This window comes from Pseudoliparis swirei, chromosome 4 (assembly GCF_029220125.1).
Source record: "Pseudoliparis swirei isolate HS2019 ecotype Mariana Trench chromosome 4, NWPU_hadal_v1, whole genome shotgun sequence".
In the NCBI taxonomy this organism is placed as follows: domain Eukaryota; kingdom Metazoa; phylum Chordata; class Actinopteri; order Perciformes; family Liparidae; genus Pseudoliparis; species Pseudoliparis swirei.
Genome location: NC_079391.1, coordinates 15,546,681 through 15,835,038, shown reverse-complemented (window position 1 = coordinate 15,835,038; position 288,358 = coordinate 15,546,681). Strand labels below are relative to the sequence as shown.

The 288,358-nt window shown below is 40.0% G+C and overlaps 2 protein-coding genes across 6 annotated transcripts in view; one reads left to right on the top strand and one right to left on the bottom strand.

Annotated features, from left to right (window-relative positions):
• Positions 1-89,336, top strand: part of gpc5a (glypican 5a) — a 135,613-nt gene extending 46,277 nt beyond the window's left edge. For 2 of the 4 annotated variants that reach the window (XM_056412610.1, XM_056412613.1), the window contains 3 exons: positions 13,313-13,433; positions 26,082-26,244; positions 71,808-74,436. In XM_056412610.1, coding sequence (XP_056268585.1) covers positions 13,313-13,433; positions 26,082-26,244; positions 71,808-71,965 — 442 coding nt within the window. In that variant the 3' untranslated portion in view covers positions 71,966-74,436. Of the gene's footprint in view, positions 1-13,312; positions 13,434-26,081; positions 26,245-32,995; positions 33,046-71,807; positions 74,437-89,295 lie in introns of those variants that run through there. The other 2 variants (XM_056412612.1, XM_056412611.1) reach the window with 2 other exon arrangements.
• A 7,777-nt stretch (positions 89,337-97,113) lies between these two features.
• gpc6a (glypican 6a) lies at positions 97,114-256,959 on the bottom strand. 2 transcript variants are annotated; one of them, XM_056412392.1, is made up of 10 exons: positions 256,348-256,958; positions 225,680-225,838; positions 182,039-182,430; positions 161,644-161,809; positions 132,931-133,061; positions 129,616-129,759; positions 124,164-124,193; positions 104,698-104,828; positions 102,990-103,165; positions 97,114-101,081 (listed from the first exon to the last, which is right to left on the bottom strand). In XM_056412392.1, the coding sequence occupies exons 1-10, from the start codon at positions 256,508-256,510 to the stop codon at positions 100,861-100,863; spliced, it is 1,713 nt and encodes a 570-aa protein (XP_056268367.1). In that variant the 5' UTR covers positions 256,511-256,958; the 3' UTR covers positions 97,114-100,860. The 2 variants fall into 2 exon arrangements, with proteins under 2 accessions (XP_056268367.1, XP_056268368.1); XM_056412393.1 differs by lacking the exon at positions 124,164-124,193 and having other exon boundaries at positions 256,348-256,959.
• Positions 256,960-288,358: the final 31,399 nt, after the last annotated feature.

Sequence of the window (288,358 nt, the reverse complement as noted above, 5' to 3'; positions counted from 1 at the left end):
CGACAGTAAACTTCCAGTTTAATTTCATTTTAACTGGTTACAACTGCTGTTTTGTACTTCCAGTGAAGTGTTCTAATTATGTATACAATAACTAATTTATATCAAATCAGATGTAAATTAAATTTAAATAAATACATACTTCTGATGTTTCATACCCACACTTACCATTGAGTCTGATGTTTTGCAGCCGTCACTCAGCTTGAGGCTTTCTAAGGGGCCTTCAGGAGATGTCTGCGCTTCTTTACTATAATCGTTCTTTCCTGTGGCCCGTTGAGCCGCTGCTACACTGAGTGAAAAGATGGATGAGGTTGAGAGCAAAAATAAATAACGGTTTCACAGGGGTGATTAGACTGTTGATATTTTGGTCCCTTTTGCCAATGTGTTGTTTACTGCTGTGGATCCACAGTATCTGCAGCTGGAAAAAAACCAGCAGATGTGGCTTCTTGTTTCTGCCACATAAAATAATCTGGAGCTTTAAACTGGGCCTCAGTATCGTGTCTGAATGGGACCTTGAATTTAGACAAAAGCATTTTTTACTGTGCAATGTTTATCTAAAACATTTCTCATGATTCCTCATGTATATTTTAAGTACAAATAATATTAATGTTGTCATGCTGGACATGCAGGAATGAATGTAGATTTATTGCAAGTTCCCCAAAACTACACTTTAATGTTAATTAGTTTGTCATCAGTTGTGTTTATGCCCATCTCATGAATATCAGATCAATATTCACTTTCTTTTAACTCTGTTTTTGGTCTCTACCAACTCCTGAGGGAATGATCTGGTTATTTAGCTGCTAAATGCTTCACTCCGTTTCCAGCTCATCTCTGTCTGTCTGCTGCTTGGTGTGGAGCAGCTGGTATATCGTGGCTTTACAGAGTTTAAAAAAAATAAAACGGCTTCCTCTGAAAACAATACTTTGAGAGAGTGAACCAAAAGACTAAAGCTAAACAATGGGCCAAATATTGATATTAAGCTCCATAAAGCAAGGGATAATTATTAGTTGCCCAATACTGTACTGAAGAACAATTTGAGAAACACTTCCACTATATATTTCTGAGGGAGATGTTGTACTTTTTGAATATCGTACTTTTCAGATTTACATTTTTACAATGATCAATATCTCAACATATGATGCATTACAGAATACTTAGTAAATTATGCACTTCAAATTAATGTACATTAATCAGCAACCAAAATTCGGCAAATATTCTGTATAGTGAGTACTTTTACTTTTGATACTTTAAATACATTTCTCTGTAATAGTTCTAAAGTTAATGATCAGTCAATGAGTAAATTACTTTTTCCACCACGGCCCTAAACACACAGCCACACATGTCCCGGTGAGGGTGTTTAGGCCCCGGGTTTTTTAGCCTAGGGACGCCATTGGTACACGCCGACACATCCGCGCAGTGCCTTCGATCTCCGCGATCTTGTCCGTCACCATGGAAACATTGTCACATGACATCTAAGCACTTTGGTGCTCGTGACGTCACGGAGCCCGAACCAGAGTCTGTAAGTAGAAGTGATTTCCAGCAAAGCAGCAGGGATTTGTGAATCTCACAGGAGCGGTGGGCAATAGGCGATTCAGAATCGCCTACACGGGAGGAGCGATTCATAGGCGAGTATGATTATGAATCGCCTACCTCCCCAACGGGGTGGGACGGTTTGGCGAGAATCACCTCGTGTGATTACTCCTACACCCCATCCCGGGGTGGGTTTGGTTCTGTGGGATTCACAAATGGGGCCCTTTTAACCCCTTAGTTTAGTTTAGTTTATTTTAGTTTAGTTTATTTCGATCAGCAAAATATACAACAATCAGAATTCAACAAAAGAAGAAAGTGGCTGACCGAAAGGGTCGAGGCTGAAGCTATCTAGCTTATAAGTGCCCTAACCTATGATTTCTCAAAAAAACTTATTTCAAAGAACCATATATATATATATATATTAGTGCTGTGAAATGTTAGCCCCGAATGTTAATAAAAATTAAAAAAAATAAAAGATTTGGCACACAAGTGGTTAACACTTCCAGGTCGCACGTGATGTCATTCACCCAAAACAGCGGAGTCAGGCTGGCAGCAGGCGCACGCAACAGCAAGCTTCTGTCTGAGAGTGTTTCTGTCTACAAATTTCGCTGCTTCACTCTTCTGGGCTAAGCCCAGCGCCGCCGCTCCCATAACGCGCATCGCTCTTCCGCGATGCGCGCCGACACATCCGCGCACACAGGTAAGCACCCCCCCCCCCCATTGGCACCGGGTTTCGGTACCCAACCCTACCTGTGACAGCCAAAAACCTGTTACAGTCCAATAGGTAACTATTTTATTTTTTAACTGTGAAAAATTATAACAATACGCCATGTTACGGTTTGCTTGGCAATGTACACGAAAGGTAACAAATCTGTCAGTGCTCACATCCATCTATTTTAAATGGCTTTGGAAATTGTGTGCTTCGTCACGCTCACATTTTGACAATAAATGACTGATAATTTGCAGACAGTGAGAGTTCCAGCACTGACAAATGACATGTTACTAACCCGCTTAAATGTCCCAACACAGGGGCGCTGCAGGCTTCTTCAAGTCTTATGACAAACTATTAGTGCTTCTTCAGCTCCACTGCTGGCTGGATAAACACGTCGTTATGAAACGCTGCCATTGTGAGCGGATGTCCAATCATTGTTCGAGTGTTTACTTTAAACCTTACATCCTGCCTCCACTATTTAATAGCCTGGGAATAAGGGTGTTGCTCTAGTCTTGTTGATTTGTTTATGCGTGTTTACTGAACTCCTCATAAATCCATAATCATCCTCTCCATGATCCTCCTCATCTCCATGAAGCAGGTGTTGGAATTTGGACAAGCTCGGTCAGTGGAGGAGGATGGCAAAGACGACTAAGCCTCTAAAGTTTGGTTCCAGAGAGGAAAAATGTTTTTCATTAGAGTGATGATTTTGATAATCTCCACTGGATTGAGACCAAGAAATTCTGTACATGAAAGTCTGCAGGACATTTGTTTGGTTGTGCAGTAAATCATAACGGATGAACATTATTTTGAATGTGAGGATATTGAGCATGGATATCATAACGGCTCTGATGAGTCTTTTAGTTGCTGCTCTTTCCACATCCTTTTAAACGTGAACATTATTGTCCTTATGGGGCATTAACACCTTTTAAAAATCCCCTTTTTCAGTGACCATCTGCTTTTATGAGGCCATTGCACTTCCTAGCCAGACAACTTTTACATTAGTCGTTATTACCTTCTAAACCACTCAAATATTTAAGAGGCGTTATAAAAGTCCCTTTGCCATTTGAGGGCTTCTGATATCTTTTTTGGAATTCACAATGTGGATGATGCAGTAGCTCATATGCACACAGAGCTGCTTAGGTTCAAAGAAAACATTCGGTACACTATAACATGGCCTTTACAATCCTAATAATGGATTTCCGTGTGTGAGGTAGGTGTCATTTTGGGCATCAGTGTTGAGAGGTGCGGCGCCATATGCTGGCTGGTACATGTTTATGTAAATGTTTTTAAAACGATGTTGATATGGCGGGTCGTGTACAAATAGTTTAGTTGTGGCTATCAAGTTGAAGCTGGAGCACCGGGAGGTTATAGCAACAACAACAACAACATCGTCTGAAACACAAAGAGACATTACACCTGTTCACTCAACGACTGATGGACACTAGCTTGGTTTTCCAGTAAAAAATATCACTGACTTTGATATCTTCCCCTATTAACACCAACGTGAGTTGGTGGCCGGGTGCTTTTGTCAAACTAATTCCTGCACTGACTTGAACCCGGTAGTTTCAGCATACTGTCTGTTCGACCAGCTCACACTCCACTACTCTCGTGCGGGGATCTTGGGGCTTTGTGCCATTTAAAGAGCGAGTGTCGTGATTTCCCTAAGCAATAGGCATTGTGAGAACATGAATAAACAAAGTGCCCATCCAAAGCTGTTATGTCATTGTTTAAGAGAGCGAATGGGCACAGCAACCTGAAGGCAGATGCATTACAAGTATCTTCAAATGAATAAGTCAAAGCATGACAAATTTAATATTTGATCCATGTGACACTGGTCCAACTCCATTCCCTACACAATGTTTATATTAGGACTAACCTGCTTTTCCAAATACATTTGGTGGAAGCATCCTTTCTGCCTGCATTATACTCATTTGCAGCATTCTTCCCAATCCAAAACAAATTCAAGGCAGACTTTATTTATTGCTGATGGGAGATTGGTTTAGCAGTCCAACTATAGCATTCCTTTCCCTTCATGTCAAACAATTTTTTTTTAAGAAACAGATTTAGAAAAAACAGAACGTTTTTCTGGGTCTTTGAAGCTTAAAAAAATATCCGAATTTGCTGTTTTGAATGTTCTGCATTTAACATGCATTTTAGTTCTGTTTGCTAAAAGCCTCCAAAAAGAAAGATCCTCATCTATAAATAAGTATGAATATAAAACATATTTAATTCATACATATAGAGTTGTTATTTACACCCAGTTTCCCCTACAGGACAATGTAGAAAGACATCTATTGTTTTGTCATTTTCAAGCTTATATTATGCAATCTACTTTTCTTTTCTCCATCATTTCCCCAAAATTGCATTTCACCAATGTTAGTGCACTGACAGTCCTGCAGAAGTTTGTGATTATAAATATGTGATTAATCTGTCTCCTCATAAGAGCAAGTCCCAACATCTCAGTACAACGGTCACACAGTGCCCATTACCCACCGACCAAGCAGACCATATTAATTACCGCTGCCTCCTTGCTCAAACAGCTCTGTCTGGCTAATTCCATAGTGTCCTCCTGGCACAAGTCAATGAAACTTCAAGGCTCAGGGCTTCCTAGTAATTGGAACAAACATGGCGTTAGTGATGTTTGGAGCTAAATCTTTGCCAGAGGCACTGCTGACTGCAATTGTATTATCCTCTTTGTCACAGCTCTCAATAAAGGCACACAGTTATAGATACTGGCAAACCTTGTAATACTAATTATAATAATCCTTTATGAAAATACCTTATTACAACCTGTCTGCAGAAGTTTTATGTCAGTCACTTGATTTTTCTGATTCGTGAATTTGTGCCCAAATAAAAATGGCATTCCTCAAACAAACTCTTGATTTAGCGCACATGTCGTGGATATTTAAACATAGACCTATTTACTGCAGGAGGTATGTAAATGTTGATGCATTATTTAATCAGTGTCGCAGTGTTAATGTTCGTTTCCGTAATAACTCTGGGTTATTGTACCTAACAGATGTTTGTTTGAAGCCTGGCCCCCTTGTTGATTTTACACATTAAACTGCCCATGTTACATTGAAGAATTTTCAGTCCTGAGCTTAAGTGAACAGGCTGCTTTTAAGAGGCAGTCTCTCCCAGATCCTCTATGTGCTCCACAATTAGCCAAAGGGACTTTAGTTTCCTCAGTGACGACTGGGAAACAGGTATTGCCTTCTAGCCTACTAACCACAGGCCTGCTTTGTTTCTCACTCAGCCAACCATGAACAGGGTGCATGGTCCACCTCCTTCATCTCCCGAGCCACTGAACTGCTCTCTCCGTAACATGTTGAAGAAGATGCTCTCAGGCATTTAGACAGCCTTTTTCCTTCTCTACGACGCTGTGAAAAAAGGTTTGGATTCAGATTCTAGATGAACATTTAAATGAACCGAATTGTCTCTTGCCTTGTTTCTTCATGTTTGGCCCGTTTCCCGTATTAGGCAAAACATAATGGAAAAAAGTGTTTTGTGTTTATTTATCACCAAAGTAATCATACATCTCACAACGGCAGATAGTGTGAAGGCAAATAATTAACAGGTCTGCTGAACTGCAGCTCATGATTCATACCTCAAAGCCAGCAGAAGCATAATGATATAAAACAGTGGGAGCGGTCTCTGATCTGCTAATGAAATGATGCTGTGAACGTTGAGCAGCCATCCATAAACTGCTTCCAGAAATCCCGACAAGCTAATTGAAACACTGCATGTGTTGCTTTTAGGTCAATCAAATTTTGAAACAAATATTTTGCAATTGTAATGATGAACCAACAGAGAATTATCATCTGAATATTTTGCTACGTAGGTTTTTAGGTTTCAGCTCATTGTTTAAATAAATAGACTAAATAACTACATCAGCAACAGCTATAGCAACAACTCTGGTGTGTTCTTCGGTTTCAGTGTCCTCTGGAAACCTAAGTTTGTATCGGGAGCATTTTGTTATGTTTCATATGTGTTGGTGTCAAATAGTTTTCTTCATTTGATTGTATTTTGTCTATTTGGATGCGTTTCTCTGAAGTTGCACTGTGTTATGTGCTCGTCAAATTCATGTCTAATTCGGTCTATCTGGGCCTCTAAAAAAATATATGGTGTTGTTATTATTATCTCTACCAGGAGAATCATGCGATTGCGTCAGAGCGTGCATGCGTCCATGAGTTATTGTGTACTTATCTGTCAGTCCACTGCACGTATTGCGTTCAGCAGCTGCAAACTGCATTATATTTAGGGTGTCCACTTATGGCTGCATGTTTGTGGTGAGTCACGCTTTCACAAAACACTTTTTATTTCCTGTTTATCGTGCCGCAGATTGCCTGCTACTCCTAAACAGGCCCTGGCTGGTAGGGCCCACAAGTGATAAAACAGCCGAGTGTTTCTCCGAATCCCAGCCACTTCTCTGTGGCCAGAGACACACTAGTGGAAACCATCAACTGTATGTCAAAATTGCATCCGATACACTTGTCTAGAGACGGGGTGATCCAGTTGTGGGTTGTGTTCATTCAATCAATAATAAAGCAGGTCAATCAGGGAGAGACCAGTTAGATGAGGAAAGGATAGTAATGTTTATTGTTAACAGATGATATGAAATGAAGTCTGAGTCTTTGGTGCTTGGACTCTACGGGGAGATTTGTAATTGAGGGCCGACCGCCCCGATCAGCAACGAGATAGATGAAGACGAGTTGTTGAACATTTATATGAAGCAAATACATTTTTCTTATTCTGATGAAGACTAGTTGATGAGGCTGATGGATCCCCGAAGACTGAGAGGAGATGGGGAGGGGCGCATAACAGCAACATGAATGAACTTAAGGTAGAGAGACAGTCATATTTATAAGCTAACTATGTCATTGTTTCCCTGTGCTTAGTGGATAGAGGAGACCAGCTGATCTGCGCAGCTGGTGTCGTGATGACGGCACTGAACGATGATAGCGAGTAAACAATGATTGACCATGTGTGAGAGATGATTGGCAGACGTATGAGGAATAAATGGTGGGCTCGAGGGATATGGTCTTCCGACTGAACTTGCGCTATAGCTCCATTGGGGCAGACACACCTAGCGGAGATCTGCACTCGACTGACTCAGTGCCCCTTTGCAGGTATTATGAGATGCATTATTGTTGTTCCCAACTATTACTCACCACTTTGTCACAGGGTGAAGCGCAGGTGCAGAGAGACAGGCTGGACTCCAGGTTTGAGTGAAACAAAAAAACACTCTACTTTGGAAAAAGCTAAAACATAAAATCTCTGGCTTGAAAGCCACTACAAAAAAACACTAGGAATTACCATGCGAACAAAGACTGAGAATGAGACATCAAAACAGAGACACTACGAGACAGAGATAAAGACAACAAACCGACAGGAGACAAGAGAAAGACTGGCACAATATATAGGGGGAAAACAGGTGTACGGCATGATGCATTCAGGGAGACAGAAGTGGCTGAGGGCAGGTGAAAGGAATTAACCAATCAAGGAGACACCCACACCACTCCGCTCCTCCGCTCTCTCCACTGGTTACCGGTGGCTGCTCGCATCCGCTTCAAAACACTGGTCCTGGCGTACCGTGCTCTAGACGGATCGGGCCCCGTCTACATCCGGGATATGGTCACACCGTACACCCCGGCACGTTCGCTCCGCTCGGCAACAGCCAATCGACTTGTGACTCCTGCACCTCGAGCTAATCACTCGAAATCCAGACTGTTTGCTGTCCTGGCTCCTCAGTGGTGGAACGAGCTCCCCACTGACATCAGGACAGCAGAAAGTCTCTACATCTTCCGTCGGAGACTGAAAACACACCTTTTCCGACTATATCTGGATTAAAACACAGATTAGCACTTCAGTGGCACTTAGATAGCACTTACTTATGGTACTTTTGTAGTTAGACTATGTTGAGGAAATGTTACTTCCTGTATTCTTGTTGTTCTTAGTTTGTACTCTAGGTTGAAATGCACTTATTGTAAGTCGCTTTGGATAAAAGCGTCTGCTAAATGACATGTAATGTAATGTAATGAGACAGAGGAGTGGCTGAGGGCAGGTGAAAGGAATTAACCAATCAAGGAGACAGAGGGGTGGCTGAGGGCAGGTGAAGGGAATTAACCAATCAAGACAGAGGAGACACAGAGGAGAAACAGAGGAGACATAGAGGAGACACAGAGGAGAAACAGGAGAAACGGAATAGGGCGTTACACCACTGCCGGGATACAGATAAGATAAGACAACAATCTTAGAAATATAAAGGACTACATTTGTCACAGTAGCTTGCATGTTATGCACAACCTCTGTATTGAGAAGAGTCATGTTCCTCTTGGGTTATCAGAGTAAATGACTTTGACGTCCCAATCCCATTCTGTCCCGGAGTCAAGGAATAATACAAAAGAGGTCTTACATGTTTTTATTTCTAGGTGTGAAGAGAGATAGTTGAATGAGAGAGGGATATGAGCCAAGAATAAAATGATTGAAATTTCCAATCTGCAGCCGAACAGCAGTTTGAGCAGAGATGAGATGCAAACCAAGAATCCCTTTGGGGGTGAAGGGTATGGATTATAGGATCCTACTGCTGGTCCGCATAGACACAGGCAATCACTCAGCTGTTTGATATCCTCTTGTAGGTTGTGCTTGATGCGACTGCGTGCCTTTTCCTCACCCTGAAGAATATCAGATGATATGATCAGAGTTTTTTGCTTCTTTTATCTATGACACCTTTTAAGGAGCAGACCTTTACTTTCTAGGGTTGCAACTCCCAGAGAGTCATTGTGTTGCATTGCCAGCCCTGCAGCCTGTTACAAGAGATTGTATACGTTTCAGGTTATGGATCCCAGTGGCATAATGAAATGGATTGCTTACTGAAAGAAAGAGGAGCTGCCTGTACAGATGTGTGTGCACTTGTGTGTGTGTGTGTGTGTTTATGTTTAAGGATACAAGTGATATTTGTTCCTCCACATTTAACTGCACTAACTACTCACTCACAAATACATCATACATGCCTGTGGTTTTCACAGTATAAAACAGCTTTTGGTTGTAACACATTTTTTTAAATACAGGCTGTTCACATTTTCATTGAGCGAAACGGGGCACAGATGGCTCTAATGTAATCTTCTCAATCTGCTATTAATCACACTGTACAGAAAGGAGGGGAAAGACTGCAGTAAAGGTCATGAAAAGGTGGATTTGTAGGACTACGTCTCCAAAAGTGTTCAGCATAGAGTTCAACCTTATTTTTCTTAACAGGTTTACCAGCACCAATTTATTGTAGTGGCAAACCCAACAGAGTCTATCCTCATTCCATTTCTTACACACACAATCTTCATCTCAGCAGTTGTGTCCAGGGATTCAACTGAGCTGGAGGCAGCAGGATCGTAGCTCCAGTACACACGGTTCAGGTGCAGTTAAGTCCAAACACATCAGCCTCAAGCCGGAGGCACCTGCAGCAGCCAGCCAACAAGGTCTTCACTTTCACACTTGCATTTTGGTCAAAGGGTGCAAGGAGCCAATTACTATGGCAGAAAAAAAATCTCAGAACTCGTTGACACGCACCTGGTTACTCTAAAATCCAGCATGCAGCTGATCCGCAAGATGCCTCCAGTCTCTTCCAAGCAACACAGATTATTTATATAAACAGAACTTTCCCCTAATTTAAATGTTTTTAGATTGGATGTTCATACTCAACTTAGGTTGAAGAACGGTCGAACGTTCAGCATGTCTTTGATCAAAGGCTGGCACATGTTTAGTATATGTCATCTACAGCATGATGCTTCAGTTTAAAGATGTTTAAGTCCCAGTTATTATGTTTATTCATATCATGGATCAAATATATATTATGTAAGGGCTAGTATTTGCATTTCCAAATTGCAGGTCACTTGGCGAGCTTTGGTTTGGAAAGATATTTTCTCTTACACAACCATCTGTAAAGCAATGGTAAACCAATATATTAATCCAAAAGTCTCAAAGAGCTGTATCATTCTATTTATTTCAAAGAAGTTTGAAAGGGTTTATATCCTTGAATCCAGGCGTCCTGAAGATGGTGTCAATAAGCAAAAAGCCAGAGACAACTTTCAGATGCAAAATAAATCAATTTACTCCGTGTGCAAGTGATGTTTGCTGATAAGTTCAAGTCTTTGGGGATAGATTGGTCATCACTGTTTCTCTGAAAGTCTATTAATGTTTGTAGACTTGCAGCTTGTAAGAAAAATATTGTCTTTTTTTCTTTCTCTTTTATACCGTCCTTTGTATAAATTTGGCAAACGAAAAAGGCATTTTATTAACACAACTTTGACTATTTGCACTTGCTCTCTAAATTAGCAAGGGACTGTCGACAAATGTTAAATGTTCACTTTAATATTTCATTTGAAGCAGCTGCCAGATGAAAGACAGCAGCTAATCCAGAGAGAGAGAGTACAGCGGCCACACAACAAGAGAAGAGAGAGCCCAATAAGAAAAATAGTGGTGATAACTAACCAACTGCTGAAAAAAGTAACAAGGGACACTGAGTGGCAGCTGTATTTTTCTAAAACTAATCACATTTAGGAGTTCCGATTTGCAGGAAATTAACATCAGAATTGCATCTCAAGGACCCAGACATCCGTACTAAATTTGAATTCTGCCACCAACCTTTTCTTTTAAATAAATTAGACACCCAGGCTTCCTGCACTTTATCTATTCATACTTTTTCTTTCCCTTTCTGACCTTGTATTGCCTGAAGAGCACTCACCAATTTGTGTTAGTTTCAACAAAATCACCCACCAGACATTGAAGCCACTGATTGTTTTTTTCATGTTTTCATGTTAATTCTCTAATCCATATATTTAAATTCATAGAGACATCAGGCTAACGCCTCAGTGGTCTATTCCATCTGCCCCCCCCCCCCCCCCCCACACACACACACAGTAACAGTGTTACATGTATTGAATTATAGTCCAGTGGTAACTTTGAAAGTTTGTTTCGAAGTTGTTTGATCCAACCATTTCCAATAATTCCAGATTACTTTACTGAACAAAGTATAGATATAATACTTACCAAAATTCACAATATGATTGTATCCATCTGAGTCGTACACAGACACACATAGCCCACATACACATATGAGACTTTTAGTAGATTAACACATGCAGGCATGTCTTGCCTTCCCTGACCCTTTCTACGCTCCATACACGCAAACAGACACACATAATAATAATAATCATTTATTTTATAGAGCGCTTCTCAAGACACCCGAAGTCACTTTATAGAGTTCAGTAGTCATACATACATCATCATACCGGTGGTGGTAAGCTACATCAGTAGCCACAGCTGCCCTGGGGCAGACTGACAGAAGTGTGGCGGCCAATCAGCGCCTACGGCCCCTCCGACCACCACCAACATTCATTCACATCCATACGATGCGGTGCATGTCTTTATGATGGTGGGGGAAACCAGAGTACCCGGAGTAAACCCACGCAGACACGAGGAGAACATGCAAACTCCACACAGAAAGGACCTGGAACGACCGGGTCGACCGGGATTCGAACCCAGGGCCTTCTTGCTGTGAGGCGACAGTGCTCACCACTGAGCCACCGTGCTGCCCACACACGCACACACGCACACAAGCACACACATACCCACGTGCACACACGCATGCACAAAGACACACACATGCACACACACACCTACATGCACACACAAACACACACACACATGCTCACACACATGGACTCACATGCGCACACACTCGCAGACACACATGCACACACACACTCGCACACACACTGGCATGCACAGGTATTTCAGCAGTGAGTGCCTTTACCTTGGTCTACTCGTTTGACTCGGCGATATGCTGGAGATTGAGATGTGATTGAATTGTTCTCCCTCACCGGCCGTCATGGTCAAAGTCATGACAGCTGACAAACTATTCAACCTAAAGAGTGAGGAGTCCTTGAGGTGAACTGAAGAACATTATCAAGCTATAACAACAAGGAACTGCTTTAAAACAAGGATTAATGCCGCATATTGAGACGTTAAACCACAGATCATAAATGAATAGTTGAGTCTACCGTACTCGCAGTGTGGTTTAATAGTTTAATTTCTAGGAGAGAGCATAAAGAGCTTGATATATAGTTTTTATAAAACCATACATGTAATGTGCAGCCTTGCAGCACTGCAGCAGAGACACACGGCTGCTCATGTCCATCACAAATCCTACTTTAACCGTAGGGTGTGCCGACATATGAATTATGCCATCACCTTTGTATGTGTTCAGAATATTGATCATATTTTAGTATTGGCCCTCAAGAGAAATGAGAAAAATAATTCGTGTTAAGTTTGCTTTGCGAACACGACGCCGATGTATTTCGCAGTGGTGGAAGAAGTATTCAAGTACCAAATCCTACAATGTAAAGATTGCTTGAAAATCATGCTTTTAAAAAACTACAAAAGTAAAGTGCAGAGTTATTATCACCAAAACGTACTTAACGTGTTGAAAATGGGAACTTCTTCTGCACAGACCTCTTACTAATATTTGATTTTACATATAATTGTAGCTATAGTTGTCACTACTTTACATACATAAACGTCGGTGTCATGAGATGATTAATGGGAGAGGAAAGTAGAGAAGGCACAATTCGCCACACAAATCTGTCTACATTTTCTGTACTTTTCTCTAATCTTAATTAATCTGGACATTAGGTAAGAAATGTCTCTTTGGTGGAACTTCTAACAACTGAGACAAATGAAACGTCACACTCTACTTTTATAACAAATCACAAGACTAATCGTTTGTACCCACTGGTTTATTCTGTAACAAAGCATGGTGTTTTCATAAGCTCATCATATATTGTGTGTGTGTTTGTACTAATGTGAAAAGTAACTGGTGCTACTACTCCTTTGAATTGTAGTGAGTTTATTTCCCTGTGAAATGTTGTGGCGTAGAAGCATACAGTCAAATTATCTTCTAGTTTATGTGCTTTATCACTTTCCACCACTGGCCTTTCACATGTTACGCTTTAACCGGCCTGATAGATGTATGGAAACACTTACAGGCCGCTCTGTCTTTTGTGCTGGCTTCATTTACAGCTACACTCTGCGTGTGGTCGGCAACGGGATCAAGGCTCAGAGTGCCAACCCTGAAGTGAAAGTGAAGGGAGCTGACCCTGTCATCAATCAGATCATTGATAAGCTGAAGCACATCAATCAGGTGAGCCTCTCTGCACATTTCCTGTATCTACATTATAGCATTTCTTTCTCTTTCCTTTGCAGCTCTCACCCCACTTGAAGTCTTTCATTCAATCCCTCATTCTTTCAAACATATGGCATCAGTCTCCTCGGGCAATGTGCTGAGTCTCTGTGCGTCTTTGTGAGTTTATGGAACATTAAGTATCTCTTAGCTCTTGGCTTGTTATTCAAGGTGCACAGAAAAGAAACAACTGCTCACAAAGCTTTAGCCTCTAAATCGTGACCTTTTTGAATAATCTTATCATCTTTCATATTACCAGTAAGTACCGACTGATAGAAAACTAGTTTCAAATGCAAAATCATCTCCAGACAATGAAAACAAAATCAATCTTTAAACATTTAGAAACCCATTTTGTCTGTTTTGCGTGCCTTTATATTTACAAAATTATTTTTCTGTCAAAATCAATGTAGCTTTTGTATCACCTGGCCTGCACGCTTGTGCTGCTGCGGCTCCTTTCAGTGATGTTTATCTCTCAGTGTGATGAGATTAGGGCAGTTTACTGGAGCACTTTCTCTTCTGCAGCTTCAATAACAGCTGCTGGGTTGTTGCACTGCAGCAGCAGCAGCGATTCACATGTCTGTTGCTATGCCTTCCCAAGTGGCGGGCTGAAGGCCAGGTCATCTCTCCTGACCCCAGGCTGGCACCCCCTCCCTGACTAATTCACACCATCTGTGGGATGTCAGAACACATAAATCTATATCGTAACTATTTGAGAGCACCTGATCTCCCTCGTTGACATTCACTGTGTAAACGTCTTTCACTCTGTGTGTATTTTTGATAGCAGCGTCTTAAATGTGCTTCTTGGCGTACATCCTTTTGGTTCTGTGAATTTTAACTTGAAGGAGAAAAACAGTTTTATGCATTTAAGTCTTAAAAGGTAAGAAATTGGTTATCTGCTGTGCATGATTTACTGTCATTCTGAAACAGATCACGATCGTCACGATCTGCAGAGATTATGTCATCATGTATACTCTCCTGGGAGCTAGTCCTTCAGTCACTGTAAAAATACTCAGTTGTTTTTAGACTGAGGCGTTGTGTGAACTCGTTGGTGCCGTCAAAAGCTGCAAAGAAAAATAACACTATGGCCAAACACTCATGTCTCACTCATTATCAATTATCTCACCCATCAGAGAGGGACCTCTCTGGTGTGGGAAGAACATTGGGGAAGAACATTGGGGAAAACCATTGGGGAAGAACATTGGGGAAGAATATTGGGGAAGAATATTGGGGAAGGTCTCGCTTGTAGCAAAGAAACACGAATAAAACAACGCTCACAGTGCGACATTTGATTTTCATATTCACAGCTCATAGAATATTCTGTGTTTAGAAGTACGATCAGTATATCAAAGTTGTGTTTTTCACTTCGGTTTTGGAGTAATGTTCTGTCATCAGCACCTTCACAGTTGTCTTTGAAATGTCTTGAATTTTTAAAGGAGTCTCTTTCACAATTCAAAGACAGTGACAGTCGATGCATGACTTCTATACAAAAGTGTAAATGTCAAAGGGCTCTTCTGGGAGCAATTCTTCCAAGTTTACTTGGAAATAAAATAGAGGTTTATTGATAGGAAAAATGTGATATGAATGAAATTAAAATACCTTACACTGACTTACTGTCTACCGATTGTCATAAAACAATCTGCCGATGTAAATGCACATCAAGGATTTGCTCAGCAGAGGCAATATGAATTAAAATAATGCGACCGTAACAGTTTCAACTAAAGCTGATTTACAACGTGTTGTTCTTCATGTTTACATGATGTGTTTTCTGTCATTAAGTTGGTCTGAAAACAAACTAATGTTTATTATAAAAATACATTGTCAGATTCATATTCTTTTTCATATTCTTTGACACTCTTGCAGCGTCAGTTGGTCGACACAGACATTCGACTTTGAACCCATCAGCAGGTTTTCACTTATGTGAAAACAAAACACATTTAGTAAAGGCAGTCATGGTTCCCACATGATTTATCCTGATGACTTTGGTTGATGCTCTGACTTTTCCTCTGGCGCCACAATGAGATTAGTATTGGATGGATTGCAATGCAATGCGGTCCACACACTCACATCCCTCCCAGGATAAATTGGACTAACTTTGGTCCCCTGACTTCTCATGTAGCGCCATCATTCGTCAAAATGGTTATTGGTCCAATGTGACCCAATACCCCGCAAAACTAACCACATTCCCATCAGCCTCAGCTGCACTAGGTGCCAAACAAAGACTCCTGGTTTTATTTAGACCAAGGGGCTATGACACTTCAACATTAGTTAGTGAAATAGATGCACACTGTAACAAATTGAGCGATCTTCTAAATACTCTCATTACCATCTTAATAATTATCCAGCTACATTTTAGCAAGAATATGATAAGATCGTTAGCATCATAACTTGTCAGATCAGCTGTATAACATCACTGACATTTACGATACGCATGATGATTCCTAGAGCTTGACAACACAAACAGCCCGTTGTCACGTTCAAATCCAGCAGCTTGGTCCTGCGCTTCAGATGAAGTGACAAATGTCCTTATTTCAACCCAAACCACAATCCTTTCGAAACCCGATTTGTTTTGTTGCTTAAACCTAAGGAAGTTGTTTTTGAAAATACATTGTATGGATCTAACGAGCATAAAATGACATGCAGAGGTGACACGTGGAAAAATGATGCTAGAGGGATACGTTGTGTCATAGTTTGAAGCGTAGGGCCACGAGTCGGGAGTCCGAACGTGTTGACAAAAACAAAGCCATGTTTGACACTCTTGAGCAGGGGTCCCCAAACTTTTTCCTGTGAGGGCCACATAACTTTTCCCTTCTCTGATGGGGGCCGGGGTCAGTTTGTAACAGAAACAGTGTGACGATCGCAGTGGTGCCTAAATCTAAACATTTATTGTTTTCCAGAAAGCCACACATAACCAAATATTAATAACCCTTTCCCGGATCTTACCTAACCTTTTCGCCATTATCCCGTTCAATTTGACAGGGCCTAGTCTAGGTTTTGCGTGGCCAGACTATTAAAAAAAAAAAAAAAAAAAAAAAAAAAAAAAATCAGAATGCGTCTCTGGTATTGTTCAGGGGGCCGGGCCAAATGTGGAGGTGGGCCGTATCTGGTAGTTTGGGGACCACTGCTCTTGAGCAAAGACATTACAAGTGTATCAACCACAGCTCCAACAATACCCAACTTTAGTAATAAAGAAAAGAAATAGCTAATTAGTCCCTCAGAATATAAATATAAAGGAACCAAATTAAATCTGAGGCATTGACGGCATTTCTGTTAATTAAACACTAATGCAACAGGAGAGTCCGATGGTCTATCAATAAATTCATCTGAGGATAAAACAAGAATCTAAAAACACTTCCAATATCCCTTAAACACTGAGATTAGTGTTTGTTACTTTTCATCCAGTCATTGTTAAAGTTGTAATTCGTGCAATAATTTCTGAGATTTTCGAGGCACCAAATGCATCTTCAACCATTTTGGAGACACTGACAACCGAAACAAATGTTACTCCAGCTTCTATATTTTGTTGCTATTCTTTTCTGTTTACTTTGCTTGTTTAATCTGAATCTGGCCAATTTAAAGCCCTGTCAAGTGCGTCAATAGTGTTCAAAAATCCCTCAAAAGTTAGATGTTTGTGTTCAAAATCTACTTCTGTTGAATTCTACTCTTGCCCTTATTGCACAAGTGCTATTTGCCAAATCCTCATGTTCTGTGCCAGCACTGCCTCGAGCACATGCAGACAAAATATAAATAAAGACACACTGCCTGTTCAGCCGAGTAAATAGGGAACCTTGTCTGTTTTAGTCAAGATGATAACCATCCAGATCGTGTGTTCAATGAGCTGTTCAAAGCTGTAAGCTATTTCGCGCTTTTATGGGAAGTCAAGAAGCAAACAACCTAAAATTAATTTGAGCAACATCTCGAGTACGAGTGAGCCAAATTACCCTCGATCACTGGCTCAAACTCAAATTACAGCTTTGTTGTTTTCTGCCAATCACTCTTGTGGATAATAAAGTTTACAGAAGCTTTTCAAATAGGATTTTAAAAGCTGTTTTTCTGTTTACATTTCTCATGTGAGTACGCCAACATTTGTAGTTAAAAGCAGATTGTGTGTGTGATGTTGTCGTGCTGCAAAAAGTGTCACCCACTTTCACACCAAATGCAAGATGTTAACAGCATGAAAGCAATGCTGAGGTCTACCCTGATCCAATCCCCACAGACACTGCTCATTAAGTCAACTGAAGTTCACATACAGGAGCACTAAATGCATATTGTAAGTCGGTAAGGCTCATAGAAAAAAAATGGAGTGCCTTGATCAGTTATTGTAGATATTTGGTGAAAGCTTCAGAACATATGGAGAGTAACAGATTGGTTGATGTGTGATATGAGTCTGTGGAGATGTGAGCCCTGCATGAAAACACCCAGCCTTCTCATTCATTGGAATCAGCAGTCTATGGGCACAGAGGGCTTCGGTAAAACAATGCAGGGTTGTCCTGGGAAACCAGAATCTTTTTTATTTTACCGTTCTAGAATCCTCCTTAGGTGTGTTTTATGACAGGCAAAACTTTTTTTATATATATGGAGTTATTATTCTGGATTCTTATTTACATTTTCTTTATAAAAGACTTCATCAGCCTGGTACACAGAAACCCTGCTGTCTTATTGACTCATGCGGTTGAGCACAAGCTTTCTGAAGCAGTGAATGCTTTTAAGAGAGCTAATTAATCAAAACGGTCCCTGTAGAGTCTGACGTATAATGTACTGTGCTTTAGAGTCACACAAAGTATAAAAAATGCATCTATTTTCATACCATATGTTGACAGAGGACGGAAAAATCGTACAAGCGATGTTGTGTCAAACAATTGCAGACTTTTAGAATTATAATAATCTATAATACATCTGCTTCTGTGTTCACAGTCGTTGTGTCTATTTGCATTATCATCTCATTGATTTACAAATATTTCTGATTGGCATCTCATTAACCCGTGAAGTGCTGTACAAGCCGTCGGCCTGTGTGTTTGAGGGTAATTATCATTTGACATCCTTTTTCAACCCTCAGATTTGATTCCCCTGCCATGTTCAAGGTGTTTGTGTTTTGAGGCAAGTTGAACATAATACATCCCAGGAAGTGGTAATCAAGGAGTGGAAACTGGCGTTTTCGGATGATGTGTTGATCATGTTTAAATGTAAAAAGTAGTTGGTGTTAAATGGTGACGATTTGACTTTTTTATTTATTGGATTTTTTATGATCTATGAATACTGGATGCACAGGGAGGAATTATATAGGTGTGGTGGGGGGGGGGGGGGGGGTTAATGGCAGCCTAGTTTATGATCAGCAAACACATCAATTACCTTCACACAATTGTGCATGCCTGCGTGAATATCTACGATACACCACACAGTATATTACGTCTATATACATCACTATGATACTGGTGCACCTCGTTGATAAGATGCAACTCACCTAAAAGTACATATGCATGTGTGCATGAAGGGCATTATATGTATAAAGAAAACAGGTGAAATTATGTTACCTTTTAAAGGCGCCGCTGTTGGGCATTTTATGAGAGTAAGAGCGATGTTTCAATGCAAATGTTGATATTCCTGTTTTTCATATCAGAAATGTTCTTTACTCTTTCCATGTATATGCCCCTGACCTTGATGAACTGAAACTGCTCGCAGTTTCCCTAGAATCAAATGGAAATGTATCATTACTATTCCACAGCCAAAGCTGCTCGGGAAAACACAAAACAGCACTGCAGCTATTGACAAATTCATCATGCAATCCAAGTGTACAAACTCTAGATTTCATCATCTTGCTCATCAGTAGCTCTTTCCTATGAATTATTTGTCAGCTCCTCTCCGTTTTGCCTGTCCGCTCCACTTGATGTGGTAAAACCCATTAAGAATCTATAACTAGGCTCTGTCCCTGTGTCTCTCAATCAAAATCAGGAGCAAGCAGCTCCTCACCCTGTCTGCGGGCTGAATTATTTACCAGTCATTGATGTGGTGGTTGACCAGCAGTTTTATTTGTGAATTATTCATGCCCGCTCTCCTCTTAGTCCAAAGATTATCACTGAGAATGTATTCACATTTTATTTTCAGTGCTCCGAATGAGAACACCGCATCAGAACATTTGACGGTTATAGAAGTCGGGTTAATGAGTAAAGACAGTCTTGATTATAAACAACATCCTGTTCCCTTAAAGACTATTTTATATTTAACACACCACAGGCGCCAAGCATGACTTAGATTGTTCAATTAAATCATGTTGATATCCAGCAAAGAGTCTGTAAACTCTGATATGTCAGATCTGTGGAAGCGCGTCTTAATTGGAGGCAAATCTCAACACCTGCAGCATAATAATTTGTTTTTCAACCCACACTTGTGTGACTCATTATACCTGAGCACAGAAAAGAGAAACAATTTCAAAGCTACACTGCATATGTGTAGATAACAACTGTATCTTCAATAATTGCATGTGCTTATCCAAGCTTGAAGTCCAGCAACAGCAGCAGAATCCTCTGTGTAATTAGTCATATGCTGCATAACTCAAGTTTAAGAGTATTACAAAATATTGCAATATTAAATTTGAAGAACCTTTTCTCCTAAAAATTGCATTCATATGTAGTTAGGTTTGCCTTGTAGTGATACAATTTACATCAACATATCAGACAGTTGGTCTGATATGTTGATGTAAATGTCTGACAATTTTGAACAGATTTTCATGTTCACAGAAATACATTTTTTTATTTTAAAAGCCAAACAACACCCTTCAAAGCAGGGCACTGTAGTTTTTAGAACACAAATTAATACACATTTGGTGCTTTAGCAAGTATTTGAGGGCACAGATTGGTTTATTTGTGATTGTCTCAAAACAAACTGCAGTGCCCATGTTCTTTGTAATGAAGGAATATACCACGAGTGCAACGTTGCAGCTTATTAATGTGTTTTAATAGTTTTTGGACAACGACAGAGTTCTGTTGCATAGAGGAATGAGCTATATCAGGCTCTACGTGCTCGTAGGACCACTTCTTTTTTGGTTCCTAAAAATAGGACGGATGGTTAATTTTAATTATACTATTATTCCAAAATTCACATTATCATCCATCCATCCATCCATATCCGGGTCTGGGTCATTGGGCAGCGGGGTATTTTAGACGTCCCTCTCCCTCAAAACATTTTCCGGCTCCTTTCCTTTCGTGTGTCTGAGCTCCTCTCCCTATTATCTAAGGCTGAACCCAGCCACCCGATTAAGAAAGCTCATTTTGGCCGCTTGTATCTCATTCTTTTGGCCACTACCCAGCGCTCATGGCCATAGGTGAGTGGGCTGAATGTAGATGGACTGGTAAGTCGAGAGCTTTGCCTCCCAAAAGCTCCCCTTTTTACCAAAATGGCACAACGGCCAAATCACTGACGTTGCACCAAACAGCCTGAAGAGGAACCTGAGGTTCTTGAACTCCCTTTCTCGGGGCAGTGACTCTCCTCCAACCTGGAGGGTGCAATCCGGCAGAGAACCATGGCCTCAGACTTGGAGGTACTGACTCTCATCATTACTGTATTTTGTAATTTCTTGTCCGGCCTCTCACTCACTGATCCACTCTGCTGATGCTGCACTTGGTCTGGATCAACACCCTGTCAGTGCTGCTGCTGCAGTGAGGGAGATGAAAAATGACAGTGTGTGTCATGGGAGCCGATTCACGGACTGACACTCTTCTCCTGTGCCTGGCAAATATGATCATTGTAAGATCTCTCCTCCACCCGTTATATACAGATAGCAGAGTGTGTTCAAAGAGAATACTGATGAGCTGAAAAAGCCACACACAATTTTATTCATCCATCTCTGAATGTGTGATTCATTTTGCCACATGACCCTCTTTAGGATATGTACCCTATATATACTCTGCTCTGTTCATTTTGATTTACGAAAAATTTAGCATATTATTGACTGACAGTCAATCTTTTAACATTTTAATTGTTTGCAGTTCTTTTGGAGCTACCTTTTTTGGAGCTACCTTCATCTGCAGTGGAAAATAGTAGTTTGTGTAGGCAGGATACATATACAGAGATAGATACAGAGTAACAAGGCCATCACTGTGTTCCATTATTGTAGAGGCAGCTAGTGTACACACCTTAAGGGCTTAAGGTCGCACATTGGAGTTGACAGCTGAGTTAACATATGAAGCATTAGATTGCAATAAAGACGATCTGTTTTCTCCAGTGCATGATATTGTTTTAGAAATACTAGAGCAGTGGCGTGGTTTATTATTTTTGATGCTTCTATATGGAGGTTGAACACGTACAATCAATACCTACATTTACCCACTTAGGTTTGTTTATTCCAGACACAGATGCCAATATTAAATTAATCAGTGCAATAAATAATAATGTTGCACTGTGGCATTCTCAACTTTGTAAAATAAAATAATAATAAAAAATGGATAGTATAATCATGTAATACCAAGGAAAACGCACAATAAACAACTCTACACACATCATATGCACAGCTTTAGTGTCTGTGTGTGTGCATATGTGTGTGTATGTGTGTGTGTTTGTGGTGGTACTATTGATTATTCTGACTACCTGTGTAAAGAAACTGTCTCTGAAATCGGTGGCGTGGGATTTAATGCTCCAGTAGCATTTTCCAGATGGCAGGAGTGAAAATAGTGTGTGGGCTGGATGACTGGTGTCCTTGATGATGCTTTGGGCTTTCCTTATGCGGCGGGTAATGAAGATATCATGGATTTGTAGTAGGTCTGTGCCAGTAAATGTCTTGTGCTGCAGGTTCCAGTGCTGTGCAGTCAGACCGGACTGCGATGCAGTCTGTCAGAATATATACTGTCTATGGTGCAGCGCTGGGAGTTAAGCCACGTCTCTGTTACCATCCGCAATCTTTTGAGACGCCTCACAGTCTTTGTTGTGATTTCATGAAAAAGCTGCTCCTATAATGAAGAAGTTTGTGATGAGTACAGTGGTGAATATGAAATGTATTAACTATCTCAGGTGGCCAGAAATTGTTTCCAGGGTGGGTAGCTGAATAACCAAAGACAGGGAAGACACACAGTCATGCAAAACAAAAAATCAATGGGAGATGTTCAAATTGCTGTCGCAGCTCTGTGAGGCTCCGCCTGAGAAGTCACAGTAGTGCTTTGAGATACTAATATATTCACAAAGACCATGTTTACATACTGATGTTTAGCAGGTACAATGTTTACCATGATCATCATCGAAGTTCATTGTGTTAGCGTGGTAGCATTTGATAATTAGTGCTAAACCCAAAATACAGCTGAGGCTGAATGTTTCAGGTATTTATAAACTAAAATATTGGAAAAAAGGGACATTTTGACATGATGATGACGAAAGAGGAACGTCCCATGGTTTTCCACATTCAATAGGATTCATCAACAAGGCACAGTGGATAATTTCACTACATTTAATGACAATCCATCAAATAGTTGTTGACATATTTTGGGTTTAACCAAATTGATGTCAATCTTATTGGTGAAATTCCCCAAAATTGCCTCAAGATTGTTTGCAATCAAAAGAGGCAATTCCAAAAGAAACCTGTCAACAGTTTTTGACAGGCTTAATAAATCATGTTAGTTTGCAGTGGAGAAAGTTAAACCACATTCATCTGGGAACTGAATTATTTGAGTTATTTTGTTCATGATAAGTCATTTGTGGAAATACATTATATTGGAATACACTGTTTTGTGTGCAGTGAGTTTGAAGACAGAGACAGACAGACCAGAATAATCTAACAATCTTTGTTGTTGTCTGAGACTGGAGCCTGCACGCTCATCATTTTTTTATTCTCATTGTTATTAATGGCATATTTTCTCATAATTGTGTTTCCTGCCAGCGCAGGGGTTGCCATGGTTATTTGCTGGTGCATTTAATTAACATGTCAGACTTTCCACAATTGTTATGTGGATCACCCCCAGAATAATTTAGATTTCAAGAAGTTGAGAACCACACGCTTAAACTGTAAACAATAAATTAGCTATAACTGTAAATACCAGAACAGAAAAAGGAGCATGTATGCATGTATATAATACAGTGGGGTAAATCAGATATGTTTACAATAATAGCCTGTCAAATTAATTATTTCCGATTGCTAATTACAACTATTTGAGAAGTATGTGTGTCCCTGGTGTGTGTCACTCAATCGAGCTCATGAGATAATCTCTAAATATTCTGTGTTCTCTCTGACGGGCACGGCCATATAAATTACATTTCCATTAAATGTCAACATCGAGTTGAAACCAATATTTTGTGAACTGCAGAAGATGTGTTGTTCATCATTATCTCTTGTGGTGTGAGCTCTTAATTAGTGCAACATTTTCAAACGAAAATGGCCATGTAGGGGAACTCACTTTTCAGCAAATTCCTTCTGAGTGCACAGTATTGTTATCAGCGTGTGAGCACTTGTGTTTTTGAAAAGAGTAACTGGTATTTGGTGGTCATTAACTTCCACATGCTGCAGTAACAGCCAGAACCCTGCCCAACGGTGCCTTCCCAGTGCACTTTCTCATCTGGAGATGCAGTGAACAAAATCAGAGCCCCTGTCTCACAGCGAGTGTGAGACAAAGCCCCATGTCATTCACAGAAGAGAGGCCAATAACACAGTTCATTGTGTGTCAGAAAGAACAGCACAGCTGCTCAATACAATCAAACACTGAGCCGTTACTCCCTCAAGAGGAAAAGAATCAAGTGGCCCGCTGATTGACGGACTTATTTAAACACAACAAATGTTTCCCAAGCCTTTTGAACAAATGGGTTTGCTGTGTAATATCATTATAGAGGCTTAATTGATTAATTACTACTGTTTCATGAAATCACATCAACTGCCAGTGATCACACAAACCATCATAGCATTTTTCTATGTGGTGTTTTTTTTGTGGGTAATTATATTGTATTATGTCTAACAACAACAATACAGAACCACATTTTCGCAGCTGGTAACGATAATAATAATAATGTATTTTTATGTGTTAATGTAAATAACGCAGCAGGACGGTGTATGTTGGATCGACTCAACTTGTAATTCAGTACCCATATTCATGGTAATGGAGGAACATGTCCCTCAGTGCAATGCTCACTGATGCGTTTCTAAATCGTTTTGGGGCGTCAATGGAGGTCTAACCCATAGAGAGATAAGCTTGATCAGACTTAGGCTATGCAGACAATGCTCGTTAGCGGCATACATTCATTTTTTCTGTATTGTATTTTTTGGACAATAAGAAAAACAAATATTGTTTGTCTTCTCTTTTAGGTTTGGTTTCTATTCCTCTAAAGTGTGTGCATGTGTGAAAAACTATTTAGAGGACATTGCTGGGAACAGAAAAGATTCTACTGGTAAAGTCAATGAGTAAGAAAGAATTTCCGATTACAACTTTTCCTTATAAAGATAATATTCTAGTTATAAACTAAACAAAGCTGGAACTTGAGACTTGAAGGTCATGCGAGTGAAAGATTGAGAATATAATTTTATGGAAAAGAAAGTGGCACGTTTCCCTCCAACACCCATTCATACATGTCTACACAGGCTCATACAAACATATTAACCATCCACCTCGTCGCAAACTATAAATAAGTTAATCTTAGGGAGCATATTGTTTAACATGTGCAGTCTACTGTAACCATTGCAATATGTTGTTTCTTCTGTAAACAGGGCTCACAGCCTTTGAACCACACTGAGCCTCCTGGACGGCAAAGGGCAAAGTTTAAATTCAGTCAGATTTTCTACAGAAACATATTATTGCATGTAATGTATTGAAAGTGTGGTTAGACAGAGATGGAAAGAAAATCATGCCAATTACACACATGGAAGGAGTGCTTCAATTGAACAAACTCTCAATATTCTCCATCTTCTAACCTGTCACCATTGAGGAGTTGAGACTCAGACAGGCTAATTACCAAAGCAGATACATCCGAGCTCCGCCATGGCAGCAACACCGACACTTCTGATCCGCTGCACTGAACCGCAACAGAACTTAATTAGCATAGTCAATACCTTTCTGATCAACACAAAGCATTCCCTCTTGTTTCCAATAACGCAGCATGAATTTAAATGAGCCAATTAGCGTATGCCTTTCCCCTGGTATTAAGTTTGCAAAGTCTTTGATTGAGATTCTGCTGCACAGCCACAGCAGGAAGTGTAGCCGAGAAGGGTGAGAGTCAATCAACACATACTGTGGATCCATGTGTGTTTGCTTAATATTATTTTTATTTTTATGAACCAACAAATAAGGGAATTAAGTATATATTTATTTTTTATATTAAAAGCATGGGATGCAGAAATAAATCTGATCAAAAATCTCTCTAAAGTTATTCAGTAGATGTATTGTGTTTTAATTACTTAGGGGACTTATTGCTCATTAGCAGCATCATCAGTACATCTTTTGCATTTTCCCCCTTTTTTTCTCTTTATTTTCTGATGCATATTCTGCACTACCCTTTTCATGAGAGGACCTTGTTCCCTTTGTGAATATTGAATGTAATATTCATATACTACATATATAATGTTACTGCTTTAAACTAGTTTACTTTTGTTGGAAAATATGAATATGTTAACTAAAATGTGTCTGTTTCCGTGTCTCTTTTCACAACTAGCTGTTGCAAGGGAAATCCATTCCTAAACTGGGGTCGCTGGACCAGATTGAAACAGGAAGTGGAGACACAGAGGGACGTTACAGCGGCGACTGTGATGATGAAGATGGCTGTGGGGGTTCAGGTGGTGGCGAAGTAAAAAGGAAAGTCTCCAGAGTCTTCAAATGTAAGTCTTCTCTTTTTGTAATTGTATTGATCAATTAACAATGCGAATACATGTGAACGCATGCTGTTATATTTTTCCCTGAGGAAGAAAAGGAAAATAGCCAGACTATTACAATTGTTCGGGATGTATTCTAGTTAATATTGTAGGATTCGGTGCAATGGTTTACATCTTTATGTGTGATTGCATTGGATATTTAATGTACATCTTTCATCTTTGTATATAACTTGACATGGTTCCTGAAAAGAGGAAACAAACTAAACAAAACATAAAAAACACACTTACAATGATTTCTTTAAAGAATAAGGGACCATGAACTTTCACAAAGTGCACATATTATAACATGACAAGTCATACATGTGTATGTACTTATGCTTCTTAGTTTTGAACACATGCATTCAATTATCAAAAGAATAACAAAATTAAAGCTAGTTTATGATCAGTGAAGACATTCGAAGGTGCACTTACATACTATATTTTGATAAGACTTGCTTGAGTCTCCTTTTTACGACAGCCATAGTAATAGTCTTTAAAGATAACAGTTGCTATGGGGACATTATTGCGATCAAGGCCCATTACTTTAAAAAAATATTGCTCCTCAGAGGATCAATAACCCCGAATGAATCCCAGTGGCAGAGCTCTCCTCCTCATTGTGTTACCTGTGACACCTTCCTCTCAGAACATGGAATTCCTCTCGCCTCTACTCTCCATCAAACATGCTAACAACCTGATTCATCACCTTTCTCGTCTTGCCTTTGGCGACAACGAGGAAGAAGGGTGGAGAAGAGGGAGGAGGAAGGAGGGAGGGAGAGGAGGGGGCGGGGGGTGGGGGGGTGTGGCATCCAAACAAGCCGTTCTATCCCTGTAAATGTTTCCGTTACTGCTTGTCAGTCTGTCTCGAGGCTTTAGCAGCTCGGGCTCAGAGAAGCTGCTTAACAATCGCTCATCTGAGGCTGTGGGGAGGCACTGACATTTATCACCCATTACAGTAGAGCTGCCCTTTCCTTGTCACAGGCCAGATCAGCCTGTCTCCCATATTTATGACCCAGTGTCTGTCGTGACCTCTGTCGAGCATCTGTCCCGAGCTACCTGACCCTCACACAAATACCGAGGATTCCCCACCTGAACCAGACCTCTGGCCAGTCCCTGCAGGTGAACAGTTTTGTCGGCATTCGGTTAGAAAAAAAGGAGTTGATTGGTTTGTCGTGGCTGTTTGGTGTCGGTATTTTGTCTTTTATTGTTGTAGAATTAAAAGAATTAGTGTAGCTTGCAAGCCAAGGATACAGCAGCACTAAAACCACAATGTTTTATTGCTCAGTCTCACTGAAAAACGAGTCTTACACACTATAGTTGCTCCAAAGTATAGCAAATATTTAATCGAAGTGGTATGCATTCTATTTTATCAACAAGAACATAAATTATGCCCTCAAATCATGTCAAAGGACTGCACTTGGACTCCCTCATTGATTGGGCCCTTACCTTTAGAAACCAAATTAAATCATTCAACTTCATGTTTTGGCACAATTCAAATAGAAAATATAGTATATTCCAGGAAGCTTAATCCAAAACTGTAGCAGGCCTGCGGCCGCCACCCGTGGGTTTCCCCCCCCAGCACCAAGGATCCGCCAGACCGCAAGAGGGGTTGTTGAAAGACATATTTATTGGCACGCACACGACACCGAGCAGACCGCAAAACACGTGCCTCTGCTCACCCTCTCCCTCCACTCTCAAGTGGGAGCATTTATAAGGGTGGCCTCGGCTGCTGACTAATTGCCAATCACCAGCAGCCGAGGCCAAATCAGACACAGCTGCCACAAAAACATTGGATGAAGATCACAGAGAAGCAAGAAATCCCTTTTCTCCTGAATGATTTCCTATCATTAGAACTTGGAACCAATATAGACATGGACCACCTTCAGACATTAACTGGTATGTGACACTGGTTGATATTCCCATGTTAATCCGTCATTTGAACAAGCTGATGAGGCACGAATGAACACTTGCCAACTAGTGGGTCCTCTGTAGCAGCACAAAGATATGTTACAAAGTACACAATCGTCGAGTTCAGTCAACCAATTGTGTGGCATGGATTATTATGTAAATGTTGGATCTGTACAAAATGGATATTTGGTGTATGACCTCATCACGTCCCACAAGGACGCACTAAGCTCACAGCTGGAGGTAAGGAGTGATGAGTACTTTCTAAAAAGCTTCCATGTGTCGTTCTTGATTTCACAAGCAGATAGTAGAATATTGTCATAATGTGGAAGTCTTGTTACATTTGTTAGTATCTCTTTACTCGGCTGTCTGGCGTCTGCCCTTTAACAAGCTCATATTAGATAATACTCTCTTGAGAATGGCAACCAATCAAGAATGACAAATGAGAACTTGTGAGCATAACACTGATGGCTGACTTCAGGTCTTTACAATTATAATACACAATTTAAATATAACACATGGCTCATAGTGCAGGAAAAGGGTTTGCTGTATGCATCCGGGAGGTGATGTGATCATCACATTTCTTTAGATCAGGCACACTAGTGCAGAGTTGTCCCCAAATGCTTTGCAAATCAACATATGTACATTGTTCTCCATGAATGGAGAATGGAATTCATTTGGTTATATTTGTTTCTTGAAACATAATTGATAGTTCTGAAATGATCCTGTGTCTTACTGCAGCACCAGAGTTGATAAATTGGCGACCGTGAGCTCAATCAAAATGCAGATAAAGTTGTTTGTTTTTATTTCCGTCTGTGCGCAAAACTTCAAAACAGAAAGCTGTAGAGACAGATCCAATATTAAATCCATTAACAGAAGCACAAAACCAATGCAACCACAGAGAGAAAAAAAGTTGCTCTAAAATAAACAATGTGCATATAACATATCCAAGCACATGATAAATGCATAACTTTAAATAGCACAACTGTTATTCACAAGTCAAAAGTGCATGAAATCAGAGCGCAATGGTTTGTGTTCAGATTGTTTTTCTCAGTGTTTATGAAGTCTACAAGTCTAAGTTTTCAAATCATCAACTTCATATAATTTACAAGCCTACGTGATACATTTCAGTCTGAGTCAGTTGAAGTGAATTTAATACAATGATATTGCCATCTCAGTGCCAGATACTGAAACACCAAAATCATTTCATCTGATTTTCTTCAACACAATTATCCATAATCCCCCTCCTTTGTGTCTTTGATGTTTATCAGCAGAACATGCTGACGATAGATGAGCGTGATAAGGTAATATAATAGGATGAGCTGAATACTGACAATACAACCCTGATTTAAGGGATTATCCTCACTAAGCAGAATTACTGTTGTGTGATAATGCTATGTACGTGACAAAAGCATAAATGTGAGCAGTTCATCCTTCAGAATTATTTTGTGACTGCTGCAGGGTTGTGCTTTGTGCATTGCAGAGCTACCTGACTGAGTCACTGACTTAGAAAAAAGACAATTCGGCTGATTGCTTATTTTTCCTTCTGTAAACACAGATAATTATTAAAATAATGCAGAAAAAGCAGAGGGATGCACTCACACAGCTTGCCAGGTAACACCGACTGAAGAGAACTGAAGGTGAAGGGTTATTTGGGAGTTTTTCCTGATCCGATGTGAGGTTTTGGGACAGGGATGTCTATATGTACAGATTGTAAAGCACTCCGAGAAAAATTTGTAATTTGTGAAATTGGGCTATACAAATAAACTGAATTGAATTGAACTCTGGAAATCAAAGCATACAAGAGATAGATCATGTATCTAGAATCTTCCATACAATTTCCTCCCACATCAGGCTCTGTTTTTGCAGTTATTACAGACCTGCCAATGGTTCAACAAACGCACACATCCATCCTTAATGAAATGAAATGAACATTTAACACTAATTAAAACTAGCACCTCAATGTCAAAACTATTGTAATATCACAGTGTTGTGTACTGCAACCTATTAATGTGCATGTAAAGCATCATGACCAGGATCATAATTACCAATTATAAAAGACATAATTGGAATACTCATTAAAAAACCAGAATGTATCCCATGTCTGTGGAGCTGTATTGGTCCAGACCGTGTCTGTGTTGGATTTGGGCATCTATAAAAAGGTTAAACACCCTTTTCAATACTTATTGCACACATTTAAATCTCAGTGTAATTAGACATCTTCACACTCCCAAATAACAGAAAATAAACTTTAACTTTGATAACCAGAACTTTTACCATTTTAGTAAACAAGGTGAAGCCGAAGAGTCTCAAGTGTTTGGGATGAGACAATTATCAGCTGTAGCCCTCCCTTGTGACTGAGCCTGATTAGGTAATTATACACCTGGTTTAATCACATAAAAAACTTGCCTAGCTCAGATATGAATATCATAAATAAGGTTTGCCATTATAGTCTTGGTGGCTATTAATCACCACACAGTTGGGAAGTAATACCAAACAAGTCTACAGCCATGCCCTGCATTACACTATATATGCCAGCATGCTATCATGCTCTCTGTTAAAATTCTCTCATATAAAGCAGGTATACTATTCGCCATGTTCACATCACCATCATTCAGCTTGTTGGCATGTTAACATGTTAACTATTCATCACTAAACACAAACTACAACTGAGGCTGATGGGAATGTCTTTTTGCAAGCATTTGCTCATCAGCCAAAGAATTAGACGGACATTTGAATCTGCTGGTGGTGCGAGAGGAAAGGTCAAAGGATCCTCAAAGTTATTCATATTTATCCTTAATGTACCAAAGTAAATTACATTTAATAAAGTAGCTGTTATGATATTTTCCTTAAAACCTAAATTGTGAAGCTGCTGCTGGCACGAGTGGGAAAGTCCGGGATTCACCATAGATATCTGGAATTATCGCTTGGGAACCACAACATCTGGACTGCATTTTGTGCCTGGCCAACTGACATTGGCATCACTACAGCAGTGCAGCTAGCATGGCCAACAAGCAACACACACTCATACAGTTCCTGACTACATTCGAGTAGAAACATAGAGGTTGTACTCAACTTCTCTCTTTTCAATACTAAATCTTGGATTTCCATGACTTGTCAACGACGCCTTCAGTGGAGAACAACTAAGAGGTGTTCTTTCTTGCGCCAACCCCGACAGGCCTCTTATACTCTTATGTGGCCTGGCACGGTTCAGCTGCAGACACTGTGACTGCTTCTTGCAGCGTGAGCGTTGTTCTGCAATAAGACATCTGTCAGACACACAGGCAGCATTGGAGACACCAATCGATTTCTAGAAAGTAAGCACAATGAGGGGAAGGTGAGAGGCTGCTTTACCATGACTCTTATTAATTAATAGTGTGTCAGGAGGAGAGTATTTTATGTTATTTGAGCTTCTACCTCACAGGCTGGTCGGTGGTAAATTACTGAATGTTGCCTGTAGAACTCCTCCACTGTCTAATGGTAAGAGATTTTTTCCATGACAATATTCAACGGGGGTGTCTGCATGTATTTAGTAAAAGCGCTTCTTAATCTCTGAAGACGAAGCTGTCACTGACGACTGCAAGTTGAATGGATGAACCCAAGCTGTCTGGATCAGATTGTGGCGGAAGAAATATTCCGATCGTTTACGTAAATAAAAATATCAGTTTCGGCGCTGTGAAAACACACCATAAAATGTATAATTCCTGCAACGTAAATATTAACTAAAAGTATAGTTTTCAAAATGCACTTAAAAGAATCAACTGTATAAGTACTCATAGTGCAGAAAAAGGCCCCCTCCCCTATATATGTTGTGATTAATTGCTTTACATACCGTTTGAGTAGTTTGATCAATACAAATACATCATATTTTATAGATTCATCTTATGTTTTGTTTGTAAAGATACAAGTGACTTGCAATACAACAACAACGTAGAACATTTGTAATGGAGTAGAAGTGTTAAGGATGAAAAGGGAATACAGGTACGTTCAGTAATACATCAGATGTGTACTCGGGTTCAGGACTTGAGTACATTTAATTAGTTACTTTTCAGCACTGGGATTAAAGTTGAACGGTATATTAGTTTATATTATTATATTATTTAATAGGGAATTATGTTTTTAAGCAAATTGTAAGCCCTGAAAAATATCCATCAGTCATTTAGGTTTTGTTGAAACTGTTAAAGAGGTTGGCTTTATGGTAGAAAGATGTTTCTATTATTTTGTTCACTCCATGTATATTAATGAGGGAAGGCTAGATAACAGAACAACTTTGTTGTTTGATGCAATACAGTTCAACAGCCCCACAAACTACATCCTCCAAAGATGTTCTTATTGTCATGTTGACTTCATCCATACTGCTCAGCTGTAGATTGAATGAACAACCATGAAGCCAAAGACTGAGTGCAGCACTCTTGGACCCCTGGAGCGCCTTGCAGCACACAAGGTCAACAACGCACTAAGAGGCGTCATCAGAAACTCAAAGGACTTGTGAACAAAACCACTAAAAGCTGCTCGATCTCAGAAGTGCCTGACGTTTGCGACTCCATACCAACCCAATGCCTCATCCCTACTGCTATTCATAGGTTTTAAACCTTTCACAGATTACCATGAAGCGTGGATAAAGGTTCATGGGGGGGGCTACGATCAGTCACCAAAACCCAAGGTAGAAGCAACACCTCCGTACACACAGTATGTCCTGCTGTTGGTCACAAACTCAGCTGGAAAAACTTGAACTAAAGCTGTTGATATCAAGAAACAGGAAATCCTTACACTGTACGATGGATTCGAGCTAAAGCCCATCACCCTTCTTCTGCAGCTGGAGGCAGCGGAGGTGAGCGTCAAGGACACTGAATGAAACACGAAGCATGTGTGAGTACATTAGTAAAATGGCTCCTGTCATCGGCAGACAGATGAGGTGGCTGCCAGAGATTGCCAGAAAAAGACACCATCTGCCATTAGCAGGGTGCTGAGTTTACGGAACAAAGGATTTAATAACCAGAATTAATTAATTCAGCATTTTCTACGAATATTTCAATTACGTTTTCACTTGAGTAAAGATAAAAAGTGATTTATTTCCAATTAGTAATTGCCAATTTATTATGGTGATAATGATATTCAATACGTTGACCTTTGAAGCATTTAAAAAAAAAAATGTACTTTTGACAACAAAGTCTAACTTTGTTTTTTAACTTTAATAAACCACAGTAAATGTCTACCTCATTGTCCTAATATACTAGCGTGGGTCTTTTTTTGTAAAGAATGAAGAGAGACCCAAGTTGGAACAACTATAGTGTATTTTCTTTCATTCAACCCTGCACAGTGGTGGATTGAAAATGTTTAGGAATCAAAACTATATTTCTTTTTTATATCACACTCAAACATTTTGGATTCTCAAAGCAGAAATAAAACCTTTATATCCAAAAGATTTATCTTGAGCTGAAAAACCTGAGTGAAGGTCGATTCAGGAGTTATCGGCCAAACGTACGCACTATTTCTCATAACACCACAGGCTGTTCCTTGTAACTTTTTTCTGTTTAACTAGTGGTGGAGAAGTCGTTAGCTTGGAGACTCTGCAGTCTCTGAGGGAGGCAGTGCAGGTGGGCACTCTGAAGAAAAAAAGGAAATATCTTAACACAGACTGTATGATTGCAGCCCTACAGCCTTCAACCCCTCACAACTATATATGTGGACATATATAATCTAATATACTCTTAAATTGGCAGCATTACCAGAAAAGACAAAGACATTGTCAATTCCATTTATGGCGTAATCTGTTCCTCAAGGCTATGAACGGGCTTGAGTATGAGACAGGTTTATGTTTCCGATGAAATTTTAGCCCTATGTTTGTATTGATGTGTTGCTATGTTATGGTTGCTTTCTAAAATGAATTTAGATTACCTTGGCAGGCTCTCATTACTAATTTACCGTAAACAACAAATTAACCCCACTGCCATCCACAGATTATTTGTATCTTCACTGTGGGATTAGTTTATGTAATCAGTCTCCTGTGACTCATCATGCATGCCTTCCCGTTTGCTGTGGGCGTATCTAACTCATATGGATAATCGTGCACCTTCCTCAAACTCAGCTTGCTTTCAACTATTGGAACTTATAGATGTTTGTGACTCATCGTAGTCATTTTTAATCTCTAAAACTAGGGAGGTAATGTGACCATTACTGTCGGTGAAGCTGTGCGCTCCGATATGGTTTAACATTTTAAATATCTGAGTTGTTACTTATCATGGATATCTCCAACACTAATACCACATTAAAATACCGAAGGCACTGCCCACACCTCAATATTTTCATTTTAAAACGCATATCTGTTGCTACTGTGGCATCACAAGAGGACAGGTGGACGGGCGATACATTCCCACTCCACGCCATGCCACAAAATGACCGGCATTGCGGACACTACATCTCCCAGACTGCCTCATGCCAGGTCCGCGGTTTTCCCGCGGAATTGGGCTACTTTTGAAGTGTTGCCGCGGGTTGAATTTTTTGTCCGCTGGTTCGGGTAGACCTATTTTGCATGCAAATTACATGAATATCTTTAAATAAAAATCCATATTTAAAATGAAATAATTTATTTATACCCAAATCCTACCAAACGGACTCCAAATCAGCACGTACACGCCGACACATCCGCGCACACAGTTGAGCACACTCCCCCCCCCCCCCCCCCCCGTCGACAACGCTCACAGTGGGTCACTTTCCTATCTCAGGGGGGCATCATGAAGGAGTTATGGGCATATTTTGATTTCTGATATTGGGCTGGTTTTTGGGCTGGTTTTATTGGCCATTGGGCTGGTTTTGTCACACAGACCTGGCAACACTGCTGGGCAGCTTCATAAGGGACAGAGGGGAGCACACGTGGAGAGGAGGAGCTGGACAAGCAATATGGAAAAGGATATCCATAAGGAGGAAAGGAGAACAGTGGACTATGAAGAGGAGGACCCCGTAACCTGGAATTTGCTTTGTTAAGTTTTTTGTTGAAGTAACTACTTACTCCTCTGGGGCGCTAAATGATGATTGATGTATTTTTAAAAAATGTTGGTTTAAATGAATCGCCTGAGTTGCTTGTGGCAGGAAACAATAAACCTTCCCTTTTCATTTCAAACTTCCGATTGTGTCTGTTTCCAGCTCCCTTGCACTGCCCCACCCTAGCCGGCCCTATAGGGACAGGCCGTGACACGACACTACGTTTACACTGATCAACGGAGAACAGATCATTTTTTAAAACTGAGTTACCTCGTAGTGTGGACAGCGGAATCTGAGAAGTTTGGAATCGATGACATAAAAACTCGTGTTGGCTGCTTGATTGGGTCTTAGCAGTTGTGCTCTGTCCTTCGCATTTTGTCCCGTCCCTCTCACGTGACCCTTTTCCAGAAGAAAACAAACAACAATAGCCTTGATAGTCTACCAGTGGTTAGTCCAATATAGATAACTTATTACAGGTAGCAGATGTTGTGCAGTTAATATGAAATGTTTAATTTTATATGATAATTATATTACTGTGTCCGTCAACGTGATCAGCCCTAGGGAGCGGATGTCTGAAGTCATGGTTTGTGGCTTTGAGGAGGGTGATGGAGAAAAAACGGATAACTTTCCTTTTTCTTGTTAATGGTTATTTTGTTCTGCACAACTATTATTACGTCCACGTAGAAACTGTAAACAAACTAAAGCATAAATGCTCTCCAGAAAGACCGAGACTTCAGCCGCCGGCAGAGCTACAATTATGAAAACAGACGACGAAACAACGAAACCAAGGAAACAAGCGTATTTTCCACATTTATCGAGCCTGAAACTAGTAAACTTTGTGTTAATTTTGAAGTGAATGTGTGTGTGGGAGAGAGAGAGAGAGACCTGCAGCGTTGTAAGTTTGAAAAATAAACTTTACTAAAACCTTTCACAAAATGTGTGTTTGAGTATACAGAGGAACATTTTTAGAGATCTTACGTAACAAGCACTACTTTTCATTATTTAAGTCTACTATAATCTTTGTCGTATTTTCTGTCACTGAGCAATCTTCTTCCTGTTTACACTGGAACCCGCATGCCCAATGTTTGTGAATAGTCATGTGATATGCGTTTTCAGGCTTGTTGGTATAGATGGAAATCATTTCGCAAACAATGATCAAACACCCATGTGGGTGGAGATTACTTTAGTTTTAAAACCCTGGTTTTAAACCAAAACGTAATAGTGTGGATGTAGCCTAAGGCCTGAACAGTTGGGTCGAGATTTACACAACAGAAAAATAACAAAAAAAATGTATCTTGATACGGTGACTAATCAACCAGCAATAGCAAACATTGTAAATCACACACAGGCTGTGGGACCAAATTACCTTGTACTTTCCAAATGCTTTTCTGTTTGTTGTATGTCCTTGTTCAAGTACACAGAAAAAAGCATGCAGATTAAAATGTGCTGTGTATTAACATATGGTCACAGCTCAGATTGGATCAGATAAAAAAATACACTACATCTAGTGTATGGGCCTTGAACCTCATTGCCTACTCTAACTCAAGCGATGCTTGGATGAAAATGAAATGCAATTGCTTTCTGATTTGCCACAGTAAACATAATGACATTTTTATTGTAAGATAATAGAAACCTTGCATTTTGTTTATCATTTCCCTTCCAGGTGTTTGTGTTTATTTTTTTTGCAAATATTTGTTAACCACAGTAAGATGCCATTATCTACACAGACATGTTTTCTGTTTTACAATCATTTTCTCATACCTTGCATGATTTAATGGCTGGCTTAATGAGCTGCGGCTTGCATGTGGAAGGACATCTCATCGTGTTAATGAACCATGAAAAGGGCAAGCACACATTAAGTGAAATGTTTAAATCATCAGCTCGGTGTCAGACACACTGCCCATCTACCAAATGTCTGCTCTATCAGTGAGTGAGGATGCTATACGTTTCATTCAGACAACTTATTCGCCCAGCGACCAACCAAAGCTGACCCTCTTCCTACTGCCCGTCTCCTCCTTGTCTCTCTGGCTCTTACTCGCTGTCTGAATGATACCAAATAGATGCTTACAAGGCCATTATATTGTCTTGCTACAATTTCTCTGTTGCAAGCTGCTGATTATCGTAATAAAAAATCCAATTAAATCTTATTTATGAGACCACGTCAGTATGAGCTTTACCATTCCATATTTAGATGTTTCATTCGGTAAGTTCTAAGTTTCTCACTCGGTTTTCAAGCGTATAAGAGTCGACAGACATGACAGCAGCTGAGTGATGCTGTACTTATTGGGATACTGACATGTTGATGTTTAGCAGGTTTATTGTTTACCATGTTCACCATATTCCCTCACCATTTTCAATTAGTTTTTCACCCAAAGTGCAGCAGATATTGGTCATCAACGATAATCGTTTGACCTTATGGTGCCGCGTGATTAAAAGTCAGGGGATCACCAATAAATCATCCCTGGGCGAACGTGTTTACCAAATTAGATGACAATCAAGTATGTGTCGAGACATTTCACAAAAAGATTTCCACCCCCAGGTGGTGATAGAGGAAACAATTAAGTCAGTAAGATTCATCATCTGGGAACCATGAATTTCTGTATGAAATGTGATAGCAATTCAATAGTTAAAGATGGCTCGATATTTCAGATATACAAGTCAGTCTGGGGAGTTCTGAATGCAAAGTTGTTGCTAAAAATTAGCTGTCCATAATTCAGCAAATCATCACCCATGGGAACGTACGGGGGTGCAACAAGAGGATATTGCACTGTTATTGGTTGATGTTGTCTAGGAAATGGCTCCCAAAAGGCCGGAGATTCTGGAGGAAGAAATCATCACCGTTGTTCACATTCTGGGGCGGTTTACTGTTGAAGGGAGAGCTCTGAGATAATTTTGTATTTGTAATCTTTGAACAACAGCAACACTGAGTGAACTGTCTGTGTGTGTGTCTGTTAGCACGTTAGCAGAGCTTTGAGAGTTGTCTGGCTCAGCTAGTGGTGAAATATAAGTAGACTTTGCATGACCTACATCACTTGTCAGCATGGTGACATATGACAGGCAGGTTGTGTCTCATTCATCCTTGTGTCCTCTGACATTTTTTTTGTCAGCCTTCCTCCTCAGACCTGCAAGGTCATCCTTAGATGTGCATCAGCAGCCCTCGGACCCACACACTGCTCTCCCATCATCCCTTCTCTCTTCCTGTCTGCCCTGTCAGGCAGAAAAACCCATCTACGCTCTTTCTGCTGCAAATGCCCTCAGCTCACTCTCTCAACAGTACGCACACCCACAACCACAGTTATAAGCATGCATGGACACACACTCTCACATACACAATCGCTGACAGAAACACGTCAGGTGAACTGGTGAAAATCTGAGTCGCCCAACAGGAACAAGGTTTTTGAATCTACTCAGGCTGATGTTCTGTGCTGACCTTCAGTGATAATGGATGAGAAATAATGGTACAGGCTGATATCCAGGCAGGAAACATGCCTTCAGCAGCTTGGTGTTTGTCATGGTCACGACTGAAGAGGATTGGTTACACTTTGAGGTTAAAGTGTGTTGGTGAACTATAGTGGAGAATCAGTTGCCTTTTTTAACTTTGTTTTTTAATGCACTCTTGACAGGCTTCAAAAATATGCATAGAGAATCCTTCAGTTTAAATAATATGCTTTTGATTGACATGTTCCAGGTCTGCACCAGTGCATTTAGATAAGAAACAGCTTTTCGAGCCATTCAGGATGCTTGACAAAACTCTCAATTTATAGTTTCAAACATGCTCCAAGGTTATCTCTGCTTTGAGTAATATTGTAGTTTTGAGTAATAGTATAGTAGTGTAGTAATAGTGTAATAGTGTAAACATGTTGGTCAAACCTTTCAGGTATTAGTAAGCTTTTTTCTTCATTTAAACTAACAGCCTATTTGCTGTGTGTATATATATATATATACATACATACATATAGTGTGTGTATATCTCTATTTACAGTATATATGCCTATACTGTAAATGTATATCTGTATATATATATATATATATTAGGGCTGTCAATCGATTAAAAAAAATTAACTAAATCGCACATTTTGAAACTCATTAATCGCGATTAAAAGTTTTTTTTCTTCTTCTTTTTAAAGACAAAACTTTCAAGTTTCAAGTTTCAAGTTTTTTTATTGTCACATCCCCTTTTATATAAGTATAATCGGTTTGTGAAATTCTTATGTGCAAAACACCCGACAGCAGTAGCAGACTAAAAAAAGAATAAGAATGAGAATAAACTATACGATATCCACAAAAAAAAGAAGAAAGTATTAACAATATATATATATAAAACAATGTAATAGAATATACATCATGACAATATATATATATAAAAAATGTAATAAAATATACACTTTTTTGAGACAATATATATATATATATGTATATACATACAATATATATATACAATATATATATATAAAACAATGTAATAAAATATACACCATGGCCATAGATATTCACAGAATATGTTCTGGTGTGTAGTGTTAATGAGGGTCTCAGTCCTTGTTCAGCAGCCTGATGGCCTGACTGAAGAAGCTGTCCCTCAGTCTGTTTGTGCGGCACTTGATACTGCGGTATCGCCTGCCTGACGGTAGAAGGGTGAACAGTTTGTGGCCGGGGTGGTTATTGTCTTTCATCATCCGTTTGGCCCTGGCCACGCACCGCTTGGTGTATATGTCCAGGATGGAGGAAGCTCACCTCCAACGATGTACTGTGCCGACCGCACCACCCTCTGTAGTGCCCTACGCTCCAGGGCGGTGCAGTTCCCGTACCAGACGGTGATGCAACCTGTCAGAACACTCTCGATGGTACTGGTGTAGAATGTTCTGAGGATGCGGGGGCCATGTTGAATTTCCTCAGGCGCCCAAGGACAAACAGGCGTTGTTGGGCCCTTTTCACCACGTGAGTGGTGTGCGTGGTCCATGTGAGGTCCTCGGCGATGTGCCGCCGAGGAACTTGAAGCTGCTGACCTCTCTACTGCAACTCCGTCTATGGAGATGGGGGTGTGCTCTCCTCTCCGCTTCCTGTAGTCCACGATCAGCTCCTTGGTCTTCTTGACGTTGAGGACGAGGCTGTTCTCCTGGCACCACTGTACCAGTGATCCAACCTCCTCCTGTAGGCTGTCTCGTCGTTGCCGGGTGATCAGCCCCAACACTGTTGTGTCGTCAGCAAACTTGATGATGACGTTGGAGCTGTGCATGGCCGTGCAGTCGTGGGTGTACAGGGAGTAGAGGAGAGGGCTCAACACACATCCCTGAGCTGTGTTTTCAAAGAGGCTCCTACATATAAAGTGCCAGCGAGGTATTTAATATTGTGGATGATAAATTGTTTCTTCAGTGAAACATCCAGATTAGTAAAAAAAAAGAAGTGTATTAAGACCCCATTGGTCCTGTCATCTTTAACACTGAACAGCAGAACCAGTGGCCTTGGGAACTGACTGACATTCAATATGTCACGTTAACCCTCTGGAGGCTGGGGGCATGGTCTCCATTTTACAAAAACATGTAAATTCACCTTTTAAAGGCGTTTTAATGTGACACATACCCACATGTTATACATCAAACATTCCAGAACAATCTCAGCTCTCTATATATTGAGGCACATTGTCCTCGTGCTGTGTTCTCTGTCTTCTCTGACTGACAGGTTGCTAATGAGCCTCACCTGTGAGGTGGGAGGTCCTTTGTGATTTCATTGGTTGTTTTTTCACAAAATGTTGACAGACAAACGGATTGACAAATCACGTTGAAGGTTTCGTGTGACGAGTTCTCTCCGCGCCGAGTCACCCGACACGTCGCCCCTCCGCTGTCAGCGTTAACGCGTTAATCTATGCGATTAATTTGGCCGCGTTAACGCACTAAAATATTTTAACGCAATTAACGCAACTTTTTTATTTTTTAAAACCGCGGCAGTACGGTTTGACACTGTTTCCGTTTTTAAAACAATTATTTCTCCGCGAAAATTAGGAGCAGAAATCAGTTTAACTCGTGGATGAATCAGTCGGGTTTCCTCCTGCTCCTCCTTCCTCCCGTCTCCCCCTCTGAGACACAGAGGAACGGAGGGTGACGTGTCGGGGGACGCGGAGAGAACTCGTCACACGAAACCTTCAACGTGATTTGTCAATCCGTTTGTCTGTCAACATTTCGGGGAAAAAACAACCAATGAACACTCAGTAAATCACAAAGGACCTCCCACCTCACAGGTTAGGCTCATTTAGCAGCCTGTCAGTCAGAGAACCAGAGAACACGGCGTGAGGACAATGAGCCTTATTTCAGAGCTGAGATTGTTCTGGAATGTTTGATGTATAACACGTGGGGGTGTGTCACATGCAAAAGACTTTAAACGGTGAATTTAATTTATTTTGTAAAATGTATAAAATGAGCCCAGCCTCCAGAGGGTTAACGTGACATATTTGAATGTCAGTCAGTTACCAAGGCCACTGGTTCTGCTGCTGTTCAGTGGTAAAGATGACAGGACCAATGGGGTCTCAATATACTTTTTTTTACTAATCTGATGTTTCACTGAAGAAACAATTTATCATCCACGATATTAAATACCTCGCTGGCACTGTATATGTAGGAGCCTCTTTGAAAACACAGCTCTGTGTGAAGTTTTGTCTTTAAAAAGAAGGAAACAACTTTCAAGCGCGATTAATCGCAATTAATCGCGATTAATCGCGATTAATTAATCGCAATTTCAAAATGTGCGATTAATTAGTTAATTTTTTTAAATCGATTGACAGCCCTAATATATATATATAGGTATATGTTAATATGAATAATTTAAATTACAATATTAGTATTGTGTGGTTAAAAAAATAATATGAACTAATTTTCTTTGCACCTTGTTGTATACCTAATGGTTCATTTGTTTAAAAAAAGAACATTAAATAAGTACAAATTAATTACCAAAGTATTGTACATTTTGTACTACTTTGTCAGTTGCAAGTGCCTTCATAATTTCAAGTGGTAATTGTAAAACCATAATGATATTTCTGGCCTTAATTATACACATATGTATATATGCAGCCCTCCCATTTATCTCAAAGCTGCTCTGAACTCTGGGGCCGGTATTTCAAAATGATCCACCAGGATTAATCCTCCTGGATTGGATTAAATCCTGATCAGATCCCAAAAACGGGTATTTCAAAGCAAATCTGATCCTGAAGATTCAGATTCGGATTTGGTAATCCAATCCTGCCTTTTATCCGGATTAAACACTGCTGTTGAGTATTTCAAAACTTTGGTGGGAAATCTGGATCAGTTTGATCCTAAAAATCAGGATTATCCTGATCCCACCTCAGAGGTGGATTTGAGGGAGATTACATGAAAAGGTTGGACCAGCCGAAGTGTAACTGCTCCCAAAGTTCATTGTTTGAGACAGATATAGCTAGACTGCTGTTTGATCAATGTTTATTTTCTTTGCACGTTCCTTTCTTTTTCAGAAAACGCAGTGAAAAATTGAAGTAAAAATAATAATACAACGTATTCGTTGAAAATCAGTCAAATGTATTAATTAACATGCATTCAGCACACACACTTAATGTTCATAGCCAAAGCTTAAACGGTTATGGCATTTGGAGCAGCTCTGTGTTAACTGTCTGTCTTCTCTTTCCACAAACATCTATAAAGAAAACGCATATTAAGGTTTTATCTCTTTTGTTGATAACTGTTTCCTAAAAATGCAACTTAATTGAGTTTATTTTGTATAGCCCATTATCACAAATTACACATTTGCCTCAGAGGGCTTTACAAACTGCACACATAGACATCCCTGTCCGAGGACCTCACATCGGAGATATGTACAACACATTTTAAAATCTACACCCAATGCATTGCGAGTAAATGCATTAAAATGTGGATCGCGACATACAGACGCTAGCCTCTTTACTAGCGTGTTAGCTCCTTAACACAGAAGTCAATGGAGCAGCGTTAGCTCGCGTTAGCGCGAACTCGGCTTTATTTGACTTCGCCGAGCTATTCTTTCAGGGCTCTCAAGTCTCAATGCGTGAGACTTGACAGCCCTGCCTTATTCTTGCTTGAAGTATCCTTTTCAAACAGGGTAGACTGTGGCCACAAAGGGATGCTCCTGGACAGCAGCTCAGAATGGTGAAGCATGTTAATGAGGCTCAGTTGGCATCAAGGGGCCTAAACTGTGCCAAGAAAAACTCCTCACAGAATTACACCTCCATCACTAGTTTGGTTCTTTGACACAGACAAGATCTATCCTAAGACTATTTACAACATGTTGCAACAGGAGTCAAGGGTTTTGAACATGGCGAAGAATTTCCACTCTTCAACCATTTTGGTTCGGTGAACAAATGCCCTCAGCAACTTCATTTCCATCTTATTAGCTAACAGAAGTGGAACTCTGTGAGGTCCTTTTGGTGGTGCATCCCACACATTTTCAATGCGGCACTCAAAAAATGTCCTGCACTTCGCCCACCTCTATTCATGTATTTGTGGCCTTTCCTGTTTGCTTGAACACCACTTGCCAATTGCCTGTGACCACTCTCCCTGACGAGATATTTTTTTTGCTCCCACTGGATCTGGCTCCAGGATGTCCGTCCTATTCTTCCGATTAATCAAACTGTACTGACCTCTTGATTCTGACTTCGTTCAGTTCCACTTTATAATAAGTGCACGCTATGAAGCATTAGTTAACTATGAGTAAACACTTAATTCATTTCTAAAACATTACTCCACACTTTATAAATTATGGATTCACCATTTGTAAATGAAGTTTTATATAGTGCTTCATAGGGTGCAGTTAATATAAAGTGTTACCCTTCATTCTCCTATATGTTGATTATCAACCACATGATTTGAAAATTGAAGACTTTTGCAAGTGCTTGAAGGGCTTTTAGCTTAACTCGATGCATATTTGGTCAAAAATCCTCTCAAGACTACAAACCATGTTTAAAAAGAATGCATCTTTTTGAGCTGCAGATAACCATCTGGACCAGAAGATGTACCAGTGTCAACAGCATTGCAACCACACACTAATATCAGTGAGATATCCGATAGCTGATATGTGTCAGTGATCAATGATCCCCTTGTGGGATTCACATTTCATCCCGAGGTTTGCCTCCTCAATACCCTCAATGACTCATTTTCCACATCAGAGTGATTGAATGTCAAAACACTGTGAGCATTTCTCAAACACTCACTTCTCTAAATAACACACATGCACGCACACACACACACACACACACACACACACACACACACACACACACACACACACACACACACACACACAGCAAAAAGTATAAACAGGTACACCAGCAAGAGTATTATGAGGTTGAATCCAGTGTTTGGAAACAGAATTGTTACAATTGTACCTACGATAAAGTTAAAAGGAAGTAGCATGAAGGTTCAGGATGTTGTTCTATCCAATAAAGATAAAGTGGCACATCTGTAAAATTCAATACACTGTTATTTAACTCGATTGAACAATTCAGCTTTAATTCAGTTTGAACTCAACTCAATTTAACTCAGATTTTATTAAATATTTGTAACTATACATTTAAATTTGATATGTCAAACTCTATGAATCAAGCTATTGACTTTTGACTAGAAGCTAAATTCGAAAAAACAATTAATCTCTTCACTTTTTGTTGAAGATATATTTAGACACAATTCTCCAAAACTACTGTAGTGCCTTCTTTCACACCAGCGATAATAAACAACAGCAATAAATGAACAGGAAGCATTTAAAATAGCAAAAAGCAAACCTCATCACGTTTTACGTTGTTGAAATAATTGATGATTGATGACTGACATCCATTATACACTCTCACTCTTGACTTAGTTTGCAAAGCTGGAATACAGATACATCTTGTTTAGAGATGCTTTCAAATTATAGCAGTACACCGAAATCAGAATGATAGCAGGAATACTATGAGAATAGAACAGGAGGTGTCCATCGTCGGCTGCAAACAGGACTATCCCGAACAGGTGGGGGAGAGGAGGACCCTGAAGAAAGTATTGTCCAAATTGAATAAAACGGACCAGCCTCTCCACCACCTACTGCAGGGACAGTGGAGCACGTTCTCCAACAGAATGCTTCAGCTCCGCTTCACAAGGACAGATTCAGGAGAACGTTCCTGCACACTGCTATTAGACTTTATAATAAATCTCCTCTGGCAAGATCCTCCTCAAATTGAATCATCATCAATAACCCTCGCATCGCTTTCCCTTTATATAATTTATACTCACTTATATACACTGTATATACTTTGCATTCTTGAATGTTATATGTAATATGTCCTACTATTTTATTGTATTGTATATATTGTAACCTTGCTTGCTGCTGCTACAAACAAATTCCCCCATGGAGATGAATAAAATATCTATCTATCTATCTGTCGATCGATATATGTGTAAAAGACACATATGCCATGATCGATCTAATGTGCTGCCTAATTGGAGTAAGAGTCAGTCAAATATCCTTCCTCATCTGTTATGTACACCTGCATAATTAGTTTTGAGCCTTAACCGCCCCCCACAAACTTTAGAATTGGGTCATATTTTGTCAAAATCAGTTGTAATTTAATGTTCAGTGTGAATGAGATAATGAGGCTTGATCAGTGTTCAGCAATCTGGCTTTCACATAATTAGACTGATTTCTGGTAATTTTGGTCAGCCGTCTTGCACTTTGAGCAGTTTATGTGTCCTGATTTCCTTCAAGCCTTGAAGGCTGCCATCAAAACATCTGTTAAAAACCTCAGAGAGCTTGTTTCATATTAGGACGTTACATGCCGTGGCTACTGCACTCTTGACTGAGGCTGCTGGGATACAAATGGAGCTGAAATTCGCAGCGGAACAGACAGGCCACATTATCCGCATGTTCACAGTCATCTGCAACTTCACGCATTTTTTAATGCCGCTTTTCTCTTTCCAGTCCAGTGGCGGATGGTGAAATTGGGGGGGGGGGGGGCCGCAGTTGGGCGGCGCGGTTTAAAAAGCACTCAACAATGAGAAGAAAACAGGTTTTGAGTTGAATATAGTAGAACACAAAGCTTTATTTCAAGAACACACCGTGCTCAACACGGTCCAATAACAACTATCAACACACTGTAACTTTGGGCATGAGAGGTTCAGAGCAGCTTTAAGAAACATTGGGTTGGGTTTCAGAGGTTTACAGAATAAAAGAGTTTCACCCTCACATGAAAGAGGTTCAGAGCAGAATAGAGTCAGAAAGAGATGCAGCACATTGGGTGTTTGACAGAGTACTTGTAATGAAAGGTAGCCCTCAACTCTCTGGTTAAAGTCAATCATGTCTGTGACGAGCCTTTTTTCCATCATTCTTGAGGGAAAGTCTCTGTTTTTCCGAACTTCTTCGTTGTGTTTTCGAATGCCAACTCGGTATCCTTCTGCTGCTCTGCTATACTCTTCAAACAGGGTTAGCTTCATGCTCTTAGCTAGATGGCTGCGGCAAGATTCGTTTACACTTGTCGGTGAAGCTCTTTAGATCCCTCACCCCGTTTCAGTCCCAGGACTTTGGAATAACAGACAGGGGAAACTAAACAACGCATTCCTCACTGAGCCTCCAGTTAACCAGCTCCGGTTAGCTACTTGCTCGCGTAGCTACGAGGAGCTCTCTGGGCTGTGAGGGAACGATAAAGGTCTCTGATTCGACGAATAGTCCAGTCACGTGAAAGAAGAAACGATGTCATTGGCCAGGGCGCACATTTCTGCGCCCAAGATTCACGTTTCATCCGCCAATGAGAAGCCGTCCTTGCCGCAACGACCGTGAAATGTTTTCTCGCTGCCGTACACACATGTTTGGCCGGCGCCCGTAAAAGGGGGAGGGGCTTCTCTCAGTGATGAGCAGTGGCAAATGGCGATATATTATTTTTGGTCAGATTTAACTTAAGTGGTTGTTGACAGGGGCTTACGGTCTCCCACACACATGTAGCGCGTCAACACGGTTTATTTGTTATTTAGATTATTTGGTATATTATATTTTTTTCTTCTTCTTTTTTCATCTCAAAATTGTAAGAAGGGCGGCGCCCTAGCGCCCTCTATGGACGCACCGCCACTGTTGTCTCGTTTGAATAAAATGTGTTAGTTAGTTAGCACAATAGAGTACAAGATTAATAAAAAGGTATGTGTCTTAAGTGACCAAACTTATTACAAATGTCACCCAGATGACACCAAAGGGGTCATGTTTTTGTTGAAGTCATGCTTAAACAAAAGACCTTCAACAACTCAAGCTCATTTGGAACCCGGCTTTTTTCAGAGCAGATCTGTGGAAGCTACTTTTCCATTTTGCATATATAACATCCAAACACCACCATGGGTGGAATTTGGTTGGTATTCTCTCCTCCTGCTAAAATGCACAGCCGTGCCTGACTTTGGATATTGCGTCCGCTAAATTAAATGTAAAGTAATGATACTTGAATTTGCTTTTTGTAGGAAAAATGACTCCGAACGATGTGCAAAAGATGTTAAGTTTCTATGCTTGTTGTTGAGAAGCAGTAGTGATGTCAATAAGCGTTTACGTTTCGATGATGAAACGGTAATTGTAGGTTCCCTAATGGTGCAACATACACCGTAATCACCTGCACCACATACACAACACATTGAGTAGGCAGTCGACCCTGAAGCTGAGCAGCTCAGTAAGGAAGCCTTTCACAAACAGGTTAAGTGGCTTTTGTGTGTCTTCTCGAAACAGGAGAAAATGTATTTCATCTTGTGCCATATTTCACATTTTCATTTAAATGCCTCCAATGAATAAATGCATGAAATACTGATTCTGTCGTAAAAGACACATATGCCATGTGCGTGCCAAAACTGGAGCAGTTGGCACACACAGGGGATTTTCCTGTCAGTTTCTGCAAACGTCTTTTTTAATCTCTTTTCAATTAACGTTGAGGGGTCGAGGCTGTGCCTAACAATCAGAGAGACATAAAACATGTTGGGAATAGCGTATCATTATTGTCCTAAATACATGGATTATAGCTGTCAGTATTAGTCTACGTGTGTGCCCCTCTGCCAAAGCCATGTGTGGAGAAAGCACAGTAATAAAACAAAGCTAAGGATGCTTTTATGTGCAGTGAAAACCTGTTAATAGGGTCAGCTTCTGCAAGCTGTTTAATGGTCTCGGCTTTGTCGCTGCCAAAGATGAATGATGAATATTTACTCACTCGTAATTGTTCCATCAAAGCTAAGAGAAAAGCTCATGTTCTGTGTGTGTGTTAAAACCATTTAAGGTAGGATTGAAAAAAAAAAATACAATAAACATAATGTTCTGAAAGCTAAAACATTGAAGTGGAACTATATACATATTGTTTTCCCCTCATCACACAAGTCCAAAACGCCTGTAGAGTTATCAAAGGAATGCCTCACTGACCTCAGCATTTTATCTTTTATCTAGAATTAATTTAATTGCGATTCAGAAATACTTGTGAATAAAGTCATAGATAATGTTGTGGGCGGGTTTTAAGCAATACATTATCCATTAAGACACATGTTGAAGGTACGTCTTATTATCTCTCCAATTGCTTTTTGAATTATAGCGTAGGAAGCAGCCTTGACTTTGCCGTTATTCTGAATCCCATGGATACATATAGCTTCCCAAAACTCTACACACTGCAGCAGAGGTTTCATTACATTTCACAATCCTTCCAGAATTTCTGTGGATCTGAGTGTAATATTTCAGAATGTAAACTATTTGGAGTGACTCATCAAGGTTTTGTGCACCATCAGTTGCACATTTAGCATGTTCTGATGTGTTTTATCTGTTTCTCAGCATTCAAATATATCAGAGGACGTGCTCGACTTTGAATATAAATCTTTTCAGCACTAAGCTGGTTGATTCGATAAGCCTTTGCAAAGAAAGGATGTGATAGAGTTTAGCTCTAGATTAAAAGCCTATTGCTTGTTTGACTAAAGGAAACTCTTTTATGACTCGGCCTGTTAAACATATCTAAAGTTGCCCTGTGGAGCTTTATTACAGCAACTTCCTGGAGGAGGTGACCTCTTGAATGTTAGCGAGCATCTGCCATGTCACCAAATTAGTCTTTTTGTTCTATTTTTCTTTTAATACTTGAAGAACACTTAAAATCATTCCAGGTATAATGATGGATATATTTTAATATTGTATTTTAGCTACGTCATTCTATATCTATTATTAGTTATATATTCTTGATGTAGTCACTGTTGTGCAGTGTCAAGACAACCAAAATTGCACCCGTAGCGGTGCCTACAGTGTGTGAATGTGTGTGAATGCTAGTTCGTCCTAAAGCGCAGGTGGAATGGGTGTGAATGGGTGAATGATGTCATTAAAGTGCTTTGAGTGATCGTAAGACTAGAAAAGCACTTTACAGGTCCATTTAACATTTACCATTCGATTCCAAATCCTTAAAGAAAGAAATGGTAATCATTCATGCAATTTGTGAAACCTGTGCTTCAGCTGTCAACATGTCTCCTGTCAAAAATGGTCAAAACATGAAGTAATCTATGGCATTTATATACAAGCCTAACACATATTGGTCCATCTGTACCCACGACTCTAGTACTGACAAGCTGCTTTATATACAGTAAGTTAGAACATATTTGTTTGGTAACAGCATTCAGTGAAGCATTAAAGTGCTTCCTGTCTCACAGTCTTCATCACATCATGCATCTAATCCAATTACTACATTTCACTGGAGAGTCAACAGCCAGGAGTTGAATTACCAACATGATGAAATCACTGAAATGACAATGACAATTAGCCTTCATCCTAATTGTGATGGGGTTCTTCAGGTTGCATTCTGTGAGTGTTTGTCTGTGTACAAAGATGCAGAGAGAGTAAACAGTTCAAGTACAACAAATGCATTTTGGGAAGCTAATTATTTATGATGTGAAAAGGCTTCACTGCTTGTGAGAAACTAAGGCATACCTCTGAGTGAGAGTGGGCTACATACAGTAACACATGTTTGAATGCCGTGCTGTTAAAAAGTACTGGACTGAAAATAAAATACATATGGTGATATTATCAGCACGGAATGAGCTGGGTGCAGATGGATTGGAGTGAATGAGATTGAGATGTCACTTCATCCCACAACAAGATAATCGGTACTGACCTTCTGTCGCTTTGGTGTTTGAGTCAGCTCAGACTCTGGAGCCAAAAGAGCCGGCGGGAGAACTTGAATTGGAAAAATTATATAACATTTTCTATATCAGTGAAAATTAAGAATATGACAGATTTTTCTCAGATTCCTAATTCATCTAAAAAAGTCAGCAACTGGAGAATGTTTAAAAACAAAAATGATTAGCAACTAATAGTACCTGTAAAGTGTCTATGTCCTGTTCCCTTTGGAGCAGCGTCGTCCTGTTAGAGCAAACTCTGAGAGTGTGGATGTCCATTACCTGAGGTGCAGTGGAGGTAGAGAGAGGATTATCTGACTCCTGCAGGTTTACTTGGCATCGCACAGTTTGCAGACATTAAGATCCATCTCCCAAATGTCACTCAGAGTCGGGCGCGTGTCTCCATTAGTACCTTGTGGCAGATGCTTTGCATCCAACATCCATCGCTTAGTGTCACACATTCTTAATTGGCCATGGTATTTATCCAATTGCACAATATTAGGTGTCCTATTTGTGGATATGTGGTTGCTAGAAATTAATAGTTATTGATTAGCAACACTGACATTCAACTTACTCCTTTTCTCACATTAGCCTAGCATTGATTGCTGGCAGCACTCCCTGTGTGCAATACTGTGAATCGACCGGGGTTCCTAATGTGCGGTCCAGGCTTGGCCATTAGAACCATCCATTATCAGGCTCGCCATCCACATAGATGTCACTAGGGCTTGGTAGGAAATTGGCAAGCAGACATGATTGTGACTGTGATGCAGAAGCAGATTTCGGTTCTCTGCTTTATGTCAGCAAGCTATTGCATAATTAAGTGATCATTGTCTATACTGTGGGTTTGTTGCAGCTTAGAATATGCATCAGTGCTGTTGTATGTGTGTGAGTTAGCCTGTTTGGTGTCAGCCACAATATGTGCTGTATAGAATATGCATTAATCTTTTAAGGTCAGCCTTGCCTTGAAAGGGCTTTTTGCATCTATCCTTTTGTCTTGTGTAATGTTTCTTCCCTTTATTTTCTTAGAAAATAGTTAGAAATGAAACATTCAACTTCAGTTTATATGAAATTTGTATTCGTCTCATGGTGGGATGTTAAATGTTTTTGCAGTGGTCATGGCCAGATAAACCCATCATGGGCCCCTTGGGCAAAATTGTTCCCTATTGCCCAGCCATTCTCTTTCTGCCCTCCATGCACGGCCGACTATACATGACAGCTTCATTATCCGCCCAGAGATCAGTATGTCTGTGCTAGATAAGACTATCTGGCCCAAGGTTTTCTCTGTGGAAATTTGATTAAAGTTATAATCCTAAAGATTCAGTCCTGGTTGAGCTGTGGTTAGTGGAGGTAACATCACTGTGGTGTGATACCCAGAGGTCTGGGGGCGGCAAACAGAGAAACAACTGCTTACCGTTGTGACAATTGCATTGTTTTTCCTTCTGACGGCTTCACAATGAAAACAGCCCAACGTTTCACCAGTTGGATGCTGGTAAAGTGAGAAGTAGGACATTTTCGTTTTTTATGAGCAGTTATTCGGCTCTGGCACTTGTATCGCATGGACGTAATGTATTTATGTGAGACGCATGAATTCGGTACTTTCTGTTGGTCCTTTACGGATGATATTAAAAATCTTCCCAACATATATAATCATTAGGATTCATTGTTACATACTTTCTGTCCTTGTCATGTCATTATCAAAGTCAAATACAGTCAGCTTGCACAGCTGCTTATCATCCTTTACCTTCCAGTGGCCTTCTGTTCGAATAGAGACCCAGTCAGCTGTGTGCAGCCTCATTTCATTGCTTATACCGGTTGTCCGCACAAGCAATCTCTTTATGTTCTGCATTTATGGGTAACCTGGGCTTGCTGGTGGTCCAGAGTTTGGGGGAGATCTATCATCGTAACACAGGTAGGCAGTTTAATAACGCTGCTGTGGACTCTTGAGAAAAGCCAGGCATTTATTGAATGTAATGTAGGCAATGTTGGGAGCTGACAGGCTGGAAAAATGATGTCCTGTTACCTCTAACTACCAAATTCATATAGGACAGCAGCCTGTGCCACTTAAACTTTCTATCTGGAACAGAGTGCAGATGTAAATGAAGACACTTGGCACTTGTATACATTTTCAGAAATGTTATAAATATTATAGATTTTTTTAATGTCTAAATTCCACTCCTGTTTAATGAAGCCTGCATTAATTTGGGTGGGATATATCACTGGTTTCACGTTAGCTGAATAGCTGATCCTAAGAATCCTGATAATCTGCCTCCACCAGAATGTATTTCTGCGCTACTAATGAGCTTTTCAAAATGCACTTAGGTACGTCATTGTTTTTTTCTTCTGATACGTGAAGTGTGAAATCCCAATAGAGAGACACAAAGCTCAGGAGCTGCACAATTCTTTTTACCACCACACACACCTCCCTCGCCTGTGTTGTTACACAAGGAGGAGGAGGAAGGGTGAAATTAATAAATTAAACCTTATCCACATTCCTCGTCAATGAAAACACACAGTTTGCCAGCTTAAATCCAAACACAAAACACTGACTCAGATATTGCTCTTCCAGCTTCTCACTAAATAATGTTCACTCACAGTTGCTCTGTTGCATCCAGTAACACTGACGTCTTCCCTTCAACTTCAACTGTAACTATATTGCCAGGCAAAACAGAACATAAACCAACTTGAATATAAATCAGAATTAAATATGTTAAAACATGTCAAACATATGTTTAACCCAAAGTGCTAGCTCACATAAAGAAAAATGCATCAGTGAGAAGGTAACATCAAGTTCACATCTAGCCATCATCATCCCTCCCAATTATCAATGAAAACAAGAACATCATCATGAACCACCAATATTATGTTGAAGACTCAACAGCATTGGCCATAAGATTACATTAATTTAGATATTACTGCGGAGTTCATCATCGGTAGGGAGCTCCCAGCCCTGCAGGACACATACCGCACACGATGCCTCAGGAAGACTGGCAGGATCCTAAAGGACTGCCATCATCCAGCCTTCAGCCTGTTCACCCCGCTGCCTTCTGGAAGGCGGTACCGTAGTATCCGGTCTCGCACACAGAGACTGGAGAACAGTTTCTTCCCGAGAGCCATCAGGCTGCTCAATGGACACTGACACACGATCGACACTTTTGCACTCGACACTTTACACTCGTCACTTTACATACACTGTCACTTTCAGCCTTGTACTTACACTTACACTTTCTATTGCACTACCTGCTTTCACTTCCTGCTACTCCCATTTGTCTGTAGTCTAGTTATTATGTGTATTATATGTATATATGTTAGTATTATGTTCAGAGTTCTTGTACAGTGTGTATGTCATGTTATGTTATGTTATATTATGTTAGGCTATGGTAGTTGTTGTGTGGTGCCTTGTCCTAAGAATTTCAGTGCCCAGTCTGACCCTGTGTCATTCTGTGTATCTGACAATAAAAGACTTGACTTGACTTGACTTGATATTATAGTCTTACGTCTTAACTCTCAATTGCCGAAAATGCCCAAAATAATGCTTTCACACAATACATTTCACAACAGCAGAGTTGTATTTTCCTGAAATCCTACACAGTCGAAAATGCAATAACATCATGTACATCTAACCAGTGGCAAGTCAACAGCATATCCATTTTCAGAAAACACCCAACTTTTAGATAGGTTGAGTTTGCTCAGTCCATAATAATAACAGGATTGAGTTACTGAGCATGTCAAACAGTTTAAACACACCATCCTGCTAACAGGATGTACAATCTTATTTTAGTTCAGGGAGGAACAGATTTATCTTTATAGAAGGTATTCATTAATAAAACAGGAGGATTTCAAAAGAAAAAGGTGTCCTCTGCAACTCAGACCTCCCCAAAACAGCAGAGGTGCTTATACTTTGTTTTGCTCATAAATATTTAAAATGAAATTACAAAGGCATTTAATACAAAGATTCATCCAGAAATACAAAGTTTAGGCACTCAGAGTTCTCTTGATAATTCATTACATTTAGTTCTCTCAGATGTATTTGATGTTGGTATACTCCACATAGCCTTTTTTTTCAGGACTTACAGAGCGTCGCTGCATAAAATACTGGCTTTGTCTGTGTGCTGGCCGTGTTCACACTGATGCTCCTCATCGCGTGGAAAGTTTGCAGTGGCATGAAGTACGCTTGTAAATCATGCATATTGGATGAGACATGCAGCAGATGAGCCTGGGCCCTCCAGTCAGGCCTATCATTAATTAAATATCTATTGGCCCTGCTTCCATACCTCATTTCATGCCACAGTCACACCTTGTCGGGGCTTGTTGAGGAAAAGTTCAAATGAAAGTTGTGGCTTTGCAGCTTCATATAATTCATGGCACTGCTTAGCTGGAGCAGTCTTTACACGATGAATTCTGACTTGATTTCTACAGGGAGGGAGGAGTGCACGAGAAGTTGGAATGAAACCTGAATATAGTAACCTTTTCTATGACTTAATATGATAAATGATTGCAGCTAATTGCAATTTCAAAGCTTCATTCTTACATTGCAGTAGATGGTAAGACAGATACTCCTTTATATTAATGATTGTCCCTGCTTTGAGGGAATAATTCGATATGCAGTTGATATGCACCACAGGCCAGTTATCTGAAAGGAATTCTGCATAGATGCTTCGTGATGAAATATTACCCTGCTGTCATAAACTGCGGCAGTGTTTCCCCCCCAAGGATTAATATTTCTTATACAATGCTCAAAGGTGTAGTGCATGATGGCTGAATATATACAGGGGTAGCAGATGACACACTGATGGTGGGCAAGCATCACAGGTATATTCCAGAATTCTCTTCATAGAAAATGTTTTTTTTAAATTTATTTTATTATTAACAAAATTACAGTTAATTGCAGTCTCCTTATAATAACACATAATCTGTGCCCCTGTGCTGATTTTTTACGTATACTTATCAGACCTCCACTGATTCTTCATTAGAGCACAAATTATGTTTTTATAAATGAGGATTGAGAAGAATTTCTGAAAAATAGCCAAATCGTTTGAAACTGTGTCCCTTAATTATCAGCAGCCAGTGTGTTCAAGATTGCAAAAGTGAGCCTGATTTACAGTCTGCCACACAGCAACCTTTTTAATGCAAAAAAACAAACAAAATGTCTGTTTTTCCCCTTTGACCCCCAAAGTGGGCTTATTGTTTGTCTGGATTTGATTGTCTGAGAACATCTAATAAATGCAATGTACTTTAGTTGTTGACTCCCAACAGCAGATGTTGACGCCAACTCTCAAAACTTTGACAAAGAAATAAGGCAACAAAACATCACCTGAATGGATTATTTGTCTCATAGAATACTCATATCATACTCATACTTCATATCGTTCATATATACTTGAATTATATAGATCAGCCTCAATGTTTATGATACCCAATCAAGCTTTTTTAAGTCATTATTGGCTCAATATCCGATATCGGTATCAGTGCATCCCTCATGATAACTGCATTTGTTAAAAATCATATAATCATATAAAAAATATGGAGAAATAATAAGTTTTTTTCAGGCAAGGTTTGTATTCAAACAGTATTTTTTTTAATGATGCATTCTTGGCTTATAATATGGTGAAAACAGCCCAGAAAGCACCCACCTGAGTGGAACCAAAAATAACATGTTATGTAATTTTTTATATGCCACCAGTTTCCCTGTTACAATAATACAAACAAAGGACCTAAATTAGCATGCAGGAAATGCAATAGATATACCCTTCAATAGAGCTAGCAGCTTCCAGACAGGAACTAACATGTTCTTATGCACTTTGTTTAAGATATTCATAGACCAGGGCCAACCTGATTCAGCCCTAACTATAAGCACTATTAGAGAGGAAAGTCTTCAGTCTGCTCTTAAATGAGGTGACTGTGTCTGCCTCCCGGACTGAAGGTGGACACTGGTTCCATAAAAGAGGAGCTTGATAAATGAAATTGTGATTTTTGGTATCATCTGTATTTTTTACTGATGATGTTTATAAGGAGAGTTGACTTCTGAAGATCATATTGCACATGTATAATTAGCTAATTTGAGAATGAATTAAGTGTTGAGGAACTTTGAAACGTGTAAAAGGCAGGCCTTTATACATCTTTAATTTTTTCAATGCCATCAAATCAACGTTTTTGATGTGGGTTTGGTCTCAAAAAATGAAATCAACTTAGTAAATAAAATAAATGTACTAACTAGTTTGCTTCATAGAGCTTTAGAAAAATGCCCATCAAATAATGTAAGACAAAGCAAATTTGTTAGATGCTGATTGTGTAGTACGCGGACTTCCACAACATCCCATTCTTCCTGACTGAACCATTGGTGCCTTTTTTTCCCCCAAGCTTAATCCTGTTATTAATAACGGTCACTGGCTGTAAATTGATTGTATTGTATAACAATATCATACAATACATGTACATATGACCAGCCATTGATTTGAGCGTATTGTGTTGAGTTGATGATCTCTTTGCTCAGAGTCAGCAGCACTGTTCACCTTGGAGTCACTTTGATGATGTCCAAGGATTCCCCTAATCCTTGGAGGGTAGGGTGTAGGGCCCTTTCTCTCCGCTGAGGGGATGAAGCCACTTAATGGATCACAAAGTTAATCAACTGCAGGGAGAGCCTGACTGAACTGGAGGAATAGGTTGAACCATTAGACTGGAGTCCTCTGGGACACACACACACACACACAACCACACACAAATACATCACTCTTCTTTAACCCAATACAGCACAATCAGCCGCCACCTTATTAGACACATAGTAGCTAAAACTAACGTAATGTTTTTGTTTTCCTTATTTATTTCAGTGAGGGCAAACTAAGTATTGTGCAATAGAATTCAACATCGTCACAGATGACATTCTCCAAAATGTCAGTCGAATTAAAATCTCTATAACGAGTTTCAACACAATCTCAACTTCATACGTCGTTTGTATTAGACTGCACAAGTTTAACCAGGTTCACATAATAAAACAGCAACTAAATATAAATTAAAGCTTTACAGTAAATACATATTTATTCATCAGAACAAGTGTTAAAAAAACAAACAATTAAGAATACATAAAGACATAGTGCAGGTGACTTTTTCTTTGCTCCGCCCCGATGCGCGCGAACACGCCGGCATCGGAGCTCTGCAGCGCGCGAGACGGAGAGCCGAGAAGTGTTAACGCGACACGTAGAGACAGAGTGACATGCTGCTGGTTAGATACGATCAATAACAGACGGCTGTTTAGTTTAATAAAAGAACAAAGACGTGCTCTTTAAGAAAAGGGACCTTAAATTACTTCTGTTGTAATCTGGCACGATAGAGAAAATTACAGGGTGGCGGGCGTAGATTTTTTTTTTCTCAACTCAAAATTGTCTGGGAGCCATATGCCGTCACCGGAAGAGCCATAGGTTCCCGACCCCTGGTCTAACCCATTCATTCACTGAGGCTTCAAGGGGTCTTATCCTGGCAGACGTGACCCTGTAAACACTCCACTACATACTGTACGTACATGCACTTGATGGTGAAATGGCTGCAGGCTTAGTGTGTTGCAACAGTCATTATTCGTATGTGTCAAGACAAGAAATTAAATTCAAGTAAATACGTATTTGTATTCAAAGCTGTGGGATTTGCATATCATTATGCACACATCTGTTCTATCATGCATGCCATTTATTTGTCATTTGTCTATGAAAGGATACATGAGAACAACATATGTTCTATTCTTACTTATTCTTTCATGCTCTAGTATCAAACAGCTTGGCTGTATTTTTGTTCCTTCTTGATCAGCAGATGGGTCATACGTTTGATCTCCCGCAAGAGACAGTGCTGTGTGTTCAGATACATACACAACTCATCTTTACATTTACTACAACTCTCTTCTCCCCAACTGTAAAGAACCACTGTTTTGGAGTATTTCAGCCCTCTGGATTAAGGAGGCATTAATGATCCCTTTCCAATTTGACACCAAACTACGTAGTGAAGAAGACTTTGAAATCATCAAAAAGGTGAAGGTTCAAGGTCAGGGCAGATAGACGGGTCAACAAGGCGTCTCACTTGGACTCAAGAGACCACTGTTTCTTTTCAACATTCACTATTGTTTTGTTTTTTTAATCATGACTACAATCATATCTTATCATTACCTCATATTCCTCATTTAAACATAACCATGATTAATTTCTGAACCTTAACTAAATTTGAATGCCTCAACATAATTAAACCAATGTTGGAAGGAAATGCTATTTGTTTTGTTCTTTATTTTGGAGGACTTGTCTTCCTCTCTTTTGACGCATCAGCCCTCGTGAAAAATTGTTTTTTTTTGCAGCAACAATTTTGTTAAGATGGTATTGTAAACTCAAATATATTTTTGCATGAATTCATGTTTCAAATAGTTTGTTTAGAAAAAATTGGTCTGAATAGTTTTTGGACATTGAATGGATCTTTTGGCTTTTCTAAAAGCTCTGAAGTGCTGTAATTATTTTTGAGAATTATCTCAATAGATTCTGCTGAGCGAGGGGCAAGCCAAACATTTACATGAATTGATGATTTGCCTCCGCCCTCACCCAGATAATTATCACGTTCATGATTTACATATTTTTAAAATGTTGCTGCAGTTCCTCAGAGCCCTTACACACAGGTAATAGTATTACAACATTATACATAATCTCTTATATTTAAAATGCTATGGAAAGCATTACAAATGGTTCCCGTCAGTGTTTCCTATCATATTGATTTACCAATCACCAATGAATCCCTCAAGTTACCTGTGTGAGAGAGGACATGCAGACTCAAATGGAGCTCTAGCTGTTTTATATCTTCATCTTCAGTGAAGCAAGCAGCTATCAGTGGCCTAATCACCCATAAGCAATTCCACAGCTGGTCTGATGAATTTGGGCTGAGCCTTTTGATCCCAGGTAATAATGCTCAGAGCTGCCTATGTTTACCTAAAGGTTAATGGGAGGTTAATAAGAGAGGGAACACTGCACATTCAAAAACCTTATTAAGCAAAGTGTCAAAGTTCCTGAATAGTGTCTGGTTATGATGTGGCCATGCTAATGAGCAGACTGTCTGCAAACATCTGAGGTGTGTGATTCAAACTGTGAAATAAGTCTTGTTTTTGGTGTGTCATTACAACCTGTGAAACTCATGATGTTAAGCCTCTTGGTTTAGCAATGTCCTCCTTATTTAATTAACTATCTTCTGACTGTGTGTGCATGTATTATTGTGAACCTGATCTTGAGTGGGACCAGTGCTTTCCAGTTGGTTGCTAATGTGGTTAACGTCCTGCTGAGCTCAGCATCTAACTTGTACACAATGCTGCAAAGCTGAGACAGATAGTAACACTTCCCTCTGATTCTCATTCCCAGAGCATCAGCAGAGTCCTCCACAAGCTGCTAGCTTGGTGCTCTGAAATACATGACGTCACCTTTTTACGACTGACAAGGTCAAACAAAAACGCAAAGGCCAAAGACATCGGTCTTGTAAAACGAGCAAATCTGTTGTAACTTAACAGAAAATGTAATGTTCACGTGCGACTCCATCTCTGAGGAAATAGGTTTTTTGGATATATAATGCCATTCATACTATATTTTTGAACACAAAGATAAAATAGCTGGAGGACCTCGTCCTGTTTAACTTGTGAAAGAGGTTGTCTATTTTCTGTCGTATGAAGTTACATGAAGTGTGGGTTAACGTCGGGGATAGGAGCCGCTGTGGAAAAAGAGACGAAGAAGGGCAGGATTGCAGAGACCTTTACCAGCACATGTCAATTTGATCAGGCCCGTATGTTTTGTTTTCCTCAGTGGAAAAAAGAAACTGCACCTGAAAAATGTAACGCATCTCCTCCTTTTGTCAACACTCTCTGACTCGATCTGATGCAATCGGTTGTTCTGTGCTCGTCTTTTATCATTCATCGCTGGCAACGTAGGCTTCCTTATTTTGCTATTGCCAGTTAACTTGTTCTCATTAGGTTCAGGAAGTTAATAGATAATTATGCCAACAGTTTTACTTTGTTAGTGGTGCATCACAATTGCCGAAGCTGTGATTATTTTCATTATTGATTAATCAATTCGCCATTTAGTTTTCAAAAGGTTAGAAAATAGTGATGTTTTTAAATTGCTGTTTGATTCTACCTTTAGCCCCAAACATTGATGTTTCTCTCAAACTAATGGAAAATCATCACATGTGTTGGCGCTCATGATTAAATCATAGCTAAAGGGATGAATCTATTATCAAAAGTTCACTTCACCTTCAGTGAACAAACCATGAGCTAAGAATAATATGGAGCCTTGTTTTTTTGTGTACAATATTCAAGGTAATTTCTTTACAAGTTTCTCCTCATATTTACTGCTGGCGTGCTTAGTGATGTTGCGCCTTGTAGATGCAGTTTTCTCTGTGACAAACCACATTTGTGCCTGTTTAGCCTGTTTAGAAAAGGTGTGGACCCAGAGCGGATGCAGAGCTTTGAGTTTCCAAAGCTAATTTGTATTCTGCCCGTGTGTGCAACCTGAGAGTGACTGACTGGTGGTCAAAGCCCAGTATTGACTGCTCTGAGGATGTTATAGAGGCTCGGGTGATGGAATCCAGGACATGAACACTCTCACTGTGGCATGTGCAGCAGAGCTATACAGGATATAACCAAGGCACTTAATCATTCTGCTGGCTCCATGCAGAGATGCACCGGACTCAGTGTTTTAGAATACGGCTGCTGCCTTAAATTAGATTTCATTGATCCTGCTTTTCTCTATAATTGCACAAACAGGATGAATGCTGGTTTTAACGGGGTAAGACCAGACATTTGAAATACGTTACCTTTAAATACAGGAGGTCAATTAAATCAGACAAAGGGCAGGTTGACCTGATTTAAGGGGATTTATTATGCCTTTGTCAGACAATGTTAATCTATGGAGAGCAAATGTATGTCTCTGTCTCAGTTATTCTTAGCTTTACTGTACAAACCTTTGCTAATCATCTTGTCTCTAGACTGTCACAACCCGACTCTTAGGCCCCGATAAATACGGTGCAGGCACAGCAGTTAGTTGTAAAGTAGAATGTTTATTTTACTTCATAAAGAAATGTTGATTGTTAAAGAGTGTGGTAGTCAGTAACATCAGTGGTGTCAATGTGAATGTGTGTGTAATGAGGTGTAGGTGTGCAAAACCAAAGGAAACGAAAAACAAAGTAACTGGCAGCAACTGGCAGCAACTGCAGCAACTGCAGCAACTGCAGCAACTGCAGCAACTGCAGCAACTGCAGCAACTCCACCCATGATAGAGAGAAACCTGCACCCAGGCACGCGGGAGCTCAAGGCTTTTATGCCCTCCCTGTTCTCGGACCAGGTGCTCTGCATCAGGCAATCTGCTCAAGCATAATTAGTAATTAGCCCCCCCCCCCTCCCCCTCCTTAAAGTCGGTGTCCGAAGGGATCACTGTCATCATACTGCTACTCATTGCAACGGTGCCCATGACAAGGCATCCGCAAAGGCATCTAATGTTATAAACCTGAAGGAACAATAACCATCGTGTCAGCCTCTGATTTAGAATACAAAAAGGTCAAAGGATTATGATCCGAATACAGCATAATTCACTCCTCTGTTCTTACATACACATTAAAATGTTGGCGGGCCCAAAGAAACACCAAATCCTCCTTCTCAATAACACAGTAACTTCCCTGGTACTTATTAAGCTTCTTAGAGAAAAACAAAAAAAACTGACTCGCCTCTCCAAACCCTGGTCGTCATCCTGAAGCAAGACGGCACCTGCTCCCACCTGGAGCATGAACGCTCGATCAAAACCAGGAGCAGCGAGCACGGGAAAAGAGCAGAACAAAGATATTACATGATCAAACTCTCACTGACATTCTGATGACAAAGCAAAGTTCATCTTGGCCTTGAGCAGCTCCGTGAGAGAAATCTCTAAACAAACATGGATATTTGTGTCCCAACTCAGACATCCCCTCACGCTTCTCCTCTGGCAGATGAGCCAACAACTTGCACAAATTAAGAAATGATTCAGAACTTTTCAAATGCCCGTGCAGGAGACTATCATGCTCTGGCACCCCATCTCCCTCATCCACCAAAACCCCTGAAGCCACTGCAAGAGCCAGATGAACATCATCTCTCACCTTCTGTCCCAAGTCAGTGTCCACTCCAAGCCTGGAGTATGGTTTATTTCAATTTGCGACACCGACATCCTTCCCGGTGCCATACTTCCAGCTACAAACAAATGACGTCCGAAACCATTTACATCGTCCACTAGCCCTCCTGGCAACTTAGTATCCACACGGCCATCTTTTCACACCATACAATGTGGTTGCTTAACTGTGCCAAGTGATTTCACTTGACGGCAGCCACAAAAGGCATATATTTGTTTTTATCTTCTTTACCGAAAAAGTCATGTGATGTGCTGCCAGTAAACACAATATGTCTGTGTTGACCAACCTGGCCAGTCTATCATTGCTTTCCAGTAAGCTTACAATAACCACAATTAATTTACCTACAAGGACTCCAATTGTCTTTGGACAGAGCATAACCCACTTTTTTATTATTATTTTAGAACTTATTATTCATGATGAACATAGTTGTTTCAAGGGTCAGCTTGGTGATATATTTAGCTTATCGTCAACAAGTCCCATGTTTGTTGCCCAAAGACTGTTAAAAACAACCACAATGTTTCAAATGTGACAAATGCTCTGTCATTTATTTGTCACATCGATAACAGTGTGAAACTGAATGTTATCGACCGTTTAGTGTGACGGCCTTAATATGGCGTGTGATAAGAACAAAATAGACCAAGACTCATTGCTACCATCTTTGTGAGGCTGTACTTTGCAGCAATGCTTTTGTCTAAAGGCTAATTTAGCATTCTAACATAGTTGAAGTGTCAATGCTAATATGCTGAGGTTTAGCAGGTATAATGTTTACCATGGTTGCCATCTTAGTTTAGCGTAGGGTAGGCCTGCCACATTTTCTAACCCCGAAACCGTGACCATCTACGCACTTATGCAAGCACCCACCAAGACATACATACTTTAAAACTGTATGGCACACTGGTAAACACCAACACAAGAATTGTATCAGAAGAGAAGTGGGACAGAACATGATGAACGCCGATGTAAGAGGTGAAAACAGGAATAATATTATTAATTTGAATGTTACATTACATTACATTACATGTCATTTAGCAGACGCTTTTATCCAAAGCGACTTACAATAAGTGCATGTCGTGAAAACCTTGCCAATTTGTCAGAGAATTTTGAAAACCAGGACGTTTTAGGGTTTTATCGGGACAACCATCTTAAAACCGGGACAGTCCGGGACAAACCGGTACATCTGGTCACTGTAGTTTAGCATTAAACACAAAGAACTGTTGAGTTGAATGCAATGACATTAGTTTTGTAGTCTGAATATTTGACAACAGAGCCTTTTAACTGATGGTGGTTGGTTAATGAATCCTCTTGAACCATTCAGGTGTTGAACACTAATAGTGCATCCTCTTATACCACTGCTATACAATGAACACACGTGGCAGCTACAATATATAGATGTGACACCTCTTGATTATGTCTACTTTGAGAAAGAGAAATAGAGAAGAATACAATAGGGGAGCGAGAGCTCTCGATGGATCAATCATCATCATAAACTCGCTATTCATTGAATGCCGTAATTGTACAGACGATGTTAATTAATGAAATTGTGCAGAATTATATGATTTTTGTGGATAAAGGGTTGATTTATTCTGTTTTCTTTGTCATCTGTATCTAATTGAATGGGGATCCAGCACAGCGATATATTCAATTTGTACTGTTTGAGAATCAGAGCACTCAGCCTTCTTTTCAAGAGGTCTCAGGTGGTCTCTCTTCATTAAGCTTCTTTCCTCGGTTGATCTTGTTCTTGTGTAAACAAAACAAATCTGATGAAAAACAACTAAATATGCGTGTCTTATTATTAACACTTATCCTGCTTGCCATACTTTACGTGGCATACATGGAGTTGGAGATACAATGATCAAAACGAAGCATACAGATGCACACATACATGCTTATCTAGTGAGTGTGTTTGTGATACATGTGTATCCATGTATGTGACAGGGATAATTGAACTGATCTTTTTCTCAAGGCCTTCTGTATCATCGCCTACAGGACATAGAGGGAAAGCTGATGTGTCCTCTCACTCTTATGGCTTTTTGAAGCGATGGTGCAGGACAAAGATGTTGGTTCGCCATCAGTACTATGGATGATGTAGCACTTGTTCCGGGAGATCTGCAACCACACACGCAGCTAAAGCGAGACATAAACATCTTCACCGATGACATGGCGACAGCATACACCCATCTTACGCTGTCTGATTTGATGGAAGGGATACAGAAGCATCCGTTGTGACACACATTTTTCTTTGCCGTCAAATGATAGAAAGCAGGTTCTTGAAATAGGCTGCTGTTTTGGAAGCCCGGCAAGATTAATTGAGCAGAGAAGATGACGAATTTTGTGGAGCTTGTGCTGTGGGTTCCAGACGCTCCACAATAAGGATCAGTTCAAATGTAAAGGAAATGCAACAAACAATCAACACCTCTATTGTCACACATGAAAACCTTTTAGAACTGTAGTCAGGTTTGTGACAGGTCAGATCAAAATATAAATCCAAACGCATTATAGCTAGAGATATTGTACCATATGCATATTGCTACTAAAAATAAAAATCAGTCTTTTCAATTCAAAAAGTAAATGATCACATGTAAAAAAAACAGGTGTTAAAACTGGCTATTGTCTTACCTTCAAAAGTGCTTTTTCCAGATGAGTGTTAGTAAGTAGGCAACAATAATATTATTTATATAATTTTCATGGAAGTTGTTTACCTAAATTGTCTTTCAGCTTTTACGTGGTTCAAAATATTGAGTCTTTTTCGGTCTATTTTTGACAATATGGAGAAAATAGACATGTGGTAGAGTAGAATAAAAAGTCCCCTGAGCTGCACACTGTAGCTAGAGCTCTTGTTGGTTTGATGTGCAGCGCTGTCTATGGTGCTGGTCATACAATTATTTGTGTATCAATTGTAAGGTTTAATAGTGGGGCAGGACTGTACGACCTTAGCATACTTTGCCATACTTATAAATAATGCGCTCAATTACCAGGTCACTAAACATTTATATTGAATGAACCTAATTTAAAGTGGCATTATTAAAATATACTGTAAGTCACATTATATTGATATTGCCAATATGCGTCCATTGTGGAATTCAAATTACTTGTCAGGGACTGCCAATAAAAACAAAATACCCGGCCAATTACTTCCCTCTGGCTGGGACTGAGTGTGCAGATACATTTTAGCAATGCACAGGAAACCCTGGCTCGATATTGTTCTTGGCGGCGGTTGCGCACATATATCACATTTCTATTTCTAATATGTATTTAAATATTTGTTTAAGCTCATTTCTTGGGGACAGAGTAAACCAGTGTATGAAGGCGATGTTTGGCAAGAAAAAAAATACCCTCGGGCTCCACAGTTCAGTCAAAGGTCCCTATCCAGACAGAAATACAAAACAAATCTGGATCAGACAATGTGCCTCTTATTATGTGATGTGTGAGAAGTAGTTTTTTCTTCCTGAATGTGCCAACAATGTTTATATTATCCAGTTGTTGTCAAATCTGTTTCAGAGAGGTGTTTTTTTATTTTAAATTGTTTTGCATTATAAAGGGAAATATTCAGAATATCATGCTAACCTTTCCATTGTCTTTTGTGTTTCACTCCATTCTAAATATTGCTTGACACTCCCGGCTGCAGCAGTCACACTTTCTTCACACTGCTGTAATTGTTTTCTCGACAAAAGATGTCATCTCCTGTTATAAATGAGTTGCCGATGGGATCGCCAGACTTCTTTCAGTGCAAGCACTACAAGTAGTTTGCTTCTAACAAAAGCTGTCATCCATTATATTATTATTGTTGGATTCATATTCAAATATACCCCAGAATCCCCTGAATGGAGTATTATTTACTCAGCCTCTTCACACCAAACTAGAAAGAAAAATTCATGAAAAGAACAATTAAATTAGGGACCAATAAAGCTGATCCTGATTTAGAAAACGGTATCAGTGCTTTTTGCTCCTCAATATAAAGCTGGTGTAATCCTTCTAACTTGATCACAGTACACTGAAACAAGAGAGGCTCCCTCCATTCCTGGGTTCATGGCAGTAAGAAGTCTATAAGAACACTGTCAAATGACACAGCAATCAATGTGGTTTAATGTGGGTGAAGCTTTCACCCAAGACCGGGTCGACAGGAAGCTGGAGGGTCCTGGCTTTTTCACAAAACAGTTTAGTAGTTTAGTTCTGAAAACAAAAATATGTGTGTCATAAACTGCCGTAAAACCATTAAAAAAATGTGAATATATTTTGCATCGCCTAAATATAAACAATATTGTTTCAGCTTGATGACGAAACCTTGTTTGATGTGATCAGAATATCATTTTGTGTGTATCTGACTTGGAAGAGCAGTGCAGTCTTGCTCACACCGGCTGATCCACCTCAGCTGTCTCATTCATGCTCAGTCGTGTTGGCTAATTGATGCACCATCTGCTCAGCTACCAGTAACATTCAATCGCGTTGTGTAGAAATGCTCAGATCTCACTACTACACTACTTTGCTGATTCCTTTGTGACACTCGTTTCACCACTTCAACGTCCTCCTCATGTCAAGTTTTAGTCAATTTGAAATAAATACTTTTCAGTAATGTATGAGATTCAATTCAAGCCATGGAAGATCTGTCTTATAATGATAAATAAAATAAAGTTACTGTGGCTAGATTCAGTGCCACCTGGACTTTTGACATTATAATATTTATTTATTTATTACAAGCCTTAAAGAGAGCATTCTTTTTACTTTCAATAATATTTATATATATAGATACACACACAAACACTTCTACAACTGAAATACTTTCTAAGACAACAGATAATGACCACAACACACTATTCATGTCACTCTCTGCACAGTTTGATTTCAACAGTAATTATTGTGATAACCTAATATTTATATTTATACATACACACACAATACACTGTTTCATCACCAGAAGTACGAGCTGAAACTTTCCATGGAAGAATCCTCTCCATAATAACATTAATCCTGATATTCAAACAGGCCATCTGAAGATGTGGAAATCAGCTCTGAATGCTCTCATAATCATACAAAAGGCCTTTTTCCATCACTACACTTGTTAGGAGTTTTTTCTTGGTGCACTTAGTGTGGTATTGATCATTGTTGGTCCTTGTCCTCAGGAATCAGCTTCTATTGATTTCACTTCAGCAGTAAGCCTCTTTCTGACCTATGTCTCTTTTTAGACGAAGAAACTTTTCCAGATATCCTAACCTTTCTACTACAGCACTTTCCAAGGGAAATGTTCAAAATAATTTGTACTGGGATCCAAAAACAATGTTCAGCTATTGCAGACTATATTTAGGTGGAAACGCATGCGCTTTGGATTTTATATATCAAGGATTTAGTTGTGCTTCTCGTGGGGTAATATGCTCATTCGCCTGGACCTTCATTATGATTCATTAAAAGAACCATTCAAAGCCAGACGATTCAGCAGTGATGATGGTTATTAATAGCAGTCGCAGTCAATACTGCGTGTGTATGTGAAATATCGAGTAACATGTACATGTCAGTGTTTGTAATCAAGTATGGATGTGCCAGATGAACAGACCTCCATTAAGTACATGTTAGTTTCAGAATTAATTTCAAGATTTCAAAGATCCTTCATGCACAGCTAGGTGCTACATTAATCCCAACGAAGTGGAGCACAGTCTTTCTGCATTTATGTCCTTCTCCAGTCCTAATAATCCAAATAGTGTACACTATTTACTAGTATTAGGTCTTAATAAACCCACATTGGGATTCATCAGGAAATGGCTCCAATGTCAGTGCTATCCTTTACATGTTCTTCTTAACTTTTTCTGAAGTAAAATATGTTGTCACGAAACATTCTTGCTTTTATGTATTTCTATAATCATACCTCTGGTATATTAAATGCACTGTTTACATATACACATTGGATATGCAGGTTATATGTAAAGTAAAGTCTCTGGAAGTCAGACCTCGTGTGCATGAATTTGTTTGAGGTTTTACTCCCATGGCATGAGTTGTTTGACATTTTCACAGCAGTTAAAATTGATTTTTGGTTTCAGTGGTGTACCATTTATTCATCCGAAATATACATTTTGTCCTTCTGTCTACAACTTGTTTTAAAAACCTTGAAGCTTCAGTAAGAGGAGTTGATTTAGTTGTTGTAGTTCAAGGCTCTTTGGTGCAAAACTCAGACCAACAATCTGCGAGCTGGAGACCTTCAACTAGCCGTTCTGGGGACTCTTCAGCGGTGAATCAATAAGCACTTATTTTCAAAACACACTCGCATGCATCAACAGGATCTCATGTATGAGCCTTTACATGTGGAAGTATTGAACATTTCCATTTCTATATTCAAATGCAGTGTATTCTGCAAGTTACAAATCAAAAAGACCATTATTGCAGTTTAATTTGAATCCAAACAATGAGACTAGATCAAGTTTGATTATATTAGACTCTAATGATCATTAAACCAACAAAGGGATTGCTGTGGATCCCTCTTTAGAGAAAGTAATGGAAGGCTATTTTCGACTGGACCATAAAAAGGAACTGAAGAGTTCAAATGGCCTCTGCAGCTGGTCTGTTATTCTGTCAGTAAGATAAGGTTTGATAACAAGGCCTTTATAGACTCTTAAAAGGTCTGGGTTGGACTAATCCTGCCCACAACAGACTTGGGCGTATGTGAGAAACTTCAAACACATGGAGCAATTGTTCATCGGGGTTCAGCTTTACTTCTTTCCAGTGGGTCTGAACCAGGATGGAGTCCGTGCTTTACAGAGGTAATATCAGTAAGAGAAGGCTCCCTTTCACTCACGGTATTGTCCCCCTCAATTCTCGAGTCCTCCAAAGAGATGTAAACAGCAAGATAGATGTCGACAGCTTGTGTGGTGCAGTCGTCTGCATTTTTATTTGTTTCTGTTAAGGTGTCATTTTCAAAGGTGTACTGTAGATGGTGGTTCAGTTTGAGGCTATTTTAAGGTTAGGTGATAAAAGGTAGGCTGGTGTTCTATTTTTTTAAACATTTAACTCATTATATACTGTCCTCGGTATCTTGTCTTGGTTGAGGGTTGTCGTTACACTTGCCCTGTTCACTATGACTTCTGTTAAGCAAAAACAAAATCAAAACAACACGTCCCTGAATATTAAACTTATCTAGCTTATTCCCTTGTGGCCATGTAGGAGGAGACATTTGTCTCTTGGCTACATCATTGCGTTCTCACAATGACCATAGCGTCTTATAAATCGTTAATTTGCCCCCGGCTGTCTAGCGCCATGTCTCGCGTGAAGCTAGCCCGCTGCTATGTCCGACCTTATCCAAAGTGTCAAAGAAAGATTCCAGCTGTAATGGATTGACAGCTTCTTACTTATTATTATTCAGAGGTTTGTTTGGGTTTACTGATGCACCTCTCAAAAACACTTAGAGAGTGAACAGAGTGACAGGTGACTATGTGAGTGTACTGACATGTTCCTCTCTGGTAATAAATAATATACAAATATGGTAATAAAGAATACCACATTGTGATGGTTTATAAGAACCAAGGAGGGAGAACTGACATACAAAATGTCAGCAGTACCGTGATCAGCAAAACTAAAAGGACATGTGCTATGAAAAGCGAATACCAAAAAGTAATTTACACTGATGGCAGAATGTGAAGGACTACAACCTGACATCATTAGCACATGCATAACTGCATAAACTGCAAAATAACATGGTTTTAGCTTTTTGGAAAGCTCATTAACTCCAGCTCTGGAAAATGCAATTGCTAGTAGTATAAAGCTAATCTTTGGCTATAAACGAGCTACACCACGGTGCATTACTCCCGTGATAAAGTAATCTAATTTTGCCGCCTATTAATGTAAATTTTTTTTTTGGACTGGAAAATTGTACACATTTATATATTTGTGGAATATTTACTGACATATTTTGTATTATAGAACACACCTATTTCTTTTCTGCCAATATATCTGCTCTTAATACAAAAATATAATACACAAAAATACATCTACTGATCAATACTTTTTTGTAAGCTGCATTAATTTGTAATTACTGTGTATAGATAGATAGATAGATATGTACTTTATTAATCCCCAAGGGGAAATTTGTCGTAACAGTAGCAGCACCAATAAACTAAACACACAAGAATAAAAAATAAAATATAAAAAACAGGGATGAAAGATAAAGATGTATACAAGAAGTATACAAAGTAAAATATAAAATATATATGTATCTATACAACATATATGCATACACAATACACAATACAATACTAATGACAAATTAAATTAAATATAAAAATATTAAATATAGACAGTGTGCAAAATGCAAAGTATGTGTGTAGTGTAAATGAAAATGAAGTGTGTGTGTATGTGTGTAGTGTAAGTAAATGAAATGTGTGAAGTGCAGATCAACATAGTGTGGATATGAAGTTATTATTGCAGTTATTGCACTATGATCTGGCAAGAGGTGATCTGTTGTAGAGCCTCATAGCCGTCGGCAGGAATGTTCTCCTGTATCTGTCCTTGTGTATGCCTTCATCTCAGCACAAACATGGCTGTTGACACAAAGTTGCTCTGTGCTGCACCTCAGGGAATAAGATGGAGGCTGAAGATGCTCCCTAGTTGCATCAACTCAATGTAAATATTGTGGTGGAAACCAAATAAACTCCCTTCGTGGTTTGTCACTAATATATTGCAGTTGGAAAAGATGGGGTCTAAATCTTAAATAAGGCACTACATATGGTATGTTATCAGCAACTTTTAGTTTGCAACCATAATTACGAAAAATAATTAACTGATTCAATTGAACTCTTCCTGGCACCTCTTCATTTTCTTGTGATGTTATTTTTGTAATTTTTTTTATGTCAACTAATTTCATGAAAAGACCAAAATCAAATGATCCTACTCCACAATAAATCCTCTGTGTCATGTGAGCTCCATTGTTGTAAATCACAAATATGAGCCACACCGGGCGACATCTTCCATCATGACAATAAACTTGGGCACTGGAGTTTATTATGATTCATTCCATCACATACTCTTCTGCTGCCTTAAATACACATTAGAACACCAAATGCTTATTAATCCACCTCTAAAAATAGTCCACCAACGATACACTATTTACCCCCAAAAACGACAGAGCCTAGTTGCTGTAGAAAATTCACCTTAACCTACATTACAAATGAATTTAATGAAATATGTCTGATCCGTGTGGAGGTTTAGATGTGTTCAAAAGTGCCACAGACAGGGCAGGAAATTCCGCTGGTTTTGAGATGCTGGCTAACACACTGATGTGAGGACACAAGTCTAGAATACATGATCCTGGTTGTTTAAGTTAACATGGCAAACAGTAATACCTCTTCCATGACCATGATGTTATATTAATAACGTGTATCTGCCTGTTGGTTTCTGCTCTATCCTCAGTAAGTCCAGATGTGACCGGTGATCACAAACATCATCATCACCACTATCCACCTGCTGATGATTCAGAAGAGCAAGGCCGATCCAGGAGCCGTGGTCTTGGAGGAGCCATCTGGGTCTTGATATTGTCTTGTTTTCTTCATTTGCTCCTGGCCTTGTAACAGCTGCCTTCTTGCAGCAGGAAACTTTCAAGACTTCATTTGAAGCCTATTTATCCAGACATGAAAAGGCCAGTGGATGTAACAAGCTCCAACATGTAATGGAGCACCACCTCCACACAGTACAGGATACGCTAGGAGTGAACACTAATAACAGTGTGGACATTACAAGACACTGTGGCTTATGTAAGACAACATACGAGTCATACATTCATTATTTTTACTTGGCATCCATAATCCTAATAATGATTTATTTATGACAGCCAGTCATATATATATATATATATATATATATATATATATATATATATATATATATATATATATATATATATTATAGAGAGAGAGAGTGCAGGAACTAAAAGATAATTAGAGACATCTGCTTCTCTTCACGTGTATTAGCTGCCATCCTGTCCAGAGTCCATTTAATTGGTATATTTCTAGTGCAAAATTGACCTGTAATGCTACTGCTGAGAGACACTGTGAGGCGATAGTTGGGTAGGTGGAAGTGGGGGCAAGTGAGAGACTACATACTCCTTTCTTCTTTATGAATAGATTAGCTTCTTCAGGAGTCTATTATTATTTCAAACTCAGTCCTCCTCTGCCTTCATGGGCCTGGATGGGCACTGATAGCTCCTGGAGCCACTGCCGAGGACGAATCCAATCGCTCCTCCTCCCGGACTGCGTTCTGCTGGTGTGCTGCTACCAGGCTGCTCAGAAATGGAACATCATTTGTTTGATTTGTTGTTTTTTTGGCTGACATATGCTCAGAAAATACTTGTAGAGCTAAAGGAATAAAACTATTAAGATGCTGCAGAAGCTAAAATGACACTCTTTGAAAGCCAATTTCACTTTTTACATATACATATAGACACTACAGAAATAAACAAGAAAAACATTTACGCTGCTCCTGTAAATAGACGACAGTGTAAATAGACGACATTAAAGTAAATATTCAATGAGGGCTCAAAACAGCCTTAACAACTCCCCGGGTACTCTGTTTGATGATATATGATCTGATCTGATCAATTCCTCACGCTGCAGTTATTTAAAAAACAAGCATCGACATTGTTGTCATTAGACTTTTTTTAACCTTTAAAGTACCAGGTTAAACTTTACTACAGTCAAGGCTGTTCGGGCACTTGAACCACTTGAGTTGCTTCAAGCTTTTTAAAACTAAAGTCTCAAAGTTTATAAATAATAACTTTGAGATTAATTATACTCATTATTTGTTACTGTGCATTATATTTAATATCTTGTATATGGGGCTTTTGTGTTGGGTGAGAATCACAGATGACCATACTGCCTAACAACCGTAACACAGTTGTGTAACTGAACTGCCTACAAAGCAGGAAGTGTTGGACCCATAAGTCAGTGCTGCTGTCTTCTGAAGAATATGTAAGAATAGTATTCAGTCTTAAACTAGATAACAAGCAGCAGGCACAGAGACACACTTACCCTGAGGCTAAATAAGATGTCAGGTTCTGCTGTACTTAAATGAAAGAGTTGAATTGTATGTCTTCATATGATTATTATAGCTCCATATTGGGACAGTTATCCAGAGGAGGGAGGAAAGGGGCCAGATGATGGCGATGTTGTTATGATGTGCATTCATATCCAGACAGGTGTCACTCCGCAGGGACTGCAAAGTGGCAGAATAACATGTTTACCCTCAACTATTGTGTTCGGAGAGTGAATGTGTTATTTGAAAAATACATTCCTGTTATAGATGCAGCTCTGCAGCACTTTCTTTTACAATCGTTCTTCAAGGATTTTGATTATGGATATGATTTTCATTGCTTGGGTTGTCTTTCTTTTATCTGTTCAAACATTGTATTCACTAAAGTTATTGATGAGATCTTGGAATACAACAATATTTTAGGTCAAACGATCAGACCGGTTGTAAACATGTCCTTTGCCATAATTACTAGCGACATTAGCTCCTTGCGTTGTTGCATCCGAATATAGCTACTGATGTTCTGCCTGCTTCTATTTGTTGGACCTTTTTTTGTTGCTACGTTCTCAGATCTCAGCAATTACAAATTCCTAACATTTATAGAATTATTAGTTTGTAATTGAGTGTGTAATGTAGTTTTATAATAAAGTATCTGCAATAATCTGTAATATCTCAACTTGAAACCTGTGTTCCAGCAGAATTCAATTTTTTAGGTTGTCATCCATGCCTTTTACCCCCCCAACTGTATTTTTTACTGAGAAGCACCCCTGGACTCTTTCTAAAGGAATGCCCAAGTGTTCCCAGGCTGTTCAGAGCTCTTGTGGCTTCAACATGATTTATTCTCCAGTATAAGTTTCTGCTTTTCATTGCGAACTGTACTCCCTACAACTGAAATACAAAAGGCAAAACCTGGGACAAATAATAAGAGAATGGTATATATTTCTGTTTTGACAATTCTTTCATATATGTTAGATTTTTTTAAAATAAAATAATATAAAATAAAGATGATACAATATTTCTTGATGAGGTTCCAGATTTTGTAAGTGCTGATTGAAAGTAGTTACCGCGTGCAACACATGAAGCTATTCTGGTGAGACATTATATTGTGCCTGTTGTTTCGGTGGTGAAGGCAGCGGGATCTTTAGCTCCTCACTCTGTCAAGCTGCAATCTCATCTCAACACTTTGAATCTGTGATCTCACTCTTTCTCTGTGACTGGAGGTGATAGTTGGAACAAGGATGTGGTATACCTTGACATTTGACAGAGGGGAGTATCTGTCAGATATTGTTTTTCACAAAGTGCGTTGTCTATATCTCATCGTAGGTCGATGTATTAATTTATTAATTCAGCTCCCATCAATGAATAATACATCTTACAACAGCTCTAGTTCTCGTGGTTTCAAACACTGATTTTCATGAGGGTCATCTGAACGTAGTTTTTATTTTTAGGATTGTTCCTTTAAGAGAAATGACGGATCTTACGAAATGAAGATGCAATTCAATTACACATTTTTACAAATAATTACGAGTTTCTTTCAGTGATATTTCTACTTTACATTTACACACATTTTAACACACAGTGGTTGGGTTGTTGTGTACAAGTTGCTCCACAAAATGTACTAACAATCAAACGTATCCAATCATGCCTTGTGTGCGGCCTAAAAGTCACAATTCCTTATACAAGTGGGTCCGGAAAGTATTCAGACCCCTTTAAAATGTTCACTCTTTGTTTCATTGCAGCCATTTGTTAAAATCAAAAAAGGTTTATTTTATTTCTCATTAATGTACACTCAGCACCCCACCTTGACAGAAAAAACAGAAATGTAGAAATGTTTGCAATTTTATGAAACAAAGAGTGAAACATTTAAAGGGGTCTGAATACTTTCCCTACCCACTGTATAAACAGTATGTGTACCTTCGTCAAATCAAATCTGAGTAATTTAAGCAATGAAATGTAGAAACTTTTTCAACTTTGATTTAAGTCAATCAACATCAACAAATCAAATGTTACATTTTGTAAAGGTGCTCAAAAAGCAGTTATTCTTAGTAGAAACCTGCCTCTGCATTTTTGCTTACAGGTAATTGGGAGCTGAGAAACGTTGACACGAATAAGGAAGTGTTCATTTTGCACTCGGAGGTGAAGAAATAAAACGTGTTATTAATGAAATCTTGTATTTAAAAAAGGTGAAGAAAAGTATTTTTGGATTAAAGTTCTGGGTGCTGGGTTGGGTCAAATTACAATACACTTTGGTGTCTTCAAAATTTCTGTGAGGTAAAACCTCAGATAGTATGGGCCGTTGTCTTTGAGTCTTTTATCTCTTCATACTGAAGAAGAGCTCCTGGGAACTTCTAAGGAGTATAGTGCTGAGCCCTGCTTAAACATATACAGAGATTAATTTCATTTTTCCCACGAGGTTTCTGTTTCACTCAAAACCGTTACTGTGACCTTGACAACAGCTCACGTTGAGACTCAACACTAATCATCCCAGTGCAGACGCAGACAGGGCTGAAGTTGTTCATGGAGCAGCCAGTGATTTCAGAAGCTTCACTCTGAACATGGTATGCCTCAGTGAGTCAAGGAGGTCATTTTTAACTACAGTAACATTGCCTTTGCATAACAAGCATTGTGTATCTCCTTATATCGAAAACAGACATTTTTAACATTAATTGGATATTTTGAATACCTTTTTTTCTCATTATTTTAATTATTAAACATTATTTGTCTGGTACTTTGGTCATTAGTGCAGACTGTTGATTATTAGTATTATTTGTTTTATTTGAATATAATCAACAGCAAAGTAATGTGATTTAAATGTTGCTCTGCTATCTGAATTTTAACCTATTTGAAAGGAATATGTGCATCATCAAAATTCTCCAGTGTTTAGCGCTAACAGGTCTGAGGTATGTGTAGCATTGTGTCTATTTATTTATTTATTTTCAGACAGAAAGAGAACAGTCCGTGTCAAAAAGCACTTAACCGAGCCACCCCGGTGCTACATAGGCACTTTTTACATTTCTGACATTAATGGCCAATCGGACACACACACAAACACACACACACACACACACACACACACACACACACACACCTCCCACCACCTACAGCCTTTGCCTTCCCACTTTTGTTTTCTGTGTTCATGCCTCTTTCTCTCAGAGAATGGGGTAAACAGGCCCATCAATATAGTGTTTTCTCGCTGTCTACCCACCCACTGCCTCAAGATTATCAGACAGGACTACAGCACAGGTTTCACAATAAATCCTATCAACCCTTCTAGCTTTGACTTTCTTCTTCACCCATCTTCATTTCCATCACTCTGACTTTCCTCCTCGTTGTTTCACGACTCACTCTCCTGCTAAGGTAAAGTTCAGTTTACCAGTACACTATTTGACTATTTCAGCATGATTTTCACGCTTTCTTTTTCACAAATATGCATCTAAAGTCCATTTATGAGCATATATATCGTGCATATATATAAAAACAGTATATCCTATAACTATAAGTACATATTTGTCTATATATATATATAATCTATATAAGCTCCAAATATGTGGGCAGGAGTCTAACATTTATGAAAATGTAATTTGATGTTCTTCTGGGGTGACACGTGAACTTGCTGTCGGGTAAACACAATCTAGGAGATAAGAAATACCAGAAGATAAGTAAGTAAAGTAAAAGAAGGAAAGAGGCTCCTGTATATTGAATCAGTATCAGACCTCAAATGTTGACTTGGCTAGAAACAAACAGGAGTAAATCGTATGAATAACAGTTTCAATGAACTAAAAAGGACTACCTACCATTCTGTGCAAAAGTACCAATATAAATATTGTTCACCCTTCATTTTCAGAAGAATGAGGTTGTGATAAATAACATCAGAAACCGACTGACTCCTTCCTTTTGTGCCAGACACCTGGAGAGAGCGTTGTTGTCTTATCTTCACAGTCTTCATCAATATGTCTGCTCTTGGAAGGTTAGTTGGCCACACAATTCAATATTGAAGACCACAATTTGGCACCTGGTGGGAAATTAAGACATTCTGTTGAATCCTGGAAATGGGAAAAATCGCACGTGCAGGAAATGTTTTCTTTTGTATTTGGAGGGAGGAAAACACTCAATTAATCTCCCTTTGTTTACACTTTACTGCTACAAAACAACAACTTATGACATAACTCATGCAATGTTTTCATATTTCTTTGTCCTAAATGAAAAATATCACATTTTATTCAAGCAATTAATTTAGCATCATCACTTCCAATGATGTTCCAGGGAAGAGCTCCATTTTATTTACTGACCTACTTATCACTGCTCACACAAGCATGGCTGCCACTACTAAGGCCATCCCCATGGCCACTGACCCATTTGCTAGACATGCCAAGGTTCAGAATTTCTGATTTTCAGATCGTATAAGTCAGGGGTCCCCAACCCCCGGGCCGCGGAAAAAAAGTGAATAAATAAAGTTTTACATTAAAAAAAAAAAATCAGTCGGAAAAATATATTATTTTGAAAAAGGACCGGATACCAGTGGTGTATAGTAACGAAGTAGAAGTACTTCGTTACTTTACTTAAGTAGTTTTTTTGGGTATCTGTACTTTATTTTACTACTTATATTTCTGTTTACTTTTACTTCACTACATTTTGCAATGAAAGGAAAAATAATCATGAGAAACATCACCAGGTTGGGGATCAGTGGTCCTTGCCGCGTTCTTTCTCTTCCCAGTGATGCCCAGGATGCTAGCGAGCGGCTACAGATCCGACTCATTTCATGTGGAGCAGCAATGGAAGCTACTCGAACAACAAGCAGGACTTGTACACCAGGAGGTGCAGAACCAGAGCCGGCAGGATCATGAAGGATCCTCACCACCCCAACAACAGACTGTTTCAGCTCCGGCGGACAGGCAGGCGCCGAACAGAGAGACTGAGACGGAGTTTCTTTCCTCAGGCCATCAGGATTGTGAACTCCGACCTCACCAGGACCCCCACATAGACCCACACAACTGCCCCTCTTAGGCACACACACACACACACACACACAGATACACACACTTCCTGTAAATATTGTGTTGTTTTTTATTGTAAATAGTGTGTACTTGTTGCCCTTGCACATTCCTGCTGAGCATTGCCACTTTCATTTCACTGCACACCCTGTGTGTGTATGTGACAAATAAAACATCTTGAATCTTGAATCTTGAAACTACGGGGACCAAGATCAACGTCCGTGGCCATATTTGGGCGAACTCTTTTCTTTTGTCGGAGTGAAAGTTTCTTCCTACCGGATGAAGTGCCTCTTATGCCGACCGAAAGCTATGGAGATACTGGCCTTCAACAACTCACCAACCTCAGGAAACACATTGAGGTAAATTAAGATTAATCCCATGAGCCGCAACGTTAATGTTTAGTCATCATAAACCTGTTAAGATATCTAGCAGTGTTGTCCTCAGGATTGGAGTACGATATATCTTTGGCAGGAGAGGGAAGGCAGGTGTCTGATTGTCCTACACATGTTGTACGTTAGGCTAACGTTCGCTAGCTATCGTCAATTAAATGAGACAATTAGCGTGAGTGGAGTAGACGGATCTCTAGCGAGTTAATGAGCTGAAGAAGTGTTGACAGTTGTGAGAATTTGTTGATTTGAGTCGTTTTAGCTATAATATAATGCTAATCATTACAGCATTATTATTATTATTATTTGTATTAATATTATAAGAGTGACGGTCCAGTAATGGCGACGATATTGATTTGGGACTGTTGTTGTGTTTAACTACAGAGATACAAGTACATATTCACAAATCAACTCTGGATGCACGGACAGTGCATGAAACTAAATGTATAAACTTCAAATTAAAACAAACTATTTTGTACAAAACTTTAGGTTGGGGTCATGACATGTTAGGAAGTGTTATTAATTCTATCATGTCTGTAATACTCTCACTTTATTTCAGGAATGGACTACATCAAGCAGCACATGGAAGAACCCTCCCTGCAGCTATGTGATGCCACCAGGTCCAGTTCATCTGATGAAGAGGACTTCTTCTTCGTCATCTCAAGCGCATGACAGCAGCAAACAGCTGGATGGAGACGTGACCTGTTCAGCAGATCACATTGACTTGCTGAAATGCTTCCCAACTGTGTGCAGGCTGTCTGTGAAGCTAGACACACTCTACCTGCATCAGGGCCTGTGAAGCTAGACACACTCTACCTGCACCATCAGGGCCTGTGAAGCTAGACACACTCTACCTGCATCAGGGCCTGTGAAGCTAGACACACTCTACCTGCACCATCAGGGCCTGTGAAGCTAGACACACTCTACCTGCACCAGGTGAACGGCTCTTCAGCATCGCAGGACTCGTCTTCAGCCCCAGAAGAGCGACACTGAAATCTGTTCATTTTGAAAATCAACTTCTTTTGAAGATGAACAATACATTTTTCACTTTAAAGTGATGATTTTGGTTCTGCTTTTTTCTGTGTTAATCGTGTTTTTATATTTTAGTAATTTCATAGTATTCATATATTGCTAAGTTCATCCTAGCTCATACTCCTTGTTCAGCACCCAAACAAATAAACTTCATAATTCTCAAAATTCTGACCCTTTGTTTTTTTTATGAACAGCATTTACTTTTACTTTTACTTTCAATACTTAAGTACATTTAATATCAGAAAATTACTTTTGATACTTAAGTACAACAAAAATCAGATACTTTAATACTTTTACTCAAGTAGTATTCTCATAGGTGACTTTTACTTTTACTTGAGTAATTTTCCAGTCAAGTATCTATACTTTTACTCAAGTATGACTTTTGGGTACTTCATACACCACTGCCGGATCCACCTCAGGAGTCTTAAAGTTCGGGTTAACCCTCTGCTGGCGGCACATTTCAGTGACAAAGAATCTTAAAACATATTCAACCTGCTCAATGAATTATGTCACTTCAGGGAAATGACAACTGTTTTCAAGTTGGCCGATAAAGTCGCTGCTGTGTGGGCGAGTGAACAGCGGAACATTCCACATGTTTCAGACGTTGACCGGGTGGAAGAGGCTTTTAAAAGAGTTTGAGCGGTACTCAACCACAAAAGACCCGACTGCAAAAGAATAGACCTGCAACCCATTTGTAAACAAACCCACGAGCTAGAAGAAAATGTGTTGGAGATGCAAATGACGGTGGCCTTAAGGGACATTTCACACAACAACTCTGCCGGTGTTCTAATGACAGCGACCAGAACTCCATTTGCGACTCGTTGCAGGTAAACAAGCGCACGGCTCACACGAATTTGGCATAATGATTAACCCCTCTAGGCCCAGATAGGCTGACCACTAATCCACACTGTCCTTGTAAGGAGTGCAAGAAGACAGACCACTTGGTTTGTAGGTCCTATAATGTGCAGGAAATGCACTCGCTTCAGAAGTCTTAGCTCATGTCCAATCCCTTGGTTTCAGGGTGAACTTAGAGAAAAGCAACCACGAACCGAGGCAGAAAACAGTATTTTTGGGGCTTTGCCTGAACTCACTTATGATGTCAGAGCGTGGCGAGAATCATCTTCCGACCGGGCAAATGCCTACAGTTGGTTCACTTTCAAAGACTGCTCGGGTTGATATTAGCAGCAGTTTTGGTGATTCCGCTGGGCCTGCTCAGGGCTCGGCCCCTACAGCGGTGGCTGAATGCGTTCAAACTCAGGAGAACATCTGTTACAGTAAATAACCGAGTGTCATAGCAAGGTACATAATTATTTATGTTGGCTAACTCTAAGAAGTTCAATCAAGGTTATATGATTTCCCCCAACACCTACAGGCGGTCTTTTGGGCCTGGATGCTCTGTCTCTAACTACCATTGATTGCTCATGTGTTGGAGAGAATCAATCGGGGGCACGACAAGGTTCTGTTGGTAGCCCCACGGTGGCCGGGGAGACATTCATTTCCGGCCCTCCTTCGCCTGGTTCACGGCCGACCTTGGCCCTTGCCACTCAGGGCAGACCTTCTGTCCCAGGCGGGAGGACACATTTGGTATCCCAAGCCAGCTGTTATGCAGCTGTGGGCTTGGCCCCTTCTCAGTCCGTCTCTCATGACCTGAGTGATGCTGTTCGGGAGACCAGAGATAATGCTAGAGCACCCTCCACACGCTACAATTACAAGCAAAGGTGGAAATTGTTCTCATCGTGGTACCACCATAAAGGGGCAGATCCCGTCACCTGCCCGGTGGCTTTGGTACTTGACTTCCTCCAGTCGCTGCTGGATGCAGGTAAGGCAGCTAGCACCCTGAGGGGCTACACTATGGCTATTTCTACTTTCCATGACACACTGGGGGGGTGGGGGGGGGGGGGGGTTCGGTAGGGAAGCACCCTATAGTGTCCCAGTTTTTAAAAAGTGCTAACCATCTGTGCCCAGGCAGGAGTTTATGGGCTCCATCATGGGACCTACATTTGGTGTTGAGGTCCTTGGCTACAGCCCCATCCGAACCACTGGAACAGTCAGATTTTAAGTTTCTGTCACACAAAACTGCATTCCTTTTGGCCATTTGCTCTGCCAAGAGGGTGAGCGAGCTACACGCACTGTCTGTGAGCAGCGAGTGCTTGAGGTGGAGAGCAGAATATGCAGGGGTATCCCTGTGGCCAAACCAGTTTTTCCTCCCTAAAGTGGTAAGCCCTCAGACAGTGAATCAGGCTATTGAAATGGAAACATTCCAACCTGATCCATCTTGCCAAGAGGGGGCGGCTCTTCATACATTGTGTCCAGTAAGCAGTGGTGTATAAAGTACCCAAAAGTCATACTTGAGTAAAAGTAAAGATACTTGACTGGAAAATTACTCAAGTAAAAGTAAAAGTCACCTATGAGAATACTACTTGAGTAAAAGTATTAAAGTATCTGATTTTTTTTGTACTTAAGTATTGAAAGTAAAAGTAAATGCTGTTAATAAAAAAAACAAAGGGTCAGAATTTTGAGAATTATGAAGTTTATTTGTTTGGGTATGAACAAGGAGTATGAGCTCGGATGAACTTAGCAATATATGAATACTATGAAATTACTAAAATATAAAAACACGATTAACACAGAAAAAAGAAGAACCAAAAGTAACAACCAGAATCATCACTTTAAAGTGAAAAATGTATTGTTCATCTTCAAAAGTTGATTTTCAAAATGGACAGATTTCAGTGTCTCTCTTCTGGGGCTGAAGTGCTGAAGAGCCGTTCACATGGTGCAGGTAGAGTGTGTCTAGCTTCACGGGCCCTGATGCAGGTAGAGTGTGTCTAGCTTCACAGGCCCTGATGCAGGTAGAGTGTGTCTAGCTTCACAGGCCCTGATGCAGGTAGAGTGTGTCTAGCTTCACAGGCCCTGGTGCAGGTAGAGTGTGTCTAGCTTCACAGGCCCTGATGCAGGTAGAGTGTGTCTAGCTTCACAGGCCCTGATGGTGCAGGTAGAGTGTGTCTAGCTTCACAGGCCCTGATGGTGCAGGTAGAGTGTGTCTAGCTTCACAGGCCCTGATGATGCAGGTAGAGTGTGTCTAGCTTCACAGGCCCTGGTGCAGGTAGAGTGTGTCTAGCTTCACAGGCCCTGGTGCAGGTAGAGTGTGTCTAGCTTCACAGGCCCTGATGGTGCAGGTAGAGTGTGTCTAGCTTCACAGGCCCTGGTGCAGGTAGAGTGTGTCTAGCTTCACAGGCCCTGATGGTGCAGGTAGAGTGTGTCTAGCTTCACAGGCCCTGATGCAGGTAGAGTGTGTCTAGCTTCACAGGCCCTGATGCAGGTAGAGTGTGTCTAGCTTCACAGGCCCTGATGGTGCAGGTAGAGTGTGTCTAGCTTCACAGGCCCTGGTGCAGGTAGAGTGTGTCTAGCTTCACATGCCCTGATGGTGCAGGTAGAGTGTGTCTAGCTTCACAGGCCCTGGTGCAGGTAGAGTGTGTCTAGCTTCACAGGCCCTGGTGCAGGTAGAGTGTGTCTAGCTTCACAGGCCCTGATGGTGCAGGTAGAGTGTGTCTAGCTTCACAGGCCCTGATGGTGCAGGTAGAGTGTGTCTAGCTTCACAGGCCCTGGTGCAGGTAGAGTGTGTCTAGCTTCACAGGCCCTGATGGTGCAGGTAGAGTGTGTCTAGCTTCACAGGCCCTGATGGTGCAGGTAGAGTGTGTCTAGCTTCACAGGCCCTGATGGTGCAGGTAGAGTGTGTCTAGCTTCACAGGCCCTGATGGTGCAGGTAGAGTGTGTCTAGCTTCACAGGCCCTGGTGCAGGTAGAGGTGTGTCTAGCTTCACAGGCCCTGATGCAGGTAGAGTGTGTCTAGCTTCACAGACCCTGGTGCAGGTAGAGTGTGTCTAGCTTCACAGGCCCTGGTGCAGGTAGAGTGTGTCTAGCTTCACAGGCCCTGGTGCAGGTAGAGTGTGTCTAGCTTCACAGGCCCTGATGGTGCAGGTAGAGTGTGTCTAGCTTCACAGGCCCTGATGCAGGTAGAGTGTGTCTAGCTTCACAGACCCTGGTGCAGGTAGAGTGTGTCTAGCTTCACAGGCCCTGATGGTGCAGGTAGAGTGTGTCTAGCTTCACAGGCCCTGATGCAGGTAGAGTGTGTCTAGCTTCACAGACCCTGGTGCAGGTAGAGTGTGTCTAGCTTCACAGGCCCTGATGGTGCAGGTAGAGTGTATCTAGCTTCACAGGCCCTGATGGTGCAGGTAGAGTGTGTCTAGCTTCACAGGCCCTGATGGTGCAGGTAGAGTGTGTCTAGCTTCACAGGCCCTGGTGCAGGTAGAGTGTGTCTAGCTTCACAGGCCCTGATGGTGCAGGTAGAGTGTGTCTAGCTTCACAGGCCCTGATGCAGGTAGAGTGTGTCTAGCTTCACAGGCCCTGATGCAGGTAGAGTGTGTCTAGCTTCACAGGCCCTGATGGTGCAGGTAGAGTGTGTCTAGCTTCACAGGCCCTGATGCAGGTAGAGTGTGTCTAGCTTCACAGGCCCTGATGGTGCAGGTAGAGTGTATCTAGCTTCACAGGCCCTGGTGCAGGTAGAGTGTGTCTAGCATCACAGGCCCTGGTGCAGGTAGAGTGTGTCTAGCTTCACAGGCCCTGATGCAGGTAGAGTGTGTCTAGCTTCACAGGCCCTGATGCAGGTAGAGTGTGTCTAGCTTCACAGGCCCTGGTGCAGGTAGAGTGTGTCTAGCTTCACAGGCCCTGATGCAGGTAGAGTGTGTCTAGCTTCACAGGCCCTGATGCAGGTAGAGTGTGTCTAGCTTCACAGGCCCTGGTGCAGGTAGAGTGTGTCTAGCTTCACAGGCCCTGATGGTGCAGGTAGAGTGTGTCTAGCTTCACAGGCCCTGATGCAGGTAGAGTGTGTCTAGCTTCACAGGCCCTGGTGCAGGTAGAGTGTGTCTAGCTTCACAGGCCCTGATGCAGGTAGAGTGTGTCTAGCTTCACAGGCCCTGGTGCAGGTAGAGTGTGTCTAGCTTCACAGACCCTGGTGCTGGTAGAGTGTGTCTAGCTTCACAGGCCCTGATGGTGCAGGTAGAGTGTTTCTAGCTTCACAGACAGCAGCACACAGTTGGGAAGCATTTCAGCAAGTCAACGTGATCCACGTCTCCATCCAGCTGTTTGCTGCTGTCATGCGCTTGAGATGACGAAGAAGAAGTCCTCTTCATCAGATGAACTGGACCTGGTGGCATCACATAGCTGCAGGGAGGGTTCTTCCATGTGCTGCTTGATTAGTCCATTCCTGAAATAAAGTGAGAGTATTACAGACATGATAGAATTAATAACACTTCCTAACATGTCATGACCCCAACCTAAAGTTTTGTACAAAATAGTTTGTTTTAATTTGAAGTTTATACATTTAGTTTCATGCACTGTCCGTGCATCCAGAGTTGATTTGTGAATATGTACTTGTATCTCTGTAGTTAAACACAACAACAGTCCCAAATCAATATCGTCGCCATTACTGGACCGTCACTCTTATCATATTAATACAAATAATTATAATAATGCTGTAATGATTAGCATTACATTATAGCTAAGACGACTCAAATCAACAAATTCTCACAACTGTCAACACTTCTTCAGCTCATTAACTCGCTAGAGATCCGTCTACTCCACTCACGCTAATTGTCTCATTTAATTGACGATAGCTAGCGAACGTTAGCCTGACAGACAACATGTGTAGGAAAATCAGACACCTGTCTTCCCCTCTCCTGCCAAAGATATAACTTACTCCAATCCTGAGGACAACACTGCTAGATATCTTAACAGGTTTATGATGACCAACCATTAACGTTGCGGCTCATGGGATTAATCTTAATTTACCTCAATGTGTTTCCTGAGGTTGGTGAGTTGTTGAAGGCCAGTATCTCCGTAGCTTTCGGTCGGCATAAGAGGGACTTCATCCGGTAGGAAGAAACTTTCACTCCGACAAAAGAAAAGAGTTCGCCCAAATATGGCCACGGACGTTGATCTTGGTCCCCGTGGTTGTTCGAGTAGCTTCCATTGCTGCTCCACATGAAATGAGTCGTCTCTGTAGCCGCTCGCTCGCTAACATCCTGGGCATCACTGGGAAGAGAAAACACGCGGCAAGGACCACTGATCCCCAACCTGGTGCTCGTGCTGCGTTCAGGTGCGCTGCGGTGTGTTCCACAACAGTCCCCGATGTTTCTCATGATTATTTTTTTCCGTAGTAACGAGTAACGATACTGTTTCAGGGGAAATGTATCGGAGTAAAAGTACAAGTTTTCATTGCAAAATGTAGTGAAGTAAAAGTAAAAGTAAACAGAAATATAAGTAGTAAAATAAAGTACAGATACCCAAAAAAACTACTTAAGTAAAGTAACGAAGTACTTCTACTTCGTTACTATACACCACTGCCAGTAAGGGCACTGAAGGCCTATGTTGATCGTCCTCGGATGTTGAGGCAGACACACACTAAGCTGTTCGTTTGTTATGGGGTCAATAAGTTTGGTCACCCCCTGTTTAAGCAGCGTCTGTCCCACTAGTTGGTGGAGACAATTTCTCAGGCTTACTCTAACCAACATTTCCCAGTCCCAGAAGGTCTGGTGGCCCACTCCACACGCAGTGTGGCCACTTCATGGGCAGCTCTAAAGGGAGTTGCTGTTGGGGACATTTGTGCAGCAACATCATGGAGTACTCCATGCACGTTTGCAAGGTTTTATAGAGTCAATGTGACGTCTACGGCAATTGGCTCCACAGTTCTTATGTCGGCCGCCGAGCATGCTGGTGAGGCGGTGGAATCTTCCGTTCCTCGCGACAATGTTGATATTAGTCATCCAAGGTGAAGACTGTGGTGACGGTCAGAGTGAGGTCGAAATAGATCGTAAGTTATGTCCATAACTATGGATCTATGAGACCGAAGGATGACCGTCACCATCTCTTGTCGCTCAGAACGGGCTGAGGCGTTCCAGGCAGGAGGAAGAGGCGTGGTTTTCCGGTGGCTTTATAACCTACGGCCAGCCTCTTAAGGTCAGTCACATGACTTTGTTGATATTATGGTCTTGCAGATAGGAAGAAGAATGGCTTCATTCAAGGTGAAGACCGTGGTGACGGTCATCCTTCGGTCTCATAGATCCATAGTTATGGACATAACTTACGATAGAGTAAGTAGAATTGTTCTTAAAAGGACAGTTCACCTCAAGTTGCCTAGTTTTGAAAATATTAGCAATGAATATCTAGATTGATAAATAGCGACACACATATTTTTGATTTTGGGTTTAGGTGTCTCTTCAATGGAGCACTACATGAAAAGGTACATCTGGGAGAGATTGTGTTGATGTAACTCTGTAATGATTCCTCTGTACACATGACATCTATTGCTTCTGTCCATCCTGGAGAGGGATCCTCGTCTGTTGCTCTCCTGAAGGTTTCTTCCTTTTTTTACCTGAAATATTTCTTTTTCAATTTTTTGGGAGTTTTCCTGATACGATGTGAGGTCGTGGGACAGGGATGTCGTATTTGTACAGATTGTAAAGCCCTCTGAGGCAAATTTGTAATTTGTGATTTAAGGCTATATAAAATAAACTGAATTTAATTGAATGAAAGCAGAAAACCCCATAGACTTTTAAAAAAACATATGGAAAACATTGTAGATATTTACTCTTCACACCTAAGTCTCAGTCTACAGGGCCTCCTTTATCAGTCACTAGATCAAAACTTTGATCGGCTGCATTTCAACTTTGCCAATCAGCTAATCAGTAAATATTTGATATCAAAATAGGTAATTATGAAGAGGAGCATGAATGTTATTCTGTTTAACATACAGGGACATTTAGATAGATAGATAGATGTCGAGTCAGTAGCAGCAAACACACAAATAAAAAAACAAAACACAAAGCCGGTTGAATTGTTCTATCTCTCCTCTTGGCAGCGGCGTGAGGAGGAGCGTCTGGAAAGTACTCTCTGTCCCTAGGGAGGTGGTGGAGAGGTGGACACCAGTTTCTTCAACTCCTCTCCACCACCTGTTCCAGGTGAGCCAGCCTTCCTAACCAGTTTGTTAAGACGGCTGGTGTCACGGCCCGATGCTGCTCCCCAGCCTTTCCAGGAAAAAGAGACGACTCATCCCCTTCTTGTACACAGCGTTGATGTTGGCCTTCCAGTTCAGTCGGCTGTCGATGGTTGCTGTTAGCCGGTTCACAATAAGTTCTCTCTCTGCAAGTCTTTAATGTATTACTATTTGGTAATTCAGGAACATATCCAACAAAAGCCTGAACAAATCTACATATGTATTTTCAGAGCCAACTAATCTGGGCTGTTTTGGGAGCGCAGCCTTTTTCCTTTCTCTGTCTCTTGTCAGTTTTTAAAAAAAGAAGAAGAAAAGGTAGCATGCTTTACCTGATGGCACTGCGACACGGCGGTATACAAAACCTCTTTTTTTCAATCAGTGTGGTGACAACCCTAATATCTACTGCAGATTTCTCTCTTTCGCAAGTCAAGTGGTTGGTCAAAAGGGATAAAACCATTTCCTCTCTCTTCTCTGATATGTGCTAATACGCCGTCTGTCAGCACTGAGGTGGCGAGGCCTTCAGGGAAGGTTTTGTACTGAACTATTTCTTGTCTGTAGAAAGATCAGGGAGGGTAATCTCTGTCTCTGCTATCCAGGTCTGTGCTGCTGTTTAATTCATTCTTTATCCTAAATCCAGGGAGTGGAAGACAGCACCGAGAAAGAGAGAGAGAGATAGAGTGAGAATTATTTTTAAATGTTCAATGTCTGAAACGACAAAAAAAACGAAAGTATATTAGCAAAAGTAACATGATTGCAATGGGGTTAGGGAGTCGACAGAGGGGGGAACTTTTTCAAATGAAGCGCGATGGAAATAAATATTCACAAAGACGCTTCATCCTCAGACAAAGCAGTTCGTAAGTTAACCGTCTTCTTCCCTAATGAGACATTCAGCGTTCACGATCTGCCTCGAGACTGATCTCGTGCTACATGTTGTGCCTCGTGCATCACCTTAAACTCAGCTGTCACAGTTCATCGGCAAGTTGTTTTTGGCCGACCTAGCTTTCTTTTTCCTATTCGAGTCAATCTAACTGCAGCCTTTGGGATTTGATACTGGGCCACTATGAAGACATCTTCGCCATCAAATTCAGCAGCGTGTGATCTCCAGCTGGCTGTTGCACTAAGTCATCTTGTATATCTGTGCATTTAAGATCACCTCAGGACAGAAAATGTCGCAGCTTTTCCCAAGGCATCCATTATGAAAGGCATATTTATTTTTCGTGTGACATTTTGAAACTGGTCAGCATTCCAAGCCACAAAACAACATTGGATTGCTATTACTATTGTATAGTCAGACCATTGATTTTAGGTTGTACCGTTTTGATTTCCAGCTGGAGCCAGCCAGAAGCACAATGAACTTTTCCAGGCCTTGCTCTTATGTCCTCAATGTGACATTCACAGTCTTGTCATTTTGAATTGCAGGTGTCGGATGAGCCCCTCAAAGACAATACACACATATCAAGGTCATATAAATATCACAGCAACAAGGTACGTGTTGGCGGAGAAAACATCAGCATCTGATCTGATTTACACACAAAAAAGTCAAAGTGTATAATAAAGCCTGTGCAAAAGCAATGATGTTACTTGAGATTCACTCTGAAACTTATTTATGTCTTATTATTCTGCACCGAGTTAAATCCATTTAATTGCTCAACTCTTGTGGGAGTGAAAATTGAAAACCAAGGTTTAATTTCATAGCTTTCTATTTCCAGGGGATTTTTCAGCGTCTCTAAAGCCCTTGCACTATTATTTGTCATGTAAAAAGCAATTACAATCTGTGCGTGGATGAAATGTGTCATCAGAGAATCCATTAACAATGTCCTCAGACCTTAATATTTACAGTCACCACCCTACTTTCAGAGGAAACATTGAGCTCCACGAGTTGTGAAGGACAATTAAAAGGCATTGGTGTCATTGTCAGATCTGTATTGGTAGGAAGTCTATTTGAGGCATTTGTGATTTCGTGCTGTTGTAACTCATGCGACCACTAGAATTGTACGGGTGCAATGACAAAGGTCTTAAAAAATGAGTGGAGGAAAAACAACATAAAAGCTACAGTACAACTAATAATCTACTAAAAATATGTGTTGGGGGCTCAGGGTAATAAAGTAAGCTATGTCTGAAGGAAGTAGTTGTAATTTTGGGAAATAAATTTAGTCACTTTGTTTCTGGGATTTGGATGAGAAGATTAATACCAATCTCTTGTTCACACGATAAATATGAAGTTACAGCCAGTTAGCTTAGAATTCATACTTGGAACTATTAGCCTGGATCTGTCAACATATACATATTACTAATTAACATGTTTTATTACCTGGCAACCTCGCAGTTATAGGAAGACAAAGGTTTCCGGTTTCCTATGACTTCCAGTTTAATTCGTTACCTGGCCACTAAAACAACTTTCTATATATTAATGTTAACGGTTTCAATATTTATTTCTGCATATTTTATTTTCCCACAGAATTGTCTAAATACAGTTTAAAAACTTTAAGCACATTAGCAGAAATGTTATTCTGCATTTTGATTGGTGTTTTTGGCCTATTACAGTTAACATTTCATTAAAAAAAAGAGTTTTCAAATCCGTCTGTATCCATCTCTTCTGGCACCTTCCATGGAGAAAAACATCAACAAATCAGGATGTTCTGGGGGATGTAAACAGGAAGTATAATCTTGACAGGAAGTCAGTGAGTTGGCTGTAGAAAACAACTTGAGCCCTGTGAAAATCAAAGGATATTTTTTTTACAAATCAACTACCAAGAACAAACTATTAGAAAAGCCCTTGTTATCAAAAAAGTCCTAATTTTAGAATTACTGTTTGACAAATCAAGAGGAATTTCCCTTGCTATAATAAACAGCCATCCATGTGAGAGAGCTAGCACAAGCTGTTGGAAAGCTAAAGTAGACATGGATGGGGAAGAAATGCTAATTTTACACCCAACAGTTGATCTTTTTTGTCTTAATGCTACACTGAGACAGATCAGCGCATCACACATATGATCATACATCTCCTGAACCAGTAGACCACTGTGCACTCATTTCTTCTTTGGTATAACTGCAGATGCTCAACTTCTCTTTACATATTTAGATTGGACAAACATATTTGTACTGCACATTAATCATTTGTCAGTCGGACAGTACAATAAGAGTTGAATTCATCAATTTCCAAATGGTGTCAAAGTATTTACCAACACAAAACATCTCTTTTGTCTATTGGTGACTTTATGGCCTACATACTTTACTAGTCCTTTACTGAAACAGCAACAGAAAAGACTAGTTACTGAAATTAATTGAATTCTAAAATTGTACAAATGTGTAAAAGTAAATTAATGAATTAATAGATAGAGCACAGAATAGATATTTTAAGTTATTTAAATAAAAATATATGCCAGCAGATCAGATGGTTTAGCTGCACATACAGCACTCATACTGTAGAACCATACAGTGAAACATCATTAATTATTTCTACGTTCACAGGGTTTTGCCGAGAGCAATCTAAAATAATCAAGTGGATCCCACAGAGAAACTCATCCCTCTCTTTGAAAGCCATGCATTTTTTAAAAATTCATTTGGATTCCTTTCACACTGCTTTTCCATAATTGAAGCACATAAATAATTGTTCAGACAGAAAAATATATGATAATAAATAATTCTGGTTCACATGCGAAGCTGTTTCGTGCTGTCCCCATTGCTGTTGTCATGTGACAATTAATAAATGTATGTTTGGGGGAGCTACGAAGTGGCAATGGAGGATGCTTTTTTTGGTCAGCCAGACGTCCTGCTGCCTGCTCTGACAACAAATGACAGATAGACACATTTGACAATTGATAGATTACAGGCAGCATTTATACATTAATCTCAACTGAGCTCGACACCACCTGCTTCTTGCCTGTGTCTCTTTCACTTAATCTTTTGGTGGTGGAGGGGGTCTTCTTAATTTTCATTGTAAATTTCTAGAATTCAGGTCCTGTAATCTGTTGAAAATGTTCTAACAAAGAATGGACAAATATGTGCTAGACACTTAATGACCTTAATCGAAAAGAGAATTCACACAAATTGACAATATGCATTTACAGACAATATATTTGAACATAAGGTATCATTTACTTCTATAAATATGGGGATCAATGTAACCTAAATATAGGCATTTATTATAATTGTGATCAATGATAATACATATTGTATTGCAATAATTTGTTTTCAGTTCAAGTATAAAATGCTTAAACTATGTTAAATTAGTAAGTAATTTGTGAAAAGAAAATATATAAATATATATATATAAATATTATACAATGAATTCTTTTTTTAAATTAAATTTGTATGGCATACTATACTATGATATTGTAATGACATCCTGTGACTTGACATTTTAATGGTTATGACATTTTATGGCATATTATATTATAGATTCTTATGGCATACTTTGACCTTTTCTATGAAATGTTATGCAATATTATACAAATGTATATTGTTTTATATATCGACTGTGGCCTTTATGGATTTCATGGCATACTATACTATAACATGTTTATGAAATTGCATTGCATATGACATTTTATGAAAGAAACAATCTCATTTGTTTTTAAATACCATGTGGTGGACCCATGAACACACATCATGGACCAGCTCCCTAACATGGAGAAATGTGATTTATTGTCCGAAATGACTCTCTATTCATAGTGATACCCAAACATCGGTGAGAGCAGCTCTACTTCCAAAAAACACAAGGCAAACTAGCCCAGGTGGCCGGGGCCAAACCAGGTCCTCCTCACCGGGGCATCATTAGTGGAGATTGCAGCGAGGACCACCACGGTGCACGGCAGCCACTAGAGCTGGATCCCGAAAACCAGTGGAGGCCTTCTCACTGGCAAAACAACAACACAGCCTGCGGGACGAGCCGGAGCCACTAAAAAGGGCAGCCGAGCACTGACCAGGATCAACAACATGACTCCAGAGCAGCAAGGGCTCAGACTAGCCTTCACGAAAGAGACCTGAGAGGAATGTTTTTGAAAGACACTTAAATGTGATTTACTCAAAACGTATTAAGTCAATGAATGAACAAGAATAATTCAAAACAAAAATGATCAAAACAAATGAGATTAAAAGTCTACGGTAACATAACCATCAATCAACAACAAAATAAAAGATAACTTTAAAATGTCAGGTTCAAAGTTTTTAACATTTGAGTAAGAAGTCCTCGTGTGCTCGGGCCTGACCGGCTGGCTCGAACTCCGTCCACCGTGGCAGCTGCTCACTCTTTCCTTTTCACGGCTGGCTGGCACGTGAGGCCACGGTGTTCACACCTGAGCCCGGGGGAGTGCCGTCCGGTCCAAGGTTGTCTGTCACAATGGTATGGTGCGACTGCTGTTCCCTTCCTCTTTGTCTTGCTGTGCCTCCTTCACCGTGCGCCAATGGGTACGATGAGAGATAAATACAACATCAAAGTGCACTTGGTCCTCATCTATTCAGATCCTATTATTGTAAAGGAGAAGGAAAAATACACAGGAATTATCATGATACAGATAAAAGAAGGGGACTGTACAATGTGATCTACACACAAAAAATAATCAAAACCAAAGATACTGCCAGATCTGGTCATCATTTAATCGAGGGGAACTCCTTGCATCAATTTCTCAGGTACCTAGGAAAACAATCTAAGGGAGAGAATTATCCAATTTTGGGCACCAATATCATAGTCTGACATGTTCAATTCGACTGCCAATCCTGCGTCTAACACATCCTGAGTAACCTGCATCATCAATCCACTGCAATACAGCTAAACCAGTATAGGGCCCACCGGAGGAGCATGAGCTGCATCTACACAGTGATGGGCACACAGGTTAGATAGATATGTAGATAGATATGTACTTTATTAATCCCCAAGGGGAAATTTGTCGTAACAGTAGCAGCACCAATAAACTAAACACACAAGAATAGAAAATAAAATATAAAAAACAGGGATGAAAGATAAAGATGTATACAAGAAGTATACAAAGTAAAATATAAAATAAAATATATATGTATCTATACAACATATATGCATACACAATACACAATACACTATTAATGACAAATTAAATTAAATATAAAAATATTAAATATAGACAGTGTGCAAAATGCAAAGTGTGTGTATGTGTGTAGTGTAAGTAAATGAAATGTGTGAAGTGCAGATCAACATAGTGTGGATTTGAAGTTATTATTGCAGTTATTGCACTATGATCTGGCAAGAGGTGATCTGTTGTAGAGCCTCATAGCCGTCGGCAGGAATGTTCTCCTGTATCTGTCCTTGTGGCAGCGGAGGTTTACCGACTCCAGACTGTCATGGCTCATTATTGTGAGACAATGTTTGACTCTTCCAAACATGGTAATAATAGCTAGAAGGTGAACAATGGGGAATTGGACACTTTTCTGGCAGATCACATTGACTACATAACCTGCATACCATCCGGGTTTGCAAATGAAAGCAGGTTTCCAACTCCTCTCAGGTAATACAAATAATTGTCGGCATGACAAACGTGTGTCGTGGGAAGAAGTTATGGTTCAAACCCTCATTTCCGTACTGATGCCATTTAGTGTTATGCTGTGTATTTGTACTTGCACCCTGACATGCATGAATAGATGGTGTAGTGGGAGGAGGAATGCAGAAGTACGTATCGTTACCTTCCAACGAGGATGAGGGAACTGGTGAAACTGAACCTGACATAAATGAGAATGGATTATCCTGACCTTTGTTCCTGATGCTAGATTAGGACCAACACAAATGTGATGATGATGGAGGATTTTGACAAAGATTTTCAATTTGACAACATTCTCAAAAATATGTTCAACCCAAAACTCTGGGAAAATAGATCATGATAAGAAACAGAATGTTTTGGTATCAATATGTTTAATAAAATACACAAATATTGAATGTTTTGAGTTATGGATCAACCATTATGCCTCTCTTGGGATGCTTTTATATTTTTAAATTAGCAATGCATCTGTTGATTTCATGTTCAAGCGTTTCTTTTTTCTAAAGCTTTCATCAGTGGAGTGTGGGGGGGGGGCGGGGGGGGGGCATATACCCTCTGAGAACCAACATCACAGTATCAAGATGATCTGGAATGAAATTCAGAAAGTGAGTTATTATTGTTAATGGTTCAAATTACTCAGTTAATGGTGATGTTGATGACATCGACTACTATTTTCTTCTTTTTTAAAATGTCTGTTGTTTTTCATGTTTACATTTTCCAGGCAGGTGTTCACTGTTTTATTCCCACTTTTGATAGAAGTCAGAGAGCCATTTTCTTCTTATTCTAACCTTTGAGGTTGTTTCTTTTCTGAGGTGACACAGATAGTCGAGTAAAGTTTGACGTTTTTCTTGTTAATTAGGAGGGAGGGAAGTTTGGCACTTACGCCTGTGCCCCCTGACCTCTGTCAGGACATTATTTCAAAGTTTCTTGTTCTAACTATTGTTGGGTCAGAGGGAGAACAGATGACCCAGTGTAGATAACTGAAGTACCCAACATCAGCATAGAATGCTAATAAGGGGAGTGTATTTGTCAGATTTCTAACCTTTGGCCTTACCCACTGAGCAAGTCAAAGAGCTGCATGTCTCTGTGTGAAAGGGTAAGGCCCGTGTCACAGCAAAATATTATGAAAACCAAGTTGTCAGATTCAACCTTCTACTACCAGTAAACAGACAGCACAAAGATGTCTGAATGGGCAGACAAAATATCAAAATATTGTGGGTTTATTCAAGACATCTGTTGAGTACGAGAACAATGGATGATGTTAACAGGCTGCACACGTGTTGGGTTATGTACTTTATTTCTCCACCTCTGGCTCTTGCCAGCTCAGCCAGGTGATAGATAAGATGTCTCTTATTGCAATAAAACTCTACAGTCGAAAATGAAAAACTTGTTCTTTGTGAATTTATCTTTCAACTGCCGTCACACATATTTTTATGTCATCATACATTATGGCTTTTTATAATATTCTTAATGGGATACTATAATATGACAGTTTTAAAGGACAAACTGTACTTCACATGTATAGTATGACTTATTTACAATACTATTACTTTTTAAATGGAACATTTATGATATGCTTTACTTTTACGAAGATATTTGACAGATACAGAAGGACATTACTGCCAACTGTAATACGACTTTATAATATATCACTGTGACGCTTCTCTGGCCGTCACCCGTGGGTTTCCCCCAAAAGCTCCAAGGATTATCAGACCACAACGAGGTTCCGTTCGATAACATTGTTTATTGTGTTCCACACGCAACACACAGTAGACCACACAGCAGACTGCACAACGACGCATCTGCTCACTCGCCTCCCTACCTCCAGCTCTGCTGCCCTTTTATATGAGCAGCATCGGCTCTGACTGATTGGCAATCAGCCGAGGCCAGATTGGAGACAGCTGCCACAATCACCTCTGGCAAGATTCTCCTCAAATTGAATGACCATCAATAATCCTTGCACTGCTTTCACTTCATATACTTTATATACACTTATGAACACTTATATACTTAGCATTATTTTTCATTTTAATTTCCTTTATTATTTAAATTGAATATGTCCTGCTCTGCTATTTTATTGTATTGTATATATTGTAACCTTGTTTGCTGCTGCTACAAACAAATCCCCCCCTGGGGATGAATAACGTATTTATCTATCTATCTATCTATGGCTTTTATTCGACATACTAGAATATACTCTTTTTTTGGGGGGGAAATACTAATTTGTCACTTTTTATGACAAACTATACAGTATACTTTTATGGGGTTTCTTACACACTATGCCTTTATTGACATTATGTTATGGCTTTAATCAACACACTATTCTAATTTTTTTAAAGGACTTTTTTGTCAAAGAATACTGTGACTTTTTATAACCTTTTGACTTTTTGTGACATACAATCGTAGGACTTCTTATGACTTGCTTTCAAAATACTGTGTTAGGACGTTTTTGGCCCTGCTCAATATTTATCGATCTTTAACCAGAAACGTTGTAGTTTTTGGCACAAATATCAACACAACCACCAACACATCGAAATGTGTGTGGATTTAAACTTTGAAGTAATGTAAAATGGGTAAATATTAAGACAATGGTCTATGTAGTGTATTTGTAAGTCTCACGCCTTTCCCCCCAAACATCAGTTCATATCCTTCCAGATACATGGTCTCCAAAGGAGATAGCAGTTATGAAATGGAGACAATTAAAGACACAAAAGAAAAACCGAGAGTAAAGTATTTTTTTAAATAAAATGTTTATTATTACATTAGCATTTATTTCTGTATACAAGAATGTGTAACAAAAGCCAATTAAGCATCAATTATAGTCTTTTAGAAATGGTAAGGCATGTCTGCATGTATAACCATCAACTTCAGTTCCCCCGAAACACTTCAAACAGCGTGCACTGACAGCTCCATAAATCTTAATGTGCTCCCTAGTTATCCGATTTTGCAAACCACAACGGTATCACACTCACAGCATATGTTTTAGCAAAAGTGCAGCAAACAATTAACATCGACACAGAGAAGACCTTGCATACCACGTTTTCAAAACATTCTGTAAAGAAAACCTCAGCAGACCATGATTTTACTCTTTCCCCCCAGTTTTTTTCAAATGTTATATAACACACTAACCTGCAGTTGTAATAGACTATTTTCTCTTTCTGTTGGATACCGTTTCTTTATACACAAAGAACATCCAAATGCAACCGTGTTACTGCACAATTTAATCGCGTTTTGGGGAACAATATGACACTTGACATCAAAATACAAATGCTGTCAAAACATTTGTGTTGAATACTAAAATATAGATGTTGATGTATTCTCTGAGAAATGTAAATGCCTCAAGATGAAATTCCTCCCTCTTTGGGAGCTCTCTGTGCTCATGTTACGATGATCTGGCCGAGGACTCATGAGCAATCAACAAAATATCGAAGACAAAAGAGTGTAAGCCATACAACTTCTGGGGAAAACAGTATGTGAGACTTTGGAGAGGTTGTTAAACTGTGTTTTTATGCATTTAGTTTCCCCTGGGCTTTGATCTCAAAGGGCTCAACAGGTTTACACCCCTGCAGTATGCAGGGAAATGTGCATGTACTCTTTTGACAATCACAATGGATTCACAGACCCAGATCCTAAATATGCTGATTGCATTGTGACCGAGCATCCAGTCTTGTGTGGTGATTGAAACAGCAACGGGATCAATGCATTGAAGATGGTCTCCTTTCCCTCCTGCTCCAGCACCACTGTGGCAAATGTTGCCAGAAGCAAAGCATCTCCACGGAGGTCTCCCATAGGTGATCGCTCCTCTACAGATTATGTTTTTGGTGGTCATCTCCTAATGCTGCTGCCTGGCTTTGCTGGTGAGTATCTTTTTTCTTTGCTCCCTTCCGTCGTCTAAGAACTGTTTGGCTTCCTCTAAGCTACCTGGAATGTTTTTTGTTAGGAAAATTCCTGTAAATATGTTGTATTACTGCTGAGCTGATGTCATCGCTGTGATGCTGGTATTGATATTTAATATTGATATTTCTATCTTATCTTTGTACTACCCTTTTTCTATTTACGTTTTCATTCAAATTAAGTGCACATTTTATGTGATTTATGTACATTAAAATGTATTCACTAAGTCTGTTTGAATAGCATGTTATTTGTATCCATACAACAACCCAAATGTACATACAAACAAGTTCAGGAAAAATTATCTTTCGGTCTATCCCATTAATGGTTTGATACACTCAATAGTTGTGACATAGGGCTGATCGGGTCAGTGTCATCTATCCTCAGACTTCGGTTGGATAGACTGTTGCCTTCCACAAGGTTCACGACCAGCCATTTAACTGGCCTGCTGGTTTTGGTGGGGTCATTTTGATCCGAATCAATATTACACCCTCCCCCCGCCTTAGGATTAATTTGACCCCATTCAATGTTTAATGTCGGTGTTCTTTCGGTAGTCAACAAACAAACATAAAGTGCCTCACACTTAAACTTGGAAAACAATATTAATTCTAATAATTTTCTGGAGGTTTTAATTGCTGGCGTCAAATTGAACCCAAAGGGTAAAATATGTTAGTAAATATAAAGGTAACAGGAGGGTGAAACATTGAATCGGGTCAAAATGACCCAAAGGCGGGGGGAGGGTGTAATATTGATTCGGGTCAAAATGACCCTAAGGCAACACAAGGGTTAAAGGTGCCATCTGTGAAGACAACCATGTTGCTGCCGCACACTTTGGCAATGCGGGTATCAGTCTACTTCAGTTGTTTTCACATTTGAAAGGAAAGCACTGCATTTCCCCTGCACGTGTCAGTTTTTCCTTAAAACACCAGCTTTTTATAGTTTTACAGGTGTTGACTGTAGCAGCTTGATGCTGCTATCCCTCTTGTGTGCTATGCTACGATGCTCTGTGTAATGTGCAGTCTCCTTGAGATGCTCACAGCAGCTGTTACTTTGTCACAGCAATGGGTTTGGGGAAGGCCTCTGTTGAGAAAAGAGACTTACTTGTTGGCCATGTGAAAGCATTTCAGGTGCTTATGGGCTGATGAGATTGGATCATTTAGGGTATTTTGTGAGAACAAACTATTGCCCTTGCTTCCTCCAGAACAAGTTAGAGGTAGATGACTGTTGAGAGATACAATTAAGGCTATGAACAGTAAAAGCACAGTCAGACCTTGCTTCTTTTTTGTGTTTCTGACTTTGTGCATGCTTTTAAAGCTGACTACTTGTATACCTTGCAGACTGTAGCGGGGGTGGGTGTGTTCTGATTGGTCAAACTAGAACATGCACATTTCACTGCGGTGCTCCGTAAGATGTAGAGCCTGTCAGAGGACTGAACTTTCAGGAGTAGGGTTAACATGTGTAGTCTTACATATATGTAATATAAACCAAGTATTAAAAACAAGCTACATAAATCATCATAACATGAATTATTAATGCATGGGGGCCAAGGAAATGATGTCATGGGCATAACTTAATATCTATAATATACTGAAATATGAGACATAAAAAGAAAATCTGAATTGTTTAAGCAGATGGTAAGTACCGAAAACAAAGAGATTAAATCAGGTAACTGAATATTGTTAGCAGACAATTGTAGTATAATGGCTTAGTGTTTACAGATGATCGAATAACTTGTAAAAAACGATTATACATTTATAAAAAATGTAGCCATTTACTAAACCTGTAATATCACATTACGGTACCTTGCAGTGAAATACATACTGTTCAGTACAGTCAAATGATCTGAAAATATAGATTTTCTGTCTCTATGGGGTGGACAGTTCCTCTAGCTTTATAAACTTATGAAGCCGACAAAAATAATCTGTGCAAAGAAGTTCTCTTAGTGCACTACATTAGCACTTTCTTAGAGATAATTAAATGTGCAAGTATAAAGTGGCTATAAGAACTGCTGTTTCCTGAAGCCACACTGATATGACCAAACGGGAAACCAAGTGAACTGCTGCACCAACCAATGCCAAAAACTGTGTAGCCTGCATACAAAAGAACTTTTACAAAAAAAGTTTTTTGTCAGTTAACATCATTTTCACGCATGCACACTGTAAGACTTTTGTCTGAGGCGGACAAGACCAATTGGGAAAAACGTGTGTCGTCTCATTTGCACAACTCCATCTAACAAAAGCAAAGAAAAAAAATCCCTTTATCTAAAATATCAGATCAGATGTTTTTTACTTTAACAGAGAGGTATGTTCTTTTAAACCCACTTCAGAATAATATGAAATCATCACATTTTCTTTTTTTAAGAGATGTGAAAGCTGGTTCAATAATGGCACCGAGCATTCTTTGGGGGACGAGCAGGATGCAGCACTGCACTCACTTCCAGTCCTCCGGTACCAAACCACACCGTAAGCCGTTCACGACAGGTTTCCATGAGCTTGTACAAAGTCCAGTGAGGGAACAGCAGTAGAACTTGCTGTTAAACATACTATACATATCGTATAAAAGTAAGTGATCAGGCCACACGCATGTATTATCTCCATTGAGTCTGCATTGCTCGGAGTGGGAGGGTGAGGGCGGTCATCACCAGCAGCAGGGAGGCTCTGCGGGAAAAGGACCTGCCTGCGGCTGCTGCTGCGTGTACTTCACTTCTGTCGGCTAAGATCACTGGAGCCTCCATTTCAACAACAACAAACTCTGTTGTGCAGCCTTCAGAGCAGCCGCTGCCACTGCCGGAAGTACTGCCCTCTTCACCTAAAGCAAACAAAGAAAATCACACAAATTGAAATTCACAAATAATGTTGTCACACGCCGCTATTTGATTGGTTAATGGCAAAGGGGAAGTTTAAAAAAAGCCCTAGTTACACCAACAAGTGGCACAACAAAACTCACCCGAGATATAGGTGGTGCTAAAATTAGTTTTTGCCAACGCTATGCGTCATTGTCCAAATACACTTCATCAGTGAGTGAACAGCAAAGATACTTGCAGCAGAGATATCACTTCATGATTGTGTCTGTGGATTTTCTGTTCTTTTAATAATCCTTTGTGCTCTCTTGATAACACATATATGGGTTGTACATTTCTGTGTGTAAAGTCGTATTGAACTACTTCCAACTAAATCCACTCTTAGAATACTAATTCAATGTAATTTCCAAATAAAATTCCAGAGACATCTTATTCGGTTGAAATACATTAATCTTTTCTCGCTGTGGGAGCCAGGGTAAAATACCTTTCCACCTGTTTAATGGAGACCAACACACTATGAGAAAAGAGGGCTGAAATATGATAGGGTTTCCTGCTAACCTGGCCTGCCAGATGGTTTGTTACACAGACCCATCTGAGAAGGCTTCATTGGCAACCGTTTTGAAAAAGGGCGGTCTCTTTCACACGGCAAGTGATTGGATGAAGTTTGTCATCAAACTCTTCCCGAAGTGTGGAGAAGCAAAAACTGTTTTTCCATCGAGAAAAAAATTCACTGTCGTTCTTTTCTTTTCTTTCAATGAATACAATACTCACCAGTTCTACTCTAACCTACCAGTCCCCACCAGTGCTATTTTGAACAAAGATACGGCTCTACATGTCATCTCACACACACCTAAGCCCCGCCCATAGCTGCTGCTAGCTCCTCAGGGCCCTGATGCTCGGGCTTACTGCACATTACACACATTACTTGAAGCCTGACAAGATAGATTTTCTCATCTCTTGCATGATCTCGTGGTGGAATCGCACAGATCTAGCTGCCGTGCGAGGTAACTGAATTACTGATAACCCTAATAACCGCTGCATAAATTATACATTAAAAGGAGAAGGGCGCTATGTTCGTGGCCGGGATTGTTAGTGACGGTGGTGATTGAGTAAGGTTGTTCGGGAGAATGTATTCAAATTAACTGACTTCACTACACTTTCTTTTCATCATTTTTTGCAGGTCACAGAACAAAAAGATTATTTTGCGGGATTCTAAACGGACGATATTGGCAGTTATGAATAGCAGTATGTGCAAAAGATAGATCTTTGAACAAGGATGTTCCACTAACAAAGCATAGTACTGTATATGCATGGCATATTGTTTACTTCTTTCTTATGAAGCCTGATCCTGTAAGATATTAATCTCTGCAAAACATGTTACTGCTGCATTTCTAGTGTTGAAGAAGACAACACAAACAGACAGCAACAAACATGTAGTCATGCAGTCACACATTTGATTTAAAGCTCAGAGAATCCTCCATCTTGTCAGCTGAATGGGATACATAATGAAAATGAAAAAGTAGTTTCTGTCATGGCAGCATTGGAGATGGACATGTTCCTAAACATAGACTTGGCTTCCTATCAATGTCTGTGTCACTATACCTTCAGTGATCTCTTCTCCTAATAATGTCATTCTTGCCTCAGTGCAACACTGAGTCATCCTGTGGAGTTGTATGATGAGTTGCTACATGAACGACACCTGGGATCTTTTTTCGAAACAGTTTACACTTGATATTCCTGCGGGGGTATTGTGTTCGTGCGTGTGTCTGTGTGTGTGTCTGTCTTTTTGTCTGTCTGTCTAAGTGTGGTCCAATCAAAACCGATTGCAAAAACTTTTCTTTCAAATGATTATTATTATTATTATCTCATCTCCATCCCATCTCAGTTGCAAACACCTGAGGGATTGTAGAACTTACTTGAGTCCTGGAAGTAGATGTCGTTTCCATTGTAAGCGTTCTTTAGTTTGTTGGTCATGACACGTAGAGCCATGATCTGCTGTCGTATCAGTGTGTCAGGCCTGGTGATGTCCACATCCACCTCTGGGTTGTTCACCTGGTTGGTTAGACCCTCCTTCACCACTTCAGGGAAATATCTGGACACAATCATACGGAACCAACTTTAGAAGAATATTTTCTAGATGTATCTAAAAAAACAAAACAATGTAGTCCATATTTGCTTGATTTTTACTTTAATTTGCCTTGCTCGAACTAACAGAAATACAAGTGTCAGTCTTCATAAATCATTCAAATTAATCTATCAAGTAGAATCAGTGACACTGAATATGAGGCAATCTATTATGGATTCTGACAGAGTTCAATACACAATAGAGCAGTTTGCTTTTACAGAACACACCTCATATTCACAAATAACCACAAATGAATAGTTTGTCTATTTATGCACTATTTATTTAATTTGCTTGTGTTATATTTGTTTGCAACATGTGTGGTGTCAAAGCGGTGAGGATATTCACTTAATTTCGCCTAGAGTACTTTTGTTTTGTTTCACTTTATGTTTTGGTTTTCTTTGGGGTGGCATGGTTTGTCTCCCACCGATGCAATCAGTTGTTGTCATTTTCCAGTATCAGCCACTTGAGCAGCCATCGAGTCTTTCACAAACTGAAATGAGTTTGACCAGTACTTTGCATCCTTTCTATCTCCACAATTCCACAAATAGATAATCTGTAGAAATTGTGGAACTTGTGTGAATATCTTATGATGTTGGTGCAAGAGTAGACCAACTGAAATTAGATGGATTCATAAGAGCTACTCTTTTGAACGACAGCTGCTTAAATTAAGCAAAGCATAAGTGTGTAATTAGGCTTAATAGTCGATTTCATCTTGGGAGTAGTTGCACTTTGCTACATAACACCCTTAATGTGCCTGATGCCTACACATATGGCTACTATTTTTTTAAACATAGTGAATCAAAAACAATTTAACTGCAGCCCAATAATAAAAGAAATGCACCACATGTGTATCATTTCATTATAGCCTTTGTTTTGACACATTTTTGTTGTATTTTGACACATTGTTATACTTATTGTGCATGTGTATATGTCAACATTAAACCATTCATTTAATATTGTACTTGCTAAGTGAAATTTACGAAATCAATGTTGGAGTAACAACAGAAATAACAGGAGAATCCGATAAATTCACAACACACTACTAACATGTTCTGCCTTATACTGGCGGTTTATCATCACTGGACAATCAATTTACCTTCTAGACTTAAAGTGATATCTAAAAATGTCCCTGGCACCAACAGAAGAATGAGCATGTTTTCTGTTCTGAATGATGTGATGATGGGGTGATACATTTTCTCTGCAAGCGTCCCTGGTTCACTGTCAGAGAAAACAACTTACTCTCCAATCTACTCTCTGCTGGGCGACACTCTACACGCTGCAGTGGCGATGAGAGCTGTTTGAAACTCCACAGTCCTCTGGGAATTAAAGCCTCGGAGATTATATTGAAGTTCTCCATATAAGCACGAACCATTGTACTTACTCAGAGACTGTTCATCTGGGAACACAGTGTGGTTATTTTAATCTCTGGCAGGCAAAACGTGATAACCGCGGAGTGGGGTGACTTTGCTGTGGTTATAAAGAGCAGCAGAAGTCCTCACCTGCCCTTCGTGTGGCTGTTCCAGCACTGATCCTCATCCGACTCTGTGAGATTGCCTTTGGCACAGATGTCATCTGGCAGGTTGGACCAGAACCTCTTGGACTCATTTAACTTCTCTTTGATGTCAATCATCTGCCGTGGGCCAGAAAAAGGAATAAGATATATATACAGGACTGTCTCAGAAAATTAGAATATTGTGATAAAGTTCTTTATTTTCTGTAATGCAATAAAAAAAACAAAAATGTCATGCATTCTGGATTCATTACAAATCAACTGAAATATTGCAAGCCTTTTATTCTTTTAATATTGCTGATTATGGCTTACAGCTTAAGAAAACTCAAATATCCTATCTCTAAATATTAGAATATCATGAAAAAGTATACTAGTAGGGTATTAAACAAATCACTTGAATCGTCTAATTAACTCGAAACACCTGGAAACACATTTTCAAATGTTTGATTTTGTTTTGCTGTTATAAATCTTTTTTTTTACTTGGTCTGAGGAAATATTCAAATTTTATGAGATAGGATTTTAGAGTTTTCTTAAGCTGTAAGCCATAATCAGCAATATAAAAAGAATAAAAGGCTTGCAATATTTCAGTTGATTTGTAATGAATCCAGAATGCATGACATTTTTGTTTTTTTAATTGCATTACAGAAAATAAAGAACTTTATCACAATATTCTAATTTTCTGAGACAGTCCTGTATATATATATATACACACACACAAACTTTATACACTTTTTATGATGGATAAAAAAAGCAGAAAAAAGCCCTCATTGATACATGCTCAAGAAACTAGAAAACGAGAAATAAAACAAACACGAATACAGAAGTCTCCAATAGCTCCATCTCTGTATGCGAGGGTGATTTTAAACATTCATGTGGCAACACAAGTGTATGTAGTTGCAGTACTCCATCTGTTCATTTATTCCATCAGGAGAGAAGTGCTGTTGGGAATGGGGTTCTTTTTCTTCCCATGTTGCTTCTTGTCCACTTTTATCCATATTGTGTTAATTTCTGATTCATACATGACAGAGTTTTGAATTTGATATTTGGCATAAGCTGTCACCCACGACTGATTCAATCTGGACTCAGCAAGTTTGTGCGGGTGACCAGAATACAGGCAAAAAAAACAAACAGCCGAGTGGACTCATGGTGTACAGAGCACATGATGTCACTTTTGTCGTTCCGTTCTTTATGTATAAAGCGAAACCAGCAGCCTGTTAGTTTATTTTAAAAATGTATGTTGGCAAGAAAGAACCTTGTTGATGGGTCACAACCTTCTCTGTGAATTTATATTACTTTCAACAGTGTTGCCATTTTTTCTGTAAACTGTTTTTGACTTTAACCCAATTTCAGCTGGCGAATTCTGTCAGGCTAGAGTGTTAAATCTCAAACTATTTATATGCACATGTTTCAAAAACAACATCTGATTTAATGCAAAGCCCCATGCCTCTATTGTTAATAGTAATATTACAACCGAGTTGTCAACATATACAAACATATATTAATATATGTTACCTCAACTTTAGAGAGGAAACACTGTTGTCTGCTGTGGCCACAACTTTGAACCACACAGTTCAAGTGGGTGTTCAAATGTGTAGGCCCAGTACTGTGGCAGGACCAAAACAAAATCTAGAGAATTATTAAATCAAACGCAAGGAATTGCACACCTTCCGGTGCAAACCCTTTTCAATAAGTAGCGAGGCGTTACTGCATTTTACCCCAGGAAAAAAAAACTTTTAACCAATGAAGGGAGCTTCATTGGTTGAAAGGGTTTTTATTAATGGAGCACAGGAAAGAAAATATAGCTGCCACTGTGTCTAATATTCTGACACATCAACCAAAAGTAGCAATAGATATGTTTTTTTTCCAATTACTTGAGTTAAATATATATATATATATTGTATTTATTTGACAAAAACAATTCCACTTACTCCATTTGTATTGATTCTTCAAATATTTCCAAATTCAGTAGCAATCACACACACACACACACACACACACACACACACACACACACACACACACACACACACACACACACACACACACACACACACACACACACAGACATACAGTCAGACACACACACACACACACACACACAGGTAATAATTCATAGAGGTCTATAATAACAAGGTTGAGACTACAGCAGAATTCCAGAGCAACATTTTGAATTCTCTGCCATCCCTGAATTGATGCGTCACCTGCCGTGTCTATCTAATTGATCTATTCACATATTCTCCCTCCATACTCTGCACACTTTGCCAGATTAACTGCATACTTCAAACATTACATGGATTATTACATGTTATGCTGCAATTGGGGCTGCACGGTGGTGTAGTGGCTAGCACTGTCGCCTCACAGCAAGAGGGCCGTGGGTTCAATTCCCGGCCGGGCCGGTCCCTCTGTGTGGAGTTTGCATGTTCTCCCTGTGGCAGCATGGGTTCTCCGGTTTCCTCCCACAGTCCTAAAACATGCTTAGGTTAATTGATCTCTAAATTGCCCATAGGTGTGAATGGTTGTCTGTCTCTATGTGTACCCTGAGATGCGTCCTGTCCAGAGTGTACCCTGCCTTCGCCCAATGTCAGCTGGGATCGGCTCCAGCTCCAGGATAATCGGTTTGGATAATGGAATGGAACGTGAAACCTCAGTTACCATTGCAGTAATTTTCACGCTTTACATTCTCGCACAGCACATTTAAACAATAATAGCAGTGGCATATTTGTTATTGAAATTCATAGTAGTTCTTGAACAAATGGTACTTTGATTTCACACGGAAGATAAAAGAAGCAGTCTCTCATTCTAATTGATTTCATAAGGTGAATAAACAATACGTTCAATGAGTTGTTAGATTTAAGCTGTATTGTTTGTATACTAAACCATATATATATATATTCCAAATATAAAAGAGAAAGTTGTTTGAGAATATTGTTGGGATGCCTCAGACTAGTAATTTATTTGGCTGGGGTTATTGAAGCTTAAATCTCAATAAACATGCTTTATATATGTATGTATCTACATATGGACGTACGTATGTATGTATCTATATACAAATATATATGACATTAAAACCCACTAGTTATCATCTAACGATGAAATAAAGCCTCTTGCCCCCAGAGGCTTATCCGTCATCAGACTGCCCAAATGGACGAGGTAAAACGTGTTCAGACATCAGGCGTTCAGACGTCAGCTGTTCAGTCGTCAGGCGTTCAGGCGTCAGGCGTTCAGTTGCTACCCCAAAGCACTTTGCATGTGCTAAATATTTAACAATGTTACCCATCTGCATGAACCAGCTATTGTTCTGAAAATAATCCCTTTCTGAGATTTTAAAATCTAGGGGGAAAAAAATGGACACGAAGTGGTCAACCTTGTGGTTAATTTAAGAACACTCACCCTTCCCCCCCTAATCCTAATCCGACCTCACTGACAAAATATGACAATTATAATCCCATTTCTGCATATTGTATTTCTACCAACTGCTACAACTTTCTGTTCATGTTTTGCCACTTTCCCACCCACAGCTCCTACTGCACTTACTGCACTCCTTCTGCTGTCTGACGAGAACAAATGTTCTCCCAAGAATTTCTCTTCATTTGATCCCCCCCCCCCCCCCCAAGCACTGTGTCATAGGCTTTTTTTGGGGCTTTCATAAATAGTTTATGATGGGTTGGGAACTGTTGTGGGTCTGGAATCTCGAAACAAACACACTTGATGACATGAACTGATGTTTTTCTGCCTTTAGTAGTATAAAAACAAACAGAATGCTGCTCCATTGAGTGTGATAGTGATTCTTCAAGGGTAATGATACAGCCATAATTAGCTTCAGTGGCATGTCTACTGAATGCAAAGCTGTGGGCACCAACAACGCAGGTGTTTGATTATTGACTGTTTAAGTTTCTGATATATAAACCAATATATTTAGTTATGTGCTAACCAAACAATAGCAAGAGATGCAGCGGTGCCACCACAGCCGGCACTGAAGCTATTGCAACATTTTACTTACAGTTACAAGTTGTTTACAGCTCATTCATGCTTGTCGCCATTTCTCTGTCACAACTCTGTTGTCAGACACACACACACACACACACACACACACACACACGCATCATGTCCTAGGGAAAGTGCATACAGTGAAGCCTGGGGTGAACCATGAAAGGGCCTGTACCAACAGGGCGCCACTCCAGGAGACTGCCCTCACATTTGATGTGGTATTCCTGTCATGGAGACACAAAAGCTGGTTAAGTTTGACACATCCTGGTGGGCTGAGATTGATTATGGCCCAAAGCTTCCTGGCACTGACAACACAATATAGATGAGATCAGAATGTGATTGGTTGTTATACTTGAACCTCTACATTTAACCACGTTAATAAGCCGAGTGTCTGCAAGCAGGAATATTTCAGTTGAATTGGAAGCAGCGACAATAAATACATATGTATACATATAAGTAAATTGTTCCATGTGTGGTTCATTTTTAAATCGATGCTTATGAAAGTATAATGAAGTTGTGTTCCATCTTCATAACAAATGTGCAGTCCACATACACGGTGACAAGAGTTCAGTATCATCAGTATCAGAACAGCCTGTTTCACTCCACAACTATATAAACAATTGTTCATGAATAAATGCAAACATATGGACACACACAAACGCACACACAAAAACTGCACCATGGGGGAATTGTGCGGACAAAAATCTAACTCAGTGGCTATGACTCCAGCTAGAAAAGTTACTGCTGCTGCAGCCAAAAAGATTAGATGGAGCCGAACCTTCAGTGTCTCTCGTCTTCTCAATGGCACCGCTGCACTGCTTGACACAAACCTCTAAATAACGGATACTATCAACTACAGGTTAATTGGTAGAAGAGATCAAGAACACTGATACAGATATTTCTCATTTGTACCGATGTACATGTTTATTTTATCTGATGTCTATTTTCTATCCGTCTATCAAACTGTCTGTTTATCACTGTGCTGAGTGGGAGTGGAGCTGTAGCTCCCAGAAGCAAGCACTGCTTAAGGCTACATCCACACCACTACGTATTCATTTAAAACCGGGTTTTAAAACTAAAACACAGCAAAAAGATTTCCGTTAATACTAGTAAGCATACAAATGTATATTACATGACTTTTCACCTACACTGGGCCGGCAGGTGCCAGTGTAAACAGGAAGTGGATGTGTTGCTTTGTCATAGTATTATAGTAGTCTCTGATAATAAAGATAGTGTTCGATACTGAAGATATTAATCTAAAATATTCCTCTATACTCTAATAAACACATTTATTGTAAAGTTTTAGATCTGTTTTAGAGTTAGTTAGAGCTCTACAAAGTTTGCTAGATTATGGGTCAATAAATGTGGTCAAGACACGTCTCTCACAAATTAGTTCTGACTCGTTGCTTTTATTGCTCTGCCGGAGGGCTGAAGTCCTCATCGTACTGGACATAATTTATGCTTTTGTTCATTTACAGTTTCTGTGTGCGTCCAGCACCATCCGCAAATGCCGCTGGACACGGCGCTTGCTAATCACTCCAATAACAGCTGCTTCCTCTGCATGTCGACAGTCGTAGGATTATGAATGCAGAATTTAACTGTACAACAGCTGCTAGTAGAGACAACTAGGCCATTCACGCCTGAATGCCAGTTATCTGTGTTGAATTAACCGCAGGTAGACGATCAAGGCTGCTGCTGACGTGACGAATCAGGGAAGAACGCGTCGTGATTGATAAGAGCCAATCAAGTAACCAACACATTTCCGTCATCGTTTTAAAACTTATGCGGTTCTGCCTAACGTAGCCCCGGAGATCTAAAACTTATCAGGCTTCGTTCGCGTTTTTAAACTGCTTTAATGTAGTTGTGTGGATAAAGCCTAAGAACACAGTGTCCACCTAAAAAAATAATGTCCCTTTATAAAAAATGTCAATAGGGCCTAAATTAAATTCTAATTGCTGTTGTGTAAGAGTGATATGTATCAGAGTTCATTTATTTCTTGTTTTAGCTGTTACATCTACATTTAAAGTTGTTTCACTTTGCATCGCCATGGCTGAGGAAATACCACAGGGGTATAATCCAGGCCATGCTTACTTTCACATGCACACTCACTCAGCACAATTACATCATTTTTGTTTTCTTTCTTTTTCTTATTTTGTCTTTCTTATGTACGTACTTTTCGTTTTATGTTTATAATTTTGTAAAATATTGTAATATTACAGAGGTGGAGGCTTCAAATAAGCCCAGTTGGCTTTTTGTCTCTTCACGCAGAGTGATATTAATCTATCTCTATTATGTTTGATTATTTTTTAATAGTATTGCTTGAGTATTGCAAATAAATAAACCTAAACCTAAACATCTTAATCAATTTCAGACTGTGTTATCTGCAAGTTAATACAATTACAATCCCCTGGGCAAAGGTTCTTGTGCCTATATTTATCTTTCAACTCTGACCTAATGATTGAGAGGATGTTGCCCACTGGCTTGGCTGTATGTGAAGTTGCACCGCATACACATTTTCCAGGCACATGGTAATAACAGTGACTCCTAACCTGTTCAATATACAGTACATAGACCCAAGAGTGTTGTGTTGCAAGCTATCCTTTCCACATTTTTTACTGAAAATGTGAAAAATAGATTTGGATGATCTTACCCTTACATTTTAAATATACTTGTGTATTTATTATGTGCCAACAGAAAATCCCAAACAGGGGAGTGTGACAACACAACACATTTTCAGTTTCTATTGCCAAAATTAAAAAAAGAACAGCACAGTTTTACTATTCTTATCTGTTTCTCCTTTCCTTTGTGTACTGCCTTAATCAAAGATTGTATTCAAACAACGCTTTATCCCAACTCACCTCCTCCTGGTTTTGCTGTCTTGGAAGTGGTCTCAAGTGCTTGTGGCTCCATTATAGCATTTAGGGTGCCATGCAGCAATGCATGTTAATATAGGGCCAGTTATTTAAATAAGGGCTTTTACTGGTCACATCCACCTGCTTCAGCTCCAAATAACATACAGTTGACTCTAATTAGGCCGAGCTGCTTTAAACTTAGCTGTGAACTCATTAAACAGGGCAACAGCAAATCAGACAGAACTAACGCGCTCATTGTAAGTTCAGCTTCTCATAGTATTCTTTTTGTTCAGTTGAAGTTTCGTCTTGGCACATTACAAGCCTTTTCGTGAATATGAATGCTGATTAATGTTAAGTTCAATTTAATTAAATTTGTTTAGTATCACCCCAAAATCACAAATCACAATTTTGCCTGAGAGGGCTTTACAATGTGCACACATACGACATCCTCTGTCCCGGCACCTCACATCAGATCAGGAAAAAATCCGTTGAGACCTTTAACAGGGTCAAAAAAGGGGAGACACATTCAGGAGAGCAACAGAGGAGGAATTCCTCTCCCAGGATGGAGAGAAGTGCAATAGATGTCATGTGCACAGAATGAACCACAGAGTTACACCACATCAAGTATATGCAGATGCTCTCTGTCTGTCTTTAAAATGACCGGTTTTCACTGTGAAGAGTTGTATCCAGAGTGGAATTGGAGCCGTAGCTCACTGAAGCAAGTTTTAAACTCGAGAATGGACACCAGGATAAGGTCTCTGTTAACAACAGTGATTCTCTGCCTGAGAACACACATGGACCATTATAGAAGTCTATCTTAATCAATCTCACGAAAGCAAAATGATCCACTATGACTCACAGTATTTAAAAAAAGTAAGCATTTATCAAAACCCAAGCATGCACCACCTGCTTGTCAGTCTTGTTAACTACCTAATACGAAACTAAATTTTCTTAGGACTAAATAACAATAAAAAAGAAAAGAATAATTATTTTCAAAACTAGTATATTTAGAACGGCAGATGACAAAGCAGCGAAATGACTAACAAAAACGGTTGGTTCATAATTTCATATTTTACCAGGGCACAACGCTGGATACCATGGCACAATGTTGCCTTCACAGTCTACGGGCTTTAATAGATAAATCCCAGTGTTCCTTGATCTGCGTCTAGACAGTCACACAGGCCTTTGCAAAATGATCTCAATGTGTGTTCAGGCTCATGTTGATTTAAAAGCCCAGAACGTGGTTTAAATACTAACAATAGAAATAAAATCAATACAGATTTTTAGAGGAGCCCAGTGTCGGAGGCCAAAAGGGAGATAATGTGTTTCCTCATTCTCGACCAAGTAAGAAGCTCGGCTGCATATATTTAGAGCTATAGCTCCAGTCTCAAATAAATACTCCACAACCTAAAATATGTCAACACAGTAACACTAATCATGATGGGGGAGGGGAAATGGAAGCACAAATGATGGCATCCTGGATGTTTGAAGGTAAAACAACACCAGCTTCTTACTGGAGTGAGGTTGAATAGGGTTATACATGGAGACATACATATCTGCGAGAGTGGAAATTAGATATTTCTGTATTTGTGCTATTTTCCCTGGTTGCATGTGGGCTGGGCTCATTTACAAAACGGATGAGTTTGTGTTTATCAGAATGTATGGATATTCGTATTAAATGTGACAGTAGATGAAATTAGTTTGCTTATGTTTCCCGGCAGTTCATAATCAAATCTGATCAAACCAAATAGTTATATTAAGCAAATTACATGCTTTTTAGGAATAACCTTTAAAAACTAAAAATATTTCTCTTTGCTTATTTAGTTTTAAATATGTAATGTCTTCAAAGTAGAGAAAAAAAACATAATTTACGATTGACTTAATATGAGCTTAGCTGATGTGCAATTGAATGTAACAATCGGTTTAAAAAGAAGAGCCATTTATTGGATTACCTTCTGATTTATAGTGATGATGCTAATGAGAACATGTTCATTTGTATACAGGAGCTATTCTAGCAGCAATCACTGAAAGTTGAAGAAAAAATGGCTTATGTGTTTGGAATTCATGGGCAGCATTGGTGAAAAGTTAAAGTCTTGCACAATATTGCCATTTAGCATTCATACGTCTTGAGCATTAAGGTTGTCCATTTTGAAAGAAATATTTGCGACCATAGAAGACTTGATGATGAAGAGTGTGCAATATATTGACTTTTAAAATTCATATGACTTGAGCAGTCAAAAATAAGTATCTTTGACCCTAGAAAACCTCATGCTGAAGAGGATCTCAACTATAGATTTTTAGCATTCATATGACTAGAGCAATAAAGGGAAGACCATCCTTTTAAAAATAAATATATGTGACCCCAGAATAGATTTGTCTGCAATTGTCAGCGAGGACAGTGCATATAGTAGTCACAACTAGCAGTACTTAGTGTGGGATAACACAAAAACGGGTCTGCAGGTGGTGGACTGCATAGCTGTTCTATAGCACATAACAAAAGGAACGGTTTACTTTTTAATCAAGCACAATAGCCCTCTTTGCATTCTGATGTCATTTCTTTTTTACGGACAGGGGGCTCCTGGATGTTTGTATTTGAGAAGTAGGATGTTTTATCGACCAGGAGTCAGTGGATCATTAAAGCTGATGGCCAGGATGACGGAGATGCTCTGCTGCCTTTCACAGCATTAAGAAGGGACATTTTTAACTGGCTCAAGCTATGCCAAGTCCAGGTAGCAGCGAGGGCCAAGGTAACAGCGCAGACAGATATTTAAGGACTCAAGAGTCTGCAACTCTCTGGTCAAACCAAGAATACTACGTATGTTTTGCAGTTGAGAGGGGAAGGATAGGAGAGTTGAGCCCTGCTGCTGTATTGTTGTGGCAGGACAAAGAGCTTCAGTACTCACAGTTTTTGTTTCACAAAGACGAGAACAGTCATCAAAACCAGATGTTGAATTGTTTGGAAGAATTTCCGACATGGGAAATAACAAGCCCTGACCAGTATGAGTTCTTAACCCTTGTGTTGCCTTCGGGTCAATTTGACCCGATTCAATGTTTCACCCTCCTGTCGCCTTCGGGTCAATATGACCCGATTCAATGTTTAATGTCGGTGTTGTTTCGGGAGTCAACAAACAAACATAAAGTACCTCACACTTAAACTTGGAAAACAATATTAATTCTAATAATTTTCTGGAGATTTTAATAGCTGGGGTCATATTGACCTCAAGGGTAAAATATGTTAGTAAATATAAAGGTAACAGGAGGGTTAAACATTGAATCGGGTCATATTGACCCGAAGGCGACAGGAGGGTGAAACATTGAATCGGGTCAAATTGACCCGAAGGCAACACAAGGGTTAAGTAAATACTGAAAAACATGGTACTTTGAAAAAATATAAGCAGCACTTACTGCAACCTGAGGTGTAGCCCTGACATAGGCCTGATGGAGGAATTAATAATGGGAGAACTGGGGATGTTTTGCTCCTGACAAGAGCCCCAAACTCTGGATTTGTGGTGCGTTCACATAAAATAGTTGCGAGTAGATTAGATGCAAAATCAATGCACAGACATGTATGGCTGCGAGTAACGGTCATTTCCAACTGGCGGCGTAAATGAAGCGATGCAAAAAAGTTTGCTTCATTCATGGATAATATTATGAACCCAGACAAGAGGGCGTCTGATGATCAAAAGTGTGTGGGACTTCCACAACATGTTCAAAGCAAAATAGTGGTTAATTCTTCTTCTAAAAGTGGATCACAAAACACCAGTTGAGAATCACTGCTTTAACATACCCAACTACTTCTGTCAGTCTCGTCTTTATTCCTCCTGGGGCGGAGCATGTGCTCTATCTTACTCTGGTTGAACAGGCGGATATTTAGCAGAGGCAAATTGTTCTGTCTGGCAGTTTCGCACAAACATAACTGAATATGTGCGTATGCTGCACCAATGCACTAGTGACTACATATTTCAATTTCAACATTGAATATATTGTGAAATGTCACGAAGAAATAGGATTATTGTGAAACTGTAGACCACTGACATATTACTAATTGTGAAAAAGTAAAGTATCGAAAGTTTAAAAAGGTAAAACTTGTGAAAAAAGTTAATCCAAGCATCTGAACATAAACATAAGGAGAACTTGTATAACTATTAAATATGTGATATATATATATATATGATATGTTATATCAATAACTGGATATATGTGTGGGCGGGACACAACTTTTCTCATTTGTTTGTGATAAAATTGGACCTTCATTTGAGAATGTTGTAAATATAATGACACACATCACTCAATTAGTTTCACAACAATATCACCTGGTGTCTTGATCTGTTTGTTTTACATTTAAAAAAGAAAGATTTTTGGAAAAGAAGCATCAAACATTCCAGTTTGAATTGAGTTAATGTTGTTCAAAATGAATAGCAGCAAAAGCGTCTACACTAAGATATCGATTAAGTTGAACTCCAGGAAAAATGATAAGCACAGTGTCCTTTTCTGTTGAGACTGAACACTTGGAAAACATTTAATTCAGAAATCTTTTCAACGCTCCATAAAAACATATATGAAGGTAGCCACGGAAACAAAGCATACATCCTATATGATGTATAATGATTTCCAACAGAATGAATGTACTTATTAGAGAAAATTGTTGAGGCCGGCTGTAGCTCATGAGGGAGCAGTCGTCCCGCAACCACAAAGTAGCCGGTTTGATCACCGCTCTTCCCATCGTTGCTTGTCGAAGTGTCCTTGAGCAAAACACTGAACCCCCAGTCGCTCCCCGGGTGCCGGGTGCTTTACTGCAGCCCACTGCTACTTAATTAATAACTACAGATGGGTGTAATGCAGAGAATAATTTCCCCACTGTGGGATCAATAAAGGAAACATCATTATTATATTTGTATAATGCATGAGTCATTAAATATACAAGGTCATTCTTCATGCTAGCAAAACCATGTTAGCTAAACCATAATTCTACAGTAGGCTCTATAATATATACTGTAGAATTGTTCTCACATATACTATTTTTGTCTTTGATAAAGTGTGATTTGTCTCTTTGGGGCGGCTGTAGCTCAGTGGGGTAAGAGGGCCGTCCTGCAACCGCAGGGTTGTGGGTTCGATCCCCGCTCTCCCCATTAGTTGCAAGTCGAAGTGTCCTTGAGCAAGGCACTGAACCCCCAGTTGCTTCCCGAGTGCTTCACCGCAGCCCACTGCTCCTTAATAACTAAGGATGGGTTAAATGCAGAGAACTAATTTCCCCTTGGGGATTAATAAAAGTGTATATATATTTTTTTTAAAAATTTTTTTATTGGACACAACTGAACTCATTGTACTATAAAACCTATAAGACCTCAAATGATAACGGTACTGAGCAGTTTTAGTTCCGCACATTTGTGCGAAGCAAACCATGACCTGACTAATGTAAGCACAGATGGAAGTTTCATACACAGCTGGCTTTGTGTCCCATCCCAAGGGTAAACACACCGTTTGGAGGCGAGGCTTTGCAAACAGATGCTTCTCTGGAAGGTAAAGTTACGAAAGCAACTGTAGAAGTTAGTTGCAGTTTTGATGCATCAACATCTGGAATCATGCAGCAGGAACAATCTCAAATCTATGATACATAATGTTCAGTTCCACACTTTTATAATTTATGGGATAAATGAGTTTAAATCCCCGATATGTTGGTGATAATTTTATTTGTGAATTGAGTAAGAAGCCTTTAAATGTCAAAATGCAAATGTGTTCATGTGTTTGGCCATACATTGACAGGCACAATGTACATCGCATACCGGAACAGTAATACGCAGAAATGGAAACGGATGAATAATTAACAGTCTGGGAGGAATCAATATTGATTTTCCCATGGCTAGTTACAGGCAAAAAACCAACAGTAATTACTGTAATTTGTTGCTTTGGACTTCTTCTCCACTCTAGTGTCCAGCCCAAACATTACACAAGGATACTGCCAAAGAAACAAACCCTCCGTAACTTCTACCAAACCCAATGAACAACAGTGAGATAGAATAGACCCGAACACTGTCCAAGCATCAGGACTGAAGCACACTGAGCAAAGAAAGCTTCAGTCATCTTGACAAACACTTTATGGACCAAAGCAGAAAGGGCAGATAAATGGATCAGGTACTGTGGCACTGCTGTAAATAATGACTGTATTGATCAATCGTAACCAGAGTTTAGAGTTATGTAATGCAGGTTCACTTCAAGTCCTCCACTTTGTTGGCCACGTGGACACCAATAGGAGCCACTTAATGGTATTGTGGATTGAACCAGTCTCTATGCTCTGAGGGATTTAAACTATATAAAGCGTGGTTAAGACTTATTCTAAAAAAGTAGAACACAATTCCAAAGGGAAGCAGCATACAATGGCCAGTTCGTCGTTGAGCTCATAGCAATTGGGTTAGCTTACCTCAAACACAATGGTCCTGCATTTTGTGATTCAGTGCTTTGAATAATGCCCTTAATAGGATTTCCGTGGACACACTGCGGTTCAATTCAGCTCGCTTGCCAACCCACATAGATGAGTCGAGCTCATACAGTTTTCAAGTGAGGGAAACACCTTGTACCTTTAGGCAGGCGTGCTAACCACACTATGTCATGGGAAACAGTGGTTGGCTAAACAGCCTTCTGGTGAGCAGTGCAGCAGGAGCTGAAACAGATCCCAGTACATGTTGTGGCTTTCTGGCAGCGTCTACTGACAAGCTGCTCAGACGATAAAGCAGCCAGGTTCAGTGTGAGTTCAAATGTAGCTTTGAGATGGTAAGTTACTCTAATTTACACTGAAATGTAAGAAACTGCTGTGGCAAGAATGTGTGCGAGTGGGAAGGATTTCCTTTGAGCAAACGTATGAATAACTGCAACAGAGGTTTATTAGATCCTGTCTGTTAGTGATTTGACAAGAACACTGTCACTCACTGCCACATGACAACATGAGCCTCATGATTAGTCAGAATGTCTCCAGGCCGGCACACTGAAATGACTTCAGCGGTGTACATCATTCCAATGCTCACTGGCCACACTGTTGGTATCCACATACAGCAGAATGTGTCTGAGCCATACAGTGTTCATTTTTAAAGGATACAAGAGAAAGGTGTCTGCTGTTGACAATACGATACCTTCGTGGCCTAAACGAATGGCATGTCTCCAACACCTCTCCCTTGGTTGAAAGGTTTATTGTTCATCATTAAATTTGTGTGGAAACACAAAATCAGCACTGTCTGATTTTGTGGGCAAATTCTAAGGGCAAACTGAAGAAGCTTGCTAACAACCAACAGATACAATAACACAGTTATATCATGTTTACGTGGTGAGGATTACATTAAACTATGTCACACAAGGAGATGCACACTGTACAACTCCAGGCTTGAGAGTGCACACATATGAGAGGTCAAGGTTAAAAAGGCTGGCATTGACGCGCGTTACGTCTAAGCGAATGAGACGGGAAACATGAAAGGAAGTTCATCTCAGTCAGAACACTGTTGTTTTTGTTGGTATAAATCATGCAGTGTAAGATACATAAGTTCCCACAGAAGTGAGCAACAGAAGCCTGGAAGAGCCTGCGAAGAAACCAGGCAAAATAACAGGAAACTACCAAAAAACAAAACATCGCCATGGTTTTATAATTTATGTCTCCTAAAAGCATGAACCACATGTGCACTTCAAGCAGCTGTCTTCCACAATAGTTTTCCTGCCCCCTTTTCATCAGTAACAGACAGGCTGACAGAGTGCTACGAATAAGTGTTCTTTTCATGCTAGATTTCTCAATTGTATGTTTTTGTAAGAGATTGGAGCATCAAAACCCCCAATGACCATGAAGAAATTGTTTCAGCTTAATGCCTCAGCTGACATGTGCAGGGATAATTTAGCAAAGCATGAAAGTATTAAAAATAAGAGTGTATAATGTGAAAGTTAAAAAAGCAAACTACCCCAAATAAACTGTTAAGAAGTGAATGTAGGGGACGGCATGGGTATAATGATAAGTGATGGTGCTGCTTTTAAACTCTGAAAAGTTAGAAGGTGGCTCCATTGATCTGTTGTGTCTGACCACGAGCATTCATCCTAATTCAGACAGGTCTCTGTTGAGCAAACACGGCTGATTACACATCAATCTCTGTCAGATTTCCATCTCTTTTGACAGATAGAATCACCTCTGCACAGACCCTCTATTACGGTCATGGAGGCAATGCAGCTCAAAGCATCCAATTATTTTAAACTCATCATTTATAGGCATCAAATAAATACTTGAAGTGAAGCTTCATTCCGAATAAAAGTGTTTGAATGATTGTAGGTTACATGTTAAATGATTAACACTGAACATTAATTTATATATTGGAACATTATATGCACAAAGCCATGACAACATTTTTGCCTCCCTTCTGTGACCACCAAAATCACTTCACAGACAGCGCACTTGGGCCCAATGTATCACAAGTTCATGTCCCTACCTGAAAGAGTTGTGAATGTCTTTAAGAGAGCACAAAAAGGAGCATCAATTGATTTGGAATTGATTTTCGTAATAAGGTTTAAAGGTTACTAACGGCACAGCGCATACCATCATGAGTAGCACATTCTCAAGTGGCACATTTTCCATCCACCAGTATATTTAATAGTCCACTTCTGACAACACAAAAGAACATAGTCATTTTCTCCAGATCTTTGTCAGCACAATGTAGAGTTTAGAGACCCTCACACCCTGTGGTTGTTACTGCTGCTAAAGCATTAGCTCAGCATGCTCACGATAGTGAATTAGCATGTCAGAGCGATTAACTTTTGTCAACACTTGTTCTTTTTTACGCCTGCTGATCTACACAGAAATTGCGTCCATCAAAAAGAAATACTGTTCAAAAAAGATCGGCAGTACATGGCAGAATTTCATTAGAGATGTAACTGGATCCATTTTATGGCATGACTGTGTAACCATCGGTCATAATTGGCAGTTGTGTCTGCAATTGAACTGGGTGTGATTAATCTGGCAGAAAGTACATTTCATGTGGGAAATAGAGATTTCTACTCCCCTTCAGAAGCTAAGGGATGATGTGTCTCTTTCCATGCATTCAAATTCATAGTGTTTCCCTAAATCTCTATAAAACCCTACAGTCCTCTCAGTATAGTGTGGCTACAATAACGAATGCACACTGAAGATTGTTTCCGCCTGCTAAAAAAAAAACGTGAATGGAGCGAGAAGAGGCCTCTGGCCACTGCTAATGACCGATTTACTTTCTTCCCTACTGCGTCCTCATTTCAACAGTGCTCAACAACAATGGGACATCCATCAAACTTTTTCAGCGAGCATTTGTTTAATGGCAAAATTGACAGTAATGTCCTGTCAGCAATATTAGTTGAAGCTGACAGAGAACAAAGTAATTTATGTCAGTTTTGTGTCATTGGGCATCTGTTTATCATTGGGGAAAATAAATTAAGTGAATACATGTTAAGTTTGGTGTTTTGGAGAGAACGAGGCTAACTCTGTTAGTGTTAGCAACTCTGTGAGGCTTTACTTGGCCTTTGCCAGTGCTTTGAGCTAAATACTATTGTCAGCTAACAAGCTCGTTAACAATTTTAATGTTTATCGTGTTTTACTGTACAACTAAGGCCATCAGGGGGGAGGTTATTCGTTTTGCAGATATCTATGGGGTCAGATCAGTCTCAATAAATGCAAATGCACACAGGGAGACTCTCAAATGAAAACACAAAGATTCACAAATGCGTAAAGAACAATTCACAAATATATTCAATTTACAAATGCACGCAGAACGATTTACAAATACAATCCAATGCACACGTACATAAATTACGATTTATATAAATGTACAAACAATATCACAAATATATCTATGGATTTCTATGTGGATGTATCTATTTGTTTGTGGATTTCTACGTATTTATTTGTGGATCGCACTGTATTTATTTGTTGATTGCTACACACGGATATACAGATTTATGACTCTCCCGCCGTCGCTCAATCCGTCACTGTTTTTTTCATCATGGATCTTTCTGTAGCCACCCAGATGGCGCCCTCATCTTCAAGGGGAGGGGCTTATCACTATGGCTTGACTTAGTGGAAACAGTTAACATTTCCGCCATCCACCAAGGAAGAAATAACCACTAGTTCTGCTTTATACTCGCTGTGGACATCCCACAAACGTCGGAAAATCTAATGCCCTCGTGTTTGGGTTCATAACATTAATATCATATACATATACACTACCATTCAAAAGTTTGGGGTCACTTAGAAATGTCATTATTTTTCAAAGAAAAGCACTGTTTTTTCAATAAAGATAACATTAATCAAAAATACACACTATACATTGTTAATGTGGTAAATGACTATTCTAGGTGGAAACGTCTGGTTTCTAATGAAATATCTCCATAGGTGTATAGAGGCCCATTTCCATCAACTATCACTCCAGTGTTCTAATGGTACATTGTGTTTGCTAATCGCCTTAGAAGACTAATATCTGATTAGAAAACCCTTGTGCAATTATGTTAGCACAGCTGAAAACAGTTATGCTGGTGATATAAGCTATACAACTGGCCTTCCTTTGAGCTTGAAGTTTGAAGAACACAATTAATACTTCAAATATTAATCATTATTTATAACCTTGTCAATGTCTTGACTATATTTTCTATTCAATTTTCAATTCATTTGATAAATAAAAGTGAGTTTTCATGGAAGACACGAAATTGTCTGGATGACCCCAAACTTTTGAACGGTAGTGTATGTATACATAACATCACCCGTAGGCTCACACAGCTCGGTGACCTAATGACTGCGGCTTTCAGCGCTACGAGAGAGCAGCAGTCGAGCCACAGAGATAAGCCCCGCCCCTTGAAAATGAGGGCGCCATCTGATCGCAGCCTCTGTGTGCTGCCATCAATTTTATTCTTGTAAACAAGTCAATACACAACACAACTATACAATATATGCACACAAAACAATCAACAACAAATTTATCTCCCATTAATGTGATAAAAGGGCACAGTGGAACAGCCCTTTTTGTCTCTAGGAAGCTTTTCTTTGAATTAAAGGAGTAAGGTCATTCGGTCCAGTGATGAATCAGCACCACAGGAAGACAGATTCCTCTGTAAACACTGTTGGGCCATGCCATTAATACAAATTATACTGTATCATGCACTTCATTAGGACTCTGATGTAAGGGGGAATAGTCCAGTAATCTCACTTCAAGAATCACAGACAAAGCAAACACCAAACTATTCATAAATCAAAGCACATTAAACCAGATTACGTTGTTTAAACCAGTACTACAAGCTGTATTTACCGTATATATTGAACATTACGACCGTAGAGAACTCCTACATAAGTCAGCTACGGGACTCTTTATAATCAACCCACTAATCACTGAAGATGATCATACATATGTATCTGCACTTGTCTCTAATTCAGTTGTGATCTGAGACACAGAGATGACAGAGTACGATGTTAGAGATACATTTCTACAGATCACCCAAAACCAGAACGAGACAGACGTGCAGCAAATACATTTAAATTGAAAACGCTTCAGTAAATAGATAAAGAGTAATGAAGACTGACAGCTTTACAGTCACTCATAAACCTCACTGATCAACGGTAATCACAGTCATATTTACGATACCTTTTGCTCCTTATTTCTGTGCCTGAAACAATCACATTTTGTTTAATCAAACAAGCTGATTTCAGACAAATCCTGCCACTGAACGGCACCTTTTGACCTTTCCATTATTCTCAGAACGTGTTCAGAAGTTGGTCCTTGTCACTGATTATATAATTGGCTGCTGCCAAAGCAAACCAGACTCCAATTATGTGCAGACATTTTGCTCTGTGACTTCAAAGAAATCTCATTTTCTTTGTCCAAGTTTTGAAGACTTTAGGAAGAAGCAAATCAAGAATGACTCTAGTGGAGTCAGTGCAGTCATAGTAGGTGCATGCTAGTTTTTCAAGCATTCACTACACATTGTAAATGTGCTGTTGTGTACAGTATGTTCATAAGAATATGTCAATAATGTATTGGTGTGTGTGTTATTTCTGTGTGAAATAATTTATGTTGCACAAATACCAACACTTACATATTGGTGACCAAATGTTTGGTAGATCAACCAAGTACTCCCCAAGCCCTTCATAAAAGCAGTTGACACATTCAAGATGTAATTAAAAATGAATGCATGTTAACCAATGATAATCAATTAACAAACATTCATGCGCAACAACACACAAGAACAATTATTTTGGGATCCAATCAACATGAGGTCCATGTGTTTGAATGTTGGGAACTCAAAGACATACATCTAGATCCAAACATGAGGAACTATGGAGTTTCAAACTCACAAACCTTTCACTTTAAGGCATTGACAGTCCTAACTGAACTGCCATGTAGCAAAATGATGTTAGGCCAAACAAGAAACGGATAAATTCAGTTAGGTCAGCTCAGTTGAAGACTAAAAGTCACCCAAAATAATTCAACCAACGTTAATAAACAGCCACTTCACAAACAAGCAATCAATATCAACTTTGAATGTAATAAGGTAAAGGGGTAAAAAAGCTGGGCAGATTGATGAGAACACCACAAGACAGTTGACTTGATGAAAGTAAGAGGAGGAATGGGAGACTTACACTGTGTTGCATTGTCCTCCACACAACCCTCTGGGAGCAGCAGAGAAATGAAGAAGAGATTTAATTGGACATGGGAGAAATTGGGAGACAGAGAGCAAAATAATGTCTATTAGTTAAGCAAAAAGTTGAATGACGAATTCGGTGCTGCTTAACCCTTGTGTTGCCTTAGGGTCATTTTGACCCGAATCAATATTACACCCTCCCCCCGCCTTTGGGTCATTTTGACCCGATTCAATGTTTCACCCTCCTGTTACCTTTATATTTACTAACATATTTTACACTTTGGGTTCAATTTGACGCCAGCAATTAAAACCTCCAGAAAATTATTAGAATTAATATTGTTTTCCAAGTTTAAGTGTGAGGCACTTTATGTTTGTTTATTGACTACCGAAAGAACACCGACATTAAACATTGAATGGGGTCAAATTAATCCTAAGGCGGGGGGAGGGTGTAATATTGATTCGGGTCAAAATGACCCTAAGGCAACACAAGGGTTAAATAGTCCATCCACCAGCCTCACCTCATGATGAGATTCAGCAGCTCAAGCCTTTTAATACACAATTAATCTGCTGCTGTCATATCAGTTTAAAAATCTGCAGCTATCAAATTTGCAAATATGCCAAGATCGGAACCCGCATAAAAACTGCAGCGTTACATGGCGAATTAGTCTCATAATAACTACTTTCATTTAATGACATCACTTCAGCAAAATACATATTATCAAGTAATGCTGACTAATATATTTCAGGATTGTACCGACTATTTACAAACAGAAATGCAGATACAGAGTAAGATTTGTGTGGCATAATTAGGAGAGTGAAAAGTCTCAAGCAACTCAACTCAGACTTTCTGTCTCATCTTTTAAGAGAAGTTGGCCTGAGAGAAGGTAATGATGAACTATTAAAGATAACGTAGTCATCTTTTCCTGTCATACTTTAGATGTGAGTGTCATGAAGCAAAAATTAGGGTTTGGTTATTTCTTTTTATTCTTCTAACAAGGCTTGTATGTTAAACTGTGATTACATTTGAATGGATAATGGATTATTGGAGCACATTTAACGTGTTTATATATTATATTAAAAGCTAGAATTTGGAGAGTATAGACTAGTTACAAAGACAGCCACAGTAGATTCTGAAGCTTTTAATCTGCCTCTCCACTTCCGCACATTTTCCATTTTAATTTTAAGATCATCAACTGTGCCTTTTATTTAAAAGAACAATAATGTTTTTAATCCATGGATTTCCCAACAAATGTCATAAAGAGGATTACATAAAGAAACATTTTTTAAATGGATTTGGTCAAAAGACATATTTGTGACATAATCAATATGGTTAAATAATATCTAATCCATGGCCTCACATGTTGCTATTCCAATGAAATGTTAAACCAAATGTTTTATGTTGTGTAACATTACACGTGTCAAGGTTTTTCATGATACGATGGCGTGTTATTGTTAGAAGGAAAGTGTATCATACAATTGAATTAATGCATTATTCATTATCGCTGCTTATACCAGATAAGTTTGAAGACACAAACCCAACCAGGTGTCATTTTAGATACTGACCACAATTTTAAAGCTCATTTGAATTCATTGACCAAAACTATCTTTTATCATTTATAAGTGTTATTCTCCAAGATGCAGACAAGCTTGTTCATACTTTAGCTTTTAGTCATCTTAACTACCGAAAAACTTTGTATTCTCGCCAGCTACCGGTCAAACAAACTACAGGTCATTAGAATGCTGCTGCCAGGGTTTTAACACAAACTATGAGATATCATACACAATAATATTTTGGAAAACAAGAAGCTCCAGTCCTGATACAGCTTCCGTCCTGGTGCTCATGAAGGAATCAGCTGGAGGGGGAGGAGACAGTTATGTGTTTTTTACCAAATTCATAATCTAAGGAGGCGGAGCTTAGGGCTCTGAGAGGCTCTTCATAGAGACGGTCCAAGTGGACGTGGTGAGACGTTCAAAGTCAATGGGACATTCTGGGTGAGGGGCAACTTTTAAAAGCTTCTATCAGATGTCTATTTTCACCGAGCATCACCAGCTTCACACAGTGTTCTGTGTTTAAGAAGTACCCTGAGACAAGATGAGATAAGATGAGACAAGATGAGACAAGATCGAGACGAGACAAGACGAGACAAGATGAGACAAGATGAGATAGAAACAAGATGAGACGAGATGAGACAAGATGAGATGACGAAACAAGATGAGACAAGACGAGATCGAGACAAGATGAGACGAGATGAGACAAGATGAGACGACGAGACAAGATGAGACAAGACAAGACAAGATGAGACAAGATGAGACAAGATGAGACAAGATGAGACAACGAGACAAGATGAGACAAGACAAGACAAGATGAGACAATACAAGATTGAGACAAGACGAGACAAGATAAGACAAGAAAAGTAATAACTAGGGCTGTGAAACGATTAAAATTTTTAATCGGATTAATCACAGGTTTTGTGGATTAATCATGATTAATCACATATTACCGATATTCTCGGTATATTTTGTGAGAACATAGAGATTTATGACAAAAGACGGATATATACATTTATACATTCTTCTATACAATGGTGCTGCAACTCAGCAGTTATTTAGCAGTTTTCTTCCATATGGAACATTAATACATCTTCATCCTAAACAGAATGTTTAACCCTCCTGTTACCTTTCGGGTCAATTTGACCCCATTCAATGTTTAATGTCGGTGTTCTTTGGGGTCAATTTGACCCCAGGCTGTTTTTCACTGTGTCAAACATATCAGAAATATCAACTTTTTTATTTATTTAAAGGGCTATTTAGGTAGTCAACAAACAAACATAAAGTACCTCACACTTAAACTTGGGAAGCAATATTAATTCTAATAATTTACTGAGGTTTTAATTGCTGGAGTCAAATTGACCCCGAGGGTAAAATATGTTAGTAAATGTAAAGGTAACAGGAGGGTTAAACAGAACATTTTTCTCTTGTTTGTCAACCATTAACTCCACCATGATACAATCTAAAGGTGGACAGATTGACAAGTGACTTTTTTTGCTCGGTCCCGATGCGCGCGCACGGAGCTCTGTGGCGCGAGACGGAGATCGATAAGTGTTAACGCAACGCGAAGAGACAGAAATGACATGCTGCTGTGGAGATACGATCAACAACAGACGTTTAGTTTAATAAAAGAACAAAGATGTGCTATAGAGAACATGTCAGGGGGCGGGCCAATCTTTTTAATGTCATGCGATCTACCAACACTACGCCGCGATCGACTGGCAGGTCGCGATCGACGTGTTGAGACCCTGATCTACAGGAAGTAAAAGTCGTAACAAGGTTTCCGTAGGTGAACCTGCGGAAGGATCATTACCGATGAACAGACCGTCTGCATGAGAGCGGACAGAGTTCAGATTGAAGTGGTGTATTGGAAGCTCATTTTGCAAGTGACTTTTTTTTCGTCCCGACGACCAACAACAGACAGATTGGAAGCTCATTCTGCGCATGCGTTAAATGCGTAAAAAAAAAAAAACTAGTTAAACCTGTAATTGAATTAACTGAGTTAACGCGTTATTTTTCACAGCACTAGTAATAACTAATAATAATAACAATTTCGATAGGGTCCTCTTGAACTGACGAAGAATATGAAATATGAAAATGAAAATAATCTGATGAATATTGATCCACCAGCACTCAACCCGGAAACCAGCCTGCCTTCAAAATAAAAGCACAGCAAGTTCAATAGATTGATAGTGTTATCAGCTCAGGGATTCAGGTCTAGATTCAGGTGTATAGATCCAGGTTTGGATTCAGGTCTAGATTCAGACTCCTTGCAAAGCTTAGATTTTTAGCGGAGGCTTTTATTCTGAAGGGTCCCGGTGCCGTGGTGCGTGTTAACGTAGCGGGGGGCAGCCGGTGCGGCAGGAGGAGACAGAGATGCCGTAACAGCAGCAGCATCTGCGACCGATAAGTCTGATCTTTTCGAACTGATTTTAAACTTCTCAGTTTTTAAAGAACTAAATGGATCCGCCCCGTTTTATATGAACCTCCACCCAAAGATCTTCCAGCTGCTCTTTTAGTTGTTGCCAAGGTCCCCACAAAAACCTTTACAGATGCTACTTTAAGCCCCTCCCCCCATTTTTGGAAACGATAACAACACAACTTTTCTCCCTTACTCTTTATCTATGTGTTTGGTTTTTAACCTTGTTTCATTGATTTAATTACCTTTTGACACTTTCTTGTACGGCATTAATAACAATTGATAATGAAGATTGACATTTTAAATGAAAAATTAAATGAGTATGGCATAATTTACTCCTCTTACAATTAAATTATGATGCGATTGAATATATGATATTCATTTGGCCCTTATGAGCACATATAAACATCACAGCAACACATATCTCGTCGCAAAATATGTAAAGTTGTTGTTGGCAACTTTTCGGCTCCAGACATCATAGTTTTAGTTTTTGTGAGGCATGGTTTAATACCAAGCCAACTTGAGCGCCGCTGTGTTGCTGTAAACTGGAACTTGACACAGACAGCCTCCTCTTCATTGTGTTTTCATGGCATGGGATGGAGGAATCTAGCTTGTTATTATTATCTATTATTGTTTTGGATTGGTCATTTCCCTGAAGTTTGTTTTAGTTAGTCATTGGTTTTAGATTTCTCGAGAATGATTCTATGTTCAGTACAAACTCTAGGATAAAGCCCAGGTTATATTTTGTTGTGATAAATTACATTTCCTTATTTGTTCTAATGGCTCTTTTGCTGCAGCAATACACACTCTGAGGAATATATTCGAAATGTCCAGGAAGTTTGGTGAAAAGCATGTGCTCTCTGAAACCTCTGGCACTAGAGTGTAGCGAACAAATATATAATGTAACTCTGAGTGCAGCGTGGTGGAACACACAGGCAGATCTACAAAAATGAACATGGATTTTAAATGATCTTTTTTCGAATCTTTGAGGGCCTTTATTTTTTTCCTGGCCTTTGAAGTTCATCCTAAGATTCGTCTGACTCAAACAAGAATATTACAAACATTCTCCACACACTTCTGAAAGTTAGTTGAGCTGCCTGAAGTAGGTTTCTTACAGACTAAGAAAGGAAAAGTGTTCAGCATCATCTCCTGGCTCCTATAATACAGCCAGCATGAACTGGCTGCTTCAGACTTCATTCATCTTCAAAGTGATATTCAAGATTTACTTTAAGAGTGTATTTGTTTTCTCATACAAATATTGTGTGATCTCTCTCGAAGAACCTATCGTTACCTGACTATTTTATATCCTGTTAACTTACATAATTATAATTAAAATAATAATAATGTATATATTTTTAAAAATTTTTTTATATACAAATGCAAACCAAAATTAAGTTTAGTATTTATATCTTTTTTGATATATCATTTCTTGATATACTTTCCAATTGCAGAGTACAGTTCTGGTTATCCCGTCTGTACGTACCAGTCTATCGAGGCTCGTTCCAGCTGCTGCGGTTGGCATTTCTTCGCGGGTGAACGGTCTGAAGCGAGCACTGAACACATCTGAGATGCCCCGTGCTGACCGGCCTATTCCTGATGGCTTCGGCTGGCCACATCCTTGAAAGACCTAGAATGAACAGAGGGAGATACGATTACCAGAGAGGGGCAAGCACAAAGGGAAAAGGGAAAGAGGATACACAATGTTTCACACTGCATCTTGAGAAAATAGTCTGGCTGTGCAACATTAACACAATATTTCTTCATTTTTGTGAAATGAGAGTTTCTCAATGCAGTGCTGAAGACTTAGAAACAAGGTTATCTGCAGTTTCAGGATTGAATGAACTCTACAGTGAGCCAGGGCTCAGTACATTTCTTCCTACAATAGTACACATCCAGTTTGATCCCACCAAAGTTGTCGTTTGCTTACGCCACTGATATTTTTCTTTCTTTCAAAAGCTTCTGTCAATTTACTCAGAGCACAATTTCTGGTCTGTGATTTGAGAAAACTGTACACAACCAGTTTGGAACTAATGTTGTCTATTCGAGCCAGAGTTTGCCCCCAAACAAGAGGGGATTAACTCTTGATATGCTGGTTCTCAAATCTGAAAGCCATTCTTACAGTGCAACATTGTGGCTTTGAAAAAAAATTAAAAATAGACCTGTATTTCTAGGTCCATAACAGCAGCATATTAGCATGAAACCACAACATGACTGGTCAAAACTGTTGTTGAATGTATTAAACAGAATAAGTTCGTATTTTCTTTTAATGTGGCCAATAACATCTTCTGATTTTTAATAGACCCATGACATTTTAATCCGCACCTATGAACATTTTGGCTCCGGAAAAAATATAGGAATTTCTGCATGTCATGAAATATTTAGTGTTGGATCGCCAATTGATATTCAGAAAATAAATTATGATACAAGAATTGTAAGTACGAGAACACTATACTCTTTGACAAATACTGGATTTCATAAAGAGAAAGTTATTCAACTCTCCCAAAATGAAAACAACATGAGTTGTTTTGTTAATAGTGAGACAAAAATAGAAATGCTGATCTATTATTAGCTGAACCTTACACTAATCAATGTGTTGTTCATCGTGGTTCATAGTGAGAATTGATTGCTTTCAGATAGCTTGGCCTCCACAGGCTCTTCGGGCCCCAACAACAAACCTCCAAACCGCACAGCTCATTAGCATCCCTCTCTGGCCGGTCTGCCGGCCCCTGGCTCAGTGTGTGATGGAGTACTCTAATGTGCTGCACGGCTGTCATGACAAGAGGCTGTCTTTTTTATAATATTTATCAATTCTTCACCATGATTATAATTCCGCTATCCTGTACAGTAGATCACACGAGCAAACCGATTTCCCACATGTCCGAGTAGCAGGTATGAAAGGAACGCATGGTTGAAATGTGACTGTGGGGAAAAGGTTGTAATCTCTTGATGCAATCTGCCAGCACATCACAACCCTGCAGGGCTGGAGGCTTAAGTGAATAGACAATGGGTACAAGTTGTAAATTGCAGCTCTCTTGATATGGAAAAGAACTCGACATCTAATTCACACTGACCTTTGTAATTCTGTCATGGAGATAGGCCAGAAAACACCAAAGGGCCATAATGAATTGTTGAACTGAAAAACTAGCGTTATGACAAGAAAGAAAATGACAGACTATTGTGTGTGTGATAACATTTTGAGTGTGCTACCTGGTAAGCAATGTCAATTCTCCAAAGGAAATTAGTTGCTTTTCTTCCATTTTAAACTGTCTTCTAATATCAACTTTAAATAATACTCAATGACTAAAAGACCAGAGTCCCTGTCCTGCCTGCCAGGTGTGGATAAGTTTAGTCCTAACACACAAATAGTAAACACATACTGTCTCACACTTCGACACCATGTTGCCAAACGTGAATATTGTAAAGAAACAACAAGTACATTTTTAGGATTTGCCTTCAGTATGAGCATTTTGTGACAAAATATATTATTTTCCCCCAACTTGATTTGCTATGAAGAAGCTTACCGTGATGTGTGGTATAAGAAACTTTGCAAATTAGTAGTCTGTAATCGTGAATTTTAGGCGACAGGATGGTATGTTAAAGCACTGTGTTCCGAGAGCGATCCAAGTCTTCCAACCATGCTCCTTTTACATAACATTCAGTGTGACAATATTTTCATGAACATCATGATATTTCAGATGGATAAATAATTCTACAATAACTAGAAATAATTAAGTTGAAGAGACAAATAACCCTCTTACTATTTACTGGGTTGCATTACCTGTTCTTGTAAAGCGTCAGTGAAATTGACCTGTCTATTAGTTTGTGTTATGTACATCTCTGTTTTGCATGAATTAATACAATACCAAATGATATATACATACCGTAAAAAACGGGTTATAAGCCGATACCTCTTTATTTGTTTTTCCTCAACTTTGACCCGGGCCGCAAAAATAAGGGTGCTGTTAATTACGGGATTCATTTCCTCCATCGCGCATCCCAAAGAAATAAACATGTCGAATACACGACATAACGCATACGACGCAGCTTTTAAACTAAAGGCTATGGACGTGGCCATTGAAAAAGGAAACCGAGCTACGGCACTCGATTTTGGGATCAACGAGTCCATGGTGAGACGTTGGAGACTGCGGCAGGGAGAACTTGCAAGATGCAAGAAGTCTCTCAAAGCATTCAGTGGAAGACAATGCCACTGAACTAGACACACGTCAGTGGTATTTCGCCAGTTTAGAATTCTTCTGAAAGCAAAAGCGATCACGGCAAAAAAAAACATTGAGGATTTTGGTGGTGGACCATCGTGGTGTCTAGGAAAAGGCCCGAGCATCAGCGCACGCACAACTCTCTGCCAACAGCTACCTGCGAACTTTGAAGAAAAACTTTACAAAAGAGAAAATAGCCTTGCATTTTCAATGGCCCGCAGGATGTCATTAATATGGATGAGGTTTCATTGACCTTCGATCTTCCTCTCACTCATATTGTGAATAAGAAGGCGAGTCGTGAATAACTGTGAAAACTACGGGGCACGAGAAAACGCACTTCACTTGCGTTCTAAGCTGCACAGCAGCATCTGCTTTGTTCCGTTCATTACCGGTGGTCGTTTCGAGAGTTTGTCAGGTTCTGCTAAATTAGCGGCGTATAACCAGCAGCGGCTTGTTTAAGATTTAATACAACTTGTTTTTTTTATTTAGTAAATGCTGCGTGTAAAAGCTTTATAGCCTGCATTTTACGGTATATATACATACACACATATACTTTATATATAAAATAATTCAGAAGAAAGCACCTTGGCTGACACCTGCATGCTGTTGTCCTGCATGTTCATGATGGCATTAGAGATCTTGACGTCAATCGGTTCTAGAACTGATTCGATGTTGAAGGGTCCTTTCAGTCGGTCTGCCACCAGTAACATGGCATCTGTCATAACACAGAGGACACATGTGTCAGCTCAGAGATACTTAACAGTCACACACACATTTTAAAAACTATTTGTACAACTGTTTACATGCATCAATATGCATTGCCAGTACCCAATGCAACCCCCCACCCCACCCTCACCCAAGGTGCTTTGCCCCAGCATGTGTTTCTGACATGGTTCCAAGTAAGAGAACAAAGAATGGTGCCTTCTCCAAATGTGTTCACTGCCAATAAACACAAAAAGAACCTGCCAGTACCTTCATCTGAACACACAAATACACATTGAGTGACAAAGAGATCTTGGAAGACACTGTGGTGTTTGTAAGAGGATGCACAAAATACCTTTCAATGTGATATGCTCACAAATAGCTTATAGATTGCATCATGCACCTCATTACTCTGAGGTATTCATCGTTTTTGCACTAGTATTTCTAAACAATTAATAAATAAATGCATAAAACCATTACTTTTAAATTACATCTCAGACACTCAGTTAGTCATGTGATGAAATAAAATACATGCAGTGTTGTGTTTGTTGTTTCCTTCTTCATTTGTCAAAACCTCCTGTAACATCTGATCATGTATTTAGAAAACATGAACAAATATTCCCTGATCTTAGCGATCAGGTAGCAACACAACAAACAAATGAACAAACAAACAAAGGCACCTAAACAGATAAACCACCAACCTGCCCCTTTTAATTCCCATTAAAACAATGTGCTATTGATAGTTTCATACAGTGGAAATAATGTGTCTGATATTTTCATGATACTCCATCTTGTCTCTCAAGAAAGTATTTAAAAGTCCACCAAGTCTTATTTTAGGGGTTAGCACCAGTTAAGTGATAATGGCAGAGAACAGTGATATCAGAGGGACTTCCATCTCTGTGCACTGACATTTGCAGAGATGAAGACCAATCAGGAAAAGCCTTTTTACTTCTACTGGGGCTGTTCTGTGCAACAGGGCAGCAGAAATAGTCTTTAGTAGTAGTAAAGGGATGCCATCAGATCAAAAGTGATGAATGTTGATGCAAAGTGATCATTGGCCTCTCTGTAGTGTTAGTGGCCAAAGCCTGATGACTTCTACGTGTGTTAACGTTCCCCGTCCCTTCTGGTACAAGAGACGGCTAAAAACATTGACATGCAGCTCACATAAACTGCCAAAAAACCTTCCTCAACGGCTTCTGTTGAGAATTGACACATTATTTGTTTAATATAATACATCATCAGACTAACGACGAATGCAGAGTGAAAAAAAAGAAGAAAAAAGCCTACCTAATATTATCACTCCATTTTTTCCCCCCTAAATTAATGTATTATTTGTTCAAACTTGCTTTATGGACTATAACCGAGATCCTTTGGTTCGAATTCATCAATTCTGAATGCAAGATCTTCTTTTTATCTCCAAAACTGACTTACACTCTTGTCACAAGGTGAGCCTGGTGTGGTTGAATATATTCTATGTCTTTGTTTTGGTCCACAAGTTCCTTGAAAAGACCAAAACCAACAGTGCATTAGTCCATCTCTAAAAAGTCAGTTTTTTGGTTCTCAGCCTCAAGCTGATTGGTTCCTACTGAAGATGGGAATCTTTAAAATCTTAAATACACTAAATTGGAGTAAACTTAACTGAAACCAGCTGGGCACCGTTGGGTCAAATCAAACTTAAAAAATAGTGCCCAGGTTATCTTAATGAAGGAACATATCAGCCAGTGCAACAACAATCAAAGTCCAAGGCACAGAAGTCATAGGTTTACATTTTTCCATCCAACACTTAAGAGGCTCAATTCATCATTGCTATAGTACATTGTTGACAATAGGACAATATAGTAAAATGTCACCAGCTAGGTTATTTGTTGCCGTCTTGTCACCGTGGATATTTCATTGTTTCAGCACAGTTAAACATTCAGCTTCAAAACATCAGCAGCGAGCTGTGAGACTTCGGGAGCACTCCTAAGCACTTCAACAAAAAGCAGGGCAAGTATTCCTTGTACATAAATAACAAAACACGTCATTTGTCACTGCCTTCCAGAACTGCAATGCTCAGGAGTGTTTTCTGATGTTACACCCTGTGCTTCAGCGATGATTATCTTTAGGTAACTACATATGACTTGGCAAGCAGTTAAATTGCTGTTGTGACACTGCTAAACCACTGCTGAGTGACTGTTGGTAGGATATAGACCATGAAGGCCACACTTTATACTGATGTGATTTTGACTTTTACTACAGTCTGTTTAACGTTGTGTCTTGTGGCCTACTATGTAAATAGTTCAGGAAGAAAAGCTTAGGAGCCCTGTGAAATGATATGAGACAATTGGAATAAGTCAGGTATTGCTCTCACAATTACAGAGTAACAAGCTAGAACCGAAGAATGCAAACACCTGCCAAGAATATCTGGACCAGCCTTCGCAGAATGAGTTTTAGCTCCTGCCCCCAGGCCAGCGTTTCAGAGGGCCTGTCATGAGACCTCAGGAACATAAAGTCAGCCTCCTCTCAGTGGCTATAGACAGGGCAGGATATTAAACTCACCCGCTTGACTGAGCCGAGTGATTTAGAGGACAGGTTGAGTACAGAGGAGATGGCACTAGCCCATTTAAGGGGAGGTGAATTAAATGCATAAAGATTAATAATTAACCTGGTATTGCCAATTAACTTTGAATTAAGTTGTTATAATATCCATGGGCCCTGTTTCACCCGAGCAGAATTGTGCAATAATTCACTGCAACCCAACCTCATCGAAAAGGGGTGTGCACACATTTCTTAACACATGGACATGAAGTAAACAGAAATACCTTTGCCAACATAATTAGACTGTTTTTGATTTCTTTTGTTTGTTGACAGTGAATTAGTTCACCGTTGACTACAGAATTGGTTAAAATCTGGTGGACTTCAACCTCTTGGCTTAAATAAATCTTATCATCTTTTTTGGATTTAATGTTGCGTGTGATTGGCTATTTGTTTTATCCTCACCTTTGCATCAGCACACTGCAATTAATTGAAGAAATAAAGGTTAGCAGAGCTTAACTATAACTAGAATTTGAGACAAGAAAGCAGTCATTTGGGATTACCATAGTGAAATTTAGTCAAGCTAAATAATTCAGACAGAGCTGACGACACAATTCAGGACCAATGCTACAATACTACATAATATCTAGATTTTTTACCAAAAACTTTTTAAAGATTGCAGTTGTTTTCCATATTAAGCTGCTTACATAAGATATACAATGTCATTCTTTAATGCTATAACTGCAGCATCAATCTAATTTTTATAGAAAATATAACGTATCCCCTTACTGATTAGACAAAGACAGGAGTGTATCACAGGTTAAACGTGTTTATTTTATCAAACAACTTATGGGATGATTATGATTATGACATGTTGAACCTGGTTCATAAACTCATAAATCACAAACTCACAAATAACGCATTCCTAAACCTCGAGTCCTCCCAGTAGTCCAACATCTTGAAGAAATATATTTTATTCTATTTTATAATTTTTACAAACAATATTTTGGGTTATGGATGTTGTAATCTAGGCCTGTGCAGCCTTTCACTGCTACTTAGTGGATAGAACTACATACGGACCCCACTCAGTCTGTTAGTAGCTGTACCTTTGAAGAGCACTCCTGTTTGTTTACTCTGGAGTCTGAAATTGGGCTTGATGCTTGGTTAGATTTCCATCAGGAGCTGGCTGGAGGTCACTGCGTGGGACCAACCCGAGTTCTATGGAGTCTTCAGCTGCCTCTGTTTAGCAGAGTACTGCTCGAACGCTAGCACAGATAAAGCCTCCGTGGAATACAGGAGAGGAGAAGTTGGCAACGAATCTGTTACTCATTCTTTAAACGCCTCAAAGATCTAAATGAGATCCTCAGATGAGTTCTGACAACCTATTTTTCATATAGCTTAATGAATTTTTGATGGATTGGGAGAATGATACAGCCATATGAATTGCTAGAGAAATTGTTACATCTACATCCTTGAATCATTTCTGAAATGATGTCACATACAGGAACACTTAAGAAAAAAGTATGGGCGAATGATGAATAGTATCTTAAAGAATAAAATGCTCCAACAGTAAATCATTAGGAGGTCAAAGAAAGGCTCTAATCTTGGTGCACAGGCTGTTCCGTTCAGTTTGTAACTCATACCCTCTAGTGTATATTACCACCTTTTATTATTTGCCTCATATGATATACTTGTCCTTCACCTTTTGTCCGTTTCAGCAGGCTGGAGTTTGTAAATCATCAAAAACTAAACATTGTTTGAAAGCACAAAGCGTCATGAGTTAATTTGTGGAAATCATTTTAAGATTTCCGAATCTCTGTCAACAGTTGCTTATTTTATAACTGGAGTGCATCATAGATGCAATAGTCACACTGTTTTGAAATAAAGAAAATAGGCATCATATTTGTACTTTTTAAAATATAAATCTTAAATATTGAATATTCTTATGTGTTTGTCAGGTTACTCAAGTTCAGAATAACAACATGTAGCAGCTGAAATATGTGTCTGAGAAGAGTCTTTGGGAAATATTCTGATTTCTGCTTCTCAAGTATACAGGACTGTCTCAGAAAATTAGAATATTGTGATGAAGTTCTTTATTTTCTGTAATGCAATTAAAAAAACAAAAATGTCATGCATTCTGGATTCATTACAAATCAACTGAAATATTGCAAGCCTTTTATTCTTTTAATATTGCTGATTATGGCTTACAGCTTAAGAAAACTCAAATATCCTATCTCTAAATATTAGAATATCATGAAAAAGTATACTAGTAGGGTATTAAACAAATCACTTGAATTGTCTAATTAACTCGAAACACCTGCAAGGGTTTCCTGAGCCTTGACAAACACTCAGCTGTTATAAATCTTTTTTTTACTTGGTCTGAGGAAATATTAAAATTTTATGAGATAGGATTTGAGAGTTTTCTTAAGCTGTAAGCCATAATCAGCAATATTAAAAGAATAAAAGGCTTGCAATATTTCAGTTGATTTGTAATGAATCCAGAATGCATGACACTTTTGTTTTTTTAATTGCATTACAGAAAATAAAGAACTTTATCACAATATTCTAATTTTCTGAGACAGTCCTGTAGATACGTGCCTCATAACACAACACTCACACATGTTATCGTTTATTGTTACATGAGGGAGGGGGACTGAGACCTTGGTACGGCCCAGTCCTGTGAGAAGGGGTGAGGAGATAGATTTCTTGGAATCCCTCTCCTCCTCGACGATGCAGCGCCAATATGAGGTCAGGATGACGTGATGTGACGAAATCTGTGTATTAAAGGGCCGGACACGGCTTGGGAAAGAGAGTTATTTTCCTAGCAACCTGTGTGTTGTGGGAAAGACTCCCGGTGTGATTCCAATTGCAGCGAGCACTTGTACTTTCCTTGTGATCAGAGAATACATCGACAAGAACGAGAGAAGTTGTTGGCTGAATTTTTCCGAAGGGTTTACCAGGCATTACAAATTTGACGCATGCTTTCAACTTCTATTAACTTAATTTGAAGGTTAAGGTTAAGTCCAAAGAGATCCCCACTTTCCTTTGGGTATGTCATTTTCAGACTTGCGTGTATATATATATATATATACAAGTGGTGCTTGTTGTTTTAAAACCGCTTTTCTTTATAAATGGTTTCAAAAATGCTTTTCTCTTTTCTCCGTTATCTGATATTGTAGTTGACAGATATACATCTTACGGCATATCGGTTTCATGGAATGATTGAGTAAGTCTTTTGCCTCTAATATTATCAGATACACAATCGATCTGGAGCACCATTCATCCATCTGTCCATTGACTGACGCAGCAGGTGGTATTGGCTTGGTTGTTTACTGCTGGCTGCGTCGCATCTTTTCTGGGCTCCAGGCTGCGTGCTCGATTATTTTCTAATGGAAAACTGTCCTTTTCCCCCCATCACCCACAGGGATTTGGAGAGACTGCAACAAACTACCCGCAGAGTCTCTTGGGGACAAAGCATTCATTCATGTGTGACTCTATGACAAATTAACAACTTTTATGTAAAGATGTTGAATCAAGGTTTCATAATTGTCTTAAGCTTTTCTTGGTGGAACTACAAATTGGAAAACACTCATTGAAACTAAGGTTAATAATTTTCATAAACTTCTGATATGCCAAATCAGGATTATTTTCCACATATAAATCTTCCCATGGTAAGAACATCTTTAAATTTAGAACTATTTGATTTGCTCATGTTTAGCTCTCTTAACCTCCATTACAGAGCATTGAAAAATGGGAAAATTATCATACAAGTCGGAATACAAGACTATATTTGGTTCCTTCACCCAAAATATGGGTGAATATGTAATCAATCAAAGTCACTGATTGTTCTGTAACTCGTGTTGCTTTATGAATAAAAGGGAATTGATTAATTGCTAGGAAGACTTCTTATCTTCAGATGAAAAATACAGAATGTATTCCATGACATAAATCATTAAACTGAGTAAAAACTACAGAGGTTAGATACATCAAGTGATGAAAAAAATGTTAATCTGGGTCAACATCAACATTATAAGAGTCTGGTAAAGGGATCAAAAGATGTAAAAGTCTTGCCTTCCACATCAGATGTTTTATAGACATGTTATATAGACAGATTATGTAAAGAATTATGTTTAAAGACAAAAACTAAATCAAAAAAAGTACTTCATACATTCCTATGTTGGAGACTAAGGAGCTGGACTCTGAACATTTCTTTGTTGATGTGGGTTTTGGGTAGGTGGATGGACAATATGTTTATTGTATCCGAGGTATGCAATGTTACCTCTCTTTCTCTTTTCATTGCTGGCAGTAGTTCTTTTCTTCTTTGGCGGATGGATTCAGGGAAATCCTCATGGATAAAGATCCCTGAGCCCTTCAAATGTTTAGCTTTATGTAGAACAGAGAGTTTATCCTGTAGCCTTAGACATCTGACCACAATGGGTCGGGGCCTATGTGCAGATGGAATCTACTTCCCATCCCGATGGATCCCATCAAACTGACCCAGTTGTAGTTTTTCACAAAAGAGTTTTCTCGCCTTTTCATCAGTCAGTCAGTTTTTTTTTACTAGACTCTTTAATGCCATCCACCACAATAGTATGGCGTCTGGACTGGGCCTGCAGATAGTCTGATTCGTCTGAGATTGAGATCAAACTTTTGCAGATTGTGTCCAAATTTGTCTTGGTTTCATTACACATTTTAAAATCATCAAGTCATTTCTAAACTTACTTAAAGATCATCCTCCTGAAACTATGATGTGTACACATGTTTTGAAACTTTTTTCCTGTTGTTCAAACATAGTTTTATAGAAGTCTATTTGCTGGTCCAACAATTCATGCACTTAAACCATGGTGACATATTCCTGAGTGGCATTATTCGAAGCTTTGGGTGGCATGGCACATTCCTTAGGCTTCATGGCCTACCAGGCCCAAAGATCAGCAGGATGAAGCCAGAAACCTCCCCAAGACAGTAATACATGTCTACTGTTTTACCGTAAAAAGGTTATTTGGAGACTTCTTAGTTCAGTCTAGTACTGGGTTTCCTCAGATTATTGTTGGATAGAATTGCCAAGCACACGATCACAGAAGCACAGCAACAGCCATCAGATTTCTGCGGTGACAAAATATTGGACTATTTCTTACCACATGTGCCAGACTGGCCCAAGTGAAATGAGACAAATGAAGAAAGAACATCTTACTGGAATCTGCACGACTACCCTGGAGTCAATGGGAGAACCAGAGTCTTAAGACTGTGTCCAAAATCATGCTGTGTGACCTTGTCTTTAGGATTTAATAGCATATCACCTTCCAAACGATGTGAACCGGTAGCTCTAGTGTCAGGCACGGTCTGTCACAATCTTCAATGACAACTTTGCTGTATAAAAAGTGTTAAAACACTCAATAGTATTGCTTCATGTAAATCAAAGCAGTGACTCTCTCTTATTGTAATATTTATCAAATACATTTTGAAATTGCTTTAACTTGGTAAATGTATCTTTCCTATGAGCATCAGCAACAGTTTGCTTATTGCAGTAATTTTCCTTCCGCTGTTAATGTGAATTCATCCTCGGATAACCATTAAATCGGAAATGATTCCATAATACAAGGAGAATTATCACCCTGAGCCCACATATACAAGTCTGCCCAATGATTCTGAGTTGCAGAGATGAAAATGGAGAGAATAACTTTCACCATCTGCCAGTGTGTACTGTAGAACACGCATGCATACAAACACTAAGCATCCAACGATATACATTGATGACATCCTACATAAATCTCTGGACACAGACATTATTCCATTGCCAGTGGGGTTGTTTCTTCACACGCTGACGAATAGCACCCATGACAAAATGTCTCATAACAATGTCCAAACATTGCATACTTTAGAAATTAGGTACTACTTATATCCCTTGAATACACCAGAGTGTGTGCGTTGAAGATAAAAACACATTTACAATACAATGGAATGGAAACATTCATCATTACTTGTTTTTTCTTGTAATAGTAATGTCACAAAAATAATGAAGAGACAGTTATTAGGATACAACTTCTGATACATAATATTAGTAGTCAACACATTTAAAGTAACTTTTTCTCCTTTCTTTCAAGTGTTTTTCTGTATGTAACCCATTCCACTTTTCTGGATGACAAAATGAACATGGCCTGTGTACAGTACTTTATTTTTTAAATAATAAGACAACCCTGCAACTGCATCTTTGATGTGGAGAGTAGCTCAGTGTCAGGGAGACATCATCGCATCGCTGAGCATGCTCAGAGACACGCTTCCATAATTACATGCTCTGCTAGTTTGACAAGAAGAGAACAAGACTTCTGTTTAGTGGGGGAATGTGTCTCCTAAATACAATATGGCTCTTTGACGTGTCACCTGTTGCTGCTATCTCTTCAAGTCAGAGAAAAGTATTACTACTCAGCAAAAATGTCATGGGGTACTTCTTAGCGATAATGCCAGTTCAAAGTACGATATGAATACTTAAACTAGAAGAAATCAAGATGACGATGGACAAATATGAACATGAAAACTATAATTTCAATCATTATTTGTGCATTTAACTTTGGCTATATTGTCTATTTTTTAATAGTCTAAATTACTGGACCTGGGTTTGAATTCCGACCTGAACCGATGAATGTGGGTTTTATTATCTTATGGATCCGAGAAAAAATATTGATTAAGTCTTCACCTTACAACAGGGGTCAGGAACCTATGGCTCGCGAGCCATATATGGCTCTTCCGGTGACGGCATATGGCTCCCAGACAATTTTGAGTTAAAAAAAAAAAAAACTCCGCCCGCCCCCCTGTAATTTGCTCTATCGCGCCAGATTACAGCAGACGTAATTTAAGGTCCTTTTCTTAAAGACGACTTTGTTCTTTTATTAAACTAAACGTCTGTTATTGATCGTCTCGACACAGCAGCATGTCATTCTGTCTCTACGTGTCGCGTTAACACTTCTCGGCTCTCCATCTCGCGCGCGGCAGAGCTCCGATGCCGGCGTTCTGTGCGCATCGGGGCGGAGCAAAGAAAAAGTCACCTTCACTCCCCCCCCCAGCCTAGCATCATGCAGCACCAGAAGTCGCATTAAAAGCAAGGCATATTTAATTTATTCTACGTTAAAAATTACTATATGGCTCTCAATGAAATATATTTAGAAATATTTGGCTTTTATGGCTCTCCCAGTCAAAAAGGTTCCTGACCACTGCCTTACAATGACCCCAGTGGCTTATCCGGGGAGTCTCTTCGTCTCTCCATAATATATGATCTAAAAGGCTCTTTTCCTCCAAAAACATGAAATGCCTTCAATAGAATAAAATAATTAAAGTCAGTGCATTTTACATCTATCTCGTAAACATATGTAGAGAAAAGCATTAATTGCTTTATTGAAACTATCCTGTTAGTTTATTGCACTTATGAAAAAAAGTCAATTCCAGGTCATTAATTAAAAAAGCTTGGATCGAATGTGACTTTGTGTCCATCACAGGCTTTGCTCCCGATACTATCTCTACAAACTGTCGAAGGAAGATATTTATATTCACCTCGCACCAGAAAACACCTTTTGTAAATTATCGATTATAGATCACCTTGACATGCATTGAGAGAATAGCAACCGACTATTTTAGATTCTACCATTTCCACTCAAGTTATGTTTAAGCATCACAATTATTAAACGAGCAATGGAAGAACTGTCGAATATTTTGAGCAGTCAGGGCCCGAACACTTCCCTACAGAGACTTACTTGGCTATAAAGCCATGGATTCAGTTGTGTCGCAACAGACCACTGAGCTCTCTGACCCTTGGAGGCTCAGTCTGAGTGAATAAAAACACATGCAATATGCACGAAGAGATTTCAAAACATTATTTATCTGCCAACACGTTCTACAGTACATTCCCTCATTTGTTATATGTTAAGTACCACAGGACAAAATGGCTGAACTATCTCCATATCATTTATCAGGTCAACACGTCATGTAAAGCTTGTGTTAATGTTGTCGAGGCACATTATTGGTGCAACACGACTTTCACTCTCAGGGTACTCCTAGAAGCACAAACACTGCCACAACCACTCTGCCAAAGCAGGTCTGATGTCACTTTCCTGGAACAAGTTTTTCAGTTCGCAGCTGCAAGAGGTCAATCAATTGCAAAAGACTCACTAACTTGCCAACACATCTGTCTGTCTTTGGGGAGTATACACATGCATTATTTCATGCACTTATAAAGCTGGATTATAGTTCCCAAACAAATATTTTTTGAACAAATGTTTTTTTCAGTTTTATTGACTCGGCTATGTCTCAAATACCATGTCTGTTACTCCTCTTATATCTTTTATTTCCTGATACAAGACACTACCGCTTCTGCTGTGGTGGCAATACAACCATTAACTAACAACTATCTGGCCATCAGCTGTAGTAGTATAATGAAACAGTACAAACGAAAAGTGTATCTTGCTTGTATATAAAGTATAGCTGCGTTTGGATTCCTGACCCATGTACAGAAGAGCAATATCTTGCATATTCTGCACAGCCAGTAGCAATTATTTGAAAATATACTTGTTTTGATTATGCTGAGGATATGAAGATCACTTCCATGAAGCTAAAAGAGTCATCCAGCCTTCAGCTCTGTGACATGTAGGAACTCACTAGTTATATTAGGTGTTTTCATCCCGTAATGTTACATTTGTTTATCCAAAGCGACTTACAATCATGTTACATTCATATAACAGCTACAGGAAGCAAATCTGGGTTAAGTGTCTTGCTCAAGGACACATCAACTAGAGCGGGGATTGAACCGCCAAGCCCCTGATTAAAAGACGGACCTGCTCACCACTGACACAGTCACCCTGTCTGTTACTGAGACCAGCATAATTGATACTCAGTCAGATTGAGTATGTTTGTGTATATGTATGTGTGTGTGTGTCTCAGATTTCACTTAAAGATGCAGACTTGTTTATGTTATACTTGAGAAATCTCAAGGACAACTGAATTAGTTTTCAGTTGATTTTGAGTGAAATTGCAGAGCTTTTACAGTAAGAAAGGTATAACAGTTATTTTGACTACACTGTGCAGTAAAAACAAATGGAGAGCTTAGTTTCAACCAAGCTATCTTTATCAGTAAAGCACTGGCGGGATATTAATCTTCATAATATCACAGACATCACAGAAAGTCCTTTTTGGAGGACAAAACACGATATTGCCTTGCATTTTAATGAACTGAAGGCTTGTGGGAAGGTCCAGTTACACTGGGACACAAGCCATGCAATTAAAATGAAATGAACAAATACAATCAATGAGGATCGCTTACACTGTGGTGTCAATGGACTCAACAGAGGACAACACAAGAGAGAGATGCGTCCATGTAAAACGACATCAATATCCCAAGGGGAACTTCTCATGACTGAACAATTCCAGTATGCCAGGTAGGACTGCAGTGTGGGAGGGATGGTCAGTGTAACAGGTTCTAGGCTGTCACCTTTAGGTTTCTCCCCCCCCCCCCCCTCCCCCAAACATCAAGAAAGAGCACACTGCGTTCATAGTTGGTAATATCCTTTATTTGGCTGCAGACTGTAGCCTTTTCTCAATTCCAAGTACACTGAGTACAGACTTGTGTTCTTTTGGAGTCTGGACTTGGGAGTTTGGTCTTGGGAGTCCAGACTCCGAAGGACGAGCGGACGGTCTTTCTGCGATTGCAACATCAGCTTACTTGATGACGTCACCACATCAGCTGTTCTTGCTCATGAGTTTATTCCAATTATTCACTGTAAATTATTGTTTACTGTCAAACAAAATATGACAACCCTGCTTTTTTCATTATCCATTAAATATAATTATTTTATTTTGAATTGTGTGTAGATATATATATATGTATATATATATATATATTTATTTATATATATATATATACACACAATTCAAAATAAAATAATCCTACAAATAAAAGATTGCGTAAAAAATAAAAACATATATATATATTAGGGCTGTGAAACGATTAAAATTTGTAATCAGGTTAATCACAGGTTTCTGTGGATTAATCATGATTAATCACATATATACATTTATACACAGGGGTGCACATAACTTGCTCACCAGTGCGCGCGCCAGCATCGGAGCTTTGCCGCGCGCGAGCCGAGAAGAGTTGTTGAGTGACTTTTTTTCGTCCCGATGTGCGTGCACGCCGGCATCCGAGCTCTGCGGCGCGCGACACGGAGATCGGAGTCGTGTTAACGCGACACGTAGAGACAAAATGACATGCTGCTGGTTAGAGACGACCAACAACAGACGGATTGGAAGCTCAATCTGCGCATGCGTTAAATGCGTAAAAAAAATTTAACTAATTAATCCTGTAATTTAATCATAACGCGTTAACGCGTTATTTTTCACAGCACTAATATATTGAGATGGCTTATAGGGTGTTTATTCAGAGAACATAGAACAAGCTACTGTTGGCGGCCGCCGCCAAAAACCCCATAAGCGCCGTGAAAACCTCCAAACCAGCTTCACGTCTGCTCCGGGTCATAGCTCTGCTCCGAACGAGTCGTAACACAACACCACACACACAACAACATCACTTGCTGTCCAATCACAGACACGCCTCACCGCTACCAGCTCGTGAGACGTTCACTTACATCCGGAACATAACATTTATAACATAACATTCCCTCAGTCCGTTACAATACCCTCCCCACAAAGTCCGCCCCGAGGGGGCTCGCCCCGGCAAACAAAGTCTCTCAGGTGGTCAGGGGCCTGCGGTTCCTCTGAGGCTGCCGCTGGGGAGAAGGAAAAGGTTAAGGGACGCTGGGACCAAGGGCAGGGGATGGGAAGGGCGGGGCCAGGGACACTAAGAGTCTGTGAAGGGGCGAAAGGCTGGGCCCATTGGGAAGGGTTTGGGGGTAGTCTGGGCTGAGTCCAGGGTTCCCGTGCCCCAGGCTCTTGTCCTGATGGGGTGGATGTGCCCGTAGGGGCCAGCCTGTCTCGATGCAGAGCGACTTTCCTTCCTCGTGGTGGCAGTTGGACCCTGTACACCACCTCTCCAAGTCTCTCCAGGACTCGGCAGGGCCCCACCCACTCACTGTCGAGCTTTGGGCACCTGCCCTTCTTCCTCTGAGGGCTATACACCCAGACCAGCTCTCCGACTTCAAAATGTCGTCCTCTGTTCCTCTTCTGCCCCCGCACTGCCCGCATCTGGTTCCTGGCAAACCTGTACGACCCAAGCGGTCCTGGGTTTCCGAGCATAGTCGAGCCCGACCATGGGGAGCGTCGGGAGGTTTCCCCATCATCATCTCCCCTGGCGTCCGGATTTCTCTGCCGAGCATGAGAAGGGCAGGAGGGCAGGAAGTGGTGTCCTGCACTTGAACCTGTAAGCCATCAGCACCAGAGGCACGTGGTCGTCCCAGTCGCGCTGATGTTTAGCTGCCACGATGGCCAGCTGTTGTGCCAGCGTGCGGTTGAACCTCTCGACCAGCCCATCGCTCTGTGGATGGAGGGGTCTTGTGGGATCCCAGTTTGTCACACATGGCGGCGAAGACACGGGACTCAAAGTTTCTGCCCTGATCTGTGTGGATGACTTCAGGGGCCCCAAATCTGCTGAACATTCCCCCCACCAGAGCATCCACAATCGTCTCCGCCTCCTGGTTCGGCATGCACGCTTGGGCCACTTAGTAAAATAGTCCATGGCAGTGAGGATGTAACGGTTGCCCTCTCTGAGTGAGAAACGGTCCAAGAACATCAATCCCACCCTCTCCATGGGACACCCAGCCGGAAACTGCTGGAGCTGGGCATGAGATCTGTCTGCAGGGCCTTTCGCTGTGCAGCTGTCCGGCGGCAGTAGTCCTCCACATCCCGCCTATGTTGGCCCCAGTAGAACCCCTGGCGGAGGCGACGGAGGGTCTTTAACGTCAAGTGACCAGATCCGGAGCTCCATGCATTGCCCGAGCACTGTCTCTCTCAGAGCCCTGGGCACCACCACTTGCCACTGTGTCTCCAGTCGCCGGCTCTTTCCACCCCTCTGCAGGACACCATCACGCAGTCGCAGGGCTTGAAAAATTGACCAGAGTCCCTTTGTGGCTCGAGAACACATGGTAACCTCTCCCAAGGTGGTCGCTGTTGGGATCCCAAGCGAGCACTGGCCTTATGTCGACATCCTCTTCCTGTTTGCCTGCTGCGTCCACAGCTGTCAGTCCATGGCCTGCAGGCGTGCCGGTCCCACGGCAGCACATTTCACACCAGGTTGCAGCCGCTCCTCTTCCTGCGCCTCTTTTCTCACAGTAGTTGCAGCCATCAGCGCTGCAAGGCGTGATGAGCGCGTCAGCATTTCCGTGGCGTGCCCCGGTCTGTGGACCACAGTGAAATCATCGCCTGTAGCTCCTCAATCCAGCGTGCCAGCTGGCCTTCTGGCTCCTTAAAGACATGAGCCACTGTAAGGCAGAGTGGTCGGTCCGGACTGTGAAGTGAAGGTAATATCTGAAATGTCGGATAGCACAGACCATAGCGAGCAGCGTGACACAGTAGCGGCGTTCAGCCTTGTTGAACTGTCTGCTGTGATACGCCACCACTCTCTCTCCTTCAGGAGTCACTTGGGCCAGCACAGCACCTGCGCCTGCATTACTGGCGTCCGTGTCGAGGATAAAAGGCAGGGTGAGGTCAGGCGGTGAGAGGACTGGGGCCTCCACAAGGGCTCTCTGCAGTGAAGTGAAAGCTGCATGGCACTCCTCTGTCCAATCAAACACCGCCCCTTTTTGCAGCAGGCGGAACAGTGGTACAGCTATGCAGGAAAAACCCCTCACAAACTTCCTATAGTAGGAGGCCAGGCCCAGGAAGCTTTTCAGGTCCTGCACAGTGTTGGGGGTAGGCCAATCCTTCACCGTCTGCACTTTATCATCCATGGTGCCACCGCGCCCCCCAAGCTTGTGCCCCAGAAATGTGACCTCCGTTGCATGAAGGAGCATTTCTGTGGGTGCAGCTTTAGACCTGCTGCTGCCACTCTCTCCAGCACCCGCCTCAGGGCCTCGAGAGCCGCCTGGAAGGAGTCACCATGCACCAGTATGTCGTCCAGGTACACCACACTCCTGCCGAGTACCCTGTCCATGAGCCTCTCGAACGTGGCAGGAGCATTGCAGAGGCCAAACGGAAGGACTTTAAACTGCCACAAGCCCCCATTAGTGATGAAGGCAGTTTTGGCCCTCGCTGCAGGGCTGAGAGGGACCTGCCAATACCCGCTCCGCAGGTCCAAAGAGGAGTACCAGGCTGACCCTGCCACCGTGTCGAGGGCCTCGTCGATGCGTGGAAGGGGGTCCTTGTCACTTTGTTGAGGGGCCTGTAGTCCACACAGAACCGCCACGCCTCCTTCTGCTTCTTGGGGACCATGACGATCGCCGAGGCCCAGGGGCTGGTGGAAGGCTCGATGATTCCCGCTGCATCTCTTGCAGGGCTTTGTCTGCCGCAGCCTGCCTGGCCAGTGGGAGGCGTCGAGGTCTCATCCTAATCGGCCGTGCATCTCCTGTTTCGATGTCATGCTGGATGAGATCTGTCCCCCCATCGTCCTCCGACATTGAAAACAGTCCTTGAACTCAAGAAGCAGCTGCCACAACAGGTCTTGTTCGCTAGGAGTCAGACCACCACAGTTTGCCTGCCAGACCTCCTTCAATGCCAAGACTCTTTCACGGTCGTCAGGTGGAGAGGCGTTTGTCACCTGTGTGTGTGGACTTGTAGCTGGCCGGACAGAGGCTGGGGGTGGGTGCAACTCAGCAGCGGGCAGGGTGGAGGGCAGTGTGGATAGCTCATTTGAAGGGATGCAGCTAGGGGCAGCATCATTTGTTGTCTCAGCCGTCAGTGTGGCAATGGTGTGGGTCGCAACACAGCCAGGCCGGGGTGGCTGGCGCCACATCTGGATGACATGACCATCAGGGAATGTGAGAGTTCCTCTCTTTGTGTCGATGACACAGTCCAATGCCCCGAGAACATCCAGTCCCAGTATACAGTCCTCCAGGTTAGCAACCCACACGGGCAGCGGATAGACTTTTTCCCCAGGCCCAGAGTCACTATTGCTTCCCCAACCATAGGAGTTCGCTCCCCGGTGACTGACTGCAGTTTCACTACAGTGGGAAAAATATCAGTTCCATTTGTCACCACATCGGGCCTCACCAGGGTTGCCTGTGTCTACCAGTGCAGAGCAGCATGTCCCTCAATGGTGAGCATTGTATACCAACAGTCTCCTATCCATGTTCGACCCAGCACCACTAGTCGCTCTAGCTGACCATCAAAATCCTCCGGTGGTCTGGTTGCCCTTATTTGGTCGGACGGTTGCGTAGCTTCGTTAATTAGAGGGGGCTGGGACAGAGTGCCAGGGGTCGATCGTCGATATGCGGTCGGGTCTGCTCGTTCCTTGTTTCGGGTGGCACGGGGGCAGTGTCGGATCAGGTGGCCAGGCTGGCCACACCCCAGCAGACTCTTGGTCGTGGCTTGTCTTGCCTCTCATCTCGGCAGCCCTCACTAGCTGGGTTAGCTCCCCACCCAGGCAGGCTGCGCTCCCTCCCTCTCTCCAGCGCCTCTCCTTTTGCTTTTTTTTTTTTCACCCTTTTACCCATGGGCACAGCATCTCTCTCTCCGCTGTTGACTCCAAAGCCTCCTGGAGCGACCCAGGGTGAGTGAGTAGTGTCTGGAGGTCAGCTGGCAGCAGGGCCTGGAGGAAATGGTCCTCGCTAGCTCACTCTGGATGGACGAGGGCATGTGGGCGTGAACAAGCCCCTCAATGTCATTGCTGTCTGCTGCATAGTTCAGAGCGGAGCAGGCTAGTGGCAGAGCATTGTCCAAATCGTCGCTTTAGAGCCCCAATTAGTGCATCATAATCACTCCGATCATCAGGACTCAGCAGCAGCAGGCGCGTCACCCGTGAGGCACATCGCTAACTGGAGAGCTTTACTTCAGTGGACCATCTACTGGCATGGGCTAATAGTTCAAATGTGCATGAAAAGCTTCCCAGTTGGATTTACCGTCATATCTGGGGTCTTTATTGTGGGCGTAATAGCTTCTCTCCGTGTCTCCGTGTGCTCAGTCATGTCCCTTCCCCGCCATTTCACCACCGGCGCCCCACCGCCCGAGTGGCCAAAGCCAGCCTCCGCAGCCATCCTAGCGGTCATTTCTTTTACCTCGGGTGTGCTCCGTCGTCTGCAGCTCGCCGCGCGCCGCCAATTCCGTTCGTCACTTTCTCCTTCCGTTTAATCTTGAGACGGCTCCCGGCGTCATGTTTCTCACCGTTGATGAGCCATGCCAGCTTTCTGCTGCTGCTCTCGCGTGGCGATGTTGATGATAAGTTTACTTCTGACACCAAATGTAGCGACCCTGGGTCAGGAGCTACGAGGCGTAGATGGCTTATAGGGTGTTTATTCAGAGAACATAGAACAAGCTACTGTTGGCGAGTTTACGCAAAACCCCCGCAAAACGCCGTGAAAACCTCCAAACCAGCTTCACGTCTGCTCCGTCATAGCTCTGCGAGCAGTCGTGTAACAACACACCACACACAACAACATCACTTGCTGTCCAATCACAGACACGCCTCACCGCTACCAGCTCGTGAGACGTTCACTTACATCCGGAACATAACATTTATAACATAACATTCCCTCAGTCCGTTACAATATATTAGGGCTGTCAATCGATTAAAAAAATTTAACTAATTCATCGCACATTTTGAAATTCATTAATCGCAATTAAAAGTTAAAAGTTAAAAGTTCATTCTTTTTAAAGACCAAACTTCACACAGAGCTGTGTTTTCAAAGAGGCTCCTACCTATAAAGTGCCAGCGAGGTATTTAATATTGTGGATGATAAATTGTTTCTTCAGTGAAACATCAGATTAGTTAAAAAAATGAAGTATATTGAGACCCCATTGGTCCTGTCATCTTTAACATTGAACAGCAGAACCAGTGGCCTTGGTAAACTGACTGACATTCAAATATGTCACGTTAACCCTCTGGAGGCTGGGGGCATTTTATACATTTGACAAAAAAAATTAAATTCACCTTTTAAAGGCGTTTGCATGTGACACATACCCCCGTGTGTTATATATCAAACATTCCAGAACAATCTCAGCTCTATTCAATGAGGCTCAGTTGTCCTGGTGCCGTGTTCTCTGCTCTCTGATTGACAGGCTGCTATAGAGCCTCACCTGTGAGGTGGGAGGTCCTTTGTGATTTACTGAGTGTTCATTGGTTGTTTTTTCCCCAAAATGTTGACAGACAAACGGATTGACCAATCACGGTGAAGGTTTCGTGTGACGAGTCTTTCCGCGCCGCGTCACCCGACACGTCGCCCCTCGGTTCCTCTGTGTATCAGAGGGGGAGACGGGAGGAAGGAGGAGCAGGAGGAAACCCGACTGATTCATCCACGAGTTTAAACTGATTTCTGCTCCTTATTTTCGCGGAGAAATAATTGTTTTAAAAACGGAAACAGTGTTAAACCGTACTGCCGCGGTTTGACACTCGGTTTGAGTGTAAAAACTTCAACGAACACCGGAAGTAAACAAAGTTGCGTTAATTGCGTTAAAATATTTTAGTGCGTTGACGCGGCCAAATTAATCGCATAGATTAACGCATTAACGCTGACAGCCCTAATATATATATATTGTTTATAAATATTTAGATTATATAGAGATAATAATCAGCTGATACCCTGTAGCTGAGGCCAATTAGGCCTATTCCCAGACCTGTTCCCTGAGCCACTCCCCCACACACCCCCACAGCTGATCCTAACTACACCCAGCCACCAGTCAGGAATCACTTTTTGTGGCGAGTTGGATTGAGGCAGAAGGACTGAAACACTGGATATTCCTCATGTGGAGCAGTTCCAGGGGGACCACCACATGGCTTGCAGACCTAGCAGAGAATTGTGACTGAGTTCATGTCCACCGGTGCTAAACTGGTACTTTTAAAACGATACCGGTGCCTGAACGAAGAAGCACAAAACAACAATTGACAATTAGCTCATGTATATTCTATTCATTCATATTCTAAAAGCCGTTCTCATGGCCGTACTGACAAAACACGGATATCAGACTGTCGCGCTTGCTACGAGCTAGCTTAAACATGGTTATAATGGCTAATTTATTATTTGTTGGCCTACTTTTATGAATGCAAGACTTGCAATCAACGTTACGGTACTAATCTGAGTTAAGGCTGCTCTTGTCATCATCGGTTTCCACGTTTTTAGGGGGACCGGTCACCTCAAGTTAAATGATAGGCTATCGGAATCTGCTGACAGAGAAGTTCAAAATAATTTTTTTCAATTTCAATTGCCTCAGGCACCGAAAGGAAGCACCGAAATGTGCGTTGCGTTTCGGTCCAGTCGGCACCGGCCGTATATATTGGCACCGGTTTTCGGTACCCAACCCTAATTGCAAACCCAGTGTTTGCAGGTGCTGTACAACTTCCTCCATATGTCTGATTGTGGCCTGGGGAAGCCGACAATCCAGGTTTACTCACACACACACAAACTTTCTACACACAGATATGCATTCACTACCCTCACCCTCCATCCCACGCCTTCGCCTGCTTCGTACCCCCAGTGTGACAGGACTGGGTCTGTGACTTGCGCCGTAATGGCTGCTGGACCGGCTGGCTACTTGTCTGTGCTGGTTACCTTCTGCCCCCAACTGGCTGGGCTTAGATCACCCAATCTTTGTCTTACCTCCCCCCCTCTACATTGCAAGTCATGTTTAAAATGTATGTGCTTATGTAGTGAGGTGTGTTTTTTTCCTGCTCCCACACTGTACTCCTCGAGGAGTATAGTCTGCGGGTTGTTTTTCTCTCCTCTCTCCCCTCATGTTATGCTGTAATCTTTCATCCTTTCTTGCCATTTCGTTGCCTCTGTACCTGTACTCTAGCAATGACAATATATTTAATCCAATCCAATATGAAGTGCAACCTTTTTCTTTCTTCTTCTCCTGAGAAGGCTGCCTCTAAAGAGCCAGTGCTGGCTGTGGTGGAGAATATTCTCACACTAGTCATGCTGGGCTATCATTACTGCACCGCCCAATGGGGGGAGGGGTTTGATAGTGATTTAAAGGTCAGTAATGCACATTTTTAAAGTGGATTTGTTTCTATGATGGGGAGCATTTTACTGTGTTGGACAGAGCAAGAAAACTGCTCTTAAAAGGAAAGTAGTTGGCCCTTTACAGGGTCGTTGCTTGAGTTTGAGGTGTGGGTGCCCTTTTCCTGACCCGCTACGCTTCTGCCATAATAGTGGACACTGCCACCATAGAAAGTCATGGTAAGGGTCAGGACAGCATTTATAGCCTTCCCGATGTCAGTGGCTAGCTTAGAGGCCATGGCGGAAGACCAAAGTGAGATGTTGTTTTGTGCTGCAGTCACTTGAACGGACAGTGAAACAAGCATACACCTGATCTTGAGGAGACGGCAGTGTGGGTTCACGCAGGATGGATGCAGGGCTTTGTTCCAGCAATCCCTTTCTGTGTCCCATTGGACTGTGGTGAAGGGCTTGTAGAGAGAAACCCTTTTAAATTTTCATATTTCGGAAAAGCTGTTGAAAGCAAGGGCAGAGCGAAATATGTCTAGCAGCGGCACTAGCTAGTACACACTTCCGTCTTAGAGGCCATGTCTTGAAAAAAGAGCCTATGTGGCTGAGAAGGAGAAACCGGCTGCTGTGGGGCTTCTGGCAACTGTGAGGACAAAGGCCGTAAATGCGAGGCTTCATATCTCTCATCCTCATCACCCAGTGCACCAAACAAAGAGTATAGAAAGCCCGGAACAAGAACCCGCTTTGGAGGGAGCAAAGCCAGCACCTTGTGCAAATCACAGCGGCCCTCACCAGGGAAGCGCATGAAGGCCTCGACCTGACGACACAGCTCATAGCAGTCCCAGAACTGGCAAGTGTCCAGCAGGATTGGTGCTAGCCCAGCATAGACAGCGTTGAGTCAGCTCTCACAGCTGGGATATGTCCTTAGGGAGAATTTAGTTAATCTTCTTTACTCCTTTACTATTTAACTTCAGTTATAAACAGGGGTGCACACAACTTTTTCAGTGAGTTACTGTAATTCCACTACTTTTAGCGGTAACGAGCGTGTAACGAAGTATTTTTTTAAATCAACTAACGCAGTTACAGTTACTGAAATTTAAATGAGTTAGTTACTCTCTTTTGTGAGGACCTTGGTGGCGCAATGATATTGTAACGTCTCGGACGTTATGGACTGATGACACGGAGACGGGACGGCGTTATTATTCCTCCCTTTATTGGGCATCCACCAACACAGACAGCGTGCTCCTCTCAGCTCAGCAGCTCGAACATCAACACGGTACGGTACCAACCAACCAACAACTTCCGTTTTTACGACAGGTTAACCCGCCCTCCTCTCTACTCCATCACACACGCCCGCCTCGACCAGCACGCACGGTGCCACACTGTGATTGACAGCCACTTCCAGTGTTGCCAGGTCCAGCGGTTTTGCCGCTGGGAATTTTTTGTCCGCTGGTTGGGTAGACCTATTTTGCATGCAAATGACATGATCTTTAAATAAAAAATCTATTTTAAAAAAAATAATATATTTAAAATAAAACAATATATACCAATGACTCCAAACGCTAGCGCCCACCCTCAATTACTCCACAGCCCCCAATTATATAAGGCTTCTCCTTTTTTTTTTTTTTTTTTTAATTTTGTAACCAATTTTTTTTTTTTTTTGCTTTATTTTAAAAAAAAAAAAAAAAAAACTAACTGTTAACTTTAGTATTAAGTTATTATTTAATTAAGTATTAATAAAACTTTTTTTTTTGATTTTGATTTGAAGGTTGTTTGCCTGTTTTGTGGAAAATAAATAACATATATGTATTGTGTGTTTGTTTGACTGTTTATTTCATTACATTTACATTAAAAAGCAGACAAAAAGTAACTTTAAAGTTACGAGTAACTAATTACTTTTATATTATACAGTAAAAAGTAAATTAATTAAATTACTTTTAAAAAGTAACTAGTAACTATAACTAATTACTAATTTTCAGTAACTTGCCCAACACTGGTAGAGACGGTCAATATCCGATCGGTCAAGTACGCAAAGGCGCGAAGTAACACAAGTGGCATGACGCATTGTTGATTACCTTCGCGCATGCGTACTTGCGTACCAGTTATGTGCACCCCTGGTTATAAATCGCAAGTGCGGACGTAAGAGAGGCCAATGTAGGGCATCTGGGCCCAAATGAAGTAATCGACTCAAAGTGATGGGATGAACCCTATAGCTCTTAAACAAAGCCTATAGGAAAAAGAATATCCAAATGCATGCAAGAAGGAAATACAATGCTATTTACAAATAATTTCTAATTTAAATGAATGATGAATTTGTTGGCTGTGATGACTACTGTAAATTGAGTTCTATCAGTTGTAGCAAGCTATTTAATTGAGCAACAGGAGGTACATTAATTGATTAAAAATATAGTCTCAAGTGGACTTTTTAATGTTTTGAGTTGACTTTTAAAAATGTTATAGATGTCTTAAAAGGCATTATATATTATAGATTAGACTGCTTTCGTCTAACATAACATGATCTAACCATTTGGCTGACTGGCATACTTTCTTGATCATATTTTTATCTGAAGGGCAGCGTGCCCAGTTACAGTTGAAAAGCTATGGTTTGGGCTTTGCAAAGACTCAATTAAAACCTGCCATTCATTTTGCCCAAGTGCAGCTACAAATAAAAGATGGCGTTGAACATGGTGTAAGCCTGAGAAACTGCAGTACTGTGTGAATAACAGCATGTGTCCTCTCTCCCTCTCGGAGGGTATTTTAACAAGGAGCTGACAAGAAAAATGATAATGATGCGTCTGTCATGATGCAGAGCTGGGTAAATTTGTCACGATGGCAGGTGATTGATGGTTTGGTATCACCAATTGGCCAAACGATGAATCCTTTCCCTGAACTCTCTCTCTCTCCTTCTCTTTCTCCTTCTTTCTCTGGAGGAAGCTGCTTTGTGGTGGAGAGCGTGGTAATTGTAAAGGTTTGGTGACTTTCCTCAAACTTTTCATAATTTCGTTTTTCACATCTCACCGTGTGATTGAGATGTTGTGTTTCTGGTTTGAGATGCCATCCTCTGAGACGCCATCTTTGTCCATGAGACGTGGAGTTTGGATTAAGCCCGACCCAGGTATCCCGGTAGAGACGGTTCTCCTGGCTGTGGGAGACCGTGTGGTAACCTGTCCCACGCCTTCAGGTTGAACAGAGGTTTGCTGGTGTTCTTAAAAGAAAAGCGGTGTCCTCCTTAATATCGAGCGCCGTCACGCTGAATGGCGTTTATCTGCAGGTGTTCCCACTCGCAATGCCCACAACCCGGGTCACCGTTTTCAGGGTTCCCCCGTTTATCCCAGAGCTCCGTAGAGTAGCGAGCGGCGATGCCCCGCCCACCAGGGCTCGACAGAGTAGCAAGGCAGCGGAGGTTTGCTGATTCACGGGGAAGCGAGGCCCCGCCCACCGGTGCCGAGGAGGAGCACTGACAGTCAGGTTGGGAAACAGAAAGCTGATTTTGGTGGAGAAAAAATTAATGAGGAGAACTCTGAGTTTCTGAGTGCAACATCAGAGGGAAATAATGTGGAGGAATTACTGACGGAAGCAAAGGAAGGGAAGAAGGAAAGTGGAGAAACGGAGGGAAATAAGGTGGAGGTATTACTGGCAGAGGAATGGAGGAAGGAAAGGGGATCAGCAAAGGGGAAAAAGAGAAAGGTAGCACAGAGGAGCAGAGGAAAGGAGGATAGAAAGTGTCGCTGTAACAAAAGGCCGACTGCTGAACCTGACCATAGTCAGGCTGCTGGTCCAGAGGTGAGAGGGGAGGCTTGTGTTGTCGAGGAGGAGATGGAGTCCGAGACGGACTCTGACTGTGTCTCTGTCACCGAGTCCCAGGTTTACAGGGGAGATCTGTACAAGCTGGAGGACATCAAAAACTTCCTGGATAAAACATTTGGAAAATCTGTGAAAGTTTTAGAGCATTTTCCAGACGGAGACAAGTTTCTGAAAAGGGTTTTAGCAGTACAGAAAGCGGTTGGTGTGGAGTCATTAGATGAGAAGAAACGTTTCCATCTTAAAAAATACATGATGAGTCTCAGGAAGCTGATGAAGAGGGCTAAAGGTTGAAAACCTTTAAGTGAGTATGTCATGGATGTGCTGCACTGAACCTTTCTGTTACTGTTGGCTGTCTACATCAATGTTCTCTTTCAGATTTCAATGCACAGGGGAGGGTTGGGTCTTTAAAAATTAATGGTGGGAATGCCAATGAGAAGAGACCGGTCACTGCAGAAATGAACAAACGAAAGAATCAAAAGAATCCAGACTCACTGGCTGAGATCTGCGGTGCTGTACCTGCCGGTCCAGGAGAGAGGACAGGGCCTGGTGGACATTGCATCGGGCATCACAGACTGTAGATGGCTCAGAAGCTGCTGTACAGCTTCAGCCTGCCATGGACTGATCCTGCCTGTGTGCCGCTAAGGAAGGCTGGACACTTGGGGCATGACAAACACCTGTTCCTACCAGTCGGTAGATTTAACTGGTCTGACACTACCAGTCCGTCTTACAGGCGTGGCAGGTTTTTACAGTCGACTGGGGAGCTGTGACGACACCAGGGATGTGGCTATTTGAGGAGCCGCTGTTTGAGAGCAGGTACATCTCATCCCAGGTCCTGACGTCGGTCAGCCTGGTATCCAGACTGAGAGAGGCCGGCTGTGTGAAGCTGGGTATCTAATGAAGACCTCTATCCCTCAGCTTGTGGAGCTGATTCAACATCCGGTCCAGCAGGCTGCTGCTCGGATTGGTGGAGGTCTGTGCTTCTCTGCCAGAAACCCTCAGAGCGTTTGTTCGGGATCCCACATTATCGGACCAATGGGAAGATGACTGTGAGTCTGTCTTCCCACCCTGGCTGTTTGTCCTGTTGTTGGACAGTGGAAGGAGGAGGAGGACATCCTGCTGTCTCTAATGAGACCCCAGTTGGGGGACTTTGAGACTCTGGGAAGGAAAGCAGCGTACCAGGACTTGCCAAACTGGAAAACGAGGAATAAGCTGTGTGATGGGTAAAGGGTCTGAAGAAGTGAGTTTGATGCTGACGGGGATCCTGACTGCTCCGCACAGGGTGGAGTTTGATTTTTACACTCACAAACAACACGGAACTCTGTGAACTTTTGGGCTCTGAAGGACGTCCTGTGCTCAGTCGGAGGCGATGCTCTGGTTCTGAACTCATGAGTTGTGTTTTTTCTTTACTAATGCTTTCTAGGATTTGTATATTTGTAAGTTTTTGAAAAACTATATAACTTTAATATGATTTGATTGAGAAATATAGACCCTAGACAATCTCTCTCTCTCTCTTTTCTGTTGTCAGGATGCCTAATATCAGTCAGCACAGGTAAATCACATGCTCACTCAGGTTTGTGCACATTGTTCAAAGACAAGTCTGTCTTCCATTTGCAGTTTAAAGCCCTTGAAGTCCTTACAGCAACCTTTACAATCCTAAACGACTGTACTGTGACTGCAACTTTGAAATATACACGGATGCTGTAATAATTTTCCTTTTGATGGTGAAATGTAGGCTCCATCAAAGTATTCAGCACGGTTATTATTGTTTCAATTCGACACATTTTAGGAATAAATACTGTTGAGGCACAATTATTCTCCTCTTTTCTGTAATGCTTTTAAAACTTGCAGCGTGATACTCAAATGCTCATATTGAAATTGCTGTTGTTCATGTGTGTATATTCAAATCAGTGGTTATAATTCTGTCTGATTGCCTCGCATGAACTTTCAGTCTCAAGCTTGATATGTTTAGGATCATAGTTTCTTTACAAATTCCTCTTGTTCTTTTAAAAATACTCTGGAATGGTGTGGAACAAGAATTTACTTCACTGGCTTGACCTGCTTACAACTAAAATCATGTTCTGTTTTTATGTCTCTTTCCATCCATCTATTTTCTACAGTATATCAAAAAACATCCAAGCTACTATGATATATATGGATGAGGATATTTCTTTTCAGTTTCAATGTATGTATCTAATGAGAAACATATATAAAGAGCTGTACATAAGTACTTGTGAACATAAACGGTACTTTAGGGTGAGATATTAAAAAAGAAAGTCAGAAACAGCTAGGCAGTGTTCATTTACTTCCTATTTGGTTTGAGTGTTGTATAATAGGTTATTAGTAGCACTAAATCTGCTAGGCTATAGCGAGTTTCTACACATAAGAGTTAATCCATGTTGAGCTTGTAGGGGTTTTCTGCTGGCCACGTGTTGTGCTAATACTTTCTTGAATAAGTGACAAAGGGATTCCTGATTTCACAAAAAGGGACCAGACAATTTGTTAATAGGCCCCTATTTTACTATATTTAACTAAATGTAACAATGCATCTTTAATGTTAAATATAATATGAATCAGTCAACCTTCCTTTAATTAACGTGTCCTATAATCAGAAATCTCTCTCCAAATAGGAAAAATATGTTGCAACAGTCTTTCACAAAGCAAGAATGAGGCAACGTATATTAGAGAGATTTTTGTTTGAGCAATTTGGCTTTCCACTTACTTCTTTAAAAATAATTTGTAACATAAATGTCCCTGATTCAGCCGGATTTATAAAGATTACAGACCATTTTCAGAACTCATCTTGTCCCTTGCTGTTAAAGATTAAAACTAAATACAAAGCCTTGACTTTCCATTTTAGTGTGGTGTTCCAAATTAATGGCATCAATAGTGACATTTCGACATGATTAAAATCCACTGGTAAATGTCATTGAGGGCCCTTAACAATTTAAAGTTGTTCTTCCAATCTAACCTTCACTAATAAGTGATGATTTCAAGAGATGACAATGACATATTGTGTATGGGCTCAATCCATACATTTATATAATGCATAGATGTGCTCCAGTGGCGAGAACTGACCTGTGAAACATTCAGAAGTTGTCTCTGAATGGTAAATCAATATTTCTTGCAAGCTGCAAGGTAAGCAAATCGAAGTTCTTTAGCAACAGATAACGAATACAAAATGTCAGTCGACATAAAAAAAAACTTCTTTCATGGACACAACAAATAATCACTTGGGCTCTACATTTCTTATTATGATACCATCAAGATTGTCTTTCCAAACCTAAAAACACTGTGTACACCCCAAAGTGGGTAAAATTAAAAAATCAACTTTTTTTACCATCCCATGGCCTTTTTTGTCAAACCAGATTCATCATTCTGTTGAAACAACATCTTTACCCATTACTGTCAAGCAGAGCGTCCCTTTGCGGCAATAGATTTGCCTCTTCGCAACCGAACAAGACACTAACTTTTTAACAGATGTCATAAAGCTGTGAGACATCTCATTGAGTACATAGGCTCCCGTGTTGATCTGAGAATTCAGACATGCCATGAGAGAACAAGCGGTATGTCATCTGATGGTTTCTCAAATGACAGGCCTGTCACAAAACAGCCAAAGGCTTAGAAGTGCAGTAAACTAGACACACAGTCTTCAGGGATGCTTCTGAAAAAATATCGCCCCATTTGAAAAAAAAACTGTTATTGTGGGTGGGAGGATGGGATTGGGGTACATAACAAATAAAGCATTGGCCTACAAAAGATCCAGAGGGAACACTCTATGGGCCTCCTTGGTATCCATTTAACTTGAGGGCTTACAGCATCCAGCTACTTACAGCCTTAGCGAAGTGCTATATTACTCACCCAGCTCAGCTGGAGACACTATAGAAAATGTGTTTGCTGAGGATCTGCTCTCCTTTATCAATCCCAAACAGCAGGGACCAGAGCTCTAAGCACTATGCCAGGGTTCCAGCAACAGCAAATAACATTTCAGACAGAAAAAAGAAGGAATGGTTTCACAAATAAGATTTCAGTTTTGTCTCTGTAAATCCTTTAAAGCTGATTCTAACATGGCACATCCTACTGAGTTCCCATAGAGGCTATTCAAAGACCCATGCCTTCGAAAAGTGAGTAGGCCTAACATGCAGACTCAGAAGTACAAGTGTGCACACAAGCAGACAGACAGACACACAACCTTACAAAGAAATAAACACATGGAAGGGCACTGAATTATAATCAGAATCTTCTATTTCTTACCAATGAAGAGGTTCCATTCAGCATCTAGGTCTGCCTGGTTTGCTAAACAGCCCCTCATAACATTGTGACAGTAGTTGTGACAGGGTTTCAGCCCTGGCATGCTGCGACAGTATGGACAGTACAGCATCTTCGTCAAGGCTTTGACACATGCTGGGATTACATTCACCTATGAAGCAAAGAGAAGTGCCTCAGTTAGGTCAAGTATCTTCCAGCTCATTACACCTTAATACTTGTTTTAAGACATGCTGTATGATTCCTAAAAGAGACAGAGACTAGTCATAACACTTTTATATTTCATTATTTCTCAAAAACATTATGAGGTTTCCACAGAAACCAAGCATCAATAGTCAGGGATATAACTCCCCAGAGACAGTTGAGGGGGGAGGAAAAGTCATTTCAACATTTGACAAACATCACCACACTACATCATATCTTCCAAAACTTGAACTGTGAAAACCCACAAGATAAAACTATGAAAAGACAATGGTTACAACTCTGTCCATCTCGATGCCTTGTGAAGGCTTTGGTCCATGTCATTGCACCGGCGTGAAAGCGACAGGATTCTCACATCTGCTTCCCTTCAGAGGAGGGGATGCAGAACAAAGAATATATATGTGATAATTGCTTCTGTATTCATGCTTGACTTTAGATTTAGTTCAGTGTGTTTGTGTGTGTGTTCACGCACACGCACAGGGAAACAAGGCAGATACAACCAGACACCATCTTCTATACTTAAAATGGTTGAGATGTGTCCAAAGTCTAAAATCAGCAATTTGCCCAAAAGAGCTTCACAATCTATACAGCCTCAAACACCCGTGACTCTGAAGGCCAATTTATATGTCTGCGTTGAAGCTGCGCAGCAGGTTAACCGTAGATTTCTATCTTGGCCTGTTGGGCACCTCTCTATCAATGTAATGGTGGAGGTAGAACCCAAATGGTCCGGCTTTGTCGGTCGGGATAGCCAGTGCTTGGTTTTGGCTCAACTGTTTTCAACATGGTGGCGATTCTTTAGTTTATTTTACAGGTAAACTGTACACTAAACATGATTCTGAAAATATTTGAGACAAGAAACAGGTAATGCAGTAACATACCGTAATTTTCAACATATAAGCCTCTACTTGCAGCTTTTACAACGATGCGGCTCATCTGACCAATAAAAATGATCAAACAGGTCACAGTGGACAAACTAAGGGCTCGATCACACCAGACACGACTCTCAAAAACGCATCGCTAGCAAAACCATTGTTTTCCTATGGTACGGCCTTTCATGCGCGCCTTTTAAATACAGCCAATCGGATCAAACAGGAGGCGGGCTTTCTTTCCTGTTTTTTACGAAGAGCTTTACAATTCTAAATCGAATACTACTCCAATTGACTCCTGCTCAGCCAGAAGTACAACTGAAAGCGCTTGCCATTGGGACACAATTTGCGTAATAGATTATGGTATTCGCCGTAATCTTTCCGTATTTTTTTATATATCGTGAACCTACGAGGCTTTTTCCTCCTCCTCATGCCACAACACAGCAAGAGCGCGACGTCTGCTTGAATCCATTTAGTAAATTAAGTTGTATCGCCCGGTTGCGCACGCAGGCGCTCCACAGGCACAGTTTTTTGCCAAGACGTTTTTAAAGCGGCTCCGCTTTTAAAAGTCACATCTGGTGTGATCGCGCCCTGAGGCTGTTTAATTCTGACACTGAATAAGAGGACTTCAGTGGTTTTAGTGCACAGGAGGACGATGGCGAGAGTGATCAATACGTTTTGCTGGTAGGTTCCTATATTTTCGCAGAGAAAATGTGTGCTGTTCAATTCCGATACTGAAGAAAACAACTTTTGTACTGTTGAAAGCACTGTTCTGAAAAAAAGCATTTGCGTTATGTATGTAGTTCCATGTTTTTAAAAATCTTTCCTGTTACATCTTGTCGCGTTAATATCTCATGTTTTAACGGGGAGACCTGCGGCTTATAGACAAATACGGCTTATTTGTGTACAATTTATTTTTCTTACATTTTTTTGCAGGTGTGGCCTATATATATAGGTGCACTCTATAGTCCGGAATTTACGGTAATCTCAATTCATATTTGATCAGAACTGGCGGAGTTTGACAGTTTGGTCAAGTTTCACCAGCATGCTGTGTTGCAATGGACAGGCCTTATTTGCATACAGTTGAGATTGAGTTTTAAGAATGCAAATTCAGATATGGTGAATGGTCAAAAGTCAACTTGCTGTTTTTAGCTCCAACTCCAACATGATCCGCTCAGTTTAAAAAAAGAACTGTCTGGTTTCAGTGGCCATTGCTTGAAGCTAGAAAAAACCCTATCACCAAATTGCGTTTAAAAAAACATAATTTGGGAACAAAGACCACGCCCCGAACGCAGTTCATTTCAGTCATGAACTCATTCACTTCCTCTTCGACTCAGTTCCTACACATCGTACGACAGACGGGCAAAAGCGTAAACCGCTTACCTTATACAAACGCTCTTTCTCAGCCCTCCCGGACGACCAGCTATATGCTGAAGTCGCGGAGCTCCTACTTTCCATGTTACGTCGGCAGCATCCTCGGCTGCGTTTAGCCTTCCCTCATCCCCACTTGTGTTACCCATCCCACCTTGACTGCTCTCCCTTTTCTCCAAAGTTTTGTCAGAAGTCAGTTTTAGCACCTTCCGACTTATTTTCCCCTTTAGCCACCGCATTCATTCAGTCACATGCGCTCGACCACGTCACTTTCTTGGGAAACAGATTTTCGCTGGTAACAAAAATCTATCTTTCTTAATTAATTAATCAATCTATTAACACGCATCCCCAGAGAATCGCTAACTGCTCTCGGCCGTTCTGCACTCAAATAGCCACTTGACGTCAATATCACCAAGCCAGAAGACGTCTCGCTTGTCACAAACGCAGCCCCATCCACTATTCTTCTACCATTGACGATACCATTACTTTTTTTACTAACACCTACGCTGCTGTTATTATAAGTAGTCTTAACTTTCCATTGTTATTCTGCTTACTACTCTTATGAAAAGAATCATTTATATAGATAGATAGATAGATAGATATATACTTTATTAATCCCCAAGGGGAAATTTGTCGTGACAGTAGCAGCAACACACAAGAATAAAAACAAAACACAAAATATAAGAAACAGGGATGAAAGATATAGAAGTATACAAGTAAAATAAAAGTAAAATACAAAACTAAATATATATGTAAATAAATATACAACACACATGCATACACAACACACAACAACACTGACAGATCAAATACAAAAAATATTAAATATAGACAGAGTGCAAAAAGCAAAGTGTGTGTATGAGTGCAGAGCAAATGAAATGAAATGTGTGTGTATGTGTGTAGTGCAAACAAATGAGATGTGTGAAGTGCAGATCAACACTATGATCTGGCAAGAGGTGAACTGTTATAGAGCCTCATAGCCGCCGGCAAGAATGTTCTCCTGTATCTGTCCTTGTGTCAGCGGAGCGTGAGGAGACGTCTGGAGAAAGTCCTCCTCTGTCCCTGTAGGAGGTGGTGGAGAGGGTGGTCCGGGTGGTCCGGGTTGTCCAATATGGACACAAGTTTCTTCAACGTCCTCCTCTCCACCACCTGTTCCAGGTGCTCCAGCTGGCAGCCGATGATGGAGCCAGCCTTCCTAACCAGTTTGTTGAGACGGCTGGTGTCACCGGCTCCGATGCTGCTCCCCCAGCAGACAATGGCGAAGTGCAGCACACTGGCGACAACCGACTGGTAGAATAACTCCAGCATCTTGCTGCACACGTTGAAGGATCGAAGCTTCCTCAGGAAAAAGAGTCGACTCATCCCCTTCTTGTACACAGCGTTGATGTTGGCCTTCCAGTTCAGTCGGCTGTCGATGGAGACGCCCAGGTACTTATACTCCTCCACCATGTCCACGTCCACTCCCAGGACACTCAGAGGTGTAGGAGCTGTCGCCTTCCTCCTGAAGTCCACCACCATCTCTCTGGTCTTGGCCACGTTCAGCCGAAGGTGATTCTCATCGGCCCACTTTACAAAGTCGCTCACCACTGCCCTGTACTCCTCCTCCCGTCCATTCCTAATACACCCGACCACTGCAGAGTCATCAGAGTACTTCTGCAGATGGCATGACTCCGTGTTGTACTGGAAGTCACTGGTGTACAGGGTGAAGAGGAAGGGAGACAGAACAGTTCCCTGTGGGGCTCCAACATCACTGACCACAGGGAACTGTTCTGTCTCCCTTCCTCTTCACCCTGTACACCAGTGACTTCCAAATATAATAAGCATCAAATGTGTTGTAACCCTGTTCTGTTGGAGAGAAGAAAAAAAAGAGAGCAAAGAAGTCCTTTGGGGCTCCGTGTCCATGCAACTCAAAGGTCTCCCTAAAGCTGTACCGCACTCCAAACCTACGCGTGTGCTCCTCCCTTCAGACCTCCTTACCCGCTGCATCCATACAGACCGCTCAGGCTATCTGTCACGGACAAAGTATTACAGTCTATGTTCCCGAAGGCTTTTTCAGCCTCTTGCGCTGCCGACCACCATCCATTATGACTTGCCACCATGTCTGACATCTCCATCCATCCTCCATGGTCCATCACCCCAAACACAGCAAGACCAACCTTAACGACATCAGAAACGCTCACCGGCACTTGTCTTTATGAAGCTATCTCTTGGGGACGCTGCACTACCAGAGCTTCTGAAGAGACGGCCCCCACTCACAAGTCTCCACCATTTTTTGTATTATTAAACCTTTATTTTGAAACCCATATCGCTATTAGCGTGGTCTTTGTTAGTGAAGTAGCATTTTGGAAGTGTAATTCCAGAGGAAAGCAAACAGACCAGCGCAGAAGCAGAACTATGTAGACCAGTCTGCACAGAGCCGTCATACAATTATAAATTAAAAACATGTATTTATTATTTTCATCTTGTGTTTAATCCATTTTTGCATCATTATTATTGCTAATTTGACTTTAGTTAACATTAATAATGTTGAAAGAATGAAAACGGGAACAAAGAGACAATACAAAGCATGGTGATGTTAATACAGCAGAAGATAAAAGTGTTATGAACCTGAACAAAATAAGTGCACTTTGGTAGCTCCATGGCAACCTGCTGCTGTGCTTTAACACAACCCTGTTGAACACTGCAGACTGCCTTTGATTCTATTGATAGAATGGTCAGACTACATGTGAGGAAAGAAAAGATAATGAAGAGGAAGAGACAGATATGTAGACTATTCCTTTTTTTCTATTGCTGCTTGGCACAAGAACCAAATGAACCATCTTTGACATTTGCAATCTGCTTCTGACATGACATGATGTCTTGTAAGAGGGCCATTAAACTAGGTTGTTGTCAATTCCACTGCTGCATGTCATCCGTGGGATGTGTATTGCGTAAATTGTTAATATCACTCGAGGACTGTGATAAACCTTCACAATCAAGGTTAATTTGATTGAACACATTTTACAGCTCACGTGCCTGTGTTCCTCTATATTGTCATTAATTCTCTGGCTATACAGGACTGTCTCAGAAAATTAGAATATTGTGATAAAGTTCTTTATTTTCTGTAATGCAATTAAAAAAACAAAAATGTCATGCATTCTGGATTCATTACAAATCAACTGAAATATTGCAAGCCTTTTATTCTTTTAATATTGCTGATTATGGCTTACAGCTTAAGAAAACTCTAAAATCCTATCTCATAAAATTTTAATATTTCCTCAGACCAAGTAAAAAAAAAGATTTATAACAGCTGAGTGTTTGTCAAGGCTCAGGAAACCCTTGCAGGTGTTTCGAGTTAATTAGACAATTCAAGTGATTTGTTTAATACCCTACTAGTATACTTTTTCATGATATTCTAATATTTAGAGATAGGATATTTGAGTTTTCTTAAGCTGTAAGCCATAATCAGCAATAAATCAGAATAAAAGGCTTGCAATATTTCAGTTGATTTGTAATGAATCCAGAATGCATGACATTTTTGTTTTTTTAATTGCATTACAGAAAATAACGAACTTCATCACAATATTCTAATTTTCTGAGACAGTCCTGTATATCAGCCTCCACCTCCGAACAGATATAAACACTATTTATTTAATGTTTAAGTACTAGTTTTAGATGCCAAATAGGGTTACGGTTCTGTCCATTTTTATATTAATACATTATATAAATACCAAAGTGCTAATAAGTGTTTGCTATTAGCCAATATGGACCCTCACAATCATTTAATTTCATGCATGACTTTAACTAGTGTTTAAATTATACAATTTCTAATTAACAGGCATAGCTGGAGGTAGAAAAAAAAGAAGAAAGAAAAAACAGCAGAGAAACAAACACTAATAATACAGAAAGACAGATACAGAAGAAACAGATTGAGAAAACGCTAGCAAGATACAAGCAGACCATCAGAGGAAACGGGCAGATGGCAGGAACCGACACATTTGGACAGAAGCTGAACCAAGCACCTGCCAATCACCGTGTTTGCTTTGGAGAAAGATGCCTCCAAATTCCATAAGAACGTGTCACTTGCAAATACATGTTTTAGGATTCTATAATGATGCATTTTGTAAAAAAAGATATATGTAATATTTTTCTGGCAGATTATAAAAGCAGCCAACACCAAATGCGGTGGTACCCTTTCAGTAATTATGTAACTGCAGCCACGTGCAGCTTTAACCTTAAGATTTCAATGTGGTGATTCTGTGCCTTCACTCTACTTTCTGTTTTGAAGAAATCAGTATCACACATATAGATCCATGAGTCAAATCTGACTGCTACATGCAATTCATCAGTCTATACCTGAGACAGGGACGAGACAGTTTTTAGATTGCACTTCCACCTCAGCCCGCATGCTCAGGCATCTCCTTCTCTTTTCTCTTTCCCTCTCCCCCAGCAACAACTCAAACCCCACGGATTAAATATAACATTTTCCTATCAAGCTATTTGAATCATTTTATTTCAGACTCATTTCCATATAAATCTGTATGTGTTATAGTGACAGAGGCAAGAGAGGGGGGGTGCTCGTCCCCTTTGTGCTCACTGCTGGCTCAGCTTCACTGTACCTGGGCAAGGACATCAAATCCAGTTTAAACCACTATCATAAAACAAAAACTAGTTGACAAGATGACTTTGGAATACATTCCCTTTATAAATGCACTGTTCCACGACTAAGCTATAAATGATAAGAGCAATACAGAGGAACCTAATGAATATATATTGCAGGCCAATGACATATCATCATTAAACCATTGCTAGTGTCATTTTCTACAATTTAGTACCATCACACTTTTTTCTTTCTTCCAACTTGTACAATGAAGTGCAGAATATATTAATAAGAATATAAAAAAAGCTAAAAGAAGTCTGGCAATAATCTGTTCCTGTCAATTCTATTAAACTTGGCCCAGTTTGTGAACAGCCTATTTAAGAGACATAGAGAAAACACATATATATTTGGTCTTTTTAGTGGCCACCAAAGAAATATATGTCATACTGCAAATAGGAAAAGTGCTTTAATCTCCCCTTGAGCTTTGTTAGCCTTTATAAAATTCACATTAACATGTGCCTCTTAATGCAATTAGATTTCAGAGATACTCTTACATCATTGCAGTTACTGTGGCCCAGCAGCCACTGTATGCCCTAGCCTAGATGAAGGCTAATCTGATGAATCTGATAATCTTGTTAGCACTTATTTACATTTAAGTGGATGGAATAGTTTAAAGCAGACTGAGTGTATGCCTCAGATCAAGAGTGATATTAAAAAACTAATATACTCATCTGATGTTTAAGTGCTATGGTAACACTGCGTGGAGAGCATGTGTTTGAGTGTGAGGACTGAGGAAGTATTTAGATGCTTTATTTCAGTAAAAGTAACAATACTGCAAGGAAAGAAATATTCCTTTGAACTGAACACCCTAGAGGTGCAGTGAAGATTATTGGCCCATTCCAAGCTTTTTAAAAGTCTTACCTGCCAATTAGATTTTTTTACAGATTCAATTTCTGTTCTCTGTTCTCAGATCCATAAATTATATTAAGGCTCCAGACTAAACCTTTGTCATCATCGTCCTGGAACCATATCCTATAAGTCAGCCATCAAAAATTATAAATGTTATCCTTTGTCTAATGTCATCTATAGTGCTTATTAAAAAAACAATTCAAATGATCAGGAGATAGGAGAATTACCAAAAAATAAATTGTGACATTCGTAGTTCTAATTTTATATAATAAGCTAGTAATAGCAAGTTAGAAAATTAAACATCCCTCTCTATCAATTTTAATTGAGTGGTCAGTTGTAAACAATGGCAAGTTATTATTACGTAAACATTTGTAAGTAGCCGTTAGGCGTATTTGGTCAAGGTGAAGCACATTTTTTCTGTTTTATATATACTGTTGATATACTAGGCTAAAGCGTCATATTTCATTTAAATTTCATTCCTTTAAAGTTACTTAGTTTGATATTTAATGTTTACCTAAAGTGACTAAACATTCTGCATTTCAAGTATTTTAACTTTTGATACATTAAATACATATTGCTGAAGCTTTTAAATATACATGTAATTGTAAGATTTTTACAGAGTCGTTAAAGTACTTTTGCTTAATAGCATTCTTGGAGTGAATGAACTTAGTTGTATTGAGGGTTTTTTTGTCGAGAAATGCTCCCCTTACAAATGAGAGTGGGATGAGGAATAAACAGCGGCCATCTCATTAGCCTGCTGCTTTAAAAGAGAGCGAGCGTAAAGATGCAGTCAGCATTTCAGCCAGACCCCTGATGTGAGCATTAACATTATTCAGGATTGGAAATGCGAGATTATAAAAATCACATGAGCCAGCCCCAGCAATAATGAAGCAAGCACTTCTCATTTCATCCATAAAAAAGCCAGTCGGGAGCCCTTACACTCACCTGAGTTCACTATCGGCAATAAGACATATTCACGATAACTAAATCATTATAATAAAGGACAAGGCCCCACTATACTAATGAGAGGTAACACTAAATGACACTCTTGGTAGACATCACCTTGTCTATCCGACAGGGTGTTGTCATGCACATATGGTGTGAACTCCCTTCAGGAGTAGCAGAGAGGGAGGAGCGCAGAAGATGAAAATTGCTCTGTGCCACAATGTAATGAAGTTGTGAGGAATGACAATGACTTTGCAAGCTACCAAGGCCAATCATGGGGAACACTAGTGGGACATTGAGAGTGTCGCCAAAAAATTGTCTCAATAGTTCGGTCATAATTATTGTGACAGGCTGCGCTGCTTTGCACTGATTGGACATGGATGTAAGACTGCATTGGTGCCCCAATGTCCCCAATCAATTCCACAGCCATTAGTGTCAATGGCAATATAAGTGATCTGTCACTGTGCATGTCAAGCTACCATCTGCTAAGAGAACCATGTGCCTGGTAATAATTTCTTCTAACTGAAGGGTTACATCAAAAGTTGTTGCAATACAAATCAGAAATGTTTTTCTTAAGTTGGAGAAAATTCCCAACATCAGCTGGAATATGCTTACAGAAGGTAACATTCACTACACATAAATTAATGCTTCTTCTAGATATTGCCTAAACATGTTTTCTGAAGTTCATCAACATTTAATCGAGTTCATGAACGTTAGTGGAACATTTCAATGGCATGGAGGCGTCTTCATTTAATTTTTAACATTTAATTATTGTTTATTATTTGATGTTTAATCTCTTATTGGAGTTTACTAAGTCATGATGACTTAAGTAAATAAAGGCATTGAATTTGAACACAAAAAAAAGTGTTACTTTCCTTCATCCATGAAGTAATCTGACCTTAACCAACTGTTCAAGTTTTTTTGGGGGAAGCTTTTCCATATCTGATGCTCGGCTACATGAACAGAGGATGTTGTATGTTGCATATTAGTGATTTGTGATATTTGTCAAATATAATTGAATACGAAATTGAACTGAAATATTTTGAGTGGCCTAACTATGGCCAAAAGTACTTTACCCTGCCTTGAGTGTACCTAAAATGTGTCCAGTATGCCCTGGTTTGCATTTGAATGTGTGGTAGCATATTGAACATGTTAAATTGTCAAGATAAACAAATGGGTAAACTTGAAATGAATATTCATCATTTGGTACATACAATCCCACATATGACAATGTCATTGGTCTGTAGCATTGTTCTTTCAATAATCATGTCTCCTTTCTGTGCGTCTCCGAACGTTCGTCTCCCTCCACTCACTATGTTAAATCTAAGATGGAGCCAAAGACAATTCCGGAGAGGCTGCACTAAAATCATCTTGCTGTCAAATCAATGAATGTCTGAGACCGAGAGAACAGTCCACTTGTGAGCAGCTGTGCCGCCACAAAGCAACACAGCAGTACTTGGTGGACGCGGCGACCGTGGATCTACCGTGACATGTACCATGTTATGTGGCATGTCTGAAGCAGCCGTTAGGACTGTTTCTTTAATTTACCAAGACAAGTGCAAACATGTTAAAAGCCAGCCTCTGCTGCTCGATGACAAGGCAGAGCATATAGTGAACCGTTCAACATCTCTGATGGGTACAAGACCTGCAAACGCTGTTTTTAACCATCTGCCGTGGAGCCTCCTGGATTAAAGTATAGCACTCACCCTGTGTCTGTCAGACTCTGAAGGTCTGCAGGCCAGTCTGAATGTCAGGGGCAAACAGGTCCCACACGGCTGCCAGGAAACCTCTGAACAAATGTCACAACATCGATGCTGACAACCATCTCTAAGTGCTCGTTAAATAAAGATGTGGTGCCATACACTTTAAGTCAAGGTGCAAAAAAGTAGTCATATGATGTGATCTTGGTGGACACAGTCAACTGATGTGAAATATTTGCACTAGTTGTTGGATTGTTTGATAAGACTGATATGTTTATTCTCATAACATGTTAGAATTCAATGGATATTTTTCTTCTTTTTATTTTCCATCCTTTTTAATCTGGTCAACTGAAAATGCCCCCCCACTCTGTATCCAAGTCTCCCACTCTTTATAAAAGTCTCCCACTCTGTATCAAAGTCTCTCACTCTGTATCAAAGTCTCCCACTCTGTATCTGTGTCAGACTCCCTAAGTCTCGATCTTGAGTTTTCAGTGTGAAATTGAAGAACATGGAGAGATGTCAGGGACGTGCGTCAGGGGAGGCAGGTGAGGCATCCCTCAGTAAAACATTTTAATAAAAAAAATTAAAAAATAATAATAATAATGATAACATCAAATTTATATTAATATTTGTCCACCGATCTTTATGTATGACTAATTTCGAACATGTTATAGTCAAAATCTCTGAATTTGCCTATTTCCTGTTCAAACACAGGATGAAACGAGAGTTGAGGCAGCGACGAGTCGAGCCTCACCTCTGATTGCGCAATCCATCACAAGCTGGGTTGATGCATGCAATTGGCCCGTGCGGGTTGCCGTATCTCTGCATGTCGCCAATATAATGTTTGCAGATATGTTTATTTGCCCTGATTTTCCACAGTCTGGCTAAGGTCTTTAACCATTACAGTTTGATGTTTGTAAGTGACATATTTAGTTTTGCTGATAGGAAATAAAACCTCAGTGAAAAGGCGCAGGATGAGGCAGATAATACTCTGCCTCACTGCAGTGAGTACAAGTACAAGTTGGCTCGTGAGCCAAGGGGTACTTGTTGCTGCTTCTTCTACGCAGAGGCGCCAGGCGAGTCAAGTCCATTTGTTTTTGTATTTTGCTACGCCAGACTGCCAACATGGAAGAGGATTATATAGCTAAGCTTAAAAATGTCTCAAAACTGGACTTTCAGTCAAAAGTGGACGTGATTAACACAGGTAGACCAACGCCGGAGCTAAAAGGTTTGCTTCAAACTTGTTCTTACCTTTAGGTATCTGTAATATGTACCGTGTGCGCGTGTGTGAAGAATGCTGATGAGACATGAAATAACCAGTAGCCAATTGAATAAGCTACCCTTTTGGGTTTATATATTTGTAAATCTGACACTAAAGGAGTCAGTGTTAGGATCTGGAGTTTGTGTCTCGTTTTGTGTCTTGTTTTGAAGTCCTTGTGTCGTCTGTCTCCCTGTGATTGGCTGCCCTGGTCCTGATTGTTTCCTTCTGTGTGATTGCTGGTCCCGCCCTCATTGTGTCCACCTGTGTCTCGTTCCACGTTGTCCAATCCTCTCACCTTGCCTGTGTATTTAAACCCTGTTTGTCTCATTCCCAGTGTGGCTTCGTACTGTTTGGTCCGCGTTTTTGTTGTCCGTTCTGGTTTGTTGGATTAAATATTGTTTTTTGCAGTAATGTCAGCATTTGTGTCCTCTCTCGCTGCGACAACCGTGATTTATCATGACAGTCAGTGCCTCACCAACCATGAACCTCACTGCACGTCACTGAGATGTATATGGCGTATTTCTATATTATCCTTTCATATCATGTCCTTGTATTTCAGACCACATGATGCCTCAGATTTTTAACAACATTCTGCAGTTCAACACAGATCAAAATCTTTTAATTAAAAAGGACATCTTTGGTGCAACACATTTCCTGATGACGTGCCAACCTTTATAAACCAGTTGCCATCTGCCATCACAGCACTGTGGCTGAGGCCTTATTTCCAGCAAGCTGTGTGAGCTGCGAGCCAGAAAGAGAAAGGAAAGGGAGAGAGAGAGCTTAGGACAAGTTTGTCCAGTGCATCTGTAGAAGTGGGCATCAGCTGAGAAACATGCATGAACCATACTCTCTAATGGAGAAGATCACGTTATCTGCCCTGAGCAGAATCTGCCGTCAAATAGTTTTCGTCAACTTTTTGGTTTTGCAACCCTTTTACCACAAATACTTACCCAAGTAAGACTCAACAAGACCACATACAAGATGGACACTGTATATTCACTCTTACTTAAAAGAAGGCTTTTTTTTTTCATTGTGTCCCTTCAATTCCATCGGTATTGCTTTGCTTTGGAACAACTCATTGTGATTTAGCTATACTATATAATTGTACGATATATATATATTTTTAATTGGGCTTAGAATGTAGCGCCATACGGAGCTGCCGAGTACTGTGACCGCAGTCTTTTTTGTTGTTGCATTTACTGTTAAATGGGTGAACAATATGAGCAGGGATGTGATCATTTTTCACTTAATCTCATTTTATGTAATATCAGACTGAATCAGAGTGAGCATGTATCCATAAGTCTTGAATGCACTTGCACTGTATTGTATTGCACTGCACTAAATGTAGTATTCAGTCCTGGCAGAGAGTGGGCTGAACTAATTTGAACACTGTGTACATAAAGGAGAAAATAAATAAGAAATCCAAGAAAAACTATCGAAAACAGTTACTGATATGATATTTTACATTACTGTAAAGTACATATTGTGTAAAGACTAGAGACTTCCTTGGAGCTTAATGTCAAATTATCTGAGAGTTTGTGATTGGAAATTAATGTATAACGAGATCAACATGACAGTGTAAGGCAAGCCATCAGGAAAAACAAATCCCTCAGTACAAAATATCTTACTTCCATCCAATGTCACAAATAAATATGCACCATGAATTAGGCTGGGTTCCTGTGCGTATGCAGAGTGAGTGATAAGTGCTCTAAATGCCTGCACTTTAAACCTTTCAACGTCCAAATCCCTGCAATCTTCTCTGAGCAGGTCTTAATATGGTTGGACTGCGTTTTAAGTAGCACCAGGATAAAACTCTTAATGGTCATCATAAATTGTAATCCAGAGAGATTCTGCTCTTAATCCAGGATCGGGTCCAGGAAACTGTTTAGTGGAAATCGAGTGCAATCCCATTTTATGGAGCGATATCTCTCCGTTCTGAATTGACTGCATGCATGTTAGCGGTAACTATGTGTAGCTCATCAGCATCAGAGCACCATCATTTGTTAAAGTAACATGAACATTGAACAGACAGATGGTTGAATGCAGCTATTTCGTATAAAAGGCTCAGTTTGTCTTTCTGAAACCTCTGGTTTTCATTACAGATTTGGTTATTTGAGTTAAAGCCTTTTAACAGTGGCTATAGAGCCAATCACTAGGGGCAATGTACAATTTGCAACACACATGCTGTAGAAATGTTTTTAACAGATATTTAAAAAAAATTAAGTATTTCATTTCAAGTATTACAATGGTTGTGGTGTAAGAAGAAGAGAAAGTCAGACGATGAAGACCAAAAATGTGAGTTATGTATAATTAATGAGTTGATAAAATTAGCAGCAGTGGAAGGTCAAGAATGATCTTTCAATCTCGACTTTTAAGTGGACGAAGACAAAAAATCCTTTAAGATCTTAGGAAAGAAAATGGAAATTTCATAACAGCCTACGATGATAAGAATCGATCCCAAATCCATGCGCAGAAATTACTGCATAAATATAATGCAATATTATTAATTATATATCAAATTGAACTATGGCTACAACTAACTATTATTTCCATTACCTATTCATTCGCTAATTATTCTCTTAATTCATGGATTCATCTTTCTGCATTGAGCGTGTCAGTCATTACAGTTTCCCAGAATCCAAGGTAATGTCTTCAGTTTTATTGTTTTGTTGACTTTTTTTGCTTAGAAACTGCTTCAACAACAATTTATTTAAGAGAATAGTTGCAGATTCATTTTCTGTTGATAAAATAATTGATCAATCAAGTTACTGTTGTAGCACACATGCTGAATGACCAAATAGCAAAACACTGATTTCGATAAAGTAATTGCTTTTATAACACCGCACAAATGTGTGTATGAATCCCTGTTGCTTATGGTTACAAAATCAAACAAAAATTGCCTTTTATATGAAGTGTGCTTACACCTAAGAAGTGAGAGATTGGTATGTACTCTAAGACTCTGTTGTAAGGAGATGAGAGGGACTTTTTGTCGCAGGTCGATTCTTAGATTACATTACATTACATGTCATTTAGCAGACGCTTTTATCCAAAGCGACTTACAATAAGTGCATTTCAACCTAGAGTACAAACTAAGAACAACAAGAATACAGGAAGTAACATTTCCTCAACATAGTCGAACTACAAAAGTACCATAAGTAAGTGCTATCTAAGTGCCACTGAAGTGCTAATCTGTGTTTTAATCCAGATATAGTCGGAAAAGGTGTGTTTTCAGTCTCCGACGGAAGATGTAGAGACTTTCTGCTGTCCTGATGTCAGTGGGAGCTCGTTCCACCACTGAGGAGCCAGGACAGCAAACAGTCTGGATTTCAGTGATTAGCTCGAGGTGCAGTAGTCACAAGTCGATTGGCTGTTGCCGGCGGAGCGAACGTGCCGGGGTGTACGGTGTGACCATATCCCGGATGTAGACGGGGCCCGATCCGTCTAGAGCACGGTACGCCAGGACCAGTGTTTTGAAGCGGATGCGAGCAGCCACCGGTAACCAGTGGAGAGAGCGGAGGCGGAGTGGTGTGGGTGAATTTCGGGAGGCTGAAGACCAGTCGAGCTGCTGCATTCTGGATGAGCTGCAGGGGTCGGATGGCCTTAGCAGGTAGACCAGCCAGGAGGGAGTTGTCACGTCAAGCTACTTTTTCACTTCTAGTTATACAGTATACAGTAACAGCCTTTAGCAATGCCACACCGTTTCCTGGCCCCACTTCATAATTGATGAGAAACCAAGGAATATGGGATTTCATAATAATAATAATAATAATATATCCTTTATTTATCCCCGTGGGGAAATTCTTTTCTGCATTTGACCCATCCTTAGATATTAACAATAATAAACAATGAAAGATCACTAACTCTCGCTTTATTATGTAAATACTATCATGATGTAAATTCCCCCAATCCCCCATAATTAAGTGAGATCTGTTACAAGAGGAGAGTGACGCTATATCAAGTTAGTAGTTTAGTTTTAGACACACTAATAATAGAAGTTGGCCATGGTTTAGTATCTGTTCTAATGAAGAGGAACAAGTAGATTGTGAATTTGATTGCTGCTTACTTTATGTGTAATCATAATGTGGCTTTCAAAAAATATAACTTTTCACAGTAGTCATAAACTGACATTTTAAGTCATTACCTTGAAGTCTGAGATCCTACGATATACTTTTATAGAAACTGGGATGCACCAACAGGACGGTTAGTTTACATCAGGGGTGCTCAATACGTCGATCGCGGCGACCTGCCAGTCGATCGCGGCGACCTGCCAGTCGATCGCGGCGTAGTATTGTAGATCGCATGACATAAAAAAAAATTGGCCCGCCCCCCTGTCACTTTCTCTATAGCGCAACATTACAGCAGAAGCATGCCATTTCTGTCTCTACGTGTCGCGTTAACAGTCCTCTGCCCGCCGTCTCGTGCGCCGCAGAGCTCCGACACCGGTTTGCGCGCATCGGGACGGAGCAAAGAAAAAGTCACTAGCACCCCCCCCCCCCCCCTCGATCGCCTTGACTTGGTCACATAATAAGTAGCTCGCATGCTGAAAAAGTGTGAGCACCCCTGGTTTGCATAGTCTCTTGGCAGAGGTCAGTGAGGCTCAAAAGCTTCAAAAGGGAAATGAAAGCTTCAAGTACCAATGGCAGTTCCCACTGCAGGGTGGAGGTACGCATCAAAGGGTGTTGCCTCCTGACCTCTTGCAAGATCTGCTTCACGAGAAAGTGGCCGAAAAGTGATCTGACGCCAAACCATAGTCGCAGGAAGAAAGGGCTGCTGCATACACTTTAATAGATATTATTAACTAAAGCAAACAAAAGGTGGAAAGTCAGTAATCAGTGATGTTAGCATGTGGATGTGTGGAAATGTCTGAAACAAATTAAACTAAACGGCAGCCGAGAAAGAGAACATCAATGTTCAGGTGCAGAGACTTTAAAGCTGGAGCCACACCAGGCTCAGATGTGGCTCATTAAATAATCAACGTCCTCAAAGAAAGAAAAGAGAAAGCAAACAAGACAAAGACGCCTAGTGGAAAGAAGTGGTCGTAACACCCCCCTCCACAAAAACGGTGTTCCCACCAGGAGTACCGACATACTGCAGTGTTAACATTCAAAGCAAACAACATAAAGATTTGAAATAATCCGTTTTCATTCCAAACAATTGTGCATCCCCCAGCCTGCCAACCAATCTCCATGCTGCAGCCCAGCAATTACAACTCGTTCCATTCCAGGCAGGACCCTTCTGCTGACCCAGAGACCTCTCTGTGCTTGGCTGAATCTGTTCACCTTCGGCTAAGCAGAGAGGTGGTGGGAGGCATGGGTGCTCTGCCTCACCAATGCTGCCTCTTTCTCACCATCACATTGTTACTCGGTGTGTAAGTGAGGGGCAGATGACTGACTGACTGTGTAAGCAGGTGAGGTACAAACTGCCAGATGTCTGGTAGAGAGGGAGAGACAATAACCATGGGGGAGACGGTTCACCAACTTGGGATGAGCCCGTGGACTTCCCCGCTGCTAGCGCTGAATCTTGGGCATCGATTGGCAGCTTGGTGGCTGCTGAGCACTGTGTCGTCTGCACCAAGGCAGTCCAAGCTGTTGGGACATGAGAGGCTGGGACATGACGGGCAGTGAATTGGTTCTTAAAGTGGCGACTGTATCCGGGGAGAGGAGCGATGAGTATGCTTGTGTTCCGGTAGGCACCTCCTGATCGGACGGCTACGCATATGGAAATATTTTAGGGGAACTGCATGCCTGTGATTTGAAGGGAATATTATTCATAGAGTCTAGTAGAAGGTTCACCTGTGTGAGTTGGATATTTATATGTGATCATATAACTTAAGTTGTTTTATTATATAATGCATACAGTTATGTTCACTATCTACCCTTACTTTGTACAAACAGCTTACCAGAGGGAGTTGGTTAAGGTTCCAACACTGACAATTATTATTTCTTAAACTCAGTCAGCAGATCTCTTTTTTTGTATTCTCACAATGCTCTTTTGACAATTTGTCTCCCCTTTTTGACTGAAAGGCACAGGGAGCTTCAAGCTAACAGCAGATAAAAAGGAATAATTTCACTCCTGAACTCTGAAGACAATTTTTAGACAACTGTTTTCATATTATGGTTTCTATTTCTAAAGATAAATCCATGGCTTTAGGTATATAAAGGGTCTAATGGCTTCATATATTGTATTGAGTTAAATATAAAAAAATATTATAATATATACAGGACTGTCTCAGAAAATTAGAATATTGTGATGAAGTTCTTTATTTTCTGTAATGCAATTAAAAAAACAAAAATGTCATGCATTCTGGATTCATTACAAATCAACTGAAATATTGCAAGCCTTTTATTCTTTTAATATTGCTGATTATGGCTTACAGCTTAAGAAAACTCAAATATCCTATCTCTAAATATTAGAATATCATGAAAAAGTATACTAGTAGGGTATTAAACAAATCACTTGAATTGTCTAATTAACTCGAAACACCTCCAAGGGTTTCCTGAGCCTTGACAAACACTCAGCTGTTATAAATCTTTTTTTTTACTTGGTCTGAGGAAATATTAAAATTTTATGAGATAGGATTTTAGAGGCTTTTAAAGAACTTTATCACAATATTCTAATTTTCTGAGACAGTCCTGTAATGTGTTTGTGTGAAACTAGTAATGGCTACTAGTTGTATAATTCCTGCCAGTCTTTGATATATTTCATAGAGCAATGCACTGCACCATCAAGAGCAAACAGCTTTGATTATATAATGTTTACAGTTTAGACATTGATGAAAAACTGTTGCATAACTTTCTACATTTAACATGGAATTATAAAACATATCCTCTAAGCCTTGAAAAACACATTCATAATCTCCAGTGTTTGATAACGCTCTGAAAACATATTCATTTCTCAGAATCAAATCAACAAATCCCCCCCCCCCCAAAAAAAGCCAAACCATTAGCAACAAAATAAACAAAAACTGTATTCATATTACTTATGTTCTGATACATAACTGGCTCCCAGTAAAATCAAGAATCACTTTTAAAATTCTTCTCTTAACCTACAAAGCCTTGATTGGTGATGCTCCATCATATCTTAAGGAGCTTGTAGTACCATATTGCCCCACTAGAGAGCTACGCTCACTAAATGCGGGACTACTTGTAGTTCCTAGAGTCTTAAAAAGTAGAATGGGAGCCAGAGCCTTTAGTTATCAAGCTCCTCTTTTATGGAACCAGCTTCCAATTTCAGTCCGGGAGGCAGACACAGTCACCTCGTTTAAGAGTAGACTTAAGACCTTCCTCTTTGACAGAGCTTATAGTTAGGGCTGAATCAGGTTTGCCCTGGTCCAGCCCCTTGATATGCTGCTATAGGCTTATAGCTGCCGGGGGACGTTTTAGGATGCACTGAGTACCTATCTCCTCTTTTTTCTCTCCTTAAGGATGAATGTTCATCTCTCAATCACATGTTACTAACTCTGCTTTCTCCCCGGAGTCCTTTTGACTTCACGTCTCATGGGGTCATCGGACCCTATGAGACGGCATAGATCCTATCTGCCTGATGGATCGTCTGGGTCGTAAATTCCTGCTCCTGACTACGCCACTGTCCTGTTGAGACTCCGCCCACTGTTGAGACTCCGCCACTCCTCCTCCCCACCGCCATCTGCCTGATGGATCGTGGAGGTCTCCATCGTGGAATATGCCTACTATGAACTATTCATACACTCTGTCATATTCATTGAATGTATTTTAACTCTAAATCTGTCCTTCTGTACACATTACATCTATTGCATCTGTCCATCCTGCAGAGGGATCCTCCTCTGTTGCTCTCCTCCAGGTTTCTTCCCTTTTTTTCCCCCTGAAGGGTTATTTGGGAGTTTTTCCTGGTCCGATGTGAGGTTTTGGGGCAGGGATGTCTATGTGTACAGATTGTAAAGCACTCCGAGACAAATTTGTAATTTGTGAAATTGGGCTATACAAATAAACTGAATTGAATTGAATACATTATGAATGGAAAGTAACAAAACAAGAAAAAACACTGCAAACAAAACCGTATCAGAAATCTCAGGGGGCGCGGGCTTTAATCTTCTCTTTTTGCAAAGCTTTGCTCTCTGCGGGGGATTCTTCTGACATGTAGAGCATACTGCATGCTGTGTACTCCACCAGTCATACACATATAATGTCTCGTACTGCCCCTCACAGCCAGAGATCAAGTGCATATAAAAGAAAATCTTTAATAAATCATTTCAGATGCAGTCTAATCTAAAAGGGGAATGCTGTTAAGTCCAGTGAAGAGGTTTCGAAAGATTTAGCGTATAACTAAACCATTAAACCATGTTCATCCTGTGTTTAAGTCAATTTACAATAATCACAAAATATGGAACTCATGCATGGCCTCATGAAAACAATCCAGTGTTATAGAAAAGACAAATGCAATTGCAGGCAGTTGAAATCTTACAGGATATTTTAAAACGTAATACTTCATCTTCAAGCATAATTCAAAACTGCTCAACAGCACAGGATGGCTTAAGTGCCATGCACAATGAGTATGAGAAGAAAATTAAACTCACCTTGGCTACCCTGTTGGCGACCTCCCGACCCACCATTAGCCCCTGGACAAACGTCCGTGCAGCGATGAAGGCACTGGTGACCTGGGCCTTAAGTTTCCGGGGCACATCTCCAAAGGGCTTTAGCTGATCTGTGTATTTACTGACACACTCCAAGTAGTCGTCTGTGAATTGGTACTGGGAGTTGAGTAACTGGAACATGCGCTCCAGCAGTCTGGACCAGAAGTCATTGAGCATCTCCTCCAGGTTGACGTTGCCTCCGGTGTAGTAGCGCTTTAGCTCGGCGAACAGGTCCTGGAACACCTGGGAGTTCTTCATGTACAGCTTCCCATACGTCATTTTGAATATGCCGTGAAGAGACTTCTCAGAATTGTCTAGCAGCTCCAAGAAAAACTCTAAATTGATGGAGGGTTTGGGGACAAGAGGGAGAGATAGAACAGAAAAACTGGTTATTGTGCCTATATTTACAGCATTGAATGTTTTTTCCTACAATATAAACCAGACGAAAGGCTTTGAAGACTGCTGTTTAATCTAGTCAGTGTTGTTGCACTTTAATGTCTCAAGTTATGGCTCTGTCCGTATAGCAGCCAACAAAAGGTATTTGATTATATGAAGAACGTCAGTACAACAAATTAATAAGTTAGTGGCAGAAATAATGGGCCACCAGGAATATGAATGATTAATGTAAAGGTTCTGATTGCATACTGTAACAAAATATTAACAAGTTTTAGACACTAGTACATACATTATCAACCTGAGCACCCACCCATATTCCCAAATGCATTAGTTCTTCACTGAAACTGCCCTCTGGACCTATAACTGAATAAAGTGTTACAGTACAAGTTAAAAGAGGCTATGGTTTTTATCATAACATTTGTTGTTGATTCAGGACAAATACCTTACACTCTGTAATCTTGTCATTCAAAAATACAACTTTATAACAAAACTTAATTCTGATTTATTGCAGATTTAAATATTTGTTTGGCTGTTTCAAATAAAAATAAAAAAGTGGATTAATATTAAGATCCTGAAAACAATCTTTGTCAACAAACATGCTGCAGACATTTTCCATGACATGCTAGCTCAAGAAACATGCAGGGACTCATCTCCTGGTTTGGTATTTCTGGGTGTCATTCCTCTCTTTAATATTTTATGTCATCAAGAAAAACAAAATTCTAACTAAATCTTGAAACATTTAAAAACATAAGTAATGCCAACAATAGAATCTGAGTTTTGTATTCAGTTTGATAAGAGGTCATACGAAATACTACATCGTGCGGGGTATAAAAGTACATTTAAGGTACAGTGAAATATTGTTCATTTTAAAATGCTTTCATACTTTTTTAAATTTGGTTTGACAAACAAACAGAATGATGTAAAGCAAATGCTTAATAAACACCTTCATGCTGGTCATTTTAACCCAAAGACATGGGTAAATAGATAAATGGATAGATACAACAGAGTCTTCAGGTTGTCCATTACTCTTATTCATTACTGTGCGAATCATTCAATGGTATCAAACCATAAGGCTCATTCTGGCTTTCTATAAACTGTTATGATGGGAAAAAGTATAAATTAACTTCTGATTATGTTAAGTGGGATCATCCAAAACAGCTGGGTTCAAGGATCACACTCTGTCCTTTGCATGATAATCCACAGTTCTGCTAAGTGTGCTAAACCACCAGTGCCTGAGAAACTCCCCGTGGCTCTACATGCTAATGTGGAAGCAAATGTTTGATTGTCCCTCCATTTTCAAGACTGGTAGAAGTTGCAGTTCATGATGAACTGCATTGGAATCCCTTTTCCTCATCCTTTTTGCAACTTGTTTATGCCGATCCCCTTTTCTCTCTAGTGGCACCTTAAATAGGTAGATGATCAGTCCCTAGTCACTCACTCTAGTTTCTTTGCAGCTAAGTAATGTGCCATTACACCCACAATTGTTTCAATATTTAAAGCCTATAGGGATTTTTCATTTCATTTTTCCAACCCAAATCAAGGACACGTAAGCCCCTGTGTATTGGGCATGCTCATTTTGTATCTGTTACCATTTTAGTGTCTCTCAGGATAATTCATATCACAAAACAAAAGCAACACAATATTAATCATATGATTTACTGTAGTTATGTATCAAACCATTCATACAGATGATTTGAATAATTTCACAAACCCTTGGCAAGAGTTACAACATGTGAATCAAGTTGTTGATGTTCAGGCTTCCTGACATTACAGGGTTCTCGGAAAGAAATAGTGGCACATATTAAGTTTACTCTCTCCGTGTCTGTGTAAAAGGTTTAAGAAAAGACTAGGACAGAATTTGATGTCTAAATAGTCGATGTAAAATGATCAAATGATCAAGTCCAATGCAATTATTTCGATGTAAGAAATTAACCAGTAAAACAAGGCTTGGCTAAGATGAATTGTGCTCGGAGGACCATTCTGAGCTCACAGAATTCAGTTTTATGCATGCTAATTGAGGGAAATTAGAGGTCATTATGAACCAATCACACACTATTGTGCAGTACTGTGAAGTAACTGTTGAAAGGTAATAAACTGGTCATAAATAGATAATTTAACTTGCTGAAATAATGTCTGTGAGTGTTTTATTTCCAGGCAGTGGTGACCGATGGCATTCAGGGTATCAATTATATTTCTATTATTTTATAAGCAGTTGATTTAAACCAGCTGTGATCACGTTGCAAAGAGTTTCAGGGTTTTGTATTCAGAATACATCATAATCAGGGGTGCACATAACTTTTTCAGTGAGTTACTCAGGTGAGTACCGGGAGATGGTGTTTGGTACTCACTCAAAAAGTTGCTGATCCCATTTCTTTCAGATAGCCATTATTGTAAGGACAGTTGAGAAAAACTTGAAGTTACATAATCTGAACATGAATTCTTGAACTTAGTAGCAAATGCATTGAATGAATCACCACTCTTCTTTTGTGTAACTAATGGGTCTTTATGTGATTTCAAGACACTTTACCAGGAAAACAGACTGTACTGAGAGTTCTGGTTAGCAGCTACAGCCTGTCCAACTCATGAAGAGGGAACTGCTCTTCGCTGGCCAAAATACATGTTTTGCCAGGGACTTAACATTGAGAGTTATTGACCTTGGATAACATTCAGCTTTTGGGCCTTAGGGTTTAAATACTTGGAAACGCATCAATACATGGGTGTATGCTGCTTACTGACACAATACATTACATAATCATCCAAATATTCCAAGAAATTAAGAAAAAATAAGTTGGGAAAGGCAAAATGGATGTAGAAAGAACAGAGGGATGGGCTTCAATTTCACAGCTTAACAATCTCTATGAAACAGAAAAACATCTCAGTGATTGCAATGTACTGAAGAACAATCCTCTCAACGTCTTCAGTCTCTAATAATCCAATAATAACTTTTATTTGTGTTGTTTTGGAACATTAATTGAATATAAGTTCCGTAAAGTTGTGAGATATAGCTGTTGACTCATGGTCATTATTATTGAAATGCATATGTGTGCCACCTTCCGATTTGTTCCGAAGGGAAAGCAGGTTGAATACAAATGTAATAATATATAAAAACCTTCATAATCAATACAAAAACAGTGGGAAAGTGAACCAACACAGTAGTGCCAGTCGTAATTAAGGCTGGACTTTGTTACTTTCATAATGCGTACAAAATACAAAATGTATTAGTGCCCTTCAAGTAACTGAGGGAAAAAAATAATTCTTCTGAGAACATTAAAAAATGTCTCCATTCATATCTGGGCTAATTACTTTAAATAATGATCATGATTAATAAAGGTGACCTTTCTGTTGCTCTGATATTAACATTTTTTTTTTTTAAACATCAACTGCACTCACCCACAAATTTTATTTCACACCACTTGAAAATGTATTTCATAACGTCTCAAGTAATGGGATTTCATTTTCTTTGGGTGGTTAATTAAAACCAAATTTCAATTAATGGTCCAATAGTCTTGAATGACCTGGGGTAGTCATTGTGCAAAGCTTAGCCTGGATATTATTACATCCTATATCTTTTAGCCTGGTAATGTAATGCTTTTTGAAAATCATCAGAGACACAGAAATGTCTGTCAAATGGCCAGAGGATGTAAAACACATCATAAAATGAATAACAATTGTGATTAATACACATTCTTCCCCACAAAATCCAGAGAATGGTTCATAAATACTTGGAATTTTGACCCTATAAACACATTAGCAAACACTATATCTACTTAATTACACCATTTAAAGCATATTCTTTTATACCATTACATTAGGAGGGCTCTTATCTATCCAATGTTATGTTTGATATTGGCCAACACTTTCCAACCTCTATGTTTGACAGTGTGTTAAAGCTACAGCAGCATTGATACCTCTCGAAGTTGTCGAAGTGGGAAAGATTATGTAAAATCCTGACTCAAGTGAACCACAATTACAAGTAAACAGGGTAAACTGCTTCTCACTATTATATAATAGTCCACCACTGGTATATATATGTCAACAACCATTGGATGGACTGCACACCGACTACCATGATCCGATGACTTTTCCTTCGAGACAGAAACTTTTTGTTTTTCAGTGAAACATTTCAACATCTATTGGATGGATAGCCTTGACATTTGGCACATACGTTCATGGGCCCTACAGACGGAATGATTATTCGTGGAGCCGCAATATATTTAACATTTGGGAGTGATGGCACACATTTTCTGACAGTCGCTCCCATAATTCATTGTGACGTAGAAATTAAAAGTGACAGAAATGATGTGTCAAGAAGGAGAGAAAAAAAAGAGCGGGAGCGAGAGAAATGTAAACACTCATCTTGTACAAGTGGCCAATCATGGCGTGAAGTGCGTGTGAATGTCATGTATAGACAAAAATAGTGGGGAAAAGCCTCCCTTAGACCGACATCAGAAAGGAATTCAGGGAGACGTTTTTCAAAGCGGTTTGACAATCGGACAAGTACACAGCTTTAGTTTTTGTAGAGGCCCTTACATTTTTCTACTGCAAATATTGAAACCACTCGCGGGCGAACGGGGAAACACGTTCAGACGCGTGCTCTTCCACAAACAAATTGATCGTCCACTACACTGCGGCTTTTTTCTGTGCTTTTAATCCATAACGTGACATCGTAGCTTAACGAACGTCCTATACAATTTCAATATCTTATGTTCTGTACAGCACAACACAACCCATGACACAACCACGGTCAAAAACTATTTGCAGACACCTATATGCCCTTTAATGGTACTGTGCCACCCTGTGTTCATATATAGTGCATGTCCCAATTCACCGGGTGTTTCCCTCAAAGATATAAGAAAGCATAAAAAGCTACATTTTTGCTTGTTTAATGAGATTATTGTAACATTAGTATAGTGCAATGCAGACAAATACATTACTCTTCCGTCTCTCTTTATTCATATAAAATGTGTCAGCAACCTTGATACTGTAATGTACTGGTGACTTTCAAGGCTGACCAGTAAATTGTGCTGGACCAGCACCTAACCACATCTATGACCTTGTCAGCCTCTGTAATCCAGATCATGTTACAGACAAGGTTATCCAGGTTGAAGACAAAGGTTTCACATTTCATCCACTCTCATATTCAGTGTGTTGCGGTACTTGAGCCGAACATGAACATATTCAAGTTATTTTGATATTGGGTCATGTGAAGACATCCTCTCAAATACTGAGAGCAGTAGTCCAGAAATCATGAATACATGTAAGAAGTTTTGTGAAGGTATTTGCCATTCAGTCTAGCTTGTATGTGTTGCTGGGGAGAGAGCTTTAGTTTCGTAGAGACAATACAATTTATCATGTGACATAATTGTAGTCTAACAAAAAACACATCTTATATTAATATTATTTTGTATATATTGTGCATTTTTATTATTATTTTTTTAAAATACTGCATTTTTCTATTTATTATTATTTTATTGCTAACCTGTATGTATACTTACTGCTGTAGAGAGAGAATTTTTGGTTTCCCTTGTGGGATTAATAAAGTATCCATCTATCCATCTCTGCATCTGATGTTTACCTTTTGATGTTTAAGATTGCTGTCAAGCGGATATGTCACACGTGGCATGTGTGCAACATACTGTAACAATGCTACAATATGCCTCAGATGCTCAGATTGTATGCTGTATAATATGCTGTTCCATCCTGTTCTCCTGACACGTATTTCCTTTGTTCTGTCAAAGCAATCAATCACTCACTTTTTTTTGCTTCTTTCTATTTGTAATAAAAAGTTGGAAAAAAAGCAGAATGATGAACAAATAGAAACAATGTATCTTAAAACACCCTGAAACAATTTTTATGCCGTTTACTATTACGAACAAGTATTTTTTTATTTATAATACCGAAAAAGTCAATGAAATCGATTTCAAAGTTTGACTTCACCGTGACTGAAGTATGACCTTACATACACAACTTATATGAAGCAGGTATGTTTTATTATACAGCCATAACTTTTATCACAGGCCCCCACTATATGCTAGCAGTTTGTGCACTGTGTAACAAAACAGCCCTCTGTCACAATTTAAAGCCAGCACTTCCCTAAAGAAAACCACCATGCAGTTATTGCGAGTATCTGTTGTGATGTAGTTTTCTGCAATATTCAATACCTGCACAAGACACTGAATATATGTATGTATGCGTGCGCGCGTGTGTGTGTGTGTGAGTGTGTGAGTGTCTGTGCGTGTGTGCGTGGGCGTGGGCGTGTGGGTGTAGTCAATTATGCTAACAAGGTTTTCTGTTCTGTTTGTTACCCAAAACCGACTGTGAAAGTGGACAAACAGTCTTAATACAGGTTTCGGTTATGTTGTTCCTCTCCAACCCAAAACGCATTAACATTGTCAATACTGAATATAAAAAAGTAAAGCTCCATTGCATTTTGAATTGAAGATTGCTTTGCGTTAACTACTTTTCATGTATGAAATTTAAATTCTTTGTATGGTGGTATTTATGTTTTTATTTTATACAGTGATAGTATCCCATTTTACAAACTATACTAAACTATCCAAAATATATTGCCAGTCTTGTGATCATTCTGCCTACAATACAATGTTCCTCATTACGGAAAAGATGTGCATGAAGGTTAATGGCAAGTGGGAATGATTGCTGGCACACAATGGTGAGCTCTCTCTACTGGCCGTCTGACTTTCCCTCTCCCCTCGGACACGTTTATGCTGCAGCCAAAGAACAGTGTTTTCTTAATATTTATCCAAACTGTCCATTATGAATGATTTGAGTTGATTTGTTTATTTCAATCAGCAAAATATACAACCATTAGTAATAAACAAAAGAAGAAAGTGGCTGAACAAAAGGGTTAGGGCTGAAGCTATCTAGCTCATAAATGCCCTAACTTATGATTGCTGAAAAAAACTTATTCCAAAGAACTATATATATATATATAAAACAAAAACAAAACAAACAAAAACAAAACACTTCTTATGCTTCATCAATACTATTAAGTCTGTACTTCTCCAGTCATGTTTTTAAATTTCTTCTTGAATAGCACCAGATTTTTACTTTTTGATGTCATCAGTTAAAATCGTCCACTGTTTCACCCCACAGATGATATGCACATGCTTTTTAGAGTTGTATGAGCAATTGGCTGTTAGAAATTCCATCTCCCTCTTAGGTCATCCCCTTCTCTATCTCTAAACATTTTTTGAATATTGCCAGGAAGTAAATTATGTTTTGCTTTATACAGAATTTGTGCCATTTTGAACTCTACTAAATCCCTAAATTTCAGTGTACGTGATTTTAAGAACAGTGCATCGGTGTGCTTAAGATATCCTACATTATTCACTATTCTTAATATTGCTCTCTTTTGCATGATGCATATTGACTGTAGGGTGCTTTTGTAGGTGATTTGCATTGCTGAATACGTTTTAAGGCTACTGGACCAGTTTGTGGGACAACACATTCAATAGCTGTATTTCTGAAAAACTCTCAGGTGACACTCAGTTTTTAGTTGTTTTTAAAATTTCAAAACACAAGTACAACAAACAGTAGTGATGCTAAAGGAAGAAAAGCCTCATTATGTAAATCTCATTTAAATGGGCAGAATTGCTGCAAGACAGTTGTAAAAAACTACATTATTATGAATACTTCCTACTTCACCACATAAACATTAAGCTTAACTGCATATTTTTATTTTCTGAGAAACACATGCTGTAATCTGTAACCTAAATTAAAAAATGTCATTATTTCAGTTTACATTCCATTTTAGTTTGCTTTGTATCTTCTCAATGTGTTTGTAGCACATCTCTTCATGCACTTTAAACATAAACCATAAGACCCAAATAATAAACCAGTCTCACCCATGAAACACTTATCATTTTCTGCACACGAGAATGTCCTAACTAAATACTCCTGCCTGATTCGTTAAACATTCAGAAACATCTGTTTTCAATCTTATCCGTGTTGATGTTGATGAATCCCAATGGTTCATTAATGGAAAGCATGATACCAATACCTTAATTATCATGAATTAACATATCTTAATGACACTAGTCACATTCGGAACTGGAGAACACCCACATCTGAAATCAAGAGGACCACAGAGGCGTTGGTGAAAGTAACAGAGCTTCAGCTTCATCTTCATCCTTCAGGGGCCTCGAGTCCAACTATCAAGGCGTTACCGCCTCACAAGAAGAACAACGTATGACAGGAGATCTCAGAGGAGGTGAACTCACATTATATCCTTTCAGAAAACCAAGCAAAAAAAGATATCTTGACGTTCCAATAAAATGTAATGCAGCAATGCAGAGAAACAATAAAGGCCACAAGAGAAGAGAGCAGTTTGTTCTGCCAAATTGATGCTGGGCATATTGAAGTCTCTGGCGCAGTTCCAGGTGGGACTAATGACATCATGCTGAAACTCTTCACCAGTCATGGGACTCAAGGGAACACATCAGAATGTGGACTGAGAGGAAGGAAAGTCAGTCTCTCCATGATCTCACTTCCCTTCGAGTCCAGATATGTTTGTATGTTCATACTTTTGGGAATAACATTTAAAAAGTCCATGATTACAGAGACTAAATAAAACAAAAAAAGTCTCATATATACATATCGCTACTCTTTTTTCAAAACTTTGTACTAAATCCAGAAAAAGGCATATATGAAATTAGAACATAAAAGCTCAAATGATTGGTTACGTTTGCACACATTTTATCTCTGCTCCGAGTTGGGTGTAAATTACAGTCAGCTAGAACAATAAATTGGACCACCGCAATAGTCGATCCCAGGCCACTGACATTCTTCTTCCTTTTTCCTCTACTTAATTTCTTCTTCTAATCAAATATGGCATTATCTTGCTTGTGTAACTGAATTTTCTAACTTAACATTCAGGTGCCCAGCATCAACGGATTTGGATTTTTCCTCTTTGCTGTAAATGTTAAGTGAGCAGAATAGTGAGTCGGAACTATTTGAGGAAAAGTGTATCCACACTACTAGGCTATCCAGATTTGGTTTCAGAGTGCTTAAAAACATCTCTCTTGAGATAAAAAGTGAGTATTACATTAACTGTTTTCATCAAAATACATATACATAGAGTAGATACTGATTACATTGTAGGTCAGTTCATGCCTGATTGTTCATCCATCAAAATCAAATTCACTTAAAACTCTGAGTGGGAGCAGACAGATAAGCGAATATATGAATACCATAGGCTGAAATCCCCAGGCAATCTCACTCTACTTTGATGACAATGCAATTTCAACTGATGACATTGTGTGCAATGATACTGTATGGAGCAACCAGCTGGTAAAATCCATTCTTACCCCATACATGATGCATATCACAATGAAGCTGACAGCATCAATACAAAGGGCTCGTAATTAAAGCCCTCTCTTTTAGGATATAGAGGAATGGGAGGCAAGTATTACACAGTCCATCAATCACACAATGGCAGGTCGTTTAAAACATCTTTGAATTTAAAGTTGCCCCCGCCTCTCACAAAGAGCAATTGTTTTCTGACAGCTCAGAGAATCTCTGCTGAAATCTCTGGAAGAAAGGTTGAGTGAAGAAGACTTTTATGCAGATAGCTGGCCATTCTCTGTTCTCAAAGAAATCACTCTGCATCTACTTGATGCTCTGTGATAGCAGCCGATAGAGAGAGGGGGTGGGGAGAGGTCCACATATTTGCCTTGGATAATGGGCTTTCAGACAGATTGGCACACAGCCAGCTAGCCAAAACAGAGAAATTTCGCAACTCAGCATCTGTTGTATTAGGAGCTGCTTGATGGCGTCCAAACGTACCATCTGGCTCTGTAAATAAAGGATGAGTGGACACTGATTCCAGTTTTCTCTGCAGATTTGTAAGTTAGCTGAAATATCATTTGTATCCAATAAAAGTAATGAAGGAGTGTTACAATGTTGTCAAACACTTAGAAAGAAAAAAAGAAAGATAGTACTAAACCAAGGCACCAGCCCATGTCATTGTGGCTCAACGTACACTTCCTGGCCTTTGATGAGCTGTGCTTCTAAAGCATTAATTCAAAGCATAATACATTAGGTTACAGAGCTCAACGCTTGCCGCAGGCAAGTATACTCTGTGTTCGGCCAATTGGAATGCATCATGCTGTTGTCTGATCTGGTAAGTAAATGTAGTCTTTTTTAGGGGCGTATATTTGTAGAAAAATTAATGAAAATACAATCAGGAGATTTAAATCAATGCTTTATAGTCGCTGATCCCTCAGAATGTTACATGTTATACAACATATCCATTGACATTGGGAACTAGAACTAGATTTAGATTTAGCTGTCCGCATCTAATTGGCAGCGCTGTCCTACTTGGCTAAAAACTGGAGACAGCATGGTAACTTTTGGAACAACTTACATAATCAGACACACAGACCTATTTTATTGTAATTAGTTCTCATCATGCTGCTCAGAGTAATCACAGTGACCAACTTTTCGGCCACAGTCCTGCTTATAGCGTTGCTCACAGCTAATGTATGAGGTCCCATTCAGTAGCAGTATGATGCATTCAAGTACCAAACATGAACAAGTTGTATTGTGCAAAGGTATATTACAATGTTATCACAATGTGTGTAAAAATGATGTGTTTATGCAAATAACCACTACACATCACAATAAAAAAGTAAAAAAGATACCATTAAACGTTGTTGGACCTTTCTTTGTCCAAATCTCAGTTCAATTTAATAGGGCTACATTTTCCATTTCGGACACGCACGTTTGGCTTTCGGGCGTGTAACACATCTCAGTTACTTGCCCAGAGACAAGTGGGCCTGGGTTGACATCTAGTCATCATCTAGCATCTGAACATTTCAAGGATAACGATTAATTCTTCCTTTTTAAAGAGGAACATAAAATCAATAAATCACAAGGGCAGTATACATAAAGATTCACACGCTGGTATACTGTAATCATTGTAGAGCCAGGCCTATGTTGTCATTTCTCACATGAAGTACTGCCGTCATTAAAGCCTGATACCGTCTACCCTGAATTTATATTCCACAGAGCAACCGTTAAACCCCCCATAGCAGAAGAAGAAATACTGCATGTTTCAATGAAAGGACAAATCACTGAAATGCATTACCAAAAGCTTTTTAATTTATTTCATCTTGATGTTGTTGCTAGAGATGCAGGTAAGATACATGATCAAAATAACCGGTAGTTTAATATTGTAGAACTGGCTTCCTCAAGGCAGGCAAGGATTGGTAATTCCATCGTTTCTGTCAACAACAGGACATGTTTGTCCTCCAGTACATTCTGTTCCTATCTCTTTCTCCAGCTTAGAACAGTATAGTGGTATACTAGATTACACATCTATGTTTTAATTGAGTCAAATATGCAAGATTATATGTCACTGGGAAAAGAAATTCATCTTGATTTTACATCTCTTCAACAAATAGTTTTTCAGAAATTCCTGCTTTCCATATTGTTCTTCCAAACTAATATACTACAACGTGTGGTGATGCATGTGTTACCAGATCAGAACAATTCTGAGTTACTTCTTATTTGCTTTGGTATTACATTTTTAAAATTTAGCTTAACTACATTTCTGAAAAATATTCTAGTTTTTATTTGTCAGCTGTAGCAAATCAGTCTGTAGGGACTTGACTTCGGGATAGCAGGGTAGCCGGTTAAAGTGGACGAGGAATGAAGGGCCCGTGAGCAAGGCACCAAACCCCCAAATGCTCAAAGCACCTGACTAAGGCACTAACTTTTTTCTTGGAATTACTACCCTCGTTGTGGATAAGAAAGGGTTATGATGGTTTAAGACTTGCTGAATGAAGGCGTGACACAGGAGGGAGCTGCCTTTTAAATTTAGGACGGTGGTAAATTATGAGAGGACCGGAGCCAAAAGGCACAGCTTTGGCATTGTAATGAAATAAAAAGAGGAGGAGGAAGAAGAAAGAAGGGCCCTTTGTGACTGATCCTTCATTGAGCTTTCTCCCCTCTTCTATTTATCGCTACTTTCACATACAGAAGCTCTCCAGTTTTACCAAATATGATACAAACAATATTCTCAATATCTGTGTGTGAGGAAACATATTAACCCACAATACGCTTGATGTTAATTGCTACAGTAAAAACATGTTTTAAAGATGAACTCTTGGAAGATGAGTAAAACAACTTTTAATGCAGTCAAGGGCATTTACAATGGCTTGCTGCGGTGCTGCTAATAAACCGTCTTATCCAATCCAAGTGCCAGAATATCACCATTGTCTGAGAACATGTATTATTATTAACAAGCACGCACAGTAAAGACGACACACGGTGCTTTGAATGGGATCGCTTTGGAAGGCTGTGACCAGGCTAGCTTTGCCATTCTGCTAGTTTGAATCTCTCACCACCCTTTGTCAACTGGCATACACAGTCTTTATGGAGAGAGGCAATCTCCCCCCACATTCATCACTCCTGCCAGCCTGCGACAGGGTGGAAGCAGAAGAGCGCATGTTACATGAGCCTTTCATTGTGAACCACAGCAGATGCGCAGGCTGTGGGCATGTGATGGTCAGCTGGTAGTGTCATTGGTTTCCCTCCTCTCTTACGTTAAGGAGGACACAAAATGGAAGCATTATTGTATTGTTTTAAAAGAGGCTTTTCACTAAGTGCCTTACTCATTCATACCTTTTATGACACATATTGAAATATTATTTACCCTCCTGTTACCTTTGGGGTCAATTTGACCCCATTCAATATTTAACGTCTCTAAAAAAACGATTGACATCATTTTTTTGCTTCATATTTCATGACTTTTCCTAATTTATTGGGGACAACTGGAAAAACCTAAAATTCACATGATGATATGTTTTCAATGTCCTGTACACAACTTATAAATTTGTAAATTTGACCCCGGGCTGTTTTTCACTGTGTAAAACATATAAGAAATATCAACTTTTTTATTTATTTAAAGGGCACTTTAGGTAGTCAACAAACAAATATAAAGTGACACTTAAACTTGGGAAACAAAATGAATTCTAATAATTTCTGGAGGTTTTAATTGCTGGGGTCAAATTGACACTAAGGGTAAAATATGTTAGTACATTTGAAGGTAACAGGAGGGTTAAGTTATCTTTTGACAGATTGCGATTAAGAAACCTTGATCTTAATGAAAGTCTCCTGGGATAACCAAATAAGGGAATGGTAGTGGAATGTACTTCATTTAATATGTGAAGGTCTCGATCGGTGGCTTACAAAATGAGCTAAAGAGCGGGAACATTTACTTAACAAAACTTGGTGAAGAACTAGAGAAATGGGAAAAAGGACCACTGTTGACTGTCCAAACACTCATCGCCCCTGACAAGGAAAATGTCAATCTGTCATTTCAAGCTTTTTTTCGAAAACAGTCAAAATATGATATTTTTCTGGTTGTGACATCCTCTTAGTAGGGAAACCAATATATTTCAAACTAAACTTGTTGGTGGCCAACTTTCGGCATGGAAAACATGGTGACAAGGATTCCAGTACACTCAAAACATTAACTTCAAACTGGGACATTGTCTGACCTTGGTGGCAAAATTGAGGTGCCATATTATTTGCGCCTTGCAACTCCCAGACAAGGACATCTGTTTTCTCTTGGGAAAAGCTAACTCTCCTCTCCATTGCATAACTGATGACACACCATGAATAGAAGAGCTCTGCTTATTTTTGGGGGAAAAGAGGGATTTATCTGATAGACCAGGATTGATGCTAGACCTTAAAACACCCACTGATAATGTGTTCTTGCTGATCCCAACCCGCTCCCAGGTGAGATGTAAGTCTCTGTTCATACCATAACCCCTCTTCTTGCCATATAGTATACTTTAAATTATGTGCAGCTGATATATTATTATTTTGATATAAGATGAGACATTTTATGTAAAAATAGTGTCTGAAGACTAAGTGATATTTCTAATAAATCTATATACAATAATACCTTGTTGGCGATTTAGACAGTAGTGAATACTTAAAATAACATGTTTTTTGTAAACACACACACACACACATTTAATTAGGTGGTATAAAACAAGTCTTGCACAGTATGCACATTACAGCATTACAGGTCATGCTCCTATCTGTGGTGTGTTTGAATCTCAACTTTAGTGCTTCAAGGATCACTCTGCTCAAATATGTTGAAGATAAAACAAATAATATTTAACACATGCATTCTCTTGAGACTTTGGTAAAACAGCTAAGGTGCAATTAATAATAACATTTTGAACATTTAGAAATTAAAAGATGAAAAAGTATTAAAATGTCCAATTTGTCCAGTTTGTGTTTTGTTTTTTACATTATCATGAAATAACAGGTATTTTCTAATTATGTACGATAGAGAACAGCAGGGAATGCATTTGCATGTCTACAATGGGACTTACGAATAATAATAATAATAATAATAAAGCATTTTAAAGCACTGTATTATGATAGTGTGAAAAGTAGTCCTCCTGTCTACATGCACTAACCCAAACCCTTACTATGTGTGTTAATATATCCTAGTAAGTTCTCTCGAATAAATACAAGTTGCACAGGGAATTAACTTTATCACCACAGATGGCGCAATACTGACTTTAGATTGGGCTTTTGGGGATAATTTTCCTACAAAACCACCTACAGTACACAGAGATTGAACTTTGAGGAGTCATTGTCATTATCTTAAAGCACTAAAATAATTGTCCTTGAGGAAATTAATTACCTTTGTGCACTGTTGCACACTCCATGTGGAAAGTGATTTAGAGTTAATAAAAGCTGAAGCACTGTCATCTCTTCCACTGTCCCTTATTTTTTAGACTAATAATGTCAGTAGAAGTTGAATTATTGGGTCAGAGAACACCATGTTTAACAAATTTGTTGTGTTGTTCATTTCTTGACTAAATGGAGAGAAAGAAAAAAAACGTAGAAAAGTTATTTCTGCTTCATCAAACCTGTTAAATTGAAGTACAAAATCATCTCAGCCATGCACGCGTTGTACCGTACACCTGCAAAACAAGCAGTAGTTTCCATCAAAATGAAAATAAGTAATGCGAGGAGACTAATCAGTGACAGCTAATTGCATTACATTTCAAACATTAACATACAATTACCAAGGATGTAACAATTGAAGTTATCAGAGCAAACTGTCAAAGCAATTAAAAGAAATCGCTTTTGTTGAACTCTGAATCAATGTTACTGGAGCAAAGAGACTGAGTAAAGTTAAGGCCGGTTTGAAGCTGAAATTAGTATGAGGTGTTAATTGGCTGATAAGCTTCAGTTACGAGAGAACTGCATTAACCTCCATTAACACAATAAAGAACGCACTCACATAATCACACACATCCATCATTGAAATAATCTTTGAATCAGATAAAAAAAGAGGTGAAGAGAATAGGTGGCCATTTTTAACAGCTCTTTAAGTTGTCAAACCAAATTGGACTGCTTCACGATATTTCACACAACTTGGGAGAAAACCGGCTTATGATCACTGTCCTCTTTTCCCTCCTAGTGTACTGAGTGACTGCACTGCACCCACATCATTTCAGTTTGATCCTCTTATTTGTTGTGAATAGGGCCCATCAGCTCGAGGCTTAATAATGGAGGAGTGAATCCTCCTCTTGCAGGAGCTGTTGTGTTTCGTAACTGAGGGGAAATGAAGGAGAGGTGGCGCCAAGGTGGCCGCAGGCTGGAGACGACTGCCAGGCATAAACTAATGAGCACGGACTGTGTCGAATGGAATAACATCAGAGGGGTTGAAGTTACTAACAGCTAGTAGGACATGAGCTTTTATAACCAGTTCTGTTTGGCAGAAAACATGGCAACTGTTTATATATATCATATGTTTACTATATGCAGTAGTTCCCATTGTATATGGGTAGGGAATCTGTATATTATAGAACTGCAAATAATGTAGATAATTACTCTTTTTATTTTTTTAAACAAAACAGAGAGCAGCTTTTTGTTTGGCTTGTGTCCTGGGCAAGCAAATTGAAATACATGGAAGTCATCTTGGAGTACGGTATAGTCTACATCACATAGCCTTAAAGGAGGACTACGGTCATGAATAGGAGCTTCAAAAAGCACAGAAACCAAATGTGTATGTTTTTTATATTATAAAAATCTGGTTTTATTCACAGTTTATATGATCCTAAATGCTGCAAGAACTGCACATAAACCACAGATAAGGCAGGGAGAGTGTTCTTTGCAGTAAAGAAACAATGTAGTATTGGGTCTGTATTAAGGAAAGTGTTTTATCAGGGTTAGAGTATTCATAATGTATACTTTACATTAAATTATTTTTTGCCTTCACATACTTCTGATGCCAGACCGGCACCCTGTGTTTAGAACGTCATGCAATTAAGAGCATTTACGCAAGGAGCCATTAAGGTGCCTCTCTGTCAGTAGCCTAGCTGCAATGGACAGTTTCCTTCTTTCAGACCTGAGGTGTTCTGTATTTCTCAATAATTAGTAGTTTGACAATAAGACACATGACTTAACCTCCTGGAGAATGTGATGATTTGCATTTGAACTTGTTAAAACCTTTTGAACCCCACCCACTTTTTGAGGTTTCTGCTCAAAATGACATACCCAAACTTAAAAGCATGACTCGAGTGAGCCTCTACGAAGCGGCACGCATCATCTCACTCTTCCGGTAAGCTCCGGTTGCCAGCTCAGCAGCGAGCATGACTTCTTCTTCTCTCCCTCCCGCTCCCTCTTGCTCAGTGTGTCTCATGTATAGTTATCCCTCTGCCTCCCTTAATGATAACGATACATGCAACAAGTGTAGTTTATTTGCTAGATTGGAGGCAGGTCTAAGTGGGTTAGATGCACGGCTCCGCGCCATCGAAGCTCAGACAGCTATGCTAGTTAGCCCGCCCTCTCCCATTGTCGGCGCGGAGCTACAGTCAGCTGCTAGCTGTTCTCCGGTAGTCCCCGAGCAGTCGGGAGGGTGGGTAACTGTTCGCAGGAGTAGTAAGTCTATACAGAAGCCCGCTGTGCACCAACCACTTCACGTTTCCAACCAGTTTTCCCTGCTCAGTGACACACCCGCTGAGGAACACAACCTGGTTATCAGGAGCTCTATAGTCAGGAACGTGAAAATAGCGAAGCCACGGACCAGAGTCGTGTGCCTCCCGGGGGCCAGAGCGGGCGATGTGGAGTCTTGTTTGAAACTGCTGGCTAAGGACAAGCGGAGATACAGTCAGATTGTAATACACGCCGGTGGTAATGACGCCCGAGCCCACCGGTCGGAAGTCACTCAAATTAATGTGGAATCCGTGTGTGCTTATGCCAAGACGTTGTCGGACATCGTCGTTTTCTCTGGCCCTCTCCCAAATTTGCAGACAGACGAATTGTTTAGCCGAATGTCGTCTTTCAACCGCTGGCTGTCGAGGTGGTGCCCAGCGAATAATGTGGGCTACGTAGACAACTGGAAGACTTTCTGGGGAAAGCCTGATCTGATGAGGAGAGACGGCATCCATCCCACGTTGGACGGAGCGCGTCTCGTTTCTGCAAACATAACCAAGTTGATCAACGGACAGCCATATCTGTGACAACGCAGGGTTCATGTCAGAAAGCAGAAACAGAGTAGCCCCACGCCCGTCATCCCTGTCACCCAGTCCCTCCCAGAGCTCCATAGAGACTGTGTCTGTCCCACGGCCACTTAAACTTAAATTAATTCTATCAAAAGAAAGCAGAAGAGGAGTCGTACACAATAACCTTATACAAGTTAACACCATTATTTCAGCAGTGCAACAAAACAGGACTATTAAATGTGGTCTCCTAAATATTAGATCTCTGTCATCTAAAGCTGTGTTACTAAATGATTTAATATCAGATAATCACATTGATTTATGTTGTCTAACTGAAACCTGGCTGAGCCATGAAGAATATGTCTGCCTAAATGAATCGACTCCTCCAAGTCATATTAATACTCACATTCCTCGAGGCACCGGTCGAGGAGGTGGAGTAGCAGCCATCTTTGACTCGAGCCTATTAATAAATCCTAAACCTAAATTAAACTACACCTCATTTGAAAGCCTTGTTCTTAGTCTTTCACATCCAACCTGGAAAACACTACAGCCAATTCTATTTGTGATTCTGTACCAGCCACCAGGTCCATATTCAGAGTTTATATCTGAATTCTCAGAATTTATATCAAGTTTGGTTCTTAAAACTGATAAAGTTATTATTGTAGGAGATTTTAATATTCATGTGGATGTTGATAATGATTGCCTAGGTGCTGCATTCATCTCATTGTTGGACTCAATTGGCTTCTGTCAGAGAGTACAGAAACCCACTCACAGCTTTGGCCACACGCTTGATCTTGTTCTTAATTATGGCGTTGACATTGAGCATCTGAAGGTCTTCCCACAGAATCCTCTTCTGTCAGACCACAACCTCATAACTTTTGAATTTATACTACCGGAGTGTACTCCGTTAGTCAAAAGTTTCTACACCAGATGTCTAACTGACAGTGTTGTAGCTAAATTTAAAGAAGCGATTCCTTCTGCATTTGATTCAATACCACATCTCAATATAACAGAGGACTCCTGGTCTAACTTTAGTCGGTCCCAGACTGATCATCTTGTTGATAGTGCCACAGGCTCACTGAGAATGACACTGGACTCGATAGCCCCTCTGAAGAAGAAGACAGTGAGGAAGAGGAGGTTTGCTCCCTGGTATAACCCTCAGACCCGCAAACTGAAGCAAACATCACGAAAGCTTGAAAGCATATGGCGTTCAACTAATCTGGAAGAATCCCGCTTAGTTTGGCGAGATAGTCTTAAAACTTATAAGAAGGCCCTCCGTAATGCCAGAGCAGCCTATTACGCATCAGTAATAGAGAAAAAATAAAAACAACCCCAGGTTTCTCTTTATCACTATAGCCAGGCTGACAGAGAGTCACAGCTCTGTGGAGCCGAGTATTCCTATAGACCTCAGTGGTAATGACTTTATGAACTTCTTTAATGAAAAGATTTTAACTATTAGAGACAAGATTAATAATCTCTTGCCCTTAACCAGTGCCAATCTGTCAAGTGGAATGGCCTTGGAAACCGTTGTATGCCCTGGTGTCTTTTCTCCCATCAACCGTGACCAATTATCGTCAACGGTTTCTACTTCTAACACGTCTACCTGTCTCTTGGACCCCATCCCGACAAGGCTGCTTAAAGACGTTTTGCCTTTAATTGGCAGCTCTCTATTAGATATTATCACTAGGGATGGGCATCGAGAACCGGTTCTGTTTTAGAACCTCTTGGGTTCTTTAACAGTGTTTGGGATCGCGTTGTAAATTTCTTCAGACTGCAGAAGCGCTCTAAAGTTTGGCTCTATTTCACACGACAAAATGACAACTACGCCACTTGTAACGTGTGTCAAAAATCTATTTCGTCGAAAGGAGGAAATACAACTAATATGAAGAAGCATTTGAACACAGCATGGAATTAAATGACAGGAATGTCATGTGTTCGATGCAGCAGCTCAGCTAACGTCGGCGCTTCATCTCTTTCTGTCCAAGGTAAACTCCTCCAAAGTGATCACAACCACTCACTGTGTGAAGCCATTTGCCTTTATTGTGTGGAGTCGATCAAGTTATCTTCTGTCCCTTCGTTTGAAGCATACATTTGAGCTCCGGCATTGGTCTCCCGTTATCGATCACTTCACGTTTGGATTGAAAGTCCAGTTTTGAGAAATGTTTGATCGTAACAGTATTAATTATTGGAGGGCGTGTGTTATCAGCAAACGTTCGCGTTATCGTGTTAACCCATTATTAAACTGAGCATATCGATTTTTAATCCATTATTAAACTTAGCATATAGCTACGCTAGCTTAGCTACAGAATCTTCCATTTTCAGCCCCCTACATTGAGGCAGAGGTCGTGTTTGCCTCCCCTCTTAATGTGGCTTCATGTCAGCTCAGCAAATTCAGCGATTTTGTTAGTGCCATTTGTTTCATTGTGTAAACCAGCTTTCACTATATAAATAATCTCCATTGCCATCCCATTTAGCTGATGAGGTTCAGAGTCAGACCGGTTCAGAGGCTGGTAGTCTGTCTGGGTCACAGGCTACAGCTAGCACGTCTTGTACACCTCCTCATATCTTTGTGTTCAGGCATCCTGCAGCCCATCTGAGAGAGTGTTCTCCACGGCTGGAGACACAATAAGTCCTGAGAGATCGCGTATCCTCCCGGAGAAAGCAGACATGCTTATTTTTCTGCACAAGAATTGTTTATGATCCATACAATTGATGGTGCACACTTGGTATTTGCCACTGCTAGTTTCATTTTTGGCAGCTCAGTTCATATACCCTTTAAAAAAAAGGAAGGAGCACTGTAATTTCTAGGAACATGTTTAAATTAAACAGAATACATTTAATTTAAGTTATGTAAGTTTTATTTTAAGTTCAAGAGTAATATCGTATAAATGTTTTTGCTTATTTAAAAAAAGTAAATGTGTATGTATACATACTGTGTGTGCAGCATTATATAAAAGAAAATTAATGTGAATAAACCCGTTTGTGCTCTTTTTTTCACCCCTTGCCCAAAAGAATCGATAAGGAATCGAATCGATAAGCAGGAATCGATAAGGTATCGGAATCGTTAAAATGTTATCAATTCTCATCCCTAATTATCACTGACCGTGTTTACATGCATTCGAAGAACTGGCTTAGTCGGACTGAAATCGAATTATCCGTTTCATGTAAACACCTTTGTTCGACTATGTGCGGTCCGACTACGATCCGATTAACACCCCTGGATAACTCGATCCGATCCGGTTGATAATTCGACTATCGCGGCATGTAACGGTGAATTGGATTAGGAACTGGAGTTTGCGTCTTTGCGCATGCTTGAGATCCCCGCCCTCCTCCCTCCTCCCTCCCATGTCGTGACCCGGAAGTCGAAAGAGACGATAAGTTGTCACTGCCGGGAGCCTGGCCGGCAGAAAACAAACAAATAACCAGTACCGCTGCTAACCATGTTGGTGCCCTAAGCATAACTCCTTCATGATGCCCCCCTGAGATCGGGTCTGTGTGCGCGGATGTGTCGTCGCGCATCACGGCAGAGCGATGCGACCCGAGAAGTGTTAACGGGGGGGGTGCTGAGCGATTAAATATATCTCTTGTTCTGCCTGTTTTGTGATATACATGCCTAAAAGGCGCCTAATATTTCTAGACTGAAATAATATTGGCATTATAATTCTTATAACTATGAGGATTTTTTTAGTTGCCTATTTTGTGGAGCCCCCTCAGGACTTGGTGCCCCGACGCAGCGCCAGCATGAGGAGCGTTATGGGAGCGGCGGCGCTGCAAACAACGCTATGGAGAACACAAGAGCCACCACACATTTCTGGACCGAAGAGCAGACAGAATTGATGCTTAATGTATTGAAGGAGTTGAACATACTAAAGTTCATGGTTCTTTCTCGAAATGTTGATGTTGTTGTTGTTGGTTGTTGTTGGTGGTGGTGAAGAGGTCAAGCGAAAATGGCTGTATCACCACGAGTTGTAATGAAAACAGCGCCACCTATCGTATCGGATATGACATGCTTTCGGCCAATGATTCGAATTACTCACTGCCATGTATATTGGGATAATAGCAGATCCCCCAAAAGATAGCATAGTCAGACTAAAGCAAGATTCGAGTTATACCATCATTTAAACGCACTGAATGTGTCTCTGCTAACAGGCCACGTACCACATTCCTTCAAAGTAGCTGTCATTAAACCTCTCCTGAAGAAGCCCACTCTGGATCCAGAGGTGTTGGCTAACTACAGACCGATCTCTAACCTCCCCTTCCTCTCCAAGATCCTTGAGAAAGTGGTCGCAAATCAGTTGTGTGACTTTCTACATCATAATAGTTTATTTGAGGAGTTTCAGTCAGGATTTAGAAAACACCACAGCACCGAGACAGCACTGGTGAAAATTACAAATGACCTCTTAATGGCAGCAGATAAAGGACTCCAGTCTGTCCTGGTCTTGTTAGACCTTAGTGCTGCATTCGACACCATTGACCATGACATCCTATTACAGAGACTGGAGCAGTCGATTGGCATTTCAGGCACGGCACTAATTTGGTTTAAATCCTATTTATCAGATCGATCTCAGTTTGTATTTGTAAACGATGACGCCTCGATAACCACCAACGTTAGTCACGGAGTTCCACAAGGTTCTGTGCTTGGACCAATTTTATTTACCTTATACATGCTTCCTTTGGGCAATATTATCAGGAAACACTCCATAAACTTTCATTGCTATGCAGATGATACTCAACTATATCTATCGATAAAACCAGAGGACACCAACCAACTCGGTAAAATTCAAGCATGTCTTAAAGACATAAAAACATGGATGACCTGCAACTTCTTGATGTTAAACTCAGACAAAACTGAAGTAATTTTAATCGGCCCTGAGCACCTCAGAGATCAATTATCTGGTGATGTGGTTTCTGTAGACGGCATTGCCCTAGCATCCAACACCACTGTAAATAATCTCGGCGTTATCTTTGATCGGGACTTGTCCTTTAACTCCCACGTAAAGCAAATCTCAAGGACTGCATTCTTTCATCTACGTAATATTTAAAAAATCAGGCACATCTTGTCTCAAAAAGATGCAGAAAAATTGGTTCACGCGTTCGTTACTTCGAGACTGGATTACTGCAACTCCTTATTATCAGGCTACTCTAATAAGTCTCTTAGGTCCCTCCAGTTGATCCAGAATGCTGCAGCTCGTATTCTCACTAAAACTAAGAAAAGAGATCACATCACTCCTGCACTAGCTGCTCTGCACTGGCTACCCATAAAATCAAGAATCACTTTTAAAATTCTTCTCTTAACGTACAAAGCCTTGATTGGTGATGCACCATCATATCTGAAGGAGCTTGTAGTACCATATTGCCCCACTAGAGAGCTGCGCTCACTAAATGCGGGACTACTTGTAGTTCCTAGAGTCTTAAAAAGTAGAATGGGAGCCAGAGCCTTTAGTTATCAAGCTCCTCTTTTATGGAACCAGCTTCCAATTTCAGTCCGGGAGGCAGACACAGTCACCTCATTTAAGAGTAGACTGAAGACTTTCCTCTTTGACAGAGCTTATAGTTAGGGCTGAATCAGGTTCACCTGGTCCAGCCCCTTGATATGCTGCTATAGGCTTATAGCTGCCGGGGGAAGTTTTAGGATGCACTGAGCACCTATCTCCTCTTTTTTCTCTCCTTAGGGATGAATTTTCATCTCTCAATCACACGTTACTAACTATGCTTTCTCCCCAGAGTCCTTTTGACTTCACGTCTCATAGAGTCATCGGACCCTATGAGACGGCATAGATCCTATCTGCCTGATGGATCATCGAGGTCTGGGTCGTGGAATTCCTGCTACCGACTACGCCACTGTCCTGTTGAGACTCCGCCCACTGTTGAGACTCCGCCCACTCCTCCTCTCTACCACCATCTGCCTGATGGATCGTGGAGGTCTCCATCGTGGAATATGCCTACTATGAACTATTCACACACTCTGTCATATTCATTGAATGTATTTTAACTATAAATCTGTCCTTCTGTACACATTACATCTATTGCATCTGTCCATCCTAGGAGAGGGATCCTCCTCTGTTCTCTCCTGAAGGTTTCTTCCCTTTTTTCCCCCCTGAAGGGTTATTTGGGAGTTTTTCCTGATCCGATGTGAGGTTTTGGGGCAGGGATGGCTGTGTGTACAGATTGTAAAGCACTCAGAGACAAATTTGTTATTTGTGAAATTGGGCTCTACAAATAAACTGAATTGAATTTAATTGAAAAGTGTGTAGCTCTGCAACCACAACAGCTATTTGAATAATGTTGGTGTTATAATAAAGGCAACACATGTGAGCTTTTGTTCAGATATGTAAATATTAGTATATATGTTACTGGTTAAGAGTAAATAAAGATTAAACTTCTATGAAAATAGAAGTTTCAGGTTCGATTAGAAAAAAAAGCACTTTCAGGATGAATATATCCTGCATGGATGCACAGCAAAGGCCTAAAGTCACCCAGATAATAACACAACTTGTGAACAGACTCTCTGCAAATAAAGCAGAACAATAGTTGGAGTTTTTAGTAAAGAGAATTTAGGCAATAGAATCTATTGGTACCAAGAAAGACAAGATTGACAGCACTGTGAGCCAATAGGAGACAGAAAGGCGTCGCCATATTTGAAATGTGAAATCCGATTCTTTGAAATTGAACTTCCTGACAGCGGACTATGACACTTCCCCACTATGACACCTTATTTTTAAAAGGGACATACACACACACCGAAGCCATGCCAGCTGGAATTCAGGGGAGAAAATATTTTTTTCAAATCTGTGTGAAGTCCTCTTGCTTTCTAACATCTCGTTTTTTACGATAGCACGAAGCTACATGTCGCTAGCTTCGGGAACGTTCCGAGTGGGCCGACACCTGACAAAATTATGATTAGAATATTTACATTTTTATTTCAGTTGGTGTTTGAGTTGTGTTGAAATAGCTCACTGATAATTGTAGCCCAAGTTGTCTTCTTTAATTTTATGTACAACATCAATATATTTGCTCACGTTTATTATAATGGTATAGACAGTTTATAACACAATATCAAAAATGCACCCAATTGGGTGCGTTGGGGCTAAATGACAAAAGTTGTGATATTTATATTTAGTTTCCCCCCCGGTGTCCTCCGTCATCCAATTGTAATTCCATATTCTCCTGCAGTGACTAATTAAATCTAGAAATGTGCGATACTTGTCAAATTAACATGCTCGACGATGCGCAACATTCTTCTGTAAATTTATCTTGAAGTCCAGGATTCATTTCAAAACAGATCTTGATCGACCTTTTCAGAGGGCCGCGCTACATTTTCTCTTTTAACATTCAAGCCACACAGCTGGCACACGTTTGATGCGATGAAAGAATCCAAAAGGCCAAATCGTGTTTAAGTGGCATTTTGATGACATTTCGTTGGCCTGTTTAACCTTTGGTGAGTTTCAGTTTTCTTATGCATTACATCTTATCCATGCAGACCCATTTCTCATTCCAACAAACAATATATTTCTTATGACTTCTCACTGACGTTTCAGCAGAGTCGGCTGGATAACTGGAATCACAAACGCAGCAATACAGTTGCAAACTTGAAAACTAGATTGAGTATTTGCCTGAACTCTATATTTATAAAATGCATAAATGGACTATGTTGAATGTGTATGCATGCTTGTATCACACACACTGTAACTAAGCACTGGATTGTAATTCTACCTGCTTATACAAGGCTGCTGTAAAGATGATGTAAGCCTGCTAACTCTAGAGAGGAAACAGAGGGATACGCATTCTGAAGAAGAGCACTTGCTTTGGCTCTCTATGGTTCATATGAGAGACCGACTGTTTTGGACATTTAAGTATGAATTCTTTTTTGTTTGGGGGAGATGGGGGATGGTCTTAGAAGTAAATAGAAGAAAAATGTGTTGACGTCTCGTGAGAGATATGGTTATATATGCTTGGTGTGTGTGTGTGTGTGTGTGTGTGTATAAGAATGCCAGAGAGCAGCAGTTGTTTATACATTTTGAGAAGGAGTCATTGTCAGCAGCCAAGTTAGAACTACTGAATTCAAGAGATAAGATTGGTTGCAATGTGGGAGCAGTTTTTATTTCCACTAGTGTCGTTGCTCTTGGGACGGCAAAGTCGTCCTCAGTTCACCACTTGGGCCCCGGCTGAAATAGCTGTTGGATGTTTTGCCATAAAATCTTGTGATACATCCAATTTAGTGTGTTTTTAGTGTATGCGTGCGTTCGTTCGGACACACATTTGACATCATCTGTCATTATGTTTAATGATCATCACACACAAACACACACACACACACAACCACTAAACTGCTGTTGTTGTAAATTAGCGTTTCGCGACAAACACTTAACACAGTGCATCAAGCTATTGTGCAAATTCTAAAACCACTGTGATGTCCATATCAAATAGTCATATGAATGCGGCGTCACACACAGAGCATTGCTGCTGCAGCGCTGCTACTGACATCGCTCAACAGATCATTTTCATGGTCTATTGTTGCTGGGAAAGATATGCAACACACACTAAAATATGCAACACAAACTAAAATGAGCCTCTCACAGCAGAGCCCCGCGCTTGTCACGGCTTTTAATTGTCATATTGTTTTCATTTGAGCTGTGTTGAGAAACTTTGCAATAATAAAACAGTACATATGTGAGACATCTTTTTCCCCACATATATTATTTATTGCCTGGATCCAGGTTGCTCACTATACATTCTCTCTCAACTCAAAACACTAGCATGGCTGTCACTTGGTGACTCACTCTGAATACATCCCATGCAGTAGATAGTGTGGTGCAGGCAGTGGTGTATAGTAACGAAGTAGAAGTACTTCGTTACTTTACTTAAGTAGTTTTTTTGGGTATCTGTACTTTATTTTACTACTTATATTTCTGTTTACTTTTACTTTTACTTCACTACATTTTGCAATGAAAACTTGTACTTTTACTCCGATACATTTCCCCTGAAACAGTATCGCTTACTACGGAAAAAAATAATCATGAGAAACATCGGGGACTGTTGTGGAACACACCGCAGCGCACCTGAACGCATCACGAACACCAGGTTGGGGGTCAGTGGTCCTTGCCGCGTGTTTTCTCTTCCCAGTGATGCCCAGGATGCGCTACAGCGGCGGCTGAATACGACTCATTTCATGTGGAGCAGCAATGGAAGCTACTCGAACAACCACGGGTACCAAGATCAACGTCCGTGGCCATATTTGGGCGAACTCTTTTCTTTTGTCGGAGTGAAAGTTTCTTCCTACCGGATGAAGTGCCTCTTATGCCGACCGAAAGCTACGGAGATATGGCCTTCAACAACTCACCAACCTCAGGAAACACATTGAGGTAAATTAAGATTAATCCCATGAGCCGCAACGTTAATGTTTAGTCATCATAAACCTGTTAAGATATCTATCAGTGTTGTCCTCAGGATTGTAGTAAGTTATATCTTTGGCAGGAGGGGGGGAGACAGGTGTCTGATTGTCCTACGCATGTTGTACGTTAGGCTAACGTTCGCTAGCTATCGTCAATTAAAGAGACAATTAGCGTGAGTGGAGTAGACGGATCTCTAGCGAGTTAATGAGCTGAAGAAGTGTTGACAGTTGTGAGAATTTGTTGATTTGAGTCGTCTTAGCTATAATATAATGCTAATCATTACAGCATTATTATAATTATTTGTATTAATATTATAAGAGTGACGGTCCAGTAATGGCGACGATATTGATTTGGGACTGTTGTTGTGTTTAACTACAGAGATACAAGTACATATTCACAAATCAACTCTGGATGCACGGACAGTGCATGAAACTAAATGTATAAACTTCAAATTAAAACAAACTATTTTGTACAAAACTGTTGGTTGGGGTCATGACATGTTAGGAAGTGTTATTAATTCTATCATGTCTGTAATACTCTCACTTTATTTCAGGAATGGACTACATCAAGCAGCACATGGAAGAACCCTCCCTGCAGCTATGTGATGCCACCAGGTCCAGTTCATCTGATGAAGAGGACTTCTTCTTCGTCATCTCAAGCGCATGACAGCAGTAAACAGCTGGATGGAGACGTGGATCACGTTGACTTGCTGAAATGCTTCCCAACTGTGTGCTGCTGTCTGTGAAGCTAGACACACTCTACCTGCATCAGGGTCTGTGAAGCGAGACACACTCTACCTGCACCATCAGGGCCTGTGAAGCTAGACACACTCTACCTGCATCAGGGCCTGTGAAGCTAGACACACTCTACCTGCATCAGGGCCTGTGAAGCTAGACACACTCTACCTGCATCAGGGCCTGTGAAGCGAGACACACTCTACCTGCACCAGGGCCTGTGAAGCTAGACACACTCTACCTGCATCAGGGCCTGTGAAGCTAGACACACTCTACCTGCATCAGGGCCTGTGAAGCTAGACACACTCTACCTGCACCAGGGCCTGTGAAGCTAGACACATTCTACCTGCATCATCAGGGCCTGTGAAGCTAGACACACTCTACCTGCATCAGGGCCTGTGAAGCTAGACACACTCTACCTGCACCAGGTGAACGGCTCTTCAGCATCGCAGGACTCGTCTTCAGCCCCAGAAGAGCGAGACTGACATCTGTCCATTTTGAAAATCAACTTCTTTTGAAGATGAACAATACATTTTTCACTTTAAAGTGATGATTTTGGTTGTTACTTTTGGTTCTGCTTTTTTCTGTGTTAATCGTGTTTTTATATTTTAGTAATTTCATAGTATTCATATATTGCTCAGTTCATCCTAGCTCATACTCCTTGTTCATGGCGGCCACAGCACCCAAACAAATAAACTTCATAATTCTCAAAATTCTGACCCTTTGTTTTTTTTATTAACAGCATTTACTTTTTCTTTCAATACTTAAGTACATTTAATATCAGAAAATTACTTTTGATACTTAAGTACAAAAAAAATCAGATACTTTTATACTTTTACTCAAGTAGTATTCTCATAGGTGACTTTTACTTTTACTTGAGTAATTTTCCAGTCAAGTATCTTTACTTTTACTCAAGTATGACTTTTGGGTACTTTATACACCACTGGGTGCAGGCTACTCGTCCTCAGATATGTCCCTTTACATTGCAACAACAACAAGAAGAATCATGTGTTGAGTGCAGAGTCACTTTTAATGTTGCAATATCAAAACAAACACATTATTGGTCATATCACCCACCCACTTTTGGAAAAAACCTTCATGTCCCTTACAGGATGACTTGTTAAAATGTTTGTGATACTCATTTCACTAAATTAAGAACAATAGTAATCCAAAATCCACCATTGAACCTCAGTACATTTATTCCAGACTCAGATTTAACAAAAAACATGTCATATGTAATTTTACTGCCCATGCTGTATCACAACATTTTAAACCACTCATCACATCACAAGACACAACCTCTACATTAAACGTGTCCCACAATGCTCTGCCTCAGTGATTGGCTGCTCAGGCAGGGACTCGGTCTCCCTCAGTGAGGTCAGCTAATGCTACAAACCATTCCCAGCTGCTACTTGGCTGGTTTTCGTAGTTAATGAGGCTTGAAGACTTTTAGGAATGAGAAAAGTAGAGCACGTTCACACACCTTACTTTTGCAGTGAGAAATGGAAACCGTTCCGCTTCAGCACAAGGTCGTACTTTGCCTCAGATATAAAGAGTAACCATGTGCGTATTTAGGCATTAAAATAAATGCTGCAGGGCAGAGAAAGGAAGCAAAGTAAAATGTAACACATTTACATTAAGTATGAATAAAGGGTGTTTGCCACCTTTTGCTCAATGCATGCTGAGGTATTCTCCGGTCTGTACAATCTTCAACAGAATAAGACAATATTGTACCTGAACAGCGATGTATGGAAAAGTTAAATACTCAGATACAGTCGGAGGGTAATACATGCCCATGTTCTCTTCCTTTAGAAAGCTACATGTTCATGTAAGACAGGTGTTAGGAGAGAAGTCTGGGCCAATAGAAGTAGTTGGACACAATAATACACATGCAATATAATGTAATTCAATAATACAGCCAAGATATTACACTCACTTTGTGATTTCACTGATGTTGAATTTCTGTTGAAACTGCATCAAACATGTGTTGACTCAAATCTCAGGCAATTATTAATAATGTTTGTTGTGCCATTTTGATTGCAGACACTGTATTGTTTCGTGATGTGTTCTTGTTATTATCTTGTTCATCGTGGACAGCAAACAATGCCCCAGGTAACCTACCACACCACTCGACTACCTGCGGACCATTAATCAACTCTTCACTCAAGTCTGTTTTTTTCTTTTCTTTTCAGTCAGGTCGACAGATTGTCTCCGTTTCCTGACGCTCTTATTCGACAACAGCTTGCCTCCTGACCTCTAGTCCTTCACACTACCGAACCATGAGCAGGCACCACTTATTAATCTAATTTCACTCTTCTTGGTTAACATTGTGGGTTATTCATATCTGTGCCATTTTCATGGAACACTGATTAAAAATTAAACAAACCAGAAAAGTGGATTACTGTAGGACAAAACCCAAATACTGAGAGGTAAAAAAAAAAGACGAGATAGGGAGCAGGTTTGTAAAGCTGATAATCACGCAGTCTAAATCACAATGTGGCGCGTGTGTGTGTGTGGAGTCTGCGCTTGGACAGAAATCAAAAAGAGAAATGTTCTGAGGTTGTCCGGCTGACACACCTGCAGTGTAATGGGTTCATGATCTTACTTTGTTTCTCTGCCGGATATTCAGCTGAATCTCTGCACCGAGTGACAGAGAACCAGCTGTCAGCTTCAGCAGATAACAGAAAGCTGGTTGTTAATTTGCAACGATGGGGCAAGAAACTAATTATCGTTACTTTTTCAATAATTGCACACACACAGTGCCCATACATTATCAGAATGTATATGAGTGTGTACCCTGGAAGTATGTTTGGGAATTGTTTGATGATATGTCATGACAGCAAAGCTCTACCAGTGTCCTCCAGCCAGTATCTACACTATCAATATTTGAAGCGTACTCGTATTGTCTTAGAATCACATTATTATATAATTACTATAATAAGGCAATTACCCATTGACTTCAATCGCTGAATGCATTGTGCCAAAACTAATTATTGTCCAGCAATTACATAATAATAATTAGATTACAATGATAGTTAGTCTATTCCAAATTGAATACAAATGTGCAGAACTAATTGAATTGTTAAGTAAGCTATCATTTGAAAACCAGGTCTGTATACTTCTTTTGTTATTTTTGTTTATTGTTTATAGACAGTATGAGGCGCACAAAAGTGTGATTACCTTCGCATTGAAAATGTTATATTTTGATCGCCGTGTATATATTTATTTATTTGTATGCGTGTTCCTCGCATAACACAAAAGTATTAAACCGAATCGCATGACATTTGGTGGGATGATTGGTTATTATCCGGGGACCATTTGATTAGATTTTGGGATCAACCGGGTCAAAGGTCAAGGTCATGAAAAGGTCAAAATATTCTTTTGACCATATCACGGTCAATTTGTATCCAATTGGCATGCAACTAATGCCAAAATGTTCATAATTCAATGCCCAATCTTGTGATATGCGAAGGTATGCGCTCTACCGAGGGCCCATTCTAGTTGTAATTGTAATTATTGCCTGATGGTCACATTGAATTGAACAGTGCTCTATGTTAGCATTTAATAAAGCTCAATTTATAGTGTTCTTTTTGTGCATGAATCATTTATAATGGCTCACTTGAATGCTGCATGAGATGCTCTGATTGCCCAATTATGAAAAATTATACAGAGCATACTGATGTGTCACAATTACCGGCAATAATATCTTTACTCAAAAGAATGAATGCTGATGAAGACTGATAATTAATGCTCATGATAGCTGTCCATGATATCCTGTATATTACATATTATATTTTGGAAGTTAACATTTAAATTAAACACAACATAATAAAAATATATGCACTTGTATACCCTCAGGAAATTATTGTGTGGAAGTGGTAATCATCTCCTGAGTTGAATCAGACATATCCAGACGCATCTTGTTATTATTGATGAGTAGGTGATGATTCAAACCTCTGTTGCCGCTTCTCATCTCTGCTTGAGGCTGAATTGTGGGTAATGTATCAGTCATGTTTTGTTAAGGAAGAGGTATTTTTGTGAAAACAAAGACAATATCCTGAGATGCTTCTTTTCAACCGTTTTCAAATATAAGAATGCAATGTTTAATTGTAGAACTAATCAATTATGCATAATAAGCCATATATTTTCCAATGAAAAAAACCCTTGCTACAATATAATGTATTTATTTTATTTATTTAACCGGGAAAAGCCTCATTAAAAATCTCCTTTACATGAGTGTCCTGGCCAAGACAGCAGCAGTAGCACATTACACAAAGTTTCAGACATACAACATAAAACAGAGACAATATAAAAAAAGAAAGATAATTTTTTAGATCACAGCTTGAATAAAACCAAAACTAAGACTCACGTGATCATAACCCAGTTCACACAGGTGCACATACCTCAGTCAAAGAAAACATCTACAACCAGATGAACCTAACTCAAACTCTTAATAATTAATCATAAGACTGTGAAACCTAATCAGCAGTGCTGCCAATGCCGGCAATCAAATGGCACAGCATGAACCATTATCCCAGTAAAGTATATGTAATTTCAAAATTAAGTAGTTAACAACTTAGCCACTTACAGACGTGGCTCTAAACCAAAACTCGGGGGGGAAAGCTCTTGACTGTTCAGGTAATTATATTGACCAAACTTTGCTGAGAGCATCTCTGTGTCTTCCAATATCTGGGTTCAGAGTTAAGAGAAACTGGAGAAGTCAATTAGCAAGGCTTAGAAAATCAAAGTGATTTCCTCTCATGGATGATATTCACAGTCGTTGAATAGCAAGGAGCAACATGGCTGTACACACCATTTCATTACCGTGACCCCGTGGATAAGCAGCTTTGTCTCAACCTGGCTGTTGGAAGCTTCCATGCAGAGCTGTATTTGACTAATCCATCCTGCACAGGGTTTCCTGCGCCTGAGTGAGGACACCGAGGTTCTCAGGAGAAGAAATACAGCCTGTGTATTGTTGTTTTTTGTCCTTGCTACTGTGTATTGTTTTTCAATGAAGGTTGGCTTGGTCCGCTGCAGCCATGGCCAGACACTACACAGCTGTTAGGGTTACACAAAATAGACATTGGGATATTTTATTTTCTGAGATGTATATTGCGATGTGAAAAAAACGCTGAGGGTAAAATGAAGAGCCTTCATGAGCACTTTTGTGTTCTAGTAAAACTATTATTCAAACACATTGTCTGTATACATATGAATGATGATGTCACACCAACAAAAGTGCCAACATCAAAGCACAGGTATGTGTTTCAAGTCGGGCCAGGTGGGTTTTTAACATCGCTGCAGACCTCTCGCACTGAAAACCAAAGGAGGACCAAAGCTCCCGGCAAGGAGAGCGATAAAACTCAGCCGGAGCAATGAGCTACCTTCATCCTGAGCCTTTTCAAGCCAACTTAAAAACATCTGGTCAAAACGAAACGCTGTGGAGAAGAAGAAAAACAAAATCACACAATGTGACCATCGCTGTACAGAAGAAGTTGTAGGCTTTTCTCTATTTCAGGCACAATAATGGCAAACTGAACGTTGTCTTCTTCATACATTTTTCATCATATTCTGAATTAAATCTCTTCTCGAGAAACATATTGCTTTGTTGTTTGTGTAAATGTATCTTTGTGTCCGATGCTACTTTCCCGTTTTCGCTTGGTGGAGCACGGCAGAACCTACTGCACTTGCAGGTCTGGACAGACAAGCCATACGTGCATGTGTGCACGTGTGCATGTGTGCACCCATTCAAGACAAACCTTCAGATCCTGAGTGGGGTCTGTTGGCCAGGGGCAAAAATGAAAATTAAAAGTATGGGATACGGACCGGATGACTTAATATCTCAAGAAGGAAAACATGAAAAGAAGTAAAAAATAATTCAACCATGAGTTGTTCAAAAGGAAAACGTGGTTCACTGCTAGCATACATTAAAAAAAAGGCTGGTTCTGCTTTCAATGTATTTTGCACCATGTCAAGCTGATTTAAATACGAGAAACATCTTTCAGAAAGGCTGGTAAAACCCAAGTGTTGTGCAGAGCATGTGATTACTGCCATCAAGTTAGGCTTACTGAGAACAGCGCACGCATTTGTAGATGCATATTTGATGTGCGAGGGAGACTCCAGGCTAAGGAACTATTACGATGCTCAACACAATTTTAAGAGCACTTAAACCATTATTCAAAACAAATACAGGTACAATGTTTAAAGCAGATAACAGATGACAAATGGTCATGATTCAAGATTCAAGATGTTTTATTTACAGTAAGTGTGTGTGTGTGTGTGTGTGTGTGTGTGTGTGTGTGTGTGTGTGTGTGTGTGTGTGCAGTTGTGTGGTGGTAGGATGTGGGTTCATGGAGGTCTGGAGTACAGAAAAAGAAGGCCTGTCTCTCTCCTGTTCTTGTGGCGTTCTGTTCTGCAGCGTTGCCACGGGCGTGAGCTGAAACGCAGACGACCTGGGGTAGTGAAATCCTCTTGGATTGGTGGTGATGATCTCTGGTCTCCCTCCTGGTCTCTCTGGGTCTGGGTGTGTGCGCCTCCGGGAGTGTAGTTCCAATAGTGCGCTCAGCTCTGCGCACTACTCCCTCAGCTGCCTAGGAGCCGAGCAAACCAGGACTGCATGCCAGGCTGTGATGCTTCCTGTCAGACGCCTCACAGCTCCAGAGTAGAAGGGGGAAGGATTCCTCTGGAAACTTTAAATTTCCAGCTGCCAGCTGCCTGAGGTGGCTGCCTTCCTTTCTTTCCAGTGTCTGTTGTTGTTGACCGTCAGATCCTCGGTGATGTGGACTCCCAGCAGCTATACCCCGCCACTCTCCCACAGTAGTCCCGTTAATCCCCCAGTGGTGAGTGATCCCTCTGTTGTTGTGCCCTCTAAAGTCCACAATCAGCTCCTTAGTTTTGGTGACATTCATGATGAGGCTATTGTGTCATTGTGAAACGTCTATGGTATGTTTGGATTGCATCATCACATTTTCTTGTATGAATATTGTGTGGCCCCACCAACATTTTCAGACCAAAAATGCCATGGATTGTGACTATTAATTAAGCGTGCGCAAATTGCATGTCGGTGCTGAAACAACATATCATGCTGCGCTAACCGTGCATTTGCTCACTCAAGGACATTAGGAGGACGCAGTATGAGGAAATATTGCAGCTTCAGCCTGCTTTAAAAAAAAATGTCAAAGAAGGTCTGGCTTATTTGTCAATCAAGTTTTTTAAATTTTATTTTAAGTGTTTTAATTTTGAACAAGCAACTATCATTCTGTGATTTTGATTGATATGATGGACTGGAATTTGAGAAAGTGTGTGCAGCTGTGTGGGGGTGGCTGTAGCTCAGTGGGGTAAGGGGGTCGTCCTGCAACCCCAAGGTTGTCGGTTCGATCCCGGCTCTCCCCATTAGTTGCAAGTCGAAGTGTCCTTGAGCAAGGCACTGAACTCCCGGGCGCATCACTGCAGCCCACTGCTCCTTAATAACTAAGGATGGGTTAAATGCAGAGAACTAATTTCCCCTTAGGGATTAATAAAGTATATATCATCGATCATCTTATGGTACAGATCTTTAAGAGGAAGCAGGCAGGCAACACTAGGTTAACGCATTAGATGTTCTGATTATCAACAACAATGTCAACTGGTAAAACCATTTTGCACTGCTATACAGCCATTGAGCCATAACTTGATTATTTGTCTCTAAATTTGTGGCTAATTATATATATTATTTTTTTAATGAAAAACATTCAACAAAAAAATGGCCTCTCAACAAATCTAAAATTAATTTAGTCAGTCTAAATTATTGTTTTCATTACAAATATATTTGTGTACAGACATGTCACGACAGAGATCTTTGTATCTTAATTTCGCAAATGTCCCTTTTTTTCTGGAAAAGAGCCATGGGCTTAACATGTAAACATGCTGTGGCCACGGACAAACTGTCTGCTCTTCAAACTGCACCTGCAATTATTAAAAAAGGACTCAAGCTATTCCTGTATAATTTCCTAATATTAGATAGAGGCAATTTACCTCATCTTGTCAATAACCTTGTTGTGTAATAATTAAAATGTTATATAATGTATGATGACCAAACCATAATTTGTCCTACATTTAAAGTGTTAAGCCTTAAGTGCATGCTTATTGCCAAATGTAACCCCCTGTTTAATTTTAAGTTAGTCTGTTTCCTTTTAGCATGAAGGTAATAGACATAGTCTGCAATAGTTTCCCTCTGTCTCTTTGCTACCGTTTGATATCAATGTCAAAATGCTCCGACTATAAATAAACTGTACAGTATATGAACAGAGAAGGGGATTCCCAGACATATCGCATAATCTGGTTTTAAAAATTCACATAATCATCACAGTTGAAGTGCTAAACTAGAAATTATGCCATCCTCGCAGTCACCACATACACATCATTTCTAAATGATGCATGGAGATCAAAAGGAGACAGAACAGTGGGGATCTATGAGGGAGGCAAATCCCTCCCTTTGCAAGAGGAGGGAACATGTTATATCTTTCTCAATATACGGCACAATCGCAGCTGTAGCCCGAGGAAACTCAATATCCCTAGGACAGGATTTTTCCGAAGTGAGTTTTCACAGTGTATATGTTTCAATATCTCACACAAAGTTAAAATTGAATACATATATTGGAAAGGAGAATCACATTGCACCAGGCCCGTGGATTTTCTCCTCACTTTTGCTACAGTGGCTTGTGGAAAGGTATCCCTCTTATAGCCTCTCCTTGAAGCTCACCAGTGGGACAGACTTAACAGTGTCCAGGCCATACAGAGCCATCCATCCTGAAGTGACACCAGGCGGCCGCCTGTGCCAGATGATGGAGGCTGCCACCAACTCTCAGCTAAAGCACTGCTGGACAGAGCCCATTCCCTCAGTCCTTAGAGAATTACAGTCTTCCTGACATTCACTTACAATAACACAGGGACATCACAACAGAGGTTATTTATTTATGAACACTTGCTGAAACTGCGTGTCCACATGGCTTTAGATTTCATTAGAAGTTGACATGCGGCGGTCACAAAGCTTTTATCTTCATCACTGGACCGTAGGGGTTAAATCAATGTGTGCCCCGTCCCCACCAGGTCCTGCCCTGTGTGTAATTTAGTGCCATCTCCTGTGTAATGAGGGTCTCGTACCATCAGATGGTTACCGGGTCCCGCTGTGTCCTTTGAGTCGTGGACATTTGTTTTATCTCGTGAAACGTGTCCTCTTTTCGGAGGTGTATGGCTCAATGTCATATGGCCAATTTCACGGTTTTTCAAAACTAAAAAAGGGAAAGTGCCAACAAAGGCTGGAAAGCAGAAACATGCTCTCTAGTAAACATCAATGCAAAAAAAATGCAGGTTTCAAACTTTAACATAAATAAAGAAAAAATGCCTTTGCAAAGGTTTTATGTGTAATAACATAAATTCATCATATTTGTTAGACCTTAACCCTTGTGTTGCCTTCGGGTCATTTTGACCCGATTCAATGTTTAACCCTCCTGTCGCCTTCGGGTCAATTTGACCCAATTCAATGTTTAATGTCGGTGTTCTTTCGGGAGTCAACAAACAAACATAAAGTACCTCACACTTAAACTTGGAAAACAATATTAATTCTAATAATTTTCTGAAGATTTTAATAGCTGGGGTCATATTGACCTCAAGGGTAAAATATGTTTGTAAATATAAAGGTAACAGGAGGGTTAAACATTGAATCGGGTCATATTGACCCGAAGGCGACAGGAGGGTGAAAAATTGAATCGGGTCAAATTGACCCGAAGGCAACACAAGGGTTAAGGATACTCACAATATGTGTTGGTGAGGAACACCTCATATAGACACAACTGTACAGCTTTAACGCCAGCGTGTTCCATAGGTTAGTCATACAAATGATTAATTTCAAGATACAATGTGCATAACATGACATTGGATCACCTTGGGAGGAGAATCAAAAGGTAACTCACGCAATAAATGCAAAATGATACCTTGCCCACAATAGGAGTATCACAATCAATGCAAACCCTCACAGTCCACCATCATTTATGGAAAGCATTTTTTATACAGGAAACTGCGACTTACTAATGAACTAGCTGTTGTTTTATTTTAATATTCATGTCTATAAGGTCATTTCACTATTGTTATTTCTTTATATAGATACATCTTCTATTCATGTCTGTCTGTCCATTGAATATAAATCTGTCTGTTGCTCATCCAAAGTGTTCTTCATTTTCTTTTTCCTATTCAAACAGGGTTCTTTAGGATGGAGGGTGTCGCATGCTATACTGGTTGTTAGACCTTTTTGGGTAGTGTGATTTTGGCCTCCATGAATAAAACTAATTCGACTTGAGTGGACACGTCACAGAATAAAATTCCTCATTTCTTTTGTCAAAAGCTATGAAATTCGTATTGGCAGCAAGCCATGAACTTTTTGGATGCAATCTGCAGATTGCCATAAACGTTTACCAACATTCCCAAGAGGACTTTTGATTTTATGAGCCTTTGGCTGTCCTTTTGCAGAGAAATCCTCAGAACAAACTTCACATTTCTTGGTTTCGTCACTATTAACAAATATGGCAACCACGATGACTAGCAGCTTCACACATGTTTATCTTATGTATACAGGACTGTCTCAGAAAATTAGAATATTGTGATGAAGTTCTTTATTTTCTGTAATGCAATTCAAAAAACAAAAATGTCATGCATTCTGGATTCATTACAAATCAACTGAAATATTGCAAGCCTTTTATTCTTTTAATATTGCTGATTATGGCTTACAGCTTAAGAAAACTCAAATATCCTATCTCTAAATATTAGAATATCATGAAAAAGTATACTAGTAGGGTATTAAACAAATCACTTGAATTGTCTAATTAACTTGAAACACCTGCAAGGGTTTCCTGAGCCTTGACAAACACTCAGCTGTTATAAATCTTTTTTTCTACTTGGTCTGAGGAAATATTAAAATTTTATGAGATAGGATTTTAGAGTTTTCTTAAGCTGTAAGCCATAATCAGCAATATTAAAAGAATAAAAGGCTTGCAATATTTCAGTTGATTTGTAATGAATCCAGAATGCATGACATTTTTGTTTTTTTAATTGCATTACAGAAAATAAAGAACTTTATCACAATATTCTAATTTTCTGAGACAGTCCTGTACATTTTAGGAGTATAATAATGAATTACATACCAAGATACTCACCACGTTGTTGGCTAATAGGTGCAGAGGCCCCCACAGCACTTAATATATTTTGCGAGTTTACCTCTGCCAGATTTGTGTCGAGCGGGTCAGAGCAGCCAAACTTTCAACGAGAGAGTAATGTCTAATTGGGGCCAAATCTCATCAGAATATTGCACTGTATCAAGTGTAACCTCTTTATTCAATTTATTCATAGTATAAATTAATAATGGTGGCTATTATATCATGCACAAAGGATAATGGGAATTACAAATCAGTCCACAAATGCAAGTACTCAGTCTGTAGAAGAGGAGTTTGTGCATTGGGTAATTAAATGTGTTCAAGTTATCATTCAAGTTTGCATTAAAAAAAAGAGACATACATTGTGACGCAGAGTATATTAAGGAGGATTTACTAATATTTTAAGTTAAAAAAAGATTTTCTTTCTTAAAAGCATTATAACGCTTATTATGACAAAATGGGTAATTCTAATTATACGGTAGTTTAAAACTTCAGAGCTGAACTGGGGCGAGTATACCGTAATGAGGACCTTTGAGATCCTGTTTTGATGTAACCACTTGATGTCAGCAATGAATTGTGGGCATTTTAAAATTTTACTGAGTAGGTACTTCAATGAATGTTGAACATGAATAATAAATGTAAAGAATCTGAGTTTGTGATCTCTGGGGACATAAGTAGATTACCATTGGTTTTATATTTATATATAGAGAGAGATATACATGTAAGAGCAGAACTGGTTCTGGATGTCCTGATTCACCCCGATGAAACTTTGGGCTTGAATAGGAAGAAAATGGCGTTGATGTTAACACCCAGCATTAAATAAATCTGGACTTTGAAAGTCACACTCCTTGAACAAAAACCAACAGCACTGAGGGGACAACACCACAGTGTCTCTTTGAGGCAGAGTTTAGGAGTCACAAACAAAGAGATGCTATGAACAAAAGGACCATCCATCACTGAGTAGTGTCATACCAACCCTCCACACCTGTAGCGTAGTGGTGAAACATACTCTAATCCCCTTGTCAGTATGACACGAAAACAATAAATCTTCAGAAGCTATTGATAAATTATCCAGTTTGAAGGCTATGCACGTTGTAATATTTATTTGGATTGTTTAAAAAACATAAAACACTGCTTCACCTACTCCACATTTAGATCTAAAGCATTTACAATATAATGGTTGTATTCTATCAATGTACCCACAATAATGTCTAGTCCTCCATATCGAAATCCAATTGAAGGTATTCATAGACCTCATAATTAAAATATTTACTCCATTAATTGACTTTAATGCAGCCCAAAGAACAGTTTTTAGAAGGTCTTTAGTTTAATTTTAGTCCTTCATTTATCCTTATTTGAAGGGCTCTTGGCTTTAAGTAAACATGGTTATATTGACTCACTCAATATTCTGTGGTACACAAATAACTTTAATGCACTTAACAATTGTCGTAAAAAAGTCTAGATATAATTGAATGTGGAGCTCAGAAAAGGCTTTGTCTGCTAGTCTCTACCTGACGACTGATGTCTGAATTATTATATTTTCCATTGAAACCTGAAAGGACAACCTCTCATCTGTGAGGCGCCTCACCTTGAACCAAAATGTTTCAGAAAAAGAATGAATCTGTGAAATGCCATAACTGGAGTTGAGTTTTCTGCCCTCTGTGTTTGACAGCTTACACAGTCCACTAGGAGCTGGTGAATTTGCAGGGACTGCAGCTTAGAGAGAATGGGGTGTTGAGTTTAGAGTCAGTCTTGGTTTAAGTCGGGTGTGAATAAGGGATCGTTGAAATGAATGAAGGGCACTGCGGCTCTCAACGCTGAGCGGAGAAGCTCTCCTGGGGCAGGATCAAAGAGCCCAGGCATCCAAGGCTGCTGCTCAACCCAGCCCTTAGTCAACCAACCACACACACATTCACACTAATCTATCGCTGGGGTCTCCGCAGAAAAGCAGCAAACAAACTGAACCTAATGAGAATGAGAATCTACCATACAACAAAAACAAACAGAAATCGTAATAGTGGAGATATTAATAGAGTCAAACTCCACTCTAATTCAGTCTGTTAACCTATGCGACTCCCACACACCTACTGCGAGTTGTCAAAGATTCTCAATATACTGAACTTCAGGGATGTATTAAGAAAAACCTTCAAGTGTTGTAAAACCATAAAACAAAGAATATTTTAGTATTTCCCCCCGTGTCAGTGAAAATATTATCATAAGGGGGAGAACTTGTGTTCCCCGATACCTCAAAGTTATTTGAGTTAACCTTTAAGCTAAAAGTCTTAAGTTAAGTTAGTATTTCAAATAATTCACAATCATATTTTTCTGAGCAAATCCAAGCAGTGCGCTTGTATGAAATATAATTTCCATTGGCGGCAGGAGGAACACCAACCTACGGCGTCATGTTACTTAACACTGGTTGGCTACAGGAGGTTTTTTGCTAACTAGCCCGAGGAATAATTCCTTTTTATTAAGATAGTGACATTTTAAAGATTATAACACTAGACCAAAATTCAAAGAGATGTTAAAATGTTTGAGTCCAATCAAATTCAATCTCAAAGGTCTCAATCTCAAATTCCTTGACTGAGCATGGGGCACCTTTTATCATGGTTCATCCACTGCAATTAATCTTTAACAGATGTGATGCATCTCTCTCCCTCGTTCACAAGGGCTCCAGGGCTCTCTGTCATTATCGCTGTCTCCGTCTCTCCAGCGTTTTGTAAATATTGATCTCATTTATTTTCATTAATTTAGGTTACCTCAAGGCACCCGCTGAGCACAGAAAAGAACACTAATGCTTTCAGAGACTAATAAAAAAAAACTCACCATAGTGAGCCAAAGAAATGCAGACAAGCAACACTGTTGAGTTTCTTTCCCTATACTGTCCATCAATTGGACTGGAATATGACCGAACTCCAATTTTCTCTGGGAGAATATAAGGCACACTTAGAGATGGGGGAAAAGATGTCTTGGCCAGATGATTGGACATTCAGAATACCCAAATCTTAACTCTAGTGTACAACAGTCATTTATGGCTTCAGAATTGCTCAATAATGCATCAAACCCCACAGGCCTCCAGGGGAAGCAGTCAGTAATCAAAAAGTAAGTTACGGTTTTCATAATAGGGCCCTATAAATAACTGGGGACAGAAATGAGGGCATGTAAAATTGATGAGGGATGATTCAAACCCCACGAGGTGGAGGGAGCTTAACGCAAGGAGAAGGAATGTGATGTTGAGTGGCCTGGTGATGTAGGCATGTGAAGAAGATGGAATTGCTAAAGTGATTTGTGTCATCAGTGTCACTGTATAACTGCACAGATATATGGACATTATTCGAGAGGTATCGTCTTTGAAATGGTGCCATTAATGTGGAAGTACACGGGCTTTTACTGCACATTTCAAACAATTAGGCCACACTTGCAATTGCATAACTTGTCGCTACCAGCTTGTTTTTTTTACAAAGAGCAGAACCTCCTTTCGAATTGTGTGTATTGTATCTGTCCCACATAACAGCCTTGAAAAATAATTCTCCTTGAGTGTTCTTTACACAAAATCCATATCAAGATCTAAGTTTCATGACGTTTTCATTTTTTGAGCACCTAAAACCAAACTCTCACATATTCTTTCAGAAATGTAAAAGATGGTGTACTTGAACTTATGCTTTCAGTTCAAATGTGCACCTCACACTAACGTCACTCTTCTATGAAAAAGTAATGATGCTTCTCAAAGCATAATCTTTAGAGAAAGGCGTTCCCTAAAAAATGAGAAAGAGATTTGTTCTCATTTTGCCAACATCCGTGTCTCCAATCTTTCGCATTCACACGCTCAAATTTTTCCCTTGCATATGCAGGAAATGCTTGTCCAGTTGGCAGACATACAGTCAAGGAGAGCAGTGTTGTAACACTAGCAGGCGGATGTGGAACAATCACAGTGGAGAAAAGAAAGGATCAGCATGTGATCTGCTTTATTTCAGCAGATATCGGGAGATCCTCGGCATTGGATCGGGCATCTCTAGTAACCTTGCATGCATCAGAGTGAGAGCAATGATTCTCACCTTCCACATATCTCCCATTTCAATATACGTTATTTTGAATTACTTAAAATAATAAATCTTCACATTCATCATGAAAACAAATGAAAATGGGTGATTCAAATGCAGGTTTAAAAATGCACTGGAATGCACTTTTTGGTGGTGTTTTTCAGTTTGTACAATACTTGATATCACGTAAAGAGAAATATATATTAAAGGCCCTGCATAACCCTCTACCAACTACACATAGATATTATTTCACATTACTTCCACAATTACAGATGTCTGAGATACAGAAACGGCGCATTGATTTTCAATTTTTTCATTCATTGTCAGCAGATATAGCTTACCGTCAAACTTTTTATGCCTCGAGACAAATGTCGTCCTCATAGTGCGGCTGCTCTCCTCGACCAAGTTCTCGAACTCCACTTTGCTCTGCTGGTTGAGTTCGTCCTCCATCTCGGATGTGCAGCAGGTGTACCCCTGGGAACAGACACGCAGGTGCTCACCTAAGGGAGACAGAGACAGAGATCATTTTTATTTTATACACATCAAGGCCGCAGGATTCGTTTTTTCAAAAGGCTGAGCTGAGTCTTTGATGGAAACTCTCCTGTGATTTTGGGACTCTCATCACCGAAGCTATCAAAGAAGGACAGACTGTAACAAATGGAAAAGGGTAATATTTGTCGGTACCCTGCCATCCCCGTGAAACAGAGAGAAGAGTTGATATTGCAGGATTTTTATTATGTCACAGTCCAAAGCAACTGAGCTCATGTACATCAGTATTACATAGTTAAAATAAATGGCAGTGCATGCATTCACACATTATATTTATGTTTCTAGAAAGTGTAAAGGCAATATCACATTGTAGACTTGAGCCAAACATATATTGGAAACTGTATTAATTGTTTGTTTTTTTAGTCACTTGGAACCAACACAATACACTACAATCAAAACAATGTTGACCGCTTTCATACCACACTCATCGCACTTATTTGATTTGAAAAAAACATTGTCGACTGTAGCTTTAAGCAGGAATATTTGAATTTCAGAATCACAGCGTGTGCTCCAGTGCTCTCTCGTATAATACTAGAAAAGTGTAGAGTGCAGATCATCGCCAGGTGTGTCTGCAACGACCACTGCTGTATCCCCTTCCAGATACCAATAAGGCATCATAAAACACACTTAAAGAAGGTACAGCAGTGTGTGTACTAGTAGTTAGCCGTTAGCCAAAAACACTGTACACATAGGTTAGTGGATATTGTGTCACTAAAGAGTAGTGGACAATACGTCTCTGGCTACAGCGTAGTGGACATTGTCTCTCTGGCTACAGAGTCGCACTCAGATGCACTCAGCGGTGTTAACCCTAACGGCCCTTACCGACGAGGGAGCTGGTAAGGAGTAGTGAGTGAGGAGTTAGCAAGCAGTCAACGGCAGTATGAAATAGGCAATACAAGGTTTGCAAGCCTTCGAGTCACCCCAACCATGAGAGGTCCTTGAGCCATAACTGGCCACCAACCATAGTATGCCATTTGCTCCGTTTGTGAGATCTCCACCAAGACACAGCAGCCTCAAAACACTGAAATGTTCTCTTTTTGGTAAAACATGTCCCGGTGACTCAGAATGGACCTCGCTCAGCTTACTACAATAGAAACGTAGTTTCCAGTGAAAAGTGCCTATTGCAAGCTCTATATATTATCTCCACTAACCAGGACATAGTTTCTGGAAAGGCAGCTGTCCAAAAAAAAAAAGTCCTACAATTGTACCTGGATAGAGGCAGAACCTCACCATATAATATCCAATATTATCTGCATGGCCAGGTACTAATAGAGGTGAGTGGTGAAATTATTCAGTTATTCAGATTGTGTTATCTTTATAATGTGATGTTTTACAGAACCTTTAACACTTCACTTTGTTCACAATGTGGTGTTTTGATTGTTCAATTAAAAAACATTTGAATTGTTCCAGGAGAACATGTGTGTGCGTGTTCCGAGACGGTCATCCAATGTGAGTTAAGGGTTTCAAAATCCCTAAGAATGTCCTTGAGAAGTCTCGACAAGTTGAATGGTTGCACACAAGATGGATCATCTATCAGTCCCCAAATAGTGTGTACGTTATATCAGAGTGTAAACTTGAGTAAAGAAATGTGTACTACATCTGAGGGAGGTTATTTAAAATATTAAGAAAGTGAGAACATCTTAAATTCAGTGAATAATATCACGCATATGAAAATCGTCTCATTAAAAAAGTAAGTTATTCTGAAATAAATATATTTTTCATCATCTTGACAGCCATAATGCACATTATTATCAAACATAAGCCAGACTTATGTGATCATGGATACAACACATCCTCTGAGTACTCAGGGATGGCAGCATCACCAGGCAGTTGTGTGTTTTAGTATCAAGAGGAGAGACAGGACATGAGAGAAAAAAAGACCCTTAAGTTTAGTAAACTGCTCCTCCAATCAACAGGATGGGTTTAGGACAAGAGTGTAAAATTCCACGAGTGACCCGACCCATATCAAGACTTCAATCAAAGAGAGTATCCGATTTGTGCAATGCTTTGCACGAAGCAACCTCACAGACAAGACCAACCCAGCTACACCAAGCTTGGCTACATCTGCAAGGAAGCATGTGATAAAATGTCTAAATCCAGAGGGACCACGTTTATACAATAAGTACTAAAATATTAAAATCACTGCTAAAGCTGATTCTACTAAACACGGCCTTTCACTTTGCTCCATTCTAAATGTCTTCAAGCAGTGAGAGTCAAAAGGCGGATGTAGTTCACAAATATCTTGGCCACCCTCTGAACATCAATCAGACCATTTCACAAATGCTACATCTGCAGACACGAGTCATTTCTTTCACTCCACAAACTGATCTAACTGTGAACCAAACTGAACATGAAACATGCATTTTATGCATTTTCAGATTGCAAATACAGTCATGCATCACACACCCTTACACTGAGTGCCTTTATTGCACAAACAACATTATACCATTATTACAACAATAAATTGAATATTAAAGCTCAGAAAACTGCCTCGTATATAACTAAATGAAACAGAAATTGCAACATCAATTGACCATTAACAACTTCCAGTTATGAGAAAATGAAAGTGAGCGAGCTTCCAAAATTAATCAGTCAAAACTCTGTGGTCTAACTTGTATCATTGATAAACCAATTTATAATATGGTTTTATTTAAAATATTTGACTTTACAGGATATAGTTTGTTGTGATTTCTGTCAAAAGGCACTTTACGGTAAACGTATAACTATGAGAAGCGGTGTCATGATCTGGAGTTTGTGTCTCGTTTTGTGTCTTATTTTGAAGTCCTTGTGTCATCTGTCTCCCTGTGATTGTCTGCCCTGGTCCTGATTGTGTCCTTCTGTGTGATTGCTGGCCCCGCCCTCATTGTGTCCACCTGTGTCTCGTTCCCCGTTGTCCAATCACCTCCACCTTGCCTGTGTATTTAAACCCTGTTCGTCTCATTCCTAGTGTGGCTTCGTACCGTTTGGTCTGCGTTTTGTCGTCCTGTCTAGTTTGTTAAATATTGTTTGTTGCAGTTATGTCGGCATTTGGGTCCTCTCTCACTGTGACACCGCATGACAAGCGGTATCATGGACTTGTCAGTCAGAAGAGGAGACTCATTTTTTTTTTAAAGTTGCGTTTACTGTGTGAACATATAAATATGCATTCTACATATTTTCTCGTCTTCCTGGGCAGCAACATTTGCGGAGCCGGCAGAGATGTTGCTAAGAACAGCCGTTGTGAAAGTTCTTTGGAAAATAATAACCCAGTCCTCGACTCATTACTGATACGTACAAATATAGCAATTTCAGAGGTGTCACATCTTCTGCTTGCTGTACCATCTTTCCACTGCTGCTCTGAGAGCATCAGACATCATTATCAGAGGTTTAAAAAAAAAAAGAGAGAGAGAAAGTCTGTCCAGCAAGTTGAATGAAAGATTAGAGTTTTTCCTCCAGTTTCTACCTCTGATCTTTTAAGGAAGCGAAAGGGCACATGTCTGTCGCTGTACTAGTGGTGGATCACCATCTGGTACGCTGCTGCCACGGCCAGTGACAAAGGCAGACTGCAGCGTGTCATCCGTTCTGCCGAGAAGGTGATTGGCTGCAATCTGCCATAGGACCTGTTCGCCTCTAGGACCCTGAGGCGGGCAGGTAAGATTGTGGCCGATCCCTCCCACCCGGGTCACAAACTCTTTGAGGTTCTTCCCTCCGGCAGGAGGCTGCGGTCCATCAGGACCAAAACCTCACGCCACAAAACCAGCTTCTTCCCGGCTGCCGTTGGCCTCATGAACAAGGCCCGGACCCCCACCTGACGTGGTCACCTATCCCGCCACCACACCTCAAGCCTGTGTTATGCTCACACTACTTTGCACACTGAACATTGCACATGCACTTTTGCACTCCTGCCCTGCTTTTTGTATTTTTATGAGTACTTATTGTGTTTGTATAGTACTTATTGTGTTTGTATGTTTTTATGTTTTATGTTCATTTTATGTTCACTGTATGCACCTATACACCAGAACACATTCCAGGTAGGTGAAAACCTACTTGGCAATAAATACAATTCTGATTCTGATTGGTGCCAAAGAAACTCAGACTGAGACTACAATGAGAGCCCTAACAGTCCCACTAGTGTTCATATACAGTAAGCTACAGATCAAGGAGCTCTGCATAGATAATGAAACAAGGAGAACGCAGTATGTACGTGTTGCTACTCTCAAATGTGCTTAATCCTTAATCAGTCTTTAGAGAGGCAGCAAGCTGCAGTAATGAGGTGCACCATCAACAGTTCAACACCAGCTCATTGTCTCTAGATTCACGAACAAGCCTCCTGGACATTGAGACCAAACTCCATAAAAACAACTAAATAAGCTGAGATGCAGAAGTCGATTTCAATTTGCTGATTCTTTAAGACTCTTGTGTTCCTTTAGTAAAGGACAGTGCTCTAATCGTGTAGCAATGCAACAGCATTCCTCAACAGTTACCATCTCTACTCTGTGGAGATGCAACACTGTGAAATCCTCATTCCAAGCTGTGATCAGTTTAACACATGCCTGCAAAGGAAACAATATTGTGCAGGGCAGAGAGCTTGTGTTAAGTGTAGCATGGTGGTATTATTTATTTTCTCATTTTTTCTTTCAATATATATCTCTGTTGTTTACCTTCCAAAGCGATGTTATCGTCACAGTTCGTGCTCTCTGTTTTGCCTACATTTGAGCGCTCATTCACTTTCACTAAACCTGCAGTGCATCATGGTCCGTCACATTTTTTTTTTGGTAGGAAATGTTTACATTGAGGAATTGGGGGATTTAAGGCTGACTTGGGGTCAGTTTCAACTGACATGCATCAGCTAGTTGGCGAATGTCAAAGAAAGCACCACATGTCAGCCGTGTGGACCGTGTTTGAAACATGGTGTTTTAAACTGTGGCCTAGCAAGAGTTTGGCACAAGAGTATGGTTTCATGTCATAATGATGGATAACATTACATTACATGTCATTTAGCTGATGCTTTTATCCAAAGCGACTTACAATCCTGTTACATACACTGTAGACGCAGCTACAGGGAGCAACTCAGGGTTAAGTGTCTTGCTCAAGGACACATCGACTAGGGCGGGGATTGAACCTCCAACCCCCTAATTGAAAGACAGACCTGCTAACCACTGACCCATAGTCGCCCCTAACTTTTGATGATATTTGCTCGCTGCATTAGTAGGGAGCTCTGCAACTTTGAAGTAAGTCCTTTTCAATTTGAAGTTTCCATTGATGCAACAAATTGACTTAAATTGTCAAAGTAGCTAGAATACCGTGTTGGCAACTAAGGGTTGGCAATAAAAAAGAAAAAAAATCAATAAAAAGCCCGTAAGTGCAAATGACAGCTAAAAGGAAACCTGTATGCTTTTAGATAAAAAAAGGTTGTTCACCCCTCGATTCCTCCTTCAGTCTTTTTTTATGTATAAACACATAATTTGACATATCTTGCCACTTTCAGCACTTTGAAAAATGGTGATGCTGGTGTTACATCCACCAACATAAAAAGGACTTTGTGAACAGCAGGTAGGAGTGTGAGCTGCATGTTTATGATCTTGAGACTTGTCACATGTTATTCCTTCTCTCCTTTTCTCACTAGTGTATTTTTCTGCCGGCTCTCCACAACACAGACCCCAAAATAAACTGCAGAATATAGCAGTGATGCCAAAATACTAAAAGGACAAAAGTATTTTTCATGTTTACTTATAAAACTTTCCTGCGCATTGTCCCGCTGTGTTTATACATTGTGAGCTCATTTTAAAAAGGAACCATACAAACACAGAGGCCTACCTTGAAGAACTTGGGGAGTAATTATCTCCAAATCTAGATGGGATTCCAGCTCACTGGACCATATCTGTCCCGTTCTAGTGGGTTGCTTCAAACCCAAGATGGAATTGGATACCAAGCTGCCAACACACTTTATGCTTGCAAGATCACAGTTGTGCTCAGACTCTGTCAGAGTTAAACTTGTACGACACAATACTAATAGCACCAACACAAATTAAGATGTTGGGCGGAACAAGATAAACCCAGGGACGTCTGTATGGGTAGAAAGCACAAATGATGTTACTATAAAAACAGTGACAAAGACAAATTAAACAAAATCAACTGAGTGCATTCATGATAGGCCTACAGGAATCAAGGTTGTTTATACAATAATTTGGTTAAAAATGAAATATGTAATGAAAAGGAATCAATGTACCCATTTAACAGCCACCAAGACTCAATTCCCACCTTTGTCAAATCAGTACGATACGATGGGATTTAATACTGTGCAGTTCCATCGTGTAACTCCGATACACAGCTGCAAAACTATTGAAGAAAATAGAAATGTGAAAAATTTGCACTAAAATTCCATCCTTTTCAAGACTCCTTTCCCACTATGATATAAGAACAATCAGTTGACTCCAAACAATCCATTTGAAAAAGCCTCTGTTAATTAATTAAGCCTTGCTGTTACTGTGTGCATACATAGAAATAGCCTCAGTAATGGATTCTGACCAATCAGAGCTCTATTACCAAGTTCATCACAAAGACAAAAAACAACAAAGAAACAGAACACTGTTTTTATCACTAATATTTTTAAAGAAGTCGGGAACAGTCCCATAGCATCTGTTAAAGCGGCTTGCCGAATCAAAACTGGAGACAATTATTTTGCTGCTGCAGAAACTTGTTTTCTTACCCATTTGCTAGCGTGCTGTCCATCAGCCTTTTGATGAACAAGGACAGGATGAAAGGCACAGCGAGTCAGGTTAGTTTAAACTGAGTGAGCAGCCGAGAATCACATATTGAATGCAAGCCTGCTGCGACAGCGCTGACAGAAGTGCTAATATATTAAAGAGTGTACAAGTCCCACGACATGTTCTTCATATACAGTGAAGAAAAGCCTGCTGCCACTTAGATGTTAAACAACACTGCTGTATCTTAAACATTAGGTGTGCAACATCCACCCACATGTATGATTCATTATGCGTCTAACTTGATCACAAATTCATGGATCAGCACACGCAAAGACAGACCAGCGTACAAACATACATCAAACATTACTGACTCACAGGTTTATCTATGACTTATGAGCAAATAGTTATGCAACCAATGTGAGGAAAAAACAAGTGTGAATTAAAGCCTTCACTCATGTTGCTTGTTAATGTACTGTACCTCTCTGACATCTGCAGCCGAGGCAGCTGCAAGGACAGAGGGACACCACTGCCCATCTTTCCCTTTCAGAGCGAGCTGATCAGAGATTTAAATGTATGTAATTACAAAAGGAAAGATAATTAAGGATAGATGCTAATCTTCTTCAGGGATTTTATAGGGAAACGTTCTGGCATTAGCTTAAATGTTTCCTAATCAAAAGGAAGTGAGGCATAAGAAATATTGTGCAGCGTACAAATGCAATCACACATTGGGTGTTTTGTTCAGTTTCTTTGATGTGCAGATGTGTTTTGCTCCTCTGGATCACAATCTTCATGGACTGCGAAGCCTGATTGAAGCGTAGCATTGTAATTGGGTGGAATTGCTGACTGGAGTTTCAGAGATTGCTCACACAGGCCAGCTCACTGCTGATGAACGGCTGGAGAAAAAACAGTCAGACAATGCCTGTTTGACACGTGCAATCAGCCACAAAGAAGAAAGTTCCCCAACCCATTATGAATGTTAATTCAAGATTATCATTTGTGACATGTTTAACTACAGATAATCATATCTGCTAAATAACAGTCAGGAATCTAATCCATTGGGAGGAAGTGGATGGACCTGGAACTAGACTCATATGGTGGCTATTATTTCACAGTTGTCTTGTATTTGGCCTCCGTTTCCTTGGCTTTATGCCACTTGATGTGAAAGCATATTTGAGGTCTCATACACATATGCATATGATGCAGGCTGAAAGGATGACTCAGGTCTTATTCTTTCTTTCTTATAGTGGTTCATCAAAATTGGCAGTACAGCCAACAGTTTGAGAGACAGCCATGTGATGTGACATGTTTACCATGTCATATGCAAATAAAAAACATTTACCATATGATAAGAATACATAATCCTTTAATTCATCAAATAGTTACATTGAGGTTTAAAAAAAAAAATGTAAAGGGGAAAGTACTTTGAAAGTGTTAGCCGACAATGTGGGATGTCTGGAAAGTTAGGATAAATAGTGAACAACTAATTTCTCGAAGAAATGTCTTGCAATAAAAAGATAAATGGAAATAAATGAAGTGGCATCCCTCATGGTAAAAACTAGCAGAAGGTGTGAACAAGTTATACACGGTGTACCATCAGCTGCTTAAGGGAAATATCCTTGAGATAAAATATATTCATATAATCAACACTTCGCTGAAAGCATGAAGTCCTTTGGCTCAGACGGTACAGTGGTGTTGGCAGTATTGTTGACAGCGCATGGGAGAATGCACTGTGCATGCTGAAGGGTTGTAATTGTACTAAATTACTTTTGATGGGATGCTAGCAAATTATCTGTACTGAAGAGGGCACAGCTGAATGCAGCACATGGTAACAATATCAAAAGTGGATACACATTTAACCAAAACATGCCATTGGACCAAGTATTGCTAACTCATGTGTATTTACCACCAAATAAGTTAACTATTTAAAAGGTACCTTTTTACAATTTGAAAGCAATGTCGGATCTTGAGCATGGAGTTACAAGTGAGCACACACAATAAGGCTGTGTCTAACAGATTAGCCGTGGACAGGCGAACCGACAGACACATGCAAGACCAGGCAGATATAATAAAAAATAAGTAGACATGGAAAAATAATGGAAATAGTCTCTGATTCAAATGAGTAAATACTGGATTGTTTTGCTATTGGGTTGACTAGATAAATGACATCAGCAAAAAAATGTATTATATAAGATACAACTAATACAAATGAATGAAAAGGGAAGGAACAATTGTTTTTCCTTTTCAGAAGATAATCGGCAATAAAGTAGAATTTGAAAAAATCATTTGCTTTAGCCAGAGACACGTATCTGATCACACTGCAGAGTAGCAGGGGGATGAGAGGGCTGGACGGCATACGGGCATGTTTAAAAATGAGACCATGTTGCTCAAACGTTTGCATACTTCTAGTGTACAGAGAGAAAATGGAGGAATGAGTTTATTGTGTGGCTCAATTTAAATTAAATGACTTTAAAATATGTTGGTGAAGTAGATAGTGTCCAGTGTTACACATAGACGTACAACAGTGACCATGCTAATTGGCTGCAAGCAGGTAGTCTGTGTCTTGTTGTGTTGCAAGTAGGGTTGGGTACCGAAACCCGGTGCCAATATGGTACCGGTTCCAATACAACCGGTATTACCCGGACCGAAACGCAACGCACATTTCGGTGCTTCTTTCCGGTGCCTGAGCCGATTAAAATTGAAAAAAACTATTGTTGTGAACTTCTCTGGTGACTCCGCCCTGTCAGCAGGTTACGATAGCCTATCATTTAACTTTGACAGCGGAGGCTGCGCCGTGTGCAGTGTTGCCAGGTCCGCGGTTTTCCGCGAATTGGGCTACTTTTGAAGTGTTGCCGCTGGTTGAATTTTTGTCAGCTGGTTCGGGTAGACCTATTTTGCATGCAAATTACATGAATATCTTTAAATAAAAATCCATATTTTAAATGAAATAATTTATTTATACCCAAATCCTACCAAACTGACTCCAGATCAGCACGTACACGCCGACACATCCGCGCAGTGCCTTCGATCTCCGCGACCTTGTCCGTCACCATGGAAACATTGTCACATGACATCTAAGCACTTTGGTGCTAGTGACGTCACGGAGCCCCGAACCAGAGTCTGTAAGTAGAAGTGATTTCCAGCAAAGCAGCAGGGATTTGTGAATCTCACAGGAGAGGTGGGCGATAGGCGGTTCAGAATCGCCTACACGGGAGGAGCGATTCATAGGCGAGTATGATTATGAATCGCCGACCTCCCCAACGGGGTGGGACGGTTTGGCGAGAATCACCTCGTGTGATTACTCCTACACCCCATCCCGGGGTGGGTTTGGTTCTGTGGGATTCACAAATGGGGCCCTTTTAACCCCTTAGTTTAGGCCTACCTGGAGGAAGTTGCTGATCTGTCACTCTGGTGCCAGGACAACAGCCTCATCATGAATGTCACCAAAACTAAGGAGCTGATTGTGGACTTTAGGAGGGTACAACAACAGAGGACGTACTCACCACTGGGGATTAACGGGACTACTGTGGAGAGGGTGAGCGGGTATAAATACCTGGGAGTCCACATCACCGAGGATCTGACATGGTCAACAAACACAGACACTCTGGTGAGAAAGGCAAGGCAGCGCCTCTACCACCTCAGGCAGCTGAGGAAATTTAAAGTTTCCCAGAGGATCCTTCAGTCCTTCTACTCTGGAGCTGTAGAGAGCGTCCTGACAGGAAGCATCACAGCCTGGTTTGGCAACTGCTCCGCTCAGGACAGGAAGGCTCTGCAGAGAGTAGTGCGTTCGGCTGAGCGCACTATTGGAACTACACTCCCGACCCTGCAGGACTTGTACACCAGGAGGTGCAGAACCAGAGCCGGCAGGATCATGAAGGATCCTCACCACCCCAACAACAGACTGTTTCAGCTGCTGCGGTCAGGCAGGCGCCTCCGTAGTCACGCTGCAAGAACAGAGAGACTGAGACGGAGTTTCTTTCCTCAGGCCATCAGGATTGTGAACTCCGACCTCACCAGGACCCCCACATAGACCCACACAACTGCCCCTCTTAGGCACACACACACACACACACACACACTTACTGTAAATATTGTGTTGTTTTTTATTTGTAAATAGTGTGTACTTGTTGCCCTTGCACATTCCTGCTGAGCATTGCCACTTTCATTTCACTGCACACCCTGTGTGTGTATGTGACAAATAAAACATCTTGAATCTTGAATCTTGAGTTTAGTTTAGTTTATTTTAGTTTAGTTTAGTTTATTTCGATCAGCAAAATATACAACAATCAGAATTCAACAAAAGAAGAAAGTGGCTGACCGAAAAGGTCGAGGCTGAAGCTATCTAGCTTATAAGTGCCCTAACCTATGATTTCTCAAAAAAACTTATTTCAAAGAACCATATATATATATATATATATATATATATATTGCTGTGAAAAATAACGCGTTAACGCGTTATGATTAAATTACAGGATTAATTAGTTAATTTTTTTAACGCATTTAACGCATGTGCAGAATGAGCTTCCAATACGTCTGTTGTTGGTCGTCTCTACAGCAGCATGTCATTCTGTCTCTACGTGTCGCGTTAACACTACTCCGATCTCCGTCTCGCGCGCGCCGCAGAGCTCCGGTGCCGCGCCTGACGAAAAAAAGTCACTTGCGCCCCCCCTGCCCCCCCCCCATCATGAAGGAGTTATGCTTAGGACACCAACATGGTTAGCAGCGGTACTGGACATGGACTTTAAAAGCAGTGTATATGGTTTGGCACGGGCATATTTTGAGTTCTGATATTGGGCTGGTTTTGTCACACAGACCTGGCAACCCTGGCCGTGTGTGACTACGTGAGCCCGTGTCGAGCACACCAGCGTCAGGCTGGGCGCGATGGGGAGACTGTCACCGGTCCCCCTGAACTCGTGGAGACCGATTATGACGAGCAGCCTGAACTCAGATTAGTACCGTAACGTTGATTGCAAGTCTTGCATTCATAAAAGTAGCCCAAGAAATAATAAATTAGCCATTATAACCATGCTTAAGCTAGCTCGTAGCTAGCGCGAGCTACGAGCGTGACAGTCTGCTAGCAGATGTGTTGATGTACAGCGATCCCGGCTGTATACCCGGTGTTACCGGGAATATAATGACGGAGGAATAAAGACCGTGGGGCGTCACTTTGTTTCAGGGTAACTCTCGCTGTCAGAAGCAAAACTTTATTTGTCACATGTCATCTTCAGTCCCTCTGATTGGTTGTTCTCTTTGCCCATCAAAACAGTGACAGGATTAACCCTATAAGGTCTGCACATGACAATACATATCACATCATATAATGGAGAACATATATTGTGTATGTTAACAGTCTGATATCCGTTGTTTGTCAGTGCTCCATGATAACGGCTTCTACAGGGAATATGGCCAAAGAGGTTTTTAATGTCCTCATTGTGCGTTTAAAAAAAAAAAGTATCGGTTCAGGCACCGTTTAGGCACCGGTATCGTTTTAAAAGTACCGGTTTAGCACCGGTATCGGAAAAAACCCAAACGATACCCATCCCTAGTTGCAAGGTGTGGGACCTAAATACTGAATGCTGAACTCCGATTGGTCTCAGCAGACTCAGGATGAAGCTTCAAAGGGAATGATGAGGATAAGGCTTCAAAGCTGAAGTTAGGAGGTCCTAAGGCTTCCACTTCAACATGGTAGATCGAGTGAAGATTTCATGCAATAATAAAAAAATAAAAGATGTAACCCATCTCACTTATAGTCACACCGCATAAATGCACGAATCTTCTTTTTCACAGCTCAGACGCTAGAAGGGGACAATATATGCTATTGGGTCATTTAATACTCATTTATTTAAAAAAGAAACAACACAGGGAAGTAATGTTTCAGTAACCAATTACTAACATACATCTTTCCTTTCAGCAAAAAAACAACCGCCACAAGGTCATGAATGAAATGGCGCTGGAGGTCTTTTTGCTGCACTGTTATGAACTCTTCCAACAAACTGAGGCTTCGAAAATAGCCACACATTTCTGCTGCATGGAATTAATTTTACTTTCATGAATCTCCATTAAAGCATCTCATTTTTAATGCATTCCGAGTAGCATGCCAACAAAGGACCGACCAGGGGCACACATAGGCCGCATGTGGCCGCATCTCATTCGTTGTAGAGTTTTCTGGCTAGAATTGAGTGCAAAGCGTTTTCCAATGATGCATTTCTTCATATTGCAGTCCTAGAAATCAATGATCATCGAGTTTGATTATTTCAAATCATTAAATAGCAAGTAGTGCCTGTTGCGTTTAATTCCACACTGCACTTATACATTCAGGCTGCCTCCACTGTCAGTATAAAGGGGACCAGTATCACAACCGCATGTCGGCTTCACAGACTCCCACACTTCTCAGACGGAGGGTTGCACAGGCTCAGTCCAGCCATTTCTGGCTTTGACACAACCGCTGGAGTTAATGGCGGCCAGTTCAGACCATGCTGGAGAGTGCCAGAAGCTGTTCTCTGTTCTGCTAAAATTACCCACCCAAAATCAGTGTTTCTTCTCCCCCTCCTTTGACGACTTAACCCTTGTGTTGCCTTCGGGTCAATTTGACCCGATTCAATGTTTCACCCTCCTGTCGCCTTCGGGTAAATATGACCCGATTCAATGTTTAACCCTCCTGTTACCTTTATATTTACTAACATATTTTACCCTTGAGGTCAATATGACCCCAGCTATTAAAATCTCCAGAAAATTATTAGAATTAATATTGTTTTCCAAGTTTAAGTGTGAGGTACTTTATGTTTGTTTGTTGACTCCCGAAAGAACACCGACATTAAACATTGAATCGGGTCAAATTGACCCGAAGGCGACAGGAGGGTTAAATATTGAATCGGGTCAAAATGACCCGAAGGCAACACAAGGGTTAAGAGAAGGAGAATAAATCTGAGCTGAACAGCTAAAACACTGCCACCAATTGTTTACCCACTATAGTACAACAACGTATGAAATAACTATAACCAACAAATATTGGTAATCTGTAAATACCAATAAAGTTGTTTATTTTACAAAATAATTAATTTATTCATTCATTTCACATATGAATAAACAAAAAAAAATCACCCTTAACCCAATATAATTATTTCTGTGGACTTTAAATCATTGTTTTATTTGATGCGTTTGGAAACACAATTATTTACATTTTATACAGAGGTACAACAAAAAAATTGAATAAATTCCAGCCCAAAAACCACACCATGGCTTATTCATAGATATTCCATCATTGAAAGAAGCTACTTCATGGGCTTCAACTTAGGACATTTGAAATGCTAAAAGAGACTTTTTAAATGTTATTTTATCCCTCATAACTACCAACATATGTTCCAGGGAAACGTGAAAGCTACAGAATACTGTAGGGCAGCTGTGGGAATAGAGGGGGTTCAATGCCCATGAAGGCTCTGATGCCAGACAATGTGATTGAGTCCCAGAAGGATTCATTAGTCTACCTGGCCAAAGGGTAAACTGCATATGGGCCTTGCCATCTGGTTCATCCCTTGACCGCTCTTGCCAGCATTTTTGAATTAGGATATCCTCACCAGAGCTTTGTGCCAAACAAGCCAACAGATCATGAAGTCAAATGAGAAAAATGTTTTATTCACCCATGCTGAAAATTCCTAAAAAGGTGTCGTGATGCAGTAAATCAAATTAATTTCTGCAGAGGATGGCAGCATGTACTGTATTCTGAGCCGGCGAATTTTATTCTAAGCATGTTTCCCTGAAAAGCCTTTACTGTAAAGAGCATAAAGCCAGTAACCCACGTTTTGATTGGAATCTGGATTTATTTTAATCTGCTTCCAGGATATGTTCGACTGCTGCCTGTTAGTGAGGTTTTCACAATAGAGCAGAGCCAAGCTCAATAACAGGGAAGCACCATCTTGAATGAATCACATTTATTATCATTGATCTACCAGCAGATTCCCGCTCAGGTCTAAAACTGAACTGCCTCTGGAATATTGCCCCCTCACTGCTCTTTTAGCCTGGCTGCCACAGAGACTCATTGCCTTTAAATGAGGGCAGAGGCTTGCAGAAGTCCATACTCTTGACATTTCAATTCATTCAATTGAGTTTACTTGAGCCAGGTCTCCTATGATATCCATGATTTGATTTAGTTGTAATTCAGTTTGCCAGTTTTTCGCATTGATTATGTTCAAAATCTATCACTTGCTTTACTACACAGATGTACATACCCCGAGCTACATGGCTTTTGCAAATACACAACATATGTGCCAACAGTCAATGCAATCAACATGAATAAAATGTTTATATTTGTCTGCAGAATGAGTAGACAAATGAGATGTTGGTGGCTGCAGGCAATCAGGAGACACCCGTAAGCACCAGTGATATTTGGGTTTACTCGGATTTAATCCATCACCACTTTTTAAATTTTATCCCGAAAATACACCTCCTATTCACATTTAAATAAATAACTTTATGTTTAAACTTCGTGCCTCCCACCACTTAAAATCTCTTGCTAACTAAAGGAAGCACTTTTAAGAAAGCATAAAGGTTTATGTTAATGATGACAAATGTATATAGCCACATACATAAATACTAATGTACTTTTACACTTACAATTCTACCACATTCTTCAATCTCATTATCACACTATAATAGACAATCTGATTTCTTCATTCTTATTGTCTCGAAAAGGCACGTTAGAGGAGCTGTGTGGGGTTTAATAGATTGTGTGGTGTGTTAACCCTTGTGTTGCCTTCGGGTCATTTTGACCCGATTCAATATTTAAACATTGAATCGGGTCAAATTGACCCGAAGGCAACACAAGGGTTAAAGCAACAGCACTATCTGTAAACTAAAGGTCATTTAGGCCATTGAAAAGTACAATCAATTAATATTAAAACAAAATGTATGGCAAAAAAGCTCAGGTGAAAGACAACTGAACTTATCTGGTCAGCAAATCAGAGCAAAGTCTCGAATGTCTCTCAATGTCTCTGAAAGTCTACTTTATTTGAAGTAAATGCTTCAGCCAAGTTCATCACATGGGACAGTAAAGACTAAAAGGCTGGCTGAGCCTCAGCTCCCCGTGAAAGGTTGACACCACTATCTTTGAGATCTATTGACTCAGGTACAGCTTAGACCCAACACACATTTGGGACATGACTGTCTTTTTTTGTATTTGAGCTGCGGCACATTAAAAGAACTCTTTCAGCTGACATGACCTAGATAGGAGGGCAAAAGGGAGCAAGATCACACAACTGGAATTCAAGGTTGGTGAATGACGGAGGAATGTATACACACTCTATTCTATACTGTTCCATGAAAAGGAAAAGCACTCCTAACAAAAAGGCCCAGAGGAAACAACATGTTATTATGATCAATAAATTGGGACGCTGACGAAAATAAAAATCTGCTTTTCTCAAGGTTCATGTGATGCTTTCCATACTTATGCCAGATGATATGTTCTGTTTTAAGGTCAACTTTTTTGAATCTGTATAATGAAGGATTATTGCATTCAGTTACATTCTGGAAGTAGATGTTGAAGCAAAAGTAGATACTAACTGTCAAATGATTCTATGGGTATTTTTTATTTTCACTTTCTATGATTAACTGCATGATTTCACCACTTCCAACCTATTCTATTAAAAAATGCAGTTGATGCAAGTGATTTTTTAAATAAACATTATAAAATGGCCACATATTTACAACTAGTCATTTAGAATTGAATGGAGGAAATCAAAGTTCCAAGTATGGCACTTTGAGGGAATAGATCTTATGTTTTTAAATAGAAAAAAAGTTACCAGGATGGTGTGAGCAAGCTTTAATTTAAGCCAATTTAATTTATTCATTAGAGTTAATATTTGCAAAATTTCCCGATGGGCTCTAGGAAATTATAACGAGCATTTTTCATCTACTTTCTGCCATTATATGACAAAAATGACTAATAGAGGGAAAACAATTTAAATAATCATGAGGCACAGCCCTGGTATTAATCTCTTCAATCTTAACATACATAGGAATAAATCTCGAGAAGATTTGTTGCATTTTGAATTAAGCCACTACCAATCTGTGTGCAATATTCATGAACAAAATGCTGTTAAACCTAGAATATAATTCATTATTTTGATATGATAAATAATCAATTGTTATGAGAATATAACACATTAACCCATACACCTATAAGATGTTTAGAAGCAAGATTGCACATGTTGTTTTAGGTGTTATTACTTACAGAAATCACAACGCTTGAGGAAAACTCAATTGCTGTTAAATCACATCTGTCTGCATGGTGAAGTGGGAAAAACACATCAAGCTCGATTGATCTCACCGCTGCTCTGCCATCTGGATCTCGTCTTCATCAACCAAATCACCCACTTTCAACTATTTCCACTGGGGGTTGGGACCCAAATTGAATATGTCCAAACAAGATGACACAGATAATTCCCACAATCGCCCCAGCCATATGTTACCATACTTGGAGCCAGATGAAATAATTTCTAACTTTTAAATAACTTCTAGAATTCAAACCCTGCATCACAGTAATGGACATATACAAATATGGTTCTCGGTGGCGTGGAGCAGCATTGTAGAACTTAGTGCGAGGAATAGAATCAAGCTCAAGCTTATCATTTCATGGCACACTTGCCAATCTGATGTCAGACCTCCTTTGAGTTTGATGAGCAGCCTGTGTGCTTGAAACGGAACCGCAGCATACTGCAGGTGTATATAAACTCATGTTGCATGTGTCAGAATATGTGCAGACTCTTTCATTTTAAATTATCGCCAATAGCTTTCAATCATCCAAGTATGGCAGGTCGATAATAATAAGATAAATTGTCCTTACTGGAAGAAGTGTTTTACTGTGTCCCTAAATATTGTTACAGCGAGTACACATTTGTTTTGCTTTGTTTGCATTGAAATCCCAGGGGGCAAAACATACTTGTTATTTAAATTGTTTTGTCTGTATTTTTCCTCCAAACATCTTTTTTTGCAGAATTTCTCCAAAGATGATAAGTGCTGGAGGCATCTCATTTTGCACAATGACCGAAATGCATCCGAAAGGTTCTGTACTGAAAAAACAGTTGGGCTAAATGAGAAGCTATTAGTTAGTTAGAAATAGGAAAAAGCAATATCTCAAATTGTAGGCGAATGATCATGAACATCAAACCATGTTTCAAAGTAAAACAGAAAAACGTAATGTACATCTCAGGGGTACCACACTATGACATGCAGCGAGTAGCATTTTCATAATAAATAACTGTAGGTTAATGGCATGGACATCAACATTGCAGAGAATTCAGCAGAATTACTGAATCCGAGTGATAAGTAAGGAAAGTTTTCTGCTGCGCTCATGTCCTTTGAGAGATGGAAAAGATAAAAAATGTTGCCACTTACAAGCATTCATGTCATTAATCTTGAAAAAAAATTGTCAGAGTAACAAATGCTGTGCATTGACAAAATAACACTACAACAATTCAATGTGGGGTTAATTACCTAGAACAACAAACGTTGGCTAATGTGAGGCATCAATGTTTGTTCGGTTATCGGGAATTTCCGTTACATATCAAGAGATTTCAGAAAAGGATATAATTATGACTTGGATGTTTACATAAATGCTGTTTACATTCAGAAACTAATAATTGCGTTAACTCAATGACATGAATGCAACATTCAACTTCAAGTTTTGAGCCAATGTTGACACAGCAATGTTGTTAACCAAATTAACCCTTTCCGATTGTGAACACTGCTTTTTAAAAACACATTACAAATATACCCTCAATACAATAGTTCGGGACTAAATCACATCCCAAGAAGTGAATATCAAGTGTTTCATACTCGGCTGCTCTTATTTCCTCTAGTCTACAGGTTGGAGCATTCACAATGGGCTTTTTATAAATGTCCAATTTGACACCTTCATTTTGACAAATGTTCACTACATTTCTTATTAATGCTTTAGTAAGCATTCAAGCAGTTCCTTAACTATACAGCTAATATCGGAAACCAATATACGTGCTTCGAGGTTGGCGACTGTGTTAAAGGTCTAAGGTAAGCCATTTGTTGTCGAGCTCCAGTCATGTATGAATCCTATCAAAGTAGACCTTCAGTTTACTGGTTATCTTCGAGGCTTTGTCAAGGATCGTGCCGGTAACAATTTTTCATACATATTTTACACCAGTGTCCAGGCTGAACCCTGTATGTGGAAATGGGAACATAATGGCATGTTCATTTTCAAATCACACCCATGGGAGGAGAAGTTACAACATTTTAGGAATCTGGGGCTGGTTAGAGCTTATTTTTACTATTTGACTCTTATGTTAAAATAGTTCATAATGATAAAAGAGCATGTGCATCACATTTTTATGTTAACCAGCTTGGCTAAAGCACATATTTGATAAAGGAGTTAAAATCATGTATTTATTTCTCCATTGTCCTAACAATTATTTAACTTCTTCCTATAATATGCAATATTATTTTTCTCAATTAAAGTATTATTTCCGCAAGTATTAGGATCATACTGTACATTTAACAAACACGAATAGATCACTGAATCCATATTAAATTAAATGAAACAATGGCACCCCTTGAAATTGCTAACCTTGATCTTGCTTTAATGGTCATTATTCAATAAAGTCAAACCTATTACATGATTTATAACTGTATTGCTTTTTTCTGTTCTACTAAACAAAAGGGGCTTAGTGGATTACTCAATATTGTATCAGTGAAAGGACTGGAGCCTACTAATATTAAGACTGAAGAATTTGATATCTATCAGACTTACGATCGTGAGTAACGTTATGAAGTCGGGAGTAACATTACAGCTGTGAACGGAGTGCAGCGTATGTACCGTTTAGCCTAAAATCCCTGATTCAAATGCTGAGCCCCCGCGGCCTGCTCTCAACCTGCAGGTTCATGTGAGTGAAGTAAGCAATCATTCCAACTCAGGCTAACTTAATATGGACTGACCTTTAAGGTGGACCAGCTACTCTCATTTTAGTAACAGCCTAGCTTTAAACATGACCACATTAACTGCCAGCCATATACAATGAAGAACATTACCACTATAAATAATGTACTCAATGATAGGGTTTAGCTTGCTTCAAGCTATTGAAATCAAAGCAGTTCTGCTATCGTCATGAACATAATGATGTATTGTTGGAGTTTTGTTTGCTGCCAAGTTGAACCAATGCCCCTAGGATTCAGTCAGGCCACCTGTTCGGACTTGTTCTTGATCAATTTATATTCTTGATAATGATTAATCAATAATCCCCCGAGAATAAACAGTTAAAGCTCACTCTTGTCTTCAAGATGTTTGATATTGTACGGTGTATTTCTGTTCATCAGTTAATATTTGAGGCTAGGAGTGAAGAGGGGGAGACATATGGTGAGGTCTAAGCCTTGCACCCGTGCTCTGGATTCATCATGCTAACTGGTGCATGACTCAGTCCTAAACACAACAGCTGGTGGTCTGAAGAGCCCGCGGTGGAGCCCCAGGGTGCGAGATGACCAGCCCACTCATTTACCGGCAGCTTACACAGGGGACAGTAATCAGCGGGGTTCTGGGAGCAGGAGACGAGACTGGCTTCTTTTCAGATTCTCGCATCCTCCAGGAGCAAAAGAACAAGACTCGCCAAGAAGCATCACAATGGCAGATGTTTCCTTTGACGCATGAAAAGAGTCGAGGGCCCATAAATATGTAAACACTGGACACATGCTCATTAACTACCCATCCATTTCAATAACCCCTTTTCAAAAATGCTTGGACTTCCTTCCCAATGGGCCTTCAATTAATGCAATTGGAACTATGAAAGCTGGAGATATTCTTTCACAAGCCTCATCAATATTCTCAGTTCTCCAAACTAGTCTCCTGCCACTGAGGTTACATGAGCTTGTCACATTTGTCACGACAGCGAGGCTCCCTGGAGATGCACTTTGTGGCCCCATTCAAGTCAGTGGTGGGAGCCTCGATATCTTTTCCAGCAAGACTGCTCAACGCTCTCATCAGATACAAAGATGGGTGATTTAAATGAACCGTTAGTTCACCCCTGCTGTCTTTCTGGAGTTCCAGATGAATTCTAATGCCGTTCTGAATCACTTCTCTAGTCCTACTTCCAATAGGCTTCATTACAAGCCAACTTGATGAAAAGAAAACAATATGTGAGGCCATTATACATGCACAAAGCATATAGTTTTGCAAACTAATAAAAAGCATAGTTTCAAAGTATTTTAACTATTGAAGTACCTAAATTGCAAAACCTCTTTTGCCATCTTCTCTCTCATAGTGTTGTTAAATATTTTTATTGAAATTTTAGAATGTTTTGCTAGAATCAATCATAATAAAAAAACATGAAACAGTTGGTTAAAAAAGAAAAGAAAAAAAGCAACAGTGCATGAACCGAAGTAAGAAGGAAATCTCTGAGATCGTAACAACAACAGACCAGACCATGGACCACCGGACACCCACACGCCCGCTCTCGCCTGTCGGTAGGCGTTACAGCGATTTTTCACGAGGAAAAACTGGACAAAAAGTCCCGGAAAAACATAAGAGCTGAGAGGACGCCAGGTCAGTTCCTGACGCTCATCACAGCTGAGAAATTGCCTGTCAATACTCCAGCTGACGACCCAGGCTGACTCCCGTGAACCCATGCAGCTTGGAAGAATCTCGAAAGTCAGTGCAGTATCCAGTAGCCCACACCCCAGGAAAAGGTTCAAGGCAGTTCCTAGGGTTTGCTAACTTCTATATAGAAGTTTTTTAATTTCAGTTCTGTTGCTTGCTCTCTGCATGTTCTGACTTCTCCTAAGGTTCCTTCAAGTGGACCCCCCAGGCGGATCTCAAACTTCTCAGTCACATCAGCTCCCATACTCATTCAGATCCCCTCCGCCAGCGCCCAGTTTAGTTTATGGTCAGATGGAGGAATTGAGAGTACTGTCTCAACGTTCTGCAGAAGACAAGACAATGCAGACAAGATGCATCCATGTGTGAAGTTGAAGTTGAGCGCGGCGGAATTATGACGCGGGGAAAAAAACATTGATAGCTGTAAAAGCTGCCCTCGAGGAATGAACCGATCGAGCTTTTTCTGGGCAAGTGGAGTCACGTTAAAGAGGCCAGCCGCTGCCCGATTCCCCATCGCCCCACACATTCGATGGATTTTTTGACAGGATTTCCCTCATCCCGGAGGGTCACAATTCATCATTTCCGCTTCTGAAAGAGTTTGTCGACTCATAGGTGCCACCGTCAGCCTGTAAATGAGGCAACACAGGTTAAATGAACAAAGGGCAGACCTCCAACACATGCTAGTGTCGTTTATATCCCCCAGGGCATGTCGGTGCAAAGCCTATTATTTAATGTTATAATTAGAGCTAAGAAATGTGTCCTGGGGTTAAGATCAGCCCTCGACATTTTTGCATTAAGATAAAAAATAATAACGATCCCCAATTAGTCTCTCCACCTCAAAGTCGCAAACGAGATCACACTTAACCAGGTCATGAACTCCTGTAATCGGTATGAACGTACTAATTTATGACAAAAACAACATGCTTTCTTTGCATGTCTTGTCCTGGATAACAACGGCTGCTCTTTGAAAACACAATCTATAACAAATCTGTTGCAAGCTCGACACTGTGGGTTGCTATTGTCTTGTTACTCAGGGAGCCAGTTTCATCTATTCACTTGAGAGATGCAGTCATGCAGTTGGAACTCTCTTGTTACGCCCACTGCAACACTGCTGTCGTAAATTCATTGAACTTGAATGCCAGTTCACTGATTGCACCATTTAGGAAAACACTGTACCGTGCTGCCACAGAATATTAAGTTGAAATGTTTGTTCCTGTTTGCAAATGTTGATCAAGTGCATATGCTCATTTATAAGAAATGAGAGAAGCAGGAGTAACAAACGACTTCACACATGCAGTTTACTGAAAGTGCAAAGCCCTTGTTGACGTTATCACTGAATCTCCTGAGCTGAACCCTGACTGAGCCTCCGCTATTGCAGAGCGAAAGATAGCACAAAAGCAGCCCCCACACAGCATCAGAGCCACGCCGGTCTCAATATCACAGAGTACGCTACACACACACACACACACACACACACACACACACACACACACACACACACACACACACACACACACACACTGTATTCCAGTTGTGAAATATTCTGGTTAGGCCACACTGTACACCTACGCAACTGTCCAATTAGTATTTTAAATATACATATTATAAATCATCAACAACAGCTTCAGCAAACACTTTCAAATACATTCAAATCTAGAGCCCCACCACATACAGTATGGAACGAGGGTTCTATGAATTCTTGGTGACCATCAGAGACGGCCTGTAGTAAGAAGATTTATAGAAGAAGGAAACAGAACTTTCAGCCATAAATTGATTTGTGCTGCCCAGATTAGAAAGACTGTGCCACTGACTTGTACTTTGGGTCATGGAGTACAAGGTAATGTCAAAGATTTATTTTTCTCGAGAGGACAAAATGGAAAAAGGAAAATAACTGTTGCTGCAGTGAAAGTGCAGACCAATGAAATGATGCCACTCAGAGTTATAGACTGTGAAACCCAAGCCTGGCATAATGTATTCGTCAATGCCATAACGCTCCATTTTTGTCCACAAACCTGTAAAACTAGCCGCATTTTTTTTACTTTCAAGAAATTTAACATGGGCATTGTATAGTTTAATTTTCCTGACAAGACTCAACCTGCCAACAAATCAGCCACTAAAATTCCTAAATATTTACTCATTTGCAATTACTAAACATTTTCAACATGAAAGTAGGAGTGAATGGGTGAGTGGGTAGCAGGTCCGTCTTTCAATCAGGGGTTTCAATCCCGCTCTAGTCGTCAGTGTGTGTGTGAGCAAGACACTTAACAGTTGCTCCTTGCTGTAGCTGCGTCTACAGTGAATGAATGTAACAGTACTGTAAGTCGCTTTGGATAAAAGCGTCAGCCAAATGACATGTAATGTAATGTAATGAATGGGCCTTTTTTTAAAATTCAAAATGGTAAAAGACAGTAAAGTGTGTTACAGTATCCAATAGAACATTTTCTGCTTCAACAATTCAGTGATAAAAGTATAACTATATGAAGAGTTCTCAATGATGTTCAAAGGCCTTGAAGTTAGTTAATGTTGTGGCATTCTTTGTACCAAAGAACATTTGCGTGTTGGAGCATCTGTTATATTGATTTTGCGTCATCTACGGCCACCTACAACGGAGGTCTTTCAGGTCCAGAAACAGTCTGTTCTTTTTCGCAAAAACAAGTGTGTCATTGCCACATGTTGACGTCAATTCCACCACTGTTGTTGGAATCTGTTGACAGCGACTGATGTTTCCATGACAATTTTGGCACGTCATGTTTATTTGTGCTTAATGCTTGTTTACTTCCAATTCTCTGGGGGGAGCATATTTAGCAAATGTCCTCAGCCATGTGTCTGAAAACAAAAAACAAAAAGTCCCCAGGGTGAAATGTATTTGCATCCTTGACACCTCGATATGACATACCCGTGTGGGTTTTCCCAAAAGCACTGCGTGGCGCTCATCTCTCTGAGTCTCCTCAGTGGTGTCACGCTTGGGATTTCTATATTCAGACCCTCCAGAGGCAAAACGTCTCTGTGGTTAAAAAGAAAGACCAGAGGAAGAAACACAACAGAACTCCTTAGTTATCCAACATGCATGCTATAATACATGATGGTAGGAAAACCACAATCACCCTCTTAGAGAGAGTGGTTAATGTTGTGTGTGTAGTAAACAGTATGTTTTAAAGGGCTTTAAGTCAATCCTAAGAGTCTCCTCTATACAGACATTAATAGCGAGGGCACCATGTAATCATTCCTGCACCACACTCACCCGCTGACAGACAAATCCTCGGGGAAACACTTTCCCAGTGGAGAAATACTACATGTGACTCTTTAACGAGGGAAGCAAAGTTGAACGCTTCTTCTCTTTTTGTAAAAACAAGTATAAAAGACAGCACATAGTGCTACTTCTGTACAACACACAACGAGTCAGATCACTAATCCCTCGAATTCACATGGATTACATCCTACCTGACTCCCACTTGTATCCCACAGAGTTACCTCTCAGGTCATGATTTCAACACATGGCCAGTCAAGGATGCTCTCCATGCCTATATGCTCTTTTTTACTGACTTGATTTGTTGTGGTTTTTTCTGACTTATTTTCTGTGATCTTACTTCTAATCCCTAGAAAAATACAATCACATCCATCCAGAGACTCGTTTATCTTATTTTCTAGTTCCTCTCAAGGCTGGAGAGTGTTGAGATCCTTAATCCCACCCTCCATTACTGAGGCCAGCGGTTGATTGAAAACTAGGGTGGGGGGAAAGCAATAGCTGTCTCCTACGCTATAGCCAGAGGCTTTTCACACTACTCTGAAAACACCATTTATGGTGCTGAGGAAGGCTGCCAGGAAGCTTGCAGACCATATGCATTTCACGTCACATTCTTCAGGTGCCGACAACCGTCAAATATTTTCAATTGCAGGATCTGAAAAAAACGTGTGAAAAAAAGCACGGCGGGAAGATTTACATTGAAACTCATTTGGATGTCCAATGCATACAATCTGTGTCGCTCAATGAAAGACAAAACACTTGTCATTTTCTACCACAATAGAGGCGCAAGGCTAAAGAGAGATCAGGAAAGCGAGGTTAAACTCACACACATACGATTTATTTCCAATTAGGCAGAGCCGAGAGCATCTGAATGGACTTTGGAAAAAATGCCCGACTGAATTGTTATATGTATATTTGCTAGGCAAGGGCTTTTAGAGTGATATTCCCACACTTTCAATAAAGGTCTCATGTCGTAATATTATATTGTGATTAGGCATCTGGCAGTAAACACATCTAAAATTAAAAGATGAAGGCGTAGCGATCCTCCTCCTGCCCTTCTGTGGGGGTGCTGGCGCTGGCCCCCCCCTCGCCCGGCGCCGAACGCGCGGTTCGGAAGCGTTTGACCGTTAATCACGCGACTTTTTTTTTTGCTAGTCGGGTGTGCGCTTGACTCCGAGCATGGCGAATCTTTTTTTTTCCAAAAAAAATTAGCATCATGGCGTTACGCTTTTTGCGCCGTCCGCAACGCACAAAGTTTCGGACAAGCGTTAGGAGAAGTTTGAAAGAAACAGTTTTTAAAGAAGGTCTGAGAGCTTTTTTTGTAGAGCTGGGTCAATTGACCTGTGGACCAAGTCTGCTGGGCGTACGGGGTGCGCAGTCGACGTTTCTTGCGGCCCAAGGATAATAATAATAATCCTTACAATAACAATAGGTTCCTCTACGACGAAGTCGACGAGGACCCTAATTACCCCCACATATATTTCACATACCTGCCTGGCATGTAGAGTAAATTAGAAATAGTTCAGTGCAAAGAAATTCTGCTCAGCGAAATGGTGATACAGAACGTTTGTAATGACAGTTTATTGCTTAAAATCTTGAAATCTGATTATTGTAATGGAATCTGAAGGGAACTTAACAATAATAAACTGTACTTTCAGCTTAAATTATAAATAAATGGGGTCATCTTCTTGATCATTTGCAATTTCAACCCAAATAAATGTAAGACCCTAAAACATGTATCTAATATGGAACAACAAGGGCTTAAACCTGCATTAAAAATATTTATGAATACAAGAATGTGATCTTTCGAATGTCTGAAAACATCCCTCTAAAGCAGCTTCCTAAGAATCTTACATTCCGATGTTAATCAGTATTGTAAGATGGTTTATTTTAAGAGCTAAAGAAAGCTCAAATGTTGACAATTGTAAGTGTGCCGTGTATGGAAGAAGGTTCACGAGGGTCCTTCACTTAAGTACAAACAGCAAAGATTTCTGATATCTGGCTTGTGTTTGAGGGAATTGGGGGACTGCATGCATCCGACAACCTGCAAAGCACAGATCACAGAACAGAGTTTAAGCTTCAGGAATCCACAAGAGAAAAAATAATGCTGGATTGTTTTCCAGATAATATCTATTCTGTTAACGAGAAATCAAATAATATTCTTAGGCGTGAACCCCAAAGGTAATTGTTATTCTTAAGAAAGGGAACATAAGAGTCGGGCACTGCATTAATGGGAACTGCAAGCACAACAAACGATTTTCTTTCAAAGCCGAAGCAAAGAGCCTCGTCCACCCATGAGAAACCCAACCGCTCCGTGGAAGTAGATGTTGATATTAGCGGCAAAGTCTCGGAGCAAGAGCTCCCTGGCAGGGCCTGACTGAAGCATATTGGGAGCCGTTGTGTTTATGAACAAAGGGCTGACAATCAAGCAGCATTGTGTGCATGACACTATAACTAACGGCTGACACATGCACACAGGGGTGATCTTCACAGGCAGGCTGGAGTGTTGGCTGACTGCGCTGTAAAGCACCAGGCAGGCGAACGTACGCCGACAACATGGACACAAGAGAGAGGAATCATACGCTTGACCTGGTGAAGTTGATTGATGTTTTCCACCAGCCAGTTGGAGGCATTTTTCAGCAGAGTACTGGCAATCTTCTGAGACACATCTAGCTTTATAAAAACTAGTCTAAAACCAGTAATATCTTTCTAACTGGCAGCTGCCTCCCACCACTCCCGTACTGTAAGCCATCTGAGGTTCTCAAGGGACCAGAGAAAGGAGCACTCTTTAATCAATCAAGTGCATTGTATGGTTGACCTCTAACCTTATAACTGCATCAGTGTCAGATTGTCATTTCATTCCCGGAATCTAACTATGTATGTTGTAAATTATCCTAGCCCAGCTATGACAGTGTTGTAGTGCTGAACGTGCATTATATCTCTTCATGGCAAAACCACATCTGACTGTCTCGGAGGAAGAGACACCGAAGGGTTTAGCTTTCCATCTTACATTTGTAATTGTGAGGGGTTATTACTCCCTAACCCACTGAAAAAAACAACATACTGGGCAGTTATACATTGTATGGACAGAATGTATTAAAGACAATATAAATTAATAGTTTGGAACAGGGAAATGCCAACCGAGATCTGATAGTGTTGAGTTATAAAAGGATGATAATGTTGACCACTTGTCAGCTTGCTGTGAAATCCGTTGTTCTATCGACATAATTATGCATTGAAGGTTTTTTAACAGAGCGGAGAATTACTTGATAAAACAAATTAGCTAAAAGAATCGAAATAATAAATATGTAAAACATGATTTAAAGTCTGTCATTCATTTATGGCTGCAGCGGACTGAGCTCCAGCACTCCCTCCCCTCTCCAGGTGTCGAGGTACGAGTGCCATTCCATGGGGTATTTAACAGGTGGGCCGATTATCATCTGGAGATCTCATGTACACTGGTTCTCTCATCAAAGGAGATAATCATGTGGATGGAGCCTCCGTGCAGAATGGTGATCAGCTGATATCGGAGCCCAGTTCCCTCAGAAGCAATGGTTTGTAAAATGTCCTATCGCCGGTATTTAATCAGTTAACCACTTTACAGATTTAGATTAAAAAAAGAGAGCGAAAGATAGCGTCCTAGTGCAATCCTTGAAACATACATTTGGGGTTTCTAATCTGATAGTTTACCAGGTTCTTTATGTTCTGGATACGTTTTATGATTGACTGGAGCACATGGGACCAATTCAAATGCTGCTGTTAAATTTAAATAATGGATGGGCTTTAGAGTCAGATAGTAGCTGTATTAATGGGCTTATTCAAAATGCAAAGAAACAAACAAAATCCTACTAACAACACGTTTTTATGTATTCAATTTAGGTCGTTTAAGATCTATGATTACCTCAAAGAAAAAATTTATTCAATTTAAAGTCTTTTGTATTTTTATATGCAAAGAGCGTACATCTGTGTAAACACATCTGTGTTTTTCACCTCTTAAATAACGTAGCTAAGTAAATATAGGCTTCCAACCTAGCCACTTCTCCAGAAGTATTAAACCTGTGTGTTTAGCATCGAGAGGCGTAGTAGCCTGACGAGGCAGGTGATACAGGCATGAGCGCTTAGGCTGCACATGCAGCTTTACTCACGTTTGTATTAGCATAGCTAATTAAGCATATTTGAGTGCTTTCTATTAGTCCACCTCCTGAGGCTTATATCTTATGTCTGTTGTATTTATGGAAAAGTTATTTGGAGACTACACAATCAAATTACACACAGTAAACAGGCTGAAGATGAATTGCAATTAGCCCCAAAAACATAGTGATCTATAACGTGGCCACAGACCTAGGTCGTTTGAATGTGGTATTATATATATATGTATTATATATATATTTCAGTCATTTGCTTAAAATGTCTCCCTCTGAGTTGATGTTGATTATTTGTTGCTACCGGAGCGGGAATAAATGTGGGAACAAAGTCTCTTTTTTTATTTACATATTTCAGGACAGCTCTGGCTGCAGATTATATTAAAGTAGACCATTATTCTGGATTCTAGCAACTGATTATTAGGTACATTTTCAAAAAGGTCAGACTAAGTCTTGAAAATATGCCTCATGGACTTCTAATTCTTAAATAAAATATAGGAGATGTATTCGTGAGGAGACAAGGATCCCTCACACACAGACACAGACAAACACACATATGTTCAACCAGTAACACAACTATCACATTTCCATCCAGCTAAAATCCTGTTAAAAGCAAATAAGTGAGCTCTATGATCATTACTGCCTGACACTGCCAATTACCAAGACAGTATTTGTATGTTGTCTGTCCGAGGCAAAAGAGGGATTAACTTCAGGTCTCTCTGCTTCCCGTCTTCCTTGTCATGAAGCTGACTGTTTACTGACTAATCTACTTTCCTACTTTGACCATAAATGTGATTACCACCACACATGCGATAATCAAACCCCATATCCCTGCAGCACCAAAGCACATGAATTAAAACCTAAGATGTAGCCATGAGGAATGACAAAAAAAGGAACCCTCAGCAAAAGAGAATATTTCGTGCTGAGTGTATACAGCCCCCTACTGGTAAACTGCATTCACTATTTAGCAAAGTACAACACAACATGCTTCATGATCTTCTGTTGAATGCCAGCAACAGGTATGCAGCTGATTTCAAAGCATCCGGTGTGTCAATCTCCAGTCTCCATTTGAGTAGCTCTATTGGTGAAAAATCTTGAATCTGGTGACTACAAATCCTGGGCTGTTAAATTGGGTTTCTATCCATAACCTGTGGGCGAAGTCAACTCATTGAGGTGATTAAGTGTATGTGCAATTACCAATTTAAATGTAGTTTAACAGCACAGGGACAGATATGGATAATTGATGTGCAAAAATGACAGGTGGCTCATTTTTACTCAAGATTTTAAATTCAGTCTGTGGTGTCTACTTAATGCAGGATAATGAATGAAACTCTGGGATTCATCATCGAGCAACTATGGACTTAGAGAGAATCATACTGAACTTTGAATAGCAAAAGCAAGATATTATAAAAGCAAGATGCATCCACTCTACCACAATGACATGTCTTTGATTTGTCACATAATGGCAATAAGCCCAGCAAACACACCGGCTGCATACACATAACATCCTTTGACAGTGTCTGTCAGGACACGTAGTCTACGGCATGTTGCAGAAAACAGACTCGTACTTTTGACTCCATTTGAAGACTCTGATCAAATATAAAATAGACAACTAAAATAAATAAGGGACTACGGTAACTGGCGGAGTTACATGCTCAGAGGTCTGATGGAGATCACATAGTTCAGGTTGTGTGCTGCGATCATCAATTCAAAGAGGGGTGGGGGGGTCAAGGCGGCATGGCACGTGGTGAATGTGGTCGACTGGTGATGAGTCGATGTCGCCTACCTGATATTTCCTGATGAGGCACATTGACGAGGCTGAATCCTTTGGCGTTATAAGCTTGCCTTGCGTCGCTACAGCTCCGCGCTTTGCTCTCGGCAGCAGACGACAGGGACAGCAGCAGCGACAGAGTACAGAAGGAGACTTGCAGTCTCCACATCGCATACATCAGTGAAATCCTTGATAGTGTTTCACAGGGGAGAAACGAGCGCCGTCAGATTACAAAAAGCAAAAACAAAAAAACTCTGATCATCAAAATAAAAAAGGGCTGTTTGAGAGATTCCTCCAGTGAACAGATATGTCACTCCTCACTTTAGATACTGGCACGTCCACCTCATTGCAAAAGATGCGTCTCTTCCCCCACGATAAAGAAAAAAAGAGCCCGACTGACTGCTCCCGGCTTGGACAAATCCGTGTGTTACAGTTGCTACCTGGTGCTGCTCTCTGCAAACAACTTCTCCCGCACACACACGCACACACACAGCAGCAGCCCTGTGTTCGTGTCAGTGTGAGGAAAGAGAAATGCAACGGAGACGCACGCTGCACCGCGAGCAGAGCGCAAAAGGGCAGGGCAAAACATGGAGTGGAGTGGCTGTGAATTTCAGCTGCTCGCATCCAGGGGCGCGCACTGTCCTCTGCTTTCGTGCATCCTTGGTAATGCGCACCAGCACATCAGTGGGGAGACACGTGTTGGTGGAGGTGGTGGAGGCGGAGTGGGCACGTCGAACCTGATGTCATGTTGTGTACAAACTCACAGAACCTCAGCTGGCTGTGCGCTGTTTTTTGTTGGTGATGACCTACGGAAGTGATATAGATAAAGGCTATTGTAGAAATAGATTAATAGAAAATAGGTAATATATAGACACTTTAGAATTATAGTGCAACACTGAGCACATTGGCCCTGTGTTGGCCTCACACACACACACACACACACACACACACACACACACACACACACACACACACACACACACCTACACAGGCCCTTTGTAAAGGCTTCTAGGTAGTTCGTCCCATCCCGAAGGAGATAAGACTATCTTAAAAGACTCCCGAGCCCGGTAGAGAATCTTCAAAAAGCAACAAGTGAATCATGTCTTTGTCCCGCACATGAACTTTTCAAGCAGAATCAATTAACCCCATATTCACTGAAATGAGAAACAACATGCACACACTACTGATGGCTGGAGAAGGGAGACCAGGGTGGGGCCTAGAGGGTTGGACTACACCCTGTGCTCCAATGTGGCTCCTAAGTCTAAACCACGGGCCGCCTCCTACTTATTATGCGCACCAATCACAAATGCTCTTAAAGACTTTATATGCATAACTAATTTTTTGGAATTTCAGTCTGTCAGGAATCGAGCAAGCGGAGGCCCTTCCTACAGACCCGTGTACACGTAATTCAGCCTGTGTGATACTCTGTTGCATAAACCTGATTGAAGTTCAACTAAAATCCTCCTGCAGTACGGCTGGTCTTTCCTGCACGCGCAGTCGTGGATTGGTTAAATCGCGACACTATTTAATTGACCTGGAACAAACAAACACATAGCCATATTCACTCATATGTGCTCTTTTTTCTAGTATGTGCAACTTTTCCCATTCCTCTTATTTTCTTTGCTGAATTTTAGCTTTTTTTCATGTCAAATCCTGTCACGGATCGGGTGAGGCAAGAGCTCATGCGCAGACGAACAAGACAGGACTCCTAAACACAACAGCTCTCTTTTACTTGGCAAAAAGGTTCAAAGACACCAATTAAGCCAGGCACAAGACACTACTTAACGACAGGCACAAGGAGACTCAGGGAGAAATCAATCTGACATGGGAAAGACAGACACAATATACAGGGGGAAACAGGTGTACGGCATGAGACAATGACGAGACAAGAGTGGCTGAGGGCAGGTGCAGGACATAAAACAATCAACAGGACATTGCAGAAGCAGTCCGGGGTGCGGGCCAGAGGACAGGAACGGGGAACTGGGGGACCGGGCTCAGGAAAAGGGGGCTCTAAGGGATCGGAGTCAGGCAAAGAGACACAGGGAATTGGGGCCGGACGGGACGGTGACGGGCCACGGGGAACTACACAGGACATCGGGGAATAAAGTCGTCGGGGGCTGCGTCTCTGGGCCGAGAACAAGCAGCACGTCCATTACTAAATCCTCCCAAGTCAGATGACCATTGATGAACTGCTCGATCCTGCTTGCCCTAGAGCAGTTGTGGTCCCGTGGCCCTCCTGGCGTCTGGACAAAAATGGTGCTGTCCTCCGCTGAGCTCGTTGTGGTCAGATTGTTCAGTCACGGATCGGGTGACGCAAGAGCTCATGCGCAGAGGAACGAGACAGGGCTCCAGGTAAAAAACACAAAAGCTCTCTTTTACTTGGCAAAAAGGTTCAAAGAGACTAATTAAGACAGGCACAGGGAGACTAAAGGTGCTTTCACACCAAAAGCGATGCGATTTGTCGCGGAGCTCAAAACGCGTGAGTTTACTCGCTCGACCATTTGCCATGTTCACGCCATAAGCGAGGGGCGGGGCTTATCTCCGTGTCTCGTCTCCGTAACGACCGTTATCATTTCCTTCATCCACCACGGAATAACTAACCACTAGTTCTGCTTTATATTTGTTGTGGACATCCCACACACAAACACCCTCGTGTTTGGGTTCATGACATCACCGTAGGCTCACACAGCTCAGTCACTTTCGCCGATGAAGTTACTGTTACCTCTGAAAGACTTCCGCTTCCAGCGCTACGAGAGCGGAACATCTAAACGTGTGTTATTGTGTTCATAACAATATTGTCTGTCTTGTTCTGATTCAACAGCGGCTGGACAGCGATGACGCGCGGAGCAACTCAAGAGCTGATTGGCCCGAGTTGCGAGATTACCGCCTCAAAGTTGAAATATTTCAACTAGGGCCGAAAGTTGCGCCCCAAACGCCCAAAACACGTCGCCCGGAAAAATATCTCATGTATCGCAGCCACAAGCGTCTATACGTTGACTTTTCATGGGATTCGGTCGCGCGAAAAAATCGCATCGTTTTTGTTGTGAACGCACCTTAAGGGAGACAAGAGTGGAAAACAGGTGTACGGCATGAGACAATAACGAGACAAGAGTGGCTGAGGGCAGGTGCAGGGAATGAAACAAGATAAGATAAGATATATACTTTATTAATCTCCAAGGGGAAATTAGTTCTCTGCATTTAACCCATCCTTAGTTATTAAGGAGCAGTGGGCTGCAGTGATGCGCCCGGGAAGCAACTGGGGGATCAGTGCCTTGCTCAAGGACACTTCGACTTGCAACTAATGGGGAGAGCGGGGGTCGTCCTGCAACCCCAAGATTGTAGGTTCGCCCCTTACCCCACTGAGCTACAGCCGCCCCCAAAAAACAATCAAGAACAGGGCAGACCATCACTGGGACAGGAAGTACAGGGAAACAGAGGACACGAGAGACAGGTGCCGTTTCTCAATTCCAAGTACACTGAGTACAGACTTGTGTTCTTTTGGAGTCTGGTCTTGGGAGTTTGGTCTTGGGAGTCCAGACTCCGAAGGACGAGAGGACGGTCTTTCTGCGATTGGAACAGCAGCTAACTTGACGTCACCACATCAGCTGTTCTTTCTCCTGAGTTTATTCCAAGTATTCACTGTAATAACACTGGATATATATACAGGACTGTCTCAGAAAATTAGAATATTGTGATAAAGTTCTTTATTTTCTGTAATGCAATTAAAAAAACAAAAATGTCATGCATTCTGGATTCATTACAAATCAACTGAAATATTGCAAGCCTTTTATTTTTTTTAATATTGCTGATTATGGCTTACAGCTTAAGAAAACTCTAAAATCCTATCTCATAAAATTTTAATATTTCCTCAGACCAAGTTAAAAAAAAGATTTATAACAGCTGAGTGTTTGTCAAGGCTCAGGAAACCCTTGCAGGTGTTTCGAGTTAATTAGACAATTCAAGTGATTTGTTTAATACCCTACTAGTATACTTTTTCATGATATTCTAATATTTAGAGATAGGATATTTGAGTTTTCTTAAGCTGTAAGCCATAATCAGCAATATTAAAAGAATAAAAGGCTTGCAATATTTCAGTTGATTTGTAATGAATCCAGAATGCATGACATTTTTGTTTTTTTAATTGCATTACAGAAAATAAAGAACTTCATCACAATATTCTAATTTTCTGAGACAGTCCTGTATATATGTATATATATATATACACACATATATATATATATACACACAATTAAAAATAAAACAATCATACACATATAATTGTATTAATATTGTGTACAAAATAAAAACATTTATATATATTGTTTATAACTATTTCGATTATATATAAATATGTATATATATAATAAATATGTTATATACATACATATATATTTATATATATTTGTATGTATATATAGTAATATTACACATGTAATTGCAAACAATTCAGTCAAAAGTAAAAAGACACCATGAGTTCAATGTTAAAGTTTAATTAAAATATTAAGTTATGAATCTTGAATCCGGCGCTGCGGTATCTCGTTATAATGTGACTCTCTCTTGAGTATAAAAGCAGCTCTATAAAAGAGCTACAGCTTGCTTGTTAAAATCAAGTTTATCTTCTGCAAAAGTGCAATTATCTATGATTCAGGATTGTGAAACGTAAAGGAAAAATGCTGTGTCAAATTGATATAAAATGTTTCATTCGTCCTTCATTATCTATTGAAAGACAGAGCTTCCCCGATGAAAGAGGGCTACTTAGTATCACATTTTTATTATTTGTATATGTTTGCTTTAGATCGAAGACAGAAGTGATGCTGAGAGAGAAAGGGTGACATGCAACAAAGGTGTCCTTATAAAAACTTAAAAGCCTCGACCACCACAGCATTCCAGTATCTAACTATGATAATGACATATATGGCATGATAAATACTTCTGTCTGTATTTAGGTTTAGATCAAACAATTCCGAGGTGGTTGTGGAGACTTTAGCTACCTGTACACGACTTGAAGCAAGTGTATTATTTAAGGGATGTAGGTTCAGAACACTACTGCTCTTTCATCTACATTGTTACTTTGTTGTTCCTTAGCACTTAATAAAAATGAGTCAAGTACTCAACAGAAACATTTACAAAAACAAATCCGAATGAGCTCATCGCAATGTCAATATCTTTATACAGCAAAATAATCCAGAATAAGCCTTCTGCTCACAAAGAAACCAGCGTTGTTGTACGTACACTGGTATGAATGAACCGTCAATCCGCTAAAACAGCCCCGCACTTGTGATCTGGTTAATATGATATTGGACACTATGCCACATTACTAAAATAAAGGCTGTCAATAAAAAATTGCAGACCAAGGTTGAACAAGGGGGATGTCTGATCTCAGTCGGCCAAAACAGGAAACACATGCGTAAATTTGCTAGTTTTACTGTACAGCCTTCAAAAAGGTGAATGGGAGACAAAGCAAATATTAACTGGACAGGGGTGCAATGTGACGGTACCTTTACCCGACACTACCAGGCAGTTCAGTTGCAGTGAAGGCAGCAGCTGCAGGGAGTGAACATCCTGGAATTACCCAGCAGGTTCACTAATAGACAGGTCTCAACCAACAGCTGCTGTGAAAGTGGCAGATTGAGTTAAGCACAACATATAGGTTTAATACTACGTAATCCTTTTGGGAAGGGTTTATGGAAACTGAGAAACTTTAAACCGATTAACTACTTGAAATCTTGAGCATATAAATTGTTTGAGATCACATAGTTGCATTTCTTATTTTAGTGAATACATGAATGAATGAATGTTTTGCATGTAATATTGATTGACTGACAGTTTGTATTGTGTATTTAACTATTGCTTTGTATGAGTCACCAGCGTATGCAATATATTTCTGCTAGCTTTGAGGTGGAGTTCTGATGGAGTAGTGGCTGCTTTTGCCTCGTGTCTACTGGAGAAGAGCAGACAACACATTTTGATTTTTTTGCAACCAAAATAGCCACATCCATATTGTGTCTTTATAGAGTTGAAGAGATTTCTATGAATGTACAGTTGTGTTGTTTTGTCATCCAGATTTTCATTTCCCTAATGCATAGCATAATTCTATTGATTTCTTGGAACAGCTTCCAATCCAGACTTGATTAAAAAAGCGTCAGAAGCAGTGTGGACATGAGGAGAGGAGGAGCTTATGAATCGATCCTCACAACAGGTGTTAATTGTTATACTGATAATCTTTTACTTCTCTTCCAGTGTAGACCAATGGATATGATCTATTGAATACAGAAGACAAGTGAAATGACCCAGCAGATGAAACAGGACACCTTTGTGAGATAATCTTTTTATTCTGTAATTTCCCAGTATCCATTTGAAAATGTTGCTGCCTGTAGGTTGATCTTTTTTCCTTTCTTTTTTTAACAGTGTATGATTTCCGAGGTCTTCCACAGTACTGCAGTTGCAAAATATGATTGGCAGATTTAGTGAGAATGCACTGAATGCACAAAGAGCATCACCTCTGCCACTCTGGTTGAAGGTGGATGTAGGCGGATGTAGCACCAACTTCTATGTGATACATACAAAAATATATACTTTGGCCAAGAAATCTGTCAGGAAAATCCTCTATAATTTGATACAATACATGTAAACAAAACAACCTCTAATACCATGGGATAAAGACTGTAATCTACAAAACAGGCTGTGATTAACCCAAAAGTCTCTGGGTTCACTTTCGGTGTCAACAAGTTCAGTTCCACCAACCCTTTGTCACGAAAAATGACGTTCCCACAGAACTAAAACGTAATGTGCAATTTTGTTTGACTGATGAGAATACCTGCTTTTTTGTTTTATGAGAAGTAAACACGCCTATTGCAGTAATAATACGCAGGCGATACAACATATAAAATAAGAATGAATAAGACTAGAGTACACTTTTTCCAATTAATAACAGCATTGTAGAATCGGAGGAGAAATACGTTTCAGTCAAACGTAATTGCACATTACGTTTTAGTTCTGGGGGAAAGTCATTTTCGTGATACAGGGTTGGTTCCACAGTGTCTTGGCATTGAGACGCTTGAATGCATCTAAATACATTAAGAAGCATAGTCCTTAAGTTTTCCCATTACTTATATAATGGCCATTAAGTTTGACTTTGGGAAAATTGATTTGAGCTGTTCATATAATTATAATAGATCTGGATTTTACACCAAAAAAAATTAAGAAATGACTTCAGAATTGTACTGTCATCATTATTTGTAATATATCTAAGAACATATATATTGTGAAATATTAAGACAAATCTGATACAATATATACCTGGTTATGAATTCAAGATTAAATATTCAGATATGAATAAGTAAGGAAGCTCAAACTTAAGTCAAATCATGTGTAAAAATGCCCTCTTTTTGATCATTCAGATGATATATACCATAAGAACAAAAGATCTCTGCAGGCCAAAATCAGACAGGATATTACTCTTTTGTGTCAGGTGTGGACATTATCTCGGTGCTGCAGAGGAAGATGGACTCAGTCATTTGTGTGATCTAAATGAAATGGAAAATGTATGAAATGTTGCCTCACATTATTCTTTTATATGAGGCCTTTGTTTGAAAAGATTTACAGGAGAATCAGTGTTGTCCTATGGAAGATTGAGAAGAGCAGCAGTGACAGCAAATGAACATTTGGGGATTATTTAGAGATGGCTCAGGAACAGTTTGCATCTTTGGATCAAATGCAACAAAGATAATATCTCTATTTTGAAAGTTATTCTCTATATTGTTCAACTTTGTTGTGTGTAAAATATTTTTTGTTCAGAGATTGTAACTAAAATGTTTCAATTTAATTAAAAGAAAAGAAAGAAAGAAATGATGAATTAAGACAGATAAATAAAGACCGCACGTCACAATATTACATAAAATGTAATTAATTAATCAATTAAGAATAATTTAAAATGAAATCCAACCTTCTGCACATTCACTGTTTAACTGTTGAACTTGGTTTAATAAGTGGAAGATGATCTATGAGAGGGGCTTATATATGATTTGTTTGAATGATGGGGACAAATGATTGACAGATTCATTTTTTGTCATGCCAGCCAAAATGTCTTATCAATGTTTTTGGAGATCTATTCTATTCCATTGAGGAAGGCGATGGCAGCGAGGAATGAAAATTGATCCAAAGAATCAAGTGTGATTTCCCCATTCACTGTTGGTTTCATCTGCACAGCACTGTAACAGCCCTACTCAGCTAATAAGCCCTTGCTAATGAGGCCTAGAGATGGTACCCAGAAGGTGATCCCGGTAGTGGATCGATAGCTCACCACGAGGAGTCAGCATGGGGTTCATTGTGACTCATACTCAATGCACCAGAGGGAAAACTGAGCGTTCACTGGGCAGGTTTGCTGCTTTACCAAAAATAAGAAGGAACAAAAACAGAGTTAATCCCATTTTCATGGGATATTATGATGCAAAATTTTTATTTTAACTTTGAATCCATAGCAAGTCAGACAGGTAGACCTAAAGATAGATGGACCGATCGATCAAAATCAATAAATCTACACATGAGCCACCAAGAGGACAAACAGCTGACTGACGCCATTATCTTACACTGTGGATGGATGAATGAATGGATGGATACGGTAGCATTGTATTCCTGCCGTTGGCCAACTGTTGTTATTTTTCTGATTTAAAGCTCATCTATTGTCAACTCTTACTTAACTGCTTACCTGCACGCCATTGAAAAAACAATAAAAAACACAACTCACTGTATCAAAGAGTAAAAAAGTAACGCTATTGTGTAGTGTTTGCATTTCATCACTGTGGCGTTTAAGCAGTGTGGCATGCAATGCCAAAGCTTGTATGTGACATACTCTCTAAGCAGAGGAAAAATAAGGTCACTTTGTTCACATTAGCACAGCAAGCAAGGAAATGAATAATTAATTGTGTACTTATAATTCATGGATGTTTAGGACAAATATGTGCTCCCTTTTTCAGATAGAAGGCCGTGGCTTCTTAATGCCTCTATTGCAAAACAAAAATATGCAAGCAAATAGGTTGAGAATACACACTGGACACAAACATACTTTAAAAATGGGTCAACAATGTTTATTGTAAGTACATGAGAGTTTACATTTTTGCATGTTTCAAACGACAGAAAAGCTTTGGTGTTTAAAACATGAAACCCATCCATCCCTTCTAGGACTGTGTCCTGTTTGCTTTGGACTAAATTGAGCAGCCAGTGCGTCCTTTTCTTCAGCCAATGTCCTGCAGCCAAGGTGATGTCTGAATTCCCAGATCCAGTAGTCCCTGATAAAATATACCTCTGGCATGACCCGGGGCCTCCTTACTGTTCAATACGTCTGGAATATCTCACCATGGAGGAGTCATTGAGACATCCTAATCATGTGCACACATCATCCTAACAGGATCTTTGAAACTGACGAAGCAGCAGTTCAGTAGTCTAGGCTCCTCATCCTTCCTCTATAGTTGCTCCAAGGAGAATCTTATCTCTTCAGGCACAACCCAAAGTAGACATGTCATAATTGTATGACTTTATGCACCAGGGAGTTTGGCAACAGAATTTTCAAGAAGTAAATCATTTCCACTCTTATCGTTTAAAGGTAAATCCCAATTTAGCAATGAGGGCTGTCTGACGATGTGCAATGAGTGCCTCGTGAATTGCAGTACAATGTAAATTCAATAAGGAGAGCCCAATCAGATAAAGAAAGGAGAATGTTTATTGTCACTAGATGATATGGAATGATGGAGTCTCAGAGTCTTTGGCGCTTGGACTCTAGAACGGGGAGATTTGAAATTGAGGGCCGACTGCCCAGATCAGCAAAGAGATAGATCCTCCGTGCTGATGAGCAGAGAGAAAGATGAGTTGATGAAGCTGATGGATCCCCAAGACTGGGCAGAGATGTGGAGGTGGAGGGGCGCATAACAGCAACATGAATGAACTGAAGGTAGAGAGACATTCATATTAATAAGCTAACCATGTCATTGTTTCCTTGTGATTATTAGATAGAGGAGACCAGCTGATCTACACAGCTGGTGACGTGGTTAATGGCGCTGAACAATGACAGCGAGTAAGCAATGAGTGAGCATGTGTGAGAGATGATTGGCAGACGTATGAGGAATAAATGGTGGGCTAACAAGGGTATGGCCTTCCAACTGAACTTGCGCTATAGCTCCACTAGATGGAAAAGCCTCGTAAGAAAGAAAAATGTCATCATGCGCCATCATCACCGCTCTTAATTTTGTAAATGCACAAAAACAAATAAGACACTGGCAGTCGTATTGCAAGCGTTTGGTCTTTACTTTATGTTTTGCTCTGAAGTAAAACTGTCCGCATTTACCAAAGCTAAACATTGTTGCAGTATCAATGCCAGGTATGAGTATGTTTAAAAAAAGTGTTTCCACCAGTATAGATGCAGAACATTCATTCTCACCTCAATTTGTATAACATCTACAAATGGGCATGTTCAAGTTTAAAATTTGTTTGAATGGTATAATGTAGTCATGCCTGTTATGAAGCTTTGTTCACTGATGAATGAAAAGTTATATTGCAAGACGTCTGCGCTTGCTAATGATCTCAAATGTGAAGACACGATCGATAAGTGCATGCTGCCTCAAATGTTAAATCACAGTATGCCCTTAATCATTTCCACACAACATGGGAAAGGTCATGTCAGAGGGGCATCAATCTATTGTTGACAGGTCGTGATAGATTAAACAAACAGACAGGATCGCCTAGAAATGCAAAGCTGCAGGAAATGTAAGTATTCCAAACACAAAACAAACAAAATAGGAAAACTAAACTCTTCATTTTAAAATACTTAGGGCTGTGAAATGATTAAAAATTGTAATCAAATTAATCACAGGTTTCTGTGGATTAATCATGATTAATCACATATTACCGATATGCTCTGTATATTTTTGTGAGAACAAAGATTTATGACAAAAGACGGATATATACATTTATACACAGGGGTGCACATAACTTTTTCAGTGAGTTACTTAGGTGAGTACCGGGAGATGGTGTTTGGTACTCACTCCATATGTAGCATCAGCTTTTGTGACGTCCACCTACGGGGGGGGTGCTAGTGAGAGTGTGCTCACCTGTGTGCGCGCATCACGGCTGAGCGATGCGAGGGGGGGGTGCAAGTGACTTTTTTTCGTCCCGATGTGCGAGTAGTGTTAACGCGAGACGATCAACAACAGACGGCTGTTTAGTTTAATAAAATAACAAAGAAGCTCATTTTGCGCATGCGTTAAATGCGTTAAAAAAAATTCTAATTAATCCTAGAATTTAATCATAACGCGTTAACGCGTTATTTTTCACAGCACTAAAAATATGACTTCAATCATTTGTGCCAGGTTAACATGCTGTGGTGGCAGTGCAAGTTTGTTTCCTGTGATCCTAAATGGGCTAGCGTGTAAGAAGAGTGTGTAAGATTTAGTGGCATCCAGTGGAGTGTTGCAGATTAAACTATTTTTGGAACTATTTACCCCTCAGCTCAGCCCTCTCTTTCTAAGCGTGTTAGAGAACTAGGATGGCCTTCAGGAAGGGATAATTATCTTTAAGATTTTAGTAAAACTTTAGTAGCCTACAAATGTAACTTGGTCAATAAAATAAATAGCACTTATTGTGCATGTTGTGCTGTGTAAACATAACAACGGTGGCCGATTGAATTGGGTTTCACTTTTGTTTACATGTCCGTGCTTGTTACAGAGATGTGTTTATAGAGTATTCTCTTTTTACTCGCACATATTTTATTGCACGTACAGCATAGTTGCCGACAGCTCAAGTATCCTTCACTTCCCCATGTTCACTTCAGCACAGCGGCCAGTCTGCTCGTACCTTTCTCTAAGAAAACTAAAATACTGAGTCTCAGGTGATTATACACTGAATAAAACATAGTGATGTAAATCATATTCCATTGCTGCCAATTAAATCTTCTAAATGTTACACACTGTTCCTTTAGCTGAACACCTCACTTCCTCTGATATCTATTTAAACCATGGTAATGTATTCAAGTTGTTGCAGTGTGAGACATTTTTCTGTATCATATATAATTCAAAATTATTTGAGGAGGTTGTTTTCCTGGGATGAAAACTGTTATTAATGATGTCCTATAGCTTAGTAATTAAGGATCTGAATCATATTGGGGTCTGATGACAAACAGGGATTGTGAGTGAGGATGGAAATTAATCATCAACATAAGTTGCTTAATATATGAACTGATGGTCTGTATTAAACTGGATGTTTTGATGACCGACTGCTGTGTATTTGTATCTAATGTGATTTCAAGCCCCTCGTCAGCCGGTACCAGCCAAACGGAATCTCTCAAATTGCATTGTTGCAAATGAAGGTGGCAGCTTTTGACCACGAAGAAGAATGTGTGAAATAAAAATATTTTTATACCGTTCTTTCTTCACATATTTTTCACAGACAAAGAAATGTGATATATATATATATATTGTTTTATTGTTTTATATTATGTCTATGTTTATTGTTATGCACCTTTCACCGAATCAAATTCCTTGTATGCACAATGTACTTGGCCAATACATTATTCTGATTCTGAAAGGATACGGAAATCCATCTTAAATGCTATTTAAAACTTTTTTTCCATTTCAAACTGAATAACTTATGTCAGTGCTGTGTTAAGAAAGACTGCTAGGAAATCATCAGTGCACAGCCGATGCAGTCCCACGGTAACAACCAATGACAAGCCCCCATCAGCCATGAGCCAGTACTCCATTATCTGACAAACAATGGAACTGGTAAATGTTTTAAGAAGAAAAATATGTGAAGGATAACAATGCTTCACACATTGCTCATCGATGTGAATAGATTCTGCTGCAGATTCTCCCCAAAGAGTGTAATTTAGGATGCCAAAACGAGACAGGATCTTTGTAAAGGATAGGTTTAGATAAGTCCATCTCAGCACAGCATTGGCAAATGCACAGTGTAAGAGTTGTTGGTTGCAATAATCATTCGTCTTTTCCATGCCGGCTGTGAAGCATCACCTCTGTAGAGCAGTAATGGGGGTCAATTCCATTTATTGCTCTCAAAAAATACATTCAAATGTTCAGCCAAGGTTTATAAGAAACTTAAAAAGTCTAAGTGAGCAAATTGAAGTGGGCTTTCTTTGTTCTGTTGCTCTACTTTAAGAAATAGTCAGTATGCTCAATTAATGAATACATTTATGATTGCAGAATAAATCCATTGTGCTGGACGGTTCTCAGTCAGTTTAAGCCCGTTATGTAGCAATCATTTCAATATTTATGCACCACTTTGTACCATATGGGTACAGGTGGTTGCCAAAGCAGTGTAGGGCTATGTAATATGTATACTGTTGTTTAGATTTAGTTTTCAACGTACATCTTGTGCTATGGATACAAAGAAGCAAGCTTGGTGTAGTCAAATGCAATAAAGTCAAAGCAATATCAACAGTATTGAAAAGCTAACACCGTGCCAAACGTGTGGCAGGGAAGCTGTGCAAAAGCAGAGGTGAATATAGCATTGTCAATTTGTTGCATAGAGTTCAGCAGATACAATCACTTGCTTCTCCGACACCTGCCGTGAGCTTTTTGAGTGCCGGCCACCTCAGGACAAACACTGTTTCAAAGACGACAGCTCATCAAGATGAGTGACAGGCGTTGGGATAGAAATTTGACCAACTGCGGTGGAGGGGTGCAGAATCAACAGCACACTTCCCTGAAGTTTTTCTCCTGATCCAGAGAGGTTTGTAAATAACAAAATAAATAATAAACAAGATTATATTCAGTTATTTTCACATAACCAGTTAAGTCAGCAGTTTAGATTTATCATGGCGATCAGTGGAAAATGATTATAAACACACACACACACACACCAGCATTTGACAGGACCCCTACATCATCCTGTGTTCTTTACCTGTATAGTACATCATTACAATTCAAAGACCATGCAACACAGTCTCTAGTGTTTATATTTGTGACAGAAGGACAGTAGTTCTTTCATAATTTAGAGACCTTACATTTCTGATGAATAGTCATACAAACTGTGTTGCTGAAAACAAACCATTAAGTTAACACCAGACTCTGAATTAATATTAAGCAGTAAGCAGCTATAATCACCTGTGTAACAACAAGGGATCTGGGGCCTAATTGTTTTTTTTTTGTCATTCTATCTCAGTTTATGATGACATAGGATGCATGTTTCATGACTACAAGCAGGAAAGAAATCCTATCATATTTGAGCTACGACAGAAAATCTGATGATTTCCGAAGTTAGGACTCCATAAGATGCCGTAAACCCTGTCCTACATTGCAGCAGCACTATTGCTTGGTCTGTCTGGCAATAAAGATGGGAAACCATATGAACATACCAAAATAATGATTGAAAGGCTATGGCACCATACGATAACGCTTTAAATGTCCCAAACTAGGCATTAATGTTGAATAAAAAGTGGGGTTTCCTCTTGACAATTAGTGCCTCTGACTCCTTATACCTAAAAAATAACACCTGTCTTGTTTGGTCTATGATAGCAAATTAGCGAGCAAGTGACACATGAGAGCTGTTGATATGTCATTCTCAAATACCTAGCAGTAGATCAAAGATACCGGCAGCCACATAAACATACTAAACATAGATATGGGCATGACAGAAAAAGTGCAGGTCGGGGAATCACATTCACAGATGTATTTAGGATTTCTAAAGACACTCTTGGAGGTCTGAGTTAGGATAGGACACAGGCATGACTTCAACAATGTTTTCTGTAAGTGGAAGGTAGGATTTCTTCTTTTCTTTGAAATTTGGCAGTTGTGATATTTTTCTGTAACGAGGCCCCAGATGACTGTGTTATGTGAGTGATGCTACAGTGACAAACACCTCTGCAATTCTGTGAACCGTAATATTAACTTTCAGCTCATTCTTTTGATTTTAGAGAACAACATTCCTGTTTTCTCAAAAGGGTTTTTGCTTTGTGTCTGTTTATGTAAATAATCAAACTTGTAATAAGGTTAATTGTAATCAATGGTTTGTTTAAAGTTTGTTTCTGCTGCCTCCAAGAGGCCACAAAATCCAGGAATTGCAGGTCAATACTAAATTTGCATTGGTCCACTTTGATATATACAGTATGTCATTGACAATCAGTGCTGATAAATGTCAATGCTCGTTTGGCCATTGAGACTTAAAAGTATCTATTTTGTGACATTAAAATAAGTACTAAATCTATTTGAATTGTTTCCTGAGCTGCAGCATTGTCATTGGTTTTAGCTGTGTGTGTACCAACAACAAGTAGACATGAACAAAGCCATTTGTTACTGTTGACCTGTCACACAGATTAATGAATCTACACTGAAATTGCAAGTGTTATGAACTCAGCTGGGTGTATAAACGCGGTGCAAATGTACATCACTGTGACACCGCTTACCTGCAGTTATTCATCACAAAAGGATTTTCTGTCTGTATATTTCTTTATGGCTTTTAATAATGAATAAAGTGGAATGTGTCAGGTTGAGAAATGGTCCAAGCAGCCAAGTATTTAAGCTGCAGTTTATACACTTTTTAGCTTTATTGAGACCATGAGTTAAGTCAGGAAAGACTAGCTACATTTGTTTTTTGCCCAACCCACTCTGTCCTGGAGAAGATGCACAGCCTCCTTCCAGATGCAATTCATAGTCATCACTTCAACACTTGAGGTGACGAATATGATGACTGATTTACGCACACAAGGCTCTGCTCATTAATAGCACGCCTTGGGGTGACACTGATCAAAGTCAGAATTGCAGAATTAAGTGATAACTTGCTCTGGAAATTAATGACTCAGGTGTTGAAGTGTCTTTTGGGACGCTGTGCATATGCATGTTTGAACTAGCCGGAGGGTTATGAGACTTCTCTTAGGCGAAGCAAGAATGTGGGCAAAAGCTAAAAATATAAGGCAACCTCCGGTAATATATTTCGTAGGGAATACTGTTAATACATCTTACGACAAGACTGCGTCAGGTTTAGTTGATGCTTTTTCCTCCACAAAGTCACTCCACTCTTGTCACATCTCCTGGGGATCTAAGACTGAACCAAACCCAGACCTTGATATTACTCAGTTTTCCATCTTACTTTACACGGATGCTTTGACAATACTGTATATCAGGGTTCGTGCTAGCTACTGCATCTGCTTTTTCCATCCATCCTTTTGTTGGTGGCAGCATTTGGTCCAATAGACAACTTCTTCGACAATGCCGTCATCTCCGAGTGGTATAATCGCCAGTTTTATGAGCATTAAATGACACGTGTGAAATTAACATTTTATTTATTATTGCAGCAGTTAATTATACGAGTCAAGCAGCGCTTAAAAAGTGCAGTTTAGAGATGTGATTTGTTCGGATATCAAATACAGCAAAGGGGAGGTACAAATACTCATTCATTATCTAACGAGGCACCCACATATTTACCAAGGTGTTCACCAACTCAATCAAAATATTTGCTGGTTAAATACAAATACATTTTGAAAATGATATATCAACATTAAATTTGGTGCCGACATTTTCTGATGCCCTCGTCGTGATATATTGACACAGCTTTGGTGATCCCTCACGTCCATCTAGCTCCAACATTTTTATTTTTATTTAACAATTAACTGCAAAACTAATGAAATTCAAATCAATCATAGCATGTGTTGAGGCATGTTTGGCAAATGTTAGCACACTAACAAGTTAAATGGTAAATATTAGATCTGATAAATATCTGCATATTAGTGTGTGTAGGGTGGTTTTTGTGAGCATGTTAGCATGCTAAAGTTACCCCCACACACTCTGTAGCCTGATAGACCGGCTAGCATAGCTGCAGACGTGTCTGGTTTAATATGATTATATGTGTGTGTGTGTGTGTGTGTGTGTGTGTGTGTGTGTGTGTGTGTGTGTGTGTGTGTGTGTGTGTGTGTGTGTGTGTGTGTGTGTGAGTGTGTGTGAGACAGTCGTCTGTGGATACTGAGATATAAAAGCAGCCCACCCAACGCTTTTGTATTTGGAATTCATTTGATCGTTCACTGGTAAAGACGTCTAGACATTGCGGTTGAAACCAGGTTGACTTTGGGTAATAAGTGAGAAGTTTGGATGGACATGATGTGATTGTCCCTTTGTTCTGTCTGTAGCATCGGCTTCAGAACAACCTCCTTCATTTGCCAATATTTCCGATAGCTTTAATATTTCACTGTTAAAACTGTATTTGTGAAAGCTTGGGTCTCAGCTGGCACAGCCCAAACCATCTGTGTGGATTTCCCTCTAAAATGTTTTAATGGAAACCATTTAGGGCTATTGCCACTGTACTGCAATGACTTTCATGTCACATGCATCACTACTTAATAGTACTGCAGGAATTCTGTTTTGCCTTCCATTTCAAGAGATTGTTTTTCTTGGTCTAGCTGCACTCTGGATTTAATTTTAATGTTTTAACGACAGAATTTCATGACAGAAAATAAAATACTGTGGTGAAATGTTAAAGCTATGATTATCATGACACGAGTATAGGGCTTTTTTTTTTAATACTTCAACTCATCTTTTTTTCCCCCAGTCAGACTACAGAGTAATTTTCATTTAGTGTTATAGGCACCGTCACCCCGTCCCTAACCGTTCTAAGAAGAACATTCTTGGGAGCATTCTCCTGTTAAGTTTGTCTCTCTCTCCTCACCTTTCATTCCTGCGAAAAAATAACTTAATTCCTCTTAAATGTGTCTTGGCCCTCACCTGACACTTCTTAAAATACTTACCTAAATATATAAAACATTACAGTCTTATTGCAGGCCATATATCTCACCTATGTATCTGAAAAAAAAGGCAAAAGAGTCGCTCCCCAATTTAAAAGAATCCACGTTTATGCAGAATTGGTTTCACTTTCGTAGACTCGGAGGTTGCTGCCTGGACATGATCAGTTGTGAAATCCATAAAATGCTATTCATCTATCAGTCATTATGTTGTCCATATGCCAGGGAGCACACATTTGCAACCTAAACGCCACAAAAATGAAGATGATATTACCAAAAGAGAAACGTCCCAAAAACAAATAAACCCAATATTTTGACAGCTCATCTCCATTAAGAACAGCAGCCATAGAGGATTACGTTTCTCCAGTTCTTTATTTAGTCTCACCTGAAAGGGTTCATTCGTGTATCTCCTTTCCAGTGACAATGTTGGCCTTTCCTCCTCTGTGAAGCTTAGAATAAAAAAAAATATGCATGCAACAGATCTGCTCCAGAACTCTAGAGATTTCCCTGAACTTTAAAGATGCAATAGAGCAGGCGTCGGGAACCTATGGCTCGCGAGCCATATATGGCTCTTCCGGTGACCCCCCCCCCCTGTAGCATCATGCAGCACCAGAAGTCGCATTACAATTATACGTTAAAAATACTATATGGCTCTCAATTAAATATATTTGGAAATATTTGGCTTTTATGGCTCTCCCAGTCAAAAAGGTTCCTGACCCCTGCAATAGAGGAAGCAAAGGCCCTGCCTTGAAGTTCAAATGCATCACTTTGAGCTCTTAAAGATGCCTGGGCAGGTAAAGATGGGCTGTCAGCAGAATTGATTAAACAACATACGTTTAAAACACATGGTAGCCTCACATAGAAACACATTTTTCGAACAAATTACAAAAGAAATATATTTGTCATTCTTTATTTCAGATAGAAGCTAAATCTATTGATTAAAAATATAAGGATCTTCTCTTTCAGACATGACAACAAAATGCTGGTCTGTTCATAAAAAGTACAAATAGAAAATTGTAATCTTAAAATAAGATCAGTCTTGTGAAAATAAGCATGCCAAATATTTCCACTTCAATTACAAAATAAAGAGTATATGCTTTAAGGCATTCAGCAGCAGCAACAAGAATGCCTCCCAAAAAACATCAATGAGGGAAACACAGCCGACTGTTATGTTGCTTGAACATGCCGACCTTTCCCAGTGACGCACACGTGAGATGTAATTGAGTTATTACTGTTTGCAGCTACATGGGGCGTGATTATCTACTTTGGAGGTATAACAGCAAAGAAGGAGCATAATAAATCCCCATGCTCTCAGTGAATTCTAGTTAAAGCAATAATATTACAGTTCAACAGTGAACTTTAGCTTTCAGGGACTATTCATTGGCTAATACAAGGCGACTGCTGCTGAAGAAGCGAAGCTTAAGGACACGATTATGTGTGGCTGTTAATGCTGAGGTTGCTTTCGTAAGCAATTCAAATAACCTAAAAAGGACAGATGAAAGCTTTTTAGCATATGAAAAAACTCCAAAAGCTGATCTACTTACAGTAAAATCACTTCAATGATTTAAAAACAATCTGTGTCTTCTCTATTTCTCCAAAAAATGCTGCTAAACATTCTGTAATAAGAACAAACCTACATCCACCACTGCAGCAAAATATCCTCGTGTGAGAAAACTGGGGCCAAATGCTCCCTGTCTCACCAGTAAAGATATCACACAGACTACTTCCCCAAAAAACTAATGGTGCAAAATAAGACAAAGCTTGCTGGGAATAGTCCCACGTGTATTTATATTACTTAGGGTTGTGTTACAAGACCTTAATAGAGGACATCAGACTCATACATCCACAGGACCATCAGCAGGAATCATTTTTCACTTGCTGAGCTAATCCAATTTCTTGGGTGCTTAATGCTTTGTATGTCACCACAGTTATCAGTGGACACCATCAAGTCTGCTTTGGCCCGAGACACACATAAACAAACAGTGCTGCAAATAGAAATACATTGTTCTAATGCTTTTATTTCGAACACCGTATGGGAGGGTTGAGTGTTAGACTCATTTTACAAAAGTAACCTCATACATACATGGCTCATGTATAGGTCATTTGAAAAACATGAAATAATGAGGAAATTATCTCAAGTTTTAAGTTGGCATATTGCAAAATCGGTCATCTGTAGGATTCATGGCCAGCACACAATATTCACAAATATGATGAGGCAAGCTGATTTCACCACGAACACCAGTACATCATGACATGCCATAGCTGCTATAGTTATGATATTTTATTCTATGAATTTGTCTTTTTAAATTCTGAATGTATGCAAATACAGATAAGTCGTCAATGTATTCGCACCGTGCATTCACCAGCACGATTAATACGATGCATAAAGAGATGAGGAGAGGGAAAAGTAGGGAGACGTATTTATTGAAAAAGCATCTACCACACTGTCATCTCTAAAATGTGAGGGCACGGCTGAAATAAATAAATGAAGGCAGTTATTTGAGTTGGCCAGGCAGCAGAGAGCAAGCATAACTAGTTAGGGCCATTCTGTTTTTACACAGTGTGACATCCAAACATTGGCTGCTTTTGGTTGCATGTTGGTGTACATTCATGCGATTCATTTCATCGAAGACTAGTTAAGGTGATCTCAGTGGGCAATAACTTTATGAATGTGGACGAGTTAATACTCAGTGCTCATCAATGAATACATCCAGGAGGAAGTCTGGTAGCGAGGTAGGAAAACTCTGATGAAACTGTAAGAAGAGCTGTCTTTTCACTGACGTGGAGTGAGTAGATAATACTTTAAAAAAAAGGTATTTAGAGATGAAGTGTGTTCTGCAACACAAGCCCTTCTCATAAAGATGTACAATGACTTGAGTAATAGGAACATTAAACACCACCCGGCAGGCTGGCTGTGCCAGGAGATACTATGAGTTTATATAACTTCAAGTCTCAGAGGGTCCATTGGACCTGGCTGGGTCTGATGCCATGGCCCTGCTGATGCCCCGCCCACTCCTCCTCTCTTCCTCCATCTGCCTGATGCATTGTGGAGGTCTGGATCGTGGTCCATGCCTACTACCAACTATTCATACACTCTGTCATACTCATTGAATGTGTTGTAACGCTGTAATGATTCCTTCTGTACACATGACATATATTGCACCTGTCCATCCTGGAGAGGGATCCTCCTCTGTTGCTCTCCTGAAGGTTTCTTCCCTTTTTTCCCTGTGAAAGGTTTTTTTTCTTCCTTGGGAGTTTTTCCTGATCCGATGTGAGGTCCTGGGACAGGGATGTTGTATGTGTACAGATTGTAAAGCCCTTTGAGGCAAATGTGATATTGGGCTATATAAAATAAACTGAATTGAATTGAAATGCAGACGTTATTGACCAATCTTTAGGACGTTGTATGCAGAAGCATATTTATGTAGCTGTTAAGTTATACTGATGTGTTGGTGATTCCTTTATGGATTATGTCATGGGTATCGTGGAATAACACTGAATCAATTCATTAAGTAAAAGGTAGATGTTTTTTAGACATGCTCACACAAAGTTATATTGATCCAACTCTCCGTGGTCAGTTTATTAGGTACAGGTCTTACCTTATAATGTTCCGTTTTTGTTCAACTTTAAAATCAATATGGAGGCTGCAATTTGTGGTGCTGTTGAATTGTATTGTGGTGAATACTGACAAGCGTTTATAATACTTTGTCCACCCCATTCATATCAATGAGTGTAGACTAAATAACAGAAACACCTCTCTGTATAATGCAATACAGTTCAAAAGCACCACAAACTACCTTCATTAAGATATGATATGAGGACTAAGATAATAAACTGACAACTGAGTTTAAGTATGTAAATATAAATAGACATCACTCCTTCATGTGCATTAATGTAAATGCTTCACTCCATTAAAACACATCTTTATTCTTCTAATCATTTATTCTTCTCCATATTGCACCTGACATAACCATATATTCACTGTTAAAACATGATGAATTGGGGCTTTATGAACCTTTAATCAATTAATTTAAATAAGGGGAATAAATTCTAAAACACAAGTTCTGTCTCCATACAAAGAAACAATATAGGTTTTTCTTCCAAATAAGAAACATTTCTCTGAGGAATATCTCTTTTGCTGCAGTTGAGTGCATACGTGAATTGCATTAAAGTAAAGGGAACAATCAATATTAATGCGGTTTTATTAAGATAAACTCAGGACATTTACATTGAAAATCTAACTGCACAGATAAATTGTGATCTGCTCCAAACTGTACAGGCAGTCGGGCACCTACACATTCACACACTAGGAATATGAGTCGGATATTAAAACCCCATCAGAGACAAATGCTGTTAAAGTGGATGTGGTATTGGACAATACAAGTGTAATTAATGGAGTTGGCTCCGACAACCTAAATCCACTCAACTCGTCTCCACCTGATGATGAGCGAGTGATTCCTGCTATTGTCATAAATAACAACACTGAGCTCTCATGGATGACATCCAAGTCGACTTCATATCAGCAATAGTTCCAGAAACCTCCTGCCTTGGCAAACAGCTGGGCTAGATTCATCATTTTCTATTGCTCTTTCTCCACACCCTGGCTTCCCCCCAGCTTCACCCCATTAGCTTGTATCGCATCATGCATTTAGTTCAAGGATTAATAATCAGAAACAATCTTTTTCCAAGAGAAAGTCACGCTGGTGCTTCAGTATTTTCTTGTAAGATGATAGAAATCCCCAAATACGATGATGATCGTGTTTTATTGCATTGTTGTTGTAGTTGATTTTGTACCGTTGTTTCTTTTGCATATCTATGATTGACATGTTATTGATAGATGAAAAAATTAAAAAACATAAATTCTATTTGCAATGCATTTTTGTTGTAAAAAAGTAACCCTTTTATAATCCCCTCCAAAGATGAAATACATATAATTCATGGTGCTAAAAATGGGGGAAAGTATACATTTGTCAATCGTGTAAATACAGTTCAAAGTAACTCAATCCATGTAAATTATTCAATACTTTGGCAACAATAAATAGTGTTTATTCCAAAAATAAAAGTGAGTCCTTATTGGAGCATCAGAACAAAATCAATACTTAATTTAAAAAAATTCAATATGAGAGGAATATAGTTGCATATATTCTCATTGCATTGCACTGATCATTATTTCACTCTAATATTGGGCATAATCGTCTTGTTGAGACTAAACAACATGTTAAGAAGTTTATTCTTTTTCTATATTGCCTGTGCACACATGTTTAACTGCTTCAACTGTAAAGATGCAACTCACATAATTTCAAAATGTATTGGCTGAGTTGCCTGTTAAGAACAGAAAGAGCATGTGCGGCCTTCAGAAACACCAACTATGCTGCTCCAACTCATGGAAAGATATTACTAATGTGTCGTTGTAAATCACAGTGGAGACAGAAATAATGGATTTCATTAATTAATGGTAGAAAAAACTTAATTGCTTAAGTGCTCTCTTTCAGACGTGTCCTTTTTGAGAAGTTGGATCTATTCATTACAAATGGGCTGGTAACAAGATTCAATTCAATTCAATTCAGTTTATTTGTAATTTACATAGACATAAATACAAATTTTTCTTACACACATGAAATCTCAAAACATACAAACCCAAAACCAGAAAAAAAAAGGAAAAAACCTGGAAAAAACCAGGAAACCCTCAGGGGGAAAAGGGAAGAAACCTGGAGAAGATGGAGGAGGGAGACAACAGAGGAAGGAAGTGGAGGATAGGGCAGGATGTAGATGGAATGAGAGAGATTCAATGAAATAGACATAGTGAATTATGAATAGTTCAGAGGCTTCACAGGACAGGGATTATGGCGAGGGAGTTCACACGATGGGGCGAGGGATCAGGAGGGTGGAGGAGGCACAGGGATGGAGGAGGAGGCATGAGCAGGAATGTAGACAGGACAGCCGCGAGGCGGAAGCAGATCTATGCCGTCTCATCATAAGCAGAAGGGACCAAGATCCTTGAATAAAAATCATTGAGGAGAAATGAAGAAGAGAAGTTAATCTAATGGGAAAAAGATGAGTATTTGAAAAAAAGGAGAGAAAAAATATAAGCCTATAGCAAAATATCAAAAGAGGGAGCAGGGAGCTATAGCATATCAGGGGCTGGACTAGGGCCTCACGGCAGCAGCCTTCTAACTCTATCTATAAGTTCTGAAACAGGTAAACTCTGCTACTCAAAAAGGTAGAAGGTCTCCCTGACTACTCGGACTGAAATCTACTAAAACCCTGACTGGATAAATAAAGGCTAAACTAAAAGACTGCCTCTTTAATTGAACTCTAACTTCGTAGCTAATTTTACTTTTAGTAAGCAAGTAGTGGCGCATTTAGTATGATGGTATTCTACTTGATGATGATATAGCAAGCACATGCCATTAAGAGACCAATTTTTAATTTTCTTGGTTAAGTTTAAGAGGTAAATTTTGATTTGAGAGTTTGTCTTGACTTAGATCTTTGCAGGAAGTGCAGCATAAAGGGATTCGCTTTAGCATTCTCAGTAGTGCAGAGCAGCAGAGAGCTGCAGAGGACTGAGGCAGGCAGGGTAAACCAGTATTTCGAGCAGCAAGCTAATAGATCAATTCCCTAATTTTATTGAAGTAATTTGAATGCATTTTTTTTTTGAAATTGATGAAGATTGAGTGAATTTTGAAATATTTTGAAGTGAAAGAATGATTGGAGAAGATTTAAGTCAAAGAAATTTTAACGTGGTGGCAACAGCGCAAGTCAAGATTCTTTACAGTGGTGTTTTCACCAGAGGCAATGCACCTGATATCTGATCTCTGAGGTCTTGATCTCCGATTAAAAAAGTTGCGATTAATCCATGTTTTCGGTTTGTCTTTGTTAATTTTTTAGAGGTTAGTAGTCCATGTTTTTCCATCTTTTATGTCTTTAAGTTTTTTATCTTTAGTTGATAGTTGAAGTCTAGTGTTGGTTTTATAAAAGTTTTAATTTTGTGTATAATGAAAGTTAACATGTAAGGAAGCAAAAATAAGGTAAATAATGTTGGTCAAACTCGGTAAGGTAAGTTGGATAAGTGTTAAAGGTAATGTGAAATGGTGGTTAACTGAAATATTGAACATAGTACAAACTGAGTGAGATTAGATAGACAAAACAAAAAAATTAGTGCCGTGCTAGTAATTCTCAAATTATGATCTCCTGCCTGAAATGCGGTCCAGCTGCTCCAGTCTCACTTAAGGTCTAACAGCTGCCATTAAGAGTGGGAGTCTGCAGGTTCAGTCTAACAGGACCAGGACAAGAGGAGTCCTAATTCTGCCCAGTTTGCTGCTCGGTGTTTTCAAATGCTAATTGAAACTGGTAATGTGGTGTTTAAGACATTATGATGAAGATTTCTAACTATTAAGATTTAGATTCAAGGATCTTGGAGAGAAGGGGAAGTTTGGAGAGGATGGTCTGTATTTAGCCAATACCTCTGGATCCAGAGGTTTTCTTCAGGAGAGTATGCCAGAGGGCTGCTTCAGAGAGGTTTATATAATATAGAATGAGACAGTAATAAGGGCAGCCATTCTTAGAGCAATTAAATCGGGCAAAATTACCAAGCTAAATATTAGGATGGGGTTAGGCAAGCAGGAACAAGAGAGGTCAAGGTTGGAGAAATAATTGGTCGAATCAAATAAGAAACTCAATACAAATACAGAAAAGGCCATTCCATACACCAGGCCATTCCCACTCCATAGGGAATTAGAGAGGCTATGGGCAAGAGATGTTTATAAATAACAGATTGGTTTTAATCTCTTTCATTAAATTTCATTTCTTGTCAAGTACAATAAAGTCATTAGGGAAAAGGTCACAGAGGCTATGCTCTCTGTCAGCCAGCTGGCTCTCTGTCAGTTTGGCTTTTATGCTTTTTATTTTACAGTGCTGATTTTTTACCTGGGGCTGCTCTTATTTTTTGGAGGGCCTATGAGTAATAGGCTGCTCTGTTTAAAACTATCTCGATTTTGCCAGCGGGATTCTTCCAGAGATTCAAGCCGTTTGCTGACGTTGCTTTCAGTTGCTTTGCTTCAGGTTATACCAGGAGCCAGCTTCACTCTTTCTTCCTCCTTCTTCTCTTCTTCCATCCTCTCTCTCAGAGTCAGTGTCTTTCTCAGGAGCCTGCAGAGAGCCAGAGTCATCATCGGGACGGACTAAGGAGAGACGGACTAAAGTTATATTGGAGGCGCCTGTTATATTGATGAAGAGTATACAGAAGGAATAAGATAGCTACACTTTTAATCAGTTAGACATCTAGTTAGAAACTTTGACTAACGGAGTTCTAGTGGTAGTATAGTACTCGGTAGTATAAATTCAAAAGTAGACAGAGGATTCTGTGAAGAGGCGTCTTGGAAGGGAAGGCGTTCAAATGCTCAAAGTCAAAACACAATAAAAAGCTGTAAAGATCAAAGCTGTGAGTGGGTTTCTGTACTCTGACAGGTACCAAAGGAGCCAAAGAAGGAGATGAATGCAGCATAAGGCATCAATATCAACATTATCAATATCCACATGGATATTAAAATTTAAACATTTATAAACCAAAACTTTTTTATAAATTCTGAATTTCATAAATAAATAAATTCTATGGACCTGGTGGCGGTACAGAATCACAAAAAATCGAATTGGCTGTGTTTGTTTTTGTGTGTTGAGACTAAAGACAAGGAAAAGATCAAGGGATGAGTGTAATAATGAGTGGTTGAGAATTAATTTGAGGATTTCGATTCAAAGCGATTAAAGACCCACCTCCTCTCCTGGTGACCGTGAGGAATGTGGAATGTATTAATATGACTTGGAGGAGATTCACATATTAGCAGACATATTCTTCATGGGCTTCAGTCAGTTTCAGTTAATCAACATAAATCAATGTGATTATATCATTCAGTATTTCAGTAACACAAGCTTAGATGACAGACATCGAATATTACCACATTTAATAGACCTATTTATTTGCACTGCTGAAATAAATAATTTTGTGTAAATGTATAAGGTTATATTGACGACTCCTCTTCTGCTTACTTTTGATTTATTTAATTGAAGTGGCCGTGGGACAGACACAGTCTCTACTCTAAAGTCAAGGGTAAATCAGATATGGATTTAAAAAATGAAAGATGTTGCACTTACACGTGGTTTGAATATAGCACAATAGGTTGTCTTTACAGAAAGTGTTTTTAATTTTTTTGGTCTTTTGAGTGAATTTCTAAACGTTTTATAAAAACTAGATTTTCTGTCTTTTTCTACTTTTTTACAAGATACAAAAGACGAATACACAAATTTGCTGGAGACTGAAATTATTCCGGTATGTTCGATCAAATCATCAATTAGTCAGCAAAGACATTGTAATGGAAGTTCGACTAAACCCCGGTCATTGATGTACAAAGCATCGTCACGTTTGTCCAGGGTCTTGATCTGTCCGCAGGGTTTCACCAGGTGTTCTGATCATCCACCGTTTTACTCCACAGAGGATGCTTTTATGTACGAGCCACTGCTGAAAGATCAGAGTGGCCTGAAATGAACTGCATATTGATTTAGTGCAGAGCAATCCCCAAGACCGTTCTTTGAGGTTACAGCATTTAGATAGTTTGCCAGCAAACTTCTCTGAATTTAAACCACTCTGACTTCTTTTGGTTGTAGAGACTTGCATTTCTCTCCAGCTAAGAAGCCACTACTGTCAACGCTGTCTCCTAGATATTACGCTTGTAAACTAATGTGCAACAACAAGTGCATGTTATACCCTAATTAGATGGCTGACAATAGAAAGACGACAGCAAAGTAGGGGTTTTATACATTACACTACAAAAGTATCTGTGAAAACAAATACATATACCCAGACATTCAAGGAAGACAGGGTTAGTAAAGCTTCCGGTGAATTATCTGTGTAGATGTAAGGGGTTATTTTTTTGCATCCGTGCTTTGAACACTAAACAACTGAGAAAACAGTGACATTCATTGTGTAATTCTGCTACAATGGAACGTGTATATCAAAACTGTCCCAAAAAACTGGTAATTGGGTTGCTGCTGAGCAGGCTATCATGGATGAGTTGTGCAGTGACAGCAGCCATTAAGTTGTGTACAGAGAGCACCAGGCTGGCTGTAGGCCTCCAGGGAGATATGTCAGAGCCTTTTAGTGGAAGAGGAGAAGAGTGATGGAGCACCTCACCCTCATGTATCTCCCACTCAATGAGTAGCCAGACCACTTAAAGAATGCCAATGATTGGCAGGCCAAAATCTACAAACTGCTTATTGTGCTGCTAGAATCTATGAATAATACATCCTCTGCAAAAGGGTATGTTGTAGTGTCTTAAAATGAACCCATGTATCAATAGCTACGGCACACACCTTTGAGGTTTATACATATTCCGTTGGTACTGCTTTTATAGTGATTTCTTTATGGATCTGTGGTTTTTCTTTGTGGGTTAGGCCAATTTTTGTTTGTGGCTGTTGTAATAAAGTGGTAGTTAGAGCTGCTACACTTGCATTGGGTGAGAATACATTGGACTTCATACATTTTAAACATGGTAAAATAGTGAATATCTCAATTGTGACCATTAAGTAACGATAACAGCAAGAATTATTTGAAATAACCGGCTAAACTATATTGTTGATCTGGAATTTATGGAGATATATGAAATTACAGATTAGGGTTTGAGGGCGTTTGAGGGAACACGTAGCTTCTACCAGTGTGAACAAAAGACTCAAGCAATACCTCCACGGCATTCACAATTGAAATCTTGATGCAGATTCAGACACAATGTTTTTCAACTTAGATACCTATAGTGTCAGCAACCCACTCTGTAGGTTTTTTAATTGCCTTCGATGAGGGATATTTTTGGTACCCACAAGAAGTGGCTAGAAAGCACTCGCTTGACATTTTAAACGCTGCCAATCAATCTAATTGTACCCTCTCTCTCATGATGGCAGGAGGTGCGGCTCATTGCTTTTTTATTACCTGGCTCACTGTGGCGCTTCCTTGCACATTTCCAAGCGCCTGTACTGTATCAAATAAAAGGTGAAAAGTGAAGAAAAAAAAGATAATGCTTTCATGTATGTTGTTCTAGAGGAGCTTATTGGAATGCAAAACAGCAGCACAGCACACACAGACACACACATGTGATTAGTATGCTGGTAATATCCATACTCTTAAGGTCATTAGAACAGATAAACACATGCAGCACATTTGCAGAATCCTTAATTCCGAATTGTCTGCTTTCTCACAAGGCAGAGACAGCTGTGAAATGTTCCTCAACAGGCCAACGTCTCATAATATTCCCATTTAAATGCCAGGACAAAGAATACTAAACTGCAATGTTATTCAGAAAAACGGGCAGTCTCCTGGCTGGCAAGATTAGCTTCTTTATCCTCTGCCTCCTACTCCACTCTCTGTGTCAGTGTGCCTAAATAAGCCTTTCCTCAAGCTTTCTTCAAGAGACCTGCTAAACTGTGGATTCTACTCAGCACCCTGAGGCAACATGAGAGCCCCCCCCCTTACCATTAGTGTGACCTCAAACAAGTTTGAGCGTTTTGAAGCATCATTGCACAGTTCCAATTATCTGGATTTGATCTTCTACGTTAACAGGTTACGAACTAATGAGAACCTGAAGGATCCGCCCAAAACATTTCTCAAATTGCTTTTGTGCATTGGCGATGCACTCATGTCATAAGTTAGATGTAATATCTTGGTGCTAGTAAGTAAATGCACAAACCCTTTTCACACTCAACATAAAACCATATGCAAAGTAATTCTCCCCAAAAATGAGCAGCACTGTGAAAAATATGAACGGTGTCAGAGGTTCACATGGGTAAGCTCAAATGCAGAAGAACTGTCCAACTCCGGGTTTGAGGAACAAATGTTATTACTTAAAACCAGACTGGTCATGAGCGAATTGACACTAGGAGCAAAACACACAACAATCTAGCAGGGAACAAAGCAAAGACTGGGAGAATATATAAGGTGGGGAAACACAGGTGTGGGACATCAGGGATCAGCGAGACGGGAGTGGCTGGGGCAGGTGACGGGAATGCCACAATCAGGAGAGGCTGAGGGCAGGTGCAGGGAATGACCAATTCCTGGGCAGACAGACACAACATTAACAGGGTGTTACAAACGGATCACAATGTAATGTACAATATGTGTGCTGAGTCTCCTAAGTTGAATCCTGATGTCATCCTACTACCGCACCACATGTTGGATATGTTTTATTTAGACATTCTAGAATCTTTTTTCACAATGAAAATACAACAATTTTGAATTTATATTTTTCAATGCTAAAGGCAACCATTCCCTGGGAAATCCCATCGTATTTGTCTCAGATCAAAGGTCACCTGCAGAATGAATACACAGCACTGAATTGCCCTAGTTCAAATTGAATTGACCTGTTGTTGTGCGGACACACAGCCTTTGACTTTCGTCTCGAGCTTGGTTCGAGACCTCTAAAAGGCCGCCCACATCTCACATATGTTTCAGTCAAAATGGTCTGGTGTTGTCTTGTCATGTGGAAAAACAAGTTAGATAATCCGAGCGTTATGGCATTAATATTACCAATGAGTAGGTCATCTTTCAGAGCCAGACTCCATTACAATCAAAATTGACAACGGCCTTGGATGAGACGACGCAGCTGTACAGGATTTTGAATCAATGTCCAACAGAAAGGAGATATTACTAAGGCATGTGTGAGGGTTCGGTTTTGGCTGGACCCAAGGACGGACACGGGGACAACAAGGTTGGGTGAAGGTAAAGGGTTGATCTAGGAGGACACTGATGAGATTGAAGGTCAGGAGAGGAATGGAGACAGAACGATGAAGTGGCGTGAGCCGCAGCGACTGAGCAAGCTCGGGAATCCTGGGCAAAAGGAACAGAAGTTATTAGGAAGTAAAAACCACAACAAGAGAGTAATCTAAACACTAGAGAGGCTAAATACCACGGTGAAATAATCTAGCAACTGGTGAAAGGGAAACCGGGGTGTTTTAACTGGAAGGTATTGGTGATTTAATTGTAGACATGTGGAGATGACGTGCAGATGTGGAGATGAGACTTGGTGCCGGAAGCCACTCCCATGGCACGCACACACACACACACACACACACACACACACACACGTAATAGGGAAAAAAACAGGAGACACAAGAGAGACAGGGAAACAAAAAAAGACATGAGTCACGGCTGAGCCGTGACGGTATGGTTACCTTTAATGAGTCAGACAAACTACACTACATGCTCAACCACCACCCAAACATGAACGCGCAGATTGGAAGTCACCCAATGTGAACATTATTTAAAATGTAGCCCGAGCAACCATGTTGTGGCTTTAATATGAACAACAAAACCTGTCTTGCTAAAGCAAAAGAGCCTAAATGTCTCCAGATTAACCCTCCTGTTATGTTCGTTTCTTACATACAGCCGTGATGTTCCCGGGTCAATTTGACCCGCAACATAACAGGAGGGTTAAATAACCCAATATGTTGTTTGTCCATGGCTTCTAGAACAACAAATATAAGCAATTAAATTTGTCTGGGTCTTCTTAAACCTTTATTGCTGTTCAGTTTCAAAACCATGGATAAAGGTTAACTTAGGTTAAGGAAAAAAGATGACTTGGTTTATGAAAATAGAATGGTTCTGTTGGAAAATAAGAATAACTGGATTACAATAACAAACATGGGGTTAATGTTAATAAAGCGATCGTGGTCATGCCATAAAATAAAAGTTTACTGCTGCTTGTAAATGAAAAACTAACATCTGTTTCCCTTTTTGCTCCTGTCATTTGTTTTGTGTTGTTCTTGTGGAGATGACAGTCTCCTAATTAGGGGAACGAGTGGACTCTGTGGTAAGCATTGGCACTAACGATAAAGTAGGAATATTTGCCTTTCTTCTTTGCGCGTGGGGTTTGATATTCTCCTGTGTGCATGAGCGTTTCCTTTTGTAATTATTTCTTGGTAGACTTGCATATGGTGAGCTAAGCAGCGTTTCCCTGCTTTTTACTCTGTGAATGTCGTGGTCATCTTTGTGCAGGGGTAGACTCAGGGAAATTCAGGGGGATGCATGACATGTTGCTCAAACTATCCAGTATCTGGTGGATAATGCATTTAAATTAAGTTAAGAATGAAATGCTGCTAAATTAACCATTTTAAAATGACTAGTTTTGACAAACATTTAATTTGAACAAGGATACTTTTCCAATGATTAGCAGTTGCACGAGTGGAGGGGCGGCAACTACAGTTTGACACATCTGTTTGATTTCACTCGAGCAAACACTGCAAAGGCTTGTGCAAGAATGT

Coding starts and splice junctions, on each gene's coding strand:
- gpc6a (XM_056412392.1), bottom strand. CDS start 256,510: ATGTATGCGATGTGGAGACTGCAAGTCTCCTTCTGTACTCTGTCGCTG. Junction 133,062..161,643: donor TGAATGGAACCTCTTCATTG/GTAAGAAATAGA, acceptor GTGTTATGACAG/ATGCCATGTTACTGGTGGCA. Junction 124,194..129,615: donor GAACGAGCCTCGATAGACTG/GTACGTACAGAC, acceptor TGCTGCTCCCAG/AGGGTTGTGTGGAGGACAAT.